This window comes from Cornus florida, unplaced genomic scaffold (genome assembly GCF_030987335.1).
Source record: "Cornus florida cultivar Cherokee Brave unplaced genomic scaffold, ASM3098733v1 CherokeeBrave_3.0.0_Hap2_Chr10, whole genome shotgun sequence".
Classification (NCBI taxonomy): Eukaryota; Viridiplantae; Streptophyta; class Magnoliopsida; order Cornales; family Cornaceae; genus Cornus; species Cornus florida.
The window spans coordinates 64,498,144-64,786,501 of NW_026775580.1; the positions used below are offsets into that span (position 1 = coordinate 64,498,144).

General features: G+C 37.4%; 5 protein-coding genes, 5 long non-coding RNA genes and 2 pseudogenes across 12 annotated transcripts; 9 read left to right on the forward strand and 3 right to left on the reverse strand.

The window, feature by feature from the left end:
- Positions 1 to 1,645: 1,645 nt before the first annotated feature.
- Positions 1,646 to 10,989, forward strand: LOC132278944 (polyadenylate-binding protein 2-like). The gene is made up of 9 exons (XM_059780851.1): positions 1,646 to 2,036; positions 3,348 to 3,466; positions 4,448 to 5,104; positions 5,187 to 5,264; positions 5,401 to 5,490; positions 8,448 to 8,585; positions 9,946 to 10,122; positions 10,217 to 10,420; positions 10,513 to 10,989. The coding sequence occupies exons 1-9, from the start codon at positions 1,778 to 1,780 to the stop codon at positions 10,753 to 10,755; spliced, it is 1,965 nt and encodes a 654-aa protein (XP_059636834.1). The 5' UTR covers positions 1,646 to 1,777; the 3' UTR covers positions 10,756 to 10,989.
- A 7,395-nt stretch (positions 10,990 to 18,384) lies between these two features.
- LOC132278971 (probable E3 ubiquitin-protein ligase RHG1A) lies at positions 18,385 to 32,303 on the forward strand. Of its 2 annotated transcripts, XM_059780881.1 has the most exons (7): positions 18,399 to 18,790; positions 18,930 to 18,961; positions 20,735 to 22,598; positions 30,638 to 30,688; positions 31,451 to 31,549; positions 31,635 to 31,778; positions 31,870 to 32,303. In XM_059780881.1, the coding sequence occupies exons 3-7, from the start codon at positions 20,826 to 20,828 to the stop codon at positions 31,999 to 32,001; spliced, it is 2,199 nt and encodes a 732-aa protein (XP_059636864.1). In that variant the 5' UTR covers positions 18,399 to 18,790; positions 18,930 to 18,961; positions 20,735 to 20,825; the 3' UTR covers positions 32,002 to 32,303. The 2 variants fall into 2 exon arrangements, with proteins under 2 accessions (XP_059636865.1, XP_059636864.1); XM_059780882.1 differs by lacking the exons at positions 30,638 to 30,688; positions 31,451 to 31,549; positions 31,635 to 31,778; positions 31,870 to 32,303 and adding an exon at positions 26,836 to 27,203 and having other exon boundaries at positions 18,385 to 18,790.
- A 60,827-nt stretch (positions 32,304 to 93,130) lies between these two features.
- LOC132278565 (probable serine/threonine-protein kinase At1g01540) lies at positions 93,131 to 96,749 on the forward strand. Its single transcript, XM_059780384.1, has 7 exons — positions 93,131 to 94,038; positions 94,279 to 94,383; positions 94,562 to 94,684; positions 94,779 to 94,949; positions 95,044 to 95,173; positions 95,286 to 95,495; positions 96,246 to 96,749. The coding sequence occupies exons 1-7, from the start codon at positions 93,347 to 93,349 to the stop codon at positions 96,447 to 96,449; spliced, it is 1,635 nt and encodes a 544-aa protein (XP_059636367.1). The 5' UTR covers positions 93,131 to 93,346; the 3' UTR covers positions 96,450 to 96,749.
- A 4,610-nt stretch (positions 96,750 to 101,359) lies between these two features.
- On the reverse strand, positions 101,360 to 102,399 carry LOC132279588 (uncharacterized). Its single transcript, XR_009471354.1, has 2 exons — positions 101,844 to 102,399; positions 101,360 to 101,680 (listed from the first exon to the last, which is right to left on the reverse strand). It is a non-coding gene; the product is annotated as an uncharacterized LOC132279588 (long non-coding RNA).
- A 12,655-nt stretch (positions 102,400 to 115,054) lies between these two features.
- LOC132279182 (subtilisin-like protease SBT3) lies at positions 115,055 to 200,598 on the forward strand (annotated as a pseudogene).
- LOC132279521 (uncharacterized) lies at positions 195,404 to 197,156 on the reverse strand. The gene is made up of 2 exons (XR_009471342.1): positions 196,608 to 197,156; positions 195,404 to 195,665 (listed from the first exon to the last, which is right to left on the reverse strand). It is a non-coding gene; the product is annotated as an uncharacterized LOC132279521 (long non-coding RNA).
- A 288-nt stretch (positions 200,599 to 200,886) lies between the features above and the next one.
- LOC132279567 (uncharacterized) lies at positions 200,887 to 204,031 on the forward strand. Its single transcript, XR_009471351.1, has 2 exons — positions 200,887 to 201,322; positions 202,883 to 204,031. It is a non-coding gene; the product is annotated as an uncharacterized LOC132279567 (long non-coding RNA).
- Positions 204,032 to 206,069: 2,038 nt separating this feature from the next.
- LOC132280541 (small nucleolar RNA R71) lies at positions 206,070 to 206,168 on the reverse strand (annotated as a pseudogene).
- A 2,402-nt stretch (positions 206,169 to 208,570) lies between these two features.
- Positions 208,571 to 214,165, forward strand: LOC132277273 (uncharacterized). Its single transcript, XR_009471004.1, has 2 exons — positions 208,571 to 210,151; positions 213,456 to 214,165. It is a non-coding gene; the product is annotated as an uncharacterized LOC132277273 (long non-coding RNA).
- A 1,613-nt stretch (positions 214,166 to 215,778) lies between these two features.
- On the forward strand, positions 215,779 to 218,576 carry LOC132277725 (uncharacterized). The gene is made up of 2 exons (XM_059779568.1): positions 215,779 to 216,086; positions 218,549 to 218,576. The coding sequence occupies exons 1-2, from the start codon at positions 215,779 to 215,781 to the stop codon at positions 218,574 to 218,576; spliced, it is 336 nt and encodes a 111-aa protein (XP_059635551.1).
- A 3,693-nt stretch (positions 218,577 to 222,269) lies between these two features.
- On the forward strand, positions 222,270 to 226,458 carry LOC132276574 (subtilisin-like protease SBT3). The gene has a single exon (XM_059778054.1). The coding sequence runs from the start codon at positions 224,022 to 224,024 to the stop codon at positions 226,314 to 226,316; it is 2,295 nt and encodes a 764-aa protein (XP_059634037.1). The 5' UTR covers positions 222,270 to 224,021; the 3' UTR covers positions 226,317 to 226,458.
- Positions 226,459 to 260,574: 34,116 nt separating this feature from the next.
- Positions 260,575 to 268,518, forward strand: LOC132278766 (uncharacterized). Of its 2 annotated transcripts, none has more exons than XR_009471114.1 (3): positions 260,575 to 260,965; positions 263,192 to 266,208; positions 268,329 to 268,518. It is a non-coding gene; the product is annotated as an uncharacterized LOC132278766 (long non-coding RNA). The 2 variants fall into 2 exon arrangements; XR_009471115.1 differs by having other exon boundaries at positions 263,192 to 266,173.
- Positions 268,519 to 288,358: the final 19,840 nt, after the last annotated feature.

Sequence of the window (288,358 nt, forward strand, 5' to 3'; positions counted from 1 at the left end):
ATAGCAGATTATTGGGATTCACTCACAGAACATTTGAAGGACAAGATGAATCCACCCAAAAAGTAAAGATTCCTCTTATCCTGCCGACAGAAGAAGCCAAAGAACTTTTCCCCAAAGTCTTTGATTCAACAGTATTTCCTTTATCAGATGTCTACTTTCCATCAGATAAGGAGACAGCACCTAGTGGTGGGCCGACCGACTGCATTATTCCAGCACACGACCCCATGCACTATGCGGACTTCAAATTATTAATTTCAAGTCCATTTTAATCCAAACAATACCATATTTACTAACCCAAAAAAAAAAAAAAAACTGAAACCTTTGTTACACTGGATAAAACTCTAGAAGGTAAAGAAGATCCAGATGAGCTTTGAGTTATATGATGTATCATGATCTTAAGTTACTTTCTCAACCCAGAAAAAACTGTGAAATCTTCGAAACCTTAAATTGTAGGGAATAAAGATTGATGATAGTAGAGGGAAATTGAAAGAGAGAAGCTTAATGGTAATTGTTATCTTGAAAATTTTAGCATAAAAAAGTATAGTGAAAGTTTTAACGAGATGGGAAATCGCCTTAATGGTTATTTTGGAAATTTTAGTCCAAAAGATACCATATTTATTAGTTAATTAATTAAATTTGGTAAATTAATGATGGAATGGTAAGTTGGTGATGTGGCCCTATAAAAGCACTAAGATTACATGCTAGGAGTGAAATTTTCTTTGAGAGGATCCATTCCGTTTTTTTTTTTTTAAAGGAGCCTCCAATGGGCTGCTATTTTTAAAATGTAGCATATGGGTTTAAAATGAACTTTTCAATGGCATGCCAAATCGGTTGCCAAATGTTGTGCCAAATATAGCGCAACATATAGTTATTGCCAAATCTGCTATTATTCTCTTTTTTTTCTCTTTTCTCTCGCATGGACTGCCAATTTGGTGTTGGGCTATATATATGTCAATTGTGCTTGTATATATACACACACACACACACACACGTCTGTTGTGTATATATATATGTCTGTTATATATATATATATATATATATATATATATATATATATATATGTTAGTTTTTTTATTTGACCCAATAACATTTTGGATAAAATACAATGACAGAAACTTTTCTCGGATTTAACATATAAAAATGACATTTTGCATATGCTACACCAAACATAACGAACATAGCATTAGATATCATCGTGTTAGAAAGGATTCCACCACGTCATCAAATCTCAGTCGTACATTGACATCACGTCAACCACACCTACTGATCCTACGAAACACCAGATCATCCCCACTCGCCACTCACGCTCTACCGTTTACGCTAATCTGGACTAGCCGAAACGACGTAAAACAACCAAATCCAACGTCCCAGATCTCATGCACATTTCACATTAGGGTTTTTTTCGAGTACTCCACCGACTCGCAGTATATAAACTACACAGTTTTATCTCTACCGGTGCGGTGCAGTTTGGTCTGCCCTCCCAAAAAAAATTTACTTTCTCTCTCTAGAATTTTCTCTCTCATCGTCGACGATCAGTTCCGTTTGGACCTCGGACGATTTATCCCCACTTTACCCTTCCCTCTCCTCTCTTATCCTCTCAAAATCCCAAAAAAAATTCTCAAAAAAACCAAGGTTTGATCTTTTGAAGGTGTGTTGTTTCAGTGTAGTTTTGTTGTGTTGTCTCTCTAGGGTTTGTAAGGTTTGATTTCATTAAACATAAGGAGAGGGGAAAAAATCGAAAAAAAAAGGAAGGATTTGAAGATTGCTCGTGGAAGAGATGGCTCAGATTCTAGTTCAGCATCAGAGTCCTCCTGTTTCCGGACCGAATGGTGTGGCGGCGAATGCGAATTCTGGCGGTGGTCAGTTTCTGTCGACGTCTCTCTACGTTGGCGACCTTGACTTCAATGTCACCGACTCGCAGCTCTATGATCTGTTTAACCAAGTGGGTCAGGTTGTGTCGGTTAGGGTTTGTAGGGACTTGGGCACTCGGCGATCTCTTGGTTACGGTTATGTCAACTACAGCAACCCTCAAGATGGTCAGTTTTTCTCGTGTGTTTTTCTTTATATTGCTGGTTATACGTGTTTGATTGTAATTGTAGATTGATGTATTATGAAAGTGGCTAGCTACTGTTAAACTTGTATGCCTTAAAACTTGAAATGATAACATTATATTAATTCCTGTTCTCTTTGTTGTAAAGATGGTTTAATTAGTATGTTGGTGGAACATCAGTAGAATTGGGTTATTGTCTTATTAAGGAACATGGAAAATGGATTGTTTTATTAATATATAAGTGAAAATTTGGTATATTGTCTTACTAATGAACGTGGAAAATGGGTTGTTTTATTAATTAACATATAAGTGGGGATTGGGCGTATAGTCTTGATAAGGAACATGGAAAATGGATAATTTTGCTAGTATATAAGTGAAGATTTGGTGTATTGTCTTAGTAAAGAACATGGAAAATGGATACTTTTAGTAACATATAAGTGAGATTTGGGTGTATAGTCTTAATAAGTAACATGGGTAATGGATTGTTTTATTAATATATAAGTGGTCATTGCTAGATTATTGCTAATGCAAACATGGCGGTTCTATGCATTCTTAGATGAATTTTATAGTTACAAGAACATGAATAATGGATTGTTTTATTAGCATATGAGAATTGGTATATAGTCTTAGTAAACATGTATATTGGATTGTTGTATTAATATATAAGTGCTCATTACTAGATTATTACGGCTGTTCTATGCATGTTTAGTTGAATTTCATAGTTATAAGAACTGGGGGGACAATTTTCCAAACAACTGGGAATCTTGTTGCATGAGTATGTAGTGCATTTCTTTTTCAGGTAGGTACTAGGTAATGGTAATCTCTTACAAAAGTAATGCCTAAGACATACTTTTGCTAGTTACAATGTTGAAAAAAATTCATTTGGACTTTTAATGGTTGGCGTGCATGAGTTTGCTGGTTCTATTGCTGCCCTTCAATTCAAATAGTATATTCAAGTGCTCTGTTTATGGTATATTGCATTCGGTATCTTTGTACTTGCCTGCTATGTTCTTTACTCATTCACGTATTCAGTTAAATGTGGAAGAAGACCATATTGCTCCTAAAAGAAAGAATCAGAGTGCTCTATTTTTTGAGTTCTTGTAATCATTTTGCTCATTCCTATCGTACAATATATTGTTGCTCATTCCTATCATAGATATCTATTTGGATCTTTCCAGTTACAAATATATTATGTCTTGTTCTCTTGTTCTTTTAAAAGAACATTATTCTCTCTCTGTTATTGCATGTAGATGTTTTTTATTACCATATTTGACATTTTGATTAACTTCTACCACAGCGGCAAGGGCAATGGATGTACTTAACTTTACTCCTCTCAATGGAAGGGCTATCAGAATTATGTATTCTCATAGAGACCCTAGTATTCGTAAAAGTGGTACCGCAAATATATTTATAAAGGTATTGACACTTTTACTCTGTTTGCTTTTGTTTATTAGTTGTGGATATGTTGCAATCCGTTGAACTTGTAGCTTTTAGAGAATAATCAGTGACGTGGGAACAGGAACTGTAAACTTCCACTAACCCGGTTGATTTAAGGGGCAGGCAGATAAATATACTACTTCCACGTCCCCATCTTCAAGACCCAATTATAACTTTTAGTGTTTCCACAACAGCCGCACACTCAATTTTCAATATTTTTATTTAAAGCTCTAATTCTTCTCAATATCTAGGAACCTGCACACCTCTGTGGAAAATAAAATCTTTGCTTTATTCTTCTTATAATACCTGACATTCTTGCCTCCAGCCATTAATTTTTCTATTTTTTTATATTCTTAAAAACATTTTTACAAGAGAAGTACAATTTGGTAATCAGATAATACTAATTAGAAACCATTTCTTGAATAATACCAAAAGCAGCAAAATGTTCTAGTTTGAAAAGTTTACTTCTTAAGCATAAGAACTTTGAGAAAAGCATAATTTTTGTTAGGAAAATTTTAAAAACTATAAATATGATTATTAATTAAGAATTCAAAATTCTTTCTTATGATTTTAATAATTTGTTTCAACCTTGTAATATGATGTCTGTTTGATAAATGAAAAACAGAGTAGCTAAAAAAGTTCACTTCTAATAGAAGTAAAGCTAACACTCTACCCCCACCTGTAAAACAACCCCGTATAGAGAAATTTCTTTAGAGCCATTGATCTTTGAATGAGATTTTTTAAATAGTTTTTTCGCCTTCATATATACATATACTGAATTTAGAGAATTCTGCAATAAGTACACATTGGATTATTTTGTTACTGTTATGGGACAGTATAGCTTTGAACACACACATCACCTCAGGGATGCTGATGTTTTTATGTGTTTGCCTTTTACTTGTATTTGCTATTCATATTTATTTCTCTTGTAATCAATTAAATTTTTTTTTTCCCCTGCAGAATTTGGACAAAACAATTGACAACAAAGCATTACATGATACTTTTTCTAGCTTTGGCAACATCCTTTCTTGCAAGATAGCTACCGATCCTTCTGGCCAGTCTAAAGGCTATGGTTTTGTACAATTTGATAGTGAAGAAGCTGCCCAAAATGCAATTGACAAGTTAAATGGCATGCTCATTAATGATAAACAAGTTTTTGTTGGACATTTCCTTCGTAAGCAGGAAAGAGACACTGTTATGAGCAAGACCAAATTCAATAATGTATACGTGAAAAATCTCTCAGAATCTGTAACGGATGATGATCTTAAGAAATTTTTTGGTGAATATGGAACAATTACCAGTGCTGTAGTGATGAGGGATGCTGATGGAAAATCCAAGTGTTTTGGATTTATCAACTTTGAAAATGCAGATGATGCTGCTAATGCTGTTGAGGCTCTAAATGGAAAGAAATTTGACGACAAGGAATGGTATGTTGGAAAAGCCCAGAAGAAATCTGAAAGAGAAGTTGAACTAAAAAGTCGTTTTGAGCAGACTGTGAAGGAAACAGTTGACAAGTTTCAAGGGGTGAATTTGTACATCAAAAACTTGGATGATACCATTGATGATGAAAAGCTGAAGGAGCTTTTTGCAGAGTTTGGTACAATTACGTCATGCAAGGTTTGGAATCTCTATTACCTTTTTAATTGATTCAAATCCCCACTTCATCCATTTCATTTCCCTTTTCATTTTGGGACTTCAGGTTATGTGTGATCCTAGTGGAGTAAGTAGAGGATCAGGATTTGTTGCCTTCTCGACTCCTGAAGAAGCATCTCGAGCTGTAAGTTTATTTGTTAGTGTACTTTTTTTTTTTTTCAATATGAAGTTGATTTTCATGTGATAGAGATGTTCCTTTCTTCTGTCACGGAATTCAGTCCCTTTTTTCCCCTTCCCCCCACCCTTCTCTTTAACTACAGCTTGCAGAGATGAATGGTAAAATGATCGTCAGCAAACCCCTTTACGTTGCACTTGCGCAACGGAAAGAAGAGCGAAGAGCAAGATTGCAGGTAATATCACTGAACATTTCTAGGTGCGTCATAGAATAATAATTGTTGCTGCATTTCATGGAAAAGTTTTATGCTTGTTATGGTTTGCCAAATAGATATTCACCACTAAATAATATGAATGCAAAGAAAATTGATTTCAATCTTTTTATTGGAAATGTTGGTTGTTATTACTTGTCTAATAGAGATTGTGTGACAAAATTTTCTTGGCTTGTTCATTAGATCGTATTTTTGGTATCATAAAAGATACATTTCGTAAGGAAAAATGAGAATAGAATGATCTAAATATTGATCTTTCCATATAAATCCTTGTAAATTATGTGCCAGACATGGTTCTTTCCTATGTTACCCGGACTCGGGTACGGGTGTCGGACACGGGTACGTGTCTAGAGGTCGGATCCACCAATCTATTTAATTATAGGACACGGGGACACGGAATAAAAGTGTCCAAAATTCGGACACGGGTACTTGGACACGGCATACAAAATATTAAAAAATGAAAAATTATATTAGTGATAGTCTAAATTTAATCAGATAGGCAACTAAGCATGGCATAAGGCAGCAACTAACAAGATAACTTAGATAAGTAAGAGATGATGTTAATTCATAATTGTTAAATAAGTTAAATAACATGAAGAAAACAGAGAGGGAAAAAAAAAAATAATATAATATAATAAAATTGGGGAGAAGATTTTTCATGAGTACTGTTTTTTTTTTGGGAAGGTAAATGTATTGTACTGAAAGAATTTACAGCAGTCCAAAGCTTCAACCAATGGGCCAACCCATAAGTTAAACAGCCCATAAGGTAAATATTGTGTTGAAAGAAAGAATTTACAGCAGGCCAAACCCTCAACCAATGGGCCAACCCATAAGTTAAATAGCCCATAAGGCCTTACAGATGGATTAAAGACGTATTCAGTCTAGGGTTTCCTAAACTAAAGAAGTCTAAGCCAAAAATCATCCGGTTCCAAGCGGCGACGCAGGTGACGCACTAGCCGCACCGTGCACCACCGTGCTCATCAGTCTGGAGGCTCTGCCGGCGGCCGTATGAAGGAATCAGGCAGATCCCACGTGAGTATCATTCTCCTGGAACAATCAGAGTCTTTAACCACCATAGATGATACTCTCTGCCTTATCAATACTAAATAGGGTTATTCTTGTCAAAAACCCACCACACACACACAGTCACACACACACACATATACGCACAAGAGAGAAGAAAGAAAAGAAGTCTCAGATCTTTTGAGGCGGCAAAAACGCAACTTAATACGGAGTACTACACATTATTTTCTAATTTTTTCATCGTAAACAAATGCTTTAATTATAAGGTTAAAAGTGTAAATTTACACTTATTTCAAACGGTCAATTGTGGTGAGTGGGTTACAGCTGGTAACCCACTAACCACATATTTATTATTATATATATACCATATATATATATACTACTACCATATATATATACACACATTTCTCAAGGACAATGACAGGCAACTGTCTGCTGAAATTTATTTACGCGTCAGAACGTGAACAACACGCTCCAAATAGGGTAAGTTTCTATGCAAAATCAACGCGTGAAGAACCCTCGTCTTCTCCAAAACTCCCTTCCTGAAAATCACGGTGAAACCAGTAATTTCCGACCACTGAAATAAGTGTTTTCTTCAACGGCCGTGTCCGATCTTGACCGTACAAGGTCAGACGCATATCCCGTGTCCGTGTCCATGTCGTGTGGTGTCGACACAGACACCCTCGCCGGAAACGCCGAGTCCAGGTAACACAGGTTCTTTCTACTTTCTGGGCTAGATTTTGAATATAATTCCATTAACTAGTGCATAAATAGATGGTCCATATGTTTGTAACAATGTTGATAATTTATGTGTGACAAACTTGTTCTCTATATTTATATCTATATCTGTGCTATTATTAGAATTACAAAGTGTTTCCTTTCATTATTGTGTTTCAGGACATTATTTATTTATTTATTATTTATTTAATAAATTTATTTTTCCTATTATATTCTCTTTCCAACTCTTTCCTTAATATAAATTTATCTTCTTTTTTTCTCTCTCTAATTCTATTCTTTTTCTAACTCTTCCCATTATATAATAATTTAGGGTTCCTATTCTTTTTCTAACTATTTCCTAAATATAAATTTTCCTTTTTTCAAATTCTATCTATTCTCTTTCTCACTTTTTCCATTATTATAATAATAATCTATATCTATTACTATTTTTAAAATTACAAGGAGTTTCAGATCAATTTTAATTTTTTATATTATTTTATTTTGTTAAAAAAGTGTAAAAGAGTTTTTATTAAACACAAACTCTTCTATATATATATATTTTTGATAAGTAAACACAAACTCTTCTATTTTATTTTAACAAGATAAACAAAGAGTTTTCATCTGACACTAACCCTTTTTTTTTTAGTGATAAATACAATCTTAAACACAAACTCTATACAAACTCTATACATAATAGAAACAACTAATTATAAAAGAATACTTAATTGGGAATAATAATTGAAATTAAATTTTATTGATCGTATTTTATATATCTATTTTTTTTTATATATAATGTATTATTAATAATAAAATAAAATTCTTTTTCCATTGCATTTCCTTCTCTATGAACTACTAAGAATTATATTTGAACTAAAAAACTAAATTATTTATTATTAATTTAATAAACCTTTTTTTAATTAAACAACAAATTGAAAAAATAGGAAAATTAAAGTTACTAATTAATTGTTTATAAACTCACCTTTTATCTACTTGCATTGTACATGCCCTTTTACTAGTATTCTAAAAAGTTCCCGTATGTATAAATTTAGTTTTAGTGTTTGTTCACTCATTTTGTAAGATCTTATGATCCGTTCCTATAGATTTCTTAATTGCTCATTTTCTAGTGGTTCAAAATGTCAGCAATCACTATTGTGGTTTTTTTTTTTTTTTTTTTATTGCAGGCACAATTTTCACAAATGAGGCCTGTTGCAATTGCACCTTCAATTGCTCCTCGCATGCCAATGTATCCTCCTGGTGCTCCAGGGTTGGGACAACAATTATTTTATGGGCAAGCTCCGCCTGCTATAATTCCTCCCCAGGTAATGTCTTTATTGCAATTTTTTTTTGTCCATTTTCACATATTTGAAATAGAGAGGATAACATGCTCGATACGGCATGAGTTCTAGTTTCATAGGTTTTTCTTCATATGAATGTGGGAATTGTCTGATTCCATCTTTGTCCTTCGGTTTGAACAAAGGAAGGATCTCAAAAACCGTTTTTTCTAGCTCATTACCAGGGGTGGACAAAACCTTGAATTGGGCTTGCCTAAATGCTTTAGCTGTTTTGTGTGTGTTTTTTTTATTTAAATTTTTTTATAGAGCTTTTTTTAATATTTTTTATTTTTATTTTATTTTTGTCCATTTTCACATATTTGAATAAGAGACTTTTTAGTTTGAAGTGCATGATTCTTTGTGGCTTGACCCATCTCTCTCTCTCCCTCTCCCTCTCCCTCAAAACACAACAGAAGAATTGTCTGATTCTATCTGTCCTTCGGTTTGAACAAAGGAAGGATCCCAAAGCCCGATTTTTCTAGCTCGTTACCAGGGGTGGGCAAAACCTTGAATTGGGCTTTACTTAAATGCTTTGGCTGTTGTGTATTCTCTTTTTCTTTCTTTTTCTTTTTAATTTTTTTTTAATAATATTTGTCTAACAACTATTTTTTCGTTTTAATGGTTTTACTGGGCTGTTATTTGAATTTAATGGATTCAATGCTTATATAGCTCTTGAACTGTTGGCACTGCATTTGTTACCTATTATAAGTTGTTATAATTTGTCTTACTCGGATCTGTTTGTCCTTGTGCCTTTGATTTTAGAAAAACAGTTTTACTTTGGCACCGAGGTTCTTGTCGTGATTTAGCCAAGTCACACCCGAGTAGAGCCGAGGTTGCGGGGAGATGCAATTTCACATGTTACTTGGCTTTGAGGTTTTGAACTCGGTGTGGTTTGGCTGAGTCACACCTGAATAGAGCCAAGGTCGCAGGGAGATGCAATTTCACATTTGACTTGGTCTGACGAGGCTGAGTTGACTTTTGTATGGCTGTTTGCGGCCCTTAATGGCTCCGTTATGTTTGTAACATAGACTAGAAAGGCAGGCTGAACTACATTTTGTGTTATATATGTCCCCAAAGTATTTTAAAATGTTCAATAAAGCACCTACTGTCAGCTAGCCCTTAGTAAGTACCATTAGTCATGTACCATGACACATGACTTATTTGAGACATAAAAACCCAAAAAATTTCTTATCCTCTTCCAACAGTACCCTTCCTGGTTACTTTCTCTCTCTCTCTTTCTGTGTTGAAAATTTCTTATGAAATGTTCTGTTGACATCTAGCATTAAATTTGTATGGGGTGTGTGTATTTATATATATTATTTTCCTGATTTAACTTGTATTTTTGTAGGCTGGATTTGGTTACCAGCAGCAGCTTGTTCCTGGAATGAGGCCAGGTGGGGGTCCCATGCCAAATTTCTTTGTGCCAATGGTTCAACAGGGCCAACAGGGCCAACGCCCAGGCGGGAGACGTGGAGCTGGTCCTGTTCAACAAGCTCAGCAGCCTGTGCCACTGATGCAGCAGCAGGTTTAGTTAATATGTTTGTTTTTTTTTGTCCTCCCATAACTTTCTGACCCTCTTTTCTACAATCTGAGAATTAATTCTTGATGTTCATTTTCAGATGCTTCCTAGGGGACGTGTGTATCGTTATCCACCTGGTCGCAACATGCCAGATGTTCCTATGCCAGGTGTTGCTGGAGGAATGCTTTCTGTTCCATATGACATGGGTGGCATGCTACCACGAGATGCTGCTATGGGACAGCCTATGCCAGTTCCAGCTTTGGCTACTGCCCTTGCAAATGCAGCGCCTGACCAGCAGAGGACGGTAAGCTCGTTATCATGCTCTGTTATGCAGGCCTGCAGCTTCTATAATGATTTTAAGATTTGAAATAACTTTTTCTTTTTGTGGGTGGGTAGATGTTGGGTGAAAATTTGTACCCACTAGTGGATCAGCTGGAGCATGAGCATGCAGCCAAGGTTACAGGCATGCTTCTGGAGATGGACCAGACTGAGGTTCTGCATCTGCTTGAATCACCAGATGCTCTGAAGGCAAAAGTTGCGGAGGCCATGGAGGTCTTGAGGAATGTTGCTCAGCAGCAGGCTAACAGTCCGACTGACCAACTAGCCTCGCTGTCCCTGAATGATAATCTTGTTTCCTGAGTGTTGCCTGATCGACTGAAACACTTCCATGTGTCATGGTACAATCTAAAGGATGGTTTACTGGTTGTGAAAGCCCTAGATTTCATTTAGTACTTTTGTTATTTTGTTTTGGTAATATGTTGGATTCCAAAGGTTTGAAACATTATCTGTTTTGATTTTTGGATGTTTTTTTTTGAAAACTTAAGATTTTCAGACTTCTATGGTATGCCTACCTTTTGTGCCTCTTGTTTTAAATTGTTCCTTAATTGAGTTCGTCATCTTTAAAGATTTTGTTGTCTTCCAACATGGGTGGCCAAAGTAAATTGATTTTATTATTTTTTTATTTATCTTTCCTGGCTAATAACCTTTGGAACAACCTTTGGTGTTTACTGTGATCTTACTATTCATTGGCATGTTCTTTATAGATTGGCTGGCTCTAGCTGTTCTATTATAGAGGAGTGTGAAAAAGTGCTTAGCTGCAGGTAGTGATTTTGGAGTCTACGTAGGCCGGGCTTCCTGGTCTTTTTTCCTCGGAGAGACTTGCTTTTTGGTATGTTCAAGTTTTTAGAAAGTTGTAAATTTACACCATCTTAGATCAACCTGAAACTCTATTTGACATGCAGATTTGGTTTGGTGAAAATAGCTAGTAGTAGCTTGTAGAATGATAGGGAAATTCTGTTGAATGTCTCTGTGGAACTCGGGTCAAATCAAATTCGAATAATCGTGGGAAAATGTTTGAGAAAATGCTACTCATTTCATATAGGAAATATTTGAGTTGTTTCTGGTGGTTTAGTATCAGAGAAGTATATGTAATACTTGCATCTCTCTTTTGGTGAGTGCAAGGTAGGGTTCTCTTTCTTTTCTCCTCCTCCCCCTTTAATTTGTTCCAAGAGTCGGGTGAAAGTTGTTCATTGTTCATTTAACTTTTGCAAGGTGTGTAGAGAAAGACCCAAATATGTAAGTTGATAAGCAGAATTTTATTTCTTCAGTCAACAATGCCTATAGTATGTTCTCAATTTGAGCATCTGAAGATTGCACGAAAATTTAGACCAATTTGAAAACCTTGACAAGTATTCAACTTTGATGGTCTGAAAAAGAACATTATTTTTCCTTCACTTAAAGTCACATTAGTTGGTGTTGAATCCTAAGTCACACAAAGCGGGAGCGGGAGCATTAGAGTGGCAGATTAAGTCATACACAGGGAGAATTTGAGCGCGAGCGTGAGAGCGACACCTGTTGAGAAGGATTGTGTGACTTGGGTTGAATCCCAAACTTGCTGTGATAATGAGCATACTTCATTTTCTGCATTTCATTTCATTATTTCTTCTACTACTCACACCCTTCCCCTTTGTAGTAGAGAAAAATTGAGTATGGGCATTTGTGGGAGTGGCTACGAGGCAATCTTGATCCCTCTCGAGCATGTCGAAAAACATGCAAACACTAGTAGCATTCCTATTAATTTCCATGTGCACACTCGTTATCACTCTTGCAATTTCCAGCTGCCCTCGTATGCTTATACAACATGCTAGCCGATGTGGATCAATTCAAGTTTTTATGATTCCCAATCTTTTGAGAGAGAAATGTTACAATTTGGCTCATGGTTGCAAATGCATAAATTAAATCTTAACCCTTGAATATATAATTATTTTTGGTTAATACTTGAGGTGGGTATACATTTTTCTGTACACCAGGAATAAGGGAACAATTCTGATGACAAATAATACATACATCCACTTGTCTTTATAGGGATTTGAATCATCAATCTTCTACTTTAAAATGTGTAACAAAAGACGAAGCATATACAAATTTATAATCATGAAAATATTAATTCAAGCCGGAATGAGCCGTAGGCTCGGGCTTGAGCCACCTGTATCTCGATTTAGTGCAGGATCATACATATATAATGGTTTGAAAAACCATGAACAAATCTTTGATACAACCACAGTCTCTCTACAATGGTTTGGCAAAAACGTAAATGGGGATTGGATTGATGATAAAATAGAATACTGGGTCGCGAATAGTGATTCGAATGATGATGAAGAAAGAGAATTCTTGGTTCAGTTCTCCACTAAAAGAAAAAGAAGAAGAATGATCGAATTTTATTAAGCAATATCTCGAGTGCATGAAAGAAAGCCGAAATAATACACTAGTTTATGTCCATAATTGAATTTACAAATTAACGACACTGTACCAAATATCTTTATCATCAAGTACATATGTAACATGTTTGTTGATATACACTATCAAAAGACTAGAATTGGAGTATTTTTATGAGTCATGTGTGACCTCAGGAAGAATGGAAAATTGTTTTGTTTAATTATTTATTATAAAACGGCTGTTACGCAATATGGTTGTCCAAGTAGTCCATATGGAGAGGTTGAAAGCTTGTTCAAAGGAACGACCTTTGAAAGGAGTGGGAAAAGAAGCATTACTAGGACCAAAAACTCCAACAACGATTGGCCCACGAATGAGATATGAATAGTATGGTAGGAGGGATATATGCTTATATAGCATATATATCTGTATATATGTTAGACCTTTATAACGTCCATTCATCTTTCTTGATGGACTACTTTTAATTCATGTTCACACCTCCTTCGTAATCATGATTGTTAACAATTTATATATATATCATTTAAAATTTTATCATAAGATCAATTTCATGGTTCTTGTCACAAAATTTTCAATATTATATCTTTATTTTATTCCTTTTAGAATGGTCGTGCTGTGGAAAAAAAAAAAATTTATAATACCAATGAGATAAACGTTCGAAGATGACTTTATTTTTAGGGAGTGTGTTTTTTTTTTTTTTTTTTTTTTTTTTTTTTTGGCTTGACAAATGGAGAGACAAAGTTAGGAAACATGATAAGTATATCTCCTAACTAAGCATCTTTAATAGGAATTCCGATCCCTTTACGTGGAAAGGATTATGTGTCTTACAGGTGATAATATTTGACACGATACGAGATAAGTGGGTTTAGATTTGGATTAATCATGTTCGTGTTGATATGTATTAACTTATTAACTAAACGTGTCGTGTTCGTATTTAACCTTGTTAATACGATAATAATACGATTAACCCGATTAACTAACCGTATCGTATTCGTGTAAAAAATGACCTATTTAGCTAAATGTGTAGAATAAACATGTCATATTTGTGTAAAAAATGACTTAAACGTGACTTTTCGTGTCATTTCGTGTCGTGTCAAGGCTTGATCCATTTATTAAACGGGTTACGCGTATTGTGTCGCATTACACGTATAATGTCAAGGGGTCTTGACACGATTAATAATCGTGTCGTATTCGTATCGACTCTAATTGTGTTTGTGTCATAATCATGTTGACACGAACACGACCCGTTGACACGAATTGCCATCCCTAGTGCCACATATAGATTGTTGGTGCAACACATTATGTCGTAGTGCAACATATATAAAAAAGAGTTAATTTAATAAAAAAAAGCACTTTAGGATGCCTTATTTACTACAATATAAATACTAAAAAATAAACACATCAAAAACACTTTCGGCAAAAGTAATTATAAATCTGTCAATTTTTATTGTTTATGAATACATGGAGACCAAATTACCCTTAAGTACTTTTTAAAATTTACTAAACTAACCTTGATTCTCTTTCCATCTCATCTCTCTAATTTACTAAACTAACCTTGATTCTCTTTCCATCTCATCTCTCTAATTTACTCCTCTTTCTTAGACTTAGGACACATTTCAATTACTTTGTCAACGTCCTATACTGATAATGATCCCCTTTTTGGCAACTAAAGTGTTCTTTCCACTAAAGAATGGAATAAGGGCGTTACACTGAAAATTATCTAGAGATTCCAAAGAATCGGGATCTCCAACTTTGAACCCTTTATCTTTGGCTCTCGCTCCGTAGGGCTTGTAGGAGGCAGTCATAGCGATTGAGCGATGCCGGAAACCAATGATTGTTGGTGTCCATAGTGCTTGTGTTGGCGGTGGTTTTGACAACTCATCATTACCGCCTGTATATATATAATTACAGAGTTCTGATGCGAGTGAGATGGAGGAAAAAAGAAGTAATGGCAGTGGCCGTGATGGTGAATGAGGTGGTTCTGCTGCAGCAGTGACTGTTTAGACAAAAATTGGAACAATTTAGATTTGAATAATTTAAACCCAAACCTAAAAAACTTGCTTGAAACTTCAGATTTGTGTAAATAGATTATCATGTACTTCTATTCTTGGAATTTCCTTACCTGTAATGATAACTATGGTTAGATAGAGACCTACAATTTTTGCTAATGCATTTTTTGGCAGATCCCACGTGATGAAACTTAATTCAAGAAGTATGTTCGTGCAATACTTAAGCGCATTGAAGTTTTATTTTGTTTAAGTGTCAATTTTACATTCTTAAGTGCAAACCTTGCATTATTTAGCAAAGGTTTTCCATTACTGCAGTCACCGTTTTACTTTGCTTAAGTATAAGTTTACAATATTCAGTAAAATTTTTACATTATTTTGTAGATGTTTTATACTTATGCTACGTTTGGTGTGCAGGAATGGAATGGAATGCAAGTGGGAATGGAATGAGAATAGGAATGGAATGGAATGGTCATTCTCATTCTATTGTTTGGTTGTAAATATGAAATGTGTAGGAATATAATGATAATAACAATTCTAATGTTTGGTTGGACCAATTTAAAATTTAGAATGGAATAAATTTCTAATTGAATTCTCCAAAATATCCCTCTTAGTAAGAAATAAATTAAATTAAATTAACAAAATGATATTCTCTAATAATTTTTTTAAAAATAAATGGTGGCAATGGCGGCGGTGGATGGTGGAAAGCGGTAGCAGTGTAGGTGGTGGTGTTGGAAGGCGGCGATGGTGGCAATGGTGAAAATTGGTGGTAGTAATGGTGGTGGAAGGTTGCAGTGGTGTTGGTGGTAGGTGGTGGCAGTAGTGTGGTGGTTGTGGTGGAAGGAAATAGTGGTGTAACTATAGTGGTGGTGGAAGGTGGTGGTGGAAGGTGGTGGTGGTGGTGGTGATGGAAGGTGGTGGCAGTGGTGGAAGGTGGTGGGTGATGGTGAAAGGTGGTGGTGATGGCGGTGGCGGAAGGTGGTGGTGGTGGCGATAGTAGAAGGTGATGGTGGCGGTGGTGGAAGGCGGTGGAAGGTGGTGGAAGGCGGTGGTGGAAGGTGGTGGCGGTGGCGGTGGCGGAAGGTGGTGGTGGTGGTGGTGGCGGCAGTGGTGGAAGGCGGTAGTGGAAGGTGGTGGCGGTAGTTGGTGGTGGAAGGTAGTGGTGGTGGTGGTGATGGAAGGTGGTAGATGGCAATGGTGATGGTGGAAGGCAATGGGGGAGGCGTTGGTGGTTGTTGAAGGAGACGGCGGTGGCGGTGGTGGTGAAAGGTGGCGGTGGCTGTGGTGGAAGGCGGCGACGGCGGTGTAGGGTGGTGGCGGTAGTGGAAGGTGGTGGTGATAGTGAAAAGCGGTAGCAGTGGTGGTGGTGGAAGGTGGTGCCAGTGGTGAAAGGTGATGGCGGCGGCGGTGGTGAAATGTGGTGAAAGGCGATGGCGGCGGTGGTGGTGAAATGTGGTGAAAGGCAATGGCAGTGGTGGTGGTGGAAGGTGGTGGTGGTAGCGGTGGTAAAAGGCGACGGTGGTGGTTGTGGCAAACGGTGGCGGAAGCGGTGGTGAAAGGCGGCGCCGGCGGCGGCGGTGGCAGCGGCGGAAAGTGGTGGGCGATAGTGAAAGTCAATGGTGGTGGAAGGCAGTGGTGGTGGTGAAAGGCGGAGATGATTGTGGTGGAAGGTAATAGTGGTTTTTAGACTTAGAATATGAGGGTGTTTTGGGAAGTCGATTTTTAAAAATAATTTACTTGGGAATGGAATGGCCATTCCATATGTTTAGTTGTGGAATGGATTTTCATTCCCATGAATGAATTTTCATTCCAATGGAATGGCCATTCTCACTTTAAGTTGCATACCAAACAAAGGAATGGTTGGAATGGGCATTCCATTCCATTCCATTCCTGCACACCAAACGTAACATTAGGTTCTTAAAGGTAATTTAGTCTCCATGTATTTATGAACAGTTAAAAGTGACGTATATGTAATTATATTTGCCTAAACTGTTTTTTGATGAGATTGTTTTTTAATGTTTACATTATAGTAATTAAGGTTTCCTAGGTGTTTTTTTTTTTTTTTTTCACCCTAAAAAAATAGTTGTTGCATAAGCGATGCAAATTGTAACAATGTAATTATGCATGAAAATATAATTGTTACATCAACAACGTAAATAAACAATAGGGCCGCGAGCGAAAAACATTCTTATGGTATGCATAGGGAGTGTATAACCCCCTATAGGTTCTAGAAAGTTCCTTATATTCAATTTTAGAGTAAATAAGGACCTAAATGCAAAAAAGGCTAAAGTGTCCCTCTATAACGGAATAAAAAAATTAGGTAAAAAATTAATTAAATGTGAAATGACTAAACTGTCCCTCTTTTTTTTTTTGGTTTCTTCTTCATTAGCACGGCCGCGGTAATGTAACAGCGACAACAACTTGATATGTTCAGCGTTGGTTCAATGTGTGTGTATATATATAAGGGTAATATATATAAGGATATTATCGAAAGAGATAAGGGCATTTTTGAAATTTTATATCTTAATAGTAATTTCAAACCCTTCTTTATTCATTTTTCATTTTTCAAATTTAATGAACTTATATATACAATATAAACACTTATTTTGATTTTTTTTTTCAAACTTAGCTTTTTGTACGGAACATAGAAAAAGTAGAGATGTTATTTATCTAAAATATAAATATTAAGTCCCTAAACAATGTAACTTTTTAAGAGGATTCCAATTACTCGCAAAGTAATTGCATTGTCTAGGTATCAAATGATGGTATCCAAAGCTTCTCTGTTACCAAAAACGTTATAATTTTACAAAGAATTTTTATGATTTTTGTTGGTATATACTCCCTATATATATATATATATGTATATGTGTGTATTTTTTTTACTGCATATTTTTGTCTCGATATTTGTGCATAACACACTTGACTCAAAAGTTGAATGCGTCGGGATACCTTTTTTTTTCCTTATATATATCCTACACATATCAAACGGCAAAGTTGTGAATCTATATTCTATACGCATACATGTAAATAGATAATCATCACCAATCATCAATCTTTCGTATTGATGGTCTTACCCAAAATATACACAAACACAATCTTCAGTTGAGGTAGATGATTTTCAAACCGTCTGATGGGTATGAGTCCATAAATAGACGGTCAAAATTGTACAAACATGATATCTGATATTTGGGTATGAAAAATCGGACTATTTATGTCACATAGTTGCGGGTCCACAAGTATCACCATATGACACGTGTGCACACAATGACCTCCTCAAATATATATATATAATAAATTTTTTTAAGGGCAAAACTTTAAATTAAAAAGTGGCATAAGTAGTGACAGGTACTGGCATGAAGAAGAAAACTAGAGAGAGAGAGAAAGTGGGGGCTTCCGCTAGCATGCATTAATTGTTGAGATGGAAAATTATAGAGAGAGAAAGAGGTAGTGAGAGAGAGAGAGAGAGAGAGAGAGGACAGACAGGAAGACGGAGAACAGAGCCCATTTGGGTAAGCGGGTTTTGTTTGGAAACTGCTGCGAGCCTATGACTTTTTAACGCACACTCTCTTTCTCTCTCTATAAACATTACATACACATTGTATATATATTTATATATCGCTTTCTGGGTTATTTCGTAAATTAAAGATTACTGTCCTCTTTAATCCTCTCTCAACCTCCCTCATATCATACACATACCATTTCAATCCTCATCTATACATCAAACCCCACTGCCCCCTCTCTCTCTTCCTTCCATTGTTCACTGAGTTGTCGTCTCTCATTCTCTCTCTCTTAGCTCTTTTTTAGAGAGAGAAACAAGATTCGTGAAGAGAGGTGTTGATTTGAGGATCATTTCTCAAAGGTTCTAACGCTATATGTTGTTTGTTTTTTTAGGTCTTGAAGGTAGATCCATCGATTATTCATCTGCTATCATTTCGCTGGTACGTTTTCAGATTCATCGTCTTCTGTCCACCGATCATTGATTGTGTCGTGTTTACGTTTCTCTATTTTTTGTGGGTTTATGATTTTTGTGATGTTTGATGTCATCTGAAAGAATTTTCATTTTCCGTTTGTTTCCAGAGTTCGTGTTTGTACCGATTCTTGTTTGAAAGGTATCTTTTGCTTCAACCCTTTTTGTAATCTGTCTATCGCTGTTCTTTTTTCTGTTTGCTGTTTGACTCGTTGGATTAGTCTATATGAAGCTGATTTGATAATGCAATGTGACTTGCAGGTTCATTTGTTTTACTAAATGTTTGATGATCTTTAAAAAAAAAAAGTTCTTCACCTACTTCCCTCTTTATGTATTTTTCTCTCTCTCTATATATATATCTTGCTTTTTGTTTGGGAATAGATCCATTGTACCGATGGATGACAAATTATTTGCGTTTACTAAGGGCTTTGAAATTCTGCGGTGCCATGTTGTCTGATTGGTGATGCTTCATTGTGTCTTTACTTTGGTGTAAAGATTGTGATCTTAGGAAATCTACATATCCTTCTTGTCGCTTATATTTGTGGGCATATAGTTAGTAGATTTAGTTCAATACAATCTTTTTGATCATATGGCGGCAATACTCATCTTAGGAGGAAATTTATGAATATTTCAGCATATAATGAAATGACAACGATGGTGTTGGACAATAATGTGACTGTTAGTAAGGATGATTGCAAGCTATTAGGTTTTTGTGATTTGTATTGTGGTTAAGTTCTTTTGGAGGACTTATAGTGAATGCGTGTATGTCTAGTTAAACACAACTTGATGCAGAACTAAATACTGATTGCCGAAGCCTTTATGGCCCGTTTGGAAAACGCCCAACGAGCAAGGCAAACAACTATGCCGTGATGTAACTTGTTTTTAGGCAAAATACCATCGTTTAGGACTTCAAAATGGGGTTTTTTCTTCCTATATGAAGCGGGATTTTTGTTCAGCGGGATTTTTGTTCATTGTCTAAACGAACTCGGGTTGCACTCATATTTTATATTTAGTAGATTTATTTTATTAGGTTTACTTCTCTATTTTTTGATTTTAGACTTATTTTTGAGTATTAGTATCCTTTCGGGATTAGGTTTCCTTATGTTATAAGGATTCGTGTTCCAGTTAGTTTCCTTGTGAATTAAAGTTTTGTTTTCATTATAAATATATGTAATGCAGAGGTCAGAATCATTCATTCAATTATCAATACAATTATTAGATTTCTCTGAATTTATCTTTCGTTTTGTGAATTCAAGACATTGTGGATTCAAAGTAACCGGCAACTTAGTATAGTTATAACCATTTCAAGTAGTTAGGATCTGCATCTTATTTAAGAGAGAACTAGTGGCGTTTGAGTTGGCATATGGTTTGGTTAATTATTGGCTTTTATTTCTGTAAATTGTTACTCGGTGGCTTATGGAGGTAGAGTACTATCATATTCTTAGTCTATCTGATCCTTTCTGTTGCGACTCAGTTGTCCTTTCTATGATTAATTTGATTTCATTGCTTACTATCTTTTGCTCCTAGGATACATGAAACTTTAATTTTCTTTTTCCTAAAATAATAGCAATTTGAGGTTCAGGAAACATCAAACCTTTTGAAACGAAATAGCTTGACAATCATTTATTATTATCACTTTTACCTTTATCAATAACTCGGCTACTATAACATAGATATTTTTGGATTTGAGAAATTATTATGTGTATTGTTCGCTACTTATATCTGAATGGATGGTTTAAACAAATCCAATTCCTTTTGTTTGTTGTTTATACCTGAATAGATGGCTTAAAACAATTCAAATCCTGCCATTTCTGTTGAGTTCTCACACTTACCTTACATTACATGGCATTGTAATATTTGTTGATGATTTACAATTATTTAATTTCCTTTTCCTTTTGTGGCTTAATGGTTTTAGATCTGCCAAGGAGTCCCATATGTGATATACGATTTGTGTTGGAATACCTTTGGAACCCGTCTAATCTTTTAACGAAGTGCACCATAGCCTGATGCAAGGGCAGAGGAGTTCTATGGGTTCCTTACCTGAGACCTTAAGATTTGATCATGGATCTACATCAAGTAATGCAGGTGTAGATCAGCAGATTTGCTGGAATAATACGCAAAATTCTTCAAATAACTGTCAACCAGATTATGTAATATCACCCAGTGACCCAAGTATTACGTATCTGAATTCTATGAGTCAAGAAGGGCAGAATACAAGTGGATGGAATTTAGGTGAGCCCAGTTCTAGCGGTGCACAAAACCAGGTCAGTCTTAGTGAAGGAAAAACAGAACATGGATGGTCATCTTCAATGAGTGCTTTTACTGGGCCTGGTCCTATCTTGGAAGAACAATTATATGAACCAGCGAATATTCTTTCACTGAACAATGTTAATGTAAACCTTAGTAGCAATCAGATTGCTAATGGTTCTTTGTTTATGCAAAGTTCTAATTCTAGTGCTATTCCTCAGGATCTTAACATAAATGCAGGATTTGTAGATCGTGGTGTTCATGATTGCCAAGTCACCGAATGTCCTAATATGTACAAGTCTGGTGGTTCAGAAAATGCGCAATTTTCATTGGCCAGTAGTTCTTCTAATCCTTTTGGCATGCCCTCTGGAAGTAATGGATTTTTGGTGGAAGAAAATGATGGTAGGCGAGACTTCTCAATGGAGGGTCGCCGCTTATCCTGTAAAAGAAAGGCTTTTGATGGAAATGTTGGACAATCTTCTATGAGTGGAAGTTCGAGATACACTCAGTATCCTGAAAGTAACGCATGGCAAGCTGTTCCTGCGCACTATAATGCTTGCAGCAGCTTAGGTATATCTACACCGTCACCATCAGAACACAATCTTGGTGTTAGTGCTTCAGAGCAGGTGAACGCAAGAATTGGCCTGGGTTTGGGTGGAGCTTCTTTAGAATGCCCTCTTGCCTTAAATGTGGTGGGAAGTGCAGAAAGGACTCGGAGGAATTTTCGTGTTAGAATAAATCCTTCACATCAACAAGAATCTCAATCTGCTAATGTAATTTCAGCTGGGAGTGTAGTTGGGCATTCCAGTTTTTCATCACCCCATCAGCCATCGAGATTTCTTCCCCTTGAAAATTCTTTGGACTTGGGTTCAGCGCCAGCAGCAGACAATGCAAGTCCTCAAAGGCAGTCTGTTGCTGTGCAGGTTCCTGCTTTGCCACGAAATCTACAATTATCTAGGTGGACTGGAGGTTCCAGCTCAAGACCTGGCAATATATCAGGTTCTGTAATTGGTGGAGAGGTAGATTTTGCGCCCCATGGGGAATCCAACTCAATAAGCACCCCAAGAAACATTCCAGAACATCCTTTGTTTGTAGCTGCTGACGAGTTCAGAAATTCTGTTCAAAATCCAACAAATTGGAGTTTACCTGGTGGAAATATGAGTATTGCTGCTAATGTTGCTAGTCCTTCTCGAACTGGCTCAAATTCAGCTGCCCTTCCATCATCTGCACCTAATTGGGTTCACAATCGCAATCCTCCACAATATGCGCGGAGATTATCAGAATTAGTCCGCCGATCACTACTGTCTTCTGAGGCTGGAGGTCGGAGCAATAACAATTCTCCACTACATCCAGGTCCTTCTTCCTCGCAGGAAGTTGGACTTTCATCTGGAACTGGTAACCATGGGCATCATCTGTCACGCACAAGGTCAGCAATGTTGTTGGAGAGACAGCTTGATGTTACTTCTGGAATCCCCTACTCCTTACGAACTTTGGCTGCTGCAAGTGAAGGAAGAAGCAGGCTTGTATCCGAGGTTTGTTCTAGAAATTAATATTATCTTGCTATGGTACTTGCTTGAATATGAAATATAGTGTTATTACAAATTGCATTTGGTTTTTTCTTGTAGTTGTAATTCTAAATTTTGACTAATTGTGGCAATTAATTTCAATATATTTGCTTTACTTTTCCTAGAAAGTATTTATTTTCTACTAGCATTAATAACCTTTTCATCTCTTCCACATAAATCTTCCGTGCCAGGACTGGAAATGGAGATTTTGTGCATCAGAGCTTTTCCTCCTGTAGACTGTTACAATATTGATATCTAGAGGGTTGCACATGAATTTAATTTTTTCTGATTATTCAGAAATCGAGTTAATGACATGAAATTTTGAACATATCCACTTTGATTACGATATAATTTTGCCACCTCATCTTATCCTCCTTTTTATTGAATGCTAAAGTAAAACACTTGATACCTGTTTATTCTTAATATCATAACTGAAATAGAGATGTCGCAAATGAATTGAATGTTCGTCTTAAAATGTTATGCATGCTATCATAGTTGCAATGGGGATCTCTCTCTCTCTCCCTCTCCATCAATCTGCGTCTCCTCTACTTTTTCAGTGTCAATATAAGAAAGATGTTGCAGATGCACAAAGATAACCTTGTAATTTTGTCTAATGATTTCTATTGGGGATTTTTGTTTTGTTTGGTTTTTCTTTTTTGGACTGATGCCAATGAATTATGGTGATTGGTTTTTCATTAGAACACTACTTCCCTCCTTACGCGTAAAGAGGAGGTTCCTACTTACAGATGACATGTAATGATAATGATTGGATCATATTATTGGTGTAAGTTTGACCCACCTAAAAGATGTAGGTTATTTTTGTTTCCTTTTTTGATTTATTTTTTAAATTATAGAAGGACTTGGGATCCAATGATATCATTATATATATCAGTTGTGAGGAGGAGGTTCCTTTATACACGTAATGAGCCAAGTAAATTTTTTTTTTCATTATAACCTTAAATGTGAATGATAATAAATGACAAAAATGATAAAAAATAAAATAAAATTGAATTGGGAATGTAGTAGTCTTCATATAGCAAGAAGGAGGACATTGTTGTTTTGGTAGCTTTGAGTCACATGCATGGTTCTCTTTTTGCCTTGCCCAGTCGTTTGATTAATTTTTATTTTATTGCCATTAGATTCGCATTTATTTCATAGCTTACACTATGTTTTCTCCATTTATTTGGTCGATGTATTATTGGGAGCCTTTTACTTGGGATCAAAATTTTGAAGAGTCCAAGGGGTTACTTTGTAATTGAGATCATTTTTAAATATGCAATTGTACTGTGCACTCATATGGCGTAAATTGGGAGGAAACTGTGGAACTTTATCCATGAAACTCAATGTTGATCGGCTTTTCTTACATATCTAATTGTGAGACATTTTGTTGTTCCTTCCCCCCTAAGAAGCACGGACAGGTGTTGTGTCCGTGTCCGTGTCCGACACCGACACTTCATCACTGTGTCCATTATTTAAAAATAAATTTTACTATTTCGGACACTTGGTCGACACATTTGAGACACTTAGTTGACACATCTCGAATGTCAACAAATTCCGAACACTCAACCAACTGGAAACAACATTATGTACATACATCATAGCATTGTTCAGCCTTTAAGGAACACAAACATAACTAAATGACAAGATAGGATAGTATATATAACGAAATATATTCTTTTTGATTTTTGAATAAAGCCATCTTCTAACTTATGTAACTTTAGTATATAATTTATAAATTAATTTAAGTTCTATGATTGTCTTATTCAATAGATATAAAAATGAAAATTTATATTTATATTAGCCGTGTCCACTGTCCACGCCATGCGGCCCTTCCCGTGTCCTATTCTTTGAGAATTTGACGTGTTGGCGTATCCATGTCGTATCGTGTCATTGTCCTGTGCGGGATGTGCTTGTGTCCTTGCTTCTTAGCTTCCCCTCTCAAGTATCACTCTTGAGTGAAAACATCTATATTACTATGAAAAGCAAAATGATCCCAGTGCTGCAGCACGGGTGGGTTGTGCAGCCCAATTTTGTTATTATTTACTCTTGAGAAGGCTTGGACCAAGTATTTTGCCCTTAGCATAGGGTTTGACTTGAAAATCAGAACCTGACCTCTATTCGGGTTGGATCTGGGTTGATATGTCTGAAAATGCAACACAATCTGAATTTGATTGTTGTTTGTATTAATTTGTTCTGAAACTTTAAGAGTTGCTAGTTAATATGAAGAGAATGAAAAATTGTACCAACCCTAATGGGTCTAAACCCCGCTCACCTGCTTTATAGGAAAACCCTAGCCTTCCCTTTCTTTCCTCCTTTGTCTTCTCCATTGTCTATAAGACTAGTTTCATATAATTCATGATAGCTGAAATTCTCTCTCATATTTTGGGTTCTACAAATATTATTGACAACACTGTCCTTTGTCTAATCCAATGTCGTTTTTTTTCATCTCTTGAAATCTGTGTTCCAAGATGTCTTTTTATATCTTTACTAATCTTTCGATCCCTGCTGCTTCCAGTTTCTCGATCTACCAAGTTTCAGTCTGTTGAAGATTTACTGGAGGAATCAACGGAGGAAAATCTTTTAGTATTGATGTTGTTTCCTATATATATCTCTCTCTGTTCTCATTATTTCTTCTCCTATATAAAGGAGTTTTCACCATTGTATTAAGCATGAAAAGAGATATTATTATAATAAAATATATGTGGCCCTTTGGGCTCTTTGTGTGTCGTGGACGTAAGCCCTAGTGGCTGAATCACGTATAATCTTGCCTTGTATTCTTCATACTTTGTTTCTCCATTCAATTTTAACATGGTATCAGAGCAAAACACGAGGCAACGTTTTTTGTTCATTTCTCTTTTTTGATCAGAGTCATTCTTGGTTCTCTTCTCGGATCTCTAGATCCATTTTTATTGAGGTGGTCTTCTTACACCTCTTCATCAATCAAGGTTACTGCTACTCGTTTTGGATCTTCGGATTCATTTTTTAATGAGGTTGTCTTCTTACACCTCTTCGCTGCTACTCGTCTTGGGATCTTTGGATCCATTTTTATTGAGGTCATCTTGTTACACCTCTTCATCATTTGCACTTGCTGCTACTCGTTATCTCAATGGCAAGTTGGACATTCATGCCATTCATGCTCCAACTTGAGGGGGAGTGTTGAAGATTTACTGGAGGAATCAATGGAGGAAAATCTTCCAGTTTTGATGCTCTTTCCTATTGTTGAAGATTTACTGTTATATTTATTATTGAAGGAATCAATGGAGGAAAATCCTCCATTTTCCTTTTATTGAAGATACTGGAGGAATTTGTGGAGAAAGTTGTTTCCTTTTATCTCTTTCCATTCTTGTCACTTCTTCTCCTATATAAAGGAGTTTTCACAATTGTATTGAGCATGAAAAGAGATATTATTATAATAAAATTTATGTAGCCCTTTGGGCTCTTTGTGTGTCGTGGACGTAAGCCCTAGTGGCTGAACCACTTATATTCTTGCCTAGTGGTCTTCATACTCTGTTTCTCTATTCAATTTTAACATGGTATCATAGCGGAAATTGATCCCTCTTTAAATTTTTTTAGTCTTATTCAGACTCCGATCTTGATTCCATCTCGGCTTTCTCTTAATCTCTTCTCGGCGATTTCTCCTTGGTGATCTCAGTTCTCGTCTCAGCAATCTCTCTCGGATCCCTTCTCGGCTCTCTCCTCGATAATTTCTCTCGGGTTCATTTCTGCTAGATCTTGGTTCTCTTATCTCGGCTCCCTCTCCCTACTATATCTCATTTGTTCGACAACTCTTGTGATGGATGCTAAGGAATCCCATCTTCTTGGGTCAATCACCAGCACCAAACTGGTAAAGCGTGAGCGTGCAAATCAGCCCTCCTCCACCGCTACTATCGTTACTTCAGGTAATACGTGTCTCCATGCTTCATCTTCTACACCTTGGATCATTAATTCAGGGGCATCCGATCACATGACAGGTAACTTGTCTCTTCCTTTTGATATTTCTCATGTTTTTTCACCATCGGTTGTTTCTATAGCGAATGGTGCCAAATTACCTGTTCATGGAATTGGTACCTTTTGCACTTCGGGTCTCACTTTTTTATCAGTTTTATATATTCCTCAATTTTCATTCAATTTATTGTTAGTTTGCAAAATCATATCAGATTTAAATTACTCAGTTACTTTTTCTTCTTCTCGTTGTGTCTTTCAGGATCTCAAGACGAAGAAGACAATTGGTGGGGTTTTGAGAAAAGGATGGTCTTTACTACTTCCAGCCAACTACTGTTTTGACAGCTCTACATTCCACCTCTTCTTCAGCTTACCAGTGGCATTGCCGCCTTAGACATCCCTCGTCAAATAGTTTTCGAGCCTTGGTCCTTTCTTTAGTTGATCTTTCTAAGTTTAATTGTACTACTTGCGAACTTAGTAAACATCGTCGGGCTAATTTTAAGTCTCGTTTTGATAAAAGTTTAAAACCTTTTGAGTTAGTACATTCGGATGTTTGGGGACCAACTCGTACTACTGGTTTATTTGGTGCTCGTTATTTTGTGTCATTTATTGATGATTATTCACGTTTAACTTGGGTTTATATTCTTAAAGATAGATTTCAAGTATTCTCTGTTTTTCAATCCTTTTATGCTTAAATTCAAAATCAGTTGATGCAAAATTACTTGTTCTTAGAACTGACAATGCTCTTGAATATAAACTTAATGTTTTTCAAAAGTTTCTTGAGTCGAGGGGCATTATCCATCAAACATCTTGTGTTGATACCTCTCAACGAAATGGAGTTGCTGAACGGAAGAATGGCCCACTCCTACCTATCGCTTATGCCTTAACAATTGAAATGCATGTTCCAAAACATTTTTGGGCAGATGTAGTTTTGGTTGCTGCTTATCTTTTAAACTGCATGCCTTCTAGGGTCTTTCAAGGAAAATTACCCTTCCAAATGATGTTTTCTGACAAAAATGCCTTTTCCGTTCCTCCAAAGGTGTTTGGGTGTGTCTGTTTTGTTCATAATCTAAGCGTGGGGCGAGACAAACTTGATCCTAGTGCTCACATATGTATTTTATTAGGTTATTCTCGCACTCAGAAGAAATATAAGTGTTATAGTCCAACTCTTCGTAAACATTTTGTGTGCGCAAATGTAACTTTCTTTGAGGATGTTCCTTATTATTCTCAGGAGGGTAGTCGCCTGGAGGACTCTGTTCTTCAAGAGTCTATTCTTCCAACTCCAGTTTATGATTCTGACATCCCACCAGCTCTTCGTGTTTATGTTCGTCTCCGAAAAAGAGTAGTTAATCATGTTCCAACGACTGAAGTAGTAAACCCAGCCTTGGCACTTCCACCAGTCGCTTCAACGCCTGGAGATTCTTCCATTTCTCGGAAAGGTAAACGGTCTTGTACCAATCATCCTATCTCTAATTTTGTATCGTATAATAAATTGCCCTCCTCCTCTCAAACTTTTTCTTTGTCATTATCCTCTATTGCTCTTCCTAAGTCCTACAAGGAGGCACTTTTCATCCAGGGTGGAGGAAAGCTATGAAAGAAGAAATAAACGCTTTAAAATTGAATCATACTTGGGACCTTGTTCCTAAGCCTGGTGATACTCAGGTTGTTGGTTGTCATTGGGTTTTTACCGTTAAACAGAAGCCTGATGGTACTTTTGACCGTCTCAAAGCTCGACTTGTTGCTATAGGCTACACTCAGACTTGTGGCCTTGATTATACTGAGACGTTCTCTCCTGTGGCCAAACTGAATTGTGTTCGTGTGATAATCTCTTTTGCAGCTAATCTAGACTGACCACGTCATCAACTTGATGTTAAAAATGCCTTTCTGCACGGTGACCTTAATGAGACAGTCTATATGACTCAACTAGTTTGGTTTGAGTATAAGGTGGATTGTGTGTGTCATCTCAAGAAGTCTATCTATGGCCTAAAACAGTCCCCTTGTGCATGGTTTAGTAAGTTCAGTAAAGCAGTGATAGCTTATGGTATGACCAGAAGCCAAGCTAACCACACACTCTTTTTCAAGAAAACGAAACGTGGTATTGTGATTCTTGTGGTGTATGTAGATGATATTGTTATCACCGCCAGCGACAACAAGTTCTAATCCATCACTTGAGTTCTAGCTTCCTTACTAAGGGTTTGGGCAAACTTCGGTATTTCCTAGGAATTGAGGTGGCTCAGTCAAATCAAGGCATTAGTCTTTCTCAGCGAAGTGTACTCTTGATCTATTATAGGATACTGGATATCTTGGTTCGAAACCTGTAGCTACACCCATGGAGATTAATGTAAAACTTAAGGTGGATGATGGTGACCCACTCGATGATTCAGAGATGTATCGGAGACTTGTAGGTAAACTTATTTACCTCACAATCACTCGTCCAGAATCTCCTATGCAGTCACTATTGTGAGCCAATTCATGACTAATCCTCGGGTACCTCACATGGAGGCAGTTGTACGCATCTTGAATTATCTCAAGGGTGCTTCGGATGTGGTCTGCTTTATTGATCTTCTGGATATCTTCGGATTGAGGGATATACAGATGCAGATTGGGCAGTTCTCCTTCTGATCGACGGTCCACCACGGGTTACTGCACCTTTATAGGAGGAAACCTAGTAACTTGGAGGAGTAAGAAACAGTCAGTTGTGGTTCGTTCCAGTGCTGAAGCAGAATATCGTGCCATGGCGCACACTGCCTGTGAACTTACTTGGTTGAAAACTCTTTTATAGGAACTTGGGATTTCAGTCCATTACCTAATTTCTCTCCATTGTGACAATCGGGCAGCTATTCATATTGCTAGCAATTCAGTCTACCATGAGATGACTAAACACATTGAGGTAGATTGCCATTTCATTCGATCTAAAGTTGATTCGAATGAGATTGTTACACCTTTTGTTCCTTCTGGTAGACAGCTGGCAGACATCTTCACTAATATGCTTCCCAAGAACTCTATTGATTCCATATGTAGTAAGCTGAGAGTTATTGACATTTACTCTTCAGCTTGAGGGGGAGTGTTGTACAATATTGTATGAGTTGTCATACGTGTACAGTTAGTATTGTATGAGTTGTCACCTACCCTCATTACCATATATAGAATTACCGTGTATAGGGTTTTCTTGTTCTCCACTCACCCACTCCCGTAGCTTCTCCTATATAAACACCATTTTGTTGTTGTATTACGGACTCAATAACATAAAAGTTTTCATATATTCTCTCTCTTTCTCTCTCTCTCTCTCTCTCAACACAGTCCATCTGTCTAACTGAGTGAACCGAAACTTGGAAACATTATGCTTGGTTGGTTAGAATTATAGATATTTGATTGGGTTGTCTCTCTTACTTTTTTGACTGGCAATGATATTAACTTCTTTTTTCTTTTCTTTTCTTTTTTTTTTTTTTTGCAGGAATTTCTCAAATGACTTATTCTTCTTCTTTGTTTTGCTTTGCTTTGTTAGTGGTTCAAAATTATCAATTATGCTTACAGAGAGGTCATTCCAGTTTTTAATTTAATTTCAATTTATTATATATTTTTCTCTAAACAAGTGGAATAAAAAGTTTAAAACAACTACTATGGTCAGCGACACGAGGATTATCTAATTTGTCACCTTGCTCAAGTGAAAATAAAATAAAAATGAAGTTGGTTGTCATATTGTGTATTTTTGGTGTTATAGTGTTACATTTTATATAAAGGCTTATTGTCTGGTGCAATGATAAAATTTAGTAAGCATGAGGATATGGATTCAAGTTTGAGAGCAACCACTTTATGTAATTGCAAATTAATGCCAAAGGTTATGCTTGTCTTTTCTTCCCCTTCCAAGCATAGGTTGGAACAACACATGGTAAATGGCCTTTTAGTTTTATATTTGTTCTTTTATTAGCCTAGTTATGTTCTGCAAATGTCTGTTGAATTCTTGCATATGGGCCATATTTCATTAGAAAATTTGTCTGAAGACGTTATTGTTTTGGAAAACAACCATTTCCTTGGAACTAATGATTTCAAGTTTTGTGTTGCAGATTCGGAATGCCCTTGGTCTGATGCGTCGGGGTGAGGGCTTGCGGTTAGAGGTTAGATTTGAGATTTTGGTGTGCATATTATCGGCAAATACACATTTTTTTTCCTTTTGATTTATTATCTTTGGTGGTTATTGATGACCAATGACTTGAAAATTTTGCCAGGAAGCCCGTACTTGACTTTTCCCAACAGTAAGGATGTACCCCTTACCCGACCACTTCCTATAGATAACACTATGCCCATTCAGCATTGTGCTACACAAGAAACTGGCTTTGGCAAAAGACACTTTTGCCTCAGATTATAAACTGAAGTGTGCGGGGGAATATGGTTCAATTAAATGTATTGATTATGTTTTATGTTGGTAAAGCCTTCTCATGTATGGCAGTTGACGGAAAAGGGTCATACTTTAAAAGCTAGCGTAGATTAGTCCATGACATCATCGTCAGAACACTTGGTGCGTAATCCAATAGGGGAGGGGAAATTTGGAGACTCAAAGAAAAAGAAAAAAAGAAGTGCTCAGCAAGCTAGTCCCTTGAATTTTATTCCCCTCCTTTCTATTTTCGTAATCATATTTTTGTAGAAATTAAAGCTCTCTGTATTAAGGTTTCAAAAAATATTAGCTCACAGTATTATTCGATAATTAAGAATCCGGAGGGGATGGAAAGAGGTCAGTCCAGAACATCTGAGCTGTAATGAATAACAAGTACTGTGGATGATTGTTTGATCTGAGGGTTACTTTTTTAACAGAAAGTGTTTTTTCGTCTTTGGATTCAATGGTTTACGTGACATTAAACTGGTGCTTCTGCTCGTGTTAGGATGTTATGATTCTTGATCAGTCGGTCTTTTCTGGGGTGGCCAATATTCACGACCGTTATAGGGATATGCGGCTCGATGTTGATAACATGTCTTATGAGGTAAACGATGCAAACAGATTCAGACTTCTGCTAACGTAGTTCACATCGAATATTGTTATCTTAATTTGATTTTGTTGGGTTCCAGGAGTTATTGGCGCTTGAAGAACGTATTGGTTATGTTAGCACTGGGTTGAATGAGGAGACCGTTCTTAATAATCTGAAGCAGCGGAAGTATTTATCCATTGCAATAGGAGCTCAGCAGGAGGTGGAACCATGCTGTATATGTCGGGTACTGATCCTTCCTCTTTTCTGCATTGTTTCTTTCACACGGAGATATTTGTTTTTCATAAATTTCAGCCCTATTTTGTTATTATTTACAGGAGGAATATAAAGATGGAGAGGATCTTGGAACACTTGAATGTGGGCATGAATTCCACACTCACTGTATTAAACAATGGCTAATGCACAAAAATTTGTGTCCCATTTGTAAAACGACGGCCGTGGGTACCTGAGAGGAGAACAAAATTTCCGGGCTATTACTTCCTCCCTGGATTAGATAGAAGTGGGTGGGATCTAAATTTGTTATTCTGCCAAAAGTATGGTCACTGAATAATACATTTGGTGGATGGCAATTTTCTCTCCATAGCACAACTGCTTACAACTCCATGGAAGATCCATTCTATCTTCTGTTTTTCTTAATTTTACTGTAATCTCCTCGTGGGGACTGAATGATCCAAGAAGCAGAAGTAATTTAACTTCTCACTCGTTTAATTACTGCACACGTTATTGGTATTTTAGTTTTTCTTTTCTCAAATGTTTCTGATGTCTATTGAAAAATAAATTCATTGGCACTAGAGTTTGTGGAGGAAAAAATTCATTTGCATGATTTTTTTATTTTTAGCCTCATTTGCATGATTAAGTTGTTGAAAGATTATTGAAATGAGAAGGGATTTGATGCCTGATATGTGTTTGAAATTGAGTAACGTTAACCTCAATAAAAGGGATTTTATTTTACCATTACCATCTAATATAACAATAAAACGTAATTATTAAAATAAAAATAGAAATCTTTGAAAGAAAATAATACTTATAAATATTACTAAAATTTTGTCAATCTTTAGATGTTTCTTTGAAAGAAATATCTATTGGTGTACTTCACCTCTCCTTTTTTTTTTTACGTTTTTGTCAAATAAAGAAGAATTACAAGAGAATTGATGGTTAAATTCTTGTCACTGATGTAGTCGAATTTTGGAACAAGCATCCAGACCAATAGAATTTTGGTAGGCATTCATAGGGATTAGGTACGCTAAGTTACTATATATTTTTTGTGTTTTCTCTTCTTTATTTATATCTTTGAACACAAGTTCAAAATCTAGTTAAAGCTAGTTTGGTATTAAACTTGAAATAGAAAGAAATTTTGTTCAAAATTTAAATGAAATTTTCTCCAATTTCAATTTAAATGTATCAATTTGATATTCCAAAATGCAATATTACAGTATATTTGTTGGTATTTATTTGAATTTTAGTATGTGCACATGCAAAAAAGACCATACACTATTACGCTGAGAACAATAAGATATTTCTTAAGAAAAGACTTTAATATCATACTGTTGTTATATTATTTTTCTTTCAAAGAAATATTTAAAGAAAAATAAAATTTTAGTAATATATAGTGGTATTATTTTTCTTTCAAAGATTTTGATTTTGATTTTGGTAATTACCTTTTATTGCTATTGCTATAGTAGGTGGTAATGGTAAAATTAAATAAAAACTAAAAATAGAGCGAGAGTGATTTTGTGTTAAAAAGAAAGAATATAGGTGGATTTAGAAAATGATCATTATATTTAATCCAACGATCCATATAGAAAGTGTGAATTAATTTTCTTGTTCCATGGGGAGTAAGAGATCATGACACACTCTCTCTATATACACACACATTTTTATCTAATAAAAGAATTGATTATTTATTTCCCCTTAACAATGATTGATTTTTACCGTGATGGAGTTGAATGATTTTTGTAGCAACAATAACTGAATAATCCTGGAAAATATAACTGAATAATCCTGGAAAATAATTTACTTTTCTGCAATAAATGTTGCCTCTATGACTTGGTTGTTCTGAGATATTGTGACAAAAGACTTTTCAAAGCAAGCATGGTAAAGAAAATGAAATTCCTTCGCAATTAAATAATGTTTAAAATTTAACTATTGTTCACTTTATCAGAATTACAGCGACCTTAATAGAGTAGCGTAATACAAACTAAAACATATTGGGTCATCTGCGATGAAATAATTTCTCATAAGAAGGTGAATTTCCATGTAATAAAATTTAATAGCAAATGCAATTTGTAGGTTCACTGCTTTAACCATCAAATAATGTGGCTTAAAAAATGGTAATAAAATAAAAAGGAAACAGCTATGAGATGGAAAATGTATTTGTGTCTCATCCTAGCTAGTGAAAACATGAGATCATCCCCTACAAAGTGAATGGACAGAAACTACGTTCCCTTTTGTTATTTGATGATATGGTACATTATTTTGTGGGTTTATGTTGAATAAAAGCCCACTGGCCCAGTATTATGACTCTACACTGCAGATTAGTAGTGGCCCCGCACTCCACTCTCCTCGTTAGGATCTTTTATCTCAACTACACCTTCTTAGATTTGTCCAAATACCATTGAAAGCTTTCAAAATTACTATTACTTATGTTAAATTTCACTTCTTTTGTCTAACAAATTGAAAGGACAAAATTGCCCTTATCTATTACTTATGATACCAACCCACCACCCATAATTAGCTCTGGAAATAATTCACTTGCTTTCTTTTGTTTTATATAATTGTGTGTATATATATTCGTACATATATATATATGTGTGTGTGTGTGTGGGAGCTTATATTAGCACTCCACTTTTGACCTAAAACACTTCAACTTTTAATTTTAATAATAAAATAACAAGATTACCCTTTATCTGATTTTGCGACTCTTTACAAATATATTTCTCTCTCCACGGTTCTTAAGAAACATCTCTTCACGTAGCGATTTATTTGAGCATCTCACCGGTGTTGAAGTAATTGCCTTGGCCAGAAAATTGCTCATCCAAACCTTGTCGTCCACAACTTCAAAATTTAGCGGGTAACCACAAGGTCAGAGTCCAAGTATATCACTCTAATAACAAAGCTTGAGAAGATGCCAATTCTTCGCTTAATTGAGAGTTTGTTCCAGCATTTGTCTCACCGAATTCGAAATTAAGCTTTGGACAATATTCATATCGAAATAATGTTAAAAATTTGGAATTTGTTAAACCAAAATACGTTTATTTTTTTCTCCCTTCAAAGAAATTGATTTTCTTTCATCATTCTCATACAATCTCTATATTTAATTATATGAATGTGTTAATATGAACTGTATTTAATTGAAAAATGTTAGAATGATGAGGAATGGAGTGTCAGTTACAATCAATGCAAAAGACAGAGGTGTGATACCCCCCAATTCTGAAACGCGGGTTGATCAGATTCTCGCTCAAAAATCGGGGGATATCGAATAATTAATAATAAACGAATACAGAATACAAATGGAATAAATAATAAAATAAATAATATCGCTGAAAAGAGAAAACTAAATAACAATTAAATAATCTTCTGATCCCAATTTCAGAATAAATCCCATAAATTCCCAACATAAATAATCCTCTATAGTACAACTCGGGAATTCGTATCATGGACCCCTAAAAGAAATATCCTATAACTAAAATAATAAAGATAATGTCTAAATCATGAATAATAAAGACATGGAATAAAATCCTACGTCAATGACACTTGAGGAGTGATGAAGAGTAGTCTTTCAAATGCACGAATAACCTCTAAGCCTGCTACTAACGAGGATCTGAAAAATATAACAAAGGTGGATCAAAATCCAACGAACAAGTCCTTTCTACAACAACCCAAACATAGACTCAATGAACAATAGATCCCTAGCTAACTCATGCAATTTTTATATAGTCAATAGATATATATATATATATATATATATATATACACACACTAAAGATTCTCACTGGACTAAAGGGTAGACTCTACCAGATAGTGAGTATCTATGAAAAATGCATATAAGGTGGTCAAGAGTCCTCCTTTTACTAGGGCACATACATCCCTATATCTAGCTACTCATCTTAACCGGTAATATACGCCTCAGTCCTAACCATTGATCCTGAAATCTCAAACTCATGTAATGACACACCTAATAATATATATCTAACCATATCCTAACAATGGCACAAATACATAAAACTACCGTAACTATACCCTTACAATGGCACGGCCACATATAAAATATTGTAACAATATCCTGACAATGGCACAATAAAACAATATAGCCATATCCTAACAATGACATAAATAAAAGGGATTAAACTTAATAGTCAGTCCACTTATACTCAACAATACTAAAACCATATCCTGACAATGGTCCCACATAACAACAGAGGTATATCATGTATAAGATCATATAATACAACTATGAGCATGGTTAAAATCATTCTATCATATATTACAACTATTATAGTAATTAAAACAATAATGAACCACAGAGATAACCTATAAGTCATTAAGTCCGTTTCATCTAACATTGTCAACCTCTAAAATACAGCCCCATATCATGCATGTAAATCATAATTGCAGCAATCAAAATGATAATAATCATATTCCATGCTAAACATTTAAATACCAATGTTTAAATAATTCAAAAATTTAATTTACAACTTATTAGTTGAATAAATTCTGTATTAACATGTATGCTTATGCTTCATGCTATTTAATCCACATACGACTATTCTTGAGTCATAATAATATGTTTGGGACCGAAATAAATCAGTTCGTGGCCAATCGGAATGCGTTCGGGGCAAAATAGGCTCAAGGCAAAACATGCTTAGTTTTAACATAATCTATCCCCATTATGTGTTTCATGGCTCAAGGGAGTCCAAAGTTGATACCTTAGGCAACTTCTACTGAGCCTCTATGTTCACCCCTTCCTCTATTATTTTTTAGGTCATGGCAAGGATGTAGTTGACGAAGGACCATCACAAGTATAGTTAGGGTCGACAGGAATGTAATTTTTGTAAAAATTTTGTATCATTTTGTATCAAAGGGGTAATCATGTAAACTTTAGACCAAACCCGTTATTCCTTTGTAAATGCCTAAATGGCAATGTAACCCATCATTTTGGAGTATGTGGATATCACCATAAGTCTTATTTTTGTACCATTATGAAATTGATGAATGTATGGGAATGATGTGGTAGTTAAGGGGTTTTATGTCATTTTGCGTTAGACAATGTATCTGTAGGATGTGACCTATCTTCATTTTATGTTCATGCATGCTTTTAGTTCATTTGGGATAGGTTTGAGACTTGTTTGAGGTCACCCTTGATGCCACGGGAGCATCCGATGCCTTAGGTACCCAGAAAAGGCTAATTTTCACCTAAAAGGAAGTATCAGCAGGCTGGTGACGCAAGCCAACCGGCCGACAGCTCATTTTGGCCAAATCAAAGAGTTGGCATCACTGGGGAGTTGTTTCGTCTGGCTGATGTCTCTGTCAGTCGGCTGACCCTTTAGTTTTGGCTGGCTGATGCACAATTTCAGTCGGTTGACACCTGCTGCACACCAGAATTTTTAGGCCGACTTCAAATAGTTATATCTCCCTCATTTTTTTAACCAAATAGGGTCAGATTTGAGTCTAAATTTGTAACGACCCGGTCATTTGTCTTCCTTTCCTTTTTCCTGAAATTTTACGAATGAATTTTTTTCGCTTAATTTTCTTTTCTGAGCTCTGTTTCGTGTCGCTTAGTGTCATCTCGAGTGCTCGGAATTGGTTCCTGAGACTCTTTTCCGTGGATTGACAACTTCCTTTGAGGACCGAGTCATTTCTGCATTTTCACTTTCGGACACTATGCGTCTTTCGTCCTTTTCGCTATTTCGTCCTTTTCCCTATTCTGTCTTATCCCCGTTTGTCAGTTTTTGGCACAACCTCACTTTTCATGCTTGGAGTTAGTTTTTGACTTCATATATCTTGATCTTGCGTGGTTTCCACAAAATACGTATCTTCACTTTTTCAAGAAAGTACTTTGGTTGCTCTCGGTGTCCATAGGGGCATGGATGCACAATTCTTTAGAATCCTTTTCATTTCTTGGGGTATTTTTTGTAAATATCTTTTGAAGATATTTTATTTCAGGGTCATTTAAGAAAATATTTTTGGAAGATATTTTCATTCTGGGCCATAAGTGCAGTTTTCACTTTTTGGAGGGGCCATTGTGCAATTAATGAAAGTTATTGCAAAATATCTTATTTTGAGCCTGGATCCTCGTACGGGATTCATTTAAACTTTTTTTTGACTCGTAAATTCATAGAATTTCCTTCTGATCATTTTTCTCTAGTTTCAGAGTTTCTGGATCTGGTTGCCGCTAAACTTGTTCGGGGCATAACTTTCTGTTCGGGATTCAGTTTTTGACGCCGTTTTTTCCGTTGTTCATATTTTATCATTTTGAATCTTTTTTGTTCACAAAGTTTTGCCATTTGAGCTCGTCTGCTCAAATTTTATTTTTTCGGACCCGGCGGGGCCCGTTCGGGGCACTTTTTGAGATTTCTATAAAAGGGGGGTGAGATATTTCATTTTTCATCTTCTCCCCTCTTCATGAACGACCTGGAGCTCCCATGGCAGCCCAAGGGGTGCTGCCATCTTCTCTCTTTTCTTTTGGTTCACTTTTCCTTGATGGAAGGTCTTTGGCCTTAACGTTTGTTGTTCCCCTCGCCGTGCTCTACCTTTCCCCCTTATTAGAATTCAGTTTTGACCATTTCTTGAGTTTGGTTTTGAGGTCAAGTTATGATTTTGATGGGGCTTTGATGGGGGTTATGTTCACGGTGTTGTCCCCGACAAAACCTAGTAGTTTCGTCGGATTCGGAGCCGTTCCATTTGACGGCTTTTGAGATTTTCATCTCAATTTGAGGTAGGGGATGTTCTAGGTTTAAATTCTTGTTATATAGCATGCTTGTGATGCTTATACAACTTGATTGCATGTTTAAATATAAAATCTAGAGATTTTATTATTTATTTTTCTTGTACGGGATCTAATTTTCCCGGTTGCTCATGACTTGGTTTAAACATGTAGTATGATTTTATATTGCCCCTTGATATGCTCATTGTCGTGTATTAAAATTGGAACATTTGAATAAGTATTAAAGATTTTATTTAATAATTATCTTAAGTGAAAGATTAATTCACATGGCCTTAACTAACTTGAAATCAATATGTGTTAGCATATTAAATTAGGCCTTAGCATGCTCTCCAACATAGTTGAATTTGAAAGTGATTGGAGGTGTTTTGAAAATTAGTAATTATTAATTAATTTGATTAATTAATTTGCCCCGAGTGCACTATTCACTCTATTTAAATTCCGACTTGATATTCTTGATTTACATGCCATATAGCTTCACATATATTTGATTTGGAATATTCGGTTAGGTTTTGAAACCTTTTATTTAATTAAATTTCATGTTTAAGATTAATCCTCATGGTGATATACAACTTGAAATTGAAGTGTGGTATGCTAGAAAATTAAGCTTAGGTATAGTTGTTCACATATATTAAATTGGGATTAATTGCATGAGAATTGCAACTTTTAATTTATATTTAACTTTAGTGAAAGGTTAAGTCACATGGTATTAAATTGAATGAAATAAATTTGTAATGTGATATTACATTAGTCCTTGGCATATTCTCTAAGATATGTTAAATTGAGAGCATTTGGTTAAGTTTAAAAATCTAGAGATTTTAATTAAAAGAATTAATTAAAATCTATTTTGTGGTCCCATTAGCTTAATTAAGGTTTTAACTTGATATTTGTATTGACCATGACTTGTTTACTGATATATATTAATTTGGGACTATCTGAAGTTGTTTTAGTTACTTGGGATTTAAATTAGCATGATTTAATTAAAGTTCTACTTTGTTGTTCTAACAACCTAATTGAGTTTTAGAATGGATATAGGTGATGACCTTGCCATGCCCTTTAACTTGTATTAAATTGAGGTTAATTGAAATTGAATCGGAAATCTAGAGAATTTAATTATGTTTATCTATTTAAATTCTATCAATTTGCTCTATGATCTAGTTGTGTTTTAGAAGTGGTTTCTATATTCAAATCATGAACTTAGACTTGTTGTATATTCATTTGGTTATGCTTTGAACATTGGATAACATAATTGCTATGTTTGTATTCGTGATAATATGTTTTCCTTATTGAATATATTGTTGCCTTGTGTAATGATTTGCAAACTTCGTGTTTAACATCTTTCATACATAGCGTGTAACGAATCACCCATTGAAGATTCGACATTCATCATATCATATTAGTTGTGGATTTAGAGCATGTATTGTATAGGTTTCCAAATTTGGTTGTGCTTAGTAGATAGTTGATTATCTTGCATATTCATATTGATATATGCGTTGTTGCACAACTTGTTGATTTTGGAAACTTGGGGATGTCGTTGTTTGACTATGGCTAGGACATGGTTCTAGTACGGGGGATAGTCCCTCTATATGGTCTAGTGCGCACCTAGGGAGGTTACCCATGGGCTAGTAACCCTAAAGTAACTATGTTGTCGGTCTGATCCGGCGTGACGTCTGAGTATCCACTTTGTTTGATTTCGCATTTCATTTTCAAGTTGATAACTAGATGATGTTGTAACTTGTTGTTTCTTATTTGTCGTTCCATTTTAAGTTACATGATGTTAACTTTGCGAAATTGTGCTTTATGCGTTGTATTGGAAGTTCCAATGTTGGTTAAATTGCATCGATATTGAAAATCGTGTTTTGATGTTCTAATAAAGTTTAGGATTGATCCTATTGATTCATTTATAACATAGACGTTAGGTGGTATAAACCACTACTGTTATTTTGTGCTTTAGATTTTAAGTTGATGGCTTTGAGAACTTAGACCTTGTTGCATTGTATAACATGCTCTTTTGTTGTTGAATTGCATGGATAATGTGATTCTTGTTAACTTGTATTCAAATATGCTTTTGTTATGTTGTGTGGATTACTCTAGACCTAGTTCAATTGTATTGACAATGCAATTCATGTTAATCTATGCTCAAGCATCTTTCTTGTCGTGTTCTTTGGATTATCCCAACCATGATTCGTTTCATACACGTATGTATATCATGATTCTTGTTGCTTAGACTCCAAGGTAGCTTAGGATGCTCCCCGAGTCTCACTTGGACATAGACGTTAGGTGGCATGATCCCCTTTAACATGTTTCACCTTAAGATGATAAATTTGTTGTTAGGTTGATGCATGCTCATCTCCTATGAGTAGCTTTATGTTACTCACCCCTACGATACTGGGGCATATTTCAGGTACGAAGACTTGGTTCGTGACGCCTAGCATTCCTTGGATGTCGTGTAGCTTTCGAGTTTCCATTTCATGCAAATGTTAGCATGAAATGTCATTTTGTAGACTTATATGTAAAACTTGTATTCTTTGATTCCATGTATGTAATGTGTACTTAAGTGCACTCCTTTCAATGTATTCAACATGTATGAAATGAGGCCGGAGGCCATTGACATGTATATTGAATTTTTTGTAACTTCTAACTTCTTGAAATATTAGGAAAATATGGAAAAATGTCAAGTCATTGTCTCACCGAATTTCGTTTTCATTCTTTCATAGGGTCTTATAAATCATGTTTGAAGTGTGGCCAAGGGCCAAACGGTCATTTGATCCCGTTTTGTATTTTTGGATTCCGAGTTTTCATTCTAAGTTCCATTTTTGCCTTTTTACCCGTTGGGGGGTCGGATTTTGTATCGGTGGTATATTTAAGTCGTGGACCATTGTAACACGTCCAAATAGGTAAGTTACGTTTGCGTGCATGGTCATTTCCGGGCAAAACCTTATCGTTTGTGTTTTGAGCCTCTTGTGAATTCATTTCGCATTTTTTTTGCATATTCTGATCTAGGGGCATTATGGACCTTTCACGGTGGTTTTATTTTCTTCTTTCAATATGGTTGAATAGAAAACATGATTTTAGCAGGGGTTTCTTTTCCGTGTTTTTCTAGAAAATGTCGTCTTGATATCGGAAATCGCTTACGAAATTCAGCTCTCAGTTTTTCAATTTAGCAGCTTTTTGGACCTCCATGACCAGATTTCATGGAGGGGAATTTCGGGCATTCTATATTGCATTTTTTTTGAATTCTCTTGCATGCCACGTAGAAAATTCAATTTTAAGGGGGGTTTCTTCTTTGTGTTTTTTAAGAAAAATTCATCTTCTAACCCGTTTTTGCTCTCAGTTGCAGACAGTCACTGTAGCAACTTTTAACCTCTTGTTCAGTTCTGATCTAGGGGCATTTTGGGAATTTCACAGTGACTTTTTTTCTATTTTGTCCATGATGTCGGGTAGAAAACTCGATTTTAGGAGGGGTTTCTTCTTTGTGTTTTTCCAGAAAAACTCGTCTTGACCTCCGTTTCAAGCCTCAGTTCTGGGCTGATAAAAAAAAAATGTAGCAGCAGCCAAGGGCTGCCACCAGCCATGTCTTTGGGCGCCGGTGGGCTCGTGCGTGGGCGCCGTGTGCGCCATGGCCTTCGTCGGGCCGCCGCGACGTCTCAACTTCAAACCCTCGTTTCTCCCTCGTCCGAACTCCAAATCGAGTGAACTTTTTTTTGCACTTGACTAATTTTTCACTGTCTTTCCAACGGTGTGCTCGGTTACACCCGGATCTTCCTGGATAATTACCAGTTTACTCTTTTAGCCTTAAGTGCTCATTTTTTTTCGTCAGGCCATTTCTCTTTTGTCCGGACTCCGAATCATGCGATTCTTGAGTCCATCCTGATTATTTTTTTGTTGTCTTTCCAGCGGTGTGCCCGGTGGCACCCGAATCCACATTTTTCAAAAATGACTATTTTACCCCTGGGGGCTTATTTGTCATATTTTGACCTTTTGCTTCTACATCAGTTCTCATTGAGTTCCACGACCTCATGGAAGGTCACTTTGACTTCTTAGAGTCCTGTTTTCTGTTTTCGTTTCCTCATATTGGATCTGTTATCGGGTCAAATCTTCGGTTCATCACAGGACACGCTGGCCTAAAAACTAGGGTCATCACAAAATTTAAGGATTTTGAGTCAGCTTTCCAATGATACCAATTTCATTCCAAAATTCCAAACTTAGAGAAAGTTATGGTCATTTTAGTGTGAACTTCTCTGAAAATCTTTCAAACCGTAAATGCCTAATTTAGTGAGATCATTGTCTTTGTGTCTAAAACTATATCAAATGAGTTTATATGGCTATGACGACTTAAGTAGACTCATATTGACTCATTTAGAGTCAAGACTTTTCTTTCCTTCACTTTTAAATGACCTTATTACCCTTGGGTGGTGTCGGGTCGGGTTAGGACTCAGACAATATTTCAGACTCTCTGATTTGGGTTGTTACACAATAATTATCCCAATCCATAGCTTCCACATCATACCGATTTGCAACTAACTTCTACCACATATTCGTCTCCTTAGAGAAATATTAAGTGGCCAAAAGAAAATTTAAGTGATCACTTGGCACACCTATAGTCAACAAGTGCTTCTTAAGCTGATTAAACCAATCATCCGCAATCATAGGGTCAGTATCAACCTCAAACAACGTAGGCATAAGCTTCATGAACCTCAAAATAAGCTTAAGACGTTTCTCCATTTCTGCCTCTTCCGGTGGAATAACTGCCTATGGTACCGGTTGTGGAACTGTGGCAACCATGTTCCGCAACACATCCTGCTACAAAGTGGTTAGGGTTTGGCTAACTGAACCCTCACCAGCCTCAACATTCTCCTTTCTAGCGGGAACACCCCTAGGTGGAATCAAATCCCTAATCCTTAAGAAGTGTCTCCTCGTCAACCTAACAATCCGCCCGAAAATGACGTCCGTAAGCAACTCGCTTGACAGTCATAGCAATATAAAAACACCTGAAGTACATGCTTAGAACACATAAACATCTCATACATATAGCCATATAACACATATTTCAATATTTAAACATGTAAACACATACATTAAACAATGCAAATGAATCATCTAGCCCGTCTAGTTAGGCATCTCCCGTCATCCCGATGGTATTCGAACCATTGCTTTGATACCAAATCTGTAACGACCCAAATCTGGGGGTTCGGATTGCTACCCGAGGCTTTACTTGAACCCAATGTTACATAAGGGTACTATGGTTATTTCCCATTTAAAATAATAATTCTAGAGTCCCCAAGGGTAAAATAGTCATTTGGCATGGTCATAAATAGCTTAAAGCTGAAAAAGGGTAAATCTGTCATTTATTAGGGCCATGCAATGGTTAGGAACATGTCCAAGGGGTAAATATATGATTATACTAAAGTTTGGGGCCAAAATGTAAATACTGGACCATTTATGTGCACACTTGGGTCATCTTATTGATTAGATGACAATCGAGTAGCGCAAACCCAAATCTCAGAGCCATCTGTGCGCACACATGAGAGATCTGGCCCAAATCAGCCACTGCCAGACCCATCTAATTATTAAGATGGAGGCATCCGACATGTGAGATAGTGTTCAAAATCCATGTGATCGTATGGATCACCTTCCCAACCTATTCCAAAGTAATCCTAAGGCAACTAACATGGAAATAATTTCTGAAAACATCATTTAACATGTAAACATTTCATTGAATCGTTAAAATAATATCATACATTCATCATTGATAATCAAATCTGTAATGACTCAAATTCATAGATCCAAATTACTAACCGGGTCCCAACCTGACCTGAGGGCACTAAGGGCAAAATGATCATTATGTACCTTCTTATATTCTAGGAGTTATAATGATCGCACACCAATCATTTTTAACTAAATCGGTTCATGAAAGAATGATATCCTCGATTATGGGTTCACTCTAGGTCCCTAAAGTTGATAAGTGTAAAATAGTCATTTCATGTAAAAATTATGGAATGAGACCTATACCATTAGAAAGATGACTAAAAAATGTACAAGTTAGACTCAAGAACGATATTTAGGTTTAAAATGAAGAAGTAATGGGTACTCAAAGTTCAGATGCAATTTCTGAAAAATAAAAAATGGGGGATCGATCCCCTAGCCCCTTGCAGAACTCCCATTCTGTTTTGGTTGGGGGGGAGGGGGGTTGGACCCCATTTTCATCTCTGTTCTCGTCCCCGAGCTATAATTTGGTTCTTTTGACCAAAATACCCATGTCACGAGCATGCATAAGATGTGTAATATGAAATAAATACATCAATTTATGTTCCTAAAATTATAAAATTTAGTCGAATCCATTTGCATACTCCATATTACATTAAAAGTGATCAAAATGAATATAAGCTACAATCATAGACCCTTAGGGTCGAAATTACAAGCTTTACAAAGGAATACATAAATTAAGCATTGGTTACAAGAATAAAAAAAGAAGCTCCTGCCAACCCTAACTATACATGTGAAGGTCTGCCATTGATCACCTTTTTGTCATAACCTGAAAAATGTTAAAGGAAGGGGTGAACACAGAGGTTCAGTAGAAGATGCCTAAGACGTCAACTTTGGACTCCCTTGAGCCACACATCATACATACAGGATAAAAGAGAGCTAGGATCATACTTGGGGTTTTCAAAGCATTTAATTCATGGATCAATCTCAACAATAGCATTTAGGCAATTCATACAAGTGTGCGTAGAATGCAATGCAATGCCCTATAATTTCCCAACCTTAGTCTCAACCGACTCCAAACTTAGCCTTTATCGGCCCTAATTTCCACCTACGCTAACTAACTTTATCGAGATGGGATTGACACTATCCCTGGCCTTTTGGCCATTTGGGGCCTAGTATAAACTTTTTCACGTCCAACACTGAACCGTGCCCCCTCTAGGTTGAGTTAGTATCGGGGTTGCGATACCCATTGCATTTCTAAATTTCTCTTTCCTGACCATCCTAAGATGGCTAACTTGTCAATTTTGTTCACTTTCCTCACCATTCTAAAATGGTCCAATATACCTGTAACTCAATTTCCCCACCACACCGTGCATATGAATCAAATTCTTCAATTTCACTACAATTTCATTTTTACACTAATAATAGCATAAACATGGCATTCATCACAACATGCACACAATCATGGCATTTCTCACAAAACAATTACAAGCATGCTTATCATAAATCTTATGTTATCACGAATAATGTTATCATTTATCATTTAAGAACCTTTGTATCCAAGTCATGCTATACACATATTTGACATGAAATTAAACACATTGTTGCACCACACACGTGCATGCTTCCCTAATATGAACACAACCATTTAAATCCACATTTTTCTCATATTCATATGCAAGAATAGGAATAAGAAAAATCATAGCATACTTGCTCAATCAAAGGCAAAATTTAGAGCATTACCTACCTCAATTTTTCTAGCCAAGCAAGCCCTTAGCAAAGCCCTAATCTCGAAATCCCTCCAAGCCCTAGCAAGATTGGTGTCAAATGGTAGTCCTCTCCAAGCTCATCATCTTTCCTTTATTGGTCTTCCTCTAAATCCTACCCTAAACCCTTAAAAACGGTCTTGAAACAATGGAAGACATAGATACATATAAACTTATAGAAATAAAGAGAGAAAGAGGAAGAAACTAGAGAGAGAGAGATGCACGAAAATGGGAAATAAATGTGGAGATTGGGCTTGTCATGCTACTTTCCTAATGGCCAACAATGTGCCAAGTGTCAACCTCCCATGGTTTATTAACTTTGGTGAAATCACTATCTTGCCCTTTCCCTTTCAATGCAATACCATCTACATCCTATAAATATCTACTTCAATATATAGATATATGTATATGAATATATGTGCGAAAAGATCACAATGCCTCTTAACGCAAATGTTCAAACCGGGAGAAGTTCCCGAGTTCAGAAATTGTCTTGACTTTCAAAAATTTTTAAAATTGATTCCGTCAACTCTAATTGACTTAAAATAATTAAAATGCATTTCTAAAACCCTCGTCTTAAGAAAATGGCCTAAATGGTCATCAAGGCCCACGTGGTATGGAAAACGATGCATGAAAAATAAATAAATAAAAATTAAAAAAAAATTCAGAAAAATTCGGGACATTACAAAATCCATTTAAACATTCTTACATCTTTGAAATGATAGAATTGTACCCAAAGGAATAAAATTACATGCCAAGGCCTCCGTGGCCACAAATACAACAGTTTCTCATGAAACCGACAAAAGAATAAGGTCATTACATGTCTTTAAAAACTAAAAGAATGCCTTTACAAAAGAGATGCAAAAGAAATCATCAAGGTAAAACTAAGCTTGTGGGGAAACGTCGTTTATCACATTTTTGCCATTTCCTGAAAATTTTAAATATAGGGTGAGCGCAATGGCTCAGTAGAGATAGCCTAAAATACACCTCTTGTAGTCTTGTGAATCACACACAAAGCATAAAGTACAAGAAAGAGGGATCATATAGATTTGGAAAAAAATAACAATCAAGCATTAACATTAAACTCCCACACTTTTCAATAATGAGATGAACACCATGAATGCACTCTCACCATTTCCCTAAAATCATTTTCGTCATAACACAACCCACACCAAAAATGTTAACACGACCTGACCCTAGGCATCACGAAGGGAATTGACTAGCTATCCCTGACCTAGGGCGTCTCCCTAGTGTCATTTGGGGCCTAGGTAGTTCAACTATACACGTCCAAGTCGTTTAGGGCCCCCTTCTAGGTTGGCTAACCCCGGACTACATGGTGACTCGATAGTGTCCGTTTTCACAAAACCATTTCCAAAATCCTTTTCAAAACTTTTCAAAATCAATATTTTCAAAATAGTTGGAAGCCATTAAAAACATCATTTCTAACTTAAACCCAACCAATGGCCATGATATGCAAGTTATACATCATTTATCATCATTTTCTCAAGAATTTAAAGTATATGCATCATCATCATCATCATCATCAATATGGAAATTCTTAAGAAAATCAACAGATAATATCATGACATTTCTCAAAGAAATTAACACATATATATCATTATTGTAATGACCTGAACCGGGGGTTCGAATCGTTGACCGGGTCCTTAACCAAACCCGAGGACGCACTAGGGGTAAAATGATCATTTTATAATATGAGAGGTTAATCTATCTTTAAACTAATCAAATTAGGTTTAAAACAATTATTTTAGTCATTCTATGATACTCAGTGAGGTTTTACGGTCAATGGTTATGAATTCCCAAAAGTACCCTTACTCGGTTCAAGGGGAATTTCGACACTGTTCCACTAAAATAATCATAACTCTCAACATGAATGGAATTTGAAGATAAGGTTGGTCTCATTAGAAAGCTAACTCAAAATCCTTGAAAATGGACTCAAGAATGACCCTATTTGGGTTTGGAACGTAGAAGTTATGACCAAATGAAGTCAGGTGATCTAAGTTGATAAAACAGTGAAGAGCAAAAAGTCCACTGGAGGACTTGAATCGGTTCCCAATCTTGGTACGGGTTTCATATGGGTAGAATGCCAAGACATGAACCAAAAACACCCTTGAACCAGTTCCATGAAGGTTGAACCGGTTCTAGAAGACTAGAACCTTGAAATTAGCCCAGAAAAGCCTAAAATCAAGCACTTGTGCAGTTAGGTACTCCATTGGTCCCATGGTGACCTTATTCCAAGTCTAAACCTAATCCAAATCATGCAATTGATAGTGTGTAAAACATAATTAAACTCTCGTACCTTCAATTAATCTGAATACTAGTCCAATACATCAAAATATGGCCTTAAGGCCTTGCATATACACTTTAAATCAAAAATGAATTTCCATCCATGCTTTAGATACAAAACGTAACTCATTACAATTTTACAACAAAATTGAGATACATACATCAATTACAAAGGGGAATCAAAATCCCATCCAACCCAACTAAGCTTGTGGGGGTATTATCCGCCACCTCATTCCCGTGACCTGAAAAATGTAGAGGGGTGAGCACGAGGCCCAGTAGAGAATGCCTAAGTGGTATCTCCTCAAGCAAGGTAACTAATTACATGCTTTACAAGCAATGAATAGTAAAAAGAGTCAGGGATCATGCGAATGATCATTACACTGCATATTCATTTTTCAAGTAATCATCACCACTATCCACTTACACTTGCAATGCATGATATGCCCTAATGTAACCACACACAAAACCTCATAACTCATATGTCCACATACCACCGCCAAACTATTATATCCACCCCTCAATTTCCCCTAACTCATAAGCCCATAACTGATGTGTGTCAATAATAAATTAACCACTCGTAATAGAACGAATCCTTATAGGATAGCTCTATGTAAAGAGGATGTCGAACCCACACGGAGATGAGATTAGTATTTAGTTTTTACTTTAGTCCTAATGGTTTACAAGTAAGTAGTTGAAAATTTTGCTTGGTTGTCATGATTAAAAACAAACTAAAATTGAAACGAAGTATTAAACTAAATTAAATTAAGTGATCAGAGAAAAAGATCTTAGGGCTTTGACTTCACCACAATCATCATACAATGGTTAATTGCATCAACTCTGGGGATTTAACTAATTATGTTTTTAAATGAATTGAACTCAATAACATTCGTTCAATTCGGGTTTTAAAGAAAGATGTTTTTATAAAATAGTTACCTATAACCTATCTACGGCTAGGATGGACAATCCACCTACCTACTCTAACTATTTTAACTACTTTGCAAATAATCCATCTTCCTTAAGCATAGACTATGAAAACATTCTTTTATAAAAAACCTTGGAACACTATTATATGACCTCTACTCTTATATCCGGCAGGGCTCCTCCAGAAACCGTCCAATACGATAGGTTGAGAATAGAAAACAAACAATTATATCTAAGATAAGGTAATAAGAGTTTGTAATCTATTTAAATCATGAAAACCAATTGAGTTGTCTCAATTGCTCATAGTCATATAATCAAAACATAATATACATTAAAATAAATCCAGAGTTAAGAACAATCAAACCATAATACTAGATTGGGTTACATCAGTGCCCTAAGAGAGGAATTAGCTACTCATGACGATGTCGAATATCATCTGTATTGGAGTTGTCTCCATCGTCATGGACGATACTTCTCTTCTCAGGATCTTTACCTTCTAAGGTTTTGGAAACCCTAAAAGCCAACACAGTATCAGCCTTTTGAATCACACCGAAAAAAGGACTTGGAATTTCGGACCTCCTCTATCAAGGCTTATTTTCTTAGCCTTCTTTTATAGAAGAAAATAAGGATCTGGTGGGCTTTTAGGTCTTCTGGCCCATCTCGAATGAGATACGGCTTGAAAAGAGAACATTCCTGTAACTTAAATCTGACTTGTCATGGAAGGCTCGAGCTTTAGGAACAAAGGCTCGAGCTTTGAGGTTCAGGCTCGAGTGTAAGGAACAAGGCTCCAACTTCTTTGGATTGATGCTTGAGCTTCAAGAATTGGTGCTCGATCTTCACTTTGACACTTAGCTAAATTTCTTCAATTACTTTCCGAAGCATCTTTTTCTTCAACACTTAGAATATTCTTGGTATTGAAATCTTTTAACATTGCTCGATCCAAGCTTCATGGGCTTAAGCACTAGGTACCAGGCTAAAGCATTTGGTTCTTAAGGCTCGAGCTTCAATGGATAGTGCTCGATCCTTGGGTTGAGGCATGAGGTCTGGGAGCTTGGAAATCAACTCTTCAAATTCTGATGCCTTGTGCTCGAGCTTAAGGGTCAAGGCTCGAGCACCCTATGGTCAGACTAGAGCACCCTTTGTTCAGGCTCGAGCCTGAAGGTACAAGGCTCGAGCTTTAATGCCTTGTTGATTTTTCTTCTCTGACTTGTAAGGCTCGAGCCTCAAGACTTGGGCTCGAGCTTTTGATATTAAACTCCTCCAAACTTCACCATTAAAGCTCTCAGCTTGCTCTGAATGACCGGCAACGACTCTGTAAGTTTCGATATCATCATAAAGTACCTACAAACACACATTAAGCATAAATCAGTCTAAGTATGGATAAAATTGTACTTAAGGCCTTAACATACGTATATTTAGGGGTTCCAATATCAAATATTCAGTGCTCATCACACGCCCAAACTTAAATATTGCTAGTCCTTTAGCAATACAGAACTAAAAACCTTCTTTCGTGGGGATCACGGTTGCATTTAGCCTATGTAACAAGCCTTTAAACCCCTAGCTTACCCCTAGTGGACGAATTGTAGTCTCGTGAGGGTTTCGAGTGATGATACCCACAAACATCTCAAATCGGTGCCTTAATTGCACGGTAAGCTCATTCAAACCTGTTTGCAAGTCATAATGTCCTAATAATGCATGAATCAGTCAACTACAACAAGTATAAGGAACTATATTAAATAGGAAATGTCTCCAACTCTCAATATCATATCAGCAGCCATGGTCCCCATATGTCAGTTTAATCACATGTTTAATAATCTCGATCCCCAAAATCATTTTTAATAGTGAAATTACAATTTTAAACATGTGGCTTACCATCCATATTTACATTTAACTCATGTTATCCTTCAATCCACAAGAAAACCTTTCAAATTCTGATTCCCAAGGTATTTTTCCTAATTTTCTACAGGTATGCATTTATTTCATTCATAACTCAACTTTTTTTTTTTTTTTTTTTCTTTTCAAAAGGGTTCTGTGCAATGCTCATGTCTATTAAGCTTTCTAAATCACTCCTGTAACGAGTTTTCAGCCAATGACTCCCAAACCAAATGACTTTAGGGCATTAGCTGTTAAAACACCCCTACGGACCTAATTGCTCAAGTAATCTCGGCAACCTAAATTTCTTATGTAATGAACTTTCAGCCAATGACTCCCAAACCAGTTAGTTTTAGGGCATTAGGTATCAAAACACCCATAAGGAATTAATTACTTAAGCAATCTAGGTAACTTAAACTTGACCATTTTTTTTTTTTTTTTTTTTCATTGCATACATACCATATTATTTCTTTCATCATTTTTAAAATTTTTTTTTTTTATACCTTGGTTCTCAAAATTATCAAATTCACCTGCTCATTTCAGTTTAACACAAATCAGAATAAGATTTCAAGTTTATACCCCACAGAATGCATGTAAGTGTGAACATGTGCAAAGTAAAGTATTCTAGGAATCAAAATCATCAAATTGTAACTATCCTGACAAAGTGGACCACAGGCCACCAACTGATATCAATTTTTTTCAAAAATCCCTATTTAGCATGAATTCGGCATACAAGCTATCTTAAACCAATATTAGACTGCATATGGATATCACAATAATCAACAGACTCAAAATCATGCTTAAACAGTTAAAATTTAGTCCCTTGTGCATGGCATATCATCAACAAAAATTTAAAGGTTACTGCCTTACCCCTAAACTTAGTGTGCACATTGTCCTTAATGTGTGAAAATAGATATAGAGTTAGAAAGATATTACCAAATACGCAGAACCAGCAATGATCTAGAATTGATAACTCAGAGGAATGAAATCGTCACCTCACCCTCAAACTTAGTCCTTTGTATCTGACAAAATAATCACACTTCACAGCACACATCAGAGTGTTAAGTATATGGAGTAAAACATATATATATATATATATATATATATATATATATATGCACAAGGTAATCAATTTTTTTTTTTTTAATCAAAACAAAATAAAACAAACCTAATCTAAAAATAAAAGAAAAAATACACAAAGAAACTAACCTATTTTTTTTTTTCTTTTTATAAAAACAAACCTAAACTAACCTAATCGAGAAATAAAAGAAAAATAAAAAATAAACTAAAAAACTAGAAAAACTAAAAAGAATAAAAAGAAAAATAAAAATAAAAATAAACTAATCTAAAAGAAAAATAACTAAACAAAAATCTATAAAAAAAAAAAAAAAAAAAAAAAAACTAATTTACAAGTGCTAAGTTTAACGTCTTTAGCAAATGTGGGGGCGACTCGCTAGTCAAAACTATCAAAAACGGGATACAGAACATCCACATTTAATCTCTTATCAATTTTCCCTATTACTTCCTCACTTACAAAAGTGAATTCATCTTCCAAAGGAATAATAGGAAAATAAATAGAAGATTTAATATCGTTCCCTTCATTTACGGTCTTGAAAACAAAATCAACAGTGGTCTGCCTTGTATCCTTGTTGTGCTCTTGAAGTATATTCAAAAAATTACTTCCTTTATTATTTAGCAAGATAGTGTCTTTCAAAGACTCAATTGGATCTTTAGGAAATTCACTCTCTTTATCCTTTTTCTCTTCCTCTAAATGAATCATCTTCTCCTCACTCTCTAAGGTGGCCTCAATGACATCATGATCCAAATTATAAGGAATGTCCTCATAAATCATGTTGTGCTTTATTGGATTGGCCATTGGCGGACTCGCCACTTCCTCCTCTATACAAGATAAAGTATTTGTCATTTGCTCACTTTCCTCATCCTTCTCCTCTTGACGAGAAAGAGAACATGCAATTTCCCCAATTTGAACCTCTAGCTTGGCTAAGGTTTGAGAATAAGAATGAATAAGTTGGGTTTGTGAAGTAATTACATCAAGTAGAACTAACACTTTTTCTTAAAACTCAGGCGAGTACCTAGAAGGTGATGAAATTGGTTCATCATAGAATTGTTGGGGAAGGTAGTAGTTAGTAATCAAGTCCATAGTAAGATGGTGATGCTTGTAGTGAATTGGACTCAATTTCATAAGGAATAAAACATAATGGAAGGTTATAAGTAGAAGGGATATAATGATCCCTATAACTTGTATCTAAAAATTCCTCCATTCACGCTCAATCCTCTTCAATATATATAAAAATAATAATAATAATAATATACAACAAAAATAAGTGCAAGGATAAGAGTAAGAAAAACTCACAAAAGGTTCCGAAAATTCTATTTCTTCTGCTTTGTTGCTCCCGTGCCTAAAATCTTGCACCTAAAAATAAAAAGAAATCAAAAGAAAAATATATACAAGTCCTAAATTATAAATTAAACTAGAACTAATCTCGAACTCAATAAATCCGTGACATACTCCCCGGCAACGGCGCTAAAAATTAATGTGTGTCAATAATAATTTAACCACTCGCAATAGAACGAATCCTTGTAGGATAGCTTTATGTAAAGAGGATGTCGAACCCACAGAGAGATGAGATTAGTATTTAGTTTTTACTTTAGTCCTAATGGTTTACAGGTAACTGTTGAAAAGTTTACTTGGTTGTCATGATTGAAAACAAACTAAAATTGAAACGAAGTATTAAACTAAATTAAATTAAGTGATCAGAGAAAGAGATCTTAGGGCTTTGACTTCACCACAATCATCATACTATGGTTAATTGCATCAACTCTGGGGATTTAACCAATTATGTTTTTAAATGAATTGAACTCAATAACATTCGTTCAATTCGGGTTTTTAAGAAAGATGTTTTTATAAAATAGTTAACTGTAACCTATCTGCGGTTAGCATGGACTATCCATCTACCTACTCTAACTACTTTAATTACTTTACAAATAATCCATCTTCCCTAAGCATAGACTATGAAAACATTCTTTTATAAAAAACGTTGGAACACCATTATATGACCTCTATTCTTATGTCCAGCAGGACTTCGCCAGATACCGTCCAATAAGATAGTTTGAGAATAGAAAATAAACAATTATATCTAAGACAAGGTAATAAGAGTTTGTAATCTATTTAAAGCATGAAAACCAATTGAGTTGTCTCAATTGCTCATAGTCATATAATCAAAACATAATATACATTAAAATAAATCCAGAGTTAAGAACAATCAAACCATAATACTAGATTGGGTTACAGTAGTGCCTTGAGAGAGGAATTAGCTACTCATGACGATGTCAGATATCATCTATATTAGAGTTGTCTCCATCGTCACGGACGACACTTCTCTTCTCAGGATCTTCACCTTCTAAGGTTGTAGAAACCCTAAAAGCTAACACAGTATTAGCCTTCTGAATCACACCGAAAAAAGGACTTGGAATTTCAGACCTCCTCTATCAAGGTTTAAGCATTCTTTTATAGAAGAAAATAAGGATCTGGTAGGCTTTAAGGTCTTCTGGCCTATCTGGAATGAGATACGGCTTGAAAAGAGAACATTCCCGTAACTTAAATTTGACATGTCATGGAAGGCTCGAGCTTTAGGAACAAAGGCTCGAGCTTTGAGGTTCAGGCTCGAGCATAAGGAACAAGGCTCGAGCTTTTCTGGATTGATGCTTGAGCTTCAAGAATTGATGCTCGATCTTCACTTTGACACTTAGCCAAATTTCTTCAATTACTTTCCAAAGCGTCTTTTTCTTTAACACTTAGAATATTCTTGGAATTGAAATCTTTTAACATTGCTCGATCCAAGCTTATGGGATCGAGCACTAGGTGCCAGGCTCGAGTGTGATGTTACCATTTTTTGCCATTTTTCATTTTTCCAGAATTCTTGTCGTTGAAGGGCATTTTCGACTTTTACCATTTTACATACTAGACACTGCAGAGTGTGCCAGATTGTGTCCGAGAGTTGGTAGGATGTTTCATTGAGTTCAGGATTCTTTGAAATGCAAGGGTGATCATTTTGACATTTTTTAGTTTTTCGGGTTGGACGTTCCGTGTGGGACTCGCTGCCGGAATTGTTGCACTAAGGGATTTTGGTTTGGTCCATTTGCATTATATATTTTATTCAATGTGTTATATGTGGTTATTGTATAGTTAGTGCATATATATATGTTTATGGTGAGGATTAATAAGAAAAAGATAAAGGAAAATAAAAGAAAAATAAAGTGGGACCCACCACCACCTTAAAGGGGTTGGAGACCACCATTTGGTCTCTCATTTCTCTCTTCTCCCGCTGGTCTCTCTCTCACTCTCTCAAGCTTCCATTTTTCTTTTTCTTTTTACTTTAAAGCTTTAACCCTTGATTTCTCCTTCAATACTTGGTATTTTTAAGTGCCGTTTGTGGCAAATTGAAGATCACGGCGAGATCTACGAGTTGATCGGAGCCGATCTCCATTTGGTTACCATTTAGGGGATCTCAAAATCCTAGGGTTTGAGGAGAATTTGGGGCTTTTCATCAATTTAGAGGTAGGGGTCTCTAATTCATGTTTTCTTGTGCCTATGTGAGTGAATTTCTTGATAATTGTTGTTAGCATGTTTAATTGATGTTGATTACCCCTAAATAATTTAATTGTGGTGTACAAAGTTCTTGATTTTATGTATCTGTTGATTTGTATGAAAAGTATACCTAAGAGTTGGTTTTTTTTTGTTTTTTTTTTTAATGTTTATTGTGTTAATAAATTTCTAGAAATGATATATGGAAGTATGTGCGATTTTTCTTAGAAATTATTGTAAAACATGCTTATTTGTGGAGTATAAAGTTTCCTTATTGCCCTAGCATTGAACACATGAGACATACATGCATACTATGGGGCATGAATGAAGGGAAATTATTTTGAATAAATGAAAAAGGGATTTTGGGGAAATGTTTTGGTTAAAGTGATTTTATGAAAATCCGGTCGCTGCGGAGTCACCAAAGGACCGGTGTGTTAATATAACCTAGAGGGAACTAGGGAGATCGCCCTACCGTGGTTGAGCTATCTGGCCCCAAATGACTCGCGGGGGTACCAAGGGTCAGGGACAGTAGCCAACCCTTTTCTCGTGTCGCTGCAGAGTCACAAAGGACAAGTTATGTTAACAATTTGTGAAGTGAAGGATGTTTCTGAAAATGGGTCTGAAATGCATGGCGTTGCATTCATGGCACGATATTTGTTTATTTTGAACTTAGCATTGATATTATATTTTCCCGATTTAACATAACCCCGCTCCCTATTGTTCTATTCATTGTCTGAATTCACGAGGTCACAAGAGGTGTGTCTTAGGCACTACAAACTGAGCTTTATGCTCACCCTATCATTTAACATTTTTTAGGGCCGGGAAAGGAAGTAGTGGACGCCGACCCTTCACAAACTTGAAGAGGATTAGGAGTTTACTTTTGTCACCTTTTGTATTTGGCCCATTCTTTTGTGAAGTTGCAACCAATGAAATGTAATTGTATAGTAATGTGATTATAATCTTTTGACACACACACTTGATGTATATTTGGAAATATGGGAACTTATGGAAATAAATGAGCAATAGAGTTATGTTTTGAATTACTATATATGTTTTTTAATTATTCTATGTCATGAATTGTTGCCGTGAATTCGGAATTCAACTACATAAGAGGCCGGTATAGGTTGAGAATGCACAAAGCACAACCATAATGCTTTTCCAGTGAGTTTACAGTTCAGAGGCTTGTTTCGGCCGGCTGACCCTTACAATCAGCCGACCAAAATTCCAGGTTCGGCCGACCAAACCCTCTCCATCAGTAGACCGACACAACTATAGTAGAAGTCCCGAGAGCATGCAAGTGATGAGTGTTAAAAAGTGCGCATTTAAACCTCTTAAGCTTAGGTATTCTAGGACCCTTATCTATCTTATTTTCCTACTTTAGATTGATTTTGTATTATTCCCATTTTCAGGTACTTATCCCTAAAATAAGCTAACTCAGCTAAATAAGAGCATAATTGAAGCAGTCTTGAGATGATTCAAAGAAAGGAGCAAAGTGGGAGCAAAAGGAAGCAAGTGGTGGAAATTCAGTAAGTTCGATCGATCTCAGAAAATATTCGATCGATCGAAAGTTCATCGATCTCAGCATTCCAAGATGGATCCAAGCTCTTTTGTCCTTATCCAAAGATCTCACAAAGTTCGATCGATCCAAGTTTCTTCCGATCGATAAAAAAGATTCCATCTTATCCACTTGTACCACCCTACCTATCACATTTGTCTCTTTCCCAAAAATATCTTCAAAATATCTTAGATTTGTTTTTATCCAAAAAGGAGCCGCCATAGCGGATCGATCTAGCTTAAATTCGATAGATCTCAACCATGTTCGATCGATCTCACCACAAGTTCAATTGATTGAACTTTCCAAAGCCCGAGAAAATCCAATTTCTAGCTCATTAAAAGTTGTCTCATATTTAATAATTGGAAGGAATATTGGTGTACGAGCCCAGCTCATTTGGGATAATATTTGACCTACCTATATGAGGAATATGAGCCATTTTTTGAGAGCATATACTTGAGAGTAGATAGAGACACAATTTCAATATTCTGAGTAAGGAGGAAAAGAAAGAAGGAGGCTAGAGACACAAGCTTAGAGTTCTTCCATCAACCAAGAAGAGGAACAATCTCTACCATGGAGTTAGCCCTTGAGGGTTGGATGACACCATCCATGAGTGGCTAGAGATCCTCTTGGGGCTAGAGTTAGCCCTAAGCATGCTTTCTACATCTTGATTTATGTATTTTTGTGGGGATTTGTATTGTGATAAATGTTTTGACATATTTATATACATAGATCTTGTTTATTCAATGATTTGTGTAGTTTAATGCTTCCAATTGATCATTTCATTCTATCCATATGTGTATATATGCTAGAATAGATGTTCATGTATTTGTCTCTAGTTCTTGTGTTATTGATGCATGTCTATGTGTATTAATGCTATAGATCTAGAGATTGTCAAGACATAGTGCTTAATGGAATGCTCTTGTGGTTTATTTGATGGGTCATACTTATTTCTTGATGGATTGTGCCTCTCCCTTAGTTTAATTAGTTTAATTTCATGTCATTAGCTTAATTGTAGTGTAGTTGTAGTGTAGATGTTAAATGGGAGGATAATCCATGCTTTTTGTTTGATGTTCCATACTTATGAAAGCAAGTAGCACATATCTCTAACCTTGTGATGTGTTTGGATTGTGAGCTTAAAGAAAAGATTAATGGCTTAGTTTGATATATTGTGCTATCTACCATGTTGCTTAGACAATATGTGCTTAATTTGTCATCCATGCTTGTTGAAACAACCACACACACACACTATGTTGCAATACATGTTTTCCCCCTCATTAATCATTCATTAAGGGTGTAGAAAAGTTATGCTTAGTAGTGATCTCTAAACCCCAAGATCTCCCTCTTATTTTCTCTCCATTATATTTAATTGCCTACTTTAGTTTAAATTACTGATCAGTTGATCAACTATACATCAACCTTCGCAATAGCACGAATCATTGTAAAATAGGGCTATTGATCGGGTAAGTCGAACCACTGGGACTGCGCTAGTCTTAAGGCAACCTAATTGTCTAGAGTCATTTTAGAGTGACAAGGGGTATTCATAGAGGGTTTGTTTTGTTTGTCACTAAACTACAAATTCAGAATGCATACAACAATAAATTGAAGGAGATTAAAAGATAAGATTTAGAGAAGGAAGTCTAGGGAAGTGAATCCACTCCAAACCTCTACACAAGCTAATTATATGATTGATTTGGGGAATTAATGTAGAGATGACCTTGATGAATAGCAATTCATGACTACTATATCATCTTCAAGAAATTCAATTAATTAAAATGTAAGAACAACCTATCAAAGCTCCACATGCTTAAATTACCTAAACTATGGTGCAATCCTCAACATGCTCACTAAGCTAGAGATTGTCAAACAAGTAATCAATTGATGAGAGCACATGATAACAAGTCACAAGGTTAATCCATCAAAAGAAATTCTTAAGCAATGAATTAACAAGCTACTCAAAATCATGCCATTAAAACCATTCCATAGTCTTAGCTCCATTGTCACTATGAAACTACAAGCCATACAACCATGAGATTAAATCATCTAAGACAAGAGTATTTAATGCAACATGATCTTTAGAACATTAAAACATCCATTACATCATGTAACATGCTCTAGATTATGGAATTAGTCAAATACACATTTCATTCCCCAAAATAAATCAAAAACTAGACATGCTTACAAGGAGGAGTTTCATCACCTCCCTAGATGGAGGTTTAGTTATCCATGGATACAAAAATGGAAGAAGAAGAAGAAGAATCCATCTCCATTTTCGAGCTCCTACTGTAGCACTCAAGAACACCCTCCTCCTTGCTCTCTTCTCTCTCCTCTATCTTGTTAAAGATCAAAGATAGCAAATGTGTGGCCTTTGGTAGCATTTTATTCTCCAACACACCCTCTCTCTCTCCTCCAAGGAACACCTCCAACCACTTCATAAAGAAGGAAGATGGCATTGAGGAAACCAATGTGCAAGTGGCTGAAATTGAGCCATTTCCGAGTGCAATCTGCCTGATTTTCGAGCACTCGAAAAGTGGTCTCGAGCACTCTAAATTAGTGCAATGTGCAACATGCTCTTCTTGCTCAGCGCTGACCCACTTTGGTAAAACTGCTATAACTTTGTGCCCCGAACTCCAAATGATGATCTGTTTGAAGATTTGGAGAGCTGATTCAGTGATTTAAAAACTTAATGTTTTGATGAAGACCCAATTCTCAAGTCGGGTTGGTCGAAAATGGGGAGAAAGGCAGTACTTCAGTGCTGCCAGGCAGTTCTGCGCACCTCTGTTACGAAGATCATAACTCTCTGCTCCGAACTCTGAATGATGAACCACTTGAAGATTTGGAAAGCTGATTCAGAGATCTAAATCTTTTATGTTATGATGGAAGTCTAGTTCTTGAGTTTGCTAGGTCGAAAATGGCGACAAAAGTCAGGATCATTGCTGCCAGAAATTCAGAAATGGCATCCTTTTTGTTCAAAATTCCACAAGGCATCATTTTTGCTTCCTTTTTGCACTTTAACCTGAAAATGCATAAAAACATGCAAATGGAGTTAATCTACATAAAATAATTAATAACCGGACTTTGTTAATGTAATTTAGGGCGCTTGAATATACAATATTCGGCGCTTATCACACCCCCAAACTTACATTTTGCTAGTCCCTTAGCAAAACTACAATGAAAAACATAATGAAAAGACAACCATGGGCATGCTACTACAAAAATATCATCCATGGTAAAATGAGATAGATACATAGCTCAAATACAACTTGAAACAGACAAAAACTGGAGATGGGGTCATTGGGAAAACTACCTTGCATATATGAAGCATTGATACAAAAAATGGGAAAAACCATTTCAACATGCATGCATCAACATCATAGTCCATATAAATAATTCAATTGTCATCTCTTAAATGGAAATAACTCAAACTCCAGTGAAAGTGAATTGGATTCTCAACATGCGGCTTTTACTTTCTTTTCCAATTCCAAGGCACAAGTTTTCAAATCAATGAATTCCCTTTTACATGAAGTCCCTAAGGCATGATTTTATTTTCAAGACAACTTTTGTTGCTTGTTAACAATTTATTTCAACTCATAAGCGAAACATAGAATGGTTGTGCAATGCTAAAGTCCCTTAAGCTTTCTAACCAACCTATGTAGCAAGCGTTAGGCCAACAACTCCCAAACCAGACGGCTTTAGGGTGTTAAGTGTAGAGACACTCCAAAGGACTTAATAGCTCAAGTTGGAAAGGCTACGAACTCTAGCTAACCATGTTTATTACAATTTTTTTTGAATGACCGTGCAATGTTTAAGTCCTTTAAGCTTTCTAACCAACCCTTGTAGCAAGCGTTAGGCCAACAACTCCCAAACCAGATGGCTTTAGGGTGTTAAGTGTAGAGACACTCCAAAGGGCTTAATAGCTCGAGTTGGAAAGGCTACGAACGTCAACTGGTCATTTTTTATTTTTTATTTATTTATTTATTTTTATTTTATTTTTTATTTTTTATTTTTTTAACTTAAATCATGCCAAAGATATTCATCTATCAGGTTCATCAAATCAGATTAACTAGGCCAAGGTCAAGGTTGATCAAGCTGCATGCCTCACAGTTAAGTTTCCAATGTGCATCTGTGCATTGTGAAGCTTATAAGAGTGTAAATCCAGCAAGAATCTAATTGAAACATTTATACAGACTAATTTGAATCTACATGATCATTTCAACTCAAATTTTTCTTTATTTTCAAAAATTTCAATTGCTTCTATACACAAGGTATTAAACATATGTTTCATCTCCGACAAGTGTCAAGTTATACTATCATTGCTTAGCAAAAATTATGAAACCAAAAATATGCCAAGAATGCTTTGATGCACCCCCAAACTTAAACTACACAGTGTCCTCAATGTGGGACATGGATGCAAGTTAGAGACAAAAATGACAAAGAGTATAAAAGGAACAACAATACCCAGGGGGAGGAAACGGCATTTTGAGACAAAAACCCCCAAACTTGAATTGGACTGCGCAACCTGGAGAGCAACATGAAGAACAAAAAGAAACAACCACAAACAGCATTAATAGCACAAGCATAAATACAGAAAAAGAATGTAGCGAAAGTTAACAGAACAGAAAGAATTTGCATTACAAAAAGAGTTTACATGATGACAAAAAGAGTTGTACAGGGATCATGTCGACTAGAGCAACCTATATATAGCAAATTCTTACAGTTTAAAAGGAAAACAAAAGATACAAGAGAAATAGTTACATATGAAACAAAAAGATAAGGTCCACACTCGCAACAAGCTAATGTCCAGAAGGTAAACGGGCGAGGATGGAATGGAGGAGAGATTGAGTCTTACGCCGTTCAGCGGAAGCCAAACGACGGTCCTCAGCAGCGACACGGCGGTCTTCAGCAGCAAGACGACGATCTTCTTCAGCACGTGAAGAAGTCTCACACAGAGTCTGAGTGCACGCGGACAAAGAATTCTCAAAACGATCTAGTCGCTCATGAATACCGGCAATGGAAGCCCGGATGAAAGCCTGGTCCTGGTGAGAGTCAACCGGAGGCTCTACCCTTGCAGCGGCTGCGGCGGTGGAAACAGCCTCAGAAGGAGGAGGAGGTGGAGCGTGGATGAACAGGGGGGCAGGAGGCGGAGGGGTACTAGAATGGCTCAGAACATTGATCTACCGGCGCTGGGTAAAAATTTTAATTTTTTCGCCTTTTGGTTCATGGGGAGGAACAACGAAACCCTTGTGCTGAAGGAGCCGAGTGATGAAAAATGGCAAAGGCAATTTCCGATTTTCAACTCGCGGAACCCGTGCATTATGAGCATCATGCCAAAACTTCATAAATGTGGTCCAAATGAGCTCTGGGATAGAGAACCATTGGCCTTGGTCCATGGCATATAAGGCTTGCAGAAGGAGGCCCCGACGCTCGGTGCTATACACCAAAGGGCAGACATTGTGCTTGAAGACAGTGTCAATGAACCATAGTCGTTCCGGAAGATTGGTTTTGCGGATAAAAGACCGGGGCCTAGTAGGATCGTCAATAGTGCAAATGGCAGCGGCAATCTGCTCCACAGTTAATGTATCCGGCTCCTCATATAAAGGGAGATTTTCACGATTGACAATGTCATCGGGGCACTCAATGGGGCAACCAGAAACCTGAATGATGTCAGTCATAGTGAAAGCATAGGTGGTGCCATCAATGGAGGTAGTGAGAGAAATGGGTGGTTCTTCAGGGCATTGGAGATTCTGGTAGAAGAGGCGCACTACACGGGGGTAGGGAACCCTGGCAAGGGGTGCGCAAATGTGCTGCAGACGCCAGTTAGCCAATTCGGCTACAGCCCACGAAGTTGTGGGTAGAATGTCAAAGGCATCCGTGAGCGGAAATGAGAGTTCGTAGTTGAGTTGTTTGCGATCCCAAGGATCACGTGGTCGCTCACGAGTGACAGCACGGGCACCCGAAGAGGGTCGAGGAGGGCGAGAAGGACCGGCATGAGACATTTAGAAAGGTGGACTTGGTTGAGGAATTTCAGCGAACACCTGGCGTGCACCACAAAAAGGAGAAGGTGAAAATGAGTGGGGTGGAGGATGAAACCCCAAAATTTTTGGCCCTGCAATTGTAATAACAACTCCCAAACAATCACAAATCTCCATTGCATGCAAGCCCATCCTCCATTGATACTAAAAATGTGAAAGAGAAAGAGAAGGAAGAAACTTACCCCACAATGGAGAACCAAAGGCCCTTTGTGCGTGGGAGAAGTGGTGGGGATGGGTGGGAGGTGGGTGAGGGTGCTTGGGTTAGAGGAGAGTGGGGAAAAAGGTGGAGGAGGTGAAGTTGGGTGTGCATGGGGTGGTGAGGTTTGAGGGTGGTTTGGTTGTGGAGTTGGTGCGAGAGAGAGGAAGGTTTAAGGTCGAGGGAATGATGGTTTGGGAAGGGGGTGGGTTGATGAGAGAGAGACCGAGAGGGTGTGAGAAGTTGGTGAAGCTTGAGGAATGGTGTTGGGGTGTTGCAGCAGGTTGGGTTGATGGTGGAGGAGAGGGAGTTGGCAGCCGAGGAGGGGAGGTGAGGTTGAGTGAGATTGGTGTGGCTGTGGTTTTAAAAGGGAGGGAGAGAGAGGCTTGGTTCGAGCACTCGAAGGGTGCCTTCGAGTGCTCGAAATGGGGGCAGTGGCCTCGGCTGGTTTGGCTGAGAGAGCCCGGGCAATGGCGAGCATTCGAAGCTTGGGTTCGAGTGCTCTGGAAATCAGTAGAGAGGGGTGGGTTTGGGTTGGGGTGGTGGGGTTTGTTGTAGAGATGATTGGCATGGTGTGGGGTGCATGGTTGTGACATGCATGGCTGCAGGGTGGCTGAGAGTGGAGGTGGGGTTTTGGTTTTGGAGGTGGTGTGGGTTGGGGTTGAGAGGAGGTTCGAGCATGGGAGGGTGGAAGTGGGTATGAGGGTTGGATGCCGAGATAGAGAGAGGTTTGGAGAAGTTGAGGAGGTTGGTTGCTGGAGGAAGAAAGGTGGTGGATGCATGCATGGGGCTTGCATGCATGCATGCACCTCCATGGTGGCTGAGAGGTGAGGTGGCTTGAGGGGGTGAGGTTGGGAGGTTGGTTAGTTGGTTTGTGGGTGGCTGGCATGCATGCATGCATGGTTGATGGGGTTGAGGGTGAGTTGAGGTTGATGCATGCAGGAAGTTGATTGTGGGGATGGTGTATGGTTTGTGATATTGAAGAGAGAGATAGAGTGAGTGTGGTGGTGCGTTGGTGTTGCATGGGTTGTTGCTCGTTAGGTGGGGGTGATTGAAGGTTGGTGGTGGGTTTGTGAAAGTGCCGAGAGGGTGGTGAGCTTGGGGGTGGGAGAAAGAAGAAGATGGTTTGGGGAAGTGGATGAGAGTGGAGGGTGGTTGGTTGGTTTGGAATGGTGGGGTGGTGTGGGTTGTTTATGTTGGGAAGTTGGCTTGTGTTGGGGTTGGATAGTTGTTGGTTTGTTAGTGAGAGAGAAAGAAGGGAAGATGGTTGCTGGGTTGGAGGTTGGGGTGTGGGTTGCCGTGAGGGATGAGGAAGAGATGGGTTGAGGATGATGCCGAGATGTATGCATGGAGAGAGTTCATGCATGGTTTGGGGATGAGTGGGAGGTTGATTTGCAGGGGCATGCATGGGAGTTGAGGTGTGAGGTGGCATGGTGTGATGCTGAGAGGGGTGTTAGAGGTGTGGAGGTGAGTAGGTTCATGGTGTGCCGAGGAGTGGTAGTTGCGAGCACTCAGCAGCTTTGGGTTTCAGCTTCGAGCACTCGAAATCCAGTTTTCGAGTGCTCGAAATCATGGCAGTAGCTGCGAGATGCTGGGCTGAAAATTTGGAGCAATCTAAATGGGAAGCTAGAGTGCTCTAAATGAAGGCAGTAGGCTCATGTTGTTGGGCTGAAATTGGATGGTAGCAGCGAGCACTTGAAATGAGAGATAGAGTGCTCAGAAATGAGGCAGTGAGCTCATTAGGCAACATGGAGATGGAAATTGCAATGTGAGCAACATTATGAGAAGAGGTTAGTTGACAGGGGGCATCATTATTCAACATAAGGCAACATGGAAAATGAATGTGGCAATGTGAGGCCATGCAAGCAAGATGAAGGAATGCATGCAACCCACAATGGCTCGGATATGAAAGAAGGCATGCAATATAGAAATGTATGGAATGCATGCATTTTTTTTTTTTTTTTTTCAAACCTTGCAATTTCTAATGCATGGAAAAATTGCCAACTTTCAGAATCACACAATGCATGAATGAAATTTCTGGAGAAAATTTTAAACTTGCAAATTCATTCCATTCCAATGCATGGGAAATTTTGAAAGTTTTGTTTTGAAACCTTGCAATTTTTCAACTTTTTAAACATCTCAAATGCATGAAGAATTTTGAGAAAATTTTCAAAATTTTTAGTAAAAATGAGAAAATATGCACATGAGTCGCATTTGAAAAATCTAATGAAATTGCTAGAAAGCGATGGAGACTTCCGGGAATGAAAATTAGAGTTGAGAAGGTCTAAGAAAAATCAAATTTTTGGCTTTTCTAAACCGTTTCCTAGAAAATTTTGCAAGGCACGAGCAATTTCAAAGAGAAGGAAACTTGGAACATCGAAAGAATTTATTCCCTTGCTTTGCTAAATTTAATGTCGATAGCTAGACCAAGCTAGAGCAGGCACTAATCCTCATAAATTGGATCCGTTAAGAGGACTTCCTCAACTTTTCGGGTTAGAATTGTGCCGTCAATGCAAGGCTTAAGCCTTTGGCCATTTACCTTGAAGAGTGATCCACTTGCAGGATCATGAAGTTCGATTGCTCTATGAGGAAAGACGGTAGTGACAATGTATGGACTATCCCATCTTGACCGGAGTTTACCGGGAAAGAGTTTCAAGCGGGAATTGAAAAGCCAGACCTTTTGTCCTGGGGCAAAAGAATTTTTGACGATATGTTTGTCATGAAAAGCTTTAGTCTTTACCTTGTAAATTTTTGCGCTTTCATACGCGTCATTACGTAATTCCTCAAGTTCATTTAATTGCAACGCACGATTAGAGCCGGCTTGTTTGAGATCAAAATTGAACCTTTTTATGGCCCAATAAGCACGGTGCTCTAATTCTACCGGGAGATGACATGCTTTGCCAAAGACAAGTCGATATGGTGACATGCCAATGGGTGTCTTATAAGCTGTCCGGTAAGCCCAAAGCGCATCGTTTAGCCTTACGGACCAATCTTTGCGGTCCGGTCTAACCGTTTTTATCAAAATATGCTTAATCGCCCGGTTAGAAATCTCTACTTGACCACTCGTTTGAGGGTGGTAAGGTGTAGCAACCTTATGAATGACAGAATACCTAGCAAGGACGGATTTTAGATAACGATTTCGGAAATGAGATCCGCCATCACTAATGATTGCTCGGGGCGTACCAAAACGACTAAAGATGTGAGACTGAATGAAATGGATCACGACTTTATGATCATTGGTTTTGGTAGCCTCGGTTTCAACCCATTTAGACACATAATCCACCGTTACAAGGATGTACTCATAGCCATAAGAAGATGGAAATGGTCCCATGAAGTCAATCCCCCACACATCAAAAATTAACAATTAAAATGTTGGTGAGGGGCATCATGTCTCTTCGGGACATGGATCCAAGTTTTTGACATCGTTCACACGATTTGCAAAAATTGTATGCATCCCGGAACAAGGTAGGCCAAAAGAATCCGCTTTGAAGGACTTTGTTAGCGGTCTTTTTGGCACTGAAATGGCCTCCACAAGCAAGAGTATGGCAAAAATTTAAAATGCTTGTGGCCTCGGTTTCAGGAATACATCGCCGGATGATTTGGTCCGGGCAATACTTGAATAGTTCCGGATCTTCCCAAAAGAAATGCTTGACTTGGGAGAAAAACCGGTCCCTCTCTTGTTTGGACCAATGAGCTGGAATTTTGCCAACCGTAAGATAATTGACAATATCCGCAAACCATGGAAGAGTAGAATGTGAAACTTGAAGAAGTTGCTCATCCGGAAAGGAATCACGGATGGCTGCAAATTCTGAAGATTTCTCAATAAGTAAGCGAGAGAGATGATCGGCGACAACATTGTCGGTCCCTTTTTTGTCCCGGATGTCAATGTCAAACTCTTGAAGTAAGAGGATCCATCGAATTAAGCGGGGTTTTGTCTCTTTTTTCGCTAACAAATGCCTAAGAGCGGCATGATCTGAAAAGACGATGACCTTGGAGCCAAGAAGATAAGAGCGAAATTTATCCAAGGCGTACACCACAGCTAGCAATTCTTTTTCAGTGGTGGTGTAGTTCAATTGGGCATCGAAGAGAGTTTTGCTAGCATAATAAATGACATGCGGAAGTTTATCCACACGTTGGCCCAAAACCGCCCCTAATGCATAGTCGGATGCATCACACATGATCTCAAAGGGAAGAGACCAATTAGGGGGTTTCATGATTGGGGCGGAGGAGAGGAGAATGCGAAGTTTGATGAAAGCTTCAATGCAAGCGTCATCAAAATTGAACGGAACATCCTTGGCTAAGAGATTACACAAGGGCCGTGAGATTTTGCTAAAATCTTTGATGAAGCGACGATAGAATCCGGCATGGCCAAGAAAAGAACGGATTTGACGGACGGAATTCGGAGGAGGAAGATTATAGATTAACTCAACTTTTGCCTTGTCGACCTCGATTCCCCGCTTAGAAATGACATGTCCTAAAACAATGCCTTCTTGGACCATGAAGTGGCTTTTCTCCCAACTTAGAATGAGATTCGTCTCTTTGCATCTTTGGAGCACAAGAGATAAATTTTTGAGACACGAGTCAAAGGAGGAGCCAAATACGAAAAAATCGTCCATGAAAACTTCCAAGAACCTTTCAACCATATCGAAGAATAGGCATGCGTCGATAGGCAAAAGTACCAAAGGGACATGTGAATGTTGTTTTCTCTTGATCTTGGGGGGCGATTGCCACTTGGTTATAACCGGAATAACCATCAAGAAAACAATAGAAGCTTTGGCCGGCTAACCTTTCTAGGATTTGATCAATAAATGGGAGTGGGAAATGATCCTTCCTAGTTGATGAATTGAGTTTACGATAGTCAATGCACACACGCCACCCGGTGGTGGTTCGTTGTGGCACGAGCTCACCCGCTGAATTTTCAACAACGGTGAGCCCGGATTTCTTGGGGACAACTTGTGTGGGGCTCACCCACTTGCTATCAGAGATAGGATAGATGATTCCCGCATCTAGCAATTTGATCACCTCTTTCATGACCACTTCCTTCATATTTGGATTTAACCGGCGCTGGACCTCTCTAGTAGGCTTTGCGTCATCCTCCATATGAATGCGGTGCATACAAATGGAGGGGTCAATTCCTTTCAAATCTACCACTGTCCAACCAATAGCTTCTTTATGCTCTTGGAGCACCGCTAAAAGGTTGGTCTCTTGGTCTTTTCGAAGGTCCAAGGCAATAATGACCGGAAGGGTTTGCTTTAGACCAAGGAACACATACTTGAGATGGGCCGGGAGCGGCTTAAGCTCAAGTTGTGGCGGAGATAACAATGATGGGACCGGAGGAGTGGTGGAAAGTTGGGGAAGTGGTTCTTTTGGAATTTTTCAAGGAGGTACATCCATGATAGCATTAATATCAAGCAAGGAATTGACTTCTTGAATGGCTTGATCAACATCAAAGTTTGAGAAGTCAAAATGGGACATGCAAGTTTCTAGGGGATCTTTGCTTAGGATGAAGGGGAGAGATTCTTCGACCACTTCATCGATGACATCCACAAGAAAACAATCATCCTCATTGGAGGGATGTTGAGTTGCATGAAAGATGTGGAGTTTGACTTGCATGTTTCCAAAAGCAATGTCCATCACCCCGGTTCGGTAATTAATTGATGCATTAGCCATGGCTAAAAATGGCCTACCAAGGATCACGGGAATGTGCTTTTTTGGGTCATGGACCGGTTCCGTATCAAGAACCACAAAATCTACCGGGAAGTAGAATTTGTCCACTTTGATGATAACGTCCTCGAGAATACCTCGTGGATGCTTGACCGATCTATCGGCAAGTTGCAAAACCACGGAAGTCGGCTTAAGATCTCCCAAACCAAGTTGTAGGTAGACCGAGTATGGAATTAAATTCACACTAGCTCCTAAGTCAAGGAGGGCCCTCTCGATTTTGCTGTCACCAATGACGCACGAGATTGTGGGGGCACCCGGATCCTTATACTTCGGGGGAGTGCTGTGCTGAATGATAGCACTAACATTTTCAGTCAACCTCACTTTTTTTGGCAAATGATTTTTAGAAGTGTGCTTTTGAGTGCACAAATCATTGAGAAATTTTGCATAGGGAGGGATTTGCTTGATAGCATCCAAGAGGGGCAAGTTAATCTTCACTTGCTTGAAAACTTCCCACATGTCTTGAATTTTACAATTCTTGTTCCCAAAATGTGTCGACTCTTGAAGACGTTGAGGAAACGGAGCTTTTGGCTCATAAGTAGTTTCCACATTTGGGGAGACATGTGTGGGATTTCCGTGAATGGTATTTGGACAAGAATTTGGATTAGAAGAGCTTGAATTTGGATTTTTCAAAGGAGAAACTTCCTCACTTTTGTCTCCATCGACCTTATTGTCAACCACTCTACCACTCCGAAGGGTGGTGATAGCTTGAACTTGTTCATGAGTCGGCCCACTCGGAGGAGGGGTTTCGTCAATCACATGCATTCCTCTAGGATTTTCAAAAGGTTGAGAGGGAATCTTGCTTTTGTCCTTTTGAAGCAATTGATTCACCGAGTTAGCTATTTGGCCTACTTGATTTTCGAGATTAGCTATGGATTGAGTATGAGAGTGAACCATTTGGAGAGTAGGCTGCAAGGATGTCAAGAGTTGCTTGTTGGCATCCATTATTTGCTTATTTAATGATTCCATCATTTGCTTGTTTGCAGCTACTATCTCGTCAGTTGGACACACAGGAGGTTGATTGGAGACATTTGGATTGTAAGGAGGACGGTAGCTTGAAGAGGCTTGGAAAGGTCTACCTTGATATTGAGAAGAGGGCTAATTTTGCCGCCCTTGGTTTTGGAATTGGGAATTCTGTGGGGCTTGTTGCCGCCACGAGAAATTCGGATGATCTCGCCAACCCGGATTGTAGGTGTTGGAATATGGATTGTTCCCGGGCCGCGAGAACATGGCATTAGCTTGCTCTTGGTTGGGACTAGGAAATTGCTCCGGTGTGGGGCAATCTTCCGAGAGATGGAATGGACTAGTACATGAAGCACAAACTGAACTTGCCGAATTTTGAGACAATGAAGGAGGAAGATGTGGTGCCATCAATTGGTAGAATTTATGAGCGATGGCATCCACTTGAGATGATTCCTCCCTTATTGACTTTGGTTGACAAGGGTTGGTGTTGTTTGGAGTGGTTGCAGTCGGAGCCCTACGAGAATTGTGTTGAAGTGAATTTTCACTCAAATTCTCAAGTAAGGTCCAAGCCTCATCCGCATTCTTGGACATGAACATCCCACCACAAGAAGAATCAACCATGAATCTATGGGTTTCGGTCAAGCCAGCATAGAAAGCTTGCACTAATTGCCATTTTGGGATCAAATGATGAGGACATTTTCGAAGAAGATCTTGTAGCCTTTCCCAAGTCTCGTAGAGTTATTCTCCATCAACTTGAGAAAAGCTTAGAATGGAACGCCTCATTTGGTTGGTTTTACTCACCGGATAGTACTTCTTAAGAAATTCTTGTTGCAATTGAGCCCAAAAAGTAATAGAGTTGGGAGCGAGGGAGTTCAACCAATATTTTGCCCTATCCTTTAGGGAGAATGGGAAAAGATGGAGATGAAGTGCATTGTCCGGAAAACCTCTCAACCGGATGGTCGAACAGATTTCAAGGAACTCATCAAGATGCTTATATGGATCTTCATTATCAAAGCCATGAAATGACGGAAGCATTTGAATGGTACTAGACTTGATCTCATATTGAGCTGCATCGATGTTTGGCATCACTATACAAGAAGGAGAAGCATAGGTGGTAGGAATGAAATGATCTCTAAGAGTCATTGGTTCTACATTAGGAATTTCAGCCCTTTCATTCCCCGGATTTCCTACGTTATCCCCCATTATATTGAATTCAGTTTCAAGGTCCCTTGTAAGAGTGGGTTCCCTAAGGTTCCGTCTAAGAGTTCTTTCAAGTGAATTTATATCAATAGGCGAGTCAAGTGTGGGAAGAGAGAGTGACCTATGGCTAAACATCAACAATTCACAACAACATCATCACAACAAATCTTTATCATCAACTCCACATACGATGTTCCTTTTCTCCTCAATTATCAAGACAGAAAATAAATGGCCACGACAAGGACCGATGCTTGGAATTGAAAATACACAATTGAAAAAGCCTCGATAAGGGCTTGCAATTTATCTACTTCTAAGCTTAACACATGCACGATATTCACAATTTGAAACTAGAAGTCACGAGACGTACCTGGGGTCCTCTAGACTTACAATTTGCTAGCTATCCCACGGCGAGCTTCGAGTCCCTAGAATCTTACAACACGAAGATGATCAAAACACACAAGGAATATTCACAAGACACAATATGCACAATCAAACTAAATTTAACCCTAGAACTTTGGTCGCTAAACCGTTTGCAGTCCCCGGCAACGGCGCCAAAAATTGATCAGTTGATCAACTATACATCAACCTTCGCAATAGCACGAATCATTGTAAAATAGGGCTATTGATCGGGTAAGTCGAACCACTGGGACTGCGCTAGTCTTAAGGCAACCTAAGTGTCTAGAGTCATTTTAGAGTGACAAGGGGTATTCATAGAGGGTTTGTTTTGTTTGTCACTAAACTAAAAATTCAGAATGCATATAACAATAAATTGCAGGAGATTAAAAGAGAAGATTTAGAGAAGGAAGTCTAGGGAAGTGAATCCACTCCAAACCTCTACACAAGCTAATTATATGATTGATTTGGGGAATTAATGTAGAGATGACCTTGATGAATAGCAATTCATGACTACTATATCATCTTCAAGAAATTCAATTAATTAAAATGTAAGAACAACCTATCAAAGCTCCACATGCTTAAATTACCTAAACTATGGTGCAATCCTCAACATGCTTACTAAGCTAGAGATTGTCAAACAAGTAATCAATTGATGAGAGCACATGATAACAAGTCACAAGGTTAATCCATCAAAAGAAATTCTTAAGCAATGAATTAACAAGCTACTCAAAATCATGCCATTAAAACCATTCCATAGTCTTAGCTCCATTGTCACTATGAAACTACAAGCCATACAACCATGAGATTAAATCATCTAAGACAAGAGTATTTAATGCAACATGATCTTTAGAACATTAAAACATCCATTACATTATGTAACATGCTCTAGATTATGGAACTAGTCAAATACACATTTCATTCCCCAAAATAAATCAAAAACTAGACATGCTTACAAGGAGGAGTTTCATCACCTCCCTAGATGGAGGTTTAGTTATCCATGGATACAAAAATGGAAGAAGAAGAAGAAGAATCCATCTCCATTTTCGAGCTCCTACTGTAGCACTCAAGAACACCCTCCTCCTTGCTCTCTTCTCTCTCCTCTATCTTCTTAAAGATCAAAGATAGCAAATGTGTGGCCTTTGGTAGCTTTTTATTCTCCAACACACCCTCTCTCTCTCCTCCAAGGAACACCTCCAACCACTTCATAAAGAAGGAAGATGGCATTGAGGAAACCAATGTGCAAGTGGCTGAAATTGAGCCATTTCCGAGTGCAATCTGCCTGATTTTCGAGCACTCGAAAAGTGGTCTCGAGCACTCTAAATTAGTGCAATGTGCAACATGCTCGAAAAGTGACAATTTCTAAATGTAAAACTTGGCCACATTCATCATAACTCTACACCATTATCTTTTGGTGCACAAACTTTGGGTTTGGGATGACATAACACCAGCAAGTTCCACCATCATTTCAACCGGCCGACCCTGTTGGCCAGCCGACCGAACCTGCCTTGTCAGCCGACTGACCCAAGGCCATTAGTCGGCTAACTCTTTCCTTATTGAACCTATATGTTGACTAACTTAGTAAAGTATTCATTTGGGGTAGTTTGAACCTTGGGATCGATCCGTGTAACATGTATTGACGTAGGAAATGATGGTGTTGACCTAGTTGACCTCGGGTCAGGGTAAGGACCCGGTTAACGGTCAGGACTCACGGGTTCGGGTCATTACATCGAGCATTTGGTTCTCAAGGCTCGAGCTTCAATGGATGGTGCTCGATCCTTGGGTTGAGGCACGAGGTCTGGGAGCTTGGAAATCAACTCTTCAAATTCTGATGCCTTGTGCTCGAGCTTAAGGGTCAAGGCTCGAGCACCCTATGGTCAGGCTCGAGCACCCTTTGTTCAAGCTCGAGCTTTAATGCCTTGTTGATTTTTCTTCTCTGACTTGTAAGGCTTGAGCCTCAAGACTTGGGCTTGAGTTTTGGATATTAAATTCCTCCAAACTTCACCATTAAAGCTCTCGGCTTGCTCTGAATGACCGACAATGACTCTGTAAGCTTTAATATCATCATAAAGTCTTGGTTTTAACCATTTCTCTGGGAAAGTACCTACAAACACACATTAAGCATAAATCAGTCTAAGTATGGATAGAATTGTTACTTAAGGCCTTAACATACGTATATTTAGGGGCTCGAATATCAAATATTCAGTGCTCATCAACAACCACCGTGATGCCATGCATATGAAAATGCTTCCACAACACAATAAGCAATTTTAAGGTCACAACAATATCAATTAACAATTATAACATACTATAAATATGGAATCATTATTTTATGTATGACTGACCAAGTACATCACCATAACCATATAAAAGAGGCACATAATCCATTTCCAAGACAAGATATTAGCATGTCATAAGCAATTCATATCCAAGATAATTGTCTAACCACATTATCACTTCAATTCAACAACTCAAGTACCAACTAAGAACGCTAAAAACAAATTATACATTTTGGCATCAAATTGACATGTTAAAGAAGGGCAAAAACATCCAATCAACTACCCAATTTATGGAAAATATCAATTAGACAAACTCTACCTCAAATAGAATAAAAGCCCCAAATTTTGAAATTCTCCAATTCCTAGCAATATGGGTACCAAATAGGAGCGCTTTTCAAGCTCTCCAACTTTCCCCTTCTTGGTCACCTCCAAAATCTCACTCTAACCCCTTCAAATCAAGGTTTGAAACAATGGAGGCAATTGTGTATATAGATGTATAGATATATAGAGAGAGGAAAAAGGAAACTAGAGAGAGGGGGGTGTTCTGCCGAGAATGAGGATGGGAGAAAAGTGACGGCTTTATAAACTTTAAAGCTTTGGTCCATAATGTGCCAAGTGTCAGAATTTGAGTGATTGCCACTTTAGGTTAGTTTACCATTTTGCCCACACACTTTATACACAATACCATCCACATCCCGCAAATATCTACCTCTAATATATAGATATAAATGTATACATATATACGAGAAAAGTCCATTATGCCCCTTTCTTAAAATGGCAAAACTGGGAGAAATTCCTGAGTCTGGAAATCGTCCCGACTTCAAAAAAAATTTCTAAAAATAATACCGTCACTTCTAATTGACTTAAAATGATTAAAAATAAATTTCCAAAAACCTCGGCTCAAGGAATTTACTAAAACAGTCCTCGGAACCCGCGTGGCACGCATAATGAGGTGAGAATTAAAATAATCCAGAAAAATTAAATAAATTCCATAAAATAGAAAATAGAAAAAAAATCGGTAACATTACAATCTCCCTAACTTTAAAAGATTTCGTCCCCGAAATCAACCCACCTCACAAGAGAAAGACGAAATGATACAAAAACGGAGTACGTCTCCGAGTATCCCACGTAACACGTTATACCTCAAAATCTCAACACGAAGAATCCTACGTCCCATGTCATAGCAACCCTATGCTTGTGACCCAACGCAACCTCGACCGAACAGTGACCATAGCCACACGTAACCCTTCCCTCATAACACTAACTGGGCATAAGGGCATACCCTATGCTGAACAAAATTCTCTACCGCCACATACCAAACACACAAGGCACAAGCCCCCAACCAACTCCATGACTCCACTGAGTCCTGACCACTGAGAACCATTAGGGTTGTCATCATTTTAAGTAGAACATACCACCAGTCGATACTAAATCCATAAACAACAACTTCAGCTAATCCACACGAATATACGCATCATGAAAAAAATCCTTCAATCTAAGTCACCACGACACTCAACCATCTATTTTCGCATGTGAGATCAAGGGGAAAACACTTAACCTAGGTCAAAACCAATCTGACATATAAAATCGCACTAATGCTGTCCACACGAGACATTCCATCTGAAAATTGTCGAATCCCACACACGGTAGGTCCAACCAGTAGTGCCTCACACAATTCGCGCTAAACGTCCTAAGGCCTACAAAATAGCGGTTATAAAATCGTTCAACTAACCAACATACAAGCTCAACTTGCTATCCCAAAGATACCCTTAAAACCATCTCTGATAACTACTGCCTTCAATAGCTACATCATAGCTGAACACCCACGACTATAATCGAGAGAACTATCCGACTTGTCAAATGTACCATCAGGTACCTAAGAAAACAAACTATCAGTATAGCTCAAGGATCAACTGATCCAACAACTGAAATTCCTCGGACATGTAGTTCCATACTAAGTACACCACTATCCACAACAAGTCACCTGAACACGTACAAAGAGTACCATCAATCCCAAGCTAGGCTTACTCTAAAATGGGATTGTACTACCACACGTACACAATGCACAACACCGTTTTCCGACTATCACTAAGCATACTAAAAGAAATGATAGTTGAACTTTGACCGATATTATGTTAAGGAAAGATTAACTCGGAGAAATGGTTGGCTAGGTCATTTCCCATCGTCGATCTGACCTCAACACCAACGTCGTTCTTGTCCTCAGGTCAAATCCTCAAGCGCACACACACATCAATCTCTATGTCTACTCTAGACACACGGTTCATAGCACACGGTCTGACCATTCCCAACGTACAAGTCGCATCACAGCTACTAGATACCACTGCTAACACCAAGACCCTAAGAAAACATACATAGTGGTCAAAAAGTCGCGTCTCACGCCGTTTCAATCATAACCTCTCGGAATAAATCCCACAAAACCAAGGACTTCACCTCCTACCGTGGAGGTAAGTCGAACGATCCAGATTAAACCCTCACTCGGTATCCCTAATAAAAGGGAGGACACTATAAAGATCCGTCCATCCACCGACACATACAACTCTTATGTGGAGATACTAACTCACAGGCAACAATGTCCTTGCGAGGACCGAAACAAAAAGAAGGAAAAACAAGTCCCTCTCCCGCAATAGAAATGAACACACACCAATCGACACCTCGCATATGAAATGCCAAGAAAGAGGAATTATACGGAGACGAAATAGCTCGATTTGTAACTCGTATACCTAATATTCGTATGTAAAAGAGAACAGTGCCCCTTCCAGAAATGCTAGGGCTAGACAACGAATCCTAGGACATCACGTCCCATCCTTCTGTCACCAATTTATTAACAAAACCAATGCAAAGGAGTTCAACTGCTCATGAAATACACATCGTTATCCAATAAAACTGTCTGTGAATACACATATAGTCTTACAAATACGTTATTGCTTTAATACATAGTGGTCTTAACCTGTACAACATTACAACATGAAACCATTACAAAACATCTCGATCTATTTCCTGCCCCAAGGTCTCACACACTAACCATCATCAGTATCACTCTAATCCAGAGCCACACTACAGGACTTGTCCACCATCCTGGCACAAATAAACCAAATACTGTACAAAACTCACTGGTAGCCCTCGTTACAACCAAAACAATAGTGCACAGGCATCTCCTGTCACATCCAATCTCACAGGTATCCCCAGTTACACAATCACATGCCCCCGTTACAAAACTCACAGGTATCCCCTGTTTCAACACCAGACTCACAGGTATCCCCCGTTGCGACACAACACACACACAACTCACTGGTAGCAACACGACAAGACTTATATATAACAATACAACATGACTCACAAACAATAATACGACACGACTCACAGGTGTCCCCCGTTATAACCAACATGACTCACAGGTGTCCTCCGTTACAACACAACACGACTCACAGGTGTCCCCCGTTATAACCAACATGACTCACAGGTGTCCTCCGTTACAACACAACACGACTCACAGGTGTCCCCCGTTACAACACAATATGACTCACATGTGTCCCCCGTTATAACATAACATAATTCACAGGTGTCCCTAGTAACACAATCACAGGTAAGCCCTCGTTACAAAACTCACAGTTATCCCTCATTACATCACAGTCACAGGTAACCCCCCGTTACATCATAGTCAATCACAATAATGCCTCATCTCTTCTGTGGACAATCCCTCTTCATGTGTCCCGGCTGACCACACCGAAAACAAACTCCGGAGCTAGTTTGTAATACCCTTAGTTTTAAAAAGGATATAATTAAAATTTTATTATTTATCTTATTGTTTTAGTTATTTATTTTATTATTTTTAGGTGCTTACGTGGCTATGTGTTTAAATGGTTTCCTGTTTTATATGTAATTGAATTAAGTGTTGTGTGGAATTATTTGTTAATTGATTTTGATGAGGTGTGTGTTTAATTGTAAGTTTTATTTGCTAGATTAAATATGTATTTTATTTTAGTTTAAAAGGATGGATTGGAATAGGAGTAATGGATCGACCCAAAGGGGTCTCATGGACTATCTGAATGGAGTTGATTATGGGTACGGATATTTACCCATATATAGATGGTTGTATGGATTTATATACGTATATAAGGATAGGGTATTATTTTTATTAATAATTATTTATTTTAAATACTAATAATGGTAGTTTAGGTTAGTAGGTGATATATACATATATAATTATAAACTATTTATATATTTATTTATCATGACATTGTAGTATTATGTATTATATTTTTTATTTTTCTTTTTGGACTTAGTTTTCAATTAGGACTAGGGTTGGTTTCTGTTTAAACTATAAATATATATGATGGTCTGAAATAGGGTTTGAAAAAACCCTTATAATAGCGGTAAGGGACGGGAGGATACAGAGAGTTTTTAAAGAGAAACTGAGAGAGAAGAAACTAGGGTTTTGGCCAAGGATTATAGGCCGGACCAAGGAAGAAGGTTGAGGGCTATTCGAGGGTTAGAACCGGAGCAGAGGAGTCCTTGACAGCAGTCACGATCGCCGAAAAAAGTTAAGAAGATGGCAATGAGGTTTTTATTCAAAAACCACAGAGGCAAGTTCTTTTCTTTCTCTCTCCCCTTGGCCTGTGTTCTGTGCATACCTGGATGATCTCTAGGAGTTTAATTGGACATTAACTAAATCTTGCATGCTTAGTATATGTTAGATTATTTGCCTGTGTGTGTCTAATTTTATCTGGAATAGTTGCTACAAAACTTGTTTTCATCGTCGCACCTTAAAACATAATGATTCGGTAATTATTTCCGTTGTTGTTCTTGATGCAAACTGATTTAAATAAAGGACTGGGATGCTTCTGGATATTCTTTAGACTCTTAAGAATAATATTTATGAAGAATAGAATGACTGAAAACGATCGGAGACGAAGCAGAGGAAGCGTAGAAGTGCAGTGCTCTAAGAAAGGGAGACATAGCCGGCTCCAGGAGGTTGGGAGCCGGCTCCCCTCTTCACAGAGCCGGCTCCAAGGTCTAGGAAGTGGGCTCTAAGGTGCTTGGAGCCTGCTCCATCTTCTTGAGAGTAGGCTCTTTGGTTTTGGTACGTACTGGAGTAATTTTGGTGAGTTCTGGAGTGGTTTTGGGCCCTGTTTAGACAAGTTGGGTTTCTCGAACTGTGTTGGAATGTTAATGAGGGTTCTAAATATTAATTCAGAGTATATTAAAACCCTTGGATGCATAGTTTTTAGTTGTATGCTAATAATTTGAACTGTATCGAAAATTAAACAATTTTGCATGCAGTTAACGGATAGAGAGGATTAGATTGTTAAATTTTGTTTTAATAATTTAATGGACTGTAGCATTGTAATGTTGTGATATATATGTATATATATATAATTAATGTTAAAAGAAAAATAAATAAAATAAGTGGGCCCCACCACTATATTAAAAACATCAAAAAGGCCATAAGGCCATTACAGATACACATTTTAGTTCTCTCTCTCGGCAGTTTCCATGTTCTCTCTCTGGAATATTTGTTTTATTTTTGCTTTCACCATTCAAAGCTTGATCTAGCTCTATCCCTTTGAAATTTGGTAGAACATTGTGAAGCAAAGTTGTTGAGCTCGTCGGGGCCGTCAATTTGATAGGAGCCAATCATCATTTGGTGCACTCCAAGGAGTTCAAAATTCTAGGGCTCTTAGGCTCAAATTGGGGATTTTCATCAATTTGAGGTAGGGGTGTTCTAATCTATAATTTCTTGGCCTTTGGTGAATTTTTCCCCTTAAATTTGATCCTAAGCATGCCAAATTTTAATTACTTAGCTTGTTGTTGTTATAGTTATGTGTAATTACAATGATAATTGTATTCTATGTGTTATTTGAGTTCATATACATGTCGATTTTCATTACGGTAAATGAGCATGCTTAGTGTTTGATGTGTTGTATGTTCCATGATTATTTATTTATTTATTTATTGTCTTGAAGAAAAAATGGGTGCTGTGGTTATAAATAAATAAATAAAAGAAATGAATATTTAGAAATTTTCATTAAATTATGATGATGATGTAAACAGAAATGTGTGAAAACATATAGTTAAATTAATGATTTGAAGCATGAAGTATTCATGCATCCATTGGGAAAGAGAAAGGGGGAAAAATAATTGTTAGAACAAATAAAATTGTTTTGGGAAAAATATTTTCTAAAAGTGTTGTGAAAACCGGACGCCTAGGAAGCGCCTAGTGGTCCGTGATGTTGGTGTAGTCAAGAAGGGAATGTAGTTGAGTTAACTAGGCCGGATGCGATGCCTTGGAGGTGCCTTGTGGCCGTGGATAGTTAACCAACCTTCCTTTCGTGACGCCATAGAGGTGCCTTGGGTCGGATTACACTAACGGTTTGGTTGTTGAAACGGAATTGTTTCAGAAATGGGGAGTGACATTTGCATAACATTGCACTTCATGACATCGTGGTAAATTTGTGATTGGTTGATATTTGTTATATACTTGTTATTATGGTTGAGAATGTGTGTTTTCCGATGGCATGATCCCGTTCACTTTTTATCTATTCATTGTATCGATTCACGGGGACATAAGAAGTGTGTCTTAGACACTTCCTACTGAGCTTATGCTCACCTCCTTATTTTTAACATTTTTTCAGGATATGGAAAAGAGGTGGCGGACGACGGTCCACCACAGGTTTAGATGAGCTTGAAGACCCATTCTATTTTGTTATCTTTTGTATTAGACTCTAGTATTTTTTAAATGTAATATTAACTACCTTGTGACACTTTAGTTTAATTAGTATAATGTTGTAAGCTATGGACTTTTAATTCTAGCTACATTTTATGGACTGTAATTTGATGTAACTTAAGTGGGTTCCATGTTTGGAAGAGATGGAGGAACGGGACTTTTATATGTATGTAACCATTTGGGAATGTAGTATAATATCTGAATTGTGCGTGGGGACAGGATAAGTTAGATTTAAGGCCCAGTGAGGCCACTGCATTTATTTTTTTGTATTTCAACAGGTTGTTGAGGGACATTTTCTGCGGAGGTCATGCCAAAATTTTTATAGATTTTTATTATTATTTTGGTATCTTTTCGGGTCGTTACAAGCATACACTCCAAACATTATATTATACTGTATTAGAGCCGCCTGGCATAATTAATGTCTTTGTGCTCATGGATTTAACAGTAGGAAAGTTTAACCGATCTTGCATACTGTTAATGGATAGATATGATTAAATTGTTTAGTTTTGTTTTAACAATTTAATGGGTTGTAGTATGATTTATAAATCATGTTTTGGATGCATAATTGAGTCATTTAATTATCAGACTTGTTTTATGCTTACTTTGCATTAAAATTGTTGAGGTATTAAACTTTAATCTGCAATTACATGGATTAAGGTTTTGGAATTTTAATTGTTGCGATATTAAAACACTGTTCTGCAATTACGTGGATTAAATGCTTTGGATTCTCTTTACTAAACTATTAAATAATGTTCTAGCAATTTACAGGGATGTTATTTTGAATTTTGGTTGATGAACTGTTTAAATTCTGTTTTATCAGCTATATGGATTATGTGGATTGTATTTGATGTAATGTATGAGGTGTTGCATCATTTACAGATCATTTGCATTATATGCATTGGTATGGGACGGTGGCATACGGAGGGATGGATTAGATCAAAACACTAATTCTTACCCATTCATACATACGGAATGGATTAACTAAAACAGTTAAATCCTACATGGTTTCATCTCCTGTCAACTAAAACAGTTAAACGACATATTGGATGGTTGTTTATATTTCTGTATTAGGAAGGATAGGAATTTAATTAAAACATTTAAATCTTAATTATATGTTGCGTTTTGGCAATGAACAGTTGACCGACACAACATTGTATTTGGATGGAATTTATATATATAATTATGGTACCGCGATATGAGCTTGAGTTTTATAGTCGACGGTTAGGGAGCATATATGCAGTAGGATGCTTAGCTGGCTTCGTTGGTTGAGGTATACCCTGTTAGGCTTAGGTACTCATGCCCACTCAGGTGCGTTTTGCATGTTACCTTTTATTCAGGTTGAGACCTTCGTCATAATCCAGTGAGAGTCCTGTAGTGTGGATATATATATATATATATATATATACACACTTACGGACTATATAGATATGGTTGAGACATTTAGGATGTATCTGCGTATTGAGTCTTTGTTTGGATTGTAGTTAGGATAGAAATTGTTCGTGGGCCTGACCCATTATTATTTTTCAGGTATCGGATGGTTCCAGGTCTTAGAGCTTGTTCGTGCTGAGCAGAGACAGCTACTCATTCTTCCGACGACGTAGGAGTTTGCTTTATGGTTTAACATCGGATTTTCTTCAGTTGTTCATTTGTTAGTGTTGGATTTTTATTAGGGGTCCACCAGATAGATTCCCGAGTTGTATTAGAAATGGAGAAGTTGAATGTATCGGAATAGTTTCTTATTTATAAAATTTATTCTGAGGTTTCAGTTTCTGGATTATCATTTTAGTATTCTTTTCAGCAATTTTATTTATTCTTGTTTGTCTTAATTGTATTCTGTGTTCGTTTATTGCTAATTGTTTTGATATCCTCGGGTAGTCGGGCGTGGGCTTGGCCAACCCGCATTCGAAAATCCAGGGGGGTATCACATAGGTCGATCAAGAGGACACTCTGCCTTGCGGTGTCTTGGCTGTCTACAATGATAACATACCACACTCTCCCTGGAAGATTCTGAAGACATACGATCAGTAGGAGTAACATATGTCATCCGCTGCTTCGGAGAAAGCAATGAAGCACCTCTGTGCCTTTTCCTGTCCTGGCTCCTGGAAAAAGTACCCATACTCGTACCTCGTTCCTGAGAACCCACAATACCACCCCTTTCTTGCCAATCTTTGGCTTCTGCCTCTGTCATCAGTGCTCTCGTAATCGCCTCTGAATAACTTTTTAATCCTAAAAGTGTCACCCCCGGCCTAATAGAACGATTTAGGCCATACACAAAATGCCTTGTCTTCTCCTCCTTATTGCCTAACACATACGTAGCGAAATATGAAAGAGAAATGAACTTATTCTCATACTCTATCACTAGCATGTCACCTTGCTCAAGACTGTCAAACTGCGTCCTCAATTCCCATCTTTTGGTCTACGGGAAATACTTATCAAAGAAAAGACTCTTGAATGCATCCCAACTCATACTATCAATATTATGCGCGCTAGTTATGGTCTTCCACCATACTGCCACGTTGCTAACAAATTTATAAGTGGCTAAGGTGATCTTGAACTGATCATCGGGTACGGCTATTGCCCTTAAATGTTTTTCAACTTCATCAAGCCAGTCGTCTGTAACTAACGGGTCTGGACTTCCCTCAAATGTTACTTTCATGAGTTTGTCAAACTGAATAAGGTACTGAAGATTCCACTCCATTTCCATCTCCCGTGGCTGAATAGCCGGTTGTGGTACCACTTGAGGAGCTGTGGTACGTACGTAATTTTGAAAAGTTGAGGCTACAGTCCTTGCTAATAAAGCATCGTCCACCGGTATTTGTGGTTATCATCCACCTTTCTACCTTGGCCTTGTCCAAGTGAAACCCTATCCGGCTGGGATGGCCCTCCACCTATTTGCTCCCCAACTTTATCCGGATCCATCATTTCACGTAGTCTTTAAGCGTGGTACTACAAAAGTAACTAAACAATCAAAACAAGGATACATGAAGTAGTTTAATCCACGAGCTACGGTGATCACACTATCCGTCCGATAAGAACTTAAACATTTAGAGACATAGGAATGATCAAGGTCCTTACATACGTGGGCTAAAACTCTTCGTACCCCAACACAGCACTGCCCTGAAAACTCAAACTCGTTAACAACGAAACAAACTAGTCACGCAAACATCCACTCCCTAGTGGATGAATGATTATAACATAAACCTAAACATACAACTACTTCCCAAAACAGGATCATATCTATCGTGCTTAAATAAATGTTGTCACATCCTATGATTCATGCTTTCATAGATAGTAAACACTTAACCATTAAATACATAGTCAATTAAGCATGTTTTCATTAACAGTAAACAATTAACAATTAACCATGAAACAAATTTAATTATATAAGTAGTTCCACATAAACACTTAACATTAAACAATTTGCCATGTTTTTACATTCGACAATTAGTAAACTCAATAAGTAATAAACACATAGACATACACTAAACATAATAACATCTCAATAGATAAGCACATAGCAATAAGTTATGCTTTTGAACCAAAAGTAATAACCACATAAGCACATAATGCCATCAAACCCCAATTCTAACTCTTCTAGGTCAATCCTACCCATCATTCTTAGGTTTTTGAACCTAAAGCTATGATACCAATTTTGTAATGACCCGAACTGGGGGTCTGAATTGCTAACCGGGTTCTTAACCAAACTTGAGGATGCACTAGGGGTAAAATGGTCATTTTACAATATAAGAGGTTAATCCATCCTTAAACTAATAAAATGAGGTTTTAAAAAATTATTCTAGTTATTCCATGATACTCAGTGAGGTTCTACGGTCATCGGTTATGAATTCCCAAAAGTACCCTTACTCGGTTCAAGGGGAATTCCAACACTGTTCCACTAAAACAATCATAACTCTCAACATGAATATAATTTGAAGATGAGGTTAGTCTTATCGAAAAGTTAACTAAAAATCCTTGAAAATGGACCCAAGAATGACCCTATTTGGGTTTGGAACGAAGAAGTTATGATTGAATGAAGTCAGGTGATCCAAGGTGATAAACCTGTGAAGAGCAAAAAGTCCACTGGAGGACTTGAACCGGTTCTCAATCTTGGTACCAGTTCCACATGGGCAGAATGTCCAGACGTGAACCAAAAACACCCTTGAACCGGTTCTATGAAGGTTGAACTGTTCTAGAAGACCATAACCTTGAAATTAGCCCAGAAAAGCCTAAAATCAAGCACTCGTGCACTTAGGTACTCCATTGGTCCCATGGTGACCTTATTCCAAGTCTAAACCTATCCCAAATTATGCAATTGATAATGTGTAAAACATAATTAAATTCCAGTACATTCAATTAAATTGAATACTAGTCCAATACATCAAAATATGGCCTTAAGGCCTTACATATACACTTGAAATCAAAAATGAATTTCCATCCATGCTTTAGATACAAAACGCAACTCATTACAATTTTACAACAAAATTGAGATAAATACATCAATTACAAAGGGGAATCAAAATCCCATCCAACCCAACTAAGCTTATGGGGGTATTATCCGCCACCTCATTCCCGTGACCTGAAAAATGTAGAGTGGTGAGCACGAAGCCCAGTAAAGAATGCCTAAGTGGCATCTCCTCAAGCAAGGTAACTAATTACATGCTTTACAAACATTGAATAGTAAAAAGAGTCAGGGATCATGCGAAGGATCATTAGACTGAATATTCATTTTTCAAGTAATCATCACCACTATCCACTTACACTTGTAATGCATGATATGCCCCAATGCAACCACACATTAAACCTCACAACTCACATGTCCACATACCACCTCCATACTATTATATCCACCCCTCAATTTCCCCTAATTCAAAAGCCCATAACCACCGTGATGCCATGCATATAAAAATGCTTCCACAACACAATAAACAATTTTAAGGTCACAACAATATCAATTAACAATTGTAACATGCTATAAATATGGAATCATTATTTTGTGTATAACTAACCAAGCACATCACCATAACCATATAAAAGAGGCACATAATCCATTTCCAAGACAAGATATTAGCATGTCATAAGCAATTCATATCCAAGAAAATCATCTAACCACATTATCACTTCAATTCAACAACTCAAGTACCAACTAAGAACCCTAAAAATAAATTATATATTTTGGCATCAAATTGACATGCTAAAGAAGGGGAAAAACATCCTATCAACTACCCAATTTAAGGAAAATATCAATTAGACAAACTCTACCTCAAATAGAAGAAAAGCCCCAAATTTCAAAATTCTCCAAACCCTAGCAATATGGGTGCCAGATAGAAGCCCTCTTCAATCTCTCTAACTTTCCCCTTCTTGGTCACCTCCAAAATCTCACTCTAACCCATTCAAATCAAGGTTTGAAGTGGAGGCAATTGTGTATATAGATGTATAAATATATAGAGAGAGGAAAAAGGAAACTATAGAGAGAGGGGGGTGTTCTGGCAAGAATGAGGAGGGGAGAAAAGTGATGGCTTTACAAATTTTGAAGCTTTGGTCCATAATGTGCCAAGTGTCACAGTTTGAGTGATTGCCACTTTAGGTTAGTTTACCATTTTGCCCACACACTTTATACACAATACCATCCACATCACACAAATATCTACCTCTAATATATAGATATAGATGTAGACTTATATACAAAAAAAGTCTATTATGCCCCTTTCTTAAAATAGTAAAACCGGGTGAAGTTCCTGAGTCTAGAAATCGTCCCGACTTCTAAAAAAATTTCTAAAAATAATACCGTCACTTCTAATTGACTTAAAATGATTAAAAATAAATTTCCAAAACCCTCGGCTCAAGGAATTTTCTAAAACGGTCCTCGAAACCCGCGTGGCATGCAAAACGAGGCGAGAATTAAAATAATTCAGAAAAATCAAATAAATTCTGAAAAAATAGAAAATAGAAAAAAAATCGGTAACATTACAATTATCATCAAAATAGCATGCTTTTCCCAAATTAAACACATCTTCACATATATATATATATCATGAACTCATGTGAAGCAAAGCAATTTTCAAGAACTTCATCAAACAAGAACTCATCTTTCACATAAGCATGCTTTCCACAAAATTATAGTTTAGACTTCCCTACCTCAAATGAAGACCTTTAGCTTAAGATCCAAACCTGAAATCCACCTAAAGTGATGCAAGACCGATGCCAAAATGATGCCCTCGTCGATATTTACTGCTTTCCCAACTATAGCTTCTCAAGAATCCTCCTCTAACATGGAGGAAATCTAGAGAGAAGGAGGAGAAAGAAAAAGAAAAGAAAATGGGGGAGGGAGAGAGAGTAGGCCGAAGTAAGAGGGAGAGGTGATGGTGTGGTGATGTGGGTTGCTGGGAAAAAAAATCCTAAGACCAACTTTAGCCACATAAAACATGTGGTCCTCCCATAGTCTTCCATCATTGACCTGCCCTTTTACTAAACTAACCTTTCTCAAATTAATCAATTCCACACATGTCCCTTAAATATATTCTCCCACTAACTCCTCACAAACATATATATATATGTAACATTGCAATGGCACACATTAAATAAATAATGCAGTAAAATGTACTAGCCCTGCGTAAAATATAAAAATGTATGGAAAATAAAATAAATAATTAATGAAAAATCCAAAAAAATCCGGGACACTATAGTTAGGGTTAACAGAAGCTTACTTTTATTATTTTTATATCAAATGCATAGTTGATGTAAATTCTTGTAAAGCATGTAAATTCGACTGTAAGGGTCTATGATTGTAACTTGTAGTTAATTGGACCACTTTTAAATGTATATTGAAGTGTAAGGAAGCAATGTTATAATTTGAATGCCAATGATGCATATTTGACTCTATAAGTGTTAGATTGATGTTTTAAAATCGATGCATAGATTTCAATCATCAATGTACTCATGTGTATAACCATATTTCAGAATAATTTTTGAACCATGGTAATGCATCCAAGTACCCAAGTAACTTGCTGGATTATACCATAGTTTTGTACAAGCATTTGGCCATTCTTTAGGGCCAGTGCTAGAGCACAAAGTTTTGAGCTCGAGTACAGGGCCTTGGCCGAGGGTTATCTTTTGCAGGGTGGCCAATGCTCGAGCACAAGGGGTTTGTGCTTGAGCATTAGGTCGAGAGCTCGAGCACAAATGTTTGTGCTCTAGCATTGGGGTGATTTTGGTGGGATCCTAAGAGCATCTCTCAAGCATTTTCATTGCAGGTCCCCGAGCTCGAGCACAAAATATTGTGCTCGAGTACAAGGTTCACAGAGTGGTTTGATCCTATACTTATGTTAGTCCAAATTTCATACGCCTATAACTTTATTGTTTCAAATCCGAATAGGGTCATTTTTGAGTCTAACTTGTATGATTTTGATCCATCTTTCTAATAATATTTGTTCCATTCCATAATTTTGACATGAAAGGACCATTTTACCCTTGTCAACCCTAGGGACCTAGGGTTAGCCCGAAGTCGAAGTCATTATTCTTTCATCATCCGATTCAGTTAAAAATGATTGGTATGCCATCATTATGACTCCTAACATATAGTAAGGTGCATAATGACCATTTTTTTACTTAGTTTCCTCAGTTCGGGTTGGGACCCGGATCATCCGGATTTGGGTTGTTACAACACTTCCCCTTTCCATACCCAAGCGATATGGGATTGTGTACTTGTACCTCGCTTAGTATAGTAGCCTGCTAGTGCCTCTTGCCCTGCCCACAAGGTTGCCACAATCACCCCCCTTAGGGGGCTAATGTCCCCGTTGGCCAAACTTCCGGCTGGATCAGACTTTGATACCATTTGTAAAGACCCATTCCACCTATGGTATGATATTGTCTGGTTTGGACCCGAGCCTGCATAGTTTTTCGCTCTTGGGTTTTACCTTAAAAGGCCTCATACCAATTAAAGTGTACAAATCCTATATATATAGTACTTCCCGTTTCCACACCCAGGGGCGGAATTGTGTGCCTGTAGCTCGCCTAATGTGGTAGCCTATGAGTGCCTTTTGTACCTCGCCCATGACACACCTGTGACGTTTTCCATTTTTCCAATTTCTGGGATTTTTTGATTTTTTGAATTATTTATTTTATTTTATTTTATTTTTGCTCCTCGTTTTGCGTGTCACGCGGGCCTCGAGGGTCGTTTTGGTCATTTTCTTGAGCCAAGAGTTTTAAAAGAGTATTTTAGTTATTTTAAGTCATTTAGAGGCAACGGGACTATTTTTAGAAATTTTGAAAGTTAAGACAATTTTTGGGTTCGGGAACTTCTCCCGGTTTTCTCATACTAAGTGAGGGGCATTGTAGTCATTTCACATACATATACATATAAATGTATCTATACATTAGAGGAGATATTTTGTGGGACAATGTTGGCGTTGTGATGGATGAATGAGGACAATATGGTAACTTGACATAAAGTATATTTCACCCAAATATTGACATGTGGCAAGGCTAGGTCCACATTTCATTTTAAGACAAGGACTAAGCCTTGTCTTCCTCCTCATTCTCAGCATCTTCTCTCTCTCTCTCTCTCTCTCCATCTCTTTTCTTTATCTTTCTATATCTATGTATATACATATGCCTTCCAACCTTGAAATCCATTTTTGAGAGGCTTTGAGTGAGATTTTGATGAAAGGTAAGAAAAAAAAGTTGACTTGGAGAGAGCTTCCATTTGACATCAATCTTACACGGGCTTTGGGGATTTCCAATTGGGAGGCCTTAGGGCTTGTTTGGCTTGGCTAGCTTCCTTGAGGTAGGGGTTTCTAAATTGTGATTCCTTAGGTTTTCGTGAGTTAATCTCATATTTGGTGTTATAATATGCAAAAGTTATGATTTATAATGCATAATATCTATGTCATATGTGGTGAAATATGTTTAATGCCATGTTTATGCGAATTGTTATGAAGATGAGTATTCAATGCGTGTTGTGCTACGATCTTCTTATTTTAAAAGGCCACGTTTAATGTTTGATTGATTGACAAATTGTCGTATATGTTTCTTCTCAAAGTATGCTATATAATTGAAGTTGTAAAGTATGAATTTTCATGGCATCATGAGGCATGTTGTGCTCATGCATTGGCATTGAGTAAGAAAGAGGGGAATTGATTTCTTGGAAAGGAAAGGAATATACTTTGAGTAAAGGTTTTAGAAATGGGTAGTGGTATCTCATTTCATGGGCATTGCATAGTATTGGACTTGTTGCGCTTGGATTGTATGTGGATGAGTATGTTAATTAATTTTTCCCAAACGAGTATGATCCCTCTCTCTATGCCCTATTCTTTGTTTGGATTCACGGGGTCATTAATGAGTGCGTTTTAGGCACTTTCTACTGAGCTGTTGTGCTCACCCCATTATTACTATTTTTCAGGACTCGGAAAAGGCAGAGTGGATGATTCATCTTCACCATTGTGGGCCATTTAAGAATTGACATTTGATGTCATTATAGTTCTCATTATTTGTAGTGTTTTAAGCTCAATTATGTTGTAATTGTAATTTCTCTGGTGGCAAATGTAATTTTTATTAGTTTGGGGTGTGTAATTGGTAGCGGTGGGATTGCATCCATATAATGTAATTTTTACAAGGCATTATTCTAACATTGTAATAACATTGGCATTAATTTTATTTGGGTATGTAGGCATGTGTATATTAGGAAGATATTTATTTGGGTATTTTAATATAAGTGTATATTGGTTCTGTTTGTGATTTTGAATTTGGAGATGAGTGGAATTGTTTGGCTAAAAAGAAGGTTGAAAAGAAACGGATAAATATATGACTAGCGAGAACTGGTCGAGGTGTAGCTTCTGACACATTTACCGGTATCTCAAAAATTTTGGGCAGTGAGCAATCTCACTGTGGATGATCTAAACCGGTCAACGTGAGTTACTCACACGTCGACCGATTGTGCCAAACTAGTCGACGTGTACGGTACACATGTCGAGCGGTTCGTTTTATATATTTGGGATTTAGTTTCTCTAATTGTTCTTTATTACCCATTTAAAGTTGCGTTTATTTACTAAATGGCCCAATAAAACACGTTAACGACCTTAGTACCCCTGGACTTCATCATGACATTAGTAAATGACCATTTTACCCTTTTGGGTCTTAAACTATCATAATTATATTTAAATGACCATTATGCCCTTGTCGGGCCGTAAAGTATTAATTTAATGGGAAATTATCATAGTACCCTTGCATGACCTCATGTTCGGATAAGGACCTGGTTAGCAATTCGGACCCCTAGGTTCGGATCGTTACAACACTCGCCCACAAGGTCGCCTTGTCTTTTCTCTCTCAGCCAATCTCTATTTATAGAGTCTTAAGACCTAATTCCTTACTGAATAAGAATTATATAACTTGTATATCAAAGAGTTACCATATCAATTACGATTATAAAGTATTAGCCTAATAAGCCACAACTTCCTTGCCATATCTTTAACCTCACTCTCCAAGTTTTCAGGCTTCTAAAATGAAATAGGGAATTGTCTCCCGCAAATATGAAGCACATTAGACCGGTCCATGGAAAGTTGGACTTGTCCAACTTATATAGAATCTCCACTTTAATTTTCTAGGTATGTTGGACCAGTTGGACTCTTCCGAATCACGATCGAACTAAGAATTTGAGCCAAACGATAACATTATCCTTGTTTTATTTAGTATTCCTAACTCAAGTATTTCTAATTTTTACAAACTCAAGGGTTATCAATAGGTGTAACTGTTGAATTGAATGAGTAAAAATAGAGAGGATGGCAAGTCAAGAGTTGTAATTATTATGTAGAATTGTATATGAAAAATAAAAAAATGAATAAAAATGAATGAGGTATAAATAGAGAGAGGGACAAATCAAGAGTTGTAACTATTGAACAAAATAAAAGGGTATGGGAAAAAAATAAAAATAAAAAATGGTATAAAATGTGTACATATATATATATAATTCTATACCACTTTAAAAGTAGTACATATATAAATATAGATATAGATTTTCAAGTCATGTTAGACAATTAAAAACTATCTTAACTAGTATTTAATTTCATTCGTTTGTCAAGGAAAATTTTCTATTACCTTCTTGTAACTTCCTAGGTGGTGCCTACAACCAATCATACCCTTTTTCTTTCTATGACAGCAGGACTGTAGGAATACCTTAGATACCCGGTACTTATGTGGATTTTTACACGACAATTATCTCATTCAATAAATAAGTTGGATGTTGATGTACAATTTTTTTTTGTCTTTTTGGATAATCAATATTATTTTTGTACCTATTTTGTTGTCACATAGTTTTTGATTTTATACCTCACATAGTAATTTTTTTTTTTTTTTGTTTGAATTTTGTTGTCACATAGTTTTTGACTTTATCCTCTCAGATTTTGACTTTGTACTCGCGATTAGAAGGCATTAAGACTTTATACCCTCGACTAAAAAGGCATTGATTGATTAAGATCCTTATCTTCTTTTATTGATCAATTAAAACCATAAATAAAGCAAGGTCCACAACCTTGTTTGTTGCCACGTAGTTTTTGATTTTATACCCTCACATAATATTTTCTTTTCCTTTTTATTTTGTTGTCACATAATTTTTTACTTTATTATACTCTTGACTAAAAAGGTGTTAACAACCTTATCTTCTTTATTAATTAATTAAAACCATAATAAGTAAAGCAACCCATAAGGTCCACAACCATGTTTGGGGACCATCAACCTACATAAAACCTAAAAAATCATAAAGCTCATACACTATAAACCTAGTTGTAAGACTTTCACCATATTGCTTCTACCACCTTCTTTCATTTCTCCTTTTAAAAGTTTAAAGAAATCATATAATAGTGAAGAATGAGACAACAGTTACACCACCAACCAAGATGCAAAAATATTCATTAAGAAAATAATAACCGTTAAATTCACATTTTGTATTTTTTGACATTTTCACTCTCTCTACTATTAAAAAGTTTCGTAGAAGAATATATTGTTATGGAGCCATTAGTTAAAATGCTCTTTCTTTATTTAAATAAAATATAAAAGATATTGATTTTATTTAGTATATTTAGTCATTCAAAACTCAGATCCAAAACATGTGCCTCATATAATCATAATCATGTCCTGTAAGCTTTAACTGAGAATTAACGGGAAGTTAAGAAGGGAACGATTTGATTACTTTAATAGTAGAAGGGGATATATTGTTAAAAACCGAAAGTATAAGAGAGTTTTGTAAATTTAATGCAAATAAAAATGTCAATTTTTTATTTAATTTTAAACAGAAGCAAAACAAATTAATACAGTCATACTAGTATATGAAAGTATAACAAATACAACGTATACATTATATATGTCGACGTTAAATACAAAACAGGGGGTTTTCTTCCTCTTCTAGAAGTCCCCATCATCACAGCTGCCACTCGAGGACTCTCTCTCATCCCACACTCTCTCTCTCCACAGTGTGTACCCATTGCCTCATCTATCATTCCACTACCACACACATTACACACTGTTTCTTTCTTCTTTACTCGACTTCTCTTTTCGATTTATCTCTGTAACTAATTTGTCAAAATTTGAGTCTAACATAAGGCGGAGAGAGAAAATGTCTGATAGTAAGCCTGCGTTTTTGAACGATGAGCTCTCGAAACGGACCTCAATCTTTGGTCTGCGCTTGTGGGTTGTTTTGGGTATATGTGTTGGGGCTGCAATTGTTCTTGTTCTGTTCCTAATTTCTCTCTGGTTCACCTCTAGACGCAACAACAACAACAAGACGAAGAACAATTCCTCCAAACTCAAGCTGTCCTCTAACAAACCCACAATCCCAATTGTTTCCAAAGAAATTCAAGAGATCAGAATCGACCCTTCTAGGACCCAAAATGACCCTGAAAATCCCAAGCCACACCAAGCTCCGATTCCTGACCCATCGCATGAATCCGACCCATTAGCCAGAGGCGAACGACAAGCTCTGCCTGTTGACGATGAAAACCCACTTGCGCACCAGAGAATTCACATTGAAATCGGGAAGGGCCACCGGATTTCGTACCCGGAACGTGGCGGCGGAGGGGGGTCGTCCCACGGCAGCGGGGAGGCTCGGTCCGGTGATCAGGTGGCGGTGGCTGTGCCTGAGGTGTCGCATTTGGGGTGGGGACATTGGTACACTCTCAGAGAACTTGAGGTCTCGACTAATGGGTTTGCTCATGAGAATGTGATTGGTGAAGGTGGGTATGGGATCGTATATCATGGCGTCTTGGAGGATAATACTCGTGTGGCTGTCAAGAATTTGCTCAATAACAGGTTAACTTTTGAAATTTTAGTTTTGCACACAAATGCAACGGCACACATAAATGTTATACAGGGTTCAATTTTTATGCATGTGAACTTACCCAATTTCGAAATGTGGGTAAATAGTTGTACTTTTACTGCAATTGCTTGATAAATGTTAGATTAACTTGAATTTGACAATTAGGAGGTTCTGTGTGGCATACATGGTGTGATGGGGTCACTGCTATTGTGTTTCATGTTGTTTTCTTTCAGGGGGCAAGCTGAGAAGGAGTTTAAAGTTGAAGTTGAAGCAATCGGACGCGTTCGGCATAAGAATTTGGTGAGGTTGCTTGGTTACTGTGTTGAGGGAGCTCATAGGTATTTTTACTAGTAACCTTGTGCATCATTTTTTTGTTCATGGTAGAATAATGACCTTTACATACTAGAAGATTTCTATGAATGCTTCAAATAATGCTTTTTGTGATCATTTCATCTTTGAGAACTAACTTTAATTTGAGCATATGCACTGATGTAATTGCTTGGTTGATTTTTTTAGGATGCTTGTTTATGAGTATGTAGATAATGGGAACTTAGAACAGTGGCTTCATGGAGATGTAGGTCCATCCAGCCCTCTTACATGGGATATTCGAATGAACATCATAGTTGGAACAGCAAAAGGGTATATATTTGGAATCCAATTAATTTAATTATTGAGCTTCTGTTTATCGTATTCTTTATTGTTCTGCACAACTAATGCTTAATTAAGTTTATAGATTGACTTACCTGCATGAGGGGCTTGAGCCCAAGGTTGTTCACCGTGATATCAAGTCCAGCAACATCTTGCTTGATAAGCAGTGGAATCCGAGAGTATCTGACTTTGGCTTAGCGAAGCTCTTGGGGTCCGAGATGAGTTATGTGACAACTCGAGTAATGGGAACATTTGGGTCAGTGGTACCTCTTTTATAAAATTATCTTAACTGGAATCCATTAACTTCACCAAGCTAAATGGATTGGTGACTTTTTGGTTCTATTTTGTAGCTATGTTGCTCCTGAATATGCTAGTACCGGCATGTTGAATGAGAGAAGTGATGTTTATAGTTTTGGGATTCTTCTCATGGAGATTATTTCTGGGAGGAACCCAGTGGATTATAGCCGTTCTCCAGGGGAGGTCTGTATTTGATAGCCAACATCACTCCATGACATTTTAATCAGACCACTTCAGAATAGATCCAACTTTTCTTTTTCTTTTTTTCCTTTTTTTAATTGATTTTAACTGTCAGGTGAACCTAGTTGAGTGGCTCAAAACTATGGTTACAAATCGGAATGCTGAGGGAGTTTTGGATCCCAAAATACCTGAGAAGCCTTCTTCTAGGGCATTGAAGCGTGCCCTTTTAGTAGCTCTGCGATGTGTAGATCCAAACGCACAGAAGAGGCCAAAGATGGGCCATGTGATTCACATGCTTGAAGCTGATGATTTTCCCTTCCGAGATGTAAGTCCCTGTTCGTCTTACACCAACAATATATACACTTCATTCCATTTCAATTTTCATGCTACAGATAGAATTATCACTTATGGAACACCTTTTTTGATCATGTTTTTTAAAATTATTTCGTTGAACTGCCTATGATCATGTAATTATGACTCGGAGCACTAGCTAGAAAGCTAAATGTTTCCTACACAATCAAAACTGGAATTAAAATTTCTTTGTATTTGTTTCACATACTAATTATGGATGTTTAAGTTCACTTTTTTCCCCATGGATAAGTTGTAATAAAATGTGTGGTCAAATTCTAAGACGTGTTCTCTTCTTGAATTTGTTTGTTTTGGTTAAAGACGGAAATCTTACTCAAGCAGATTTCCAAATATTCAACAAGTCTGGGATTTTACAACGAAGGAAACTCGTCACAAAAATCCCGAAACACTGTGTAGTGGGTTTTTTTAACTGTCAGTCTCGTGCTTAGTTCCTTGTTAGTCACACCTGGTGCCTATCTGTAGACCTGAGAAAGAGGGTTGTGGTGGGTAGTCAAACAATGTAGAAATGTAGACGCGAAACTAGAGCTTTGTGCGGTTCAATCGAGTATGTGGGCTATTTTACAACTTGTCTTAAACGTGTTTGTGCAAAACTGCAAATTGGAGCTCAGTACCTCCAAGTATTATTTGTCATAGACTATTATCTAATGCATTTTTATGGCTTTTTTAGCTGTAATCTTTATTTGTTTATTTTTTGTATTCATTGCAGGAGAGTAGAGCTGGACGAGAACGTATGCGTGCACATCGTGACAGTATGAAGGAGAGGTCTATGGACAAGCGTGTGGTTGAATCAGGTGACAGTAGTGGGTATGATAGTAGCGTCCAAATCAACAGATTGCTGTGGAAGAAGCAAGAATCTGAAGAAGAGCACAGGTCGCTGTGGAAGAAGCAAGAATCTGAAGAAGAGCACTAGCCTTACGGAACCCGTATAAAAGTTGAGTCGTTGTCCTTGTCTACAAGTCTTTGCCTCCAGAGCTGGCCTGGTGTGTATATATTATTGACTCCACATGTATATGTAAGTTACATAAGTGACTCTAGATTTTTTCTCAGCACCTTTTTTAAGCTCATAGGCCTCTACTTAGTTTTTTTTAATTTTTTATTTTGATTTCTGTCATCATTTGAATCCACGGGCTATTCTACAATGGACAGAAGTGAATGTATAGAGTTGCAGTGATTCATTCCACAATCAATGTGCTACTATAATTTGGCAGAACTTGTATGGTATATTAGTTACTTTCAAGTATATTTGTAAAGTTGTATATATCTCTAGAAAAATACATTTTATTGAATTAGGAAGGCCACGTAGAATCAATGGTGGAACCATACCCACAGTGTCTCACGGTTCTGGCCGGTGAGGTGATCCCCACCGTCCCAGTGTGGCCACATTAGATTCGGCCATGAAATGACAAGAAAAAGTGAGCCAAATTGCTTTCCCATTATATCATCATTTTAGGCGGAAAAGCAAGATGGGTCCAGCGTTTAATCTTTCGACATAAATGCCCTTGATTAGCGATGATTATGACTAAAAATACCTTTTGTGCTTTAGTTCTAAAGTTCATATTAATGGTCCTACATCTACTAATAACATGTGTCGGCATAGTATTTTTCCTATGCAATCAAAGAAATAAGAGAATTGAGTTGGGGAAGAGGAGGGGCCCTTGGCAGTGACCGGAGAAAGTTTTGACAGGTTGGAGTTGAACCTGTGACACGGGTTTGGAATCTTTGGTTCCATTATTGATATATATAGTCAACATAAGAAGCATTTAAGTCCTAATTTGAGGTTTTGGATATTGGGTCCATTTTCTTCTCTCGTTTTTATTTGTGAATGTCGTTGGTGTGACTGACACAGGAAAAAAGAGGATGATCCTATTCATGCATGACTCGGAGGAATTCTGGACCTTCTTGTCCGGTTCATTTGCTGAATGATATGGATTAGGATTCACATAATTCATGTAACGACCCGAACCGTAAATTCAAACAGTTAGTTGAGTCCTTAACTAAATTCGAGATCAATCAAGGATAATATCATTCTTTTCTACGTCAATACATATTATACAGGTTTATAAAAAAATAAGTAATAATAAATAAATAAATAATAATAATAAAATGAGATTATAGTTACAAAGTATGTCAAAACGGTCTATTAACCTATCGAATTCTATGGAGGAGCGTTGTCCGTCACTTGCCATCCGTGTCTTGAAAAATATTAAATATAAGGGGTGAGCAAATTGCTTAGTAGGTAGTGCCTAAGATACACCTCTTGTGATCCTGTGAATCCAAACAATGAATAAAAATAAGAAGCGGGATCATACTATGCCGGGAAGGAACACAACATTAATTCCAATTCCAAAATAACAACGCCGTGCCATGATATGTGATGTCATGAATGTCGCTCCCCATTTTCAAAATCCAAATCCATCACTTTTCAAACTGTTAATATAACCCGTCCATTGGTGACTCCGCGACGACACGAGAGAAGGATTGGCTACTGTCCCTGACAGTTGGTACCTTCGCGGCGTCATTTGGAGTCCAGATAACTCAACCACGCTAGGGCAATTTCCCTAATTCACTCTAGGTTATATTAACACCACGATCCTTTGGAAGTTCCGCGGCGACCGGGTTTTCGTAAAAATCATTTTACAAAACTTTGTCCCAAACTCGGCCCCCCTTTTTTTTTTTTTTTTCAAAACACTTTCCCCTTTTCTTTCATGCCTAATGCTATGGATGCATGCCATGTATTTTTTTTCCAATAGTATAATAATAAAGGAAATTTACACTTCACAATTTAACATGCTTCTTCATAGAAATTTCTAGGAAAATAATAAACATCATGGCATGGAAATTAACATTTAGGTATGTTTCTCACATAATACCATCAACACATATAAGCATAAACTTTCTATTACAACAATTATATCATTTTCAAGGCAAACAATTTAAATAAGGCATGCTTCACAAGAAATTCTAAATTTTTTTTATACATGCTTACATACATCATTTCTAGCAATTAGTAATACAATAGGCATAGTAAATCAACATTTAAACATGTTTTTCATACACATCAATTAATGCATAAATTCAAGAACTTTATACACCACAATAAAATCATTCTAGGGTTAATTAACATCAATTAAACATGTTAGCAACAATTAACAAGAAATTGACTCACAAGGAACAAGAAATTAGGAATTAGAAACCCCTACCTCAAGATTATGCAAAACCCCCAATTTGATACCCTAAATTTTGAAAATCAAGGAGTGCACCAAACTAGAAATTGCTTCGATCAACTTGTAGTTCTCGTCGTGAGCTTCAATTTGCCGCAAACGGCACTTAAAAATTCCAAGTAGTGAAGGAGAGATATAGATTCAAAGTCTTGATGTAAATAGAAAAAAAAAAAAAGAGTTTGAGAGGAGAAGCGAGAAACCAGCGGGAGTAAGAAGAGAATTGTGAGACTAAATGGTGGTCTCTAGCCTTAAGTTCTGTATTGACCCGGTACTTCCTTTTCTTTTATCAGATTTTCACGGATATATATATATATATATATATTTTTTTTTTTTTCGGTTGATCTTTCCTTTTCTAAGCTCGGTTTCTCGTCACTTAGTGTCGTCTCGAGTGCTCTGGAATGGTTTTCGAGACTCTTTTCCTTGGATTGACACCTTCCTTTGAGGACCGCGTCATTTCCACATTTTCATTTTCGGACATTATTCACTTTTCGTCTTTTTTCCTATTTTGTCTTTTCTCTGTTTGTCACTTTGTTGGCATAATTACACTTTTTGTGTTCGGAGTTGGTTTTTGACTTCATGTATCTTCATTCTAAGTGGTTTCTATGAAATACGTATCTTTACTTTTTCAGAAAAGTACTCTGGTTGCTCCCGGTGTCCATAGGGGCATGGATGCACAATTCTTTATAAACTTTTTCTTTTCTTGGGGTGTTTTTCGTAAATATCTTTTGAAGATATTTTATTTCAGGGGTTTTTAAGAAAATATTTTTGGGAGATATTTTCATTATGGGCTAGTTGTATAGTTTTCACTTTTTGGAGGGGCCATTGTGCAATTAATGAAAGTTATTACTAAATGCCTTGTTTTGAGCCTGGATCCTCGTACGGGATTCATTTTCACTTTTCGTCGAGTCGTGTACTCTTAGAATTCCCTTCTGGTCGTTTTTCTCCAGTTTCAGGGTTTCTGACCCCAATTGCCACCGAACTTGTTCGGGCATATCTCTCTGCTCGGGACTCAATTTTTGACGCCGTTTCTTCTGTTGTTCATATTTTCTCATTTTGATTCTTTTTCGTTCATGGAGTTTTGCCGTTTGAGCCCGTTTGCTCAAATTCCACTTTTTTGGACTCGGAGGGGCCTGTTTGGGGCACTTTTTGAGATTTTCTATAAATAGGGGGCCTTAGAAAAAAAAAATCAGGGCCTTGCTTGGAATGGATTTATGAAAATTGTTCTCAAAAATAGTTCCCAAGAACAATTTTCGGAGAACAGTTCTCAAGAACAATTTTCGGAGAACAGTTTTTAGTTTTTTCAGATTTCATGCCTGCTTGGTTAAGAGAATTTACAAAATAGTTTCCGGAAAACAAAAACTCATAAAACTACTTGGTTGTATGGGTTTTTGAAAATAATTTTCTGAACTAAGAAAATAAATAAAAATATTGTACATCACTCTTTTATTTCTTTAAATGAAGATATTAACTATTAATGTATATATATATATATATATATATATATATATATATATATATTAAATAAGTGTTGGAGGTGAATTCATTTTAGCAAGTATAATTAATAAAAATTGTACAAATACAATATATGAAGTTTAATTAAAATTTGACCAAATTTAAATACAATAAAAGAGTTACATTAATTACTTCAAGTGTCATATGCACTTTTAGTTGTACTAACATTAATTGTAGTCATACATAACAAAAACAAAATATTAGAGAATTACACAAATAGGTAATCAAAGCAAAACATTGGAGAATTATAAAAATAACTTCATCTAGCATTGCCTTTGAATGATGCCCACATTTGATTTGTCAGATGAGTTCCAAGGGCTCCCATTTGTGAGGAAAGAAATTCTCTTTGATACCTTGGATTTAAAGGAATTTTCATACTCCTGCATCAAATTCAAATACATACAATCTACAAAGTCATCAAAATCTCCATCTGAATCACTAGACGAGATGTATTGTTCTGTTCTTAGAATTGCCATGAACTAAAAAATGATGCCAGTGACAATCCCTTATTCTGGTTATGTGCTTAGAAAATTCCAATTTAATTAATCAAATTATTCCGAGGCAATTAACACCATCATATTATTCCAAGGCAATTAACACCATCAAATTATTTAAGCATTTTGTTGTGAAAAAATAATTAGATGATGTCAACAACATTATGTGAAAATAATTAAAGTAAGGTGGACCTTTCCATTATCTTTGCCTGAATTGAATCCCAATTGAACAAGTCAATTAACACCATTGTTTTATTGTGCTGCATAGTTTCTGTCCACATTGTTACAAGATCAAAATGGGAGTATAGGAGCACTAATCTACCAGAAAGAAAAAGAACTATGAATAGAAGACAACTTCAGAGTCAAACTGACAGAGAAATTTAACCCCAAAAGAAGAGAGATATAAAGCCAAAATTAACGAACTAACAAAAATAAAATTAGAGCAATACCCAAAAATATTCTTCAAAAAATCCTAAGAAAATCTAACAAGCACTCAAAATCATCATCAAAAAATAAAAAGAGGCTATACCCAGATCAGATGATAGAAATTAATTTCTAATTTTTTTAAAACTGTGTGGAAAGCACAAAGAACAGATTTAAATTCCATGGAATATCCAACTCAAATTGTTCATGCTTTCACATTTGTAAACATGCACATTCATATAAATATACATAAACAGGTCACAAATTTAGATGTGATCATGTGAGCATCAAAAGGTTAAAAAAGGAAACAAAAGTTATATCGGAGGAAGCAAACGATCTCCTCGATCTGCAATCCAAGTTGATGCGATTTGGGAGCTTAATCGACCCAGTGCGTCCGGAAATGAAAAAGTGTTGCCTGAAATGAGCACCGGAAAGTCTAGATTTCTCTGCAACTTCGGCGGATTTGAAGGCGACCGCGACTGATCCTGCAACTGAAGCAACCACGAGATTCCCAGCAAGGATTGAAGAGAGAGAGAAAACGATTGTGAGAGAAATGGAAAAAATTCTAACAATTGATAAGATCATAGACGATTGTGAGAGAAAAATCACAGATCTTGTACGGATGAAAGAAATTTGAGGGTTACAGAGTTCTACCTAAACAGAGAGACAATTGTGAGGAAAGAAGTGCAGATCTGGCTTGAAGAAATTTGAGAGAGGGCTCTTCAAAGAGGAGGAGAATCTGGAGATAAAAGATCAAAACCCTTGTACAGCTAATTTAATGTTATAAATGAGATCAGAAAGAGAGGTTGAAGAGAGAGACGATGCATTGCAGAGAGGTTGAAGAGAGAGAAGATGGATGCTGCGAGACTTTGTGTTATAAACGAGTGAGAGTTTTACGCAGTTTTGTCCGTACTTTTTAAGTAGCCTTCAGTTCTCTGTGTTTTCCAATTTTGCATCTCAGTGTTCCCAAAACTCTGAAAACAACAAACTGTTGTTCTCTGAAAACCTCAACTCTGTTATCTCAGTTTTCAAAAAACTGTTTTTATAAAACAGATCCAAGTAGACTTGTTTTGCAGTTTTCAAAAATTTTTTACTATAAAAATAGAAAAATGTTTTCATAAATCCATACCAAGCAAGACCAAAATTTCTCTCTCTCTCTCTCTTTCTCTCTCCTCTCTCTTGGTTGGATTCCATGGCAGCCATGACTGCCACCTTCTCTCTCTTCTTTTGAGCTTCCTCCCTTCAGTAAAAAGTCATAGTGCCTTAGTGTTTTATGTTCGCCTTGGCGAGGCTTTTGATTCCACCGATTGGAATATTGTTTTGGTCATTTCTTGAGTTCGGGTTTAAAGTCAAGTTGTGATTTTGATGGGACTTCCTTGGGGTTATTGTTCACCGTGTTGTCCCCGACGAAACCTCGAAGTATCGTCGGATTCGGAGTGGTTTCATGTTGGTGGCTTTTGAGATTTTCATCTCAAATTGAGGTAGGGGGTGTTTTAGGATTATGTATATATTGTATTGAGTGTTTTTCATGATTATACAACTTGTTTGCATGCCTTGTACCAAATCTAGAAAATTAGTAATATTTATTTCTTTGTATAAGATTTAATTTACAAGGATGTATATAGCTTAGAATTAAATTGTGGCATGATGATAAATTATGTTTTAATATGTTTGTTAACATATATTAAATTGGAATTATTTGAATAAGAATTGCACCTTTTATTTAATAATTATCTTTTGTGAAAGTTTAATTCTCATGGATGTACCATGCATGAAATTATCTTTTGATATGCCTTTAAATTAAGTCTTGGCATATTCTTTAATATACTTTAATTTGAGAGTATTTGGATAAGTTTGAAAATCTAGAGATTTTAATTAAAATGATTAATTAAAATCTATTTAAAGGTTCCATTGGCTTAATTAAGTTTTTAATTTGATATTTGGTGATGACTAGGACTTGTATACTAGCATATGTTAATTTGGGACCATTTAATGTTTGTTTTAGAATTTAGGGATTTGATTATCATGATTTAATTAAATTCCATTTTATTGTTCAAATGACCTAATTAAGTTTTTGATTTGTTATATGTAATGACCATGCTATGTTGTTTAACATGTATTAATTAGGGACCATTTAATTGAGATTAGAAACTTAAGGGAATTAATTGTTTCATTTAATTAATTTTTGTTCCTACTGCATAACTGATTAAATCATGTGTTTAACATTGGTAGTATGTTTGAAGCATAATTTTAGACTTGTAATGGATTTATGAGATTATGTTTCCAATATTGAATTATATTGTTATAGCGTGTAACGAATCGTACACTGAAGATTCGACATGTGATGTTATTATAGCGTGTAACGAATCGCACTCTGAAGATTCGACATTGTCATCCTATAGTAGTTGTGAATTTAAAGCATGTATTGTGTGGCTTCAACCTATTTGTGCATGAAGGTAGTTTCATGTACTATTTAATACGTATATGAGTTGTTAACTTATTTATTTTGGAGTCACTTGGGACATTGTTACGTTGAGATGGCTAGAGTTTGGTTCTAGTGCGGAAGGTATGAGTTCTCCTAGTTGAGATAGTGCGCACTAGGGTGATCTTCTCAGCGGGTTGATGCCCGGAATAACCGTTTTGATCTTGGTTAACCCTGAGACGTGATGTCCAAGTCTTCCACTATTTGATTTCACACTTTTAGATTTCAAGTTGATAACTTAGAGAATCTATATTTTGATTTGTGGTATTAGAAATTCTAATTATACTAAATTGATATATTTAGTTGTTTTCACACTTTTAGATTTCAAGTTGACAACTTAGAGAATCTATATTTTAATGTGTGGTCTTAGAAATTCTAATTATGCTATATTGCTATATTTAGTTGTTTTCGCACTTTTAGATTTCAAGTTGATAACTTTGAGAATCTATATCTTGTTGCTTTGTATAGCAACTTCTATGTGGTTTGAATTACATGAATGGTGTGATTTATGCTAGAAATGATCCAGGGTAGCTTAGGATACTCCCTGAGTCTCATCTTGACATAAACGTTAGGTGACATGAGCCCTTTTAACATGTTTCACCTTAAGGTGATAAAATTGTAAAATGTTAGGTCGATGCATGCTCATTTCCTACGAGTAGCTTTATGTTACTCACCCTGAAGTTACTGGGGATATTTTTTAGGTACAGGAATCAAGGTTAGAGATTCTCATTATGTTTGGATGATTTGTGGACTTGAAGGGTTCCATTCTTGTAAAGGTTGGCTAGAAATGTCATTTATAGCCTTATTTGTCAAATGTGTATATTTGATTCTAAACTTGTAATGTGTGCCTAAGCACACTTTTTGATTCTCATTTTATGTATATGACTTGAGGCCAAGGGCCAAACTTCTTTTGGAATTACATATATGTCATGGATGTTAAATCTTGCCTTTAATGAGAATATATGAAAAATCATGCGTTTTAATATGCTATTTTGCACCGGAGTGTGCATTGTGTATGAAATTCATCCATTAGCATTCATTAATCATGTATGAAGTGTGGCTAAGGGCCAAACGGTATTTTGAAACCATTTCATAATTTTGAGTTCCAAGTTTTCATTCCAAACTTTATTTTTGTCATTTTGGCCGTCGGGGGGTCGTATTGTGCATCGGCGATATTTTTAAGCCATGGACCATTGTAGCACATCCTATTAGGTAAGTTACGTTTGCGTGTATGATCTTTTTCAAGAAAAACTTCTTCTATGGTGAAATGAGCCTCCTATGGACTCATTTTATACCTTCATTGCATAGTCTGGTCTAGGGGCATTTTGGAATTTTCTTTCGAGAAATAATTTTCGGTTTCGACATAGTCACTTAGAAAACATAATTTTTTTGGGGGGGGGGGGGGGGGGTTTCTTCTTCATGTTTTTCCAGAAAATGTCATCTTGGTACCGAAATTTCCTCACGAGTTCAGCTTTCTGTTTTTCACTTTAGTAGGTTTTTGACCTTCATGACCTGATTTCATGGAGGGGCATTTTGGGCATTTCACAGCCAGTTTTTTTTTTTTTTTTTTTTTTTTTTTTTTTTTTTTTTTCACGTTGTCAAGTAGAAAACTCGATTTTGAGGGTGGTTTCTTCTTTGTGTTTTTCTAGAAAATGTCATCTGGGCCCTCAAAATCCTATTTTTTTTTACCGAAAAACTCCTGCTGCTAAGTTTTTGCTGAGTTGTAGTACAAGTGTGCGAGTAGTAGACTTCTCGTAACCAGTTAGATGAGTTGGGCCAGAATGTGAACCTTCTATTTTTGCCTCCTAACCGGTTAGGAAGGTCTCCTAATCGGTTAGATGACCTTGGGTTGACCATTTTAACCTTTTTACCCTTATTTCTTCTGTTAGCTATATCTTCTTCTTCCGGACTCCGAATCAAGTGATTCTTGAGTCTAAGTTTATTGATTTTTCGTTGTCTTTCCAATGGTGTGCTCGGTAGCACCCACTTTCATGTTGGAAATGACCTTTTTGGCCATAGGTTCATTCTTGTCCGCTTTTGAAACGTCGCTTCCGCATTTGTTTTCTTTGGGTTCCGTGACCTCATTGAGTGTCATATTGGTGTCTTAGAGACTTGTTGTATCTCTAGAGACCGTTATTTCATCTTTTGCTTTCGCATTCTGGATTCGTTATCGGATCTACGTTCGATTCATCACATGACGCAGTGGCCAAAAAACCAGGGCCGTCACAAGTTCAATGGTGGTGGGGCCCACCTCATTTTTATTTTATTTTTCCTTTTTCTTTTATTTCCATTTCACACCACATATATATATATACACACATATTTCACAATTGCATAAAACACATTAAATAAAATAAATATGATGCAAATGAACCCAATTGAAATCCTCGTATGTAACATTCCCGGTAGCGGGTCCCACACGGGATCGTTCGGCCCGAAAAATAGAAAAATGCAAAAATGGCAACCTTGGCATTTCAAAGAGTCCCAGACTCAATGAAATGTCCTAACCAACTCTCAGACACAACTGACACAACCCACGGTGTCTGGTACGCAAAATAAGAAAAGACGAGATTGCCCTTGCAAAAACGGAAAATTCCAAAAAAATAGAAAATGGTGAAATTCAGAAGCATCACAATCTACCATCCTTAAAGAGATTTCGTCCCCGAAATCTACCCTCCTTATGAAGAAGGCCCAGAACCACACACTCTCCTCCAAGAACACATCACAAAACATCGAGACTATGAACTCATCGACATTTTTGCTTTTGATACCGGACGTCACCAGGCAATCACACATCACTGCCACCAAAACCTTGTGCGGTTGTCTATCTCTCAATCAATCTCATCTCTAATCTACACATTTTTGATAAACCGAACACTTGCTATCTAGTACGTAGCTACACCACCACATAACTATACCAACGACTACTAATCACACCATATGATAATCATTACACTCAGTAACTTCAAGATGATTTGACAATAAGTCTCCAAATCACTGGATAAACATTAGTCAGCAAATCAGTAAGCGTACTATCCTGGACCCAAGACACAAATTCTTGAAACAAGATCTTTAATAATCAAACGGATCGGGCACTGAGTCTCACCTAACACACCTCGTCACCCGAGAAAACTTCCTGAATCCACACCACCACACTAACACACACCCAATACCATACTCTCACTATTCGTGACAACTCAAAACAATCATTGACTTTTAACCCGATATCGCGCTAAAGAAGGATTGACTCAGGAGAAATGGTTGGCCAGGCCATTCTCATCCTCGATCCGGTCTCAGTCCAGACATCGTTCTTGTCCTCAAGTCCGCACCTCTAATACAATCTTACACAGTCCACAAAACAACAATGAGATCCACTCACTATCCATCCATCGCTATACGTAACCTCGACAACAAAGAAATCACATACCAGTTCTAAGAATCTCAATCATGCCTTAATCAGACAATCATAACAAGTTAAAAGCAACACGACACCAAATGTCACAACCATCAACCCGTACAAAAGATCTCTAATTTCCTCACAACACCCACACCAGATAAACGACTTCACAGCATCATTCGATTCAATTCTTACCCCTTTAGAACACACAACACATTCTTCTCATGCCTGAAACCTTAAAACTATGGTCAATCACTCCAATTATTCCTCAATGAAATCACACATTCTCTCTCTAGCTGCTTAGCATTCAAATAATACCAACACTTGTCCTCATGGCACTGTTCAATTCAAACATCAATAAAAGCATCCAGATACACGACTCACATCACATCACCCAGTCATCCTCAAACTACCGTTCACAACATAATTCCTAGCCATCACCGATAGTACCATACACCGGAAACAAAATCCCTATTTGGCAACCTGTGCCTTTCATTCCTTTAGTCAAAACCATTCTCAGAACAAGCATTACAAAACTCAAGACTCCACCTCCCTTCGTGGGAGTGAGTCGACCTATACAACCAAACCTTACCAGTGAACTCTAACAACATAACAAACCACTCACAAATCCGTTCGCCCACGGACGCGCACAACACCTAGATGGAGAACAAGTCTCATGTCGTACGACGTCCTTGCCAGGACTAGAACAAATGGAAAGGGTAATGAACCCCATTCTCATAAGAGACTAACAACTCACATCTGAATGCACCCAACACCCTGTCACACATTACTCACCAATGGTCCAACCGTGGACACCTAATCTCATCTGAGATGAAATGAACTTTTTACACACAAGGAGAAGAACCAACTGGAAACACATACGAGACTACGAACGCAATTCTAGGTGACCTCGCCACTTAAGGACCACCAAACACAAACACAGAACCTCACATACGTTACATCGCAATACTCATGCCAACCAAAACTAACCAGATAAAAGCACTAATGCTCACGACACTCGATCATTAGAAATAATCATAGCACTTTAGACACTGCGTTCTATCCTTTCTGGAAACCATCTCTCGCAATTGGCAACCTTATAAAATGACACTTTGCTACCCATTCCACCTTCACCCTTCAAAACGACATCACCTCGAACACTGCACACACAAGACCTGTGACCCCAGTCACAACAATCCACTGATTCTTTAAAAGAAAAAGGTGCCTATTCGGCAACACCACTCTCGCTGGTTCTAAAAACTAAGCCATCCACAATTGCCTCAACTGGCGTACAATCCTATCACCTACCTAACAACATATAACAACACTCATAATTCTAATCTATCCTCGGATCATACCTGAAACAATTATGCTTATTAATGCTAAACATCATGCCATAACGCCTCTACTGCCACTCATTTAAAACAACGGTCCAAACCTATCACCCCACTAGACCATCAAGCCACAACTAAGTGATTCTTCTTCAAACATTCTTAAGGTAACATCATCAAAACAAGAAATAACCATTCCTCTTGATACTCCCCCCATAACAACCACTATTCACTATTAGGAAAGAACCTCCATATGGCAATGCCATGTTGACAAATCCTCAAAATAAAATGAGTACAATCTCAGAATGCTTAACATCCAATAGTCTCCTTAATTACTCTTCAATACAAGAACCTTGAGTTCCAACACCTCTATAATCATCTTTCCCAAAATAATTGCAAAACTCCAATCCCCTAGAAACAACAAGCTTCTACTACCAACTGCTCCTTCAAAAGTGACGCTAACTCGACATGAAAACACACATCACTCATGATGCCCGACACCATAGTTAACACCCGCTACAAGAAAATAAGAATCCTACGCGGCAACGTTACAGGAACAATCCCTAAGAAGCACAACAGACACCACGCCAAACGGACAACCACACAAACTACACTCTACGACAACTACAAAATAGTGGTTTCTCATTGGTATCTAACTGGACACTTAAGTCATTTCTATAACTGACCTATCCGACCAAACAAAAGGGTATACAACTCCTACGCCTCTAACACTATCATCTCCCAACTAATCGCCGTGACTACCATCCAACACAATGGAATGCCCACATCTATTTCATCTGAGTTGTGTGTCCGCAGCTTGCCCAGTGTGGTAGCCTTTTGGTGCCACCTGCACACGCTCATGCACACCCGCCCACAGGGCCACAAAACAAAGAAATTAAATAGAACAGGCCACCAAGCCCAAGAGGTCACTCCTCATCCTGGCTCAACAAAATCTATGACCAACACTCTATGATCACCAAAGAACATCACATTAAGCTTCTGCCTTCCTCACTGGAAATCAAAACAAAAGTGCAACCTACCCATCTCGTCACCATTTCCAGGTTAACCTTTGCTCTAACTCCCAAAATGGAAATCTAAGAGACAAATTCACAACCTTAAACATCAGTGAATGTCAAAATAAAAATTCAAATACAAACCTTATTCAACCTGCACAGCACCTGAACCTCACAAGTCATGCACTACATACCACCTCATGTCCTATGACATCTAATCAACTTTGCTCGCCTGAAAGGAACCCATGACTCACACACCATACCCTACAAATCCATCATCCTAAGAGTCCACTCATTATACTGAGAAAACATAACACAAATTGTCGCTCGTGTAAGAAAATGAGGACTTCCGTCCCGGAAGACACCTAAAATCAAACATTTTCACAGTTACCAGTCTCTAGGGAAAAGACTCCTAATGGAACAACGTGTCCAGATCAAACCGGACTCAAAAGATCGCGCTTTTCACTTCACCCCTGCTTACAATGCTAATACCTTCCCCAGTTGCAGGTGACAACTCACAGAACTAATATAACATAAAAACGCACTGGCTAAACAATTACATACTAAAAACATAACACCTACTTGTGGATCATTTAAGTCAGTACTACACACATATAACATATAAGCATGCGTGGTACTTAGCACATAGTTATACTCATCATATAACATATGTCATAACTTTAACACTTGTCATCTTGGCACATATAGCATGCTTATACAACAATAAATAACTTAGAAAATAAGTACATAATTGGGTAAGTATATCCATATACATGATAAGCAACTCAATTAATAGACACCTTATCATTTTAGTATGTTTAAAAATTTTTAACCATGCTATTATTATTATAAATATTGTCACTTATCATTAAATACTTAAGCATGCTTTAACTCGACAAGTAATTAACACATAAGCAGGTAAGTAAGTAAATAATTAGGCATGCTTTTCAAAAAATTTAAACACGTAGCACATAAGCATATAAACATGTAATTCAACTTCCCCATGCAATACCAAGTAGGCCTCTACCCATCGTCCTAATGGTATTCGAACCATTGCTCTGATACCAAATTTGTAATGACCCAAACCTGTAGGTCCTAACCCTTAGCCGGGTCCTTAACCGAACCCGAGGTCAGCTAGGGATAACACCATTCTTTCCTATGTCAATACATATTATACGTGTCATTCCGGGTTTACAAAAAAATAAGTAATAATAAATAAATAAATAATAATAATAAAATGAGATTATAACTACAAAGTATGTCAAAACATTCTACTAACCCATCGAACCTTGTGTCCTGAAAAATATTAAATATAAGGGGTGAGCAAATTGCTCAGTAGGTGGTGCCTAAGACACACCACTTTTGACCCCGTGAATCCAAACAATGAATAGAAATAGGAAGCGGGGTCATACTATGCTGGGAAGGAACACAACATTAATTTCAATTCCAAATAACAACGTCGTGCCATGATATGTGATGCCATGAATGTCGCTCCCTATTTTCAAAATTCAAATCCATCACTTTTCAAACTGTTAATATAACCCGTCTGTTAGTGACTCCACGACGACACGAGAGAATGATTGGCTACTGTCCGTGACCATTGGTACCTCCGCGGTGTCATTTGGGCCCAGATAGCTCAACCACACTAGGGCAATCTCCCTAGTTCTCTCTAGGTTATATTAACACCACGGCCCTTTGGTAGCTCCGCGGCGACCGGGTTTTCGTAAAATCATTTTAATCAAAACTTTGTCCCAAAATCCTCCTTTTTTTTTTCGAAACACTTTCCCATTTTCTTTCATGCCCAATGCTATAGATGCATGCCATGTATTTTTTTTACAATAACATAGTAATGGAGGAAATTTACATTTCACAATTTAACATGCTTCTTCATAGAAATTTCTAGGAAAATAATAAATACCATGGTATGGAAATTAACATTTAGGCATGCTTCTCACATAATACCATCAACACATATAAGCATAAACTTTCTATTATAACAATTATATCATTTTCAAGGCAAACAATTTAAATAAGGCATGCTTTACAAGAAATTCTAAAAAAAATTATATATGTTTACATACATCATTTCTAACAATTAGTAATACAATAGGCATAGGAAATCAACACTTAAGCATGTTTTTCATATACATCAATTAATGCATAAATTCAAGAACTTTATACACCACAATAAAATCATTCTAGGGTTAATTAACATCAATTAAACATGTTAGTAATAATTAAAAAGAAATGGACTCACAAGGAACAAGAAATTGGGAATTAGAAACCCCTACCTCAAGATTATGTAAAACCCCCAATTTGATGCCCTAAATTTCGAAAATCAAGGAGTGCACCAAACTAGAAGTTGCTCTGATCAACTTATAGATTTCGCCGTAAGCTTCAATTTGTCTCAAACGGCACTTAAAAATCCCTAGTCAAGGAGAGATCTAAATTCAAAGTCTTGATGTAAAAACAAAAAGAAAAAGAGAGTTTGAGAGGAGAAGCGAGAAACCAGCGGGAGTGAGAAGAGAATTATGAGACTAAATGGCGGTCTCTAGCCTTAAGTTCAATGGTGGTGGGGCCCACCTCCTTTTTATTTTATTTTTCCTTGTTCTTTTATTTCCATTTCACACCATGTATATATATATATACACACATATTTCACAATTACATAAAACACATTAAATAAAATAAGTATGATGCAAATGAACCCAATTAAAATCCTCGTATGCAACAGTCCCGGTAGCGGGTCCCTGCAATATTTCTTATTTATTTATTTTTTTGATGGGCCCCACTTTGACTTGTCATTATAATGACCAATGGTCATTTTGTAGACCATCTTCTATCTCTCTCTCTGGCGCAATATCTCTCTCTCTGTCTTCTTTTTCTTTTTTCTTTGAGCTTTATCATTCTCTTCCATTTTCCGACCAAACGGTAGGGTTTTCGGTTTTGATTCCTTGATAGAAAACGTTCCTCTCGTTATTCTCTATCACATAGTCAAAGGATTTAATTTTTAGAGGAGCAGTGATTATTTTACGAATTTTTGAAAATTTTCCGATCTAAGGCTTTGGATGAGGTTTTAAGCCACTTGAAGTCGGATTCCGGAGCTCACGCTTTGGAACAGTAGAATCACCTCGTCGACGGCTACGTTCCCACTAAAACTTGTAGAATCACCCGTTGACCGGCATTGACTTTTGTTAACCGGCATTGATCGCGTTGACCGGCGTTGACTTTTCCGGCTCGGGATATATTTTGGCTACTTTTGAGGTAGGGGTGATCTAATTCACAATTTCTTAGGTTCTATGTGAATTTTCCTTCTTAAATTGAGTATAAGCATGTTTAATTTCAATTATTTTGACTATGTGATTGTGGTAGATTATATGTAAAGTGGTGAATGTATGCTATGTGATAAATGAGTTTGTAAATTTAGTTACATCCTTGTAGTGAAGAAGCATGCTTAGAAATGACAAGTTGTTTACTTTATATATTTCAATTGCCATGAAAAATTTGATGTCATGATCATAGAAATAAATATTTAAAATATTCTGTTACAAGTTGTGATTATGATATGGGTAAAATGTATGGAATATAGTTGTTGAATTTGGTATTTGGAATCATAAAGCATTTATGCATCCATTGGGAAAGAAAAAGGGGAAAAATATATATTTTAAAACCAATGAAATTGTTTCGGGGAAAAGTTTTTGAAAAGTGTTTGTGAAAACTCGGACGCCTAGGAGGTGCCTAGTGGTCCGTGGTGTTAGTGTGGTCTAGAGAGGGGACTAGGGAGAGACCCTGTGTGGTTGAGCTAACTAGGCCGGATGCGACGCCTTGGAGGTGCCATGTGGTCGTGGATGGTTAGCCAATCCCCCTTTCGTGACGCCTTGGAGGTGCCTTGGGTCGGATTACACTACGGGGAGTGACATTGCATAGCATAGCACATAATTGGCATACGTGTTGCATTTGGTAATGGGTTGAGATAGGTATGTTTGTTGATGATACAGTGGCTTTACTTGACCCCCGAGCTATGATCCCGTTCTCTTGTTTTCTATTCTCTATGTGGATTTACAGGGTCATAAGGGGTGTGTCTTAGACACTTTCTACTGAGCGTTCAACTCACCCCATCATTTTAACATTTTTCAGGACACGGATGGCAGGTGGCGGACGACGCTTCTCCACAGGGTTTGATGGGTTAGTGGACTGTTTTGACATATTTTGTAGCTATGATTTCATTTTATTATTATTGTTATTTTCTAATTTTTTTAAAACCATGGTATGACTCGTATATTATAAATTGATGTAGGAAAGGACGGTAGTGTCCTTAGTTGACTTGGGGTTCGGATAAGGACCCAGTTAGCAGTTCGGACCCTCGGGTTCGGGTCGTTACAGTCCCACACGGGATTGTCCGGCCCAAAAAATAGAAAATTGCAAAAATGGCAACCTTGACATTTCAAAGAGTCCTGGACTCAATGAAATATCCCAACTAACTCTCGGACACAACCGGCACAGCCCACGGTGTCCGGCACGCAAAACAAGAAAAGGCGAGAATGCCTTTGCAAAAATGAAAATTTCCAGAAAAATAGAAATTGGTGAAATTCAAAAGTATCACAATTCAGTTCATGAAATTGAACAGTTGTGACAGTCGCAATGTAACAGTCACACTTTTTCCAACAATCTATTTTTTCATTGCTGGAAGTGAGGAAATGGCTGTGACAAATTTGAAACAAGTTCTTTGTGGAGTCCACCCTCTGACATAATTTCAACTGCATTATAAATAGCTAGCTTCATGCTACTACTATTGCTAGCTGCTTTCTCTCCCATGTATATCCAAAGTGACTAACACTAGAGGCAAATGATAACCTTCTCTTTCTTCTTTATTATTATTCTTTGAAAGATGAAGCAAATGCACACACAATCACCATATTGTTCATAGCTGGACTTGAATTCTCAACCTCCTATTTGAGAGGAGAAATCATACTAATATCTCTTAATCTCCCTTGGATTTGTTTTTCCTTTGATAAGAGTTTCAAAACTGAGTTTTGTGTCTCCATTTAACTTGAAATGATTGTCAATGTTGACCTAGTAAAAAAAAAAAAACAAAAAAAAGGACAAATCTAGTGCACTGAGGCTCCCATCATTGCTGGGTCTGAGGAAAATCAGATGTACACAGTTTTACTTCTGTATGCGGAGAGACTGTTTCCTTATTTCGTACCCTTGATTTTGAAATAACGACTCTAATATGTAGTCCAAAGTCTTCCAACTATCAGGTGGAAGTGACATGCCAACAACTTGAAACAACGTATTGCCTTGAGTTTTTTGGTGACAGATTGCCGCACACATTAGACGATACCATTTGTGTGGATAACGAAAGATCAATTCAACTAATTAACCAAATGCCGGCTCGGGCATCGTTTGTAAGAATTAATTTCAATACTTGGTCATCTCAATTTCAACCATCATATATAGGTTATGCTTTATATATACATATACAAAGTACAAACCAAGTCACAAGTCCCATTAGTGTCTAACCAAAGTTTCAAGTTTTGGAGTGAACAATGAAGCTCATTAATGGAATTCCTCTCTTTCACTTGATCTTGCTTGCATTGTGTCTTCTGGCTTTTCAGACTAGATCAGTATCAGTTAGGTCCACCTATATTGTCCACATGGACAAGTCTCACATGCCCAAGATCTTTGCTAACAACACTCATTGGTACTCCTCCACTGTTGATTCCATAAACTCAGCGGGTCACACAAGATCAAATGGTCATCAATCCAAACTAGAGCTTGTCTACACTTATGATAATGCATTTAATGGTTTCAGTGCACTATTGTCTCAAGATGAACTAGAGACTCTAAAGAATTCCCCAGGGTTTGGCTTAGCTTATAGTGATAGAGAAACCACACTTGACACCACCCACGGCACTGAATTCCTTTCCCTCAATCATGTCACCGGCCTATGGCCGGCTTCAGACTATGGCAAAGACGTCATTATTGGTGTCATCGACACTGGTGTCTGGCCAGAGAGCAAGAGCTTCAATGATAAAGGAATGACTCCAATCCTCTCTAGGTGGAAGGGTAAGTGTGAGGAAGAACTAGAGTTCAATTCCTCATTGTGTAACATGAAACTTATTGGAGCTAGATACTTCAACAAGGGTGTTATAGCTGCAAATACGAATATTACAGTCAGCATGAACCCTGCAAGGGACACTTAAGGCCACGACACACACACTTCCTCCACAGTTGCTGGAAACATTGTGGAAGGCGCTTCATACTTTGGCTATGCACCAGGGACAGCAAAAGGGGTTGCGCCCTGTGCCCGGGTGGCCATGTATTGTTGGGATTTATATGCCCTGACATAGCAAATTCCTGTTTGGATTAAAGTGACATATGTTCCTAACGTTTCTGAAATATTTATGTTTTGTACAATTGGTGAATTCAATATATTATGCTTCGATTCATTATAGAATTGATAGTATCCTCTTGATTACAAGAGATGTTTATATATGTATGTGATGGCGATCAATACATGAATATAAATAGTAATCATAAATTGTTCATAGTCGGTAATTATGGATGGAATCATAATTAATTAAGACTTGAACTGGATCCACGTTAGGTTGAGATATATTGCGAGAGCCGTCGTATGCAATTGCTCCCTATCACCGTCATGGCATTTGACTCTTAAGCATGAGAAAAGTATAGGCTCTTTTATTAATTAATAATTACTTTGATTTGTTCGGCGGATTCTTCGGGAACCCTAGACCGACACTTTGGGTAGTTATGTAATTAATAGTTAGAGGGTTATATTTTCAATATTTGCATCATTGTTACTTGTATTTATTTTGTATTGATTTTGGTTAATCACAAAGTAAATTCGAAGGCCTTTGTGTGTTTTTAGACAAAATGATTTATTATATATTTATTTATTTAAATTATTATTTTTGTTAAACAAATGTTTTATTGTGATCTAGTCAGAAATAATCAAAGGTACCAAAATAAATATATTAATTAAGTAGTCGGATTGATGGCTTTATTTATCCGATAACTAATTATGCATAGAGGGGTCAAAGTGCAATATTGACTTAGAGGTTATTTATTATTTAATTGGAGTTCAATTAATTTCTTTTAGTGGAATAGAAATTAATTTATGAATTAATTGAATTGGGTCCATGGACCGGGCCAATTATTAATTCATTGTAGCCAATAAAATAATAGGCCCAATGGATTCTCACTCATAGCCCAACTTGATCTTGGAATCATATTAGATTTGAGACATGTGAATTAGAGATTGAGAAGGATTTGTTGTTTCCTTTTCTTTATCTTTATGTTGCCTATAAATATACATGGTCTATGTATATTTTTGGGGGTGATTTTTATGAGAAGGAAAAAAAAGGAATATATTTTCTCTCTCTAGAAAATTAGGGTTGATGTTCTCATCTAATGGAGGCTCCCACAAGCCTAGTTTTCCAAGGTCATTCATAGAGGCTTATGAGTGATTCCTAAAGGCAAAACAATTACCAAGAAGATGAAGATCTAAGGAGAAGGCATCTTATTAAGGGATCTACAATAAGTGAGAATATTCACTTTAGAGGAAAGATTTAAAGGTTTACTCAGACCTTTGATGTAAGTATTCAATCTGTTAATTGAATGATATATCAAGTTTTATTATTATTATTTTTTTTCATAAAACTAGTCTCTATGTGATGAATCAAGATCGATGAATTAAAATCCCTCGAAAAGTTTTTAAAACTAGCACGTTTACCAACAGTGGTATCAGAGCATGGTTTGATTCATTACTAGTGATCATGTTTTTATCAAAATCATCATCATGGATCCAAATTATATATATATATTGATGTATGTTAATGTATGATTTAATATATTGGTACATGATGATGTATGTATAATTGTGAATGAATGATGATGTATGTTTGGGCCATGGATGAAGCTTATATGTTAATTGAATATAATTTTATCTTTGGATGAATGTAATTAAGGCTTTGATTTAGCCGCTTGAAAGTTCAATGATGTAATTTAATTTTTTCCATTGTATTTCAAAATTTTAATTTATTTAAAGCCATGTAATATTCATCAAAGGGTGCTATGAAGCTTTAAGAAGGTCCAAGAGGGTTAAATTAGGCTTCAGGAATTTTCTGGGATTTTTTAGAAATTTTTCAGAATTTTTTAAGGCTTAATTTAATTTCTGGAATTTTTTATTTAATTTGTGGAATTGTTTCGGTGATTTTCCGGCGACCGGAGAATCGTCGGCGGCAAGTGCAGTGACTGGAGTAGGCTGGCCAATCTAGTGCAGCGCGGTGCACCCACATACCATGCACCAGGATCAGAATTAAAAGGGAATTTATCCCATGCAGCACAAATAGGTGCACCTGGCGCGTGTGGAACACGCGCCAGGAGGTGGACATGGGCTGGCGCGTGGATCTCATGCGCCAGCCAAGGCAATTTTTCCCCACGTGCGTGGAGGCGCGTGGGGGCGCGTGGGAGCGTGTGCCTTCACTTGGTGCATGCCCCAGGCGCGTGTGAGCGCGTGTGGGGCCCTCCGGGTGCGTTCCAAGTGTTGTTTTGCCTCCGCAAGCGCGTACCAGCTCCCTGCAGGTGTTCACAAGCTGGTAGAAGACCCTCGTGTAGTTATTAGAGCAATTAAATGTTAAAAGCTAAATCCATCGGCCGTTTCATTTATTTCTTTTTGCTTGTCATTTATTTATTTATGTGATGTATGAAATGCATGGAATAGATAATTGTTAATTAATTATTGTTCATGCATTGGATCCATGATATTTAATTAAATGACTTGATTTATATTAATTAAATTATGAAAATTAATTGGATTTAAATACTAATTAATTTAAGGGCACTTATTGGGAAACGAAAAATAATTTTTGTAAATTATTTTTAAAGTGTGCCTCAAATTAAATATTAGTGAATCGTTTAAAGTCTAAATATTTTCTAAATTTAATTGGATTAAAATCGAGACGTTTTGCATGCATTATATCATGTAAATGAATAAAATGAAAACCCTAATTATAAATGATTAAAAATTGAGTGGAAGCGAGGATTTTTATACATTACCCTATGGCCTTCGTTATTAAAACCATTGTAATTAGATCTTCAAAAATAAGGCCCCACGCATGATTTGAAGAGTCTTAATATTACAAGAATGGTTATCTTATGAAAATAATAATATTGAATGTTCATTGTAATTAGATCTTTAAAAATAAGGCCCTACGCATGATTTAAAGAGTTTATATTATAATGACAAGATATTTAATGTTTTATTTTTCATTAGAGCATTAATAACGTTATACACTCAATCTAAAATCAATAGTGTTAGCTCCCTAACGGAGTGGTCTACACTAAGTGATTTTAGAAAGGCTAAACATAATCGGGAATCATTTCATATAGATAGACAAGGCATTGTCTTAAGAGATATGGAGATGATGGGATTTGCCCGCCAATAGCAATAATGAACTTCGCCAACCGAATAAGTTATTGGCGTATTGGTTATCCGATTTTTCATGCAGTGGTTAAGGGACGCACATACTATTTTAATGGAAGTGTTCGCCTAATAGCAAATGAATCTCAACAATAGTAATAATGAACTCCTCCAACAGGATAAGTTATTGACATATTGATTGGGTGATTTATTATGTTACGAAGTTGAGGGACCCGCATTAATTAAAAGGGATTGTTTCACCAATAATGATAACGATCTTTTATTTGAGATTTATTATATTATGTGGTTAACAAACTCATTTTAATTTTAAATATGCATGACAGTATTAATAATTCACCTTGCATATTGTATGAATGCATTTATATTCAGATTAATTATGTCTAATCCATTTTATCTGCTTGCTAACATATTCAATGTATATGGACCTCATTTATAATGACTAGAAAAGGAACTTAGATATTTTATTCACAACGTAAGGGTACAAAATGTATTTAATACTCCTATACCTAATTCCTTTACTTTAAGATACTTAATGAGATGTTTTAGTGAGATTAGATAGAGAGTATGCCAAAGTATTATGTCAGACTTGAATACCATCAAGATAGCCTAAGGAACTCCAGTATGAGATCGAATTTTGGAAAATGATTGTTTATTATTTAAAAATTGAACTGGAGGACAATAGGGCTGACTTGGATAGTAAGTTTCAAGTTGACATGATTATTGCCTTGTTACCAAATTCGTTTGACCCTGTTAGGGTGAACTAAATAAGGAATTAGTTTGAGTTCACACTCGCTGATATTCTTATAGAATTGGTAACAAATGAAGGGATAATCAAAAGCATAGGCATTCTTATCAATCTAACCTAGTCTATACCATCTTCTTCTAGGCCCAAGTGGAAGGGCAAAGCAAAGTAGAAGGATGATAATAGGCTTAGGCTAGCACAAAACATAGGTATCCAAAAGGTTAAAGGGAATAAGACAGTGTATGTTGAGGGCGAAGGAAACTATTTCTTTTGCCGCTAACTAAAACACTAAAGGACAAACTGTCTAAGCAATGACGTGGCATAGAAAAATATATATTTAATCATTGAGCCATGTTATGTGGTTGCATCTATTAATTCCTGATGGATAGATTCTGGAGCCACTAAACATGTTTGCAATTCATTGTAAGGATTTCAAAAATCCAGAAGCCTTGATGATATGGATATATATTTATCTTTTGACCTGATGCCAATGTTGTAGTTAAGTCAGTGGGAGTATTACATCTGAAATTAGAGAGTATGAGGATATTAGTATTAGAGAACTATCTTTATGCACAGAAGTTAGACGCAATCTAATTTTTGTTTCACTTGTGGTTTATAAAAATTGTGTTGTTATTTTGTAAAACTGGTTTTATAAAATTGAATAGATATGCAATTGCTTCTGGTGCATTGAAAGATGGTTAATATACTATAATCACAAACTCTTAAGATTTGCAGGATGTAGAAACTAATGTTGCATCTTCTAGATTGAGTGTTTATAGAAAATTTGTTATTCCTGACTCATTGTATTTTTTGGTGTCTATTTTTGGGTTGTAATCAATCAAAATGAGATTTAAAGATTGGTTAAAGAAGGTTTATTACCTAGTGAGGCAGATGAGCCTAAACCAAACTTGTGAATCCTGTTTTGAAGGATAGATAACTCTAAGGGCTTAATCAGCCAAATGAAATAGACATAAAGAACAATTGGAGTCGATACACATGGACAAGTGTGGTCTTATGAACATTCAAGCAAGATTACTCACGTTTTGGATAAATTTACCTGTGGCGACACAAGTCTTATACTTTTGGTATATTCTGAGAGGGTCAAGACTGATATGGAGCACAAATTAGGTAAACTTATCAAAACACTTCGATCTGATCGTGAGTATAAGTATTTCTTGGGATAGTGCAAAGACTATATGGTCAATGAGGGTGTTGTGTACCAGTTTTCTGCAATTGACGCTCAATGGATTGAGGTGCCAAATAGGAATAACAAAATTCCGCTTAACATGGTTAGATCTATGAATAGTTATGCTACATTATCTCTTTCATTTAAAAGTTTAGCGTTAATGATATCAATGCGCATTATAAACTGCATTCCATCTTAGTCTTTCTCAAGGATATCGTTTGAGCTGTGTTTTTGACTAAATCTTAGTTTGAATCACATGCACATATGGGGTAGTCTTGCACATGTGTGCTTGATATAGACAAGTAAGCTGGAAATAGATCATATGCATGATAGATTTGATAGCTACTCTAAATGCACTAGGATGGATTATTTTATGATCTCAATAATAAAAGTTGGTTGTTTACACTCACTGTTTATCTATAGGAGGATCATATTATGAATTACATACCTAGTAGCATAAGGTTAGAGAATATGGTATGAGTACCAAATGTACCACATGTGAACACACTTATTATAGAGATTGAGAATAATATATGAATTCCCTGTTGATGCGTCAGTATCATCTAGTACACAGATTCCTGCATCGGTACATTATAGTAGTGGGAGGATTATCATCCAATCCGACAGAATCATGTTTTTAGGTGAGACCGTTATGGATATCCCTGTTAAACATGAGTTGGACCCAATAAGCTACACGGAAGCGTGAACCGATATAGAGACAGATCATTTTGGTGAGTTACTATGAAATCAGAGTTGAAATCTATGTATTCTAAAAAATTCTGGGATCTTGTAGAACTTTCTAGTAGGGTGATACCTATGGAAGACAAGTTAATCTACAAAAAGATACCAGAAGATTTCTTAGTGAATAAATCATGAGTGTACAAGGGAATGTCATTATTCTTCTGATTCTATATATATTGATGACATCCTACTCATTTAGAATGATGTGGAAGTTTTGTCATCAATAAAGAGGTAGTTGTTCAATTACTTTTAAATGAAGGATTTTCAAGATGTAAGCTATATTCCTAGGATCAAGCTTTTGCAAGATCAGGTTAAAAGGAAAATATGCTTATCTTAACAATCCTACATTGATAAAGTTTTGACTAGGTTTGGTATGCATAACTCAAAGAATGAGTACTTGTTTTATTGATATGGATTGCTCTCTCTAGCAAGTAGTTTTCCAAGACTAGCAGAGGAGATTGAGCAAATGAGACTGGAACTATATGTTTTGGCATATGGGAGTCTCATATATGCCATGGTCTATACCAAATAGGACATCCGCTACATTGTAGGGATAGTCAGAAGATATCAGTCCAATCCTGGACTTGATAACTGGTCTATTGTGAAAAATATCATTAAGTACCTAAGGAGGACCAAGGATATCATACTCATTTATGGATGTGATGATATGGTCCTAGTCAAGTATGCTAGTTCTGATTTTCAATCAGAAGTAAATACTATGGGTTCATGACTTAGTGTATGTTCATTTAATGGAAGGGAAATCAGTTGGTAAATTGTTAAGCAGATTTCAACTGCTGACTCAAACCTGCAGGTGGAATAGATTGCAGCCTTAAAGGCGGCAAAGGAAGCTTATTGGTTTGATCTCACTGATTTAGAGATTGTGGAGTATACTAGCCTGCCTATTGAGCTATGTTGCGACAATAGTGCAGAAGTAGTCCAAACCAATGACCCAAGGTTCTATAGAGGAACAAGATACACTGAGAGGAAGTATCATGTTCTACATGATATTGTCCGACAAGAAAATGTACTTATAACTAGAACATTGCATTGGAGCACAACTTTGTTGATCCATTATCAAATGTGTCATTGATCAATAATTTTGATCATCATCTGGATAACATTGAAGTTATGTGCAATATGAATTGGCTATGAGGGCAAGTGGGAGCTGTTGGGATTTATATGCACTGACATAGCAAATTCCTGTTTGGATTAAAGTGACATATGTTTCTAACGTTTCTAAAATATTTATGTTTTGTACAATTGGTAAATTCAATGTATTATGTTTCGATTCATTATAGAATTGATAGTATCCTCTTGATTACAAGAGATGTTTATATATGTATGTGATGACGATCAATACATGAATATAAATAGTAATCATAAATTGTTCATAGTCGGTAATTATGGATGGAATCATAATTAATTAAGACTTGAACTGGATCCACGTTAAGTTGAGATATATTGCGAGAGCCGTCGTATGCAATTGCTCCCTATCACCGTCATGGCATTTGACTCTTAAGCATGAAAAAAGTATAGACTCTTTTATTAATTAATAATTACTTTGATTTGTTCGGCGGATTCTTCGGGAACCTTAGACCGACACTTTGAGTAGTTATGTAATTAAAAGTAAGAGGGTTATATTTTCAATATTTGCATCATTGCTACTTGTATTTATTTTGTATTGATTATGATTGATCACAACGTAAATTCGAAGGCCTTCGTGTGTTTTTAGACAAAATGATTTATTATATATTTATTTATTTAAATTATTATTTTTGTCAAACAAATGTTTTATTGTGATTGAGTCAGAAATAATCAAAGGTACCAAATAAATATATTAATTAAGTAGTCGGATTGATGACTTTATTTATCCGATAACTAATTATGCATAGAGGGGTCAAAGTACAATATTGACTTAGATGTTATTTATTATTTAATTGGAGTTCAATTAATTTCTTTTAGTGGAGTAGAAATTAATTTATGAATTAATTGAATTGGGTCCATGGATTGGGCCAATTATTAATTCATTGTAGCCAATAAAATAATAGGCCCAATGAATTCTCACTCATAGCCCAACTTGATATTGGAATCATATTAGATTTGAGACATGTGAATTAGAGATTGAGAATGATTTGTTGTTTCCTTTTCTTTATTTTTATGTTGCCTATAAATATACATGATCTATGTATATTTTTGGGGGTGATTTTTATGGGAAGGAAAAAAAAAAGGAATATATTTTCTCTCTCTAAAAAATTAGGGTTGATGTTCTTATCTAATGGAGGCTCTCACAAGTTTAGTTTTCCAAGGTCATTCATGGAGGCTTATGAGTGATTCCTAAAGGCAAAACAATTACCAAAAAGATGAAGATCCAAGGAGAAGGCATCTTGCTAAGGGATCTACAATAAGTGAGAACATTCACTTTAGAGGAAAGATTTAAATGTTTAGTTAGACCTTTGATGTAAGTATTCAATCTGTTGATTGAATGATATATCATGTTTTATTTTATTTTTTATTTTTTGCATAAAATTTGTCTCTATATGATGAATCAAGATCGATGAATTAAAATCTCTCGAAAAGTTTTTAAAACTAGCACGTTTCCCAACATGTATAAGGTCAGTTGGGATGAAGGAGAGTTTGCTTCTGATGTCCTTGCCGGTATGAACCAAGCCATTGCGGATGGCGTTGACTTGATATCGATTTGAAAGGGTTTCGATGGGGTACCTCTGTATGAGGATCCTATTGCCATAGCTTCCTTTGGAGCCATGGAGAAGGGTGTGGTTGTTTCATCTTCAGCAGGAAATGCAGGCAAATCTCTTGGACAGTTGCACAATGGGATCCCATGGGTCTTGACCGTCGTGGCAGGCACAATTGACCGGTGGTTTGTTGGCACTTCGACTCTCGGAAATGGGCTGACAATCGCCGGTCGGACCCTGTTCCCTGCAAGTGCCTTGGTGTTAGACCTCCCTCTCATTTACAACAAGACTCTGTCTCCGTGCAATTCAACTGCATTGTTGTCTGGAGCCCGTTATGGCGTCCTCATATGTGATGACACGGAGCCATTTTTATTATCAATTTGGCAATGTCTCACAGTCAAATGTGGCTGCAGTTATATTTATCTGTGATGATCCTTTAATATTTGATATAAAAAGATACCCGTCCTGGAGTTGTGATTAGCACTAAAGATGCCTCAGTCGTGATCAAATATGTTGAAAGTGGAAATACATCGATAGCGAGCATGAAGTTCCAACAGACCATTGTAGGGACAAAGCCTGCCCCTGTTGTTGCTTCATTCACTTCAAGAGGTCCTGCCCCGAGCTATCCAGACATCTTGAAGCCAGACGTAATGGCACCTGGGACATTAGTTTTAGCAGCATGGAGTCCAAATGTTCTGGCTACTCATTTTGGCTCAAATATTTTATTGTCCAGTGACTATAATATGATCTCTGGGACATCTATGGCTTGTCCTCATGCTTCTGGCATTGCTGCACTTCTAAAAGGCGCTCACCCGGAATGAAGTCCAGCTGCTATTAAGTCTGCCATGATGATGACAGCCAACCCATTTTACAATACACACAATCCTATCCTAGACAGTGACTTAAATTTGGATGCTTCACCTCTGGCAATGGGGGCAGGTCAGGTTGATCCTAACCGAGCACTTGGTCCAGGCCTTATCTATGATGCTACTCCACAGGACTACGTGAATCTCCTTTGCTCAATGAACTTCACTAAGAATCAAATCTTGACCATTACAAGATCAAACAGTAACAATTGCTCAAACCCCTCTTCTGACCTCAATTACCCATCCTTTATTGCTTTGTACACTAATGAAACAGGCACACTGGTTAAGAAATTTCAGAGGACTGTCACGAATGTTGGCAATGCCACGGCCACTTATATGGCTAAGGTTGAAGCACCAAGAGGTTCTGCAGTCACAGTCTCGCCGGAGACACTGACTTTTGAGAAGATGTATGAGAAGAAGGGCTACTCATTGACTATACTTTATATGAGTGACAAGAATTGGACAGTCACATTTGGTTCTATAATTTGGGTAGAAGATAGTGGTAAGCATAGTGTGAGGAGTCCTATAGTGGTATCGCCTATTGTCAATGTTTGGTAGGTCCTCGTTCGAATTGTGCATGAGACATGAAAATAATAAAGATTTTGGCATGACCTCTGGTACTAAATTTAGCAAATGACCAATCCGAAATACCAAGAATTTTATTAAGCACCCTTTTCTCAAGTTACCTTTATGAAATCAACTGTCAAAACATTGTACTTTTAATAAATTCCTATTTACTTACTGCAAAAAAAAAAAAAAACAACGTCTTCTTTCCCTTCAACATCAAATGATAAACCAACTTTGGAGTAGAATTTGACTGGTTTTCTTGCTTAGATGCCTTGTGCTTGAGAGAGTCAGAGAGATTCTCTTTTTTTTAAGTTGAAAGTGTTCGACAGAAGATCAATACCTATTGATCAGATTTGAGCATCTCCTACAAAAGGTAAATGAGTGTGTGAGTACACTCGTGTTCGAAAAAGTTTATAAATATTTTTCAAGAATTAAAATATGTATTTTTGAATATTTTTTAAACTCCCACCGGTGGGAAAAAAGTTACACCTGTCCAAGTGGTCTTGGTTTCTCAGACCAGTCGACTTCCACTAGTTGGTAAAAAGTTTCATTGGTGCGACTGGTCTCGGTTTTGGACTTGTCGGGATAACTCTGAATTAACATATCTCAATACACGTGACAGATATATCTATGTTTCATCGTTGTTGAGAGCTTTTGGGAGTGTTTTTGATAGGAACATTATTTTCTGATTGATTTTTTTATATATGAAAGTTAACACTTAATACACAAGTGATATTAGGTTGATGAATGGTGTGCAAAATATTTTAGGTTTATCTTGGCTGATCAGAGTAACAAATTTTTGTTTTCCTTTCATCTTTATGATTGCAAGGAAGGCGATTCGGTCACTACAGAGTGTTGGTAGGAGCATCCATATTCTTTCTGCATCCGTTATGCAAGAATTGAGGAGTTAGCTCGATTTCGAACAACTGGATCAGGAATCGTAGGGTAACTCTGGAATTTTTAGCAACTAGTTCTTGACAGAGTAGGGTGAGAGGGATCAGAGGAATTAGTTTGGGATATTTAGCAACTAGTTTTTGGCATAGTGAAGTGGGTGTCCGCTTGAGACAGAGTTTGTGTAACACCGCTTCAAGATAGCGAATCGATTTTCACGTAAAAAAAAAAAATATATATATGATGTTCTTTCACTCTAATTATTTATTGTTTTGTGCAATTGATTTAATTTTAGTTGGGTAAAAATTAAATTAATCAAAAGAGCTAAGATGGACATATTCTGTAACGACCCAAACCGAGGGTCCGGATCGCTATCCGGGTCCTTAACCAAACCCAAGGACACACTAGGGATAAAATGGTCATTTTATAATGTGAGAAGGTAATCCATTCTTAAACTAGTCAAATGAGGTTTAGAACAACTATTCTAGTCATTCCATGATGCTCGGTGAAGTTTTAAGGTCACCGGATATGAATAACCAAAAGCGCCCTTACCGGTTCAATGCATTTTCCTACAATATTCCACTAAAACAACCATAAATCTCAACATGAACGGAATTTGAGGATGAGGTTAGTCTCATTGGAAAGCTAACACGAAATCCTTGAAAATGGACTCAAGAATGACCCTATTTGGGTTCAGAACAAAGAAGTTATGACCGTTCGAAGTCTGGTGATCAAAGCTGTCAAACTGTCAAGGCAAAAATGACCCACTGGAGGACTTGAACCGGTTCAAGAATCATGAACCGGTTCAAGATGGGCAGTAAGCCCATATGTGAACCAAATGCACCCCTTGAACCAGTTAATGGGGCTGAACCGGTTCAAGATGTCCAGAACCTTAAAATTAGCCCAGAAAATGCCTAAAATTGATTTTGTGCACTTTGGCACTACTTTGGTCCTTTGGTGACCTTACTCAAGGCCCAAACTTGTCCTAAATCTTCCATATAATGATGAAACCAACATTTCTAAGTGGTACTAAAATCGAATAAGGCCATACACTAGTCCGATACATCATTAAAATTAAACAAGAACGTCATATATCAAAAATACGGCCTTAAAGCCTTACATGGATATTGAAATCATGGTGAGACCACAAAATACAAATAGATGGTCTTAAGACCATTACCAACCATGTAGAAGATACAAAATGATCCCCAATACCATTTACAACAAAAAGGTATATTACACATCGAGCACAAAAGAGTTCAAGTCTGTTAACTTTACTAAACTGGTGGTGGGTTGTTGTCCGCCACTTCATTGCCATGACATGAAAAATGTTATTACTAAAAGGGTGAGCATAAAGCTCAATAGAAGTTGCTTAAGGCATTAGTTTTGGACTCCCTTGAGCCACGTAACACATAAAGGAATGATAAGGAATCGGGGTCATGCAATGGGAGTCCACACAACATTTACAACTTATAGGCAACAATCTCAGCACATAACACAATTCTACAAAATGATGTGCATGATATGGAATATGATGCACCCATCCCAAACCTAGTCTATACCAACCCATCTTTCACTTTTCGAAAACCTGCTAACTGACTTTACCGGGACGAGATTAATAATTATCCCCGGTTCCATTTCTAGCAATGCCTGGCAACCGTTAAAGGGCATAGTATAAACTTTTTCACGCCCTAAACCGGGCCGCGCTCCCTCTAGGTCAAGCTAGCTCCAGACTCGCGAAATCCAGTTCTTTTTTTTTTTTTTTTAATTAAAAAAAAAAACACTTCCCTTTCTTAAAGAAACTTCACTTTTTAAATAAAACAAATTTTCTTTTCAAATTACCTCTAAATTCCCTTTTTATGCCATGGTATGCATTGTAATGATTTTCAATCTCAAATCATAAGTTCATCATTATTGCACCAACATTATCATCAATTCATCTTACAAGAGTCAAGTAATATCCATGGCATACTTAAATGATTAACACAACAAGGACATCATTTTTCCAAGTAAGGCATGTTCAAGGATTCTCAAAATTTTCTAATAATAAAATTAGATAAACCATCAACTCAAGATTTAAACAACTTATGATTTACACATATAGAGACATTCACAACTCAACAAGTTTGTATCAAATTTCACGATTTACAACATATATCAAAAGTAATAGAAATTTACTCAAATTGAATCAAAACTTACACATTAGGAAAACCCCTACCTCAATTAGAGATCAAACCCACAAGAAGCCCCAAATTGCCCAGTCCAAACCCTAATTTTTGAAATTCCAAGGTGCACCAAACGGAGATTGGCTCCGATCAACTCGTAAATCTCGTCGTGCTCTTCAATTTGCCGCAAACGGCATCAAAAATCTCTCAAAGATGAGAGAGAAAACCAAGATTAAAGATTGTAAAAGAAAAAGAAAAAAAGAAAAGAGAAAAGAGAAAAGAGGAAGAGAGAGAGAGAGTTGGACGAGAGAGAGAAAGTGAGGGAGTGAAATATGAGGCCTTATTTGGCCTCTTGGCCTTTAAAAGAGGTGGTGGGTCCCACCACCAAAAACATTTTAATTTTCTTTTAAATTTTCACCATAAATGTGTATATATATATACATATACACATTTAATAATTCACAACCACACATAACACATGAAATAAAATAAAATGAGGTGTAACTGGACCCAAATAAAACTCTCGTACACAACAATCCCGGTAGTGGGTCCCGCACGGGACTTTCCGGTCAGAAAAGCTGAAAAAATGCTGAAATGACAATCCTTGTATTTCAAAGAGTCCTGAACTCAATGAAATGCCCCAATAAACTCTCGGACATACCCAACACACCTCATGGTGTTTGGCACGCAAAACGAAAAAAGACGAAAATAACCTCGAAAAATCAGAAAATTCCAGAAATTGAAAAATGGTAAAAATTGGAAACATTACATTATACTTTTCTTAAAAGATTTCGTCATCTGAACTTGACAATATCCCATCTCAACTTGTCTTTCAAAGGACACACAAAATCCCAAACAAGGAACTCCGTTCATTACATAACCAGACTCAAACTCAAATCTACACCTCTCAGTCAGACCAACACTTGCCATCCAACACACAGTTATACCACTACATAATCATACAGCGACCACCAACCACACCAATAGGCAATTATTATATTGATCAACCTCAAGATAACTAAATAATGAATCCCCTAATAACTACATAATCATGAGTCACCAAAATAATAAAACAGATCATCCTGTACCCAAGTCACAAATCCTCAATAATCAATGATTGTACCACAAACCCATTATCGGACACTTGGTCCTACTTAACACACCCCATTAACCGAGATAACCACCCGAATCCACACCATCTTAGTGTCACAACACCCAATACCATACTCTTACTATTTATGATAACTTGAAACAATCATTAACCTTTGACCCGACATCGTGCTACAGATGGACTGACTCAGGAGAAATGGTTGGCTAGGCCATTCTCATCATCGATCCGATCTCAACAAAGACGTCATTCCTGTACCCAGGTCTAAGCATCAAACACAATCCCACACAGTCCATAAAACATCTATGAGATCCACTCTTTAATCAATCCATCGTTTTACATAACCTCAACAACTATATAGTCACACACCAGTTTTAAAATCGTTCATACCTCAATCATACAACCTATAATAAGCTGGAAATAGCATAGCACTGTGATACCGCTTGGATCCGAGAAACGGGTTGATCAGGTCCAAGCCCAAACCCGAGGGAATATCAAACAATTAATATTTTAAAACGAACACAGAATATAAAAATGAAATAAGAAATAGAATAAATTGAAAAAATTATTAAATATAAAATCCTTCAAACTTAAAGATTTATAAAATCCAACTCTCCAAAACCTCCAAGAGTATAACTCTGGAATCCATCTAGTGGACCCCTAAATCAGATCCCAACTAATCATAAAATATAGGAAATAAAACCAAAACTAAAACATGGAATGAAATCATACGTCATCGGTAGAATGAATGATAGTCTCTGCCCAGAACGATCAAGCCTAAGATTGCAACCGTCCGATACCTGAAAAATATAAGAGTGGGTCAGGTCCACGAACAAATTCTAATATAACTACAATCCATACAGTGACCCGATACCCAGATACACCCTAGTTATCTCACAATATCTATCTAGTCCATATATACATATATATCTACACTAAGGGACATTTACTGGATTACGAAAGGTCAACCTGAATAGAAGGCAACATGCAAAAACGCACCCAAAGGTGGGTATGAGTACCTAGACCTAATAGGGTACACCTTAACCTATCATAGCCAGCAACGCATCCACCACATATACGCGCCTTAACCATCGACTATGAGATTCAAGCTCACATCGTGGTACCATTATCATATATTTAAAGTCCATCCAAAACCATAGTATGTCACTCAATTATTCATTGATCTAACATACGATTTATAATCTAGTTAGTCACTCAACTTATTCAGTTGATATGACTTAACTACAACCAACAGTTTATCCAGGTGGTCACTAAACTTACTCAGTTGATCTGACCTAAATATAAGTAGGATTCAATTTTTATAATCCATTCCCTTATTCCAATAGGGTAGGTTTTAGCATTTTGAGTTAAACCATCCTAATATGCCATCGTCTCATACCGGTGCATACGATCCACAACATCCATATAATTGACATAATTTAGTAAAATTATTCAGCAATTATAGTCCAACACACAAATCCAGATAATTGAGAGAATTTAATGTAAGGATTCAGCAATTACAATCCAATACATAATTCCAAATAATTGACAGAATTTAATATAAGAATTCAATAATTACGATCCAACACATAATCCCAAGTAATTGACAGAATATATTTTAATAATTCTTTAATTAAAATTCAAGAGAAATATAATAAAGTCTAATATGTATAAAACCCTATTATGCCTCCAAAATAAATTTAGAAGTCATACTCCAGTCATCTAAGTTGCTAAATTAAGTTTAAGCAACTAAATACGTTATATCCGTCAACAGTGTGTAACATTGCTTAAAACTTCCACACTGTGAGAACCATTAGCATATAGAGATAATTTATGCATGGTGGGTCCTAATATAGCATAATATCATGTTTAGAGTCGATGTTACAGTCCGTTAAATTGTTAACACAAGATTACACAATTTAATCCTCCCTATCCGTTAAAGCATGCAAAGTTGCTTATTTTTATACCGTTCTTTCTATTTGCACTATGGATCAAATTATATACAATTAGAGAGTTTAAAATACCATGGAATTGTATTTAAAATTCTTAATCTAGTCCTTGAAACAATCCAGAATATCAAAAACGTCCAAAAACAGTGCCAAACTGTTCCAGAAACACGTCTAAACAAACCCCAACATAGGAGCCTGCTCTCTAACCAACAGAGCAGGCTCTAAACACCTTAGAGCAGCTCCTTAGCCCTTGGAGCCGGCTCTATGAAGGGGGGCGCCGGCTCCCAACTTCCTGGAGCCGGTTTTCTCCTCCTTTGAGAACTCTGGTCCACTCTTCCTTCGTTTTCGACCATCTGTTTCGTCTCCGACCTCTTTTAACCCTTCTGTTCTTCTTTAAAACTATCTTACTAGTCTAGTATACATCCAGTATTAACCCCCAGTCCTTAGTTTACCATAGTAAGAACTAATACAGCGATTTAAAACAATACCAATTTATATGCTTTAAAATAGACGACGAAGAACAAAGTTGCAAGAATTATTTCGGACAAAGTTCAGCACATACATATGATTAAATTCACATATATTAAACATGCAAGGTTCAATTAATATTCAATTAACATCCTAGAGATCCTCTAGGTATGCACAGAACACTGGTCAAGGGGAGAGATGAAGAAAAGAACTTACTTTTGCAGTTTTGTAACCAATACCTTGTTGCCGTCTTTCTAAGCTTTCCGACGACGTCCATATACTGTCAAGTCAACCTTCTACTGTTCAACCTTCCCTCCTCCTAGGTCCGTCCGTTGATCGACAGCCGAAACCCTGACTGTAACCTCTCTGTTCTTCTCCCAACCCTACTCTGTTTTCTCTCAATATCCTAGGTATGTGAATAGATTTTTGCTAACCCTAGTAGACCATTCTATTATATATATATATGCTAAAACAGAACCCCCAATCCATGTATAATTAGAGACAAAACCCTAATTAAATCCTAGTCGGCCCATAGAAATAAACCTAAGTTAAAATCTATGTTGGCTACACATAAGTGACTTCTAAAAGAACCCTAAGTAATTAACGTATTTAAAAACTCATTTAACTTAATTACATAATTAAACAATTATAATAAACCACTTAAGGACGCACAATCAAACAATTTAAATCCAATAATGTAATTGATTTAAACACTTCAAATAATTACAATTAAGTCAATTTATTCAATTAATTCAAATATCAAGCAAATAAAAAATTAAAATAATTAAAAATGCAACAAAATACTTAATTAAAATACCAGGACTATCCTTTTAAAATTAGGGGTATTACATTTTTCCCTCCTAATAAAAGCGCAAGTGAATGACATTCTCCCGTTCCCAAGTAAACTCAGCCTCATTGTGATGAGTCCATGGAACACGAACCAAAGGGATAACTTTATTACAAAGGATTTGATCCCGACTGTCGACAATACAATATGGTGGCTCCAAATATGTTGCATCTGCCTGTAACTCAATCTTTCTAACATCGATATACTGATATCGATCCTCATCTCGCAAAAATTTTCACAATATGGAAACATGGAGCACGTTGTGTACGCGATCCAAATTATTTGGAAGTACCAACCGATAAGTGATAGCTCCAACTCGATCCATAATCATAAATGGACCAACAAACCACGATGACAACTTCCCTTTCTTCCCAAAGCGCATGACACCTTTCTTAGGAGACACTTTGAGAAGAACCGGATCCCTAACTAGAAACTCAAAAGCACGAGTGCGACGATCGGCATAACTCTTCTGCCAACTCTAGGCAGCACGCATGCAATCCCTAATAAGAGCAATCGTCTCCGAAATATCCCAAATGAACTTAGGACCTAAGAATCTGCTCTCACCAACCTCTATCCAATAAACAGACGACAAAAACCCGCTGAAAACTCTTCTAAAATCCTGACACAAAGCTCGAATCCCCGTTCGATATAATATACAACGGAATTCCATGCAGTTTTACAATCTCTGTAATTTAAAGTCTCGCCAACTGCCCCGAAGTGAAGTCAGTATGAATAGGCAAGAAATGAGCTGATTTAGTCAACCTATCCATGATGCCCCAAATGGAGTTAGGATCCTTGAAAGAATTAGGAAATCCCTCCACAAAATCTATAGAAATGCTCTCCCATTTCCACTCCGGTATAGGTAATGGCTGTAGAGCTCCTGGTGGCCTCTAATGATCAATCTTGACCACCTGACAAGTACTATATCGAGAGACAAAAATAAAAATGTCCTTTTTCATACCTGCCCACCAAAACTGCCTCTTAATATCCTGATACATCTTGTCTCCTCCTGGATGAACAGAAAACTCAGAGTGATGAGTCTCAGTCATCACATCATTCCTTAAACCATCAGCATAAGGTACCCCCAAATGGCCCTTGTACCTCTAACTTCCATCAGCCCCAACATAGTAAAATGGGACCTCCCCGGAAGCTATCGCTACAATTTTGTCAATGCACTGCTGATCTATGAGTTGTATTTTCAAACCTTGTGAATAATAGAAGGTGTAACTACTATACAAGCTATGAAAGCATCCGACAACTCATCCACCGTCTTCAAAGCATTCCACTCAGTAGTGAATAGAGCAGAAAGACTAGCAACGGGTCGGCGGCTCTTATGATCGCTAAATAATCTAAAGGACTCACCCAACAGATTCTGCCTCCAAATGCGTAAGGCAAAGACCACAGCTACCAACTCCAACTTATGTGTTGGAAAATTAAGCTGGTGAGGCTTAAGTATGCAGAAACAAGTGTAAAGAGTGTATAAAGACTTATTGAGTAAGGGGCAGAAGTTACCTCTATGGCAGATAAGGGAAATCGGATGAACACTTCCCTCTGAGACAGACCTTTGGCTACCTCAATGTCCTTGGGAGTCCACATGCTCCTGTAGTAAGCCATTGCAGTCTGACCATCTTTGAACATGGTCTCGGTCGGTTTAACAGACGATCCGTCTGTTCGAATGAAGCGAGGGTTCCATGGCGCCGTTCCTGAAGCGGAGGCATGCCCAGAAGGGGTAGGGGGCCTAGTCTGAGGAGGTCTCGCTAGGGGTACCACATTCAGCCCAGAGGGCCTAACCCTCTGAGACAAAGGAATGTCATCGATGCTGAGGGCACTATCAGGTTGGTGCCTCTTTCCTCTGGCCTTGTCCTGTGCGAAAACAATGGTAGAACTAGGAGGATTGTTGACAGAAGGGGTAACGTTTGGATTGGCAGTCGCTGTGTTAGCGACCGGGTCAGCAGTCGTCATGGATGGATCGGTGGAAGGAGTGGTATCAGAAAGGGTAGCAGAAGAAGATGCTGAAGCCGGTGAGGAATTTGATGCAGGGGTGATAGCTGGCCTGGGGGAAGTTTTCTTCCTGCCGAAGGAAGGGATCTGGAGTTGGCTTATTGTCTTGCCGAGGACTGAGATATTGAGGAGATTGTCTGAGGTGAGGAGGTCCGAGCAGGAGGGAACGTTGGTCAGAACATACCGCTTCAGGTAGTTATCCCTATCCCTGCACATACCGTAGCTCAAATCATCACAAGGAATGCCTAAGGAATGGCACAAGAAAGTACAAAAACGAGGAATACAAATCTCGCAAGGACAGTCATTCTTATGGTTTTTATATTTCTTGTAAAAAGAGACAGAGCACTCTCCAAAAGTGCTCGGGATAGGGAAATCCTCCGCAGCTGGAGAGAACCAGGCTCCCCTAACCCCAATTATATTTTTCCTCCAGCCCTTCTCGGATTTGATTTTATCCATGCAGATGGACCTCTTCTCAATGGGGAAAAAGTGGTAAAACGGTTCATCAGTTCTGATCTTGCTGACCTTGTAATAGAGGAGAAGATCTATGAGGTCCAGATCCAGACCTCTGTCACGAATCAGGAGTAAGATCCTAAGGAAATTGGGGTTTACTTGCAAAGGGGAAAGATTTAGCTTGTTGAAAACATAGCAAAAGAAAGGATGCAAAGGAAACCTAAGGAGATTAAGATGGAGGAGTGAAAACAGGACCTCGCCGGGAAGAAGGCCAGCACCGGTTCTAATATTCACCTCTCGGGGGCAGTTTCTAATTTCTACATCGTCAGGGAGGTGAAGTTTCATGCGAAGAACGTCTAGATCTACTGTCATGGTGAGAATGAACGAAGATTCCGAGGAGGAGAAAGAAGTCTTCCAAAAGAAAAATGCAAATGAAACTAACCTTAGAAAGTGAAAACGGCAGAAAGTACTGCAAGGCCATTGGAAGGAGGATCTTTTGCAAGAGATCGCCGGAGAGGATTCGAACAACAAAAAGTGAGATGGAGATGGTAAAGAGGATTGATGGAACATCTATGAAGCTTATAAAGACAAGGTGAGCCCAAGGGCCGAGGAGTCAGGAAAGCGATGAGTTTTTTGAATCTCGAAACGCCGACCCCTAAATCTAACCGTCCATTCTCCCACACGATCTTCTCGAGCCGTCAGGTTATCATTAGCAGCCTCTAATAATTACCCCCTAATCAATAAGGGGTAATTATGGGGGCAGTTGAGGATGCAGCAAGTGGCATGGGCCGGATACAGTTCGCTGGAACGGGATCGGGTCGAACAATTGAAGTAGGATCCATGCCAAAGCGCCTCGGAATGGGCCGAACCTGGGGGAATCCACCGAGGAAGATCAAGCCCATTGGAAGATCAAGCCCAGAAGGAATAAAACTTTTGAATATAGGCCCAATGTAATCAGTTAACAATAATAATGGTAATGGCCTACAAATAGACTATTACAGGTGGAAAATAGGGGGAATGATTATGGATTGTATTGAAGGGTAAGAATTCTAGAGAGAGAAAGAAGAAACGAATTCTCGCATCTTCAATACTCTATCCCGCTTTGTGGGGTAGACAAAACCAGTGCAGAAGTCAACTTAGTCTTCAGCTCATCAAAAGCTTTCTGACGGTGCTCATCCCACACGAACCATACACATTTCTTAGTTAAATGAGTGAGTGGTCCCGCTATCTTCGAGAACCCCTGGATGAACCTACAATAATATTCGGCCAATCCGAGAAAATTCCGAATCTCGGTTGGTGAAGTAGGCTATCCCCACTCAACCACTGCTGAATCCTTGGCTGGATCTACTGTTATTCTCCTTTCTGACACCACGTGACCCAGAAACTTCACTTCCCGTTGCCAAAATTCACACTTCTTGAACTTGGCATATAACTGGTGCTCACGAAGCGTCTGCAAGACTATCCGAAGATGTCTAGCATGATTGTCCTTCGACTTTGAATATATCAAGATGTCATCCATGAAGATAACGACAAACTGATCTAAATAAGTCTTGAAGACTGTATTCATTAAGTTCATGAAAACCGCAGGTGCGTTAGTCAGTCCGAAAGGCATTACTCGGAACTCATAAGAACCATATTTAGTAAGAACCGCTATCCTAGGAACATCCTGCTCCCGAACCCAAAATTGATGATATCCAGAACGAAGATCAATCCTAGAGAAGTATGTCGCTCCCTTCAACTGATCAAAAAGATCATCAATTCTGGGTAAAGGATACTTATTCTGAATAGTAACCTTATTCAATTCCCTGTAATATATACACAGGCGAAGTGAACCATCCTTCTTCTTCACAAGCAGAACTAGTGCTCCCCAGGGTGAAGTAATCCTGCGAATAAAACCCTGGCTGAGTAAATGCTGAATTTGATCCCTCCGCTCTCGCATCTCCACTAGTGTCATCCCGTATGATGCCCTAGCAATAGGCGTAGTGCCTTGAGCTAAGTCACTCACAAAGTCGATCTCGTGACTAGGTGGCATCCTTGGAATCCTATAAAAATATCTGAAAAGTCCTGTACGATTGGTGAGCTATCCAATAATACAGTTGTCCCCCTCTTCCGTCTCCTCCTCTATACGAAGCAATAAGTGCTAGTGACCCCGTTAGAACGTGGCATAGCGACGACGTAAATATCCTGATCAGGTATGGTGGACACAATAGACCTATCCAAATCCTTAACACGGCCATGGTAGTTAAATAACTAATCCATCCCAAGTAACACCACATAAGTGTGCATGTCTAGGACAAAAAGATTGGCTAGAAATCTGAGTCTACCAATATCTAGTGTCATAGGTCCATCACTCTCCTGTAGAATGGTTGCATTGCCTAACGGTGTAGAAATACCCTGAGCTTTACTGCATACGTGTGCCACCAACCAATCTATAAAAATCCAATGTTCCTGAATACTCCGTAGAGCAAAACACATAAGGTAACCAAAATACTCCAAAATCTACCCACTTTTAGATTGTCATTCTATCCTGGGAATTCCTCCAAAATCTACCCACTTTTAGATTATCATTCTATCCTGGGAATTCCTCTTTCTAAACCAAACCTACCATATTGAGTTACACAGGTTCTTTTATAAACTCTTTGGTAAGCATCCTGTCTCAACCCAACGTACTTACAAGCAAATATTTGTTTACCTGCTCAAAAACCAATCACTCCACTGTGATAAATCATTTATTATCACAACATACACATTCCAATACAATTTAATAAAACCTTATGTGTATAAATCACAAAAATGCTACCATAAAACACAATAAAGATAGCCAAAACCGCTAGTTCACTTTATTAAGAACTTTTCCAAACCATAAACTGTCAAATGAATAATCGTAAGTTATTTTTTTTTTTACTATAATACTAGTGTACGTGATTAAATCCGTACTACACTTTTACTAATACCTCCTTTATTACTAGTAATTAAAATTACTCTTAGAAGAACATTCATCCTTTAACACTAGTGCCCTCCATCTTGGACTCTCCGATATCTCCTTTATCCTGATCCTCTTCGGGGTCTTCCTCTCCGCTTGGCTCGTCTTTGAGCACCACCGAAGTTGTGTTAGGTCCACAGTATGGTGGCCAATCTCGCACACCAGAAACCTTCCTTGACTTGTACTCTGAAGCAACACCTATTGGAGCCAATTCGCTGGTCTCCAATTCTGCCTTCTTGATCGGCCTTCGCAAGGGAATTGTCGGAGTAACCTTCTTCTTCTTTGGGTCCTTATTTGCTTTCATCGCGAACCACATCCTTTTCCTAGTGCCAAATTTTCTGAAATTACAGAATAAACTTGACATCAGTACTTGCTAAACGAATCGTAAAGGAATACGATGCATCCTAAACTAAAGCTTTAATCAATAGAAAACGCTACGCGGAAGTTTTAATACGAAATACCCTAGAGACACTTGAACCTGGAGTGCTCTGATACCAACTGTGATACCCCTCGGATCCGAGACACTGGTTAATCAGGCCCAAGCCCAAACCCGAGGGAATATCAAACAATTAATATTTTAAAACGAATACAGAATATAAAAATGAAATAAGAAATAGATTAAACTGAAAGAAATATTAAATATAAAATCCTCTAAACTTAAAGATCTATAAAATCCAACTTTCCAAAACCTCCAAGAGTACAACTCGGGAATCCATCTAGTGAACCCCTAAATCAGATCCCAGATCATAAAATAACAGGAAATAAAACCAAAACTAAAATATGAAATGAAATCCTATGTCGTCGGTGGAATGAATGATAGTCTCTACTCAGCACGATTAAGCCTAAGACTGGAACCGTCAGATACCTGAAAAATATAAGAATGGGTCAGGCCCATGAATAAGTTCTAATCTAACTACAATCCATATAGTGAACCGATACGTAGATACACCCTAGATATCTCACAATATCTATCTAGTCCATACATACATATATATCCACACAAAGGGACATTCACTGGACTACGAAGAGGGCCTCAACCTGAATAGAAGGCAGCATGCAAAAACGCGCCCAAAGGTGGGCATGAGTACCTAGACTTAACAGGGTACACCTCAACCTATCATAGAAAGCTACGTATCCACTGCATATACGCGTCCTAACCATCGACTATGAGACTCAAGCTCACATCAAGGTACCATAATGATATATCTAAAGTCCGTCCAAAACCATAGTATATCACTCAATTATTCATTAATCTGATATACGATTCATAATCCTATTTGTCACTCAACTTATTCAGTTGATATGACTTACCTACAACTAACAGTTAATCCAGATGGTCACTAAACTTACTCAGTTGATCTGACCTAAATATAAGTAGGATTCAATTTTTACAATCCATTCCCTTATTCCAATTGGGTAGGTTTTAGTATTTTGAGCTAAACCATCCTAGTATGCCACCATCCCATAGCAGTGCATACGATCCACAACATCCATATAATTGACATAATTTAGTGTACTAATTCAGCAATTATAGTTCGACACACAAATCAAGATAATTAAGAGAATTTAATATAAGAATTCAGCAATTATAATCTAATACATAATTCTAAATAATTGACAGAATTTAATATAAGAATTCAGCAATTACGATCCAACACATAATCCCATGTAATTGACAGAATATATTTTAATAATTCTTCAATTAAAATTCGAGAGAAATGTAATAAAGTCTAATATGTATAAAACCCTATTATGCCTCCAAATAAATTTAGAAGTCATACTCCAGTCATCTAAGTTGCTAAGTTAAGTTTAAGCAATTAAATACGTTATATCCGTCAACAGTGTGCGACATTGCTTAAAACATCCACACTGTGAGAACCATTAGCATATAGAGATAATTTATGCATGGTGGATCCTAATATTGTATAATATGATGTTTAGAGTCCATGTTACAGTCCGTTAAATTGTTAACAAAAGATTACACAATTTAATCCTCCCTATCCATTTAAGCATGCAAAGTTGCTTATTTTTATACCGTTATTTCTATTTGCACTATGGTTCAAATTATGCAATTAGAGAGTTTAAAATCCCATGGAATTATATTTAAAATTCTCAATCTAGTCGTTGAAACAATCCAGAATATTAAAAATGTCCCAAAACAGTGCCAAACTGTTCCAGAAACACGTCCAAACAAACCTTAACAACGGAGCCTACTCTCTATCCAATAGAGCAGACTCTAAACACCTTAGAGCCAGCTCCAAACACCTTAGAGCCAGCTCCTTAGCCCTTGGAGTTGGCTCTATGAAGGAAGGAGCTGGCTCCCAACTTCCTGGAGTCGGCTCTCTCCTCCTTTGAGAGCTCTGGTCTAATCCTCCTCCATTTCCGACCATCTGCTTCGTCTCCGGCCTTTTCCAACCCTTCTGTTGTTCTTTAAAACTATCTTACCAGTCTAGTATACATCCAGTATTAATCCCCAGTCCTTAGTTTTCCACAGTAAGAACTAATACAGCGATTTAAAAAAAACACCAATTTATATGCACATAATACAGGCCAAGGAGAGAGAGGAAGAAAAGAACTTGCCTTTGCAGTTTTGTAACCAAAACCTTGTCGCCGTCTTTCTAAAGTTTCCAACGACGTCCGTCGACTGTCAACTCAACCTTCTACTGTTCAACCTTCCCTCCTCTTAGGTCTGTCCATTGATCCACAGCCGAAACCTCGACTGTAACCTCTCTGTTCTTCTCCCAACCTTACTCTGTTTTCTCTCAATATCCTTGGTACGTGAATAGAGTTTTACTATATCTAGCAGACCATTCTATTATATATATATATATATATATATATATATATATATGCTAAAACAGAACCGCAGTCCATGTATAATAAGAGACAAAACCCTAATTAAATCCTAGTCAGCGCATAGAACAAAACCTAAGTTAAAATCTATGTCGGCTACACGTACGTGACTTCTAAAAGAACCCTAAGTAGTTAATGTATTTAAAAACTAATTTAACTTAATTACATAATTAAACAATTATAATAAACCACTTAAGGACACACAATCAAATAATTTAAATGCAATAATGTAATTGATGCAAACACTTCAAATAATTACAATTAAGTCAATTTATTCAATTAAATAAATAAAAATTCAATTAATTCAAATATCAAGCAAATAAACAATTAAAATAATTAAAAATGTGACAAAATACTTAATTAAAATACTAGAACTTTCCTTTTAAAATTAGGGGTATTACATTCTTCCCCCCTAACAATAGAAATTTCGTCCTCGAAATTCGCTCTTACCTTCTTTCCATATTTCAGGAAACTGCGAGCGAATGACATCCTCCCGTGCCCAAGTAGACTCAGCCTCATTGTGATGACTCCACGGAACACCAACCAAAGGGATAACCTTATTACGAAGGATTTGATCTCGACTGTCGACAATACAACATGGTGGCTCCAAATATGTTGCATCTGCCTGCAACTCAATCTCCCCAACATCGATATACTGATACCGATCCTCATCTTGCAGAAATTTCCGTAACATGGAAACATGGAACACGTTGTATACGCGATCCAAATTATCCAGAAGTGCCAACCGATAAGCGACAGCTCCAACTCGGTCCGTAATCATAAATGGACCGACAAACCGCGGTGACAACTTCCCTTTCTTCCCAAAGCACATGACACCTTTCTTAGGAGACACTTTGAGCAGAACCGGATCCCTAACCTGAAACTCCAAAGCACGAGTGTGACGATCGGCATAACTCTTCTACTGACTCTGGGAAGCACGCATGTAATCCCTAATAAGAGCAATCTTCTTAGAAATAACCCAAATGAACTTAGGACATAAGAATCTGCTTTCGCCAACCTCCATCAAACAAACAGGCGACACAAAAACTCACTGAAAACTCTTCCGAAATCCGGACACAAAGCTCGAATCCCTATCTGATATAATAAACAAAGGAATTCGATGTAGTTTTACAATCTCTGTAATGTAAAGTCTTGCCAACTGCTCCAAAGTGAAGTCAGTGCGAATAGGCAAGAAATGAGCTGATTTAGTCAACCTATCCACGATGCCCCAAATGGAGTTGTGATCCTTGAAAGAATTAGGAAATCCCTCCACAAAATCCATATAAATGCTCTCTTATTTCCACTCCGGTATAGGTAATGGCTGTAGAGCTCCTGGTGGCCTCTGATGATCAATCTTGACCACCTGACAAGTACTATATCGGGAGACAAAAATAGAAATGTCCTTTTTCATACTTGCTTACCAAAACTATCTCTTCATATCCTGATACATCTTGTCTCCTCCTGGATGAACTGAAAACTCAGAGTGGTGAGTCTCAGTCATCACATCCTTCCTCAAACCATCAGTAGAAGGTACCACCAAACGGCCCTTGTTCCTCAAACCTCCATCAGCCCCAACATGGTAAAATGGGACCTCTCTAGAAGCTATCATTGTAATTTTGTCAATGCACTGCTGATCCGTGAGTTGCACTTTCAAACCTTGTGAATAATAGAAGGTGTAACTACTATGCAAACCAAGAAAGCATCTGACAACTCATCTACCGTCTTCAAAGTATTTCACTCAGTAGTGAATAGATCTGAAAGACTAGGAATTGGTCGGCGACTCTTATGATCGCTAAATAATCTGAAGGACGCACCCAACAGATACTGCCTCCAAATGCGTAAGGCAAAAACCACAGCTGCCAACTCTAAATCATGTGTTGGATAATTAAGCTCGTGAGGCTTAAGCTTACGAGATCCATACGAAATCGGTCGCTCCTCCTACATCAAAACACATCCATGACCACCCTGCAAAGAAACATCTGTGTAGACAAGATACTCTATCCCGCTCTGTGGGGTTGTAATGACCCGGATTTTCACGGATATTTTTTTTCCGTTGTCTTTCCTTTCTGAGTTCAGTTCCTCTTCACTTAGTGTCATCTCGAGTGCTTTGGAGTGATTTTCGAGACTCTTTTCTATGGATTGATAACTTCCTTTGAGGACCGAATTGTTTCCACATTTTTCGTTTTTTGACACTATTCACTTTTCGTCCTTTTCTCTATTTCTCCTTTTCCCTATTTTGTGTTTTCCCCGTTTGACACTTTGTTGGCGTAACCAACTTCTTGTGTTCGGAGTTGGTTTTTGACTTCATGTATCTCCATCTTGAGTGGTTTCCGCGAAATACGTATCTTTACTTTTGTAAGAAAGTACTCTGGTTGCTCCCGGTGTCCATAGGGGCATGGATGCAAAGTTCTTTGAAATCATTTTCTTTTCTTAGGGTGTTTTTCGTAAATATCTTTTGAAGATATTTTATTTTATTTAAGAAAATATTTTTGGAAGATATTTTCATTCTGGGCCATTAGTGTAGTTTTCACTTTTTGGAGGGGCCATTGTGCAATTAATGAAAGTTATTGCTAAATGCCTTGCTTTGAGTCTGGATCCTCGTACGAGATTCATTTTCACTTTTTGTTGAGTCGTGTACTCTTAGAAATTCCTTCTGGTCATTGTTTTCCAGTTTCAGGGTTTCTGGCTCCGGTTAGTGCTAAACTTATTTGGGGCATAACTTTTTGCTCGGGACTCAGTTTTTAACGCTATTTCTTTTGTTATTCATATTTTATCATTTTGAATCTTTTTCGTTCACAGAGTTTGTCATTTGAGTTCGTTTGCTCAAATTTTACTTTTTCAGACTCGGCGGGGCCCGTTCGGGGCACTTTTTGAGATTTCTATAAAAGGGGGGTGAGATATTTTATTTTTTCATCTTCCCCACTCTCTTGCAGGACCTGAAGCTTCCATGGCAGCCCAAGGGTGGCTGCCACCTTCTCTCTCTTCTTTTGAGCTTCATTCCTTCGTCAGAACATAGAAGGGCCTTTGCGTTTAGTGTTCGTGTTGACTACGCGCTTCTTTCACCCTTATTAGAACCCATTTCTGACCATTCTTTGTGTTTGGGATTGAAGTCAAGTTGTGATTTTAATGGGGCTTCCTTGGGGGTTATGTGCACGATGTAGTCCCCGACAAAACCTAGAAGTTTCGTCGGATTCGGAGCGGTTTCCATTTGGTGGCTTTTGAGATTTTCATCTCAAATTGAGGTAGAGGATGTTCTAGGCTTTTGTGTGTGTTGTATTGAGTGTTTAGCATGATTATACAACTTAATTGCATGCCTTGTATCAATTCTAGAAAATTAGTATTAATTATTTCTTTGTATGAAATTTAATTCACAAGGATGTGTATAACTTAGAATGGAATTGTGGCATACTAGAAAATCATATTTTAATATGTTAGTTAACATATATTAAATTGGGATTAATTGAATAAGAATTGCACTTTTTATTTAATATTTATCTTTGGTGAAAGATTAAACCCCATGGCCATACCTTTCATGAAATGAACTTGTAGTATGCTTTTAAATTAAGTCTTAGCGTGTTTGTTAACATACTTTAATTTGGGAGTATTTGGACAAGTATGAAAATCTAGAGATTTTAAATTAAATGATGAATTAAAATCTATTTAATGGTTCCCTTGGCCCAATTAAGTTTTTTACTTGATAATCATGATGACTAGGACTTATGTACTAGTATATATTAAATTGGGACCATTTGAAGTTGCTTTGAAATTTAGAAGTTTAATTATCATGATATAATTAAATTCTACCTTGTTGTGCCATTGGCTTAATTGAGATTTTAGTGAATGTATGTATATACTATGCTATATTATATAATATACATTGATTAGGGGCCATTTGATTGAGATTTGAAAGCTAGGGAAATTAATTAGTTTATTTGTTGAAATTCCGTTTCTATTGCTTTAATGATTAAATCCTGAAATTGGCATTGATAGTATGTTTGAAACATGATTTTAGACTTGTAATAGATTTATAAATTATGTTTTCAATATTGGATTATATTGTTATAGCGTGTAGCGAATCGCATACTGAAGATTCGACATGTGATGTTATTATAGCGCGTAACAAATTGCGCTCTGAAGATTCGACATTGTCATCCTATAGTTGTTGTGGATTTAGAGCATGTGTTGTGTGGTTACAACCTACTTGTGCATGAAGGTAGTTTCGTGTACTGTTTAATATGTATATAAGTTGTTAACTTATTTATTTTGGAGTTGCTTGGGACATTGTTATGCTGTGATGGCTACGGTTTGGCTCTAGTACGGGGATAAGAGTCGTCTAAGTCAAAAGTTCGCGCGTTGGGTAGGCTGCTTGGGGGTTAGTAGCTCCAAATTAGCCCTATAAAGTTCGCGCGTTGGGTAGGCTTCCTGGGGGTTAGTAGCTCCAAATTTGCCTTGTCTCGGCAGAAATCCGAGCTGTGATGTCTAAGTCTTCCATTATTTGATTTCGCATTCAATTCCAAGTTGACAACCAATGTTTAATTGTGACTTGTGGTTTTGGTAATTGGCGATTTGATGTTGTTAAGTACATCCATACTAAATTGATATATTTAGTTAATTTCACACTTATAGATTGCTAGTTGATAACCTAGAGAATTTATGTCTTGATGTGTGGTATTAGATATTCTAAGTATGCTAAATTGTTATATTTAGTTGATGTTACATTTTAGACTTCAAGTTGATAACCTTGAGAACCACTATGTTGTTGCTTTGTGTAAGCATGCTCCTATGTTGTTGCTTTGTGTAAGCATGACCCTATGTTGTTAAAATTGCATGAATGAGGTGATTAATGCTAGAAATGATCTTAGGTAGCTAGGATGCTCCTTGAGTCTCACCTTGACATAGACGTTAGGTGGAATGAACCACAATAATTAAATCATGCAACTTGTAAAACTTTAGGTCGATGCATGCTCATTTCCTACGAGTAGCTTTATGTTACTCACCCCTACGATACTGGGGCATATTTCAGGTAGAGGATTCAAGATTAGAGATTGTAATTGCTTGGGGGATTTGCTGAGTTGAGCTTCTTTAGAAGCATTCTTGTTCACATGCAAGTGTTAGCATGTTCATGGTTTGTCTATGAAATGTAATTTTTCGAACTTGGAGGTTTGACATGTCAAATGTTATAAATGTATTTTAATGAGGCCATAGGCCATTGTAGCACATCTATTTTATCATATTACATACACTTGCATGCTCACTTTGGCAAACAATACCTTCCTTGATGAAACAAGAACTCTAAGTAGCATTTTTAGGGAGTTTTACCCTATTCTGTTCCAGGGCATTTCGGGTATTTCATAATACATTTTTTTTTTCATTTTTCATTGCGAGCACGTAGAAAACTCAATTTTGCGGGGGTTTTCTTCTTTGTGTTTTTCCAGAAAACATCATCTTGGCCCTCAAAAATTAATATTTTTCCGAAAAATCCTTGCTGCCAGGTTTTGGAAATTTTTAATACAAATGTAGTTGGTACTATTCATCGACTTTTTTTTGAAAATCGTCATGACCGATCCAAAACTTTTGGAGGTCTTGTGGGTGCATTTTAAGATTGCATTTTCAATTTAGGAAATTTAAAAACCTTTCGAAGCCCTATTTCCAAAACTTGGGCAGTAGCTCGGATTTTTTTTTCCCTCTTGACCTGGTTTTCTTGGGGGCATTCTGGGCATTTTATAATGCATTTTTTTTTTTGTTTTAGTCCACACATAGGGTAGAAAACTTGATTTTAGGGGGGGTTTATTCTTTGAGTTTTTCCAAAAAAGTCCGTTTAGATGCCCGTTTTTACTCTCAGTTGCAGCAGTGGTGGGTTGTCCTCGTCGGGCCGCCACGACATCATTTTTATTTTTGATCTTTCTCCTTCGTCCGGACTCTGAATAATGAAATTCTTGAGTCTGTTATGATTAATTTTTTATTTTCTTCCCAGCGGTGTGCTCGATAGCACTTGAATCCACTTTTTATAAAATGACCATTTTGCCCCTAGGTTCTTTTTGTCCGTTTTTGAAAGGACACTTCTGCATTTGTTTCCTTTGGGTTCCGTAACCTCATTGAGGGTCACATTGGTGTCTTAGAGATGCATTGTATCTCTAGAGACCGTTGTTTCACCTTTCGCTTCTGCATTTCGGATCCATTATCGGGTCATCTTTTGGTTATCACTGACGCACCGGGTTTATAAAACTTGGGCCGTCACAGGGGTAGACAAATAAGGTGCAGAAGTTAACTTAGTCTTCAGTTCATCAAAAGCTTTCTGACAGTGCTCATCCCACACGAACCGTACACCTTTCTTAGTCAAATGAGAGAGTGGTCCCGCTATCTTCGAGAACCCCTGGATGAACCTATGATAATATCCGGCCAATCCGAGAAAACTCTGAATCTCGGTAGGTGAAGTAGGCTGTCCCCACTCAACCACTGCTAAATCCTTGGCTGGATCTACCGTAATTCCCCTTTCTGACACCACGTGACCCAGAAACTTCACTTCCCGCTGCCAAAATTCACACTTCTCAAACTTAGCATATAACTGGTGCTCACGAAGCGTCTACATAACTATCCGAAGATGTCTAGCATGATCGTCCTCCGACTTTAAATAAATTAAGATGTTATCTATGAAGATGATGACAAACTGATCTAAATAAGCCCGAAAGACTCTATTCATTAAGTGCACGAAAACCGCAGGTGCGTTAGTCAGATTGAAAGGCATGACTCGAAACTCATAAGAACCATATTTAGTGAGAACCGCTGTCCTCGGAACATCCTGCTCCCAAACCTGAAATTGATGATATCCAGAACGAAGATCAATCCAAGAGAAGTATGTCGCTCCCTTCAACTGATCAAAAAGACCTTCTATTCTAAGTAAAGGATACTTATTTTGAATAGTAACCTTATTCAATTCCCTGTAATCTATACACAGGCGAAGTGAACCATCGTTCTTCTTCACAAGCAAAACCGGTGCTCCCCAGGGTGAAGTACTCCTGTGAATAAAACCCTGGCTGAGTAATTGCTGAATCTGATCCATTAGCTCTCGCATCTCCACTAGTGCCATCCCGTATGATGCCCTAGCAATAGGCATAGTGCCTGGTGCTAAGTCACTCACAAAGTCAATCTCGCGAATAGGTGGTATCCCTGGAATCCCATAAAAATATCCGAAAAGTCCTGTACGATTGGTGAGCTATCCAACGATACAATTATCCCCCTCCTATGTCTCCTCCTCTATACGAAACAATAAGTGCTAGTGACCCCATTAGAACGTAGCATAGCAACGACGTAAATATCCTGACCAGGTATGGTGCACACAATAGACCTATCCAAATCCTTAACTCGGCCATGGTAGTGAAATAACTAATCCATCTCGCGTAACACAACATAAGTGCGCATGTCCAGGACCACAAGATTGGCTAGAAATCTGAGTCACTCTCCTGTAGAATGGCTGCATTGCCAAATGGTGTAGAAATACCCTGAGGTCCACTGCATACGTGTGTCACCAACTAATCTATAAAAATTCAATGTTCCTGAATACTCCGTAGAGCAAAACACATAAAGTAACCAAAATACTCCAAAATCTACCCACTTTTAGATTATCATTATATCTTGGGAATTCCTCCTTCTAAACCAAACCTACCATATTGAGTTACACAAGTTCTTTTATAAACTCTTTGGTACGCATCCTGTCTCAACCCAACGTACTTACAAGCAAATATTTGTTTACCTGCTCAAAAACCAATCACTCCACTGTGATAAATCATTTATTATCACAACATACATATTCCAATACAGTTTAATAAAACCATATGTGTATAAATCACAAATATGTTACCATAAAACACAATAAAGATAGCCAAAACCGCTAGTTCACTTTATTAAGAACTTTTCCAAACCATAAACTATCAAACGAATAATCGTAAGTTATTTTTCTTAATATAACACTAGTGTACGTGATTAAATCTGTACTGCACTTTTACTAATACCTCCTCTACTACTAGTAATTAAAATTACTCTTAGAAGAGCATTCATCCTTTAACATTGGTGCCCTCCATCTTGGCCGCTCCGGTATCTCCTCCATCCTGATCTTCTTCGGGCTCTTCCTCCCCGCTTGGATCGTCTTCGAGCACCACCAAAGTTGTGTTAGGTCCACAGTATGGTGGCCAATCTCGCACACCAGAAACCTTCATTAACTTGTACTCCGAAGCAACACTTATTGGAGCCAATTCCCTGGTCTCCAATTCTGCCTTCTTGATCGGCCTGCGCAGGGGAATTGTCGGAGTAACCTTCTTCTTCCTTAGGTCCTTATTTGGTTTCATCGCGAACCACATCCTTTTCCTAGTGCCAAACATTCTGAAATTACAGAATAAACTTGACATCAGTACTTGCTAAATAAACCGTAAAGGAATACGACGCATTGTAAACTTAAGCTCTAATCAATAGAAAACACTACGCAGAAGTCTTAATACGAAATACCGTAGAGACACTTGAACCTAGAGTGCTCTGATACCAACTGTGATACCCCTCGGATCCGAGACACGGGTTGATCAGGCCCAAGCCCAAGCCCAAACCCGAGGGAATATCAAATAATTAATATTTTAAAATGAACACAGATTATAAAAATGAAATAAGAAATAGAATAAACTGAAAGAAATATTAAATGTAAATCCTCCAAACTTAAAGATTTATAAAATCCAACTCTCCAAAACCTCCAAGAGTATAACTCGGGAATCCATCTAGTGGACCCCTAAATCAGATCCCAACTGATCATAAAATAATAGGAAATAAAACCAAAACTAAAACATGGAATGAAATCCTACGTCGTCGGTAGAATGAATGATAGTTTCTGCTCAGCACGATCAAGCCTAAGACTGGAACAGTCCGATACCTGAAAATTATAAGAGTGGGTCAGGCCCACGAACAAGTTCTAATCTAACTACAATCCATACAGTGAACCGATACGTAGATACACCCCAGATATCTCACAATATCTATCTAGTCTATATATACATATATATCCATACTAAGGGACATTCATTGGAGTACGAAGGTGGCCTCAGCCTGAATAGAAGGCAACATGCAAAAACGCACCCAAAGGTTGGCATGAGTACGTAGACCTAACAGGGTACACCTCAACGTATCGTAGCCAGCTGCGCATTCACTGCATATATGCACCCTAACCATTGACTATGAGACTCAAACTCACATCGTCGTACCATAATCATATATCTAAAGTCTGTCCAGAACCATAGTACGTCACTCAATTATTCATTGATCTGACATACGATTTATAATCCAGTTAGTCACTCAACTTATTCAGTTGATATGATTTAACTATAACCAACAATTAATCCATGTGGTCACTCAACTTATTCGATTGATCTGACCTAAATATAAGTAGGATTAAATTTTTACAGTCCATTCACTTATTCTAATAGGGTAGGTTTTAGCATTTTGTGCTAAACCATCCTAGTATGCCACCGTCCCATACCGGTGCATACGATCCACAACATCCATATAATTGACATAATTTAGTGTACTAATTCAGCAATTATAGTCCAACTCACAAGTCCAGATAATTGATAGAATTTAATATAAGAATTCAGCAATTATAATCTAACACATAATTCCGAATAATTGATAGAATTTAATATAAGAATTAAGTAATTACGATCTAACACATAATCCCATGTAATTTACAGAATATATTTTAATAATTCTTCAATTAAAATTCGAGAGAAATATAATAAATTCTAATATGTATAAAACCCTATTATGCCTCCAAAATAAGTTTAGATGTCATACTCCAGTCATCTAAGTTGCTAAATTAAGTTTAAGCAACTAAATACATTATATCCGTAAACAGTGTGCGACATTGCTTAAAACTTCCACACTGTGAGAACCATTATCATATAGAGATAATTTATGCATGGTGGGTCCTAATATAGCATAATATCATGTTTAGAGTCCATGCTACAGTCCGTTAAATTGTTAACACAAGATTACACAATTTAATCCTCCCTATCCGTTTAAGCATGCAAAGTTGCTTATTTTTATACCGTTCTTTCTATTTGCACTATGGATCAAATTATGCAATTAGAGAGTTTAAAATCCCATGGAATTATATTTAAAATTCTCAATCCAGTCCTTGAAACAATCCAGAATATCAAAAACGTCCCAAAACAGTGCAAAACTGTTCCAGAAACACGTCCAAACAAGCCTTAACAAGGGAGCCTGCTCTCTAACAACAACAGAGCAGGCTCTAAACACCTTAGAGCCGGCTCCTTTGCCCTTGGAGCTGGCTCTATGAAGGGAGGAGCCGGCTCCCAACTTCCTGGAGCCGGCTCTCTCCTCCTTTGAGAGCTCTGGTCCACTCGTCTTCCGTTTCTGACCATCTGCTTCGTCTCTGGCCTTTTCTAACCCTTCTGTTCTTCTTCAAAACTATCTTAGCAGTCTAATATACATCCAGTATCAACCCCCAGTCCTTAGTTACCGCAGTAAGAACTAATACAATGATTTAAAACAACACCAATTTATATTCTTTAGGTATGCACAGAGCATAGGCCAAGGGGAGAGAAGAAGAAAATAACTTACTTTTGCTGTTTTGTAACCCAAACCTTGTCGCCGTCTTTCTAAGCTTTCCGACGACATTCGTCTACTGTCAAGTCAACCTTCTACAATTCAACCATCCCTCCTCCTAGGTCCGTCCGTTGATCCACTTCCGAAACCCCGAGTGTAACCTCTCTGTTCTTCTCCCAACCTTACTCTATTTTCTCTCAATATCCTAGGTACGTGAATAGAGTTTTGCTAACCCTAGTAGACCATTCTATTCTATATATATATGCTAAAATAGAACCCCAGTCCATATATAATTAGAGACAAAACCCTAATTAAATCCTAGTCGGCCCATAGAAATTAACCTAAGTTAAATCTATGTCGGCTGCACATACGTGACTTCTAAAAAAACCCTAAGTAATTAACGTTTTTAAAAACTCATTTAACTTAATTACATAATTAAACAATTATAATAAACCACTTAAGGACAAACAATCAAATAATTTAAATCCAATAATGTAATTGATGCAAACACTTCAAATAATTGTAATTAAGTCAATTTATTCAATTAAACAAATAAAAATTCAATTAATTCAAATATCAAGCAAATAAAAAATTAAAATAATTAAAAATGCAACAAAATACTTAATTAAAATAGCAGGACTATCCTTTTAAAATTAGGGGTATTACATTCTTCCCTCATAACAAAAGGAATTCCGTTCTCGGAATTCGCTCTTACCCTTTTCACATATTTCAGGAAACTGCGATTGAATGACATCCTCTCATTCCCAAGTAGACTCAGCCTCATTGTGATGACTCCACGGAACATGAAGCAAAGGGATAACCTTATTACAAAGGATTTGATCCCGACTGTCGACAATACAACATGGTGGCTCCAAATATGTTGCATCTACTTGCAACTCAATCTCCCCAACATTGATATACTTATACCGATCCTCATCTTGCAGAAATTTCTGCAACATGGAAACATGGAACACGTTGTGTACGCAATCCAAATTATTTGGAAGTGCCAACTGATAAGCGACAGCTCTAACTCGATCCAGAATCATAAATGGACCGACAAACGTAGTGACAACTTCCTTTTCTTCCCAAAGTGCATGACACCTTTCTTAGGAGACACTCTGAAACTCCAAAGCATGAGTGTGACGAACGACATAACTCTTCTGCCGACTTTGGGAAGCACACATGTAATCTCTAATAAGAGCAATCTTCTCAGAAATAACCCAAATAAACTCAGGACCTAAGAATCTGCTTTCGCCAACCTCCATCCAATAAATAGGCGACTCAAAAACTCACTGAAAACTCTTCCAAAATTTGGACACAAAGGTCGAATCCCTGTCTAATATAATAGACAACGGAATTCTATGTAGCTTTACAATCTCTGTAATGTAAAGTCTCGCCAACTGCTGCAAAGTGAAATCAGTGCAAATAGGCAAGAAATGAGCTGTTTTAGTTAACTTATCCATTATGCCCCAAATGGAGTTGTGATCCTTGAAAGATTTAGGAAATCGCTCCACAAAATCCATAAAAATGCTCTCCCATTTCCACTCCGGTATAGGTAATGGCTGTAGAGCTCCTGGCGGCCTCTGATGATCAATCTTGACCACCTGACAAGTACTATATCGAGAGACAAAAATAGAAATGTCCTTTTTCATACCTGCCCACCAAAACTGCCTCTTCATATCCTGATATATCTTGTCTCCTCCTAGTTGAACAAAAAACTCAGAGTGGTGAGTCTCAGTCATCACATCCTTCCTCAAACCATCAGCAGAAGGTACCACCAAACGGCCCTTGTACCTCAAACCTCCATCAACCCTAACATGGTAAAATAGGACCTCCCTGGAAGCTATCGCCACAATTTTGTCAATAATAGAAGGTGTAATTGCTGTGCAAGCCATGAAAGCATCCGACAACTCATCCACCGTTTTTAAAGCATTCTACTTAGTTTTGAATAGAGTAGAAAGACTAGCAACGGGTCGGCAACTCTTATGATCGCTAAATAATCTGAAGGACTCACCCAACAGATACTGCCTCCAAATGCGTAAGGCAAAGACCATAGCTGCCAACTCTAAATCATGTGTTGGATAATTAAGCTCATGAGGCTTAAGCTTACGAGATCCATACGAAATTGGTCACTCCTCCTGCATCAAAACACATCCAAGACCCTGTAAGAAGCATCTGTGTAGATAAGATACTCTATCCCGCTCTGTGGGGTAGACAAAACCGGTATAGAAGTCAACTTAGTTTTCAGCTCATTAAAAGCTTTCTGACAGTGCTCATCCCACACGAACCGTACACCTTTCTTAGTCAAATGAGTGAGTGGTCCCGCTATATTCGAGAACCCTTGGATGAACCTATGATAATATCTGGCCAATCCGAGAAAACTCCGAATCTCGGTAAGTGAAGTAAGCTGTCCCCACTCAACCAGTGCTGAATCCTTGGCTAGATCTATCGTTATTCCCCTTTCTGACACCACGTGACCCAAAAACTTCACTTCCTGCTACCAAAATTCACACTTTTTGAACTTGGCATATAACTGGTGCTCATGAAGCATTTGCAAGACTATCCGAAGATGTCTAGCATAACCGTCCTTCAACTTCGAATAAATCAAGATGTCATCTATGAAGAGAATGACAAACTGATCTAAATAACCCTTGAAGACTTTATTCATTAAGTCCATGAAAACCGCAGGTGCGTTAGTCAGTCCGAAAGGCATAACTCAAAACTCATAAGAACCATATTTAGTGAGATCCACTGTCCTCGAAACATCCTGCTCCTGAACCCAAAATTGATGATATCCAGAACGAAGATATATCCTAGAGAAGTGTGTCGCTCCCTTCAACTGATCAAAAAGATCATCAATTCTGGGTAAAGGATACTTATTCTGAATAGTAACATTATTCAATTCCCTGTAATCTATATACCAGCGAAATGAACCATCCTTCTTCTTCACAAGCAGAACTGGTACTCCCCAGGGTAAAGTACTCCTGCGAATAAAACCATGGCTGAGTAATTGCCAAATCTGATCCCTCAGCTCTTGCATCTCCACTAGTGCCATCCCGTATGATGCCCTAGCAATAGGCGTAGTGCCTGGAGCTAAGTCACTCACAAAGTCAATCTTGCGACTAGGTGGCATCCCTGGAATCCCATAAAAATATCCGAAAAGTCCTGTACGATTGGTGAGCTATCCAATGATACAGTTATCCCCCTCCTCCATCTCCTCCTCTATACGAAACAATAAGTGCTAGTGACCCTGTTAGAACGTGGCATAGCAATGACGTAAATATCCTGACCAGGTATGGTGCACACAATAGACCTATCCAAATCCTTAACTCGGCCATGGTAGTGAAATAACTAATCCATCCCAAGTAACACAACATAAGTGTGCATGTCCAGGACTAAAAGATTAGCTAGAAATCTGAGTCTACCAATATCTAGTGTCACAAGCCCATCACTCTTTTGTAGAATGGCTGCATTGCCTAATGGTGTAGAAATACCCTGAGGTCCACTACATACGTGTGTCACCAACCAATCTATAAAAATCCAATGTTCCTGAATACTCTGTAGAGCAAAACACATAAGGTAACTGAAATACTCCAAAATCTACCCACTTTTAGATTATCATTCTATCTTGGGAATTCCTCATTCTAAACCAAACCTACTATATTGAATTACACAAGTTCTTTTATAAACTCCTTGGTAAGCATCCTGTCTCAACCCAACGTACTTACAGGCAAATATTTGTTTACCTGCTCAAAAACCAATCACTCCACTGTGATAAATCATTTATTATCACAACATACATATTCCAATACAGTTTAGTAAAACCATATGTGTATAAATCACAAAAATGCTACCATAAAGCACAATAAAGATAGCCAAAACCGCTAGTTCACTTTATTAAGAACTTTTCCAAACCATAAACTGTCAAACGAATAATCGTAAGTTATTTTTTTTTAATATAATATTAGTGTACGTGATTAAATCCGTATTACATTTTTACTAATACCTCCTCTACTACTAGTAATTAAAATTACTCTTAGAAGAACATTCATCCTTTAACATAGGGTGCCCTCCATCTTGGGCGCTCTGGTATCTCCTCCATCCTGATCCTTTTCGGGGTCTTCCTCTCCGCTTGGCTCATCTTCGAGCACCACCGAAGTTGTGTTGGTCCACAGTATGGTGGCCAATCTTGCACACCAGAAACCTTCCTTGACTTGTACTCTGAAGCAACACCTATTGGAGCCGATTCCCTGGTCTCTAATTCCGCCTTCTTGATCGGCGTTCGCAGGGGAATTGTCGGAATAACCTTCTTCTTCCTTAGAACTTTATTTGCTTTCATCGCGGACCACATCCTTTTCCTAGTGCCAAACATTCTGAAATTATAGAATAAACTTGACATTAGTACTTTTTAAATGAACCGTAAAGGAATACGATGCATCCTAAACTTATGCTCTAATCAATATGAAACGCTACGCGGAAGTCTTAATACGAAATACCCTAGAGACATTTGATACTGGAGTGCTTTGATTCCAACTATGATACCCCTCGGATCTGAGACACGGGTTAATCAGGCCTAAGCCTAAACCTGAGGGAATATCAAATAATTAATATTTTAAAATGAACACAGAATATAAAAATGAAATAAGAAATAGAATAAACTGAAAGAAATATTAAATATAAAATCCTCCAAATTTAAAGATTTATAAAATCCAACTCTCCAAAACATCCAAGAGTACAACTTGGGAATCCATCTAGTGGACCCCTAAATCAGATCCCAACTGATCATAAAATAACAAGAAATAAAGCCAAAACTAAAACATGGAATGAAATCATACGTCATCGGTAGAATTAATGATAGTCTAACTACAATCCATACAATGACCCGATACGCAGATACACCCTAGATATCTCACAATATCTTTTTAGTCCATATATACATATATATCCACACTAAGGGATATTCATTGGTGGGCATGAGTACCTAGACCTAACAGGGTATACCTCAACCTATCATAGCCAGCTACGCATCCATTGCATATGCGCGCCCTAACCATTGACTATCTGACTCAAGCTCATATCGTGGTACCATAATCATATATCTAAAGTCCGTCCAAAACCATAGTATGTCACTCAATTATTCATTGATCTAACATACGATTCATAACCTAGTTAGTCACCCAACTTATTCAGTTGATATGACTTAATTACAACCAACAGTTAATCCAGGTGGTCACTCAACTTACTCGGTTGATCTGACCTAAATATAAGTAGGATTAAATTTTTACAATCCATTCCCTTATTATAATAGGGTAGGTTTTAGCATTTTGAGCTAAACCATCCTAGTATGCCACCGTCCCATACTAGTACATACGATCCACAACATCCATATAATTGATATAATTTAGTGTACTAATTCAGTAATTATAGTCCAACACACAAATCCAGATAATTAACAGAATTTAATATGAGAATTTAGCAATTATAATCCAATACATAATTCCAAATAATTGACAGAATTTAATATAAGAATTCAGCAATTACGATCCAACACATAATCCCATGTAATTGACTGAATATATTTTAATAATTCTTCAATTAAAATTCGAGAGAAATATAATAAAGTCTAATATGTATAAAACCCTATTATGCCTCCAAAATAAATTTAGAAGTCATACTCTAGTTATCTAAGTTGCTAAGTTAAGTTTAAGCAACTAAATACGTAATATCCGTCAACAGTGTGCGACATTGCTTAAAACTTCCACACTATGAGAACCATTAGCATATAGAGATAATTTATGCATGGTGGGTCCTAATATTGCATAATATCATGTTTAGAGTCCATACTACAGTCCGTTAAATTATTAACACAAGATTACACAATTTAATCCTCCCTATCCGTTTAAGCATGCAAAGTTGCTTATTTTTATACCGTTCTTTCTATTTGTACTATGGGTCAAATTATGCAATTAGAGAGTTTAAAATCCCATGGAATTATATTTAAAATTCTCAATCCAGTCCTTGAAAAAATCCAAAATATCAAAAACGTCCCAAAACAGTGCCAAACTGTTCCAGAATCATGTCCAAACAAGCCTTAACAAGGGAGCATGCTCTCTAACAACAACAGAGCAGGCTCTAAACACCTTAGAGCAGGCTCCTTAGCCCTTGGAGCTGGCTCTATGAAGGGAGGAGCCGGCTCCTAACTTCCTGGAGCCGGCTCTCTCCTCCTTTGAGAGCTCTGGTCCACTCCTCCTCTGTTTCCGACCATCTGCTTCGTCTCCGGCCTCTTCTAACCCTTCTGTTCTTCTTGAAAACTATCTTACCAGTCTAGTATACATCCAGTATCAACCCCCAGTCCTTAGTTTACCACAGTAAGAACTAATACAACGATTTAAAACAACACCAATTTATATGCTTTAAAACAGATGACGAAGAACAAAGTTGCAAGAATTATTTCAGACAAAGTTCAGCCCTTACAGACGATTAAATTAACATATATTAAACATGTAAGGTTCAATTAATATTCAATTAATATCCTAGAGATCCTCTGGGTATGCACTAAACAAAGGCCAAGGGGAAAAAGGAAGAAAAGAACTTGCATTTACAATTTTGTAACCAAAACCTTGTCGCCGTCTTTTTAAGCTTTTCGACGACGTCTGTCTATTGTCAACTCAACCTTCTACTATTCAACCTTCCCTCCTCCTAGGTTCGTTATATGATCCACAGCTGAAACCCTGACTGTAACCTCTCTGTTCTTTTCCCAACCTTACTCTATTTTCTTTCAATATCCTAGGTACGTGAATAGAGTTTTGCTAACCCTAGCAGATCATTCTATTCCATATATATATATGCTAAAACAAAACCCCAGTCCAAGTATAATTAGAGACAAAACCCTAATTAAATCATAGTCGGCCCATAGAACAAAACCTAAGTTAAAATCTATGACGGCTACACATATGTGACTTCTAAAAGAACCTTAAGTAATTAACGTATTTAAAAACTCATTTAACTTAATTACATAATTAAACAATTATAATAAACCATGTAAGGACACACAATCAAACAATTTAAATCCAATAATGTAATTGATGCAAACACTTCAAATAATTACAATTAAGTCAATTTATTCAATTAAATAAATAAAAATTCAACTAATTCAAATATTAAGCAAATAAACAATTAAAATAATTAAAAATGCAACAAAATACTTAATTAAAATACCAGGACTATCCTTTTAAAATTAGGGGTTTTACAAGCATCAAACATCATAATCATCGACCAACATAAGAGATCTCTAATCTCCTTATAACACCCATGCCCGGTAAACAACTCTGTGTCATCATTCGGCTCAACTCTTATCTCTTCAAAACACATAATGCGACTATTTCATACTTAAGATCTCAAAACCAAAGTCAACCATTCCTATTATTCCTCAATAGAATCGCGCATTCACTTTCTCTAATTACAAAATTCTAAGACAATATCAACACTTATCCTTAATACACTACTCAAATCAAACCCCTATAGTAACATCTGAGTACATGACTCACATCACATCGCTTAATCATCCTTGAACTCCCAGTTCACAACATATCCCCTTGCCACCACCGCTAGTACTAGACTTCGAAAACTTACAATCTGCATTCGGCAACTCGTACCTCACACACCACCTGTTAAGAACACTCTCAGAACAAGCACCACAAAACGAAAGACTCCACTTCCCTCAGTGGAAGTGAATCAACCCATTCAACCAAACCTTTACTAATGAACCCTAATAGCATAACAAACCACACACAAGTCCTTCCACCCACGGATGCGCACAACTTCTAAAGGGAGAACAAGACTCATGACAAACGACGTTCTTGCCAGGACTAAAACAAACGGAAATGATAACAAACCCCACACTCACCAGAGACTGATAATTCGCACCTGAATGCACTCGACACCTTGTCACACTTTGCTCACCAATCATCCAACTATGAACACTCAATCTCACCTGAGATGAAATGAACTCCCTACACATAAGGAGAAGAACCAACTGAAAACACATAAGGGACTACGATCTTGATTCTAGGCGACCTCGCCACCTCGTATACGATACACCGTGATACCCCTACTAACTAAAACCAATCAGGTAAGAGCACCGATGCTCACGGCATATTGACACTAGGAACAATTACAGCCCTTCGGGCACCGCGTCCCGTTTAACCTAGAATTAGTCACTCTCAACTGACAACCTCTATGCCACAAAACGACACTTTATTATCCATTTCATCTCTACCTACCTAGGAGACACTGCCTCAATCACCATGCACACAATACCTGTAACCTCAGTCGTAACAACCCACTGACTCTTCAAAAGAAAAAGATGCCTACATAGCAACACCTCTCTCTCTAGTTCTAAAGACTAAACCGTCCAGAATCGCCTCGATCAACGCACAATCCTTCCACTTACCTATCAGCACATAATAAACAACTCGTAAACTCTAATCCACCCTTGGATCAAATCTTAAACCATTCCGCTCATCAGTACTAAACACCACACCATAACACCATAACATCTCTACTGCCACTCATCTAAATCAACTGTTCAAACCTATCATCCCACCGAACCATCAAGCCACTACCAAGCAACTTTTCTTCCAACATCCTTAAGATAACACCATCATATCAATAAAGTAAGCACCACTCTCTATACTCCCCCACAATAACCACTATTTACCACTATAAAAGAACATCCATATGGCAATGCCATGTCGACAAATCCTCAAAACAAAAATGAGCATAAAAACTAGAACGCTCAATACTCAACTGTCACCTCAAAACCATCAACGATGCAATTAATCACTAACGCTTAACCGGTTACTCAAACCACTCATTCTAAGGCAATCAACATGCCTAAATAATAAAACTTCATGCCCTAGGTTTAACATCGCTGCTTCTCATCATTCCCATTCCTCAGAACATCCTTGGCCCCGACAAAAGTCAAATGGGGCTACCAATTAAACCTACAAGATCAACCTCGTCCCAATCATTTTAAATTAACCATCTATCACTTGAATCCGCAAACACCCAGCCCAATCACCTGATACTCTAAACATACGCGGAATACAACTCCAGCCCATAACTTCTAATTTCCAAAACACAAGCTATTTAATAATGCAATACTTACCATTAATCACTTCATTCACAAATGACCGAGCACTTTAATAACCTCATACAACCTGCCATTTAGTGTAATCCTACTCTACACAATTAAAACTGCTCACTTACACCACTTCGAGACTCTCCATGCAATCTATCACTTGAATCCTTAAACACCCAGCGCAATCACCTGATACTCTAAACATACCCGGAATAAAACTCTAGCCCACAACTTCTAACTTCCAAAACACAAGCCATTTAATAACACAATAGTTACTATCAATCACTTCATCCGTAAATAACCGAGCACTTCAATAACCTCATACAACCTGCCTTTTAGTGTAATACTACTCAACACAACTAAAACTGCTCACTTACACCACTTCAAGACTCTCCATGCAATCAACTCATCGAATCAATTACCTGTGACTCACTCCCGCAGTTTCCCAAAATGAGAATCACTTCTCAACCAACCATGACCAACACACTTTCTTTGACCGTACCAAGACACTTGCAATACACACCTACAACCCATAGACCACATTAATGACTCAAACAACCTCTGTCACACCTATCACAACCGGTTCGAAAAGAGCCACTGCACCAAACCGTGAACCAAGTCACAAACACTTACCCCCTAAGGTCATACCTTTCTCCCACAAAATCCTCACTCGCACACTTGACCCCCACGGTCACAGGAACCTATCCACCGATGCATGAGACTCATACACAACAAATCCACCGTGCCATAAAATATAGACCCATTCTAAAGTCGTGCTCTAAGCACCGCATAACTACAATAAGAAAAACAAATGATTATACACTAAATAGCTCAATCCACGAGCTAAAAGACCAAGCAATTCGTTCGATGAGAACTGGCACCCAAACAACCTAGGAGCAACCGAGCTCCTCACCTACTCAGGTCAAAACTCACACAACCATTCTATGCTTGACCACATAAACACATAAGAAAATAGGTATATACACAAGACATACTTATATATATATACACAAGAACCGAAGCATAACCCTTGACACAACCGTGTCCTATCACATAAGTTTAAATAATGAATCCATTAAATTATTATGTGAAATTAAATATCCTGTTCATCCTCATCATCACCTCATTGTCATCTCATATAATACAAACTTGCACAACCCATGCTCAACTGTCCATCACATTACAATGCACCACTTACATGCTATAACCCATACTTACAGCTCGTCATCTTATCATGTATAACATGCTTTCAATCATTATTACATAAACATTCTAGCCATATAGCATATATTTTAATATTTAAGCACATAAGCATGTCAACACTTAGCAAGGAAGCATGTCTTTTAAAACTATAAACACAAAAGCAATAAAGCAAATAATCAGTTATATATGCTTTTCAACAGTTAAGTACCTTAACATATAAGCATATAATTATACAATTCAACTTCTCATACAATCCTAGGTAGGCCTCTACCTATCGTCCTATTGGTATTTGAACCATTCCTCTAATACCAAATTTGTAATGATCCAAACCGGAGGTCTGGATCGCTATTCGGGTCCTTAAACAAACCCGAGGACACACTAAAGGTGAAATGGTCATTTTACAATGTGAGAGGATAGTCTATCCTTAAACTAGTCAAATAAGGTTTAGAACAACTATTCTAGTCATTCCATGATGCTCGGTGAGGTTCTAAGGTCACCGGATATGAATTCCCAAAAGCGCCCTTACCGGTTTAAGGCAATTTCCAACACTATTCCACTAAAACAACCATAACTCTCAACATGAATGGAATTTGAGGATGAGTTTGGTCTCAATGGGAAGCTAACTCGAAATTCTTGAAAAATGGACTCAAGAATGACCCTATTTGGGTTCGGAACAAAACAGTTATGACCGTCCGAAGTCTGGTGATCAAAGTTGTCAAACTGTCAAGGAAAATGACCTACTAGAGGACTTGAACCGGTTCAAGAATCTTGAACCGGTTTAAGATGGGCAGTAAGCCCATACGTGAACCAAATGCAGTCTCTGAACCGATTCAATGGGGTTGAACCGGTTCAAGATGTCCAGAACCTTAAAATCAGCCCAGAAAATGCCTAAAATTGATCTTGCGCACTTTAGCACTACTTTGGTCCCTCGGTGACCTTACTCAAGGCTCAAACCTATCCCAAATCTTCCATATAATGATGAAATCAGCATTTCTAAGTGGTACAAAAATTGAATAAGGCCATACAATAGTCCGTTACATCATTAAAATTAAACAAGAACGTCATCTATAAAAAATATGGCCTTAAAGCCTTACATGGATATTGAAATCATAGTGAGACCACAAAATTCAAATGGATGGTCTTAAGACCATTTCTAACCATGTAGAAGATACAAAATGATCCCCATTACCATTTACAACAAAAAGATTAAATACACATCGAGCACAAAAGAGTTTAAGTCCGTCAACTTTACTAAACTGGTGGTGGGTTGTCGCCCGCCACTTCATTGCCATAACTTGAAAAATGTTATTAATAAAGGGGTGAGCATAAAGCTCAGTAGAAGTTGCCTAAGGCGTTAGTTTTGGACTCCCTTAAGCCACGTAACACATAAAGGAATGATAAGGAATCGGGGTCATGCAATGGGAGTCCACAGAACATTTATAACTTATATGCAACAAACTCAGCACATAACACAATTCTACAAAATGATGTGCATGATATGGAATATGATGCACCCATTCCAAACCTGGTCTATACCGACCCATCTTTCACTTTTCGAAAACCCGCTAACTGACTTTACCGAGGCAAGATTGATAACTATCCCCGGTTCCATTTCTAGCAATGCCTGTTAACCGTTAAAGGGCCTAGTATCAACTTTTTCACGTCCTAAACCGGGTCGCACTCCCTCTAGGTCAAGCTAGCCCCAAACTCGTGAAATCTGGTTCCTTTAAAAAAAAAAACACTTCCTTTCCTTAAAGAAACTTTACTTTTTAAATAAAACAAATTTTCCTTTCAAATTACCTCTAAATCCCCTTTTATGCCACGGTATACATTGCAATGATTTTCATGTTAGAGTTATGTTTTAAAATAATTTTTAGTAACTCTATATTTATGAAAACTTTTAGTCTTGGCTTTACTATATATTTATGAAAACGTAAAGTATTTTTACAAACTCTAACTAAAAGGATCTTCACCTGATGCAATTAATCAACTATATTGATATATTATTTATGAGTTAAGTTTTAAGTATATATTAAATACTTTATTCAATTATGTCTTCTATATATGCTAGTATAAATAGTAGGTTTATGAAGCCTACAAAGCACACACTCTCATCACAAGTAAGAGAGAAAAAGATATTTGAAAAAGTGTTTTCAAATTATTGAGTTTGAGTGTGTGAGTTTCATATTTTCTTTTGATCTGATAGAGATAAATACACAGGTTCATGAAGAAGAAGTGTAACCTTCATGAACAAACAGTTTTGATATCTGGGCTTAGTTGAATCATGGAGATAGTAGTGCCATTTGTCTTCCGTTGCACATGGGAGAGGCTTCAACTATCTTCAAGAAGCGATTACGCGCCTCTAAGCCTCGATACTCACCGTTTTAATATATCAGTTCCAACAATTTGAAGATAGTTTTCTCTCAATGGATTCATTTTCATTGTTGTCCAACGCTATTTATTCGGTTTCTCAACCGAATATCGAGGCTTTTGATGGTTAAAAAATACCAACGGTGGAAAGGAAATTTTTTATTTTCCTTCGACAATTGAAAAATCGCTTATAGACTAATCCATGTCCAGCTATTCTGGGTGACAAAACATCATGTGATCAAGTTTTAATTTAATCAATGAGAAGATCACAAGGTGGATTGAATTGGCATCTCGTCCTAATAAAGGTGATCAATATTCTTCCATACTTATTAATTAGTGGGGGAATAGTGTAACCCAATATCCTATATTGGTGGGCACAAGGGCAATTGAATGAAATTGCACTTCTGATGTGGCTTCAAGGTTATCTTTGAATCTGGTATGTTCCTTGAAATAATCTTTTCATTAAAGGTATGTCTAAATTTGTGCAATAATTTATGTTTATATTGCCAAATTCATTGATTAACAATGTGTTATAAACTTGGTTAATGAACTGAATCCTTTTATCAAAGGATTTGTCAAGGATTGATTGAAGGTTATGGTAAAACCTATATAGGTCAATGCATTATAGGCAGCATATGAAAATTTAGTGGTCTAGTTTTTATATATGTTGAAAGAAATATGGTACCTTAGAACTGATCTCCATCGATCACATTATTGATGCTTATTTTGAATATACTTATGTTTATTACTTGAAAGCTGAAAGCTTTAGTAGGTCACTTTCCGCTGATTAGATCATATTCTGCGATGAATGAGAAGATCACAAAAGAAGTTTATTGTTTTTCGGGACGCGTGTTATCGGTTGATTGAAACTATATCATCTCTCCACATTTCAATTAGTCAAAATCATGCAAGATCTATGACTAGTGGGGGGATCAGATGACAATATAAGAGGAGAACTCTTTAACTTCTAAAGTGGCATGCATAAGCATAATTTATGGTAAGTGATGCATCTGAAAGAGGTATTCAGATTTGCAAATAATAGCTTTGAGATGAGTTCTAAATTCATCAATTTTTCATCCAAAATTGGTATGATTGTTGAAATGCGCCACTCTATTAACGGTATGCTTTCCAGTTATAAAACTGATTTTTGGTTATTGATAAATTTCTTAATTTATGGCATGTCATATACTTGATTACGTGAGTTTAAATTCATTAATCAAAAGGATAACCAATAGTAAGGTTCATGTGGATCAAAGCATTATATGTAGCATGTAAACTTTTATTAATGTGTTGAAAATACACTAATATTGGAAATTTGATCCATATTGACAAGTTTGAAATAAGCTAATTATAGTAATGAAAGAAATTGTTATGTTATCATTTTATTGATGATACTAATTTGTATCCTTGAAAGCTTATTTTTTGAAAGCTCCTAAATAAAAGAAATGAAAGTATAAGAAAGCAATGATTGTAGCTGAATTTCAAATTGATAAAAGGAGATTCCAAGGAAATTATGGCAATTATTATTCGCCTGTAAAGTTCTTAATTTGAACTTTTGACATGATAGATCTTAGGGAAGCTGGTGTGATTGTGTAAATCAAAGTGTGGGGCCTCAACATGGATTTACTCTCACGCAATCCAATTTTATCAATTAATCTTGAAAGGTTCAAAATCTTATTAGATGCTGCAGTCTTTGTTCTTATTGATCCCAGATCAGAGTTAGTTTGCAATCAAGGCAGTGCAGAGAATTAACTTGAATTCTCAAAATATTGGTGGTCTTTATGACGCGATGAACTGCACCAAGGCAAACACAACTTGTTATCAAGTACTAAAATAATCTGGGAAGAGATCATTGAATTTCTCTTGTGCAAATATAGAGGTACTTGCAGAGTACTAATGCTTATAGGTTGGATTACTGCAAATACCCAGCTGTTCTTTGCGATGGATGGTCAATGTTCGTACCATCCTGGATCTTCACTATGGGTGGAGTTATGATTTCTTGGAAATTAAAAGGATGGACTTGTATAACTCATTCCTCGATGGAATCTGAATGTTATTGAACTTTCTCTGCTAGAGAGGAAGTTGACTGGGTAAGGATCTTACTGGAGGGTATTCCAATACGAAGTAAGCCTATACCGCCCTTGAAATATTTTTATGACAATAAGGTTGTGATGCTTCAAGCTCATAGCCAGTGTTACAATGAAAAGTCCATACATGTGCAGTTGAAGCACAATCATCTGGAAGAGATCCTGGCAAATGGATTATCATAGTTTACTGTGTGAAGGCCAAATCTAATTTGGCAGATCGACTATCGAAAGACATGTGAAGGGACCTAGTGTCCAAGGCCGAATCTAATTTGGCATGTCCACTATCGAAAGACATGTGAAGGGACCTAATGTTCAAAGCCCTATCTCATTTGGCATATCCACTGTCGAAAGACATTGACAAGCGCCGAATATTGTATATTCAAGCGCCATAAATAGCATTAGTAAAGTCCGTTGTATGTTAATTTATGTAGATTATCTTCATTTCTATGTTTTTATGCATTTTCAGGTTCTTTGGCCCAAAAGGAGCAAAAATAAGGTGTTGTGGATTTTTGATCAACAATGTGCTCAAAAGCTGAATTTCAGGCAGCAGTGGAACTCGATTTTGATTGCCACTTTTGACCCAAAAAGCTCAAGATCTGGACTTCCATTATAAAATGGCATATTTAGAGCTCTGAATTATCTTCCTAAATCTTCAAATAGTTTGTCATTCAGAGCTCAGAGTAGAGAGTTATGGCCTTGTTACCAGAGGTACGCAGAACTGCCTGGCAGCAATGAAATTCTGCCTTGATCTTCATTTTCGACCAACCATTCTTGAGAATTGGATCTTCACCAAAACATGAAGTATTTAAAGCTTTGAATTAGCTTTCCAAATCTTCAAATGGTTCATCATTCGGAGTTTGGACCGCAAATTTATGGCCATTTAATCAAAGTAGGTCCGGGCAAAGCAAATGGAGAATAGGCATTCTGCCCAATTTTTGAGTGCTCAAGGCCCAAATTCGAGCACTTGAATTTAGGGCAGTTTGTCTCCGAAAAATCACTATTTCAGCCACTTGTTTCTTGGTTCCTTCATTTTCTGATTTCCTTCTTTATGAGGTGGTTGGAGAGGTTCCTAGGGGGGGAGAGAGAGCCTAGTTTGGTGGTAGATAAGAGGGATAAGAGCCACACATCTCCTAGGGGAGTTTGGATCAGATTTTGGGGAGAGAAGGGAACAAGGAGATAGAGTTCTTCAAGCTTGAAGAAGGGAACACGAAAATGGAGGAGGTCTTCAAGCTTCTTCCTTCTTCCATTGCTCATATGGGTAACTAAATCTTCTCTAGGGAGGTGATGAAGCCCCTCCCTTGTAAGCATGTTCTAGTGTAGATTTTACTTTTGGGATTTTAATGTATTATTGTTGGTGATTTTATGATCTAGAGCATCATATGTGTTGTAATGAATTCTAATGTCTATACATGATTATTTTGAGCTATTCATCTTGTCTTAGATGGTTTCTCTTCCTAATCATATTACTTGCATTTCCATAGTGACAATGGAAGTTAGATCATGGAATGGTTTTAATGGCATGGAGTTTGAGAACTTTGATAAATCATTGCTTAGGATGCCCTTTGATGGTTTATACATGATTCTTAACTTTGTGTGCTCTCATCATTTAATTAAGGGCTTGATAATCTTTGGCTTAGGGAGCATGTTGAAGACTACACCCTAGTTTAGGTAGTTCAAGCATGTGAATCTTTGATGGATTATTCTTGTTTTTGATTTAATGAACCTCTTGAGGATAGTATAGCAACCAAGGGTTGTTATGTGTCATGATCATCATTTATGTTGATTTTCCCAATTTAATCTCAATCTAGAATGTGTATAGGGTTGGAGCGGATTCATTTCCCTAGTTTTTTCTCTACTTGTATTTCATCTCTTTTTTAATTCTTGCAACCTACTAGTTTATGCATCTTTGAATTCCTAGTTTAGTGACCATCAAACAAACCCTTATTACCCCTTATCATTCTAAGAACAATTCTAGACACTTAGGTTGCCATAGACTAGCGCAGTCCCAGTGGTTCGACTTACCCGACCAATAGCCCTATTTTACAATGATTCGTGCTATTGCGAAGGTTGATATTAGTTGATCAACCGATCAATTTTTGGCATCGTTGCCGGGGACTGCAAATAATTTAGCGACCATAGTTCTAGGGTTAAATTTAGTTTGATTGTGAATACTGTGTTTTGTGAATATTTCTTATGTGTTTTAACCATCTTTGTGTTGTAAGTGAGATCCTAGGGACTCGAAGCTCGCCGTGGGAATGCTAGCAAATTGTGAGTCTAGAGGACCCCAGGTAAGTCTCGTGACTTCTAGTTTCGAATTGTGGATATTGTGCATGTGTTAAGCTTAAAAGTAGTTAATTTATTTGTGAAGCCCTTGTCGAGGCTATTTTTGTTTTACTATATTGCAAAGCATTGGTCCTTGTCGTGGCCATTTATTTCCTATCTTGTTGATAATTGAGGAGAAAGGGATTATTGTATGTGGAGTTGATGATAAAGAATTGTTGTGTTGATTATGTTGTTTGTTGTTGATGTTTAAGTCCTAGATGGAGGGTAGTTATCTTCCAACTCAATTCTACACACCACATGAGTTTTGTGCATTTTGCTCTAGTCATACACATCATACAAGAGAATGTCTTCCAATGAGACAATTCTTAGACTTCTATCTAGAGCAACCAAATGAAAATTTCTTTGAACCGGGTAGTGATCCATACTTCAATGGTTATAACTCGGGTTGGGGAGACCAACAAAACTTCTTGTGGCATGACATAGGAAATTCAACCCTACAATCTCATATGCAACCTTTTCAACCCAATGATCATTCTTTCCCGCCCTCTTCTCCTTGTCCACCTTCTTCATTGGATGAATTTATTGCTGCCAATGAACAAATGATGGAGTCTTTCCACACGCAAATGATGGAGTCCAATAAGCAAATGTTGGATGACATTGTTGGCATGCAATCCACTACTCATTCTCATTCCCAATCGAGAGTAGAGTTAGATGACCAAATAACTCAAATTCAATAAATGGTTGATGCTCTAAATCATGAAAATGAAGAAGAATTTTCCATTGAACTCATGGCCAATCCAAAAGAAAATTCTATGAATGATGAGATTACTCCTAGTAACTTTCATCATGAGAATGATCAAGTGGTCATCACATATGAAAATGATGAAATGGTGGTTGAAGATCAAGTTGTTGCCACGCATCAAAATGAAGTAATTGTGGTTCAAAATAAGGAAAATAATGATGATGAGATTGTATCCTATAAAAATCCAACACAGCCCCTACCTAATCCCTTGCTTGATGCACCTCCTTTAATGGAGGATCCTCTAAAAACATGCTTAGCTCATTTTAATTATGCGGATTTTGATGTTGCCAATTCCATTTGGGAGGTGAATTCTTTGCTTGATATTCCTCCACCTATTCACTCTCTTCCTTGGGCAACATCAAATGTATCACTCTCTTGGGAGCTTGCATTTCATCCCATTCCCTCACTTGAGTTGTCTCAAGTTGTTGAGCCCGAACCGCCGGATAAGTGTGAGGAGGATGTTGAAATTTTGAAGGATAAGTTGTCGAGCATTCCCGTGCTCAATATGACCCTTCAAAAGCCTTTGCTAGGTGGTGCGACCCGAGCGTGTGCACAAAATAATGCACAACACTTTAGGTTTAGAAATAATGTCAAGTGGGCACTATATTTTAAAATTTATAAAACCACTAAACACTTATACTATGGAGTATGAAGTGAGCAGGGATCGTCCCAAGAGATCTAAACAATTATAGGTTTTCCAGAATTGAATTCTACTTTAGTGCTTATGTGATTGCCAAAAGGGTTTTGTTTGTGATTAAAACTAATTTTAAACTAAATGATTGCAATAAAGAAATAGAGTTTAAGAGATTGGAAAGAGACTTAGGGTGTAGGATTCACCATTAAGCACATTCCCTAACTCACTCACTTTCAACTAATTGGGGAAATAATACTATGTAATCTATATGTGGCTAACAAGTGCAATGAAAAGTGTAAACCATCAATTTCAAGCATGAATCAACAACCTAATGACAATTAAACTAAGTGTTGTGAAATTCACCCATTCAAAGCATGATTTATCAATCCAAGTTTCAAATTTAACACACATTAATCTAGAAGATAATGCAATTGTGACAAAAAGTATGGAATTCAAACATAAGTATAGATGGTCTACTTACCTAATAATTGAATTGCAATTAAATTAATTAAACTTAAATTAAACTAATTAAACATGAATTTAAAACTAATTAGACAGCAAATTAACCTAAACATGTAGTACCATCCATCAAATGGAAGCATTTTTCATCAATTTGAAACACAATTACAACTAAGCAGTACCATGCATAGCCATCACAAGAATCAATTAACAAAGAATTCATGTGTAAAATTTGTTTATCAATCAACCACACATAAGACAATATGAGATTAATACAGATAATCAATTGGAAGAATTTAATTCATAATATTCAAGACTATACACTAATTACATAAATTAATCCCCAAAAAGTATGAAAAGAGAGAGAGAATAGGTTACATGCTTAGGGTTTATCCAACCCTAAGTAGAAGAATCAGCCACTCATGGTTGATAGAGTCGAAGACAGGACAATCCCCATCATCTGCTTCATCTTCTATGAACTTTTCTTCCAAACCCTAGCATGTTCTTGCTTTTTCTCTTTTTTCGCGTGTTTTTCCAGAGAGAAAATACGATATTACGATACAGAAAAATAATAATCAAATAAAAGTTAAATTTTTTCTCTAATAATCTTTACCTAAATAAAAACTAAAACTAACCCTAATCTAATGGCTCACTGGGCCTTAAGTAACAATCTCATTAAAGCCCAACAGTTCCCAAAATGAGCCCAAAAATTAAATAAAAACTGTAATGTTGCTAAGTCCTGGGGGATCGATCCCCCAGAGTTGGAAAATTCCTTTAAGCCTTATTCAGCTCCATTTTTGCTCCGGGCTATTTGGTTTGCTTCTCCATCTTTGGGAACATCATCAAAGGCCTGAGATTGACCGCTTTGTGCCATTTTCTGAAAATCTTTGCTTAACTCCAAAAAGGCTTAATTGGACCGTTCTTAACTCATTTTAACTTTATTGCCTTGAAATACACATAAACATAAATTATGACTAAAACATAAAATTAAGATAGATGCAAAGACTGAAATACCTTAGCTTAGGTGCTGAAATGTGCAACATTTAAGCACTTATCACTAGGTGCACCCTCACCTACTCCATCTTCCTATAATCCAAATAAGCCCCATAATCCAAAGTTCTTCATTGAGGATGAAGAGTGGGTTAAGGTCTTTCCGTTACCTCTTTTCCACTTTTGTCTTCAAAGTCTTCCTCCGCTTTTAAAAGAATTATCCTATCTGGGGAAATATGACTCTCTAGAGAGACATGGTATAGGGAAAGGAGGACCAATTTGATCTCAGTGCGTCTAGCTATCGACGTTAAATTTAGCACCCATGGGGAGCAATTCTTTCTACTTCAAGGCTTCCCTATCATTTCAATTGCTCGTGCCTTGAAATTTTCTGGAAATCGGTTTAGAAAAGCCAAAAGTTTAATTTTTCTGGCAAGCTCTTTAATTGTGTTCCACAATTTTAGCATGGCTTCTTAAACCTTCTCAATTCTAATTTCCATTCCCGGAAGTTTCCATTGCCTTCAAGCAATTTCATTGGCTTTGGAATGCTACTCATGTGCATAAACTCTCATTTTTATTGCATTCTTAAGAATTTTCTCAAAAATTTTCAATGAATTGTGTAAGGTTGCAAAAGCTTGAAGTGATGTGGAAAGGTTTGAAAATTTTCCCAAATTGTTGCAAAGTTTGAAAATTTTTCATGCATTGGAGTGATTGTTGCACAATTCTTGCAACAAGTTGAAAATTTTCTCAAAATTTCCCATGCATTGGAATGAGGTTGACAAGTTTGCAAAATTATCCAAGCATTAGAGAAAAGTTGCCAAGTTTAAATTTTTTTCTAAATTCATCCAAGCATTGGCGCACAATTGCAAAGTTTGAAGAATTTTCAAAAATTAATCCATGTATTGGATTGACATTGCAAGTTTTAAATTTCTTCCATGAATTGTGTGATGTTGTATTGAAGAGATGTTCAAAAGTTCCAAAATTTTCAAATTCATTCTGATGAGTACTGAAAAGTGCGCATTTAAACCCGTTAAGCTTAAGCATTCTAGTACCTTTATCTATCTTACTTTGCCGTTTTAGACTTATTACGTGTTATTTATATTTTTAGGCACTAATCCCAAAATTGAGCTAACTCAGCCAAATAAGAGCTTAATTGAAGCAATCCTGAGATAAACCAAAGGAGGGAGCAAAGTGGAGAACGCAAGGAGCAAAAAGGAATCAAAGTTGTGCAGCTGAAAAGTTCGATCGATCCAACTTAGAGTTGGATCGATCGAACATCTATGATCGATCACAGTACTTCTCGATAGATCCAACCTTGGCCTTTGCTGAAATTCCAAGTTCGATCGATCCAACATCACCTTCGATCGATCGAACCCTATTTTGTCCTATTCAAATGATTGATCTTATCCACAGCTGTACGCCTACCAACCACTTTTGTCCTTTTCCCCATAAATATCTTCGAAATATCTCAGCTTTGTTCTTATCCGGAGGAGTCAGACCACTTCGATCGATCCAAGATGCAGTTTAATCGATCGAACCCATCTTCGATCGATCCAAGTTAAGGTTCGATCGATCGAACTTCCTCCAGCGAGAAAAAGTTAAAGTCCAGCTCATTTATTCCGTCCTTCACCCAATCATTGGAGAATATGCCTTGCACGACCACAGCTCATCATAGGGTGTATTTGACCTACCTATATAAGGAATATGATACACTTTTTGGGGAGGAGTTTAGAGTCTCTTGTCACACATTGAAAATCATCTTGGAGGCTATTCTTGGAGAGGAAGAAGGGAGGAAGCTAGAGCAACCATTGGAGGAGATCTTCATCTACAAGGAGCAGCCATGGAGTTAGCCCTTGAGGGTTGGATCATCACTACCATGAGTGGCTAGACATCTTCTTGGGGCTAGAGTTAGCCCCAAGCATGCTTTCTTTACCCAATCTTGTGTAATTTTGAGGGATGTGTGTTGTAATGCATATTTTGATTCTTGAACTTATGAAGATCTTGATTATTCATTGAGTTCTATGGATTGATGCTTCTAATTGATCATTTTCTCTATCTATATGTCTATGTATGCTAGAGTAGATGCTCACCTCTAGATTTAATGTTATTGATGCATGTCTATGTGTATTAATGCCTTTAATCTTGAGATTGCCAAAATATGAAGTTCTTAATGTAATGCTCCTTGATGGATTGTGTTTCTCTTTTAAGTAGTGTAGTGTTAGTTGGGGAAACAATTCATGCTTGTTCTTTGATTTTCCATGCTTCTGAATGCAAGAAGCATATGCTCTAATTTTGTGATGTAAAGGAATTTTGAGCTTAATGAAGGGTTAATGATTAGTTATGATATGTTGTATCTTTCACATGTGTTTAGACAATTTATTCTTCTCCCAATAGATATTTTGTACCTCTCACATGATGATTAGATAATGCATGTTTAACTAAATCATCCTTATGGATTGCTTGGACTATGAGCTTAATGAAAGGTTCAATGACTTGAATTGTTATTTTGTTATCTTCACATGATGTTTAGACAATATATTCCTCTACCAATAGATGTATTGTGGCCTCACACATGTTGATTGAGACAATTTGCACTTGTTGAGTCACCCTTACCAATTAAATGTCTTTTACGCACACAACATTGTTGCAACACATTCATTTCCCTCATTAGTCACTTGATTATGGTATGGAATAGTATTGTTTGGTGGTGATCTCTACACCCCAAGACCTTTCCTTCTTACTTACTTTTTATCTTATTGCATTGCTTTATTATAGTTTAGCTCATTTAGTATAATCAACCAACCAACCAATTGTGTGATCACTCGACCTACTAACCCTAATTACCATAGTTCACAATTCGATACACCATCAAATCCCTTGGGACGATCCCTACTCGCCCTATCTATATTTTATATAGAGAAAGGTAGTAGTGGCTTTTTATAAATGTAAAACTTGGCCACCTCCTAAACACACACAACTCTTCAAGCTTGACTTGGTATCGCGACCCTTGTAAAGGACCCGGTCAGTTTTTGGCGCCGTTGCCGGGGATTTTAAATTGGCAACGTCGAATTGTGAAATTCAATTAGGATTAGTACTCTTTTGATCGTGTCTTTACTTTCTTTTTGTTTTCTGTTTTTGATTATTTATTAAGTTTGTTCTTCATTAACAAGGTGCATTGAGCAAGGAGCTAGCAAAGTAATTCCAAGCTAAGGAGCAAAGCAAAGCAAAGGAAAAATGCTTAAAATGAAGAGTTGCTAAGCTAAGCTTTAAATTTGGAGTTGAAGTGCTAAAGGACTATTGTGAGACCTTCTTACCCAATCTCCTTAGTTAAATCGGGGGCCCACGTGGTGGCATTGCATATCATTGAAAGCATGGGAGTATGGGAATTATTGTATATGGAGGAAGTTGATGATATTTGACTTGTTTTGGAGGAGAAGTGTTTGTTTGATTGCTTTGTTGTGATTTGTAGTCTTTACTTGATCATTCACTCTAGGCATTCACATGGAAAACCTAGAGGGTAATCTTGGCCACCTAGACCCACATTTCATGCAAAACCTCCTTCCCGATCAATACGGTCTCGGAGCTCAAGCTCCAATGCCTCCAATGGTACTTCGTGACTATTATGATCTCCATGCATACCATGCACCTTCTTGTATCATGTTGCCTAATTTCGAGACAAATCAATATGAAATCAAGCCCGAAACTATTCAATTGTGTCCACTTTTCTATGGTCTAAATGATGAGGAGCCTTATAAGCATCTAAATGAATTCTTTGAAATATGTTCCACCATTAGATACATGAATGTCCCAGAGGAAGTGATTAGACTACTCCTTTTCCCTTTCACCCTCAAAAGCAAGGCAAAGCATTGGTTCAATACTTTGGAAGCAAATTCTATAACTTCTTGGATGCAAATGCAAAATGAATTTTTAAAAAAGTTTTATCCCATGAGCTTGACCAATGCTATGCGTACTTTAATTAGAACTTTTTCTCAAAAAGACGGGGAGTTATTACATGAGGCTTGGGAAAGATTGAATGACTTGCTAGGGAAATACCCACATCATGGCATTCCAAAATGGCAAGTGGTTCAATCCTTCTATGAGAGCCTATCCGACATTCATAAAGATATTGTTGATACATCATGTGGAGGATCATATTTTGGGAAACATGAGGATGACATTTGGCAACTTTTTGAGAAGATGAGCGAAAACTCTTTACAAAAATTTTATACTTCTCAAATTGATCATGAACGAAAAGAGAAGAAGAAAAATTCTCAAGTTTGTCAAATAGAGAGTTCAATGGGAATTGTAGCCGAGATTAAAACTCTTTCTCAAAAGTTTGACCAATTCTTGTTAAATCAAAAACCGGCTAACAATTCCTATCCTCATCATCATACCTCTCAAATGAATGAGCCTTGTATGACATGTTCAAGTGTTTTGCACACTACTTTTGATTGTCCCCACGGACATGCTTATAATGAACACTATGAACAAGTCAATGCTACATTTGCTCATCCCTATTCCAATGTTTATGTTCCAAGGTGGAATGAACATCCAAATTCTTTTCAAGCTCAGAATTTTCAAAACAAGTACATTCCACCTCACAAGAGAAATGAAAGTTTTCAAGGGTTCACTCCTTCATATCATCAAAGAATGAATAATTCTTCACATCCTCAATTGTATGAATTCCAAACGGTGCATCATTCTCCTCATGCACTTCATAATGATTCTACATTTGAAGATAAGGTTTTAATGGCTTTGGATAGCCTAGAGAAGAATATAAATTTGTTGCATTCACACTCTCAATCTATATCAAAGCTAGAGTCCCAAATCGGGATCATAGCTAATGCATTGAATGCAAGGGAAATGGGTAAGTTACTTAGTCAACCTGAGAGGAACCCAAAAGCTCAATTTTGTGTGGAGGCAAACTCTACGTCGGAGAAAGCCTCACAAGTTCAAACACAAGCAATCACTACTTTGAGAAGTGGTAAGCAAGTTGACAATAAGGTTGAGTTGCCAAAGGAGGATAGCGAATCGGTGCAACCAAATGTTGTCACTCATCAAAATTCCAATTCCATACCTATCTCTTTGGATGAGAATGTTCCAAATTGGAATGCTCAATCTTCATCATCTTCTCAAGTGCCAAAATGTCATGAGCCAAAAGCTCCTTTCCCTTATGCTTTGAGAGAAACCTCACCTCAAGAGAGGCAAGATGGAAAAATACTTGACATGATGGATGTTTTCAAGCAAGTGAACATAAATCTTCCCCTCTTAGATGCAATTAAGCAAATTCCGCCTTATGCCAAATTCTTGAAAGATCTTTGCACACAAAAGAGGAGGAACAAAGGACAAGGTCCTAAGAAAGTGTTCATCACGGAGCAAGTGAGCTCCATTCTTCAACAAAATACTCCACTCAAATGCAAAGACCCCGGTGCTCCAACCATTTCATGTGTAATTGGAAATCACGAGATCTGGAGAGCTCTTCTTGACTTAGGTTCAAGTGTTAACCTGATTCCTTATTCTGTGTATGTCCAATTGGGGTTAAATGAGTTAAAACCAACCTCGGTGGTGCTTCAAATGGCCGATAGATCCGTCAAAACACCTAGGGGTATGGTTGAGGACATCCTTGTCAAAGTAGATAAATTCTACTTTCCGGTTGATTTTGTAGTGTTAGACACTGAACCGGTTGCTAATTCCACTACTCAAATCCCAATCGTTTTGGGAAGACCATTCCTTGCCACCGCCAATGCCACTATCAATTGTAGGTCCGGAATCATGGATCTTTCTTTTGGCAACATGATGGTCAAACTCAATGTTTTCAATGCAAGTCGACATCCCATAGATGAAGATGAGTGTTATGTTATTGATGTGTTAGATAAGGTTGTTGAGGAATCAATTCCCACAATGATCATGAAACAACCGCTTGAGGATGATCTCTCATCTCTTTTATCCGATGATCCTCTTGCCTCATGTCTTCTTGAAATGTATGAGAGTTGTGGGTTTGATAATGAAAATTCAATCAATGAAGTAAGCAATATAATGGAATCCGTAGCAAGTTTGAATTGTCCACCATGGAAAACTCCAATTAAGCCTCTTCCTTCACTTTCTAGTACTCCTCCGGTTCCATCTTTGGTATCTCCACCAACTCTTGAACTAAAAACTTTGCCTTCTAATCTTAAGTATGCATTTCTAGGTCCTCGCGACACTCTTCCAGTTATCATCTCTTCAAGCCTAGATAAGGACCATGAAAATGCTCTACTTAATGTACTTAAAGAAAACAAAGAAGCTATAAGGTGGAGTGTGGCGGACCTTAAGGGAATTGATCCTTCCATTTGTATGCATCGTATACTCATGGAAGAGGATACAAAACCCTTTAGGGATGCCCAAAGGAGATTGAATCCTAACATGAAAGAGGTAGTTAAGAAAGAAGTAGTGAAACTTTTGGATGCCGGAATCATCTACCCAATCTCCGATAGCAAATGGGTTAGTCCTACACAAGTAGTTCCCAAAAAGTCGGGAATTACCGTGGTTGAAAATGCTAAAGGTGAGGAAATCTCTAAGCGCACCGCCAACTCATGGCGTGTGTGCATTGATTACCGAAAATTAAATGCCGCCACTAGAAAGGATCATTTCCCTTTACCCTTCATTGATCAAATCTTAGAGAGATTGGCGGGGCAACAATACTATTGCTTTCTAGATGGATATTCCGGTTACAACCAAGTGGCCCTTGACCCAATAGACCAAGAGAAAACCACCTTTACATGTCCATTTGGCACATTTGCTTATAGACGGATGCCTTTTGGTTTGTGCAATGCTCCTGCTACATTCCAAAGGTGTATGATGTCTATCTTTTCGGATATGGTGGAAGAGTATCTTGAGGTCTTCATGGATGATTTTTCTGTTTTTGGGTCTTCCTTTGATGCTTGCCTCAAAAATTTGGACTTAGTGCTTAAAAGATGCCGTGAAACAAACCTTGTTCTTAGTTGGGAAAAGAGCCATTTTATGGTTCAAGAGGGAATTGTTTTGGGTCACGTCATATCTAGAAGAGGAATTGAGGTAGATAAGGCAAAAGTTGAACTCATCTCTGAACTACCCCCACCTTCAACGGTGAGGGAAGTTCGCTCTTTTCTAGGTCATACCGGCTTCTATCGCCGCTTCATCAAGGACTTTAGCAAAATCGCTAGACCTTTATGCAATCTTCTTGCCAAGGATACTCCTTTTGTCTTTGATCAAGCATGCCTAGACGCCTTTCATAAATTGCGCACTTCATTGTCATCTGCTCCTATCATGCAACCTCCTAATTGGTCTTTGCCCTTTGAAATTATGTGTGATGCTTCTGACTATGCCATGGGGGCAGTTTTGGGCCAACGAGTAGGTAAGCTCCCTTGTGCCATATACTATGCAAGCAAAACCTTCTCAGGAGCTCAATTGAATTACTCCACTACCGAGAAGGAATTACTTGCTATAGTATATGCTCTTGATAAGTTCCGCTCTTATTTGCTAGGATCTAAGGTTGTTGTTTACTCTGATCATACTGCATTGAGACATTTTTTAACAAAAAGGGAAACAAAACCTAGATTGATTAGATAGATTTTACTCCTCCAGGAATTCGATTTTGAAATCAAGGACAAAAAGGGCATCAAAAATGTGGTTGCTGATCATCTTTCCAGATTACAAATAGAGCCTTTCCCTAGTCCTCCAATTCATGATTCCTTCCCGGATGAACAACTTTTTCAAGTCTCAAATGGAATAATGCCTTGGTTCGCTGATATTGTGAATTATTTGGCAATAGGCAAGCTTCCAACCTCTTGGTCAAAGAACGACAAAAATTGTTTCTTTGCCAACATCCGGAATTACTATTGGGAAGACCCTATTTTATACCGTTATTGTCCTGATCAAATTGTGAGAAGATGCATTCCGGAGAGTGAAATCCCAAGTGTTCTAGTGTTTTGCCACACACTTGCATGTGGTGGGCATTTTAGTGCAAAGAAGACCGCCCTAAAGGTTCTTTAAAGTGGGCTCTTTTGGCCCACTATTCATAGAGATGCCTACAACTTTTGCAAGTCGTGTGAGTGGTGTCAAAAGATGGGAACAATGTCTAAAAGAGATATGATGCCATTAACCAATATATTGGTTGTTGAAATTTTTGATATTTGGGGCATTGATTTCATGAGTCCATTTCCTATGTCATATGGTTATCAATACATTCTTCTTGCCATTGATTATGTTTCTAAGTGGGTTAAGGCTTGTGCTACCAAAACAAATGATCACTCCGTGGTCATTCAATTCATTAAATCCAATATCTTTGCTCGTTTTGGTATGCCAAAGGCTATGATAAGTGATGGAGGAAAGCATTTTTGCAATCATTTCTTGAGGCAATTATTTCTTAAGTACTCCGTCACTCACAAAGTAGCCACTCCCTACCATCCTCAAACAAGTGGACAAGTTGAAGTGTCTAACCGGGAAATTAAGCATATCCTTGAGAAAACGGTTAACCCCACCCGGAAAGATTGGTCAAGAAAGCTAAATGATGCTTTGTGGGCTTATCGTACGGCATATAAGACTCCCATTGGCATGTCCCCTTATAGAATTGTTTATGGGAAGCCTTGCCATCTTCCAGTTGAGCTAGAACACAAAGCCTTTTGGGCAGTTAAAAAGCTCAATTTTGACCTAGCCAAAGCCGGAGAGAATAGGCTACTTCAGTTGAGTGAATTGGAAGAGCTAAGGCACAATGCTTATGATAATGCCAAGCTCTACAAAGAAAGAACCAAAGCCTTCCATGATAAGCATATTGTGAAGAAGTCCTTAAAACCCGGTCAAAAAGCTTGGCTTTTCAACTCTAGGTTAAAACTCTTTCCCGGCAAATTGAGAACCAAGTGGGAAGGTCCCTATGAAATTATCTCGGTTGCACCGCATGGAGCGGTAGAGATACAAGACTTGAAGAAGGGGAACATCTTCAAGGTGAATGGGCAAAGATTGAAACCATACATAGAGGGCCAAGTCTTTCAAAGACATTTAGAGGCTGCAAATCTTATTGACCCGGTGTATGAACATATTGATGAAGATTTTGATAAGAATTTAAAAACATCTTTTGAGTTAAATCCAATAAGTTCTTCCAAGAACCATTTGTTGGGTAGAACTCAAAACATCTCACATCCCAAAAAGGAGGGGATGCATTGTAAGATCTTTGATCCGGGTTAAAAGAACCCTAGGTCTTGCTAGAGACGTTAAAGACTAGCACCGAAATTCGTAGGATGTCAAAACCCTATTCCTCCCTCATTTCTATCTTGCATTTTGATTCTTGCGATGTCTAGATACTGTTTTTGTGGTTCATATAAATTGGAAGGCACTGAGTAAGGGATTGCATGAGCATTCAAGTCATTTTGAGCATTTAGGCATAATTTCGATCGATCCAAGTCTTGGTTCGATCCATCCAACTATGGACTCGATCGATCCAGCTCTCATTTTGCACCCAACACTTAGAAAAATTTTGGACCTGCATCCAAATTCCAAAATGCATGCTCTCGGGATCTCCAAATTCTCAAAAGTTCGATCGATCGTAAACCATTTCGATCTATCGAACTACCTTTCGATCGATCCAACATGTGGTTCGATCGATCATGAGTCCCAACACTTAGAAAAATTTTGGACCTGCATCCAAACTCCAAAATGCATGCTCTCGGGACTTTTCAAAATTTTTCATGTTCGATCGATCGAATTCCAAGTTCGATCAATCCAAGGTTCCAGCACATATCAACTCTTGAACCCTTAAACTTGTACATTCTTTATCCTCTTCGATCGATCGAAATCTTTCTTCGATCGATCAAAATTTGCATCTCACCTAAAAAAAAAAAAAAAAAATTCATTAAGAGTGGAGACCTAAGTTCGATCGATCGAACTCCATCTTCGATCGATCGAACTCACAGCCGGCACCTCCAGCCACTGCAGCTCTTCACGATCGGGCCTCCTGAGACTCCACTTCCAGTTGTTCTATGCTTTCATTTCTTTTATTCTGGATCTGTATTATACTGTCACTGTATTATATTTTGCGGCCGGTCTGTCGGCTTTATTATTTTATTGATGTACCTGCACTTTATATTTTCTATATATTGCTTCTTGATTATGGATGTCTCTTAGTATCTCATATTTCTATATTTGACTCCATCAGGTACACCACAGTGACTTCAGTGAGAGAATGCTGCCTAATTTTTCAGGACCACTCTTACACCTTTCTCTCTATTCTCTATTTCTCCCATCTTACACTTGCATGTCCACTGTGCACTGATTATCCTATCTTGTTATCTAATGAGTTTATCCGAGTGCAAACTTTTCAGGACCATAGTTTATCCCAAGTTTGGGGGGGCCATGCCACCCACTTTGGATACTTCTATCTCGATCATTCATGTCTAAAGCACTGGTATACTCTTTCCTTTGTTCTCTTCACACATTGAGGACAATGTGCACTTTAAGTTTGGGGGTATTGGTGTATGTTTCAGTGTTACTTTAAAATTCAAATTTTGAGCATGTCTTGTGTATTTGAGGTATATTTCTATACTTGGTTCATTTCTAGCTATGATTTTGATCTTTTGAGGACTATATTGCTTAAAATTTAAAAATTGCTTGACTTGAGAGTCCAATACTCCTTGTATGCCTTGAGGATGCCATTTAGGAGTAAATTTTTCAAAAGATTGATATCTTGCTTGCATTTGTGGTCCACATCATCCTGATTTTGTGATTGTTTTGAGATTCATTCTAAGATTCTACACTAGCACCGGCGCACGCTAGCATTCAATTGTAGGGTACATGCTTTGTTGATTATTGAATTGGTTATATCCCAATTGGGCTAGTAGTGCATTGAAAGCTTTCATTCTTGATAAAGGTGGATAACAACCCCTTTTCATTGAGTAGCCGGGATTCTTGCCTCATTAAGCAGTGAACTTCTCGCGCCGAAAGGTGGAGGGCCCAAACTCTAGGTTAATAATTGAATTGAAAAAAAAAAAAAAAAAAAAAGAAGAAGAAGTTGCAAAAAGTAATAAAAGTGAGGATTTCTCCCAAAAGGTGAGAAGTGGGAAATGATTAGATGGTTGTCGTCTTGATTTGTAGCCTAGTTGATTTGAGTTTGTAAGTCCGTAGGGGTGTCTTAACACCTAATGCCCTAAAGCCATCTGGTTTGGGAGTCATTGACCTAAAGCTCGCTACATGAATCTTCTAGAAAGCTTAAGAGATCAACACATTGCACAATACTTCCATATTTGTTCCTCAATAAAAAAAAAAAGAAAAAAGAAAAAGAAATAGAGTGAAAAGAATAAGCACACCTAGAACAATAAAGCTTTAATAAAAGGTCCACTCTCTTATCTTGATGATCGGTACTAGATTTGTGTGCTAGTTTGAGGGTAAGGATGTGATTACTTCTCTAGTTAGCTAAAATAGCAACACACTTGATGCCGGACCTCTCACATGGATTCTAGACTTGTTTTGATTTTCATGATCATTTTCTTGATGTGTGGAGGACCATGCTTGCTTGCTTGATATTGAAATTTTGGGAGATTGCTTAGAAACGGTTGAAAAATTGCATACTTGAGGTAGTTTTCTCCCAATGCTTGTTTGCAATATTGGTGCCACTTTTGAAAGAATGAGCTTAATGTTTGTGGGTACCATTTCTGGAAACCCTCACGAGACTTTACTCGTCCACTAGGGGTAACCTAGTGGTTTAAAAGGCTTGTTGCATATGCTAAATGCAATCGTGTTCCCTACGAAAGTGGCGCTATCATTTTACTTGCTTTCCAGTTTATACTTGTTTAGTTGTTCATTTCATTCCTTTACTTCTTAGTTCATTGCTAGGGACTAGCAATATTTTAGTTTGGGGGTGTGATGAGCACTGAAAAGTGCGCATTTAAACCCGTTAAGCTTGAGCATTCTAGTACCTTTATCTATCTTACTTTGCCGTTTTAGACTTATTACGTGTTATTTATATTTTCAGGCACTAATCCCAAAATTGAGCTAACTCAGCCAAATAAGAGCTTAATTGAAGCAATCTTGAGATAAACCAAAGGAGGGAGCAAAGTGGAGAAAGCAATGAGCAAAAAGGAATCAAAGTTGTGCAGCTGAAAAGTTTGATCGATCCAACTTAGAGTTCGATCGATCGAACATCTATGATCGATCACAGTACTTCTCGATAGATCCAACCTTGGCCTTTGCTGAAATTCCAAGTTCGATCGATCCAACATCACCTTCGATCGATCGAACCCTATTTTGTCCTATTCAAATGATTGATCTTATCCACAGCTGTACGCCTACCAACCACTTTTATCCTTTTCCCCATAAATATCTTCGAAATATCTCAGCCTTATTCTTATCCGGAGGAGTCAGACCACTTCGATCAATCCAAGATGCAGTTCGATCGATCGAACCCATCTTCGATCGATCCAAGTTAAGGTTCGATCGATCGAACTTCCTCCAGCGAGAAAAAGTTAAAGTCCAGCTCATTTATTCCGTCCTTCACCCAATCATTGGAGAATATGCCTTGCACGACCACAGCTCATCATAGGGTGTATTTGACTTACCTATATAAGGAATATGATACACTTTTTAGGGAGGAGCTTAGAGTCTCTTGTCACACATTGAAAATCATCTTGGAGGCTATTCTTGGAGAGGAAGAAGGGAGGAAGCTAGAGCAACCATTGGAGGAGATCTTCATCTACAAGGAGCAGCCATGGAGTTAGCCCTTGAGGTTGGATCATCACTACCATGAGTGGCTAGACATCTTCTTGGGGCTAGAGTTAGCCCCAAGCATGCTTTCTTTACCCAATCTTGTGTAATTTTGAGGGATGTGTGTTGTAATGCATATTTTGATTCTTGAACTTATGAAGATCTTGATTATTCATTGAGTTCTATGGATTGATGCTTCTAATTGATCATTTTCTCTATCTATATGTCTATGTATGCTAGAATAGATGCTTATCTCTAGATTTAATGTTATTGATGCATGTCTATGTGTATTAATGCCTTTAATCTTGAGATTGCCAAAATATGAAGTTCTTAATGTAATGCTCTTGTTATGTCTCTAGATGGTTCATACTTATTCCTTGATGGATTGTGTTTCTCTTTTAAGTAGTGTAGTGTTAATTGGGGAAACAATTCATGCTTGTTCTTTGATGTTCCATGCTTTTGAATGCAAGAAGCATATGCTCTAATTTTGTGATGTAAAGGAATTTTGAGCTTAATGAAGAGTTAATGATTAGTTATGATATGTGTATCTTTCACATGTGTTTAGACAATTTATTCTTCTCCCAATAGATATTTTGTACCTCTCACATGATGATTAGATAATGCATGTTTAACTAAATCATCCTTATGGATTGCTTGGACTATGAGCTTAATGAAAGGTTCAATGACTTGAATTGTTATTTTGTTATCTTCACATGATGTTTAGACAATATATTCCTCTACCAATAGATGTATTGTGGCCTCACACATGTTGATTGAGACAATTTGCACTTGTTGAGTCACCCTTATCAATTGAATGTCTTTTACACACACAACATTGTTGCAACACATTCATTTCCCTCATTAGTCACTTGATTATGGTATGGAATAGTATTGTTTGGTGGTGATCTCTACACCCCAAGACCTTTCCTTCTTACTTACTTTTTATCTTATTGAATTGCTTTATTATAGTTTAACTCATTTAGTATAATCAACCAACCAACCAATTATGTGATCACTCGACCTACTAACCCTAATTACCATAGTTCACAATTCGATACACCATCAAATCCCTTGGGACGATCCCTACTCGCCCTATCAATATTTTATATAGAGAAAGGTAGTAGTGGCTTTTTATAAATGTAAAACTTGGCCACCTCCTAAACACACACAACTCTTTAAGCTTGACTTGGTATCGCGACCCTTGTAAAGGACCCGGTCACATTCAAAATCTGGAAATTTTCTAAAGATGATGCAATTTGAAAATTTTCTTCAGTTCATTCAAGCATTATGAGACACAATTTGAAAATTTCCAGAAATTCTTCCATTGCATGGGAATGACATGCAAAGTTTTTTTGTGTCCAAGTCGCCAACTTGCAAAAATTCCTGTAATGGTGTTGCAAATCCATCAAAATGCATGAAAATGTATGCAATAGTGCTCACTATCTCCCATAGAATGAGATTGCAAACGCAAATGCATGGAATGATGTTGCACATGAATCAAACTGCATCCAATGCATGCAACAGTAACCACTGATAATGTATTTAGATTGCATGCATTCTTTCATCTCCAAGCCACTGACTTTCCATGCATGGATTCCATTTTGAACAGCTTCCATTTCCATGTTGCTCACATTACACATTCCATTGCAATGAATTCATTTTCGAGCCTACTGATCCAATTTCGAGCAATCTACCATCCCTGTCGAGTGCTCGCTGATGCCTCCAATCTTGCATGCACCACTGTCCTAATTTCGAGTATTCAAAATCCAAGTTCGAGTGCTCGCAACTGCACTCCAATTTCAGCACATCATTTGCAGCTACTGTCTCCATTTCGAGCCCTCGAATCCCAATTTCGAGTGCTCGAACCTCCATCCCAAACATCCCTTGGCCACTGCCTCACATTCGAGCACTTGAAGGCCAATCCAGAGTGCTCAAAGCTTCACCAATTCCTTAGCATGCTCACTGCCTAATTGTCGAGCACTCTAATTCCCCTGTGGAGTGCTCGAAAATTCACTCCATCACCCCATCAACCCACCATACCGAGTGCAAACCAAACCCACAACCCAACACCACTATGCTCGGGCACCACTCCTGCACAGCATACTACACATCACCTCTCGACAACATCAACAACCAACCACCATCCTTCTCCACTTTCACCTCTTCCTTCACTTCATCCCCACTCTCGGAGCCAACTCCTCACTCACCCACCACCTCGGCTCCCAACTCACCCAACCCACCCTATGCACACAACACCCTAGCCATGTAACAACCCAACCAACCCTCCTCCCTCATCCACACCCAAAACCAACCCAACCTCCTCCTACCTCCCCCACCTCACCACCATCATCAAACCACCCTCAAAGCCACACCCCCATCACCCTAACCAAACCTCTCTCTCGGCATCTTACCTGCACCAACCATACCAACCACACCAACCTCACCTTCTCTCTCTCTCTCTCGGCAATTTCAAGCTCCTTCATCCACCCCACTCCCTGCCAACCCCCCCTCTCACCCCACTGCCCCATTTTAGAGCACTCGAAGCCAAGCTTCGAGTGCTCGCAATCACCCACTCCTCACATAACAAACCAACCAAGCCCACTGCCCCATTTTAGAGCACTCGAAGACACACTTCGAGTGCTCAAACCACGCCACCTCTCTTTTAAAACCAACCCACCTCACTCTTCTTTCCCTCTCTCGGCATTCTCTCCATCCAGCACCATCCTTCTCTTAAACCTTCAAACCAACCAAACACCTCTCACCCTCCTGTATGAACCACCATGTACACTCCTTCACCACCTTCCCACACTCAACCCCCCTCTCGGCAAATTCACTCCCTAACCATCACCTTCCCCAACACAATTCCTTTCGGCATTCACCACAACCCTCCTCTCGGCTTCCACCAATCCTCAACCCCAAACCAATCACCCAGCACCTCATGCATGCACTTCCATCCTCCTTCCTAATTCCATCTTTCCCTTCTCTCCATTCTTCTCTCAAGGTATGCTTTCTCATCCTTTTTATTTTTTTTCTTTTTGTTATGTTGTTGTTATCCTTTTGAGGAGTATGGGCATGGAAATTGTGGAGTTTGGGTGTGATTGTTGTTATGCTCTAAGCTAGAGAGCATTTTGTCTAAATTTTTTTTTTTTTTTTTTGGGTTTTCATCACTCTAATCATCCTTTGGCCCTCTTCCTTTTTGTCATGCACACTACCTGTTCGACATAATGCCTGAACCAGCTTCATCTCTCTAACTGGCCCCATTCTTGGCATTGTTTTGTTATCCATTGTAACCTTATGACTAATGTGTGCTAATTTATGTTTTGTTTGGATTTTTACTAGACTTCATGTTTGTGTTATTCATTCTCTTTTAGTTTTTCATTCTGAAACGTATGCTTTTACCTGTGTATATTAGTGTTGTTTTGGCAGGTCTTCGGGTCCAAGTTTGGGGGACGCATTTGTGCATTCACATAGATGGACATCTTTGCATTCGTCACTCCACTTAGTAATATTGTTCTTTTCCCCCCTTTTTTTGCTTTTATTTTGGTATGCTTGTCTTCACACCTTGAGGACAATGTGTCATTCAAGTTTGGGGGTGCATTTATGCATTTTTGGTTTCATAATTTTTGGTAAGCAATGATAGTATAACTTGACACTTGTCGGAGATGAAACATATGTTTAATACCTTGTGTATAGAAGCAATTAAAATTTTTGAAAATAAAGAAAAATTTGAGTTGAAATGATCATGTAGATTCAAATTAGTCTGTATAAATGTCTCAATTAAATTCTCGCTGGATTTGACACTCTTTTAAGCTTCACAATGCACAGATGCACATTGGAAACTTAACTATGAGGCATGCAACTTAATCGACCTTGACCTTGGCCTAGTTAATCTGATTTGATGAACCTAATAGATGAATATCTTTGGCATGATTTAAGTTGTCTAAAAAAAAAAAAAAAAAAAGAGAAAGAAAGAAAATAATGACCAGTTGACGTTCGTAACCTTTCCAACTCGAGCTATTAAGCCCTAGGAGTGTCTTTACACTTAGCACCCTAAAGCCGTCTGGTTTGGGAATTGTTGGCCTAACGCTTGCTACAGGGGTTGGCTAGAAAGCTTAAAGGACTTAAACATTGCACGGTCATTCAAAAAAAAAAAAACTTGTAATAAGCATGGTTTGCTGGAGTTCGTAGCCTTTCCAACTTGAGCTATTAAGCCCTTTGGAGTATCTCTACACTTAACAACCTAAAGCTATTTGGTTTGGGAGCTGTTGGCCTAACGCTTGCTACATAGGTTGGTTAGAAAGGTTAAGGGACTTCAGCATTACAATAAATTGTCAACAAGCAACAAAAGTTGTCTTGTAAATAAAATCATGCCTTAGGGACCTCATTTAAAGGGGAATTCAATGATTTGAAAACTTGTGCTTGGAAATTGGAAAAGAAAGTAAAAGCCGCATGTTGAGAATCCAATCCACTTTCACTAAAGTTAGAGTTGATTTCCATTTAAGAGATGACAATTGAGTTATTTATATGGACTATGATGTTGATACATGCATGTTGAAATGTGTTTAGTATCAATGCTTCATATATGCAAGGTAGTCTTCCCAATGACCCCATCTCCAGCTCTTTTTCTGTTTCAAGTTATTTTTGAACTATGTATATATCTCATTTTACCATGGATGATATTTTTGTAGTAGCATGCCCATGGTTGTCTTTTCATTAAGTTTTTCATTGTAGTTTTGCTAAGGGACTAGCAAAATGTAAGTTTGGGGGTGTGATAAGCGCCGAATATTGTATATTCAAGCGCTTTAAATTGCATTAGTAAAGTTCGTTGAATGTTAATTTATGTAGATCATCTTCATTTCTATGTTTTTATGCATTTTCAGGTTCCTTGGCCCAAAAGGAGCAAAAATAAGGTGTTGTGGATTTTTGATCAACAATGTGCTCAAAAGCTGAATTTCAGGCAGCAGTGGAACTCGATTTTGATTGCCACTTTTGACCCAAAATCTCGAGATCTGGACTTCCATTATAAAATGGCATATTTAGAGATCTGAATTAGCTTTCTAAATCTTCAAGCGGTCTGTCATTCGGAGCTCGGAGCAGAGAATTATGGCCTTGTTACCAGAGGTGCGCAGAACTGCCTGGCAGCAATGAAAATCTGCCTTGATCTTCATTTTTGACCAAACAGTCTTGAGAATTGGATCTCCACCAAAACATGAAGTATTTAAAGCTCTGAATTATCTTTCCAAATCTTCAAACGGTTTGTGATTCGGAGTTCGAAGCGCAAAGTTATGGCCATTTCATCAAAGCAGGTCCGGGCGGAGCAAATGGAGAATAGGCATTCTGCCCAATTTTTGAGTGCTCGAGGCCCAAATTCGAGCACTCGAATATAGGGCAGTTTGTCTCCAAAAAATCACTATTTCAGCCACTTGTTTCTTGGTTCCTTCATTTTCTGATTTCCTTCTTTATGAGGTGGTTGGAGATGTTCCTAGGGGGGGGGGGGGAGAGAGAGAGAGCCTAATTTGGTGGTAGATAAGAGGGATAAGAGCCACACATCTCTTAGGGGAGTTTGGATCAGATTTTGGGGAGAGAAGGGAACAAGGAGATAGAGTTCTTCAAGCTTGAAGAAGGGAACACGAAAATGGAGGAGGTCTTCAAGCTTCTTCCTTCTTCCATTGCTCCTATGGGTAACTAAATCTTCTCTAGGGAGGTGATAAAGCCCCTCCCTTGTAAGCATGTTTTAGTGTAGATTTTACTTTTGGGATTTCAATGTATTATTGTTGGTGATTTTATGATCTAGAGCATCATATGTGTTGTAATGAATTCTAATGTCTATACATGATTATTTTGAGCTATTCATCTTGTCTTAGATGGTTTCTCTTCCTAATCATATAGCTTGCATTTCCATAGTGACAATGGAAGTTAGATCATGGAATGGTTTTAATGGCATGGAGTTTGAGAACTTTGATAAATCATTGCTTAGGATGCCCTTTGATGGTTTATACTTGATTCTTAACTTTGTATGCTCTCATCATTTAATTAAGGGCTTGATAATCTTTGGCTTAGGGAGCATGTTGAAGACTACACCCTAGTTTAGGTAGTTCAAGCATGTGAATCTTTGATGGATTATTCTTGTTTTTGATTTAATAAACCTCTTGAGGATAGTATAGCAACCAAGGGTTGTTATGTGTCATGACCATCATTTATGTTGATTTTCCCAATTTAATCTCAATCTAGAATGTGTATAGGGTTGGAGCAGATTCATTTCCCTAGTTTTTTCTCTACTTGTATTTCATCTCTTTTTAATTCTTGCAACCTACTAGTTTATGCATCTTTGAATTCCTAGTTTAGTGACCATCAAACAAACCCTTATTACCCCTTATCATTCTAAGAACAATTCTAGACACTTAGGTTGTCATAGACTAGCGCAGTCCTAGTGGTTCGACTTACCCGACCAATAGCCCTATTTTACAATGATTTGTGCTATTGCGAAGGTTGATGTTAGTTGATCAACCGATCAAACATGTGAAGGGATCTTGTGTCCAAGACATCGAAAGGGATGGAACTAAAGCCTGTAATTGAATAAGTTGTATTGTTATGGGCAACCCAGTGATATTTCTCCTGGGTTCAATGGGAAAAACAAGTAACATAACAACTTGTGTGAGCACATCAATGTTCTTTTCCCTATGATATGATATGGGTGCTCAATCCTATAACTGAGGAGGTTGAGATTTTAGATCTCTTAATGAATCTATAGATTGATTTTTGATTGGAGTGTACAAGATCACTCTTGATAGATTCACCGTATAATCAATGAGGAGGCTAAGACATGAGTCTCTTAATGAATTCTATAGATCGGATTTTCGATTGGGGTGTACACAATCACTCTTGATAGATTCACTGATTTATCTTGCAATGAGGAGGATGAGATTAAATTTTCTTAATGAGTCCATAACTGGTATTCGGTTGGAGTGTGCAAGGTCTCTCTTGATGGACACACCGATTTGAGTGTGGAAGTAGGGCCGCTTCTATAGGATCTAGACAGGCTTGATCCTTATCGACACTCAGAAGTATGGATTTCGGACACATGGCCGAAACGTGTCAAGCTTTAATACTTTATCTCCGAACAAAAGTGTGTGTGTAGTATTTCTTATTCATCAACATGGTTCTTGGTTCAAGACATCGTTCACCAAGTTCCTCGATGAAATCAAGGGTACTTACACTGGGTAATGGTTCAAGTCCAAAAGGTACCGTTATTAATGCACATGACTGTACCGATCAACAAAATTCATTTTAGACAAGTGGGGGATTGTTGGAGTTATGTTTCAAATTAATTTTTAGAAACTCTATATTTATGAAGACTTTAAGTCTTGGCTTTACTATATATTTATGAAGACGTAAAGTATTTTTACAAACTCTAACTAAAAGGATCTTCACCTGATGCAATTAATTAACTATATTGATATATTATTTATGAGTTAAGTTTAAAGTATATTAAATACTTTATTTAATTATGTCTTCTATATATGCTAGCATAAATAGTAGGTTTACGAAGCCTACAAAACACACACTCTCAATACAAGTAAGAGAGAAAACGATATTTGAAAAAGTGTTTTCAAATTATTGAGTTTGAGTGTGTGAGTTTCATATTTTCTGTTGATCGGACGGAGATAAATACACAGGTTTATGAAGAAGAAGTGCAACTTTCATGAACAAACAATTTTCATATCTGGGCTTAGTTGAATCCCGGATATAGTGCTGCCATTTGTCTTCCGTTGCACGTGGGAGAGGCTTCAACTATCTTCAACAAGCGATTACGCACCTCTAAGCCTCGATACTCACCGTTTTAATATATCGGTTCCAACATTCCAACCTCAAATCATAAGTTCATAACTATTGCACCAACATTATCATCAATTCATCTTATAAGAGTCAAGTAACATCCATGGCATACATAAAAAGATTAACATAACAAGGACATCATTTTCCCAAGTAAGGCATGTTCAAGGATTCTCAAAATTTTCACATAATAAAATTAGGTAAACCATCAACTCAAGATTTAGACAACTCATGATTTACACATATAGAGACATTCACAACTCAACAAGTTTGTATCAAATTTCATGATTTACAACATATATCAAAAGTAATAGAAATTTGCTCAAATTGAATCAAAACTTACACATTAGGAAAACCCCTACCTCAATTAGAGAGCAAACCTACATGAAGCCCTAAATTGCCCAATCCAAATCCTAATTTTTTAAATTCCAAGGTGCACCAAACGGAGATTGGCTCCGATCAACTCGTGGATCTCGTCGTGCTCTTCAATTTGCCGCAAACGGCATAAAAAATCTCTCAAAGATGAGAGAGAAATCTAAGATTGAAGATTGTAAAAGAAAAAGAAAAAAAGAAAAGAGAAAAGAGGGAGAGAGAGAGAGAGCTGGATGAGAGAGAGAAAGTAAGGGAGTGAAATATGAGGCCTAATTTGGCCTCTTGGCCTTTAAAAGAGGTGGTGGGTCCCACCACCAAAAATATTTTTATTTTCTTTTGAATTTTCACCATAAATGTGTACATATATACATATACACACTTTATAATTCACATCCACACATAACACATGAAATAAAATAAAATGAGGTGCAACTGGACCCAAACAAAACTCCCGTACGCAACAATCCAGGTAGTGGGTCCCGCATGGGACTTTTAGATCCGAAAAACTGAAAAATACTGAAATGACAACCTTTACATTTCAAAGAGTCCTGAACTCAATGAAATGTCCCAATCAACTCTCGGATATATCTAGCACACCTCACGATGTCCGGCATGCAAAACGAGAAAAGACTAAAATACCCTCGAAAAACAGAAAATTCCATAAATTGAAAAATGGTAAAAATTGAAAACATTACATATTCACTCCCCCTTTAGATTTGTTATATGAGATCAAACCTTTCTCAGCCTCTTTTGAGCTAATTCACAAGAGAGAGAGAGAGAGAGAGAGAGAGAGAGAGAGAGAGAGGTGTTAGAAGATCGTAGAGAGTCAAAATTGTAAGCCTTCATTAGGGATGCAACTTAAGTGGATTGTGCGCTGGAGGTTCAACTCGAGCTTAATTCGATGTATGGTATTCTTAATCCTAATCTAATCCGACCTAACCTTTAATCCGAGTTAATGAACCCAAGCTCAATATATTCATCCTTAATTTTTAAAGCTCGGGTTAAATACGAGTTGAAATTTCGGATGAAGTTAAAGCTTCCAATAAGGCTGCAACTCGGGCGAGTTGGGCGGGTTTGAGGTATAACTTGAGCCCAACCCATCATATGAAATGCTAAACCCAAGCCCAACCTTAACCCTATCCTCAATCTTAACTACTCAATCCGAGCCCAACCCATCCTTCTACTTTTAAATTCGGGCTTACAACTCGGGCTTAGATTCCGGGTTAAAATTTCAGGTTAATTCTAGATACTCATATGACTAATCTTTATACCAAAAATTTAGTATGATCTTGAATTAGTTTTAGATTAAATTACTCTTACACAAGAAGAAATTTAAAGACTTTTTGTAGATTTTTAATAAATTACAAATAAATTTTTAGAAAATTAATTTTCCTAAATGCTAATATACAATAAGTTAAGATTTAACAAAAAAAAAAGAAGTTGAAAAGGATAAAAGTAATCATAGTTTAAATTTTATATATAATGTATTTAAAAGTAAATATATATATGAAAATACTATTAAAATTCGGGTTTGGGTTGGCTCGGGTTACTAGCACTTCAACTTGAGCTCAACCCTAATTAAATTCGAGTTGAGATTTTTCAACCCAAGCCTAACCCTAATTGTAAAAATGATTGCCAAAGCCCATGAAAAATCGGGTTGGGCTCGGGTTGGGTTCGGGTCACCCAACCCAAGTTGCACCCCTAGCTTCCAGCACAGGTTAGAATTCGGGTTCACCATAACATATGAAATAACTTTAACTTTTTTATAAATGAAATTATTAAAGATATTGGCATGACATAAATAACAAATGAATCAAAAGCTGATACGTTCAATGTAACATTACAAATATATTTACACAATATATCTATATGAATTTATATATAATTACAAATATATATCCGGTTCAATGTTCGAGTTTATATTTTGGATATGTCAGGTTTTGTAATTCAGGATAGACTCTGGTTGGACTTCGGGTTGTCCAACACATTAACCAGCCTAATAAAACCGGGTTCATAATTTTGAACCCAACCGGGCCAAATTTCAATATATACCGTCCAAACCCGAAAATTTTGGAGCTGGGCTCGGGTTGTGCCCGCCAGAGTTACAGCCAGCTTCATCCACCCATGATCTGATCTGATATAAACCTTGTCTTTCTTTCATCTCGAAATTTTGAATAAAGCTAACTTCATAGGAGTAATTTTTTTTTTTTGAATAAAGCTCAAGATCAAGCTTGTGTAGTCATTTATACATGTGAGGAAGATCTATGCAGATTACTTATTCTCTGTTTCAAAGGATTAAACCCATCTTTCTTAAACCAACACAATTGGAATTGGAAATTTATTATGCTTTTCAAATTTTTCATAATTGAAATTTGTGCGTCCAATTAAACATGTAACGTCTCAAAACTAATACTTTTTAAACAAAAAAAATTCGGCATAACCTCCCCTAAAAATAGGCCTATCACAACCTGTTTAATTGCATTTTTAACCTGTCACGGCTCAAATTCCGAATTCACGGCAATAGTAGATGATAATATACAATCAAATGACCTCGATAATACCTCAAACTAGTATTATTCTCCCCATGCATCAATAAGGTTTACATGATATCAAACTCACATCCAAAATATCATCTAGTAACATAATTATATTACCTAACCATGGTTTTGAAAAATAAATACACATTACTACACTTTTTGGGCCTTACAAAAATGGGAGATATACAAAAGATACAAAATGAGCTCCAAGTCATCCTTAAGCTTGTGGAAGATCGGCATCCACTACCTCCTTACCGGTTCCTGGAAAATGTTAAATAAAATGGGGTGAGCATAAAGCTCAGTAGAGAGTGCCTAAGACGCACCTCTTGTAGCCCCGTGAATCCAAACAAAGCATAGGCCAATAGGAAGAGGGGTCATACAAAATGAGGGAAACACATATTAAATTCAAATTCCAAACAATCATATGTAAAATGCCATGAATGCTATGATATGCGTGTCACTCCCCATTTCTCAGAAAACAACCATACTTTTCAAACTGTTAATATAACCCGCCCTTTGGTGACCCCGCAGCGACACGAGAGGAGGATTGGCTAGTGTCCCTGACCCTTGGTAACCCCGCGGCGTCATTATGGGGCCCAGCTAGCTCAACCACGCTAGGGCGACTCCCTAGTCCCCTCTAGGCTATATTAACCTCCGGCCCTTTGGTACCCCCGCGGCGATCGGGTTTCTCAAAAAAAAACTTTTTCAACAAAGCTTTCCCGAAAATCCCTATTCTTTCATTTTTCAAAAGTCATTTCCATACGTGCAATCCCCAATGATGAATTCATGAATGCCACATACTTTCAATGTTGTAATATAAGAGATTTCTAACATTTGTCATGCCGTGACAATATCATAAAATGGGGAATTTAATACCACAATTTACCACACATGCTCACAACAATCAACTAAATGTTTAACATTATAATAAGTATGATAAATCAACCATTTATCACAATTTCCATACAATCCAACAAATACACATAGATACCTGTTTCACATACACAATTAAATCATTTAAGGAGTAATCCATCTAAATTAAGCATGCTTATCACATAAGTCAACAAACACACATATATAAAATCTTTATATGTACCATTAAATCATTTTTAAAGCAATCAACCTTAAATCAAGCATGTTTAGCCAAAATTCTAGAGGAATAACCACTAAGGTACAAGAAAAGTGTGAATTAGACACCTTTACCTCTAATTGAGCAAAAACCCCAATTTTCTTCACAAACCCTAGAAATGGGTCCTAACATTCGAACTCCAAGGAGTGCACTAAATCTGAAATCGCTTGTATGGATGTGTAGAGCTTGACACGAGCTTTGTTTTGCCTCAAACGGCACTCAATTTCGATAAGAAATGAGATCAAGATCTTGCTTCAAAGTTTTTGGAAATCAAAATGAAAAGAAAAACAGAGAGGAAGAGGGGAAGAGAGAGGCGCACGGGAGAGAAGGAGAGAAATGAGACCATTTGTGGTCTCTTGGCCCTTAGTTGGTTTAATGGTAAGTCCCACCACCTTTTTTTTTTTTTTTTCCTTTAACTTTTTGCTTAAATTTGAGCCATAACACAACATAATACACATATACATACACACAATTATATATACACCTATGCACATAAATACACAGACATTACAAAACAGTCTTTAAAACAACTAGAAGTGTATCAACTTTGGGGTTTACAATTTCGTTATACCGGAATCAAAATTTTCCTCCTGGCCATTCTTTTGGTTTTAGCTTAGTCATTGTCAAATATTTAACATTTAAGCCGTCAATGAATACGAAGTCATCCACATTAATTTAGATGTCCGCTTCTATTCAATTGCCCAATGGCACTACCTACATTGCCATGGCGTCGAATACTAAGTTTCTTTTATCTTCTTCTTATTGTTACACAGGAGATGCCCTTATAATTTTGCTAGTAAACAAACTCGGGCGTATATGATATTAAAAAAAAGGAAAAAAAAAACTGAATTTGTTTAGAGGGAATTTAATATTTTTGCCCTTTTAAAAAGTCATTCCACACCCGTTCTCTACAATCTGTTGCAATTAACTTTTCTTGTTGCTAAGACTTCTTGTTTTGGTTATTATTGCAAAATTCTTTTAAAAAAAATAAAAAAAAACTATAGGATTTGTAAAACAGAGTTTCTTGTCTCGATTTTACTTCAAATAATCGTCAACTTTGACCTGCTATCATGGATATATGTTAAGAGGGTTTATTCAATTGAAAAAACTAAATAACTTTTGATCATGATTGAACTAAGGCTTTTGAAAATGATCACAAAATATATAATTGTCCAATGTGTAGTCCGAAGCCTTCTAACTAACTTGAAATGACATGCCAACAACTTGAAACAAATATGGCCTAGTATTTTTTTTGGTGACAGCTTGCTGATTTACACGTTAGAGGCCACCATTTGTGGCTAACGAAAGATCAATTTAACTAATTAAACAAATGCCGGCTAGGGCCGTCCTTTAAAAAATTAGTTTCAATATTCAGTCATCTCAATTTCAACTACCATGTATAGTTTATGCTTATAAATAGAGATATTAAGTACAAACAGAGTCACAGGTCCCATTAGAGTCTAACCAAAATTTCAAGCTTTGGAGGAAACAATGAAGCTCATTAATGGGGTTCCTCTTCTTCATTTGATCTTGCTTGCATGGTGTCTTCTGGCCTTCAAGACTACATCAGCCTCAGTTGGTAGGTCCACCTATATAGTCCACATGGACAAGTCTCACATGCCCAAGACCTTTGCTAGCCACCACCACTGGTACTCCTCCACTGTTGATTCCATAAAATCAGCCGGTCACACAACATCGAAAGGTCATCAATCCAAACCAGAGCTTGTCTACACTTACGATAATGCATTTCATGGTTTCAGTGCCCTGTTGTCTCAAGATGAACTAGAGACTCTAAAAAATTCCCCAGGGTTTGTCTCAGCTTATAGTGATAGGGAAGTCACACTTGACACCACCCACAGCCTTGATTTCCTCTCCCTCAATCCTTTTAGTGGCCTATGGCCAGCATCAGAATTTGGCAAAGACGTCATCGTTGGTGTCATCGACACTGGTGTTTGGCCGGAGAGCAGGAGCTTCAACGATGAAGGAATGACTCCCGTCCCCTCTAGGTGGAAGGGTAAGTGTGACGAAGGACAAGAGTTCAATTCCTCATTGTGCAACTTGAAACTCATTGGAGCTAGATACTTTAACAAGGGTATTTTAGCTGCAAATCCGAACATAACAGTTAGCATGAACTCTGCAAGGGACACTCAGGGCCACGGCACGCACACTTCCTCCACAGCTGCTGGAAATGTTGTGGAAGGTGCTTCGTACTTTGGCTATGCAAAGGGGACAGCAAAGGGGGTTGCGCCCAGTGCTCGGGTGGCCATGTATAAGGTCATTTTTGACGAAGGACGGTATTCTTCTGATGTCCTAGCCGGTATGGACCAGGCTGTAGCTGACGGCGTCGACGTGATATCGATTTCAATGGGTTTTGATGGGATACCGCTGTATGAGGATCCCATTGCCATCGCTTCCTTTGGAGCCATGGAGAAGGGTGTGGTTGTTTCATCTTCAGCAGGCAATGCAGGCGCTTCTCTTGGACGGTTGCACAATGGGATTCCATGGGTCTTGACCGTCGCAGCAGGCTCCATTGACCGGTGGTTTGCCGGGACTTTGACTCTCGGAAATGGGTTAACCATCACTGCATGGAGCGTGTTTCCTGCAAGTGCCTTGGTGTTGGACCTCCCTCTCATTTACAACAAGACTCTGTCTCCTTGCAATTCAACTGCATTGTTGTCTGGAGCCCCTTATGGCATCCTCATATGTGATGACACGGAGCCATATTATTATCAATTTGGATTTGTCTCAAGCGCAAATGTGGCTGCAACTATATTTATCTCTGATAATCCTAACGTACATGAATTCAGTGATTTCCCCTGTCCCGGAGTTGTGATTAGCTCTAAAGATGCCTCAGCCGTGATTAAATATGCTGAAAGTGGAAATACATCGACAGCGAGCATGAAGTTCCAACAGACCATTGTAGGGACTAAGCCTGCCCCTATTGTTGCTTCATACACTTCAAGAGGTCCTGCCCCGAGCTATCCAGGCATTTTGAAGCCGGATGTAATGGCACCTGGGACATTAGTTTTAGCATCGTGGATTCCAAACGGTCCGGCAAGTGCTATTGGCTCAAATATTCAATTGTCCAGTGATTACAATATGATCTCTGGGACATCCATGGCTTGTCCTCATGCTTCTGGGATTGCTGCTCTCTTAAAAGGCGCGCACCCAGAATGGAGTCCAGCTGCTATTAGGTCTGCCATGATTACCACAGCCAACCCTTTTGACAACACTCACAATTCTATCCGAGACAATGGCCTAAATTTCCAAATTGCTTCACCTCTAGCCATGGGGGCAGGTCAGGTTGTTCCTAACCAAGCGCTTGATCCAGGTCTTATCTATGATGCTACTTCACAGGACTATGTGAATCTCCTCTGCTCAATGAACTTTACTAAGAATCAAATATTGACCATCACAAGATCAAATAGTTTTGGTTGCTCAAGCCCGTCTTCTGACCTTAACTACCCATCCTTCATTGCTTTGTACACTAATGAAACAGGTATACTTGTTCAGAAATTTCAGAGGACTGTCACAAATGTTGGCAATGCCACGGTCACTTATACAGCTAAGGTTGAAGCACCAAAAGGTTCTGTGGTCACAGTCTCACCGGAGACACTGGTTTTTGAGGAGATATATGAGAAGAAAAGCTACTCTTTGACTATACAATATATGAGTGACAAGAATAGGACGGTTACATTTGGTTCTATAATTTGGGTCGAAGATGGTGGTAAGCACACTGTGAGAAGTCCTATAGTGGTGTCACCTATTGTGAATGTTTGGTAGTTCATTGACGATAGGGAAATTGCAATTGCAAGTGTGTTTGCGTCATTGAAAATTAGTGTCCAGAAATACACTCGCAAGTTCTTTTGAATAATGAAATAAAAGGTTTTGGCATGGCAAAATACAAAAAATGTTACGAGGCACTCCATTTCTCCAAGTTACCTTCAAGAGATAAAATTGTCAGAACATTGTAGCTTTAAAAAAATTCCTACTTACCTTTTTACTAGCTGCATAAAATGCCTCGATAATAAACCGACTTTGGAGTGGAATATGATCGGTTTACTTTCTCAGATGCTTGTGCTTTTGAGAGGGAGAGAGGTGTTGGAAGACCATAGTGCTAGACCTGTCAATGGAGCGGATCCTGATCCGAATCCGATTCAATTAGTCGGATATTCATTGAACAAAAAATCTGATAACCTGATTACGATCTAAATCTGATAATTCATTAGCCTAACAAATCGGATATGAATTATGTTGATTCGATCTAAATAAAATTATATATATATATATACTCCTGTCAGATTTGTATTAAAGTTAACCCAAAAAGTCTAAAAAAAAATCATAATATTATATGTATTATAATGTGGTGTTCTCATTCACATACTAATAAATCTTATACACATCTTAATAATTGTGATGTCTGTGTAAGTATATGTGTATTGTGTGATGTATATTGAGTAAAAGAAAAAGAGAAAACAAATTAAAATTTTGGTGGGACCCACCACCACACCCAAAAAGGGTTTGAGACCACAATTGGTCTCCATTTTTCTTCTCTCCCGCTGGCCCTTCCTTCTGTCTCTATTTCTTGATTTTTCTTTTTCTTTTTCTTTTTGAACTCAAACTTCATTCTTAGATTACTCATCCACCTTTTGTCGGATTGAGTTGCCGTTTGAGGCAAAACGAAGCTCGTGTCAAGCTCTACACATCCATACAAGCAATTTTAGATTTTGTGCCCCTTTGGATTTCGAATCTTGAGACCCATTTTCTAGGGTTTTGGTGCAATGTTGAGGTAGGGGCCCTTAATTCATGAAATCTTGTACCTTAGTGAGTTAATTGCCTCTAATTGTTGTTTAATTTGATTAGTTGTTTAAAATCTAGAGAATTGTTGATATTTATGCATATATGTTAGTTGTGTGACTATATTTGTTGATTGTTCTATGTGAAGCATGTTTAGGACTTGATTATATATGTTCATTGTGCTAGAACTTGTTATGTATAAGCATGTTATGACTTTCTTGATTATTCTTGCGAATTATGCCATGTTGCTTACATTGGATAAAGTATGGAATGATGAACTTGTGTATGTCATTGAGGTATTCATGCATTAACATTGGGCAGGAAAAGGGAAAGAATTGATTTACTTCAAAAAGGGGAAATTTCGGGAAAGTGTTTTTGATGAAATGATTTTATGCGAAACCCGGTCGCTGCGGGGTTACCAACGGGCTGGAGGTTAATATAGCCTAGAGGGGACTAGGGAGTTGCCCTAGTGTGGTTGAGCTGGCTGGGCCCAATAATGACGCCGCGGGGTTACCAAGGGTCAGGGACACTAGCCAATCCTCCTCTCGTGTCGCTGCGGGGTTACCAAAGGGCGGGCTGTATTAACGTTTGAAAGTGATGGTTTTGAGAATGAAAATGGGGAGTGTCATTGACATGCATTGCATTTCATTGCATTGCATTGCATTGTTTATAATTGGAATTGAATTGTATGTTGTATTTGATCCCCTACGTTGTATGATCCCTATCTCCCATTGGCCTATGCTTTGCTTGAATTCACAAGGACACAAGATTTGTGTCTTAAGTGTCACCTACTGAGCATATAGCTCACCCTACTATTTATACATTTTTTTCAGGTCTTGGAAAAGAACCGGTAGACGACAATCCACCCCAACTTTGAAAGTTGCTAGAGGAGCATTTTCCTTGTTATTTTGTAGTAGACTACTCCTTTGTTCATCCCTCATTTTTGTAAAATTCCAAAGGTGTAATGATGTAAATTTCTTTTGAAGAACCATGATCATGTAATACACTTATGATACTTAATGACATATGGGATGCGAACTTGATGATATGTAACTTGTTGATGAATGGAAGGATAATCCTAGCTTGAAGCATTGTCTAGATTAGTAGGTTGTATCATTATCTTTTGTTGCCGTGAATTCGGAAATTAGTTGCATGACAGGTTAAATATGCATTTAAACAGGTTGCGGTAGGTCCATTTTTAGGGGAGGTTATGCCGAATTTTAAAAAAAAAAAAAAAAAATTTCTTGGCATCAGTTAGGGTCGTTACAAATTTGGTATCAGAGCAAATGTTTGAAAACCTTTAGGACGACGGGTAGAGGCCTACATAGAGTCGCATGGGATGTTGTTTGTATTGTTTACATGACTACTTGCTACATGGTATCTTATTTAAATGAGCATGCTTAACTGCCTATGTGCTTACTTGCTTACTTGTTTATGTTAAAATGTTTCTTGCAAAGTCTTGCATGCTAAGTGTTGTACGGTATTAATTCTTGTTGAGTCGTCCACAGTGGACCTTAGTGTCATGTTTCTGAATCGTTTTCTCGTTTTATAGCACGATGTCACGGCGTGAGGAACCTAGAGAAGTTGGCCCTAGGCCAACAAGGGGCGATGTTGGTGAGAGCTCTAGCTCCAATCCGGTGGAGCCAGTTGATGAGAACATGCTTCTTAGGGACTTGATTCCCCCAAGAGCTGTTCCCCCAAGAAGAGAGAATGTTGAAACACCTGTACCCGTAGAAGTGGGTGAAGGTTCTATGGCACTAGAGTTGAATTGATTGTTGCAAAATGCCGTGAGAGCAACTATTGTTGCTCAGCCGCAGTTGGTACCACAACCTACAGTTCGAGTTGAGGAGACTCCAGCTCAGAAGCGTCTCAAGATCATTGATAAGTGCTTAAATGTTGCACATTTCAGCACCTAAGCTAGGGTATTTCAGTCTTTGTATCTATCTTAAGTTTATGTTTTAGTCATAATTTATGTTTATGTGTATTTCAGGGCAATAAAGTTAAAATGAGCTAAGAACGGTCCAATTAAGCCTTTTTGGAGTTAAGCAAAGATTTTCAGAAAATGGCACAAAGCGGTCAATCTCGGGCCTTTGATGATGTTCCCAAAGATGGAGAAGTAAACCAAATAGCCTAGGGCAAAAATGGAGCTGAATAAGGCTTAAAGGAATTTTCCAACTCTGGGGGATCGATCCCCCAGGGTGGGGGATCAATCCCCCAGGACTTGGCAACATTGCATATTTTTATTTTAATGTTTGGGCTTATTTTGTAACCTAGTGGGCTTTAATAGGTTTATTACTTAAGCCCAGTGAGGCCCATTGTTTTTAGGGTTAGTATTTATTAGTTTAGTGATTTATTATTTGGGGAATGAAGTTTTGATTATTATTTTGAATCTGTATCGTGATATCGTTCCCTCTGGAAGAAAACGAAAGGAAGAAAAAAACAAACGAGGGTTTCAAGAATATTTTTTTACAGAGGCTTTGTCTACAGTTGAAGGAAGAAGAAGAAGGGCCAAAAGATGGAGATAGGACTTGTTGACACCATGATCATCTCCTCCATGAGCTAGTTCTTCACTTAGGGCTTGGATGAGCCCTAAGTTCATGTAACCCTAACCTTTGTATTTCTTTTCTTGGGGAATTATTATGTTGTAATTAAATTGTATGGCCTTGCGATTTCTTAATATATACATGCTTGATTTGATAAATTAGGGTTTGTATTGATAAATTCTTCCATTGAAATCTCCAATTGATTGTATGTCTATGTATGATTAATTAGGGATTTTATTCTTCATTAGATGATTAGAATTTAGTTCTTCCGTTGATTCTATATGAAAATTGCATGTCTAGGTGTGATTGATTTAGAATTATACTCTACACTAGATACTTCTTTTAGTTGTGTTTAGTGATGGCCATAGCATGAAACTTAGTTGATACAATTGTCAATTAATTTGATGGATAAAGGCTTAATCATAATAGATTGTTTTACAAATTAGCTTATTTGTCATTAGTTAATTGTAGTAAAGTAGGCAATCTGTGCTTGATTATTTTAATCCATGCTTCTAATTACAATTAGTATTATCTTCTTGATTGATGTGTGCTCTTATTGGATACATTTGTGAATGTGTATGGTGGGTTATGACGTAGTCTTGAATGGGTTCTACACTTTAGTTTAATTATCATTAGGTAGACAATTCATTCTTGATGTTGATAATCTATGCTTACAATTGTGATTTGTGATGATAATGTGACCACATCTATAATTACACTAATAAATTCCCCATTAATTGAAAGCATATGGTTAATTGCATGGGCTTAGTGGTGAATCCTAACCCTAAGACTCTCTTCCTATCTCTTTAATTCTTAGTTTAATGTCATTTCTATTTTCATGCTTTTAATTGAATTTTAGTTTAATCACTCCACCAAAATATTTTTCTCTCACACTCTTTCTCTCTCTTTCTCTTCTCTCTTTTACAATCTAATTAGCATTAAAATCAAGTTTAGTCCCAACATGTGTTCAATCCCTTGGGTTTGATCCCTTCTCACTTCATACTACATAGTATAAGTGTCTAGCGGTTTACAAATGTAAACTATGATGCCCGCTTGATACCATTTCCAAAACCAAAGTGTTGTGCATTATTTTGTGCACACACTCAGGTCGCATCATAATTTTGGCGCCATTGCCGGGGATTGACGGTTTAGTTGGAATTAAATTAGGCATTAGGGCTAATTTAATTGTTTTCTTAAAATTACTATTTTCTTACTAGTCCCCCTTGTTCAATTAGGTACTTGAAAAGAAAAGGAGCAAGCATTGGATTTTAGCACCTTTGTAACATTGTTGCTAGGGACTTTTGTAAGCTTCCTTGATTTTCTTTTATTATAATTGTTCAATTCTCTGTATGCTTGCGAGATAGCCCTTGTCGAGGCTATCACATTGTTTAAATTCTTGTCCAAGCATAAGCCCAAAAGGAGGCTATTACTTTCTTGATAGAAAGCATCGGCCCGTGTGGAGGCAATTTAATTTTGTGCATTGATATAACATGGGAGTATGGGAACATCGTATGTGGAGGTGGTGAATTGTTGTTGATTTTTGTTGTGGTTTGTTGTGAAGTTGTTGTGGTCTAATCTTGAATCATCCGTTCGGTGTTAGGAGGTAGTTCTAGGAGAATTCTTCCCATTCTTGATTATCTCACACTTAATAGAAAACCAATTTTAATATCTAGGGAATATGGATAATCTAGGTGAGTATTACCCTCTTAATGGGCATCCACCCTTGAGAATTCCCCATCCTAATGTGTTGCCACAACCCAATCAAGTGCAACAACCTCCAATAATGCCAATCCATCTTTAAGATCATGTAGTGTATCCCCCCAATCATCAATTATCTCTTCGGGATCACTACACTCCCAATGTATACAATGCATCAACATGCATCCGGTTGCCAAACTTTCGGGCAACCCATTATGAAATTAAGCCCGCAACCATCCAAATGTGCCCCATTTTCTATGGGGTAAACAATGAAGAACCATATAAACATTTGGATGAGTTTTTGGAAGTTTGTTCAACCGTGAAAATCACGGACCTTCCGGAAGAAGTCTTAAAAATGAAGCTTTTCCCTTTCACTCTTCGGGAAAAGGCTAAATATTGGTTCAATAACTTGAGGGCAAATTCAATCACATCTTGGGCTCAACTACAATATGAATTCCTAAAAAAAATTTACCCTACAAGTAGAACCGATGCTATGAGAGCTTCTATCCCTGAATTCTCCTAAAATGAGGGAGAACCTTTGCATGAAGCATGGGAGCGTTTGAACGATTTGTTACGGAAGTGTCCACATCACGACATTCCTAAGTGGCAATTAGTTCGTTGCTTCTATGAAAGCTTATCCGATACCCAAAAAGGTATGGTTGATGCTTCATGTGGAGGAGCCTATTTGGACAAAAATGAAGATGATGTGTGGCATCTTTTTGATCGCATGAGCGAAAATTCAATGCATCGTTCTTCATCGTCCCGATTTGGCTAAAACTTGAATGAAGGAGGGAAGAAAACCTCCAGTCTTTCTCAAGTGGAAAGTTCCATGGAAATTGCCGCCGAAGTCAAAAATCTTACTCAAAGGTTTGATAAATTTCTTTTGAGCCAAAACTCGGCAATTCAATCATCCAACTCTTTCCATTCTCAAAATGTGATGTGCATGACTTGCTCTAGTTATACTCACAATACTTTCAATTGTCCTCTTGGACAAGTTTTTCCGAGTGAGTATCAAGAACAAGTCAATGTTGTTTTCATTCATCCGGGAAGTAATCCAAATTTTAACTCCTGCAATTCTGGATGGAGTGATCCTAACTTTTCTTGGAGAAATCAAGGAGGAGGTATCATTCCTCCTATTCATAAAAATTCCCAAGAAAAGTATGTGCCTCCCCACCTCCGAAATGCAAATTCTCAAGCGTACTACTCTCCATCTTATCCTCTTCCAAATGTGAATCAATTCTCTAATTCTCATTCTTCAAATCATCAATCTTATTCTCATCCACCTCAAGAGCCTCCTAGGAATCCCACTTTTGAGGATAAGGTTTTAGAAGCTTTGGGTGATCTTCAAAAGGAAAATCAAGTGTTTCATTCACATTCTCAATCAATTGCAAAACTTGAAGCCCAAATTGGGCAAATGGCTAAATCAATAAAAGAGAAAGGGCCTATTCAACCTGAGATTAACCGAAAGGCATACTCCATTTCCACCTTGAGGAGTGCCAGAAAAATTAATAATAAAGTTGAGAGACCTAGTGAAATAAGTGTTCCAATGCAACCAAGTGTTAGCTCGTCTACAATTCCCAATTCCATTCCTACTTCACTAGAGTCAAATGGTCACATTAAGGAGCCAATTCCATCATTATCATCTTCCTCCCATATAGAGAAGCCTTATGAGCCAAAAGCTCCATTTCCTCAAGCTTTAAACTCTAATCCATTTTCGAGGCAAGAAGGAAAAATCCATGACATGATGGAAGTTTTTGAACAAGTTAAAATCAACCTTCCTCTTTTTTATGCTATTCGCCAAATTCCACCATATGCCAAGTTCTTGAAGGACTTGTGTACTCAAAAGAAGAAGAACAATGGACCAAGCCCAAAGAAAGTACTTCTCACAGAGCAAGTAAGCTCTATCATTAAGCTTAGCACCCCACCTAAGTTCAAAGACCCTGGCGCTCCAACCATCTCTTGTACCATAGGGAACCATGAGGTAAAAAGGGCACTTCTTGACTTAGGGGCTAGTGTTAACGTTATTCCTTACTCCGTGTATCTTCAATTAGGTTTGGGAAATCTTAAGCCAACTTCGGTAGTTATTCAACTCGCCGATAGGTCTACAAAACAACCAAGGGGAATTGTTGAGGACATCCTCATCAAAGTCGACAAATTCTATTTCCCGGTTGATTTTGTTGTGCTTGACACTGAGCCGGTTCCCAATCCTACCACTTACATTCCCATCATTTTAGGAAGACCATTTCTTGCCACCGCTAATGCGACAATCAATTGTAGGTCCGGCATTATGGACATCTTTTTTGGCAATATGATGGTTAAGCTTAATGTGTTTAACACGAGTCAACATCCTATCAATGAAGGCGAGTGTTTCATGGTGAATATCTTGGATGAAATTGTTGAAGAAGTCATTCCTTCCATTCCTTCTGAAGATCCGCTTGAGGCATGCCTCTCTCACTTCAACATGGACGCATTTGACATTGAAAGCTCCATATATGAAGTGAATTCTCTAATGGATTCCGTAGCCATCTTAGACTTCCCGCCATGGAAAAACTCAAAAGAACCTCTCCCTTCAATCGCAAGTACTCCTTCTTATCAAGAAGAGGAAGAAGTGGTAAGTACGCCAATGGCCAATTCAATTTATGAGGACATTCCTTATAATATTGAGCATGAAGTCATTGAGGCGACCTTAGTGAAGGAGGAGAAAGTGATCAATGTAGAAGTTGACAAAAATGATGAAAAGATTGAGTTTCTTAATAATCTAACCGAGCCTTTGAAAGACATTACCTTGCCAAGTGCAAGGCCGCTCATTATGGACTTTATTTTCAAAACCGTGGATGAGAGGAAACAAATTGCATCTTTCACCATTTCTTTCCAAATCATTCTTTTGGGAGATGTATTCATTGTTGCGAGAGAAGATCCATTTGGGAAAATAGATAAATGGATCAATGAGGATGTCTCATATCCAGTTTTTGATTCTTTCGACTAGTGAGTCGCCCCAACGTCTTGCTAGAGACGTTAAACACTAGTTGTTCGTAGAATTTTCAAAAAAAAAAAAAAAAAAATGCATTTTATTATTATTTTGTTTTCTTTTCTTTTTGTACATTTATGTATTTTTAAATTCAAAAAGAAAAAAAAAAAAATTTGTTGTGATAGGTAGAATAAGTTGGTATTTGATTTTATTTTAATTTTTAGTAGTATTATTTTAATTTTAATTTTTATATATATTTAATTTTAGTATATATATTTTTCTTTTTAGTTTTACTTAAAAAAAAAAAAAAAAATTAAGTTGGTAAGTGATTTTATTTTAATTTTATTTATTATTATTTTAATTTTTATCTATTTTTCATTTCAGTGTATATATTCTTTTTAGTTATTATTTTTTTTTTATTTATTTATTTTTAGTGTATATATTAAAAAATAAATAAATTAAAGAAGAAAAAAAAAAGAAGCAAAAGATGGATCACCATCTTGGCAGAGAGCAACAAAAAAATGTTCCAAGTAGATTGATCCCCCAATCACGTGGATCGATCCCTTTTTACCTATGTCGCCACTTTCTCATTCTACAGTGAAGGGCCAATTTTGTGTCTAAAATTATCGATCCCCTTAACTGATGGATCGAGCCCGTTAGCTTGCATTCCCATCTCTCTCTCGTCTGCATTCACTGCCAACCCTAAAATCTCTTAACCCAAGTTCTTCAAACCCTCGCTTTCTTCGACCATCCTCTCTATTCGATCCTCTCTGTTCTATCCTCTCTTGCGCCGTGTTGAAGAGGTCGTTCAACGGCGTCGCTGTTGGGTGGTGGGTTATTTCCCGACGATTTTACTTCGCCGTTCTCTGTTGCATCTGGGCTAGCGATCGCCGCTGGGTTTTTCTCCGAGATCGCGGCTGTACAACTTTCCAGCGTCGGCTGGGTCTTTCCGGCGGGTGTGTTAATCGCTGTATTTCTCCGACGAGGTTGGGTCGCCGAGATTACATCACCGCGGCTGGTTTTTCTTTTTCAGCGCGTTTGGCTTAGTTCTCTGGCGTCTGCGGCTGTTGGGTCGCCGAGATTACATCGTCGCGGTTGGTTCGTTCGCCGGCTTGTTCGCTTCACCTGCAGTTTAGGCGTTGGGTTGTGGATTTCGCCGACTGTGGGTTGCGTTTGAGGCTGTTGGGTAGAGATTTCGCCGGCTTGTTCGCTGCGCTGGCGACGCGGCTGTTCGTCTTCCGGCGTCGCCTCTATTCGTCTTTCTGGCGTCCCATCTGTTCGTTTTCCAGCGATTCGCGGCTGGGTTCGTCAACGATTCGCGGCTGGGTCGTTCTCCGGCGATCTCGGCTAGCACCGGCGATCTGTTTCATCCTCCGACGTTGCGACTGCTTCTTCTTCAGCGATTCCGGCGTCTGGTTCTTCCAACAGCGATCGCGGCGGCTCTTTCCGGCAATTCCGGCTGGGCTTAAATTCCGGCGCTGTTTGAGACTCGCCCTTTATTTTTCTGGCGTTGCAACTGGCTGTTCCCTCCAGCGATTTTGGCTAGATTTTGATTTGGTTTCTTCATCAATTTCGGCGGCTTTTGACTGGGTTTTCTCCGGCAAGTATGTGGGTAAGTGCTGATTTTGGCAAGTTTGGCAAGTTTGTGAGTTGTTAATTGGGTTCCAGATTCCATTTTTTTTATTTTTTATTTTTTATTTTTTTTATTTTTACATTGATGACTTAAAAAAAAAAAAAAAAAAACAGTTGAATTGTTGTTAAAAAAAAAAAAAAAGTGCATAAATTTTTGAATTGATGATTTAAAAAAAAAAAATATTTGTCATTGAAGTAGGGTTATTGATTTTGGACTACTTCCCATATATTTCAATCTTAAGAAATGACTCGTGTTTCTTCTTCCAAACGTTTCAAACCCTCCAAAGAGACTCCCAAAGTTGTGTGGCGCAACAAACTGGATTTTGAGACTACCTTCGACATTGAAGGTACGTTTCGCCACAATGACGTGACTGAATGGGCGGTGTTAGAATTTGAAAGGAGGCGTTTGTCCTGCCTTTTTAGACCAGCTGCAGAGGTTGTCTATCCCCGTATTGTGCGCCTGTTTTATCAGAATATGGAATGGTTTAGTGATGCACCGGACATATTAGTTACAACCATTGATGGTGTCCGAATTCACTTTGGTGTCTTAGACATAGCCCAGGCATTAGGGTGTCCACATTTGTGCCCCACTGACTTGCTAGCAGAGAATGGGGAGCTACGTTTTGGCAAATTCTCGAAAAAACCTACTGTGCATTCTATTGTTAAAGATATGTGTGACGGGAAGTATGGTGACAAGAAGAAGAAGAATTGTGCCAGCAAGTCCTCACTACCTAAGGATATGTGGTTTTTCGATCAGGTTCTGAAACGGAATGTTTTTCCAATAGGTCATAAGGTACAACGGGGACAAGAGTTCTTAATAGCGTTGTATGCTACCCACACTGGAACATGGTTTTCTGTTCCAGCTTTCGTCTTTAACCAGATGCATAAATACTGGAAGCATTTAATGGCGAGTGGGGATCCAAATGCGAAAAAATGGAAACTTCCGTTTCCGTATCTTATTACCCAGCTCCTTGTCCTTCGGCGCTTCGTGGTTGATAATGATGAGATCTCTGAGGCTCCACGGGTGACTTTTAGGCTAGCACAGTGGAACTTAAGCCTTTCTCATATGCCTAGTGCCAAGAAGGAAGGTGATGGCATGGTAGCAGGTACTAAAGAGGACGTGAATACCCTGGTTGAGGACGTTGTTGGGAGGTCTGAGGAGCAGATTGCTGATGGTGCTACTTATGAGATAGCACCGGCTGTGTCACCACATGCAAAGGAGTCTGCAGGGGTGACTAGGGCAGGGTTCAATGCCATTGTGGGGCAGTTGAGGACCGAGTTGGCTGAATCTCGAAAGCAGCACCACTACCCAGCGCATGCTACGAGATCTATATGAGATTGTTTCATCGAGTCTCCCACGCACTTCCACATTGCCACCTGATGCATGATTTCTTTTGTCTATTTTAAGCTGTTCAGATTTTTTGCAAAGTATCATTCCGTCTTGCTAGAGACGTTAAACTTAGCCCATTATTTATTTATTTATTTATTTTCTAGGTTGTATATACATGTTTTTTTTTTCTTTATTTCTTTTAAAATAAAATTAAAAAAAAAAAAAACAAAACAAAGCAAACAAAAAAAATAATAATAATAAAAAATAAAAAATTTCAAAAATATGTGTTCCCGTTATGCCCTTCTGCTTAGTTATGCATGTTTTCATCTTTTACAAAGGGCTTGATATCATATCTCTTTACATCTTATTCTATATTGTTTTAGAATGTATGCTTTACTTATCCCATTTGATATTTGATGTGAGTTGCTAGTGTGGCTTTTCTAGTAGGTTTTTGCATCCAAGTTTAGGGGAGACCTCTTTCGTCATGGATCATTGCCGGGCGTCATTAACTTTTGCTATCACGGTATACTCTTTCCATTTCTTTCATTGTTCTCATTGCACATTGAGGACAATGTGCAGTTTAAGTTTGGGGGTAAGGTAGCCTTGTTACATTCTACTTTAAGTTGAGCTTTAAATGCATGATTGAGATTTGAGATGTATTTGGCAATGATTTTGAACTTTTGAAGCATAGTACTTTTAAAAAACAAGTTGTTAAAGTCTAATACTTCTTGTATGCTCTAGGATGCCATTTAGGGGTAAATTTTTAATTTTTGATATCATGTTTGGTCTTGTGGTACACATCATCTTGTTGGTTGAAAATGCTTTGAGAGTTGATTCTAGAATTCTACACTTGCACTTGCGCACACTAGCATTCAATTTGTGGGGTACATGCTTAGTTGATTATTGTCTTGGTTTATTCCAATTGAGCTAGTATGCTTTGGAAGCTTTCATTCTTGATAAAATGACCTTGCAAAGAAAAAAAATAAAAGCACTCACCAAAGGTGAGGAAAAAAAAAAAAAAAACTGCATTCTTTCAACATGTCAACTGATTAAAAAGGAAGACAAGGAAAGAATGTAAGATGTATGATTAGTTTGAGTTCGTAGCCTAGTCATTCCGAGTTATTACGCCCTTAGGAGTGTCTTTACACTTAACGCCCTAAGACCATCTGGTTTGGGAGTCGTTGGCTCAACGCTTGTTACATGGGGTGAGTAGAGAGCTTAAGGAACTTGGACATTGCACATGGTCATACATATATATATATAAAATTGATGAAATCAAATAAAATAAAATAAAAATGTTTGATTGAATAACAAGGTTCATTCAATGTCTTGATATCTGGTACTATATCTGTATGCTAGTTTGAGGGTAAGGCTATGCCATTACTTTGATTTGCTAAGATAGCAACACATTTTGATACCGGTTCACTAAAAAAGGATGATAAAATTGATTCAATTTGCATGATTAACTTGCTTGATGTGTGGAGGACCATTTTTGCTTACATGATGTTGAAATATTGAGAATAGCTTAGAAATGGCAGAAATTTGCATACTTGAAGTAGTCTACTTTAAACACTTATTTGATATGTGTCGTTACTTCTCAAGTAAGAAAGAGCTGTTAATGTTTGTGGGTACCATTTATGAAAACCTTCACGAGACTTCACTCGTCCACTAGGGGTAACCTAGGGGTTTAAAAGGCTTGTTGCATATGCTAAATGCAACCGTGATCCCTACGAAAGTGGTGTTATCTTTATTTGCTTAATTAGTTCATAGTTGTATATATGTTTGTTTCATTTCCATGTTGTAGTTCATTGCTAGGGACTAGTAATATCTAAGTTTGGGGGTGTGATAAGTGCTTAAATGTTGCACATTTCAGCACCTAAGCTAGGGTATTTCAGTCTTTGCATCTATCTTAAGTTTATGTTTTAGTCCTAATTTATGTTTATGTGTATTTCAGGGCAATAAAGTTAAAATGAGTTAAGAACGGTCCAATTAAGCCTTTTTGGAGTTAAGCAAAGATTTTCAGAAAATGGCACAAAGCGGTCAATCTCGGGCCTTTGATGATGTTCCCAAAGATGGAGAAGCAAACCAAATAGCCCAGGGCAAAAATGGAGCTGAATAAGGCTTAAAGGAATTTTCCAACTCTGGGGGATCGATCCCCCAGGGTGGGGGATCAATCCCCCAGGACTTGGCAACATTGCATATTTTTATTTTAATGTTTGGGCTTATTTTGTAACCTAGTGGGCTTTAATAGGTTTATTACTTAAGCCCAGTGAGGCCCATTGTTTTTAGGGTTAGTATTTATTAGTTTAGTGATTTATTATTTGGGGAATGAAGTTTTGATTATTATTTTGAATCTGTATCGTGATATCGTTCTCTCTGGAAGAAAACGAAAGGAAGAAAAAAAAAGCGAGGGTTTCAAGAATATTTTTTTACAGAGGCTTTGTCTACAGTTGAAGGAAGAAGAAGAAGGGCCAAAAGATGGAGATAGGACTTGTTGACACCATGATCATCTCCTCCATGAGCTAGTTCTTCACTTAGGGCTTGGATGAGCCCTAAGTTCATGTAACCCTAACCTTTGTATTTCTTTTCTTGGGGAATTATTATGTTGTAATTAAATTGTATGGCCTTGCGATTTCTTAATATATACATGCTTGATTTGATAAATTAGGGTTTGTATTGATAAATTCTTCCATTGAAATCTCCAATTGATTGTATGTCTATGTATGATTAATTAGGGATTTTATTCTTCATTAGATGATTAGAATTTAGTTCTTCCATTGATTCTATATGAAAATTGCATGTCTAGGTGTGATTGATTTAGAATTATACTCTACACTAGATACTTCTTTTAGTTGTGTTTAGTGATGGCCATAGCATGAAACTTAGTTGATACAATTGTCAATTAATTTGATGGATAAAGGCTTAATCATAATAGATTGTTTTACAAATTAGCTTATTTGTCATTAGTTAATTGTAGTAAAGTAGGCAATCTGTGCTTGATTATTTTAATCCATGCTTCTAATTACAATTAGTATTATCTTCTTGATTGATGTGTGCTCTTATTGGATACATTTGTGAATGTGTATGGTGGGTTATGACGTACTCTTGAATGGGTTCTACACTTTAGTTTAATTATCATTAGGTAGACAATTCATTCTTGATGTTGATAATCTATGCTTACAATTGTGATTTGTGATGATAATGTGACCTCATCTATAATTACACTAATAAATTCCCCATTAATTGAAAGCATATGGTTAATTGCATGGGCTTAGTGGTGAATCCTAACCCTAAGACTCTCTTCCTATCTCTTTAATTGTTAGTTTAATGTCATTTCTATTTTCATGCTTTTAATTGAATTTTAGTTTAATCACTCCACCAAAATATTTTTCTCTCACACTCTTTCTCTCTCTTTCTCTTCTCTCTTTTACAATCTAATTAGCATTAAAATCAAGTTTAGTCCCAACACGTGTTCAATCCCTTGGGTTCGATCCCTTCTCACTTCATACTACATAGTATAAGTGTCTAGCGGTTTACAAATGTAAACTATGATGCCCGCTTGATACCATTTCCAAAACCAAAGTGTTGTCCATTATTTTTGTGCACACACTCAGGTCGCATCAATCATTAAGGGGTTTTCTCAGCTGATGCCGGTTATGTTTAAGGGCGGTGCGGACCCAATGGTAGCCGACAACTACATGGATCAAGTCGAAACTCAGTTGAACTCAATGGATGTGACAGAGGATCACTTGAAGATCATCCTAGCAACTTACAAGTTTGCTATGGATGCCAAGGTTTGGTGGAAGTCGATCACCAACCAGTATAAGATTGAAGAGATGAGTTGGGACAGGTTCAATGAACTGTTTTATGTGAAGTACTTTCCGCTTTCCAAAAGATGGGAGTTATAAGACCAGTTTCATAATCTTATTCAAGGGAACATGTCAGTGGCGGAGTATGAGAACAAGTTCACCTCACTCTCCCGTTTTGCTCCAGAAGTGGTGAGAGATGAAGCTAACAAGACTCGGAAGTTTGTCTCAGGTCTTAATGATCGAATGAGGCCGTTGATCATGGCACAGTTTATTAAGGTTTACTCTGAAGCAGTGGAAAGGGCTTTGATGCTGGAGGCTGACAATAGAGAGAAGGATGCAAGAAGAGAGCAATTGAAGCAAAAGAGGGGTGCAGGGCCATCCTCAGAGGGACTTTCTTGGAAAAGGAACAGGGGCAGTCCATCTTAGTTTCAGGGGTAACAGTCTACAAGATCTACTCCTACCACTCCTATGCTAGCTGGACTTGACAGGAGTGCAGTTATTTGTTATCAGTGTCAGCAGCCCGGACATTACAAGTCCAGTTGTCTGATGAGATTGTCTTCAGTTTCGTCAGCTCCGAAGGCTTGTTGTTGGTGTGGCCAGCAGGGTCACTTGATTCGTGATTGTCCGAGTCAGAGAGCAGGCACCATTAGTGGCAGAGGGTCACAGCAGAGGCTGTCACAATTGGCTACAGTTCAGTCAGGTTTCAGACCACCACCACCACAGCCTACTATGTCTTCACAAGGTTCACGATCAGTTAGGAGGGATACTCCTACTATGTCAGTGCAGCAGTCAGGTGTTCAGGTTGGCAGTCCTCAGGCACAGGTACCACAGGGACGTGTTTTTGCACTGGCACAGACCGATGCATCTTCTGGACTGTCAGTTCTTTGAGGTATATTTCCAGTGTTTGATTGTTGGGCCCGTGTTTTGTTTGACTCTGGTGCATCTTATTCTTTCATTTCATCATAATTTGCACTTGCATCGGGGTTAGAGGTTAGTTTCATGGATCGGGCGTTATGTGTTGATACGCCAGTTAGGGTTTCAGTGTCATTGAGCCGAGTTGTGCGGGATTGCTCCATTGTGATAGCCGGGCGGACCTTTGTGTTTGACCTTATCCTTCTGGAGATGACTAGCTTTGATGTCATTCTCGGGATGGATTGGTTGGCTTCATTTCATGCCACGATCGACTGTTACAGAGGAAGGGTTACAGTTTACACTCCCGAGGGAGACTGTTTCTTTTTCGTGGGAGATCGGAGTGATTCCCACATTTCATCGTTTTATGGAGTTCGTGGACGAAGTCATGGTGATTATTTCTTAGTTAGTCTTCTAGCCGAAGAAGATGATGTCGTGGGAGAAGTTTATCCGGCGATTGTTTGTGACTTCTTGGATGTTTTTCCAGAAGATTTGACAGAGTTGCCTCCACACCGAGGAGTGGAGTTCTCTATTGATTTGATGCCAGGTACCGCGTCGATTTCTATGGCACCATATCGAATGGCCCCAGTTGAATTGGAAGAATTGAAGAGGCAGCTTGATGATTTGAGGATGAAAGGTTTCATCCGACCGAGTGTGTCACCGTGGGGCCCACCGGTCTTATTTGCTAAGAAGAAAGATGGATCTTTGAGATTGTGCATTGATTACCGGAAGTTGAATCATGCCACCATCAAGAACAAGTATCCTTTGCCAAGGATAGATGATTTATTTGATCAGTTGAGGGGAGCCAGTTGTTTCTCGAAGATTGACTTGAGGTCTGGCTATTATCAGTTGCGAGTTAGGGATGAGGATATCCCTAAGACAGCATTCCGTACACGGTATGGACACTATGAGTTCCTTGTTATGCCTTTTGGCTTGACTAATGCGCCAGCGGCATTCATGGACTTGATAAACCGCGTCTTTCACGATTACTTGGACTAGTTTGTGGTAGTTTTCGTGGATGACATTCTTGTGTACTCACGAACTCGGGAAGATCACGAGGTCCATTTGAGTATTGTTTTACAGATTTTGTGGGAGCACCCATTGTATGCCAAATACGAGAAATATGAGTTTTGGCTACAAGAGGTGAAGTTTTTTGGGCATGTTGTTTCAGAAGGTGGAGTATCAGTTGATCCATCAAAGGTTGAAGTAGTTTTGACTTGGGAGCGACCCAAGAATGTGTTTGAGATCCGCAGTTTCCATGGTTTAGCGGGTTACTATCGGAGATTTGTGAAGTATTTCTCCCGTTTGGCAGCTCCTATGACCCGTTTGACCCGGAAAGGGGTCAAGTTTGTCTGGAATGAGGCCTGTGATTCATCTTTTCAGGAGTTGAAGATGAGATTGACTACAGCTCCAGTGTTGGTGATACCTGAGCGTGGCTTGGGTTATGTGATCTATTGTGATGCTTCACGTGACGGGTTGAGATGTATGTTGATGCAGGATGGTAGAGTAGTGGCTTATGGGTCTCGACAGTTGAAGACTCATAAGTACAACTACCCTACTCATAACCTGGAGTTAGTGGCAGTTGTATTTGCCTTGAAGTGTTGGAGATATTACTTGTATGGTGAGAGATTCGAGGTATTTTCAGATCACAAAAGTCTCAAGTACCTTTTCTCCCAAAAGGACTTGAACAACAGACAGAGGCGATGGGTCGAATTCTTGGAGGACTACAATTTTGACTTGCAGTATCATCCGGGCAAGGCGAATGTGGTAGCGGATGCCTTAAGCCGGAAATCTCGTGGAACTTTGGCCAGTTTAGCTATTCGGAAGTGGAAGATGCTTGAATATCTGGCATAGATGGGATTACAGTGTTGTGATGATGATGCTTGCAGTGAGTCGGCATTCTTATTTAGTCTTGTGGCTCAGCCTACTCTTGTTATACGAGTGATTGAGTCACAGAGACAGGACCCGGACTTAGATGCCATCCACGCTTTGATCTCTAGTGGTGAGACAGTGAAAGATTGGGCCTTGCATACAGATGGGGGTCTACGGTTCAGGGGTTTGTTGGTGGTTCCCACATGTTATCGTGAGGACGTCCTATGGGAGTTTCACACTTCCCGCTTTGCAGTTCATTCAGGTGGTACTAAAATGTATCACAATTTGAGACGTTAGTATTGATGGAGCGGGATGAAGAATGATGTTGCACAGTTTGTGGCTAGATGCCTTACTTGTCAGCAGGTGAAGGCCGAGCATCAGAGGCCAGCAGGTTTGTTGCAACCATTACCTGTGGCGCAATGGAAATGGGAGCATATTGCTATGGATTTTGTGACAGGTTTTCTAAGGTCAAGAATGGGCAATGAGACCGTATGGGTCATCATTGACAGATTGACCAAGACGGCTCACTTTTTGCCTATTAAGGCAACAGATGATGCAGAGAAGCTTGGTGTTCTTTATGTGAAAGAGATTGTAAGGTTGCATGGAGTTCCTGTAACCATTGTGTTAGATAGGGATGCTAAGTTCACTTCGAAGTTCTGGGAAGGACTGCAAGTAGCGTTTGGTTCAGCGTTGCATCTTAGTACGGCATTCCATCCACAGACGCACGGTCAATCGGAGCGTACTATCCAGATTTTGGAGGATATGCTTCGGGCATGTGTGCTTGACTTGGGTGGTAGTTGGGAGGATCACCTTCCACTTATTGAGTTTGCCTACAACAACAGTTATCAAGCGAGTATCCAGATGGCTCCATTTGAGGCGTTGTATGGTAGACCTTGTAGGTCTCCTGTTTGTTGGACTGAGGTCTGCCTTAGGACCCGACATTGTACTCGAGACTACTGAGAAGATTAAGTTGATAAGACAGAGGTTACTTACAGCTCAGAGCCGATAGAAGAGCTGCGGATAAGCGGAGACGACCGTTATCCTTTGAGGTGGGAGACCATGTTTTTCTACGGGTTTTTCCACGGAAGGGATTGATGAGATTCAGAAAAAGTGGCAAGTTGTGGCCACGATTTATTGGACCGTTTGAGATTTTGGACCGAGTAGGAGAGGTTGCCTACAGGCTTGCTTTGCCACCACAGTTGGATTGGGTCCACAATGTTTTCCATGTATCGATGTTACGGAAGTACGAACCGGATTCATCTCACATTTTGAGTTGGGTAGATGTGGACATTGATGAGGATGTTTCCTACGAGGAAGGACCAGTTCAGATCCTTGACACTCAGCAGAGGGTGTTGAGGAACAAGACGATACCAATGGTGAAAGTCCTTTGGAGACACCACCGAGTCGAGGAGGCTACTTGGGAGCTCGAACAGGAGGTTTGGTCTAAGTACCCAGCGTTGTTTTCTTCCTCAGGTATGTCTTGATTTTGAGGACGAAATCTTTTTAAAGTTGGGGAGAATGTGATGTCTGTGTAAGTATATGTGTATTGTGTGATGTATATTGAGTAAAAGAAAAAGAGAAAACAAATTAAAATTTTGGTGGGACCCACCACCACACCCAAAAAGGGTTTGAGACCACAATTGGTCTCCATTTTTCTTCTTTCCCGTTGGCCCTTCCTTCTGTCTCTATTTCTTGATTTTTCTTTTTCTTTTTGAACTCAAACTTCATTTTTAGATTACTCCTCCACCTTTTGTCGGATTGAGGTGTCGTTTGAGGCAAAACGAAGCTCGTGTTAAGCTCTACACATCCATACAAGCAATTTTAGATTTTGTGCCCCTTTGGATTTCGAATCTTGAGACCCATTTTCTAGGGTTTTGGTGCAATCTTGAGGTAGGGGCCCTTAATTCATGAAATCTTGTACCTTAGTGAGTTAATTGCCTCTAATTGTTGTTTAATTTGATTAGTTGTTTAAAATCTAGAGAATTGTTGATATTTATGCATATATGTTAGTTGTGTGACTATATTTGTTGATTGTTCTATATGAAGCATGTTTAGGACTTGATTATATATGTTCATTGTGCTAGAACTTGTTATGTATAAGCATGTTATGACTTTCTTGATTATTCTTGCGAATTATGCCATGTTGCTTAAATTGGATAAAGTATGGAATGATGAACTTGTGTATGTCATTGAGGTATTCATGCATTAACATTGGGCAAGAAAAGGGAAAGAATTGATTTACTTCAAAAAGGGGAAATTTCGGGAAAGTATTTTTGATGATATGATTTTATGCGAAACCCGGTCGCTGCGGGGTTACCAACGGGCCGGAGGTTAATATAGCCTAGAGGGGACTAGGGAGTCGCCCTAGTGTGGTTGAGCTAGCTGGGCCCCATAATGACGCCGCGGGGTTACCAAGGGTCAGGGACACTAGCCAATTCTCCTCTCATGTCGCGGCGGGGTTACCAAAGGACGGGCTGTATTAACGTTTAAAAGTGATGGTTTTGAGAATGAAAATGGGGAGTGTCATTGACATGCATTGCATTGCATTGTTTATAATTGGAATTGAATTGTATGTTGTATTTGATCCCCTACGTTGTATGATTCCTATCTCCCATTGGCCTATGCTTTGCTTGAATTCACAAGGACACAAGATTTGTGTCTTAAGTGTTACCTACTGAGCATATAGCTTACCCTACTATTTATACATATTTTTCAGGTCTTGGAAAAGAACCGATGGACGACAATCTACCCCAACTTTGAAAGTTGCTAGAGGAGCATTTTCCTTGTTATTTTGTAGTAGACTACTCCTTTGTTCATTCCTCATTTTTGTAAAATTCCAAAGGTGTAATAATGTAAATTTTTTTTGAAGAACCATGATCATGTAATACACTTATGATACTTGATGACATATGGGATGCGAACTTGATGATATGTAACTTGTTGATGAATGGAAGGATAATCCTAGCTTGAAGCATTGTCTAGATTAATATGTTGTATCATTATCTTTTGTTGCCGTGAATTCGGAAATTAGTTGCATGATAGGTTAAATATGCATTTAAACAGGTTGCGGTAGGTCCATTTTTAGGGGAGGTTATGCCGAATTTAAAAAAAAAAATTTCTTGGCATCAGTTAGGGTCGTTACAATAATATCATACGGTTTATTCATTAACAAAGAGTAAATAATTTATTTATTTTCACATTTTACTTATATTTTGTTTGATATCTTTTTCTTATAATCATTATTATTTTTTTTATTCTCTTTTGACTTTAATTATATATATATATATATATATATATAATATTATAAAAATTATATTTTTATCGGATCGTATCGAATTATCTGATCGAATATCCGTTTATTAACAAATCGAATTCGGATTGATTTACGAAAAATATCCATCGGATTGGATTGAGTAAAATGTTTATCGGATTCGGATCGAATCAGATCTAATCCGGTTTGAATTCGATCCATTTACAGGTGTACATAGAGGCGCTCGAGATTATGTCAAATTGGAGAAGATATACGGTGCGTCCGGCATGCGATGTCATTTGTATGCCTCACCAATAAAAATACATCATTTTATGAAATTGTTTTCATTTATTTATAAAAATTACTCTCAACCAATCACCTGTATGACTGCTGCATCCAACATCTACTCCAACATCTACTCGTGAGGTAAAAATAGTGAACTAGCTTCGATTAATTATAGAAAAAGAAAAAGTAAATAGCCTTTGTTCTTAATTTCAATGTTTACACGACGTTAAAAATATAGTGCCTGGTGCGTGATAGGCTTCTCCTATAAGTGAATTATCTATTTTTTAATAAATCCTAACTATTGCGATTCTCCATTCTCCTCCATTATGCAATTTTTCCATTGGTAAACGCAAATATTCCAAAATCAAGAAAGGCCATTGGGTTGAAAAAATAAAAGATTTCAAAGTAATCCCAGAACTATAAATAATTCTCATATTATTCCATATTTGTGACATGTAAATTTCTTACACATACATATCGGCTTCAATATTTAGGCTTGTCGGGTTTTGTAATTCGGGGCGGGTTATGGTTGGACTTCGAGTTGCATGACACATTAACCTAAGCCCAGTCTAAAATCAAATCGGTTCTTAATTTTCAACCCAAGCCCATATGTACTCTGAAATTTTCAGGGTTGGCCCAAGTTGCTTCATCCACCCATGATCTATAAACCCCTTTCCTTCTTCATCTCTGAAATCTTGAATAAAGCTATTTGAAATTTATTCATCTGAGGAAGATCGAAGTAAACTAATTTTTTCGCTGCGCAAAGAATATTGTTCAGAGAATTATACCCATGTTTCTTAAACCAATAAAATTGGAAATTTATTCTGCTTTTAATAATTTTCATAATTTGAAATTTGTGCATCCAATTAAACAATCTTTTCCTTTCATCATTTTCTCCAATTTAAAATTTCAATTATTCACTTTCATCGAAATCAATGGCCTCCAAGAAGATTCAATAGGCTCAAGCAAGAATGTTAAAGTTGACAAGAATCTATCTTTCCAAGAATGGAGAAATGTCTATGACATATTCGAAACAATGTCTCTGTGAAAGCCCAGACTCAGACAGAGTTTCAACTACATTATCAATAGCTTGCTCTATGCCACTTCTAGTGAGCACATTGTTAGCTGCTTTCTCTCCCTGGCATTTTCAAAGTTACTACCACCAAAGGCAGAGGTTAACTTTCTCTCTCTCTCTCTCTCTCTCTCTTTCTCTCTCTATTTTTATTGTCCATTTTAATTTAGAACAATTTTAAAGTTGCCCTCAAGGAGGAAAAAGAATCCAGAACTCAGTTTAGTTAGACTAAGTATTCTACCCCTTTAAAATATAGAAATTAAATATTGTTTGAGCTAAAGTCTTGATCACCTTTTCATTAGTATATATATATATTTTCTCATTAGAAATGACGAAGAATGTGAAATCTCTTTCTCCATCCAGATATTCAAAATATTGTGGCAAGCAATATTTCCACTTTGGGATTCGCAATTTCTTAGAACCAATTCTTTCCTCTTGACCATTTCTTAAGCGTTCACCAAATTACTTTAGATGTCAACTTCTATTCAATTGCCGAATGGCACTACCCACATTGCCATGGCGTGGAATACTAATCTACCCGTGTTTTCTTTTATCTTCTTCTTACCGTTTACATTTGATTATAGGAATTTAAAATTTTAGCTCATTCAAAAAGTCATTTCAAGCAGTTTTCTAATCAATTTAGTTGACCTCTTCAATACAGTCTGTTGCTGTTTACTTTTCTTGTTGCTGTTTACTTTTCTTGTTGCTATAAACCCCAGATGAAATGGGTTATGATGCTAAGACCAGTTCTTGTTTTTGTTATTAACGCGAAATTCTATTTTAAAAAAAAAATAATCTATAGGATGGGTATGACCCTCAGCTCTAATTCTTACCTTGAATCTGTAAAGCCGAATTTCTTGTCTTCATTTTGTTTGAAATAATCGTCGACGTTGACCTATTATCATGGACGTATGTTTAGAGTTTATTCAATTGAAAACTAAATTAATTGTGAACATGATTAAACTAAACTTTTTGAAAATGATCACAGAATATGTAATTGTCCAATGTGCGGTCCAAATCCTACCAACTTTAACTTGAAATGACATGCCAACAACTTGAAACAAATATGGCCTAGTATTTTTTGGTGATAGCTTGCTGATTGAGAACACATTAGTGTCTATCATTTGTGGATAACGAAAGATCAATTCAACTAATTAAACAAATGCCGGCTCAGGCCGTCGCTTTTGAAAATTAATTTCAGTACTCGGTCATCTCAATTTCAACTACAATGTATAGTTTATGCTTATATATAGAGATATAAAGTACAAACCAAGTCACAGGTCCCATTAGTGTCTAACCAAAGTTTCAAGTTTTGAAGGAACAATGAAGCTCATTAATGGGGTTCCTGTTCTTCATTTGATCTTGCTTGCATGGTGTCTTTTGGCATTCCAGGCTAGACCAGCATCTGTTGGGAGGTCCACCTATATCGTCCACATGGACAAGTCTCACATGCCCAATACCTTTGCTAGCCACCACCACTGGTACTCCACCACTGTTGATTCCATAAAATCAGCCGGTCACACAACATCAACCGGTCATCAATCCAAACCAGAGCTTGTCTACACTTATGATAATGCATTTCATGGTTTCAGTGCACTGTTGTCTCAAGATGAACTAGAGACTCTAAAGAATTCCCCAGGGTTTGTCTCAGCTTATAGTGATAGAGAAGTCACACTTGATACCACCCACAGCCTTGATTTCCTCTCCCTCAATCCTTTTAGTGGCCTATGGCCAGCTTCAGACTTTGGCAAAGACGTCATCATTGGTGTCGTCGACACCGGTGTTTGGCCTGAGAGCAAAAGCTTCAATGACAAAGGAATGACCCCAGTCCCCTCTAGGTGGAAGGGTAAGTGTGACGAAGGACAAGAGTTCAATTCCTCATTGTGTAATTTGAAACTCATTGGAGCTAGATACTTTAACAAAGGTATTATAGCTGCAAATCCGAACATCACAATCAGCACGAACTCTGCAAGGGACACTCAGGGCCACGGCACGCACACTTCCTCCACAGCTGCTGGAAATTATGTGGAAGGCGCTTCATACTTTGGCTATGCAAACGGGATAGCAAAAGGGGTTGCCCCCAGTGCTCGGGTGGCCATGTATAAGGTCATTTTTGATGAAGGACGGTATTCTTCTGATGTCCTCGCGGGTATGGACCAGGCTGTAGCTGATGGCGTCGACGTGATATCGATTTCAATGGGTTTCGATGAGGTACCTCTGTATAAGGATCCTATTGCCATAGCTTCCTTTGGAGCCATGGAGAAGGGTGTGGTTGTGTCATCTTCAGCTGGCAATGCTGGCGCCTCTCTTGGACAATTGCACAATGGGATCCCATGGGTCTTGACCGTCGCAGCAGGCTCAATCGACCGGTGGTTTGCTGGAACCTTAACTCTAGGAAATGGTTTAACAATCACCGGATGGAGCATGTTCCCAGCAAATGCTTTGGTGTTAGATCTCCCTCTCATTTACAACAAGACTCTGTCTCCATGCAATTCAACTGCATTGTTGTCTGAAGCCCCTAATCGTGGCATCCTCATATGCGATGGCACTGGGACATTTTATAGCCAATTAGACACTGTCTCACAGTCAAATGTGGCCGCAGCTATATTTATCTCTGATGATCCTGAAGTACATGAATTCAATGATTTCTACATTCCTGGAGTTGTGATTCGCTCTAAAGATGCCACAGCTGTGATAAAATATGCTGAGAGTGGAAATAGATCAACAGCGAGCATGAAGTTCCAACAGACCATTGTAGGGACAAAGCCTGCCCCTGCTGTTGCTTCATACACTTCAAGAGGTCCTTCCCCGAGCTATCCAGGCATCTTGAAACCGGACGTAATGGCACCTGGGACACTAGTTTTAGCATCATGGATTCCAAACGGTCCAGCAAGTGCTATTGGCTCAAATATTGTGTTGTCCGGTGATTACAATATTGTCTCTGGGACATCCATGTCTTGTCCTCATGCTTCGGGCATCGCTGCGCTCTTAAAAGGCGCACACCCAGAATGGAGTCCAGCTGCTATTAGGTCTGCCATGATGACCACAGCCAACCCTTTTGACAACACTCACAATCCTATCCGAGACACTGGCCTAAATTTCCAAATTGCTTCACCTCTAGCCATGGGGGCAGGTCAGGTTGTTCCTAATCAAGCACTTGATCCAGGTCTTATCTACGATGCTACTCCACAGGACTATGTGAATCTTCTCTGCTCAATGAACTTCACTAAGAATCAAATCTTTACCATCACAAGATCACACAGTTACGGTTGCTCAGGCCCGTCTTCTGACCTTAATTACCCATCCTTTATTGCTTTGTACACTAATGAAACAGGTATACTGGTTCAGAAATTTCCAAGGACTGTCACGAATGTTGGCAATGCCACGGCCACTTATATAGCTAAGGTTGAAGCACCAAAAGGCTCTGTAGTCACAGTTTCACCGAACACACTGGCTTTTGAGAAGATGTATGAGAAGAAGAGCTACTCTTTGACTATACGGTATATGAGTGACAAGAATAGGACGGTTACTTTTGGTTCTATAATTTGGGTAGAAATTAGTGGTAAGCATAGTGTGAGGAGTCCTATAGTGGTGTCACCTATTATCAATGTTTGGTAGGTCCTTGTTTGAATTGTGCATGGGATAATAAGGAATTTCCATTTCGAGTGTGTTAATGTCACATGAAGATTTGTGTCCACAGAAATACTATTTAAGTTCCTTTTGAAACTTGAAAATAAAGCTTTTGGCATGACCACTGTTGGACGCGAAAAATAACTCGTCTCTCTACCTTTCATCATTTTCTCCAATGTAAAATTTCAAAATTCCACTTTGGTTCAAATCAATGGCCTCCATGAAGATTTGGAAGGGTTAAACAAGAATGTCAGAGTTGTCAGCAATCTATTTTCCATTGCCGGAAGCGACGAAATGGCTTGACATATTTGAAACAAGGTATCTATGAAGCCTGGACTCGGACATAATTCAACTTCATTATCAATAGCTTGCTCCATGCTACTGCTAACGAGCACATCTATAGCTGCATTCTCTTCCTGGCGTATCCAATAAAAAATTATATTATATATATTAGATTGAATTATAAAAAAACTTAAAATCGTAAAACCGAACTGAACCAGATTGTGAGAAAACGGTTTGATTCTATTGATTTCACAGTTCGGTTCGGTTTTACATTTTTTGAAACCGTGACAAACAATTTGGTTTCGAAATAATCCCAAATCGTTTCAATTCGATATGTGTACATTCCTAATTTGTAAAATTGAATTACTATTTATTCACACACATTTACAAATACTCATTATGAGATTCAATCTCTCACCTTCCATTTAAGGACAACGAGGTTGGCATTTTGTCTCCATAACCTTGACCTAGAACCTCAACCATTTCAAGTCGAGGTTTATTGAATTGAAAATTGCAAAATGTGAAAATGATTTAATTGAAGATCTTGAAAATGATGACAGAATATGTAATTGTCCAATATGGGGTCCAGAGCCTTCCAACCTTGACTTGAAATGGCATGCCAACAACTTGAAAACTATTTTTGGTGGCAGCCTGTCCATTCAACGCATAGGGGGCGCCTTTTCTAATATTAATTTCAATAATGGGTCGTGGGCTCAGGGCGTCTTTTTGAAAATTATTTCAATACGGAGTTATATGCTTTATATATATATATATATATATATATATATATATATATATGCACACACACATATGTATATATATATATATTCACACATTAAGAAAAGACACCGTGCGATGAACATCATAAATGTTTTTTAACTTATAGAATTTTAGGAAAAGACACCGTACGATGAACGTGGTAAATGTTTTTTAACTTATAGAATTTTTATATTTTGTATATATATATATATATATATATTTTCTTCTAATTGTTGATTTGAAGCTTGTAATAATAAACTTTACAAAAAATTACAATTTTTTGTAACTCTTTTTATATTAATTAATAAATATTTTTTTATATTAATAAATAAATACTTAAATATTTTGAAATGAGTAGTAGAGTTTGAGTTTTGTAAAGTAATAAATTCTTTTATATTTTTATATTAATACTGAAATATTTATATTTTAATTTTTTATTAATTAATATTTTTTTTTATTTTAATACTGAAATATTTGAGTTTTGCAAAGTAATAAATTATTTTAGGTAATTTGCGGTAATTTGTAATTTGAATTTTTTTTTTCATAATTATTTGAATTTTATTAGGTAATATTTAAAAAATTATATATATATAAAATAGTATACATTTGAATTTTATTAGGTAATTTGTAATTTGAATTTTATTATGCAATTTGAAATTTAGTATAATTTTAAATTTACAATAGAAATTCACTTTTATTAAGTTTTAATTAAATTTTAAAATAGAAATTCAATTATACTAATCATATATTAGATTTAAATTGATATAAAAATTTATTATATGGAGTTTCTGGTTTTTTGGAAGACCCTAGTTATATTTTATTTTCTTTAAATATATCATTGTTTAATGTGATAAAGTTTTATAGAAAATAAAATAGGTAATTTGTTTTGGAGTTTTATAGAAATTATTTTATTTTTTTTAAATTCTTGTAAATTATATTTTCTTTTATTAAAAAACACATAATAAATAGATAAATATAGGTGTTATATGTGATAGAGTTCTTTTTTTTATATTAATTAATAAATATTTTTTATATTAAAAATAAGTATTTTTTCTTTAAGTATATCCTTTTCTAATTAGTTTTCTTTTTATTAATAAAGTCATTATAAATAGATAAATACAGGTTATATGTGATAGAGTTTTAAAGAAAATAAAATAGTTGATTTGTGGTAGAGTTTAGGTAATTTTTGTTAGAAATTTAAAGAAAATAAAATATTTTTTATATTAATAATTCTTGTCTAATTAGATTTTCTTTTATTAAAAAATTCATAATAATATATGGATAAATATGTTAATTTGAATTTTATTAGGTAGATTTTAGAGTTTTATTTATTTTTCATTTTATAAAACTCTTTTCATATTAATTAATAAATATTTTTTTATATAAATAAATAAATACTGAAACTCTTTGCACATTTAATAGTAGTATAGATAAAAATTCTTTTTATATCAATTAATAAATATTTTTTTATATAAATAAAAACTCTTTTTATATCAATTAATAATTTTTTTATTATATAAATAAATAAATAAATATTGAAACTCTTTGGCAGAGCTTCTATATTTTACTCTGAAATTCTGGATTTCTAAAATTCTTCATTTCTGTACCCCTTCCTCCTTCCTCCATGCCTCTATTTATAGGTTTCTTGGATTAATATGATAATGACATGTATCTTTTCTTGATAATGACATAATCATAACTGGGCCGAGCCAGTTATATTGTGATAATTATCCATAAAAAATAATTATTATTTTTATATCAATTAATAAATATTTTATTGTGTCTAATTATATTTCCTTTTATTAAAAAACTCATAATAAATAGATAAATAGGTAATTTGTGTTAGAGTTTTATAGAAACTCTTTTAAAACCTCTTTTTATCAATTAATAAATAAATTTTTATATTAATAATACTTGTCCAATTAGATTTCCTTTTATTAAAAAACTCATAATAAATAGATAAATATGTAATTTGTGTTAGAGTTTTATATAAACTCTTTAAATATATCTTTGTCTAATGTGATAGAGTTTTATTGAAAATAAAATAGGTAATTTGTGTTAGAATTTTTAGAAATTATTTTATTTTTTCTTTAAATATATCCTTATCTAATTAGATTTAATTTTATTAAGAAATTCATAATAAAAACTAATTTGTGGTAGAGTTTTAGAAAAAAATATTTTATTTTATATATCAATTGATAATTTTTTTATATTAATAATTCTGGCCTAATTAGATTTTCTTTTATTAAAAAATTCATAATAATAAATAGATAAATAGGTTAATTTGATTTTATTTGGTAGATTTTAGAGTTTTATATAGTATTTTTTTTTTTTATAAAAATATTTTCATATCAATTAATAAATATTTTTTTATATAAATAAATACATACTGAAATACACATTTAATAATAGTATAAATAAAAACTCTTTTTATGTCAATTAATAAATATTTTTTATATAAATAAATAAATATTGAAACTCTTTGGCAGGACTCTATATTTTATAGATAAAAACTCTTTTTATATCAATTAATAAATATTTATTTATATAAACAAATAAATACTGAAACTCTTTGGCAAAATTTCTGCATTTTATTCTAGAATTCTAGATTTTTAGAATTCTCAATTTCTGTACCCCTTCTTCCTTCCTCCATGCCACTATTTATAGGTTTCTTGAATTAATATGATGATGACATGTGTCCTCTTCTGAAAATGACATAATCATAACTGAGCCGGATCGGTTATATTGTGATAATTATACATAAAAAATAACTATTCTTTTTCTATCAATTAATAAATATTTTATTGTGATTGATTATATTAGGTAATTTTTATAGTTTTATAGAAACTATTTTTATATCAATTAATAAATATTTTTTATATAAATAAATAAATACTGAAACTCTTTGTACATTTAATAATAGTATAGATATACACGCACATATATACAGTTACAAAGTACACACCAAGTTATAGGTCCCATTCGTGTCTAACCAAAGTTTCAAGTTTTGGAGGAAAAAATGAAGCTCAGTAATGGGATTTCTCTTCTTCATTTGATCTCGTTTACATGGTTTCTTCTGGCTTTTTAGGCTAGATTAGTATCAGTTGGGAGGTCCACCTATATTGTCCATATGGACAAGTCTCACATGCCCAAGACCTTTATTAGCCGCCACCATTGGTAAACCTCCACCGTTGATTCCACAAAATCAATTGGTCACACAACATCAAACTCTCATAAATCCAAACCAGAGCTTGTCTACACTTATGATAATGCATTTCATGGTTTCAGTGCACTGTTGTCTTAAGATGAACTAGACGCTCTAAGGAATTCCCCAGGGTTTGTCACAACTTATAATGATATAGAAGTCACACTTGACACCACTCGCAGCCTTGATTTCCTCTCCCTCAATCCTATCACCGGCCTATGGCCGACTTCCCACTGCGAAAAAGACATCATCATTGGTGTTATAGACACTAGAGTCTGGCCGCAGAGTATGAGCTTCAACGACGAAGGAATGACCCCAGTCCCTTCTAGGTGGAAGGGTAAGTGTGAGGAAAGACAAGAGTTCAATTCCTCATTGTGCAACTTGAAGCTCATTGGAGCTAGATACTTGTAATATTTCTGTTTTTCAGCTTTTTCCAATTTCTGGAATTTTCTGATTTTCAGAGGGCATTTTCGTCTTTTCTCATTTTACTTGCCGGACACTATGGGGTGTGCTAGGTGTGTCCAAGAGTTGGTTGGGGCATTCCATTGAGTTCAGGTCTCTTGAAAATGCGTTGGTAGCCATTTTGGCATTTTTTTATTTTTCGGGCCAGACAGTCCCGAGTGGGACTCGCTTATTGAATTGTCACATATGGGGGTGTTGTTTGGGTCCATTTGCATATCAATCATTTTTTATTTAGTGTGTTTTATGTGGTAATTGTATAGTTTATATGCATATATGTGTGTGGTGGAAAAAGAAAAGAAAAGAAAAGTAAAAAATGAAAATTCTTAGTGATGGGACCCACCACCACTTTCCTTTGGATTTTGTGGCCAAGAGGCCACACTTTGGCCTCATATTCTCTCTCTGTCTCCTGGCTCCCTCTCTCTTTTCTTTATCTTTTGCTTTTTCTTGTCTTTACAATTTCAAACTTCAAATACTCTCTAACCAATCGGAATTTTTGGATGTCGTGGCAAAACGAAGAACTCGGCGAGATCTATGCATTGATAGGAGCAATTGCTTGTTTGGCCACCCATAGGATTTTCGAATTCTAGGGTTTTAGGCTTAGAAATTGGGGCTTTTGCATCCATTGAGGTAGGGAAAGTCTAAATCATGAATCCTATGGTTTTAGTGAGTTTTTATGCGTTTTCTTACTTGAAAATCTTGATATTGTGAAGCATGCATAGTTGTAACTTTTTGATTGTAAAGTTAAGCATGGGATGGTATGGATTAAATTACTTGGGTTAAGGATATGTTAGTTTCCTTTGTTTGTGTTAAGCATGCTATTTTCCATGATGAAATGTGAAAGTATTATGTGTATGATTGACTTCATGACTTGGATGTTTTAATAATTTGATTATAAATTATATCATGGTTTGTATATTGATAATTGGTTGTATGACATGCATATTCATGACAAGAGAATGAGTTGAGAGGTTGAAGGTTGATGTGGGAGAAAGGGTTAAGAAGTGAGATGATGGGTTGTGCTGTAAGTTAAGGTGATGGTGATGAATGAATTTAGTGAAGTTGAGTCAAAAAGGAAGAAGAGAGTATTTGCATTTCATGTGTGATGGAATGGTTTATGAAAATTTTGAAATTTATATATGTTGGCATGATTTACAATCCCATGATCCATTTTCCTTAATTTCCTTTTCTTTGGTTGCGGCTCACGGGATTTTTAAGAATGTGGTTTAGGTATTTCTCTACTGAGCTGTTGAGCTCACTCTATTATCATTAACAATTTTTAGGAATTCAGAGACGAGTCGGTGAATGACAAGCTTCCATGGTTATTAATATAGCTAGGAAATTTATAATTTGAAATCCATGTATTTGTGTTCAATGTAATTGAATTCATCTTGATGTAAAATGATGCAATCAATTCTCATTATGATGTACAAAGGTTATCTTATCAATGTGAGCATGCTTAAGGGTGTGTTGGAACAGGTTTAGAACAGTTTTTTTTTAGGTTCCTACCTATGATACCCCTCAATTCTAGAGCTACGGGTGATTAAGTCCGAGCACAGATCTGAGGGATACCAAACAATTAATATATAAATAAGCAGGAATAAAAACTGAATTAATAATAAAAATAATTATGCGCTGAACGAAATCTAAAATAAAAATCCTTAAACTTTAAATAATAAATTAATATCATTTAAATCCTTCAAATCCGTACAACTCGGGAATCCATCTAGTGGACCCCTAACGACTCCAAATGAACAGTAAATACAAAATCAAAATCCAAAATTAAAATAAGAAAGAAAATCCTATGTAATCGGAAGAGTGAGTGTCTGTATCTGCATCCACACGATCAAGCCCTAAGTCTGATACCGACAAACACCTGAAAAATAAGAGTGGGTCAGGCCCACATGCAAGTTTCATCCTACTACAATTCGTACATAAACCCGATACACAAATACATCCTAGATAGCTCGGCAATATCTAAAATAGTCCATATATATATATACACACACTATAGGATGCTCACTAGCCTATAACATAGTTCAGCTTGGGTAGAAGGTGACATATAAAACACGCTTTCCAGCGGCTAAGTACCTAGACCTACCAGGGAACATCAGCTATATCTAACTACTCAACCTTTGCGATATACACACCCTAACCATGATCAAGAGACTCAAGCTCGTATCACGGTACTATAAGTATATATATAAATTCCTTCCTAATGCAGAAAGATAAAATAAATATCCATTATGTCGTTCAACTGTTTTAGTTGACAGGACATGCATCTATGTAGGATTTAACTGTTTTAGTTAATCCATTCCGTATGTATGAAGAGGTAGGATTTAACTTTTTGATCTAATCCATCTCTGATATGCCACCATCCCATACCGGTGCATATAATGCATATGATCCACAGATGATGCACACTCAAATGAACATCAAATATATCCAGAAACTAGCATAATAGAAAACAGATATCATTAAGATCCTATCATGCATCCAGTATATGATTATAATTATAAAACTTCAATTTAAATTGTTAAAGCATTGATAGACAATTTAAACCATCCACATCCATCTAATTGACAAAACGAAAATTTCAACAGTTCATCAATTAACATCTATAGCATGGTATAACGATTATCAGAATTATGAATTGAATACATTATACTAGAAATCCCAAACCATACTCTCATACTAGTTTTTTTAAAACACTAAAACAAAGACTAGTAATGAAATCCTCCACAATCCTTGACGGCATGAAAGTTAACACTTTCATTACATGACGTCCAGTTGACCCTCCACTCCAAAACCTGTGCCTGATATAATATGACACTCTAAAGTCCAAACTGCACAGTAAATGAAACCCCAACAATATTCCCATTCTAGTCCATTTAGTTCGCTAAAACAAAACTAGCAACTAAAATTCCTACCACTTTTGACAGCATGCCATTTAATATCTAAGTTCATGATGTCTATGACCATGTCCTAAACCGACCTTTCTGGCCTCCTTTAAATTATATATATAATTTATATAACATCCCAAAAGTAATTCAATACCAGTTAGTTTAAGTTATTAAAACAAACTTAGTAACTTAAACCTTCCTCCTTCCTTGACAGTATGTCTATTCTACGTTTCCGTTTCATAATGCCCCTTAGGATTAGTACCCTAGCATAAACCAACTATTTGAGGGTCTTAATAGGTTAATTTTTACACATTTGGAACCCCCTTTATTTTCCAGTAATTACCTTTAAGCCCCTGAAGTCAGAAAAACATCCGAAAACATAAAAAAAACATTTACTGGGCAATTACAAAAGGTAGAGCCGGCTCCACCCACCTTGGAGCCACCTCTACTCCTTGTGGAGCCGGCTCCACTTCAATGTAGCCTCCTCCATTGAAGGGTGGAGCCGCCTCCACTCACCTAGCCTCTATTTTTCCTTCTCCGCTTCCTCTGTTTGCCTTTTTCGCTTCCGACGAAGTTTCAATCCTTTGTCCCACTTTTGTTAAAGATTTTTAAGGTTCAAATTGTGTCCTACCAGTATGAATTACTTGACAAAAGCTTAAACCATGATCGAAACAGTTTATGCTTCCTCTGTTTGTCTTATTCGCTTCCGGCGAAGTTCAATCCTCTGTTCTAAACCCTAAATAAATATATATACGGCTAAACCCTAAGTTGGATTATACAGTATATATATAAGATTTCACTAAATCCTAATTCTAAACCCTAAATAAAATACAAGTCGGTGACCACAATTACCTAAAACAATAAAACCCTACGGCACATACAAATTATATAAGCTACCAAATATAAAACCCCAAATTACACGTCAATTAAATCATTAATTATCAAATATTTAAATAAACCAACAATTAAATTAAAACAATTTCAATTAAATAATTAAGTTAAAACAAATACACACTTAATCAATTAAGAAACCAAAACACATAAGTCACATAATAAAATAAAAAGCAATAAAAATCAAAATTAACTTCCCATTTTATCCTTTTGAAAACTAAGGGTATTACACTACCAAAGTCTTACTTCATTTTCTCAATCACAGCATTACAGTAGCTGAACTACAGCTCGATGGGCCATTTCGGTCTACCGAAATGGGCACTTCGGCCGATCGGTTCTTCTAGTAGCCTCAAGTACTGTTGGGAAGTACAACCGGTCGACCAGTTGGCCACTTCGGCAGACAGGTTTGGGAGGACTAGCTTCGGCTGACCGAAGCTTCACTTCGATCGACCAAACTATGTTGCCTTGTTCCATTTTGTTCCTTTCTCCGGCATAATCCATCCTACGTCAAGGGAGGTTACTTAGAGCTTTTGTAAAACGTACTTATGACCTAAGAATGATGTTCTTGACATTAGACATGACAGGATGGACTTGGGTGACTTCGGGTAGACCCGGATAACGATTCGGACCCACGGGTTCGGGTCGTTACAAAATTGGTGTCAGAGCTTTAAGTTCGAAAACCTAAGGACGACGGGTAGGGTTGACCTAGAAGAGTTAGAATTGAGTTTGACGGTGTTGAATGCTTATGTGATCATTACTTGTTTAAATTGAAAGAATGATTTATCAGTATGTGTTTATATGCATGCTAAATGATAATGTGATTATTGTTATTAAGTTTATTGTTTAGTAAATGTGAAAGCATGCTTATTTGCTAAATGTTTATGTGTAGCTGATTATATGATTAAGTTGCCTAATACATGCTTGATTTATTACATGCTTAATTGTTAACTGGTTGCTGTTGAAGAAGGCATGCTTAGTTGATAACGTGTCTAATTGTTAAGTGTTTATTATTATTAAAAGCATGTTATATGTAGGGATGGCAAAAATCCCCAACCCGGTGGGGAACCACCTCGCCCCGCCCCCGCCCCCGCCCCATTTAAAGCGGGTTTGGAGAACCGTTTACTTAAATAGAGTGGGGATGGGGGTTGCGGGGGACTTAGATCCCCGCCCCGCATCCGCCCCGAAACCGGCCCCGATTAATTTATTAAATTACTAGTTTACCCTGCCATGTTAATATATTTACCAAATTAGCCTTCATTATACATATATTGAAACCTTAGATTTCACTTTCACACTTCACTTTCAATCGCTCTACTCTGAATCTCTGAGAGTGAGGCGGCAGCCACGACAGTCGGCACTGATAAATCTGACGAAAACAACAACTAAGAAGGAGCCAAGGCCGAAGCAACCTTTTAATGCTATATTCTGAATCTCTGATTGTGAGGCGGCAGCCACAGCAGTCGGCACTGATAGATCTGACGAAAACAACCAAGAAGGAGCCAAGGTCGAAGCAATTAACATAGCAGGTACTCCTACCATCCTACACTATTTTCTGGTTCGGATTTGAAGTTATTTGAAGAGTTGATACAAAATATTTAGTTTTTATAATGCTATTTTGGTACCCAATAATATAGATATTGCTTTACGCCATTGATGGGTGAAGTTTGCAAATGGGTTTTAGTTTTAGTGAGAGAGAGAAAGAGAAAGAGTGAGACAAGGACAGAGATGGGTTTTAGTTTTAGTGAGAGCGTGTGCGTGTGTGTGTGTTTTTGTCAACTGTGTTCAATCATTTGCTACCGTCTACATAGATATATATTTGTTTTACAGAGATTCTGTCATATATTTATTTGATACTTATTTTGTATGCTTTTCTAGATAGAGATTTGTGCTTTATGCCTTTTAACTAGGGATGCACACGGTTTGGTTCTTTACGGTTCCTGCTGGAACTAGGAGCGAACTCAACGGTTCCTAAAAAATAGAACCGAAACTGGAATCGTGGACAGTGGAAACGGTTCGGTTCCGATTCGGTTCCATGGAACTGTTTACTAAGCTGACTTTTTCAATATTATTTTAATTTCCCTTTAAAAAAAAAAATACAAATGCAATAACAAAAATAAAATCATAAATAAACACACAATATAAAAATATTACATCCTAGAAATTCAGTTACTCTAATAGAATTACAAAAAAGTTAAAATTAAACTGAATCAACATTTAACAATCCAACATCATTCACTAATAGTTGATATGAAATCTAATAGTCCATTATGCAGCATCATCACCAACAGCAATGACTCCTCCATTAACAATGTTGACATCTGAAATTATATAAATATATTAGAAAAAGGAAAAGGAAAACGAAAAAGATAATAGGAAAAGAAAAAGAAAAATAAATATTACATTAACTGAGGAAGATGATGAGAAAGCCAGTTGACACTTGAAAGTTCAAATTTGAAAGTCACTGAAACAGAACCAAAATCCATCATTTAATTCCATAAAAGCTATCTACATATGAAACGAAAAAAAAAAAAAATACACATTCTGACACCTCTGGAGTTGTTTTGTTTGTGACAAAAAAATAAAAAATAAAAATATGTTGCTAATGCAAGTCACCAAATTGAGTGAGGGATTGAAAAATATTGTATAGATCTATCTCATCATTACATAGGCGTGTGACATATATAAAGATGGTATATATATATAACAAAAGATGGAAGGGACAGTATTATTGACATACTGTATATCTCAATCTCCTTATTTTGAAGTTGTTGATATTTGAGGCTGGGCCGCTGGGGTAGGATTGGAGAACATGAACAAAATAAATTAAATGGTTGATGATCAAGAAATATAAAGAAAATTTGTCAGATCTGAAATACCTACCAAACTAAACCGGAAGCCAAAGATTTGTTAGATCTGAGAAGACAGAGATCGATCCGACTGAATCCATGAAACACGAATCACTGAATTAGAGGCGAGTCGGCGCCGTGAGAGTCGCGAGTGTGATATGAGACTTCTGAGTTATGAGAAGATAGAGAGTAGAGACCAGTTGAGACTTGAGATAGTGAATTAGTGAGAGGGTCGAGAGGCTGAGAGGAGAGAAGAGGAGAGGAGGGGAGGCGGAACGAGTTTGAGTCTTTGAGAGGTTTAGGTTTTGAGTTTTGAGATAGTCAATTAGTGAGAGGGCCCAGTACTAGAATACTAATACTAATAGCCCACAACCACAAGTAATCAAGTATAAATTATATATATCGGTTCGGTTTTGGAACCGAACCGTGAGTTAAGAACTGGAACCGGAACTGGTCTAAATGGTTCCTTATTTTAGGAACCGAAACTGGAACCGTGAAAACCGAAAAATCGGTTCCGGTTCTCCCGGTTCCGGTTCTACGGTTCTTTTGTGCACCCCTACTTTTAACTGACTTCTTCAATTAATCCTAGTACCCATATAATAGTTCTTTTTATAACAGTGTTCTTCATTGCTTAAAGTGATTTTTTTTTTTTTTTTTTTTTTCGGGTTTACTTTACAGTTCTATATTCCACGTTCTCCTATACTAATTCCTTTTTCATTTGTATTGTTTATTTATTTCTGTGTATGTCTGTGGGATTTTTATATCTTTCTACTACTTTTATATTTTGATTTGTATTTTTTTATATCTAAAAACAGTAAATTGAAAAATGTTGGAGCCGGAGTTGGAAGGAGAATTTGTGAGTTCTCAACCGCCTTCAACAAATGCTAATGTAACTCTAGTTGTCTCCTCATCTGTTAGTGTCCCTGATGAAGATGTAGCAGATGATACAAATAGGAAGAGAAAATTGACGTCACTTGTTTAGAATAACTTTACTAAGAAAACAGTTGATGGTGTACAATATGGTGTTTGCAACCATTGTAAAAAAAAGTTGAAAGCACCAGCTAGTTATGGAACAAGTAGCTTGCGTGATCATTTAACAAGGTGCAAGAAACATAAAAAAAAAATGGTGACTTGAGATAATATGTTTTGCAAGGCAATGTTAAAAAGATTGAAGGTCAAATGAATCAAGTGAAATATCGTAATTTTGTGTTTGATCAAAATATCTCCCGACATGAGCTTGCTTGCATGATCATAGTGCATGAGTATCCCCTTGCCATGGTTAACCATTGTCGCTTTCAAAGTTTTGTTAATAGCCTTCAACCTATGTTTAACATGGTTTGTCGAAACACAATCAAGAGTGATATCTTAAACATCTACAATTTCAAGAAGGCTAAAACATTGACATTTATGGAGAGTCTTAATTGTAGGGTTGCCATCACTTCTGATATGTGGACTTGTAACCACTCAAAGAAAGGTTTCATGGCAGTAACAGCTCACTTTATTGATGACTCATGAAGATTGCAATGAAGAATTTTGAGGTAATTTTATTTTTATTTTTAATATATTTATTGTTTATTTCATATAATGCAATTTTTTGTTTCACTTCATATATGTTTATTAATTATGCATATTTTCATTTTAATATGTTTTAGATTTACCTATGTGCTTGCTCCACACAATAAGGAAGTTCTTTCTCAGTTGCTTATTGATACCATGTTAGATTAGAATTTTGATAGAAATTTGTCCACCATTGCCTTAGATAATTGCACCACAAATGATGCCATCATTGGTGTTATCTTAGACAAGGTTGATTCAAGTACATTTTTACTTGATGGGAAGATTCTTCACATGAGATGTTGTGCATACATCTTGAACTTGATTGTGAAAGATGGGTTAGAAGCAATGGGGGATGGAATTGAAAGGATACGTGATAGTGTGTATTTTTGGACTACAACACCAAGTAGACTTGAAAAATTTGAAGAGGTAGCTCGCCAATTGAAGATTCCATATAAGAAAAAGTTAGTTATAGATTGTAGAAGCCGTTGGAACACTACATATCTTATGCTTCAAGTCGCTTTAATGTATAAAGATGTGTTTCCACAGGCAAAGCAACGCGATAGGCTTTACACTAAAGTTTCAACTAATGAAGATTAGGAAAAGGGGGAAAGAAATTTGTGCGAAGTTGAAATTATTCCACTCTACTATAGAGTTGTTTTCAGGCTTCTTATCCTACTTCAAATTGTTATTTCCAAAAAGTTTGTGAAATCAGAGTTGCATTGTTTACTTGGCTTGAAAGTCCACTTGAGATCATTAGAGTGATGGCATCAAAAATGTTGGTTAAATATGAGAAATATTGGAATGTTTGTCATGAGGTGATGGCGGTGGCGGTGGTTTTAGATCCATGATACAAGATGAAGCTAGTTGAATATTATTTTAATAAAATTTATGGAGAAGAAGCATTGGTTGAAGTTCAAAGAGTTCGACAAATTTGTGTTGATTTACTTTTCGAGTACCAAAACAAGTCAAGCTCAAATAAAAGTATGGTAGGTGGTTCATCTTCCAATGTTACTTTTCTTGATGAACAAATGGAAGTTGCGGAGGATGATGATTTGTTAAAGTATGACCGATTTATAGGCTCGAGTTCAAATGAAGTGCATACAATGACTGAGCTGGACTTTTACTTGGAAGAAAAAGTGTTGCCTAGAGAAACTAATTTTGATGTCTTGGGTTGGTGGAAAACACATGGAATTAAGTATCCTCTTTTGAAAAGAATTACTCGGGATATTTTAGCTATCCCGGTGTCTACAGTTGCATCGGAGTCTGCCTTTAGCACCGGTGGCAGAATGGTCAGTCCTCATCGCAGTAGACTTCATCCAACTACTTTGAAGGCTTTGATGTGTGCTTAAAGTTGGTTGTTGAGTGAAGAGAATGGTAATTAAATTTGATTTTTTTTTTTTGTTAAATAAATTCTCTTTAATGTAATAGCTATCTAAAATGTTTTGTTTTGTTTTTAGGATCTCATTCAAACATAGACCTATCCAATGTCAATATATTTTGTGATTGTGATGATCATGATTCTCTAAATTATGAAGCTTTGGACTAAGGTATTACATTATTTTTTTTAGTATTATACATTATTGTTTTTTCTTGTTATAACATTGTTTTAAAAATAAATCATTGTTTTTATTCTATTTCAGATTAGGTTGGTGACGATTTGTGGTTTTGAAGAGACCACAAAGAATGGTTTCAGATTCTGGCTAGTGTTTTGAATAGTTTTATTCCTCTTAATTAGGGCTACTGTTGGAAACTCTTATGTTTGTTTGTTGGAATTTTGGAATTTTTTTTTCTTTGTTTGGTGGAAGGATGTTGCTTTAATTTGATTACTTTATGTTGGAACTTGGAATAATGTTTTTTGGTTAATGAATGATGATGTTGGATAATGTTGCATGAATGTTCAGATTTATAAGGTTATATTACAGAAGTTCAGATTTCAGATTAATGTGGTCATGCTAAGAATGTTATTTTTGGTTAATGAATGATGATGTTGGATGATGTTGTATAAATGTTCAGATTTATAAGGTTCTGTTATAGAACTTGTGTAGAATTATGTGTGGTTCAGATTTCAGATTTATGTGGTTCTGCTGCAGAACTTGTGTAAAAAAAAAAAAAAAAAAAGAAAAAAATTGGAATTTCAAATTTAACCGGTTATGGGGCGGGGGTGGGGTGGGGGCGGTTATGGGGATTAGAAGCAAAAAATTAAATTGTTTTGGGGTGGTTTTAGGGGTACCAAAATTAAACGGGGGTGAGGATGGGCAATGGAAAACCCGCTCCAAACCGCCCTATTGCCATCCCTAGTTATACGAGTTCTTATTGCATGTAATTGAGCACGATAGTTATGATCCTATTTTAAGACGTAGTTGCATGTTTAAGTTTGCATTGTGGCCGATCATCCACTTGGGGGTGGATGTAGGCATAGCTAGTTTGTCTCGTTGTTGACGGGTTTGAGTGTTCGTGGTAGTGTTGTGTGTTGGGTCACGAATGGTTTTGACCCACGTATGTGAGGGGCTTGCTTATTCCTATGTTTGGAAATGTCTCAGTTTTTATTGAACGAATAGTGTGAGCACTATAGCTCATGGATTGAGCTATTTCAAGTATCCTTATTTTGATCATTTGGTTGCTTTTGTAATACCGTGCTTAAGGATTTTGTGAAGAGATGGATCCGGATAAAGTTGAGGAGCGAGCAGGTGAAGGGCCATCCTAACTAGATAGGGTTTCAATGGGACAGGGCCAAGATAGAAAGGTGGATGATGATCCACAAGTACTAGAGGACGATGTTTTGTTAGTAAGGGCTGTAGTCTCAGGCTTCAGAATTTAGCGAGTACCACAGCTCCTCAAGTGGTACCATGACTGGCTATTCAGCCACAGGAGACGGAGATGGAGCGGAACCTTAGGTACTTGCTCTAGTTTAACAAACTCATGAAAGTAGCATTTGAGGGAGGTCCAGACCCATTAGTAGCGGACGATTGGTTAGATGAAGTTGAAAATCATTTCAGGGCAATAGCCGTGCCCAATGATCAGTTGAAGATCACCTTAGCCACGTATAAGTTTGTTAGCAACGTGGTAGCGTGGTGGAAGACCATGACTAACGCGCATGATATTGACATTATGAGTTAGGATGCATTCAAAAGTCTTTTCTTTGATAAGTATTTCCCGCAGACTAAGAGACAGGAATTGAGGATGTAGTTTGATGAACTTGAGTAAGGTGACATGTCAGTGATAGAATATGAGAACAAGTTCACTTCTCTTTCACGTTTCGCTACGGATGTGTTAGGGAACGAAGAAGAGAAAACATGGTGGTTTATGTATGGTCTAAATCGTTTTATTAGACCGGGGGTGACACTTTTGGGGTTAAAGAATTATTCAAAAGCGGTTATGGGAGAACTGATGGTGGAGGTAGAAGCCAAAGACCGGCAAGAAAGGAGTGGTATTGTGGGTTCTCAGGAACGAGGTACTAGTGTGGGTACTTCTTCTGGGAACCAGGACAGGAAGAGGCACAGAGGTGCTTCATTGTTTTCTCAGGAGCAGCGAATGGCAGGTGCTACTCCTATTATTGGTGCTTCTTTAGGGCCTTCTAGGGTGAGTGTGGTGTGTTACCATTGTAGGCAGCCAGGACACCGCAAGACAGAGTGTCCTTTTGATAGACCTAGTTCTGGAGTTTATTTTCGGTGTGGTCAGCCGGGCCACATGAAGAGGGATTGTCCATAGAGGAAATGAGACATTACTATGATTGATTATGATGTAACGGGGTGACTTGTGACTGTGATGTAATGGGGGGATACCTATGAGTTCTGTAACGGGGGACACCTGTGAGTTTTATAACGGGGGCTACCTGTGAGTCGTGTCATGTTGTAACGGGGGATGCTTATGAGTCGTGTCATGTTGTAATGGGGGCTACCTGTGAGTCATATTGTGTTGTAATGGGGGATACCTGTGAGTCATGTCATATTGTAACGGGGGACACTCGTGAGTCATGTTGCATTGTTGTTTGTGAGTCGTGTTGCATGGTAGTCTGTCAGTCGTGTTGCATAATTATTCGGGAATCATGTCGCATTGTCATATGTGCGTCTTGTCATGTTGTTGTCAATACGTCGTGTCATGTTATAATGGGGCTACCTGTTAGTCGTGTCGTGTTGTAACGGGGGATATTCGTGAGTCTAGTACAGTAATGGGGGCTACCTGTGACTGTTGTAACAAGGGATACCTATGAGTTCTGTAATGGGGGATACCTATAAGTTTGGTAGCGAGGGATACTTGCGAGATTGGGTGTGATAGGAGATGCCTGCACACTATTGTTCTAGTAGCGGGGGATACCCGTGAGTTTGGACAGGTGCTTGTGCACTTTGTGCAGTGTTGGGTTCATCTATGCCAGGATGGTGGACATATCCCGTAGTGTGGTTCCGGACTGGACGATGTTGATGATGCTTGGTGTGAGCTCTTGGGGTAAGATATAGTTCGAGATATTTTGTATGAGTTTCAAGTTATAATGATGCATCAGTTGTGACCGTTATGTATTAAAGCAATGATCTATTTGTAAGACTGTGTGTATTCACAGATAGTTTTATTGGATAATGATGTGTATTTTGTGAACAGTTGAGCTCTTATGTAATGGTTTTAATAATGGATTACTGATAGAAAGGTTCTAGCCATATTAATTTAAAGGTTATGGATGCAGTGGTTAGCGTTACCTAGTTGTTTCTATGAATGAAAGGTATATATTTTTGCTTATAAGGTTCTTCTTTGGGCAGGATGAGATGCGATGTCTTAGGAGTCGTTGTTTAGCCCTAGTGTTTTGGAAAGGGGCACTGTTCTCTTTTACGTATGGATATTAAGTGTAGGAGTTGCAGAGCGAGCTATTTCATCCCTGTTTAGTTCCTCTTTCTTGGCATAAGATATGCAAGGTATCGATAAGTGCGTATTCAATTCTGTTGCGGTAGAGGGACTTGACCTTCCTTCTTCTTGTTTTGGTCCTGGTAAAGAGTTCGTTGTCTGTAAGTTTTGTATCTCCACATTGGAGTTATGCGTGTCAGCGGACGGAAGGACCTTTTTAGAGTCTTCTCTTTTATCAGGATTCCGAGTGAGGGTATGTTCTGGATCGTTCGACTTACCTCCATGGTAAGAAGTGAAGTCCTTGGTTTTGTGGAATTCGTTTCGAGAGGTCGTGACCGATGCGACGTGGGGCGTGACTTGTTTATCAGTGTGTACGTTTTCTTAGGGTCTTGGAGCTGGCAGTGGTCTAGTAGTTGTGATGTGACTTGTGTGTTTGAGGATTAAACCTGAAGATAAGAACGATATTAGTGTTAAGGTCAGATCGACGATGGGAATGGCCTGGCCAACTGTTTATCTGAGTTAGTCTTTCCTTAACATAATGTAGGGTCAAAGTTCAATGATCATTACTTTTAGTGTGATTAGTGGCAGTCGGAGTACGATGTTGTGCATTGCGTACGTATGGTTATGCAATCCCATTTTAGAGTGAGTCTCACTTTGGATTGATGGTATTCTTTGTACATGTTTGGGTGACTTGTTGTGGATGGTGGTGTACTTGGTATGATACTACGTATCCAATGAGTTTTAGTTGTTGGATCAGTTGATCCTTGAGCTATGTTGAGGTGTTATTTTTCCCGAGTACCTGAGGGTACATTCGATAGGTCGGATGGTTCTCTTGATTACAGTCGTGGGTGTTCAGCTATGATGTAGCTATTGAAGGCAGTAGATATCAGAGATAGTTTTAAGGGTATTTTTAGGATAGCAAATGAAGCTCATATGTTGGTTCGTTGAGCGGTTTTGTAACCACTGTTTTGTGGGCCTTAGGGCGTTTAGCGCGGATTGCGTAAGGTGCTATTAGTTAGACCTACGTATGGGATCCAACAATTTTCTAGTGGAATGTCTCGTGTGGATCGCGTTGATGCGATTTTATGTATCAAATTGGTTTTGATCCGTGTTGAATGTTTCACCCCTTATTTTTCACATGCGGAAGTAGAGGGTTGAGTATGTGGTGATTTGGATTAAGGGATTCTTTTCGCGATGCGTGTTGTTGTGCAGGTTGACTGAAGCTATCATTTGTGGATTTAGTATCGATTAGTGGTATATTTTGGTTAGAAGGAGAATAATCCTAATGGTTCTCTGTGGATAGGATTCGGTGGAATCATGAAATTTGGTTAGGGACTAGTACCTCGTGTGCTTATAAGTGACGGTAGAGAGTTTTGTTCGGTATTGCGATGCCTTTTTCGTTCAATTAGTGTTGTGGGGAAAAGGTTGCATGTGACTGTGGTCATTATTCAGTCGAGGTCGCGTTGAGTCACAAGTACAGGGTTGCGAGTGACATGGGACGTGAATTCTTCATGTCGAGGTTCTCGGCATGGTGTGTTGTGTGTGGTGCTTGGAGACGTACTCTATTTTTGTATCCTTTTGTCCTCCTCTTATGAGGTGGGTTGATTTCGGGGACAAAATCTTTTGAAGTTGGGGAGATTGTAATATTTCTGTTTTTCTGCTTTTTCCAATTTCTAGAATTTTTTGATTTTTAGAGGGCATTTTCGTCTTTTCTTATTTTACGTGCCAGACACAGTGGGGTGTGCCGGGTGTGTCCAAGAGTTGATTGGGGCATTCCATTGTGTTCAGGATTCTTGAAAATGCATCGGTAGCCATTTTGGCATTTTTTCTTTTTTCGGGCCGGACGGTCCCGGGAGGGACCCACTTCTTGAATTGTCACGTATGTGGGTGTTGTTTGAGTCCATTTGCATATCAAACATTTTTATTTAGTGTGTTTTATGTGGTAATTGTATAGTTTATATGCATATCTGCGTGTGGTGGAAAAAGAAAAGAAAAGAAAAGTGAAAAATGAAAATTCTTAGCGGTGGGACCCACCACCACTTTCTTTTGGATTTTGTGGCCAAGAGGCCACACTTGGGCCACATATTCTCTCTCTATCTCCCGGCTCCCTCTCTCTTTTCTTTCTCTTTTTCTTTTTCTTGTCTTTACAATTTCAAACTTCAAATACTCTCTAACTAATCGGAATTTTTGGATGCCGTTTACAGCAAAACGGAGAGCTCGGCGAGATCTATGCATTGATAGGAGCAATTGCTTGTTTGGCCACCCATAGGATTTTTGAATTATAGGGTTTTGGGCTTAGAAATTGGGGCTTTTGTATCCATTGAGGTAGGGGAAGTCTAAATCATGAATCCTATGGTTTTAGTGAGTTTCTATGCATTTTCTTACTTGAAAATCTTGATATTGTGAAGCATGCATAGTTATAACTTTTTGGTTGTACAGTTAAGCATGAGATTGTATGAATTAAATTACTTGGGTTGAGGATATGTTAGTTTCCTTTTTTTTTTGTTAAGCATGCTATTTTCCATGATGAAATATGAAAGTATTATGTGTATGATTAAGTTCATGACTTGGATTTTTTAATAATATGATTATAAATTATATCATGGTTTGTATATTGATAATTGGTTGTATGACATGCATATTCATGACAAGGGAATAAGTTGAGAGGTTGAAGGTTGATGTGGGAGAAAGGGTTAAGAAGTGAGATGATGGGTTGTGTTTTAAGTTAAGGTGATGGTGATGAATGAATTTAGTGAAGTTGAGTCGGAAAGGAAGAAGAGAGCATTTGCATTTCATGTGTGATGGAATGGTTTATGAAAATTTTGAAATTTATGTATGTTGGCATGATTTACAATCCCATGATCCCTTTGCCTTAATTTCCTTTTCGTTGGTTGCAGCTTACGGGATTTTTAGGAATGTTGTTTAGGTATTTCTCTACTGAATTGTTGAGTTCACCCTATTATTCTTAACATTTTTCAGGAATTTGGAGACAAGCCGGTGAATGACAAGCTTCCATGGTTATTGATGTAGCTAAGAAGTTTATAATTTGAAGTCCATGTATTTGTGTTCAATGTAATTTAATTCATTTTGATGTAAAATGATGCAATAAATTCTCATTATGATGTACAAAGTTTATCTTATCAATGTGAGCATGCCTAAGGGTGTGTTAGAACAGGTTTAGAATAGTCTTTTTTTAGGTTCCTACCAAAGTCTCACTTCATTTTCTCAATCACAGCATTATAGCAGCTGAACCACAACTCGATGGGCCATTTCGGTCTGCCGAGATGGGAACTTCGGCTGACCGGTTCTTCCAATAGCCTCAGCTACTGTTGGGAAGTACAATCGGTCGACCGGTTGGCCACTTCGGCCAACAGTTTTGGGAGGACTAGCTTCGGCCGACCGAAGCTTTACTTCGGTCGACCGAACTGCCTTGTTCCATTTTGTTCCTTTCTTCGGCATAATCCATCCTACGTCAAGGGAAGTTACTTAGAGCTTTTGTAAAGCATACTTATAACCTAAGAATGATGTTCTTGACACTAGACATGATGGGATGGACTTGGGTGACCTCGAGTTCGGGTAAGGACCGGGATAACGGTTCGGACCCACTAGTTCGGGTCGTTACAATACTGCAACAAGGGGGTTTTAGCTGCTAATCCAAACATCACAATCATCATGAATTCTGCAAGGGACACTGATGGCCATGGTACGCACACTACCTCCATAGCTACTGGAAAGATTGTGGAAGGCACTTCGTACTCTGGCTATGCACAAGGGACAGCAAAAGGGGTTGTGCGCAGTGCTCGGGTGGCCATCTACAAGGTCATTTTTAAGCTTGATTTTGTTGAGTTGGATGATGATCTAGAGTGCATTGACGCGGAGTAGACAGATGAGGGTTCTTGGCTAGAATTCACAGAGCATAGTTCACCGCGGATTCCAACTCCTTAGCATGCACCCAAAAGGTTCACGTTACCTCATGTACCAAATCGAAAATATTTGGATTATATGTTGTTCACAAATGATGGTGAGCCTAAATGCAATGATGAAGCATGTCAGGTTGAAGATGCTAGCAAGTGGGAGCTTGCAATGGAAGATGAGATGAAGTCCCTTATCTCCAACAAAACATGGGAACTAGCCAAGTTGTCCACGGGGAAGAAAACTCTTCATAACAAATGGGTGTATAGGGTGAAGGAGGAACATGATGGTTCAAAGAGATACAAGGAGAGAATGGTGGTCAAAGGCTTTCAGCAAAAGCAAGGCATTGACTACACAGATATATTTTCCACGGTTGTGAAACTGGGTACCATTCGCTTAATTCTTAGCATTGTTGCAGTAGAAGGGTTGCACCTTTAACAGTTAGATGTTAAAACTACTTTCCTCCATGGTGACCTAGAGGAAGAGATTTACATGCAACAACCAGAGGGTTTCTCAGTCAAAGGGAAAGAGAAACCAGTGTACAAGTTGAAGAAAAACTTGTATGGTTTGAAGCAAGCCCCGAGGCAGTAGTACAAGATGCTTGAATGTTTTATAAAGCGGTATGGCTATAACAAGTGCAATGCTGACCATTATTGCTACTTCAAGAGGTTCAAGTCTAGTTTTATTATTCTTCTACTTTATGTTGATGACATGTTAGTGGCAGGTTCTGATTTTGAAGAAATCAGCAAATTGAAGAAGCAGTGAAGCAGATTCTTGGAATGAGGATTAGTAGCGACAAGCAGAAAGGTACTTTGCAGTTGTCTCAGGCTGAGTACGTTGAATGGGTTCTAAAAAGGTTTAACATGAATAATGTTAAGGCGGTGAGTACTCCCTTAGGTAATCACTTCCGATTATCTTAAGATCAGTGTCCGAAGACAAAGGATGAGAAAAACTTCATGGCTAAAATTCCATATGCCTCAGCCATTGGAAGTTTAATCTATGCCATGGTGTGCACAAGACCAGACATTGCATAAGCAGTGGGAGCAGTAAGCAAGTTTATGAAGGATCCAAGCAAGCTACACTGGGAAGTAGTGAAGTGGATATTGAGATATCTACGGGGTACCACAGATAGATGCTTATGTTTCAGAAGGGGCGAAGTGAAGCTACATGGTAATGTAGATTCAGACTTTGCTGGTGAGGTAGACCACAGAAGAAGTACTACCGGATATGTGTTCATAGTGGGTGCAACTACAATTAGTTGGGTTTCACAAATACAGATGATTGTAGCATTATCTACTATAGAGGCAGGGTATGTGGCGATGACAGAGGCTAGTGAGGAGATGATTTGGTTACAAGGTTTGTTGACAATATTGGGATTCGAACAAGTGAAGAATATTTTGCATAGTGATAGTCATAGTGCGATACACCTGGCAAAGAATTCAACATTTCATTAAAGAACCAAGCATATAGGACTTCGGTATCACTTCTGTAACGACCCAAATTCACTGGATCTGGATCATTAAACGGGTCCTTGCTTGACCTAAAATCATCCAAGGGTAATACGGTCCTTTCACGCTAAATTTTATAAATTAAAGTCCAAAAAGGGCAAGATAGTAATTTACCACAATTCAAATGCTTTGAGACTCAAAGGACATAAATGTCATTTACTCGTATCACATAATAAATAAAATAAAGTCCGGGACAATAAAGTCTTTTCTATGGTTAAAATAAAATTATTGTATTTTAATTGGGTCATAGGGTAAATACTCACAACGTTAATTAGGTGCTAAAGAGTAATTAGGGAAACTGAATGAAAAATATATGGAACAGGAACCGGTCAACGTGTTTTTATTACACGTCAACTGGTTTGGGTCATGCACAGTGATATTGCTCACTGCCAAGATACCGGTCGACGTGTGGGGAAGTTCACGTCGACTGGTTCAGGTCATCCGGTCGACGTATGGGATTTCACGTCGACCGGTTGGGTTATCCTCACCAAAAATGCCACTGTCTGAAGGAAACTGAGATACACCAACTTTGGTAACCAACCACCCATATCACTACACTCACGTACATATTTAAATACATATCAACACTACAATAACAACAACCACATTGATAACGTAATTTACAACAATTAACAGAAAATACACTAAAGGATTTAGTGTGATTAAAACTTAATTACATTTTCCAAAATGGACCTAAATGCATCACATGTTACAAAATAATACATTTTGAATCAATATTTTACAAAATTAAGCCCAAATATAAAAGTTAGCAAAAAAAAGACATTTTCCTACTCCAAGCTAAGGCTGGGGTGGATTATCGTCCGCTACTTCTTTTCCGTGTTCTGAAAAATGTTAAATATAAAGGGGTGAACAAATTGCTCAGTAGTTGGTGCCTAAAACACACCTTTTGTAGCCCCATGAATCCAAATAATGAATAGAACAATAGGGAGCGGGGTCATACTAAGCTGAGAAAAATATAATATCAATTTCCAGTTCAAAACAAGTAAATGTCGTGCCATGTGTGCAATGTCATGCATGTCACTCTCTCTTTTCAGAAAACATCCATCACTTCACAAACTATTAATATAACCCGTCCTTTAGTGACCCCGCAGCGACACGAGAGAAGGATTGGCTACTGTCCCTGACCTTTGGTACCCCCGCGGCATCATTTGGGGCCCAGATAGCTCAACCACGCTAGGTTGATCTCCCTAGTTCCCTCTAGGTTACATTAACACACTGGCCCTTTGGTGACTCTGCGGCAACCGGGTTTTCTCAAAATCACTTTAATCAAAACATTTCCCTAAAAATCCCTTTTTTTTATTTATTCCAAATCATTTTCCTCCATTCATGCCCCTTGGTATGCATGTATGTCTCGTGTTTTCAATGCTATGGCAATAAGGGATTTTATACAACACAGATAAACATGTTTTACAAGAATTTTAAGAAATTTACATATGCTTTCATATATCACTTCTAATAAGTTTACAACATAGTAGTCATATAAGACATTTACGGTTTCAGGAGACGTCATAGTTGTCTTAGAAAAATGGTATGTTATGGGACTGTATTAGGCACTGGTGATGCCACATTACATATAAGGACATTGTGGGCGGGCGATAGTTTTCGACTATGCTACCATGCTGACGAGTATGTGTGGGCGGGCTCTAGACGCCGACGAGGCTACCGTTCTTATGAGTATATGTTGACAGACACTAGTCGCTAGTCAGACTAACAGATCACGGTAAGGTGTATTCTTTAATGATTATGATGGTTGAGGATTAACAGTTTTTCATTGGTGTTATACTGGATTGGTGGATTGCCACATTGGTATTCGTGACAGGGATTGTGTTATGGATTTCTTAATTAATTGACTTGCATTTCGGTTGAATACCGGTTGTTAATAAGGATTGATTGATGCTAGAGATTGATTTTACCTTAACTGGTGATAAGAGTAGACGTCAGGAATGATGTTATGAGTATCTTAACAGTTATGATTTGTGTTAGCTCAGTCTTGTGGGATTCGAATCCATTATTGCTTGAGGGCACAGACTTGTCAGGCTTTAGATTCGCAGATTAGAGTCAGTTGATAGTAGATGTATTTTATCACGAGAGTTTGTGTCCACTTTTCCTCGTTAGTATCTAGAGAGTTGGAGGGGATTTTATAGATGGTTGTATCTGTTGTATGATGTGAATCCATAGGCTTTGCAGATTGTGTGGTGATGCTGGTTAAAGTTCTTAGTGAGTTCTGTGAGTGTGATAGGCACATCATCTTTTCTTTTTAAGGGGGGTAGATTTCGAGGACGAAATCTTTCTAAGGAGGGTAGACTGTGATGTCCATCACTTTTTCATTTTTTTCCTGGGCATTTCTCGTTTTTGGAATAAGTTACTATTTCATTACCTCGGGTTGCGTGCCATGTTTGGGATTGCATGTCACAAAGGTTTTATAGTGATTTAGAGTGTTTCATGGAGTTTGGGAAGGGGATATTGATAAGTGCTTAAATGTTGCACATTTCAGCACCTAAGCTAGGGTATTTCAGTCTTTGCATCTATCTTAATTTTATATTTTAGTCCTAATTTATGTTTATGTGTATTTCAGGGCAATAAAGTTAAAATGAGCTAAGAACGGTCCATTAAAGCCTTTTTGGAGTCGAGCAAAGATATTCAGAAAAAGTTCAGAAAATGACAAAAAGAAGTCGTAACCCATTGCTCGTATAGTGTGTTTATTCTTCGAAAGCGGTCAATCTCGGGCCTTTGATGATGTTTCCAAAGATGAAGAAGCAAATCAATTAGCCCAAAGCCAAAATGGAGCTAAATAAGGCTTAAAGGAAATTTCCAACTCTGGGGGGATCGATACCCCAGGGTGGGGGATCGATCCCTCAGGACTTGGTAACATTACAGATTTTTCTTATTGTTTGGGCTTATTTTGTGAACTCTTGGGCTTTAATAGGGTTATTGCTTAAGGCCTAGTGAGCCATTAGTTTAGGGTTAGTTTTTATTTTATTTAGGAGAGAGTTTGATTATTTTATTATTAAGTTTTTTTTTATTAAAAGTTTTTTTATATTTTTCTGTATCGATATTTTTATTCTCTCTGGAAAACATGAAGAGGAAAAAGCTAGGGTTCTTGAGAAAAGCTCAGAGAAGAAGAAGAGGAGCCAGATGAATAAAAGAATGGGGCTTGTTGACATCTTGCATCCATCAACCATGAGTGGCTGATTCTTCAACTTAGGGTTAGATAAACCCTAAGTATGTAACCTAATTCTTAACTCTTGACTTTTGGGGATTAATTTGTGTAATTTATGTTATAGCCTTGATATATATATATATTAATTCTTTCATTTGATTGTTTATGTCAATTTCATACTGTCTTATATGTTTTTGAATGATAATCAATTTCTACATATGATTTCTTTGTGACTTGAATCTTGTGATGGCTATACATTGTATTAATTAGATGTAATTGTGTTTTGATTTGATGGAAATTGTTTTTATTAGATAGGTTGCACTACAAAATTAGGTTAACGTCTTGTCTAAATAGTTTAATTTCAGGCTTAGTTAGTTTCAATTAAAGTTAATTAATTTAATTGCAATTTAATTCTTAGGTAAGTAGACAATCCATACTAGTGCTTGAAATTCATACTTATTGTCACAATTGCATTACCCTCTAGATTAATGTGTGTTGAAATTGTAACTTTAATTGATGAATCATGCTTTGAATTGGTGAATTACACTACACTTAGTTTAATTGTCATTAGGTAGTTGATTCATGCTTGAAATTGATGGTTTATACTTTTTATTGCAATTATTAGCTACATTCTAGATTACACATTTTTATTCCCCAATTAGTTAAAAGTTAATGAGTTAGGGAATGTGCTTAGTGGTGAATCCTACACCCTAAGTCTCTTTCCAATCTTTTATAATCTACTCTTTATTTGCATTATTAAGTTTAAAATTAGTCTAATTACAAAACCAAACCTTTTTAGTAATCACATAAGCACTAAAGTAGAATTCAATTCTGAAAAATCTATAATTGTTTAGATCTCTTGGGACGATCCCTGCTCACTTCATACTCCATAGTATAAGTGTTTAGTGGTTTTATAAATTTTAAAATATGGTGCCCACTTGACATTATTTCTAAACCTAAAGTGTTGTGCATTATTTTGTGCAGACGCTCGGTCGCACCATAATTTTGGCACCGTTACCGGCGACCATTGGTTTAATTGGAGTTAAATTAAATATTGGTTTTCATTTGATTATTTATATATTCTTTATATTTTCTTATTTTTCTCTCTCTAATGTGCAATTAGGTATTTGATACAAGAAAGGCGAACATTAGAGCTTAAAGCTATCATTGGAATTTGAAGTTGCTTAAGGACCTTTGTGAGCAATTCTTACCCTAATTGTTCATTTTTCTATGCTTGCGAGATAGTCCTTGTTAAGGCTTTCATATTGCTTAAATATTTTATCCAAGCATAGGTCCTTGTCGAGGCCATTACTTTCGTTGTTATATGCATGAGCCATTGTCGAGGCAATTATTTTATGGTTTTTGGATTGTGAATGTGAATGGAGACCTTGTTTGATCCAAGTTTGGGGGAAAATTTTACCCATTATCCTTACGCATCTCCATCATATCATGATCCTTATGAGAGTAAGTCCAATGCATTTCATGAATCATCATCATATAATGGACTTGATGACTCTTATGATCCCTCTTATGACTACTACCCTCACCCACCATTTTATGAATAACCATCTCCATTACCTTACTCTCCTGGATTTGAAAATAAAATGTTAGCTCTAATTGATGAACTTAATGAAAGGAGACAACTTATTAATTCTCATTTTCATAGGTTAGCCATGCTAGAAACTCAAGTTGAGGAAATTGCAAGTACTCTTTCTCATCAAGAGGAAGAGGAAGAAGAGGCAAGTCAATTAATGACTAATCAAAGTGAGCAAAACATAATAATAGAAGAGGGTGAGGCAAGTGAGCTAGTAACTAATCCAATAGAGCATAAATTAAATTATGAGGAGATTCCTTGTAATCTTGAGCATGAGGAAATTGATAACTTAGAGAGTGAGGAGTTGTTGACCACTATAGAGGTAGGAGAGGAAAAGGAGGAACTTGTAAAAGAGAACCTTCCTTTTATTATCCCCAATGATCCTCTTGAGGCGTGCCTTTTGAAAATGTATGAAGGATGTGGTTTTAACATCGAAAGCTCCACATATGAAGTGAACTCTCTAATGAACTCCATAGCTAACTTGGAAAGTAAAGAGATGGTGATTAGTGAGGAAGAGAAAAGGGATGAAAAGAGTGCATTTCCTAATAATTCAATTGAGTCTTTGAAAGACGTTGCCTTGCCAAGTGCAAGACAACCCATTATTGATTTCATTTTCAAGACCATTGATGAAAGGAAACAAATTGCATCTTACATCATTTCTTTTCAAGTCATTCTTTTGGGAGATGAATTTGTTGTTATGAGAGAGGATCCACTTGGGAAAATAGACAAACGGATTAATGAGGATGTCTCATATCCGGTTTTTGATTCTTTCGACTAGTGAGTCACCCCACCGTCTTACTAGAGACGTTAAACACTAGTTTTTCGTAGAGTTTCCCGACTTTACTTCTCCCTCATTTCTCTTTATTTTATTTCTTGCTTCTTTGTCTAAATAAAATTTTATTTTATTTTCTTCTTTTACTTTATTTTATTTATTGTACAATTCTGGTTTTAGAAAAAAACAAAATAATTTTTTTTTTTTTTTTTTTTTTTTTTTTTTTTTTTTTTTTTTTTTGTAATGGGTAGTGTAGGGTGTTTGATTTTATTTCCATTATTATTATTATTATTATTATTATTTTTATGCATATTTCAGTTTGGTGTATTTTATTTACTTTATTTTATTTTATCTATATTTTATTTTAGTGAATATATTCTTGTTAGTTTTGCTTTAAAAAAAATAAAAAATAAAAAATAAAATTAAATTAAAAAAGAAGCAAAGGATCGATCTGGGGATTGATCAATTCCATTTTCTGGCAGAGAGCATCAATTTTTTTTTTTTTTTTTTTTTTTTTAAGTTTTATTTTTTTCTGTACCGAGATATCACGTTCTCTCGAGAGAACAGGCTAGGGTGAGAAGAGAGGGAAGAGTGGAGGCACAAGTTTGGAAGAATATCTACACACTCATCTCTCTTGAGTATCAAAGAAGAAGAAGAAGGAGCAAAGCATGGAGGTGGATCTTGTTAACACCTTGACTACCATAACCATGATGGGCTAGCTCTTCATTTAGGGCTTGGTTAAGCCCTAAGTCTCTTGTAATCTAAACCTTTGCAATTTCTATTTCTGGGGAGATTAATATATTGTTGTAGTTGATGTTGTGGTCTTGTGATTTCATACTTTGATGTTCCAAGATTTATGTTAATTAATCCTTCCATTATTTCTCTATCTTTGGTTGTATGTCTATGTGTGATCAATCTAGGGTTTATACTCATGATTAGATGTTAAAGATTAATTCTTTCATTAATTCTCTATGTTAATTTCATGTCTATGTGTTATTAATTGAGAATTATACTTGAAGACCATGACATGGTATTTAATGGATGCAATTTTTCACTAGTTTGATGGTTTATACTTTTTTCTTGATGGGTTGTGTTATGATTAGACAATTCATACTTGAAATTGATATTCCACACTTATTATATGCAATTTGTATCATCTTCTTGATTGTGGATTATATGCAAATGGTTAATGGATTTGTTTGGTTATGGTTTTGTCTTGATAGGTTGTACTACACCCTAGTTTACTTGTCATTAGGTAGACAATCTACACTTGATTAATCAATCCATCATCATGATTGAAATTGGTGTTATCACATTGATGTGTGCTCTCATTGGATGCATTTGTGGATTGGTGAGATAGGTTAAGCCTCAAAATTGGTGTGTTGTCATACACTTAGTTTATTTGTTGGTTAGGTAGGCAATGCATTACAAATGAAGTGGATGATCATGCTTACATATGCAAATTGTGCCATTGATTGTTGCTACATTTTAATTACAACAATGTTCTCCCTATTAATGGAAAGCAAGTGGTTAATTGCATGAGTTTAGTGGTGCTTCCAATAAACCTTAAGAATTTTCTTCTATCTCTTAAACCCCTAACTCTAACTTAGTTTATTTTCATTGCATTTTAATTTAATTGTTCACTAGCTTAATCAACCAACCATCTATTTTATTCTCTCTTTCTCTCTCTTATGGTAATCACTTGTTAAAACCAACTGTCTTATTTAAATCCAAGCCAAAGGTTTCTTAGGTTCGATCCCTTCTCACTTCATACTGCATAGTATAAGTGTCTAGCGGTTTATAAATGTAAACTATGATGCCCGCTTGATACCATTTCCAAAACCAAAGTGTTGTGCATTATTTTGTGACATGCTTGGGTCGTATCATAACTAAAAAAAAAAAAAAAACATTAAAAAAAAAAAAAACATTTGGGAGATCAATCCCATTCTTGAAATAAAAAAATCAAAAAAAAAATCAAAAATAAAAAATATGTGTTTCTAGTATGCCCTTCTGACTAGTTATGAATGTTTTCAGATTTTATCAAGGGTTTCATCTCATATCTCTTTGCAATGTATTATATATTATTTTGAATTGTATGAATTGTTTATCCCATGTGATATTTGATGTGAGTTTGCTAGTATGGTTATATAGATATGTTTTTGCATTCAAGTTTGGGGGAGACATCTTTCCTATTGGATCATTGCCGGACTTTATAGACTTCACCATCACGGTATACTCTTTCCATTATTTTTCATTGTTCTCATTGCACATTGAAGACAATGTACAGTTTAAGTTTGGGGGTAAGGTCATCATGATTCATTCTATTTAAGTTAAGCTTTAAATGCATGATGAGATTTGAGATGTGTTTGGCAATGATTTCGAACTTTTGAAGTATAGTTCCTTTGAAAAGCAAGTTGTTAGGGTCTAATACTTCTTGTATGCTCTAGGATGCCATTTAGGGGTAAATTTTTAATTTTTGATATCATGTTTGCTCTTGTGGTACACATCATCTTGTTGGTTGAAAATGCTTTGAGAGTTGATTCTAGAATTCTACATTGCACATGCGCACACTAGCATTCAATTTGTGGAGTACATGCTTAGTTGATTGTTGTCTCGGTTTATCCCAATTGAGCTAGTATGCTTTGAAAGCTTTCATTCTTGATAAAATGACCTTGTAAAGAAAAGAAATAAAAGCACTCACCAAAGGTGATGAATAGAAAAAAAAAAAAAAAAAAAAAAAAAAATTGCATTCTTTTAACATGTCAACTGATTAAAAAGGAAGACAAGGAAAGAATGTAAGATGTATGATTAGTTTGAGTTCGAAGCCTAACCATTCCGAGTCATTACGCCCTTAGGAGTGTCTTTACACTTAACGCCCTAAGACCATTTCGTTTGGTAGCCGTTGGCTTAACGCTTGTTACATGGGGTGATTAGAGAGCTTAAGGAACTTGGACATTGCATATGGTCATACATAAAAAAAAAAAATAATAATAATAATAATAAAAAAATGAAATCAATAAATAAATAAAAAAGAAAGAAAGAATGTTTGATTGAATAACAAGGTTCATTCAATGTCTTGATGTTTGGTACTATATCTGTATGCTAGTTTGATGGTAAGGCTATGCCAATACTTTGATTTGCTAGGATAGCAACACATTTTGATGCCGGTTCACTCAAAAAGGATGATAGAATTGATTCAATTTGCATGATTAATTGATTGATGTGTGGAGGACCATTTTTGCTTATATGATGTTGAAATGTTGATAATAGCTTAGAAATGGCAGAAATTTGCATACTTGAGGTAGTCTACTTTCAACACTTGTTTGATATGTGTCGTTACTTCTCAAGTAAGAAAGAGCTGTTGATGTTTGTGGGTACCATTTCTGAAAACCCTCACGAGACTTCACTCGTCCACTAAGGGTCACCTAGGGGTTTAAAAGGCTTGTTGCATATGCTAAATGCAACCGTCATCCCTACAAAAGTGGTGTTATCTTTATTTGTTTTCTTAGTTCATAGTTGTATATATGTTTATTTCATTTTCATGTTGTAGTTCATTGCTAGGGACTAGCAATATCTAAGTTTGGGGGCGTGATAAGTGCTTAAATGTTGCACATTTCAGCACCTAAGCTAGGGTATTTCAGTCTTTGCATCTATCTTAATTTCATGTTTTAGTCCTAATTTATGTTTATATGTATTTCAGGGGCAATAAAGTTAAAATGAGCTAAGAACGGTCCATTAAAGCCTTTTTGAAGTCAAGCAAAGATATTCAGAAAAAGTTCAGAAAATGATAAAAAGAGGTCGTAGCCCATTGCTCGTATAGTGTGTTTATTCTTCGAAAGCGTTCAATCTCGGGCCTTTGATGATGTTCCCAAAGATGAAGAAGCAAATCAATTAGCCCGAAGCCAAAATGGAGCTAAATAAGGCTTAAAGGAAATTTCCAACTTTGGGGGGATCGATCCCCTAGGGTGGGGGATCAATCCCAGGACTTGGCAACATTACAGATTTTTCTTATTGTTTGGACTTATTTTGTGAACTATTGGGCTTTAATAGGGTTATTACTTAAGGCCCAGTGAGCCATTAGTTTATGGTTAGTTTTTATTTTATTTAGGAGAGAGTTTGATTATTTTATTATTAAGTTTTTTTTTATTAAAAGTTTTTTTTATATTATTCTGTATCGATATTTTTATTCTCTCTGGAAAACACGAATAGAAAAAGCTAGGGTTCTTGAGAAAAGCTCAGAGAAGAAGAAGAGGAGCCAGATGAATCAAAGAATGGGGCTTGTTGACATCTTGCATCTATCAACCATGAGCAGCTGATTCTTCAACCTAGGGTTGGATAAACCCTAAGCATGTAACCTAATTCTTAACTCTTGACTTTTGGGGATTAATTTGTGTAATTTATGTTATAACCTTGATATATATATATTAATTCTTTCATTTGATTGTCTATGTCAATTTCATATGTCTTATATGTTTTTGAATGATATTGAATTTCTATACTTGATTTCTTTGTGACTTGAATCTTGTGATGGCTATACATTGTATTAATTAGATGTAATTGTGTTTTGATTTGATGGAAATTACTTTTATTAGATGGGTTGTACTACAAAATTAGGTTAATGTCTTGTCTAAACAGTTTAATTTCAGACTTAGTTAGTTTAATTTAAAGTTAATTAATTTAATTGTAATTTAATTCCTAGGTAAGTAAACAATCCATACTAGTGCTTGAAATCCATACTTATTGTCACAATTGCATTACCCTCTAGATTAATATGTGTTGAAATGGTAACTTTAATTGATTAATCATGCTTTGAATTGGTGAATTACACTACACTTAGTTTAATTGTCATTAGGTAGTTGATTCATGCTTGAAATTGATGGTTTATACTTTTTATTGCAATTATTAGCCACATTCTAGATTACACATTTTTATTCCTCAATTAGTTAAAAGTTAATGAGTTAGGGAATGTGCTTAGTGGTGAATCCTACACCCTAAGTCTCTTTCCAATCTTTTATACTCTACTCTTTATTTGCATTATTAAGTTTAAAATTAGTCTAATCACAAAACCAAACCTTTTTAGCAATCACATAAGCACTAAAGTAGAATTCAATTCTGAAAAACCTATAATTGTTTAGATCTCTTGGGACGATCCATGCTCACTTCATATTCCATAGTATAAGTGTTTAGTGGTTTTATAAATCTTAAAATATGGTGCCCACTTGACATTATTTCTAAACCTAAAGTGTTGTGTATTATTTTGTGCACACGCTCGGTCGCACCAGATATGCTAGTCGAACTGTTTGGACAGTTTATGGATTTTCGGGCCAAGCGACTCGTGTGGGTCCCACGTCGGAATTTTTTGGATTTTGAATTATTTTCTTAGTTGAAAAATAATTATCTTGGATGTCATTTACAAAATTCATGGGGGTGGAATGGTCATTTGATGATGTGATGGCATGGTTGTAGTTTAATGAAGAGGTGGGGGCATTTTGGTTATTTCCTTGGTCCACCTTTTGACCCTTTGTGAGTTTGTCACTTAAGCATGCACTTGGCAAGTTTCTAGCCACAATCTGTATAACTCCTCACGTAAAAGAGAGCTTCAGCTGATGGGTTCCTCATGTTAATTCCATTTTCTTCTTCCTTTAACCAATTTCGTCCTCCATTAGAGGGGTTTTTGACGCACTATTTAGAGAGACTTGTAGTGAGAGTTTGATGTTGAGGTGTGAATGAAAAATGACCTAGAGGGAATGAGGTTTCCATTGATATAGTATATGTGGTCATTCCTTAATCCATGGGTTTCAGAAAGTGCCTTGAAAAGAGGAGGATCTTAGTTGTGCTTCAATGGAGAGTTCTTCATCTTCATCATCTTGTTGGTGGGTTCGAGCTATCCTTGGAATAGTTTGGAGGTGTTTGTATCTAGGGTTTGAACTCCCTTGTGGTAGGATTGTCTAACCCTCAATTTCTTTGCCTTTAGTGAGTAATCTCTTTCAATTTAAGTTGTAAAGTGTATAAAAATGAAACTGAAGCATGTTGAAACTGTTTGGCTGAAATTACATGCTACTGTTTTGCTCAAATTCATGTAAATTCGTAATTTATTTTTTAGAGATGATTTGATATTATGGTAAGATTGTTAATTAGATTTCATTGAGAATTGGTTTCATTTAAATTGGTTGAGAAATGAATTTATTACAAATTTTTGAAGTTATAGTGTTCTTGCCGGAAATTCTGGGTTGGGGCAGATTTTTTTTCGAGTTTTCTCATCAAACCTGATTTAAATGGTAAGGGATATTGGTAAAGTAAGATTTTATCTTGAAAATATAGTCTTTAAAATTTCAATGGGCTTTGGATTCACTCAATTTGGATGAGAATTAAATTTTTTATGATTTTTCAAAGTTGGGAGCAACAGGCTGAAAATCAGTTTTCTGGGCAGCATTTATTTCGAATTTATGGGTCAAAACTGTTCCAATTGGGAAGGGATTTTGTTAAAATAAATTGACACATTCAAAGTACATTGTTTAAGATTTCATTAGGCTTTGGATTCACTCAATTTGGATGAGAAATAAATTTTTTATGATTTTTCAAAGTTGGAAGCAACAGGCTGAAAATCAGTTTTCTGGGCAGCATTTATTTCGAATTTATGGGTCAAAACTGTACCAATTGAGAAGGGATTTTGTTAAAATAAATTGACACATTTAAAGTACATTGTTAAGGTTTCATTAGGCTTTGGAATCACTCAATTTGATTTAGAATTGAAATTGTTATGAATTTTCAAAGATGGAGGTAACAAGCTGCGTATGAATTATTAACAACTAGTAGGAGTTGTTTTAACCCTCACACCCTTTGTTTCCTTGTGAACTAAATCTTTTAGATTGAACCACCATATGACTTGAATTAGGCTTTCTTTACAAGTATGTTGTGTACTAAAAATCTGAAATTTTGTAGCTTAGACAGAAATGATGTGTTATGTGTTTTAAATATAGAATTTGAGCTCTTAAAATGTTGTTGGTGTTTGTGTGCCTAAAACTGAAATTCTAGTAATCACAATGGTTGTATTGTTATTGTTTGACAAGCTGGAAATTATATATTTAGTTCACTTCAATTATGGGATGTTTTGTTATAAGTTTGGTGTTGTAATAGTGTTCAAAAATTGAATGATATATTGTCCTTGAAACATGCTGCTATGATAAATTTGCTGTCAAAGTGTGTCCATAGAATATGTTTTTGATGTGAGTAATGATGTGGTATTATAATATTATGAAGCATGTGACATTCATGCATATCATTGGGAAAGAATGAGAAAAATTGATTTGAAAGAAATGATATGGATTTTTGGGAATGAATTTTGAAAAGGATTTTGTGAAAAACCCGGCCGCCTAGGAATTGCCTAGGGACCGCGACATTAGTGAGGCCTAAAGGGGATTCGGGAAATCGCCCTAGTGTGGTTGTGTTACCTGGGCCCCAAATGACGCCATGGAGTTGCCATGGGTTAGGGACAGTGGCCAATTCTCCTCTCGTGCCGCCATGGAGTTGCCATGGGATGGGTTCACTAACGGTTTGGAAATGATGATGGAAATGGTTTTGGAAAAATGGGGAGCGACATCGCATGACATTATAACCATTGCATGGCATATCCATTCATGACTTGGTTTATAAATGTGATATTGTGGTTATTTTTCTCTCAGCATAGCATAGTACTAGCTAAGAAATTTATTAGACAGAATGTGGTAATTATGGAGTAATAGAGATGGATATTCTCAGTTTGTGGTTATGATTAGACATGAGTGGTTATCATTTTGTCTAGGTGCAGTAAATGATTAATACTAAAAGGTACCTTAGGTATTAATAAAGGGATAATCTTTTCACGGTACAGGGGCATTCCTTTAGACTAATGGTTGTGATAATGAGAAATGTGATTCCTTGTATAAAAAGTTGTAATAAGGGAAATGGTTTAGACTCTGTATACATAGTACTTCATATTCTTCTATGTTGACTGTTTTGTGAGACAGCATGGTGATGTGATAATTATTTTTTTCCCCGGATTTGCATGACTCCTTTTCTGATTCCTATTCTTTGTTTGGATTCATGGGTGTATTAAGGAGTGGTGGTTAGGCATTTCCTGCTGAGCTGTGGTTGCTCATTCCTATTATACATACATTTTTTTCAGGTTATGGACAAGAGGTCGTAGAGGGCATTCCTCCACAGCCAGGGACGGATGCTGGGTTTTATTTTGTTGTATATCTTTGTGTAAACAGAGAATGTATATTTTGAAACCAACATGTATATTTATAAATATTCTTCCAAACATATTTTGTTTAATTATTGTAATTAAAGGATTATGGGGTTTTACGTATGAAGCCTACTTTTATATTTTCAGATAATGGTGGACAGGGAAATGGATTTTGTGTGCGTGCGTTGGGACAGGGTACTTTATTTAGCATGACTTTTGAAATCAGGGGATTTTTTTTATTATCAGCCTTGAGTATTAAAGTTTTATCTAAAATTTTTGGACAGTGTTCCAGGGCTTGGTCAGACGTTTCTGAATATGAGTATTTCTTTGTTCTGTTTTATGTTCACAACCTGGATTACGATCTAGGGTCGTGACAAGAGTGGTATCAGAGCATGGTTCGTCTAACCTAGGGACGACGTGTAGTGGTCTTTCTACGATTAAGGGTTTTTTGGTTTGTATTGTCTCACATGCTTACGTGCTTATGTGTTTTTTTGTTTTGCAAGCATGTCTACTTGCTTACGTGGCTATGTGTTTATTTGGTTTGGGCTTTGCAAGCATGCTTATGTGCTTACGTAATAATTGTTTAATTGTTTAAAGATGAAGCATGCTATGTGTTTAACGACTTGTATCTATGTGAGTCAGTTTGGGACTGTGGATAGTGTCATTGTTATTGACTTGTATTCCGCTATAGTATGTCATCTCGTAAGAAAGGTCAGGCACTTAGAGGTCTGGGAAATAAGTGGTAGGACTGACGCTAGTAGCGTTGTTGTTTGTGGATGGCTTATCAGCATAAGTATGTGTGGGTATCATGGCATTTTGCATCGTTGTCTGATGTCCTCATTGGACACGACTTAGCTGGTATTGTGAGGTTCTACCAATGAGGATATAGTTTTGATGTGCACTGATTAGTGTTTAGCATATGTGGGTGTTTCATGCAGGTAATAACGGAACGTTCAGATGTGATTAGTGGTAAAGAGTCCAGAGCTGGATCTTGATGTTAGAAAAGTTTTGATAGCAGTTGATATTAGAATTGAGTCTTAGTGACTTGGGATTTATTAAAAGTGGGTCAGTGACAATGTAATTGTTGTTTGGGTATGGGATGGCCAAATGGACCGGCCGGACATTGTGGACCATACTCAGCTTTAAACGTAATATCAAGACACTGACAAGGATGACGATTGGTGTGTCATAGGAGACACTTACGGTTTTAGGAGACGTCATAGTTGTCTCAGGAAAATGGTATGCTATGGGACTGTATTAGGCACTGGTGATGCCACATTACATATAAGGACATTGTGGGCGGGCGATAGTTGCCAACTATGCTACCATACTGACGAGTATGTGTGGGCGGGCTCTAGACGCCGACGAGGCTACCGTTCTTATGAGTATATGTTGACAGACACTAGTCGCTAGTTAGACTAATAGATCATGGTAAGGTGTATTCTTTAATGATTATGATGGTTGAGGATTGACAGTATTTCATTGGTGTTATACTGGATTGGTGGATTGCCACATTGGTATTCGTGACAGGGATTGTGTTATGGATTTCTTAATTTTATAAAATGCCATGATTATGAATTCCTTGGTTGGAATATGGATAAGGATGGCGACGATAATAGAGTAATATGGTGATATTTTGGGTTATCATTTAATTGACTTGCATTTCGGTTGAATACCGGTTGTTAATAAGGATTGATTGATGCTAGAGATTGATTTTACCTTAACTGGTGATAAGAGTAGACGTCAGGAATGATGTTATGAGTATCTTGAAAGTTATGATTTGTGTTAGCTCGGTTTTGTGGGATTTAAATCCATTATTGCTTGAGGGCACAGACTTGTCAGGCTTTAGATTCGCATATTAGAGTCAGTTGATAGTAGATGCATTTTATCAAGAGAGTTTGTGTCCACTTTTCCTCGTTAGTATATGGAGAGTTGGAGGTGATTTTATAGGTTGTTGTATTGTTGTATGATGTGAATCCATAGGCTTTGCAGATTGTGTGGTGATGCTGGTTAAAGTTCTTGGTGAGTTCTGTGAGTGTGATAGGCACATCATCTTTTCTTTTTAAGGGGGGTAGATTTCGAGGATGAAATCTTTTTAAGAAGGGTAGACTGTGATGTCTATCACTTTTTCATTTTTTTCCTGGGCATTTCTCGTTTTGGCATAAGTGATTATTTCATTACCTCGGGTTACGTGTGTTTGGGATTGCATGTCACGAAGGTTTTATAGTGATTTAGAGTGTTTCATGGAGTTTGGAAAGTATGGATATGCTAGTTGAACCGTTTGGACAGTTTATGAATTTTCGGGCCGAGTGACTCGTGTGGGTCCCACGCCGGAATTTTTTGGATTTTGAATTATTTTCCTAATTGAAAAATAATTATTTTGGATGTCATTTAAAAAATTCATGAGGGTGGATTGGTCATTTGATTATGTGCTAGCAAGGTTGTAGTTTAATGAAGAGGTGGGGGCATTTTGGTTATTTCCTTGGTCCACCTTTTGACCCTTTATGAGTTTGACTCTTAAGCATGCACTTGGCAAGTTTCTAGCCACAATCGGTATGACTCATCACGTAGAAGAGAGCTTCAGCTGATGGGTTCCTCATGTTAATTCCATTTTCTTCTTCCTTTAACCAATTTCGTCCTCCATTAGAGGGGTTTTTGAAGCACCATTTAGAGAGACTTGTAGTGAGAGTTTGATGTTGAGGTGTGAATGAAAAATGACCTAGAGGGAATGAGGTTTCCATTGATATAGTATATGTGGTCATTCTTTAATCCATAGGTTTCAGAAAGTGCCTTGAAAAAAGGAGGATCTTAGTTGTGCTTCAATGGAGAGTTCTTCATCTTCATCATCTTGTTGGTGGGTTGGATCTATCCTTGGAATAGCTTGGAGGTCTTTGTTCCTAGGGTTTGAACTCCCTTGAGGTTGGATTGTCTAAGCCTCAATTCCTTTGCCTTTAGTGAGTTAATCTCTTTCAATTTAAGTTGTAAAATGTATAAAAATGAAACTGAAGCAATTTGAAACTGTTTGGCTGAAATTACATGCTATTGTTTTGCTCAAATTCATGTAAATTTGTAATTTATCTTTTAGAGATAATTTGATATTATGATAGTATAGTTAATTATCTTTCATTGAGAATTGGTTTCATTTAAATTGGCTAAGAAATGAATTTATTACGAATTTTTGAAGTTATAGTGTTCTTGCTGGAAATTCTGAGTTGGGGCAGATTTTTTTTCCGAGTTTTCTCATCAAACCTTATTTAAATGGTAAGGGATGTTGGTGAAGTAAGATTTTATCTTGAAAATATAGTCTTTAAAATTTCAATGGGCTTTAGATTCACTCAATTTGGATGAGAATTGAATTTTTTATGATTTTTCAAAGTTGGAAGCAACAGGCTGAAAATCAGTTTTCTGGGCAGCATTTATTCCAAATTTATGGGTCAAAACTGTTCCAATTGGGAAGGGATTTTGTTAAACTAAATTGACAAATTCAAAGTACATTGTTTAAGCTTTCATTAGCCTTTGGATTCACTCAATTTGGATAAGAATTGAATTTTTTATGATTTTTCAAAGTTGGAAGCAACGGGCTGAAAATCAGTTTTCTGGGCAGCATTTATTTCGAATTTATGGGTCAAAACTGTTCCAATTGGGAAGGGATTTTGTTAAACTAAATAGACACATTCAAAGTACATTGTTTAAGCTTTCATTAGGCTTTGGAATCACTCAATTTGATTTAGAATTGAAATTGTTATGAATTTTCAAAGATGGAGGTAACAAGCTGCGTATGAATTGTTAACAACTAGTAGGAGTTGTTTTAACCCTCACACTCTTTGTTTCCTTGTGAACTAAATCTTTTAAATTGAACCACCATATGACTTGAATTAGGCTTTCTTTACAAGTATGTTGTGTTATAAAAATCAGAAATTTTGTAACTTAGACAGAAATGATGTGTTATGTGTTTTAAATATAGAATTTGAGCTTTTAAAATGTTGTTGGTGTTTGTGTGCCTAAAACTGAAATTCTAGCAATCACAATGGTTGTATTGTTATTGTTTGACAAGCTGGAAATTATATATTTAGTTCACTTCAATTATCGGCTGTTTTGTTATAAGTTTGGTATTGTAATAGTGTTCAAAAATTGAATGATATATTGTCCTTGAAACATATGTCCATAGAATATGTTTTTGATGTGAGTAATGATGTGGTATTATAATATTGTGAAGCATGTGACATTCATGCATATCATTGGGAAAGAATGGGAAAAATTGATTTGAAAGAAATGATATGAATTTTTGGGAATGAATTTTGAAAAGGATTTTGTGAAAAACCCGGCCGCCTAGGTGTTGCCTAGGGACCGCGGCGTTAGTGAGGTCTAGAGGGAACTAGGGAAATCGCCCTTGTGTGGTTGTATTACCTAGGCCCCAAATGACGCCATGGAGTTGCTATGCGTCAGGGACTGTGGCCAATCCTCCTCTCGTGCCGCCATGGAGTTGCCATGGGACGGGTTCAATAACGGTTTGAAAATGATGATGGAAATGGTTTTGGAATAATGGGGAGCGACATCGCATGACATTACAACCATTGCATGGCATATCCGTTCATGACATAGTACTAGCTAAGAAATTTATTGGAAAGAATGTGGTAATTATGGAGTAATCGAGATGGATATTCTCAGTTTGTGGTTATGATTAGACATGAATAGTTATCCTTTTGTCTAGATGCAGTAAATCATTAATACTAAAAGGTTCCTTAGGTATTAATAAAGGGATAGTCTTTTCACGGTATAGGGGCATTCCTTTAGACTGATGGTTGTGATAATGAGAAATGTGATTCCTTGTATAGAAAGTTGTAATAAGGGAAATGGTTTAGACTCTATGTACATAGTACTTCATATTCTTCTGTATTGACTGTTTTATGAGACAACATGATGATGTGATAATTATTTTTTTCCTCGGATTTGCATGACTCCGTTTCTGATTCCTATTCTTTGTTTGGATTCATGGGGGTATTAAGGAGTGGTGGTTAGGCATTTCCTGCTGAACTGAGGTTGCTCATTCCTATTATACATACATTTTTTTCAGGTTATGGACAAGAGGTCGTGGAGGGCATTCCTCCACAGCTATGGACGGATGTTGGGTTTTATTTTGTTGTATATCTTTGTGTAAATAGAGAATGTATATTTTGAAACCAACATGTATATTTATAAATATTCTTCCAAACAGATTTTGTTTAATTATTGTAATTAAAGTATTATGGGGTTTTACGTATGAAGCCTACTTTTATATTTTTAGACAATGTGTGGACAGGGAAATGGATTTTGTGTGTGTGTGTTAGGATAGGGTACTTTATTTAGCATGACTTTTGAAACCAAGGGATTTTTTTAATTATCATCCTTGAGTATTAAAGTTTTATCTAAAATTTTTGGACACTGTTGCAGGGCTCGGTCAGACGTTTCTGAATATGAGTATTTCTTTATTCTGTTTTATGTTCACAACCTGGATTACGGTCTACTGTCGTGATAATACCCTAGAATTTCGAAATTGCAAGCTTAGCCAAACAAGAAATTGTTTACATCAACGTGAAGGTCTCGCCAAGCTCTTCGAATTGCCGTAAACGGCTTCCAAAAATTCCAAGTAGTGAAGGAGGAATCAAGTTCTAAAGTTTTGATTCAAAAAGAAAAAGAAAAAGCAAAGTAAAGGGGGTGAGAGAGAGAACCAGCGGGGAGAGCGAAAGGGAAGCAAGAAATGAGGCCTAAATGCCTTTTGGTTCAATCTTTAATATGATGTGTGGGCCCCACCAAAAATTCAATTTATTTTCCCTTTTATTTTTAGTTTCATTATACACCATATATATATATATATATATATATATATATATATACTTATACACATTAATTCACAATAACTTAAAACACATTAAATAAAATAAATATGATGCAAATGAATCCAACCAAGATCCCGTGATGCAATAATTCTTGTAGCGGGTCCCACACGGAACCGTCCGGTCCGAAAAATGAAAAAAATGCAAAAATGGCAACCTTGGCATTTCAAAGAGTCCTAGACTCAATGAAATGTCCTAACCTACTCTCGAACACAACCGGTACACCCCACAGTGTTTGGCACGTAAAACGAGAAAAGACAAAATGCCCTTGCATGGACGAAAAATTTTAGAAATTGGAAAATGACGAAAATTTGACACGATACAATCTATACTCCTTAAAGAGATTTCATCCTCGAAATCTACCTTTCTGATGGAGAAGGCCCACAAACACACATTTCCTGAGAATACCTCACAAACCCCGAGACTATGAACTCACCGACATTATTGCCTTTGACACCGGACGTCACCAGTCAATCAGACTCCACTGCCACCAAAACCTAATGTGGTTACCTATCTCTCTCTTTATTGAAACACAAGACTAATAAGACCTTACGCCTGACTCAAAACAGACATCAGTCTATTCTACACAGTCACAAAAGGCTCCAAAGCCCGAGAAAAGAATAGTCACTAGATCACCGAAAAAACGATATCTAACCTTAACACATCCTTTAAAAGACATACTAAACCCCAAACAAGGAATCCTGTCCAACTCTTAATCAATCTCAATTCTAATCTACACATCCTTGACAGACCAAACACTTGTTATCTAATACGTAACCACACCACCACATAACTGTACTAATGACTACTAATTACACTATATGATAATCATTACTCTTAATAACTTCAAGATGATTAAACAATGAGTCCCCCAATGACTGCATAAACATTAGTCACTAAATAAGTAAAATGCGCCATCTTGCACCCAGGGCACAAATCCTCAAAACAAAATCCTTAATAATCAAACGGATTGGACACTTGTTCCCACCTAGCATACCTCGTCATCCGAGACAAATCGCCTGAATTCACACCCCTCCACACTGACACACACCCAACACTATACTCTCACTATTCGTGTCAACATAAACAATCATTGACCTTTGACCCGACATCGTGCTAAAAAGGAATTGATTTAAGACAAATGGTTGGCCTGGCCATTGATGAGCGTTGAAAGGTGCGCATTTAAAACCCTTAAGCTTAGGTATTCTAGAACCTTTATCTATCTTACTTTCCCATTTTAGACTGATTTTGTATTATTTTCATTTTCAGGTACTTATCCCCAAAATAAACTAACTCAGCTAAATAAGAGCATAATTGAAGCAATCTTAAGATGAATCAAAGAAGGGAGCAAAGTGGGAGCAAAAGGAAGCAAGTGGTGGAAATTCAGCAAGTTTAATCGATCTCAGGAAATATTCGATCGATCCAACTTTGATCGATTTCAGCACTTCAAGATGGATCTGAATTATTTTGTCCTTATCCAAAGATCCCACAAAGTTCGATCGATCCAATTTTCTTCCGATCAATCGAAAATATTCCATCTTATCCAGTTATACCGCCATACCTACCACTTCTGTCCCTTTCCTAAAAATACCAAAATATCTCAGATTTGTCTTTATCCAAAAAGGCGCTGCCATAGAGGATCGATCCAGCTTAAGTTCGATGGATCTCCGCCATGTTCGATCGATCCCAGAGAATGTTCGACCGATCAAACTTCCCCAAGTGCGAGAAAATTCAATTTCCAGCTCATTAAAAGTTGTCTCATATCCAATCATTGGGAGGAATATTGGTGTACGAGCCCAGGTCATTGGGGGTGACATTTTAACCTACCTATATAAGGAATATGAGCCATTCTTGAGAGCATAGATAGACCTATACCTAGAGAGACTTTTGACACAATTGATATATCATTCTTAGTGAGGAAAAAAAGAAGAGAGGAGGCTAGAGACACAAGCTTGGAGTTCTTCCATCAACCAAGAAGAGGAGAAATCTCTACCATGGAATTAGCCCTTGAGGGTTGGAGGACACCATCTATAAGTGGCTAGACATTCTCTTGGGGTTAGAGTTAGCCCTAAGCATGCTTTCTACATCTTGATTTATGTATTTTTGAGGGGATTTGTATTGTGATATATGTTTTGACATTTTTATATACATAAATCTTGTTTATTCAATGATTTGTGTGGTTTAATACTTCCAATTGATCATTTCATTCTATCCATATGTTTATGTATGCTAGAATAGATGTTCATGTGTTTGTCTCTAGTTTTTGTGTTATTAATGCATGTTTATGTGTATTGATGCTATAGATCTAGAGATTGTCAAGACATAGTGCTTAATAGAATGCTCTTGTAGTTTATTTGATGGTTCATACTCATTTCTTGATGGATTGTGCCTCTCCCTTAGTTTAATTAGTTTAATTTCATGTCATTAGCTTAATTGTAGTGTAGTTGTAGTTTAGATGTTAAATGGGAGGACAATCCATGCTTATTGTTTGATGTTCCATACTTATAAAAACAAGTAGCATATGTCTCTAACCTTGTGATGTGTTTGGATTGTGAGCCTAAAGAAAGGATTAATAGCTTAATTTGATATATTGTGCTACCCACCATGTTGCTTAGACTATATATTTAATTAGTCATCCATGCTTGTTGAAACAACCACACACACACACACACACTATTATTGCAATACATGTTTTCCCCCTCATTAATCATTCATTAAGGGTGTAGAAAGGTTATGCTTAGTGGTGATCTCTAAACCCCAAGATCTCTCTCTCTTATTTTCTCTCTATTGCATTTAATTGTTTACTTTAGTTTAAATTGCATTTTAGTATAATTCAACCACCAACCAATCTTTTGAACACTCGACCTACTAACCCTAATCTCGATTCCACAATCTAATATGACCCACCAATCCCTTGGGATGATCCCTACTTGCCATAACTATATTTTTAGTGAAAGGTACTAGTGGCAAATTATAAATGTAAAACTTGGCCACTCATCATAGTCTAACATCTCTTTTGCAAGCTTTGGGGTGCAACGCGGCAAAGCACACCAGTAATCCTTATCCTCGATCCGATCTCAGCACAGATGTCATTCTTGTCCTCAGGTCCACACCTCAAATACAATCGCACATAGTCCACAAAACAGCAATAAGATCCACTCACTATCAATTCATCACTTTACATAACTTCAACAACTATACAGTCATATACCTATTCTGATAACTTCAACAATGAAATCCACTCATTATGCCATAGGAGCAGTTTTGGGATAAAGAGTAGGAAAGTTTCCATGTGATATATACTATGCAAGCAAACCTTTCTCGGGAGCTCAATTGAACTACTCCACTACCGAGAAAGAGGTATTTGCCGTAGTAAATGCCCTTGATAAATTTTGGTCCTATCTCTTAGGGTCTAAGGTTGTTGTATATTCTGATCATGCTGCCTTGAGACATCTTTTGACAAAGAAAGAAACACAACCTAGATTGAGTAGATGGATTTTGTTTCTTCAGGAATTCAATTTTGAAATCTTTTTTTTTTTTTTGGTTAAAGATTCGATTTTGAAATTAAGGATAAGAAAGGCACAGAAAATGTGGTTGCCGATCATCTTTCAAGATTATTGATAGAACCTTCCCCTAGCCCATTAATTCATGATTCTTTTCCGGATGAACAGCTCTTTCAAATTTCCAATGGACAAATGCCTTGGTTTGCCGACATTGTGAATTATTTGGCAATTGGCAAGCTTCCAACTTCTTAGTTAAAGAACGAGAAGAATCGTTTCTTTGCCAACATCCAGAATTATTATTGGGAAGACCTTGTCTTGTACCGTTATTGTCCAGATAAAATTGTGAGGAGATGTATTCCAGAGAGCAAAATTCCAAGTGTTCTTGTGTTTTGTCATACGCTTGCATGTGGTGGGCATTTTAGTGCAAAGAAGACCGTCTTGATGGTTCTTCAAAATGGGTTCTTTTGGCCCACTATCCATAGAGATGCTTATAATTTTTACAAGTCGTGTGAGAGATGTCAAAAGATGGGATCAATGTCAAGAAGAGATATAATACCATTGACCAATATCCTTGTAGAAATCTTTGACATATGGGGCATTGATTTTATGGGTCCATTTCCTATGTGCTATGGTTTTGAATATATTCTCCTTGCCGTTGATTATGTTTTCAAGTGGGTGGAAGCTTGTGTTACCAAAACAAATGACCATTCTATGGTTATTCAATTCATCAAATCCAATATCTTTGCTCGTTTTGGGTATGCCTAGGGCTATGATAAGTGACGGAGGAAAGCATTTTTGTAACCAATTCTTAAGTCATTTATTTCTTAAGTACTGCGTTATTCATAAAGTGGTCACTCCTTACCACCCTCAAACAAGTGGACAAGTAGAAGTGTCTAACTGGGAAATTAAGCATATTCTTGAGAAAACGGTTAACACCACCTGAAAAGATTGGTCACGGAAGTTAAATGATGCTTTGTGGGCTTACCGGACGGCATATAAGACTCCCATTGGCATGTCTCCCTATAAACTTGTATATGGAAAGCCTTGCCATCTTCCGGTTGAGTTGGAACATAAAGCCTTATGGGGGGTTAAAAAGCTCAATCTTGACCTTGATAAAGCTGGAAAGAACTGGTTATTATAATTGAGTGAGTGGAAGAGTTGAGACATAATGCTTATGATAATGTTAAACTCTACAAAGACAACTTTATCTTGGATCGATCTGTAGTCTCAACACTTAGAAAAATTTTGAACCTGCATCCAAAGACCTCTCTCATCGTTCGAACATGTCTGTAGGTTTATGCATGTTCGATCGATCGAAAAGTTTTTGAGATCGATCTGAACATTTTTGGTTTGACTTTTTTTTCCTTTTTGAATGTTAAGCTTATTTATTCAAAGCAGCATTACGTCTAGTTAGAGATGTTAAACTTAGCAATCATTATTCATACTTTCTTGAATTTTATTTTATTTAAAAAAAAAAATAAAAAAAAATTGTGCCCTTATGTGTAGTCATGCTACTTTTCTATTAGGCTTGATCTCATATCTCTCTTTCATCTTCTGTTATATTGCTTTAGAATGCATGATTTGATTATTCTTATCCCATTTAATATTTGATATGAATTTGCTAGTGTAGTTATTCAAGTAGGTTGTTGATTCCAAGTTTGGGAGAGACGTCTTTCTAATTGGGTCATGGCCAGGCTTCATGTCTTTGCCACCATGGCATACTCTTTCTATCTTTTCCATTATTCTCATTGCACATTGAGGACAATGTGTGGTTTAAGTTTGGGGGTAAGGTGACTTTGTTGCATTCTACTTAAAGTTTTGAGCTTTAAATGTATAATTGAGATGTAAAATTCATATTGGCTATGATTTTGATCTTTTGAGGACTATACTGCATAAAATTTAAAAATTGATCGACTTGAGAGTCCAATACTCCTTGTATGACTTGTGGATGCCATTTAGGAGTAAATTTTTCAAAAGATTAATATCATGCTTGCCCTTGTGGTCCACATCATCTTGATTTTGTTATTGTTTTGAGATTTACTCTAGAATTCTACACTAGCACAGGCGCACACTAGCATTCATTTGTGGGGTACATACTTTGTTGATTATTGAATTAGTTATATCTCAATTGAGCTAGTAGTACATTGAAAGCTTTCATTCTTGATAAAGGTGGATAAAAAAATCCCTTTCATTGAGTAGTTGGGATTCTAGCCTTATCAAGCACTGAATTTCTCGCACTGAAAGGTGGAGGGCCCGAACTCTAGGTTAATAATTTGAAAAAAAAAAAAAAAAAAAAAAATAAAGTTGTAAAAACAATAAAAAAGTAAGTACTTCTCCCAAAAGGTGAGAAGTGGGAAATAATTAGATGGAGGTTGTCATGATTTGTAGCCTAGTTGATTTGAGCATGTAAGTCCTCAGGGGTGTTTGAACACCTAGTGCCCTCAAGCTGTCCGGTTTGGGAGTCATTGACCTAACGCTCGACCTCGTGGATCGCTAGAAAGCTTAATAGATCAACACATTGCACTATGCTTCCATCTTTGATCCTTAGGGATAGAAAAAAAAAAAAAAAAAATCAAGTGAAAAGAATAAGCGCAGCTAGAACAATAAATCTTTAATAAAAGGTTCACTTTTTGTCTTAATGATCGGTACTAGATTTGTGTGCTAGTTTGAGGGTAAGGATGTGATCATTTCTTTAGTTGCCTTATAGAGAAACATATTTGATGCCGGTCCGCTCAAAAAGGATTCTAGAGTTTTTTTGATTTGCATAATCATTTTCTTGATGTGTGGAGGACCATACTTGCTTGCTTGATGTTGAAATTTTGGGAGATTGCTTGGAAAAAGGTTGAAAAATTGCATACTTGAGGTAATTTTATTCCAATGCTTATTTGCAATATTGGTGCCTCTTTTGAAAGAATGAGCTTAATGTTTGAGGGTATCATTTCTGGAAACCCTCACGAGACTTCACTCGTTGTCACAGGGCTAAATTACACCACGAATTTTTACCTCTACAATGGCACTTGGGGCCATCAAGTCTCAGCCAACACAACAACACAATACACACAGTATAGAAATATAAAGAAGGCACACACAATTACAGGGACAAGCCCCAACCTTTGCTCATATTAAACATATTACAAAGGAACATGAGTTCGTACAAGGAACAACCAAGGCTCACACCCTCTCCTCTGTTCCCTCTACAAAGCCCACCTTAGCTTTATATAGGCCACTCTCAAAACCGCCCATAACTGCCCACTAAGATGATGGATGACACCCCCATCCACCTAGGGTCGTTCTGGCACCCTCTAAATGAGCCAGCACTATAATGCAGTTGACAAGCCCAACTGCTAGACTTGTTGGCATGTTCTGCTCATGCCACATAACCACAAGAAGTTAGATTCTGCATAGTGGAGGAAACCACCCTTAACCGCCTGTGTGTTGGTCCTCTCAGAATTGTGCCACATGTTTGGGAGGTTACTCAGCACTCCCCCACTTCCCATGATGAGTGGGAAGTGCTAGTAACTTCCCCTAACCAACCGAGCCCACTAAGCCACCACCTCTTATAATCGCAAGCCATGACTTTGTGTTGTCCATGCTCTAGTCACATCTGAGTCAACCTTGTGAACCTAGCCCAAGCCAAGTCCACCAATCTACACCCACATATATATGTCTCTGAGTGCATGGCGTGCCAAGCCATGCACGCCCGTGCGCACGCTCGGGTGCACACCAAAGTGCACGCCGGCGCACACACTAGTGCCCTTCTTCGCGCGCCATGTTTGTACCCTCATGCGACCGTGGCTGTACACCCACCTGGACGCCCATGCATACGCCGAGCTAGACGCTTGCGCACACTAGGTTAGACGCCAGCCCGCGCGCCCACCTGCATGCCCGCACGCGCGCCGCTGCACACCAGCGCGCATGTCGGTGCCCACTTGTTTGCCCTTCAATATCTTGGATGCTCCCCACTTGTGCAACCATCTTAGAGTGGTGCAACACGTGCCCATGCACGTTAGCTAAGCCCTCTAAGCAAGCCATGCCATAGCCCAACCGATGTGCTCAACAGACCCCCCCTAATATAGTCTTAAGGAAATCCAGCACTGTGACAGGAGTAAACATCACCCATGCTTGAGGAGTCATAATGGCCTTTCAGACCTTTCCCGACATCCAAATTGAGTGTTGTCTGAACCAACCAGCTTCTATGGACTCAAGGTATCTCCCATAAAGATCCCGAGTCAAAACTCCAAGTTTCACTTTTCGCCATATTTACGAAAGTGCCACTGGGCACCCCCAGTGCACGCCGAGCATCCTTTTAAGCATCTTGTGTGCACGCTGAGCATCTTGTGCACGCTGACAACCCACTGAGCATTCTCATGGCTGTCTAACCAAAGCCAAAGTATTTCCAAGACATGGCATGGCGTTGAAATGCCCATATCTTCCCTTGGACAACCGTCAAGGGGCTAACAAACCACCCCCACCAGAAGAAGTCGACGCCCTCGTCGACTTGTCCAAGTACTCCCTTACCTGTTTCTCAAACTGCCATAATGTCACATCCCTTTCCCAGCTCGCCTCTGCTTCACTGCATCCTTTCCATTGCACCAAGTAATCAGTTCTACGATTTTTCTTACTCTGACCCTGGGTCCGGTGAGACAAAATCTTCTCCACCTCCTTGTTAAACTACAACCGAATAACAGGTGGGGCTCTCTTAGCCTGCTATCTTGATGTATCTGCAGTGTCCTCATGAAAAGGCTTGAGGAAACTCACATGAAAAGTAGGATGGACCTTCAGTCTTTCAGGTAACTGTAATCTGTAAGCAACATTCCCCACTTTCTTCACAACTTCAAATGGACCATCATACTTCTGAATCAGCCCTCTGTGAACAGTCTTGCTGCTTATCTTCTTCCAAATCTGTGGAGTCAACTTCAACAGAACCTTGTCTCCCACTTGGAACTCTAATGGCCTTCTCCCTTTATCTGCATACTTTTTCATCCTTCTCGCAGCGTTGGCAAGGCTGTCCTGTGCCTCCTCCACCATCTCTTGCATGGAACGGGCATATCGGTATGCTGCAGGGCATCTTTCACCAGTCCTCTGCACTGCCACCTCCTGTGGTGTGCGAGGTTGTTGCCCTGTTGCCAACTCAAAGGGACTCATTCCTGTTGCTGAAGACCTGTGCAAATTATAAGAGAATTGTGCAGTGTCTAGCAACTCCAGCCAATTTTTCTGACTTGCAGTGACATAGTGCCTCAGATATTCTTCCAATAACTGGTTCATCCTCTTAGTCTGTCCGTCAGTCTGAGGATGGTTTGCTGTGGAGAACTTCAGTTCAGAACCCATCAAGCCAAATAGCACTGTCCAGAACCTTCCCGTAAATCTGGTGTCACGATCACTAACAATATCTTCGGGCAAGCCAAAATATTTCACCACAAACTTATGAAATAAACCAGCAGCAACTTCCGCTGGGCATGCATGTGGTGCAGCAATAAGAATTGCATACTTAGAGAATCTATCTACAACCACAAAAATAGATCTCATACCTTCCACCTTAGGAAAACCAGAAATGAAGTCCATTGAAACTGACTGCCATGGACGCTCTGGTATAGGCAAAGGTTGCAGTAGCCCTACCTCCTTCTTCCTTTCATGCTTGTCTTTCTGACAGACCAAGCAAGTCTTGACATATAACTCTATGTCATCCTCCATCTTGGGCCAGTAATATGATCTGGATATCAACGCCAGCATTCTATCCACCCCTGGATGTCCAGCCCACTGAGGATCATGCATTTCCCGCATTAGTTCCCGTCTCAAACCTCCAACAGGAACATATAATCTACCTCCTCTGGCTTAGAGTAGATTATCTTCAATCCAGTACTTTCTGACTTCGCCATTAATAACCTGTTGCTTTAGTTTTTGATAGGCATTGTCGGACTGAGATTGCTCTTTGATTCTGTCAAGGAAATCAGTATACACCGTTATCAATGACGCCACATACTCCTACACTTCCTTCCTACTCAAGGCATCAGCAACCTGATTCTGCTTTCTAGGTCTGTGAACCCACATAAAATTGAACTCCCAAAGAAACTCTTGCCAACGAGCTTGCTTTGGAGTAAGCTTTTTCTGTGTCTTGAAGTAGGTATTGGCCACATTATCAGTCACCACTGTAAACTTAGTACCCAACAGATAGTGCTTCCATGCGTCAAGACAATGTATCACTGCAGTCATCTCCTTCTCGTGAGTTGTATACCTCTGTTCAGCATCCTTAAGCTTCCTGCTTTCAAAGGCACATGGGTGTCCTTCTTGGACTAGAACCCCACCAATTGCTCTATCAGAGGCATTAGTATGCACTTCAAATGGCAAACCAAAGTCAGGTAGTCTCAAGACCGATTCTGTAGACACTGCCTGCTTAAGCATCTCAAAAGCATTCTGGCACTCCTCAGACCAAACCCACTGTTTGTCCTTCTTCAACAAGTCCGTTAAAGGACTAACCTTCTTGGAATACCCCTTTATAAACCTTCTGTAGTAGTTTGCCAACCCTAGAAAAGATCTTAACTCTGTCACTTTGGTAGGTGCAGACCAATCAAGGATGGCTTTCACCTTTCTCTCATCCTTTCTGACATGGCCCTTACTGATCCAATGCCCCAAAAACATCACTTCTTGGCGACAAAACTCACACTTCTCCTTTTTGACAAATAACTGAAACTCCTTCAGTTTTGAGAAAACCAATCTCAAGTGTTTTAAGTGATCTTTCAATGACTCACTATAGACTACAATGTCATCCAAATAAACAACAACAAAGTGATCGATGTAGTCATAAAACACATTATTCATTAAGTTACAGAAGGTTGCCGGGGCATTAGTTAGCCCAAATGGCATTACAAGAAATTCATAAGACCCATAACGAGTTACACATGCAGTTTTAGGTTCATCTCCTTCTGCTATACGCACCTGCCAGTAGCCTGCACGTAAATCCAGCTTAGTAAAGTAGGATGCCCTTGACAACCTGTCAAATAAATCAGCGGCATTGGGCACTGGATACTTGTTCTTCACAGTCACTTTATTCAGAGCCCTATAGTCCACACACATCCGCATTAAGCCATCCTGCTTCTTTTGGAACAACACTGGCGCGCCATACGGTGCCTTGGATGGTTGAATATAGCCAGACTCCAGCAACTCATCCAACTGTCTACGCAGTTCAGCCAGTTCTGAAGGCGCCATCCGGTATGGGGCCTGAGCAGGAGCCCTTGCACCCGGCTCCAACTCTATCTTGTGATCAACAGCACGTCGAGGGGGCAATTGCTTGGGTAGTTCTGGTGGCATCACTTCTGCAAATTCCTCTAGAATTTCAGCAACAGAATCCGAAACTTCAACAAGCTGGTCCGGTTTGATCTCTATCATAGCTGCAAGAAAGGTAGAGTCTCCCCTCTTCAAACCTGTTTTCACTTGCAATGCAGAGATTATTTCGATGCAACCATATTTACGATCTTCCTTCTTTTGGTGCCCATAAAGAGCCACTGATGGAATAAAACATGGACAACTCCTGTCCCAAATAAAAACTCCTCCTAAATATGGCACAACTACCACTCTGGCTTTCGTAAGGAACTCAATTCCAAGAATTAGATCAAAATCATCTAAGGGAACAACCATAAGACTAACTACGCTCTCCCAACAACCAACTTTCATAGAAGTGGTGGCCATGCCTAAAACAGGCTTGGCTTCAGAATTCACAGCTTTCATCTTATTAGCATGTGGAATTAACTTTAAATTAAAGTTACTTACTTCCCTCTGCGCAATGAAGTTATGAGTGGCCCCCGTGTCCACCATTGCCAAAACTTCCTTGCCGTTCAGTGTCACCTGAATGAACATGAGCCCTTTCAACTCCATGGACTATTCTTCAGTAAGAGCATTCAGCATTTGCAGAGGATTAACTCGGGTTGGACCAGATTCCGAGTCTGAGTCTCCTTTTGAATCAGCGACAATAGCACTCATCTTCTCCTTCTTGGGACAGTCCCTAACACAATGGGGACCAGTACAGATTAAAAAACCGTAGTTGGGCTTAGTCCCACTACTACTCCCTTTGTTGTTGTAATCTGCCTTGGCCTTGACAAAGCCACCACCTTTATCCTTCTTTTGATTCTTGTCCTTCTTTTTGTCCTTGAACCTAAAGGACTGGCCTTTGTCTTTCTTCCCCTCCTTGGACTTCTTCTTGTCTTGTGTAGTAGACCCAGTCATCTTGAAATCTACAAGACAATCTGCCGCTGTCATAGCAGTAGGAAGGTCCCTCACACCTTGCCTACGGAGTTCTGCCTGAGCCCATGGTTGCAATCCGGATATGAAATTGAACAGCTTGTCCTCCTCTGACATATTTCGAATGTCCAGCATCAAGGAACTAAAGTCCTTCACATAGTCACGAACGGTACCTGTGTGCTTTAATTTCTTCAAAGATTCCCTTGCAATCCATGCAGTGTTCTGAGGCAAGAACTGGTCCTTCAATTCCTTCTTGAGGGTCTCCCAAACTTCAATCCGAGGCCTACCCGCAGAAGCATCGTCCTCTGTCCGTGTGCGCCACCATAGCTTTGTATCACCAGACAGATACATGCTTGTAATGGTCACCTTCTCGCCATCAAGGATCCGAGCAACCTTGAAGTACTGCTCCATGTCCCAAAGGAAATTCTCCAACTCTTTGGCATTTCGGGTACCACTGAAAGACTTGGGATCCGGCACCTTGATCTTCTGTGAAAGAGGATCACCACCGCCTCTAGAACTCCCATGAATGGCCCTCTTTACCAAGGACACTTCAGCTTCAAGGTCTTTCAGGTTCTTCTTGAAGACATCAGTCAATGACTCAACATCTTCAGAGATACGGGTCAATTGCTCTTTGGTGGCCTGCATGAAGTCACCAAACCCATCAGGATCAGTCTTCAAGATCTCCACTTCAGAAGCCAAGTTTTCAATTCGAACAACAAGGCTCTCTGCACCATCTTGTACCTCTGTTTCTGTAGGAAAACCCACGAACTCTTCCAAATGGGAAACTCTTTCATGAGTATTACCTCCAGCCATCGTAGAACGGGGCTCTGATACCAATTGTCACAGGGCTAAATTACACCATGAATTTTTGCCTCTGTAATGGCACTTGGGGCCACCAAGTCTCAGCCAACACAACAACACAATACACACAGTATAGAAATATAAAAAAGGCACACACAGTTACAGGGACAAGCCCCAACCTTTGCTCATATTAAACATATTACAAAGGAACATGAGTTCGTACAAGGAACAACCAAGGCTCACACCCTCTCCTCTGTTCCCTCTACAAAGCCCACCTTAGCATTATATAGGCCACTCTCAAAACCGCCCATAATTGCCCACTAAGATGATGGATGACACCCCCATCCACCTAGGGTCGTGTTGGCACCCTCTAAATGAGCCAGCACTATAATGCAGTTGACAAGCCCAACTGCTAGACTTGTTGGCATGTTCTGCTCATGCCACATAACCACAAGAAGTTAGATTCTGCATAGTGGAGGAAACCACCCTTAACCGCCTGTGTGTTGGTCCTCTCAGAATTGTGTCACATGTTTAGGAGGTTACTCAGCACTCCCCCACTTCCCATGATGAGTGGGAAGTGCTAGTAACTTCCCCCAACCAACCGAGCCCACTAAGCCACCACCTCTTGTAACCGCAAGCCATGACTTTGTGTTGTCCATGCTCTAGCCACATCTGAGTCAACCTTGTGAACCTAGCCCAAGCCAAGTCCACCAATCTGCACCCACATATATATGTCTCTGAGTGCATGGCGTGCCAAGCCATGCACGCCCGTGCGCACGCTCGGGTGCACACCAAAGTGCACGCCGACGCACACACTAGTGCCCTTCTTCGCACGCCATGTTTGTACCCTCATGCGCCCGTGGCTGTACACCCACCTAGACGCCCATGCTCATGCCGAGCTAGACGCTCGCGCACACTAGGTTAGACACCAGCCCGCGCGCCCACCTGCATGCCCGCACGCGCGCCGCTGCACACCAGCGCGCGTGTCGGTGCCCACTTGTTTGCCCTTCAACATCTTGGATGCTCCCCACTTGTGCAACCATCTTGGAGTGGTGCAACACGTGCCCATGCACGTTAGCTAAGCCCTCTAAGCAAGTCATGCCATAGCCCAACCGATGTGCTCAACAGACCCCTCCTAATATAGTCTTAAGGAAATCTAGCACTGTGACAGGAGTAAACATCACCCATGCTTGAGGAGTCATAATGGCCTTTCAGACCTTTCCTGACATCCAAATTGAGTGCCGTCTACGCCAACCAGCTTCTATGGACTCAAGGTATCTCCCATAAAGATCCCGAGTCAAAACTCCAAGTTTCACTTTTCGCCATATTTACGAAAGTGCCACTGGGCACCCCCAGTGCACGCCGAGCATCCTTTTAAGCATCTTGTGTGCACGCTGAGCATCTTGTGCACGCTGACAACCCACTGAGCATTCTCATGGCTGTCTAACCAAAGCCAAAGTATTCCCAAGACATGGCATGGCCTTGAAATGCCCATGTCTTCCCTTGGACAACCGTCAAGGGGCTAACACTCGTCCACTAGGGGTAACCTAGGGGTTTAAAAGGCTTGTTGCATGCGCTAAATGTAATCGTGTTCCCTATGAAAATTGCGTTATCCATTTATTGCTTTCTAGTTCATAGTTGTATAGTTGTTCATTTGATTCCTTTACTTTCTAGTTCATTGTTAGGGATTAGCAATATTTAAGTTTGGGGCTATGATGAGCGCTGAAAAGTGCGCATTTAAACCCCTTAAGCTTTGGTATTTTAGGACCTTTATCTGTCTTACTTTCCCATTTTAGACTAATTTTGTATTATTTTCATTTTCAAGTATTTATCCCCTAAATAAGTTAACTCGGCTAAATAATAGCATAATTGAAGTAATCTTGATATGAATCAAAGAAGGGAGCAAAGTAGGAGCAAAAGAAAGCAAGTGGTGGAAATTCAGTAAGTTCAATCGATCTCAGGAAATATTCGATCGATCCAACTTTGATCGATTTCAGCACTTCAAGATGGATCTAAACTATTTTGTCCTTATCCAAAGATCCTACAAAGTTCGATCGATCTAATTTTCTTCTGATCGATCGAAAATATTCCATCTTATCCAGTTATACCACCACACCTACTACTTCTGTCTCTTTCCTAAAAATACCAAAATATTTCAGATTTGTCTTGATCCAAAAAGGCGCCGCCATATAAGATCGATCCAGCTTAAGTTCGATAGATCTCAGCCATGTTCGATCGATCGAACTTTCCCAAGTGCGAGAAAATTCAATTTCCAGCTCATTAAAAGGTATCTCATATCCAATCATTAGGAGGAATATTGGTGTACGAGCCTAGGTCATTGGGGGTGACATTTTAACCTACCTATATAAGGAATATGAGCCATTCTTGAGAACATAGATAGACATATACCTAGAGAGACTTTTGACACAATTGATATATCATTCTTAGTGAGGAAAAAAATAAGAGAGGAGGCTAAAGACACAAGCTTGGAGTCCTTCCATCAACTAAGAAGAGAAGAAATCTGTACCATGGAGTTAGCCCTTGAGGGTTGGAGGACACCATCCATGAGCGGCTAGACATTCTTTTGGGGTTAGAGTTAGCCCTAAGCATGCTTTCTACATCTTGATTTATGTATTTTTGAGGGGATTTGTATTGTGATATATGTTTTGGTATTTTTATATACATAGATCTTGTTTATTCAATGATTTGTGTGGTTTAATGCTTCCAATTGATCATTTCATTCTATCCATATGTCTATGTATGCTAGAATAGATGTTCATGTGTTTGTCCCTAGTTTTTGTGCTTTAAATGCATGTCTATGTGTATTGATGCTATAGATCTAGAGATTGTCAAGACAAAGTGCTTAATAGAATGCTCTTGTGGTTTATTTGATGGTTTATACTCATTTCTTGATGGATTATGCCTCTTCCTTAGTTTAATTAGTTTAATTTCATGTCATTAGCTTAATTGTAGTGTAGTTGTAGTTTAGATGTTAAATGGGAGGACAATCCATACTTGTTGTTTGATGTTCCATACTTATGAAAACAAGTAGCATATGTCTATAACCTTGTGATGTGTTTGGATTGTGAGCCTAAAGAATGGATTAATGGTTTAGTTTGATATATTGTGCTATCCACCATATTGCTTAGACAATATATACTTAATTAGTCATCCATGCTTGTTGAAACAACCACACACACACGCTATTATTGCAATACATGTTTTCCCCCTCATTAATCATTCATTAAGGGTGTAGAAAAGTAATGCTTAGTGGTGATCTCTAAACCCCAAGATCTCTCTCTTTTATTTTCTCTCTATTGCATTTAATTATTTACTTTAGTTTAAATTGCATCTTAGTATAATTCAACCACCAACCAATCTTTTGATCACTCGACCTACTAACCCTAATCTCAATTCCATAACCTAATATGACTCACCAATCCCTTGGGATGATCCCTACTCGCCCTAACTATTTTTTTAGTGAAAGGTAGTAGTGGCAAATTATAAATGTAAAACTTGGCCACACTCATCATAGTCCAACATCTCTTTTGCAAGCTTTGGGGTGTAACGCGACAAATCACACCAGCCAGCCTCATCCTTGATCCGATCTCAGCACAAACGTCATTTTTTTCCTCAGGTCCACACCTCAAATACAATCACACACAGTCCACAAAATAACAATGAGATCGATTCACTATCAATCCATCAATTTACATAACTTCAACAACTATACATTCATATACCTATTCTTATAATCTCAATCATACCTCAACCATATAACTATTACAAACAAAACAACAAGGCACCAAATGTCTCAATCATCGATCAGCATCAAAGCTTCCTAACCTTCTCATAATACCCATACCAGGTAAACAACTCCATAACATCATTCGATTCAATTCTTACCTCGTCAAAATGCACAATGTAACTATCTCATGCTTAAAACCTCAAAACCAAAGTCAATCATCCCATCATTCCTCAATGGAGTCCCACATTCACCAATCATGTAATTATAAGGCGACGTCGACACTTATCCTTAAGACACTGCTCGAATTAAATGCTTATAAAAACATCCGAGTACATGACCCACATCACATCACCTTATCATCCTTAGCTGGTGTTTACGAGACATCCCCTAGCCATCACCACTAGTACAAGCCACCAGAAACATAATCCTTATTCGGTAATTCGTGCCTCACACACCACCAGTCAAGACCACTCTCAGAACAGACACTACTAAAACCAAAGACTACACCTCTCTCCGTGGGAGTGAGTCGACCCATTCACCCAAACCTTTACCGGTGAACTCTAACAACGTCACAAACCACACACAGGTCCGTCCACCCACAGAAGCGCACAACTCCAAAAGGGAGAGCAAGACTCACAACAATGATGTCCTGTCAGGACTAGAACAAATGGAAGGGTAGCGACCACGCTCTCACAAGAGACTAATGACTCGTACCTGAATACAACCGATACCCTGACACACGTTACTCACCAATCGCCCAACTGTGGACACTTAGTCTCACTTGAGATAAACTAAACCCCTTACATATAAAGAGAAGAACCAACCAGATACCCGTACGGAACTATGAACTCAATCCTAGGCGACCTCGCCACTAACAGACCGTCATACACCATCAACACTAGAACCTCACACATGAAATGCTAAAATGCTAATGCAAAAAGAACCAAATCCATTATACAATACATGCACACCAAGTGCCAAGAATGCCGTGCACAAGTAAAATAAAAGAAAATAATACAGTAAAGAGTGAAATAAAACAAATACTCCCACGTAAGGACAGCAACACACATAACGTAGCAATAGAAGGGAGTAACTAATACTACCCAGGATAATACATCATACTTAATCTAAAAAGAAGATTTTATTCAAATAACAACCTCCATCACGTGAGAACGATGACCTACTGCCAACCCATGCTACCACAACTCCCTAAGGTAACCTCAGCACCTACACAGTGTACAAATATCATGACAATCGTCACTACAACCTACTGATTCATCATAAGGGGGGTGCACCTATGTGGCAGCACCGTCTTAACCTAGTTTAAGAGAAATTGATAAGCCATAAATGTCACCACAATGCTAAACCACGTTACAAGCCTACCATGGACAGCAACCAATCACTACTTCCTACCTGAATACTGGGGTCACCCCTAAACCGACTTACTCTTCAATGCAAGAACCTCAAGTTCTAACGCCTCCATAATCGTCCTTCCTAAAACAACTGCACAAACTCCAATCCCCGGAAAATAACAAGCCTCTACTAACTAACCGTTTATTTAAAATTGATACCAACCCGACATGAAACACGCATCACTCATGATACCTGACACCATAGTCAACAACCAGCTATAAAAAAATAAGAATCCTACGTGGCAACGCTACAGGAGTAATCCCTAAGAGGGACAACAGACACCACGTCAAATGGTCAACCACACAAACTGTACTCCACGATGACTACAAAACAGTGGTCTCTCATTAGTATCTAACTGGACACATGAGTTATACCTACAACTAACCTATCCAACCAAACAAAAGGGTACACAACTCCTACGCCCCTAACACCATCATTTCCTAACCAATCGCTCTGACTACCATCCAACACAATGGAATGTCCACATCGATTTCATCTGAGTTGTGTGCCCGCGGCTCGCCCAGTGTGGTAGCCTTCTGGTGCCACCTGCACACGCTCACGCACACCCGCCCATAGGGCCACAAAATAAAGAAATCAAATAGAATATGCAAGTAAGCCCAAGAGGTCACTCCTCACACTGGCTCTACACAATATATGACCAACACTCTATGGTCACCAAACAACATCACACTAAGCTTCTGCCTTCTTTGCTGGGGATCAAAACAAAAGGTGCAACCTACCCATTTCGTCGCCAACTCTAGGTCAACCTCTACTCTTATTCGTAAAATGACAATCTAGGAGACAAACTCGCAACCTTCAACATCAGTGAACTTCATAAATTAGAATCCAAATACAAACCTTGATCAACCCACATAACACCCGAACCTCACAAATCATACACTGTATACACTACCTTACGTTCTGTGACATTAAATCAATTCTGCTCACATGAAAAGAACCCATGACTCAAACACCATACCCCACTAGCCCACCATCCCAAGAGTCCACTCACTATATTGAGGAAGCACAACATAAACTCTCTCATGTGCAAGAAAATGAGGACTTCCCTCCCAAAGGACACCTAAGATCAAACCCTTTCACCGTTACCAGTCTCTAGGGAAAAGACTCATAACAGAACGACGCATCCAGATCAAACCAGACTCAAAATATTGTGCTATTCACATCAACCCTGCTCATAACGCTGATACCTTTTCCAGTCATATGTGACAACTCACAAAACTAATACAACATAGAAACGCACATGCTATACAGTTACATACTAAAAACATAGCACCTACTCATGGATCATTTAAGTTAGTACGACACACCTATAACACATAAGCATGCGTGTTACTTAGCACATAGTCATACTCATCATATAACATATTTCATAACTTTAACACTCGTCATCTTAACTCATATAGCATGCTTGTACAATAATAAACAACTTAGAAAATAAGCACATAATCAGGTAAGTATACCCATATACATGATAAACAACTCAATTAATAGACACCTTGTCATTTTAGTATGC

Bases quoted from the DNA above. Each gene is read 5' to 3' on its own strand.
- LOC132278944 (XM_059780851.1), top strand. From the start codon at position 1,778: ATGGCTCAGATTCTAGTTCAGCATCAGAGTCCTCCTGTTTCCGGACCG. The intron at 2,037-3,347 runs GTCAGTTTTTCT...CTTCTACCACAG, and splicing joins CTACAGCAACCCTCAAGATG to CGGCAAGGGCAATGGATGTA. The intron at 3,467-4,447 runs GTATTGACACTT...TTTCCCCTGCAG, and splicing joins CCGCAAATATATTTATAAAG to AATTTGGACAAAACAATTGA.
- LOC132278971 (XM_059780881.1), top strand. From the start codon at position 20,826: ATGCAAGGGCAGAGGAGTTCTATGGGTTCCTTACCTGAGACCTTAAGA. The intron at 22,599-30,637 runs GTTTGTTCTAGA...TTTGTGTTGCAG, and splicing joins GAAGCAGGCTTGTATCCGAG to ATTCGGAATGCCCTTGGTCT. The intron at 30,689-31,450 runs GTTAGATTTGAG...TGCTCGTGTTAG, and splicing joins GTGAGGGCTTGCGGTTAGAG to GATGTTATGATTCTTGATCA.
- LOC132278565 (XM_059780384.1), top strand. From the start codon at position 93,347: ATGTCTGATAGTAAGCCTGCGTTTTTGAACGATGAGCTCTCGAAACGG. The intron at 94,384-94,561 runs GTATTTTTACTA...TGATTTTTTTAG, and splicing joins TGTGTTGAGGGAGCTCATAG to GATGCTTGTTTATGAGTATG. The intron at 95,496-96,245 runs GTAAGTCCCTGT...TATTCATTGCAG, and splicing joins ATGATTTTCCCTTCCGAGAT to GAGAGTAGAGCTGGACGAGA.
- LOC132277725 (XM_059779568.1), top strand. From the start codon at position 215,779: ATGCTAGCTGGACTTGACAGGAGTGCAGTTATTTGTTATCAGTGTCAG. The intron at 216,087-218,548 runs GTCAGTGCAGCA...ATTTTGTGACAG, and splicing joins AGGAGGGATACTCCTACTAT to GTTTTCTAAGGTCAAGAATG.
- LOC132276574 (XM_059778054.1), top strand. From the start codon at position 224,022: ATGAAGCTCATTAATGGGGTTCCTGTTCTTCATTTGATCTTGCTTGCA.